This window comes from Molothrus ater, chromosome 13 (genome assembly GCF_012460135.2).
Source record: "Molothrus ater isolate BHLD 08-10-18 breed brown headed cowbird chromosome 13, BPBGC_Mater_1.1, whole genome shotgun sequence".
NCBI classification, from domain to species: domain Eukaryota; kingdom Metazoa; phylum Chordata; class Aves; order Passeriformes; family Icteridae; genus Molothrus; species Molothrus ater.
In genome coordinates, this window is record NC_050490.2 from 10,585,679 (window position 1) to 10,871,725 (window position 286,047).

At 43.2% G+C, this 286,047-nt stretch overlaps 7 protein-coding genes and 1 non-coding gene across 22 annotated transcripts in view; 4 read left to right on the top strand and 4 right to left on the bottom strand.

Moving 5' to 3' along the window:
• Window positions 1-8,785: 8,785 nt before the first annotated feature.
• PDE8A (phosphodiesterase 8A) lies at window positions 8,786-135,199 on the top strand. Of its 7 annotated transcripts, none has more exons than XM_054516203.1 (28): window positions 8,786-8,849; window positions 10,171-10,693; window positions 92,402-92,458; window positions 94,867-95,057; window positions 96,224-96,280; window positions 97,690-97,747; window positions 99,133-99,221; window positions 99,451-99,529; window positions 101,127-101,264; window positions 105,546-105,634; window positions 106,210-106,261; window positions 106,362-106,404; window positions 107,350-107,427; window positions 108,370-108,440; window positions 108,969-109,133; window positions 111,500-111,548; window positions 111,829-111,964; window positions 113,673-113,871; window positions 116,607-116,824; window positions 117,637-117,769; window positions 120,654-120,818; window positions 121,700-121,829; window positions 122,575-124,466; window positions 124,993-125,118; window positions 128,935-129,029; window positions 129,259-131,526; window positions 133,054-133,114; window positions 134,104-135,199. In XM_054516203.1, exons 2-23 carry the CDS (start codon window positions 10,436-10,438, stop codon window positions 122,679-122,681), a joined length of 2,562 nt encoding a protein of 853 aa, XP_054372178.1. In that variant the 5' UTR covers window positions 8,786-8,849; window positions 10,171-10,435; the 3' UTR covers window positions 122,682-124,466; window positions 124,993-125,118; window positions 128,935-129,029; window positions 129,259-131,526; window positions 133,054-133,114; window positions 134,104-135,199. The 7 variants fall into 7 exon arrangements, with proteins under 7 accessions (XP_054372178.1, XP_054372179.1, XP_036245210.1 ...); XM_054516204.1 differs by lacking the exon at window positions 8,786-8,849 and having other exon boundaries at window positions 9,113-10,693; window positions 129,259-129,447; window positions 131,382-131,526; XM_036389317.2 differs by lacking the exon at window positions 8,786-8,849 and having other exon boundaries at window positions 9,113-10,693; window positions 126,781-129,029.
• On the top strand, window positions 132,775-132,906 carry LOC118691011 (small Cajal body-specific RNA 15). The gene has a single exon (XR_004980938.1). It is a non-coding gene; the product is annotated as a small Cajal body-specific RNA 15 (non-coding RNA).
• A 960-nt stretch (window positions 135,200-136,159) lies between the features above and the next one.
• On the bottom strand, window positions 136,160-151,167 carry FSD2 (fibronectin type III and SPRY domain containing 2). Of its 3 annotated transcripts, none has more exons than XM_036389323.2 (13): window positions 151,142-151,167; window positions 148,258-149,071; window positions 148,083-148,178; window positions 146,795-147,028; window positions 145,565-145,587; window positions 144,554-144,675; window positions 143,410-143,565; window positions 142,453-142,587; window positions 141,556-141,709; window positions 141,035-141,168; window positions 139,314-139,446; window positions 137,192-137,368; window positions 136,160-136,455 (listed from the first exon to the last, which is right to left on the bottom strand). In XM_036389323.2, exons 2-13 carry the CDS (start codon window positions 149,029-149,031, stop codon window positions 136,203-136,205), a joined length of 2,391 nt encoding a protein of 796 aa, XP_036245216.1. In that variant the 5' UTR covers window positions 149,032-149,071; window positions 151,142-151,167; the 3' UTR covers window positions 136,160-136,202. The 3 variants fall into 3 exon arrangements, with proteins under 3 accessions (XP_036245216.1, XP_036245215.1, XP_036245214.1); XM_036389322.2 differs by lacking the exon at window positions 151,142-151,167 and adding an exon at window positions 150,979-151,036; XM_036389321.2 differs by lacking the exon at window positions 151,142-151,167 and adding an exon at window positions 150,681-150,881.
• Window positions 151,168-153,301: 2,134 nt separating this feature from the next.
• On the top strand, window positions 153,302-167,164 carry WHAMM (WASP homolog associated with actin, golgi membranes and microtubules). Its single transcript, XM_036389766.1, has 10 exons — window positions 153,302-153,872; window positions 156,717-156,890; window positions 158,171-158,321; window positions 158,819-158,988; window positions 159,657-159,822; window positions 160,777-160,964; window positions 162,348-162,434; window positions 162,519-162,614; window positions 162,993-163,521; window positions 165,843-167,164. Exons 1-10 carry the CDS (start codon window positions 153,333-153,335, stop codon window positions 166,127-166,129), a joined length of 2,388 nt encoding a protein of 795 aa, XP_036245659.1. The 5' UTR covers window positions 153,302-153,332; the 3' UTR covers window positions 166,130-167,164.
• A 13,485-nt stretch (window positions 167,165-180,649) lies between these two features.
• HOMER2 (homer scaffold protein 2) lies at window positions 180,650-245,217 on the bottom strand. Of its 5 annotated transcripts, XM_036389606.2 has the most exons (11): window positions 245,142-245,217; window positions 242,183-242,333; window positions 218,132-218,288; window positions 202,096-202,227; window positions 195,959-196,051; window positions 194,852-194,878; window positions 194,569-194,753; window positions 192,912-193,068; window positions 190,669-190,779; window positions 188,595-188,675; window positions 180,650-187,523 (listed from the first exon to the last, which is right to left on the bottom strand). In XM_036389606.2, exons 2-11 carry the CDS (start codon window positions 242,239-242,241, stop codon window positions 187,335-187,337), a joined length of 1,191 nt encoding a protein of 396 aa, XP_036245499.1. In that variant the 5' UTR covers window positions 242,242-242,333; window positions 245,142-245,217; the 3' UTR covers window positions 180,650-187,334. The 5 variants fall into 5 exon arrangements, with proteins under 5 accessions (XP_036245499.1, XP_036245497.1, XP_036245500.1 ...); XM_036389604.2 differs by lacking the exons at window positions 242,183-242,333; window positions 245,142-245,217 and adding an exon at window positions 240,516-240,681; XM_036389607.2 differs by lacking the exons at window positions 242,183-242,333; window positions 245,142-245,217 and adding an exon at window positions 240,516-240,679 and having other exon boundaries at window positions 194,569-194,708.
• An 11,915-nt stretch (window positions 245,218-257,132) lies between these two features.
• Window positions 257,133-260,977, top strand: RAMAC (RNA guanine-7 methyltransferase activating subunit). Of its 2 annotated transcripts, XM_036389937.2 has the most exons (3): window positions 257,133-257,233; window positions 258,527-258,701; window positions 259,834-260,977. In XM_036389937.2, exons 2-3 carry the CDS (start codon window positions 258,535-258,537, stop codon window positions 260,021-260,023), a joined length of 357 nt encoding a protein of 118 aa, XP_036245830.1. In that variant the 5' UTR covers window positions 257,133-257,233; window positions 258,527-258,534; the 3' UTR covers window positions 260,024-260,977. The 2 variants fall into 2 exon arrangements, with proteins under 2 accessions (XP_036245830.1, XP_036245829.1); XM_036389936.1 differs by lacking the exon at window positions 257,133-257,233 and having other exon boundaries at window positions 258,517-258,701.
• A 16,206-nt stretch (window positions 260,978-277,183) lies between these two features.
• C13H15orf40 (chromosome 13 C15orf40 homolog) lies at window positions 277,184-281,055 on the bottom strand. 2 transcript variants are annotated; one of them, XM_054516221.1, is made up of 4 exons: window positions 280,387-281,055; window positions 280,151-280,277; window positions 279,314-279,441; window positions 277,184-278,462 (listed from the first exon to the last, which is right to left on the bottom strand). In XM_054516221.1, the coding sequence occupies exons 1-4, from the start codon at window positions 281,053-281,055 to the stop codon at window positions 278,370-278,372; spliced, it is 1,017 nt and encodes a 338-aa protein (XP_054372196.1). In that variant the 3' UTR covers window positions 277,184-278,369. The 2 variants fall into 2 exon arrangements, with proteins under 2 accessions (XP_054372196.1, XP_036245341.1); XM_036389448.2 differs by having other exon boundaries at window positions 280,357-281,055.
• A 129-nt stretch (window positions 281,056-281,184) lies between these two features.
• The window catches only part of BTBD1 (BTB domain containing 1), an 11,332-nt gene continuing 6,469 nt past the window's right edge, over window positions 281,185-286,047 (bottom strand). The window contains exons 4-8 of the mRNA XM_036389446.2: window positions 285,668-285,865; window positions 285,215-285,407; window positions 284,597-284,684; window positions 282,952-283,098; window positions 281,185-282,078 (exon numbers count right to left, since the gene is read on the bottom strand). Coding sequence (XP_036245339.1) covers window positions 281,920-282,078; window positions 282,952-283,098; window positions 284,597-284,684; window positions 285,215-285,407; window positions 285,668-285,865 — 785 coding nt within the window. The 3' untranslated portion in view covers window positions 281,185-281,919. The remainder of the gene's footprint in view (window positions 282,079-282,951; window positions 283,099-284,596; window positions 284,685-285,214; window positions 285,408-285,667; window positions 285,866-286,047) is intronic.

The window sequence follows — 286,047 nt, forward strand, 5'->3', positions numbered from 1 at the left end:
AAAGAAAAAGATAGAAGTAGAAATGAGGGCTGTCAGGAGAAGACACTGAGTATTTCTATATTCCTCATATAGCATGGAGGGCTGCAGTGAGGTGATGCCATTATGCTGCTGCCAGGATGAGCTCCTCACACACTGCAGCTGCCCAGCCTGCCCAGGATGCTGGGACAGCCCAGGCACTTTCACAGGGTCCTTTGTATCCCAGAGCCATCTTTGGGTGATAATTTAATTTCTCTTTTCCACGTGTTAAGAAGCAGCCAACACAGCCAGCAAACAAATAAGTAAGTGTGTAAAATGAATGTATTTTACAAAGCACTTACAGTCTTAATTAAACCTGTGTGTCAGTGATTTCCCTGTGAGTAATTCAGGTAATTCATACAGTGATGAAAATCCCGTAACTGTCATTGTAGGCTAATGCCCTTTTCCATTCTCAAATGTTCAGCCCTGGGCTGACAGTCAGGAGAGTTTGCATTTTTCTGGTTTGTTTTCTGAAGACAGCATCTACATGAAAGAAGTTGAAGCATGTACATGTACAGTTTGTCTCTGAGCAGAGTGCTTCCAAAACAGCCCTTGTACACAAACTGTTTTCTGTTATTTAGCTTATAATATTAATAAAAACTTGAACTGAAATGCTGTGAGGGATGGAATTTGCTATATTGCTCTTTACTTCTTTAATTTTTCTTTTTGTTCATCATTACACAAACAGTGAAATACCTCACAGCTGGACTCAGAGTTTCAGCTGTGAGACTGGGCTGCTACCTTGACACTAAATTAATTGCAGGTGTACAGGGCCTCTTATGTCTCTCCTCTTTCAAATTCTCTGGGGGTTTGGTAGGGATTTGAAGGGTGCCTTGCTTAGTTAGGAGCAGGTGTAAGTCCAGGATAACTGTTGCTATTTTGGGGGAAAACCTGCAAAAGTAGGCAAGAATTTCCTGATGTCCTTCTCCCAGAACTTCCTAAAAATTCCCCCTGGGTGGCAGTGAGCAGCAAGGTTTGCTCACCTGTGTGTGATGCATGGGTGAGTCAGGGCACTGAGTGAAAACTGATCAAGTAAGATGGTAACTGTGGGTGCAGGATGCGGGGAATAGCCCTCATGCTGCCCAGAAGTGATCCTCTGGAGAGCCAGGCTCAGCTGAGTCACAGTGTTCCACACAGCTGCCATCACTGCCTGCCCTGTGCAGCACCAGTCTCTGCAGTCTGTGCTAGGTAAGCTGAATTTAAACTGTTCTCTCTTGTAATAGTTTTCTTGAATACTTGTATTTCTCAGAGAAAGTCTGATTTTTCTGAGATTTGCTGTTCCTCCTGAAAAGGAAATGTGGCTGTGTTTGGAAAAAACTTTTACAGTGAGATTATCTTACAGTAGGCACTTTATGTACATACTTTTTTTTTTCTCAATTTACCTCCCCTCCTAAAAGACCACATAGCTTTCCCCCTGTGAATCTGTGAAATGCAGTTACTTAGTTTCCTTTTAAAAGGATACTCAATTTAGATCAGATTTTTGAAGTCCTAAAGACTCGTCTTTATTTTAAAAAGTGGGTTTTTTTTTGGTGCCCAAGACTGTCAAAAGGAAAACGTGACTTTTAGGTGTTTATAGCAGCAGAGCAAGAGGGAAGCAGTCTGCTTGGGGTCTGAAGGGATGTTATGTGCATGGTATGATCCTGACCTTCTCAAAGGACTCTGACACTTGCCCATTGAACTTCCAAGAGTGCAAGGAGATGGATATAACTTTAATTACTTTGTCCAGATTGGTATACTTGTTGTGGTAGTGAATTTCGGAGTGATTGTTTTGACTTGGTTACATTAATTCATTGTAAAGGTAATGTGTGGAATGGTTTGCTCTGAAACTCCCCAAAAGCAGAAGTGTAAACCAGATCTGGGTTGTGGGGGAAGGTGTGTTTGGCACTGGGGCCATGTGAGAGATGAGGGTTGCTCCTGGTTTCCTGCAGCCACCAGAGTGAGGCCTTGGTGTGCAGGGATGGGCAGTGGGGAGCTGTGCCTGGAGATTTATCAGGGACACAGAGATGGCACTGCAGCTTCTTTCAAGTGAGCACAGATTAAAAAGCCTCTTGATGGAGCACTAGGCACCCACCCACTTGGGCACAGTAAGTGCAGACCCAGGAGATCTTGCCAAGGCAGATCTAAACCATGAGATCAGCCCCCTCAATTCATCACATCATTCCCCACCCCATCTGTTTGGAAGTCTCTCACGAATTTTAAAGGATGTGTTTTAAAAGTATTTTTCAACTCTGTTCCCAAAACATTTTGGAGATTTTTTTTTCTTTTTTTTTTAGTGCTTGCTATTGTGCTTGTGTTACAAAGCCTGTCAACCCCTGCAGCACCCAGCTGTGCTGGCCCTAACCATAATTCACACAAACTGCCAAGTGCTGTTCTGCTTAATATGACAGATCCTTCCGTGATAGCTGTGCTACAGGCAGCCCTGGTGAATGTGCTGGGAAGGATGGTGCCCATGTGAGAAAGATTTATGTTTGTTAGGGCTGTGGTGAGTGAGCCTGCAAGCGCTGCCTTCTCCTTTTCAAAAACTCCAAAGATTTATCTCCCCAACGCATCCTGAGTCTGTTTCTCTCTTTTTTTATGTTGCTATCCCCAGAAAACTTCCATGGCTTGGTTTTTTCTACCTGCCCTCTCCCTTGAGTGTAGTTTCTCCTTATCTCTCCCCTAAGTTGTCATCTCCTCTTGCAATTCTTGTGGTGTTGCTCTTCCTGCTGCTCAGCTGGATGTGCAGACAGCTATAAAATGGAGTTTACAAGAACCATGATCTATGGGTGCTGTGCCATGGCACCACAGAGATTCTTGTACATTCCTCCTTACAGCTGTCTGCATGCAGAACTGCATGTTGGCAAGAGACAAGGACTGCAACTTCCCTGGTGGGAGCTTACAGAAATGAGAATACAGTTGGAAAGAATAGTATTGAATAAATGCTCTGCCATTGCTGGAAAATCAGAGCCTGACTGCAATGAAAGAATGGATGTGGAGCATTCCTGGGAAAAGGGATATATTCAATTATACAATCATCTCAGGGTTACCTGTTGGTGGTAGGGTATGATCCTCTTTGTTAATTAAGGGGTCAGCTTCTTGCAAATATGCTCCACAGAAAGACTTAACATTGGGGAAGGACTGTACAGCCAGGTATGACTGAGGGTATTTAAAGATATTGTTTTGACCCAAAGAAAGGAAATTTATTTGCGAACACAGCTAGGAGCTGTTAAGTATTCAAATGAAGTCCAGTTCCCTGTGTTATATTCAGACAACTTTGTAGGATAAATTCTTCAGTTGTTTCGGTGATCTAAGAACATAAATCTCACAGCCAGGACATGGGATTTTTTGCTATTGTGAATATATAATAAATCACTGCTCAGTATGACCACGGATGATGTATCTGTTCCTTAAATAATAAATTCAGCAACCATAAAAGCCATCTGTTTTGCAGGTGTACAGTCTAGTCTTAAAGATTAATTTTGAGAGTTTTTCAGCTTCTGCTGCTGCCATACACCAGAGATGAGTTGCTAGCTCCATATTTTGTCATTCTCTTTGCCATTCTTACTCCGTCTGTCTTTGGGAAGGGTTAAGGATGCTGGCACAGGAAGGCAGGCAGGCTGCTGGCCACCAGCACTGCTGGTTAACCAGGAGCAAACAAGAAAGTGGCTGCTGGGCAGGAGACAGTGGGATCCTGGGGGAGACTCAGGGGCAAGGAGTCTGTGGATTTGAGAGCCTTTCTTGACTTTCTTGAGTATTCCCTCATTAGCCTGAACTGATTTTCTAGTTGCTGGGGTAGACAATAAAGACTAAGAGCTTGTCATTCTAGCTCTGATGACCAAAGAAAACTGACTTGCTGATGGAGGACACAAGTTGCTTGGTTTTTTTACAGATTTTTTTTTCTCTTATTTGATCCAGGCAGGCCACAATGGAATATAGGGGATTGTGGCATTGGAAACCAATTCAGGAGTCTGAAGGGTCCTGAGGCTGTGGTCATTTTTTGGGCTGAGGCTGACTAGCTAAGGAAAGGATCCATACTCCTAGGAAGCAGAGGGACAACAGGCACTTGTAGGGTGCAAGAATTGGGTATACCACTCCACCTAAAGGGACCAATTGTCATCCTTGGTTTAGTAAATCACAAACTCAAAAGACTGTATGCTAAATAAATGCAAGTTGGCTTAAAAATACTTAGGAAGAGAGAAGGGAAAATTCTCCAAGAGGGGAACAGCTAATTCTCTATGGTCACAGCTGGCTGCATGGCCCTGTGTATGCAGACAGACAATACTGCTTGTGAAGCACTGGGTAATTATAGGGGAGTGGGTGGGGACGACAGTGCTTTGTTCCTCCCTTCCCCACAAAGTTTTGGTCAACTGAAGGCGAGGCCAAGCAGTAGGAGCTGCTGGAGGCTGCTTTGGCAGCAGGTCAGGAGCAGCTGGGTGATCCAGTGAAGCCTCCTGCATCCCAGAGGTGCTGCTCTCCCTGGGCTGTGCAGGGCTCCAGGCTCAAGCACTGGGAAGATGTGGGTCAGGGCTGAGCATTGGACACTGGGGAAGGGAGGAGTGGGAGGGAGAGCAGCAGCGTCTGAAGGCCTGTGCCCAGCCATTAAAGCCGAGTGGCAGAGATCTGCTCACCCTCACTCTGTGCCTGCTGTGGAAGCAGGTGCTGCTCCTGGCCAGTTTGGGGAGAGCCCACCAAAAAGAAAGTAGAGAAAGTAAAATGCTGAGGGAAACTTGAGAAGCATTGGACAGATGGACAGAAAAGAAGGCAGTCAAAGTGGAAAGAAGGTACAGTGGAGAAGGGGTTACATTTTCTCCTAGAAATAGAGTGTCTATCTGCTGATCACTGAGCAGTGCAGAGTGTGATGTGTAAACTACAGCTGTAAAAGCTGTTCTGACACCAGTTATGATGATGAAGCTTGTACATACATGAAGTATCTGAGCTTTGGACTTGACTGTCTTTAGTGCTAGAGTTGAAAAAGTTGCTGACTTAGGCTGCCTTGAAGGCTCTGATTTCCAAGTGGTACAGACAGCTGTCTGTGTTCTGCAATTGCAATTACACAACAGCAGCAGCTGGACAGCCTGCCAGGACATTGGGACAGCCTGCTCTCAGCTGCTTTGGGGCTTTTCAGGACATCAGGAAAGTGGTGCACAAAACAAACTCACTGTACTTCTGTACATTCCAGGAGCTGGAGATGAGCTGTCTCAGGGCAAATTTTACTCTTGTGCCACCTGAAAACACCCTGTTCCAGGATACCTGATGCTCATACACAAACAAGCAGATGTACCTTGGTGGGGTGTAATGCTGATACTAACTTGGGGCTAAGGCAGCATATGGTCCTTGTTTCCTCTTCTAGAATATCTTGGGATGGGGAGAACAACTCTGTCACAGCTTGCACGTGTCAGTAGTTAGTGTTGTAGAGTCCATTCAGCTGTTGGTGTGCTGGCACATTTTCCACAATTCTCCTTCTCCCCACTGCCTCCTTCACTGGCCTAGAGACCAACAGGATTGCCTAACTTTTCACAAGGGCAAAAGACACAGTTGGAACATCCAGCTGGCTTGGGGGGAGAAGCAAATAAAACCACACAGAGTAATCTCTTACCAAGATTGCTGCCTGTGCTCACAGGACTGCAGTCATGCTCACTCTGCCTTTAGTGGACAGACACTTTTCCAAAGTACCCACTGATATTTGTTGTTCATGCAGATGTTAGCCCATCATTCCTTCTGCATAATTCTGCCTGCCCATGTCTCAGGTACTGAAGTGTTATCAGAATTGGATTTTGGCAACAAATTTTTGCTCTGGGCCTTTGCATGCATCTTAGTGTGACTGGACAGGAGTGAACTGTCCCAGTGCTCGTGCATGAACTCCTACAAAGTGCAGTGGGAGATGGATGGACGCTGCTGACACAGCAAGGGTTTTGCTTATGGAAATTTGGGAGGAGATAGCAGATATGGGGAATAGTAGGGAATATCTGGGGGGCAGTATGTTCAGTCTTTTGTAGGATCCAATGTAATTTCTCTGTGAGAAGGATGAGGATGTGGCTGACTAGTGTATTTTCAATCCTTTTAATTTTGACACGTTTTGTTCTCCAAATACTTTGATCTTCCCCAGCACCCACTTGTCTGCAGATGAAGCTGATAACAATCATTCCAAGCTCTTTCCTAGCATTCTTTCTTATTCTGCAGTCCTGAATGAAATTCAACCTTATTATCCATAAATAACCTTTCTCATTCCTCCAGCTGTCTCCTAGAGCTAGTTCACTTCTGACCTCTCCCTTACTGACTCTGTACTGACCTTGCACTTCCCCCACAGCCCTAATCTGCCAGTGTCTACCCTCCTAGGCTTCCTCTGCTATTTTGCATGATTTTTTTGTTTTTTTACAACAGGGCCCACCATTTCCTGAGCTGCACTTCAGCAGTAAGTGTGAACAAGGCCCTTTACCCACACACTTCATACAGTTCAGTGACAAATTACAACCATTGCCAGCAATTTTGATGCTTTCACCCCTTCTCTCTGATTCTAGGCTCTGGGTAAATCTATACTTTCAACTGTATTTTTCTATTGGCAATAAAACCCAGCACCAGTGTTTCCAAATTGTAGAGAACCAAGACAATTCTAGTGCCAGTGTCTTGTTCAAAGAGCAGTTTTTTGTCTTTAGCTGAATTTTTATCAATAACCCCAATGATTTTTCAATGGCTTTTATTAAACTACTAAGGGATTATTCCATCTCATCCTCCCATTCAAGGCAGTGTGAGTTCTCATCAGAAAATCTTCCAAATGGATTTGTTTTAGTTTGGCTTTTTAAATGAAGTTAGGCTGTAGAAATAATCAGTAATAACCTGCCAATGGATAGTTGTGAAACTACTTTTTAAAAGAGCAAAGTAGTCATGCACATCATATCTGCTTGTACATTTTCTTGTTTTGTCATGTTGTTATCAAACAAAGCATTTCCCCTCTCCCCAGTATTTGCCTGTTGTTTACATAAATTTTTGTATTAGTTGAGTGGGAATTTGCTTGCATTCAAAATGGAAAGCAGAGATTTTTCCAATACTGATTTTTTTTTAAATGACACCATGAATTGTACATTTTATCTCTATGTACCTGCAAACCAGACCCATTTATTTTACAAAGTAGAAAGCTTAACTCTAGGTGTCAGCACTGCAAACTGAATGAGCAGCTCTGAAAATGAAGTTTTGCTGTCTCTGACTCCTCCAGTGCCACCAGAAATAAAGTGCAATAGCAGTTTTGCTGACAGATCCATTAGGGCTGAGGAAGGGAGCTTGCACTTATGCTTAACAGCACAAGTAGGAATTGCAGCATTCTCTTCTTCCACAGTCTTTTTCTAGCTGCACGTAAATGTGCTCTTATTAATGGCATCTAGTAAATAATGTTTAATATAAAGGAAAGAATGAGGGTGAGGTCCATCTCCAAACAGTGCCCACTGTTTCAAGTGGGTATGGTAAGCCTTTCCCTTCACTTATTGTTAAATGCTTATATTGAGTGGGTCTCCAAAGTAATGAGAGGGCACAGGAAGCTGACTTCTTTTTCTGCTTATAACAGGCTTGATAGATCAGCTAAATTAATGGGGTGGGTGAAGTTTATGTGACTATTGCTTATACTTGAAACTGCACAGTAGCAGAAACATCAGGGAAGGAAAGACTTGATTTTCCAGCCTTTAATGCTAGCAATTATGAGAAGTAAATAAAAGCATTTCTGCATTGCAAGTACTGTGGTTATCCTGAAAAACCACATTTCTCAAAAGCACTGACTTTTGGCTTTGCACCTCTCAACTTTACAAGGTGCTCTCATCTGGACCAAGTGATGCTGTTACATGTATGAGTGAAAAAGCTGCTTCTTGCCATTCTTGTTGTCCATAGTCATTACTTATCTGCATGTTTTGCTTTTAATTATGACCTGGTGGCATTTGTCATGCAGTTAAGGTACTGTTAAAAGAGTGGCTGTCCTGAATGCACACAAATGTGCTCCTGCTGCATTGGAATCTTGCGAAACACAGTGATTCTGCCAGGGGACCACAAAAGTGTTCATGGCACAAAGCAGGAGTAGTTCAAACAGTTTCCTCCTGTAACACACCATTTTCCCCTCTTCAGATGCTGGAGCTTATTGATAAAAATCATGTCTCTGATATTTGGTTTTCGCCATGTTCCTAAATCAAAAATTTGGTTGGGCCTTCCCTAAATTGCTGTTGTCTCTGAGCTGTTGTTCAGCTAGTGAAAACAGGCAGGACCTTGGAGAAGCACCTCTGTGAGTTATTGAGAATAAAGGTAGCAGAAGCTATGAACGACATAGTGAAAAAAGCGAAAGGCTGGTGAAGATGTCATGGGTTGTGTGTGGTCTGTGGTACAGTACACTGTTGTATGTCTGTTGTTGAACCTGGGCTGCACTTGAGCTGGTACTTCTGGAACACAAATTGTCTATGGCAGTAACTTGTTTTGCTCTGGGCATGGTGTCTAAGGCGCTTTAAAGACAGCGTGTTCTCTCTTACAGTACATAGAGACATCTAGACTCCCAGCACATCTATAGGATAAGGAAGCATAGTTACCTTCATACGATATAGAAACAGAAAAGGTTTATTTTACATACATATTCCAGGAAAAGTCTGCCTGCAGTTGATTTCCCAAGCCCCGGGGCCTGGCTCCACCCATAGCACCATCTTCCCTTTTCACAGGCTTCGCTTTCAAAAATATTTTCAAAGAAATTGGCATGGGCAGAGCCGAAAAGGAAAACGATGGGAAGCAACAACCGAGGCGGTTGTCCGCTTTCTGAAGCAGGGCACCAGGTGTCTCCCGGGGCTCGCTGCCTCCCGGAGGCGGCGTCCCGGGGCTGCCCCGCGCCCTGAGCGGTGCGGCCCCGCTGCGCTGCGGTGCGGTGCGAGCGGCGGTGCGGGGCGCGGGCTCGGGCGGGGCCGGCGCGGCATTGGCCGCGGCCGCTGATCTGCATTGACGCCAGCGCGGGCCGGAGGTCAGCGGCGCCGGGCGCTGCATTGGCTCGGCCGGAGCCGGAGCCGGGGCCGGGGCGGCGCGGGGGGAGCCGGGGCGGGGCGGCGCGGGGCGGGCGGGGCGCGGAGGGGCCGCGGCCGCCGCCGAGGAGCATCAATAATAACAAGGTGAGCGCGGCGCGAGGGACGGCGGCTGCGGGGAGCCAGGCATTTCCCTGCTGAGGGATGCAGACACCACGGCCCCGGGAACCAGAGCTCTCGCCGCTGCAGCCCTTGCCGCCGGGATGGGACGCTAGGATCGTTCTCCTTCTACTTCTCGCTCTTTTTGATTTTTCTCGCCCTTTTTTTTTCTTATTATTTTTTGATTTTTCCCCTCTCGCCGTTTCGCATCACTTCTCTGCCCAAAAAACCAACCGCATCATGGAGGCCCTTTGATGCGTCCGCCCGCCGCGCCGGCTGCCCCCGCGGCTGAGGGAAGCCCTCCGGGCCGTGCCCCGTCCCCCGAGGGGGCTCCCCGCGGCCCGGCCCGCCCCTGCCCCGCGGCGCTGAGCCGGGATGCCGCTGCGGCGGCCGGAGAGCCCCGCTGCCGCCTGACGGGGGGCTCTTCCTTCCTTCCGACGACGGGAACCTGAATGTCACCCCCGCGGCGGCCGCCCGCCCGCCCGCGACCGAGGCGGCGCGGGACGAGCCCAGCGCGGCGTGAGGAGCGCAGCCCGCTCCCCGGGGCGGCCGGGCGGCTCTCGCTCTTCGCTGGTATTTTTTAATAAATCGTTGGGTTTTGTTTTTGATTTTTGGCCCCAAAGCACACCCCAAAGCGCACCCCCGGCACAGCGCAGCGCCGAGCGGGACCGCGAGGAGTGAGCGCGGACGCGGAGGTGGGGAGCGGCCCCCGGCCCGGTCCCGGGTTAATCGGTAACGCGGAGCAAGCCCGGGTGGAAAATGCGCCGTGCTCCGGGCTCAGGGGAGGAGATGGTGCCGTGCCCCCGGCCGCTCTGAGAGCCGAGCCGACGCCGAGGTGTGTGTGGTTTGGGGCTTGGGGTTTTTTTGTTATTTTTGCCTCTTTTTTTTGTTGTTTTTGCCTTTTTTCTCCTCTTTTTTTTTTCCTGCTTTCACAAGAAGGAAAGAAAACGTTACCAAGATTCTCAGATGGCTTAGACAAATTAATAATAATCTGTGAAAATACGAAGTCGACCGGTTCTTGATTTCCCCCTTCCCTCCCCTCCAGCTCCCCAGCCCACTGCTGAGATTGAGCTAAAAGGACCTGTTTCCTGGAGGACGAGGAGAACAGACACGTTTCTGGTGGTGTAGAAGGGACCGATGGCAATGCTTCAGAGTGTAGCGGAGACGCAGGAGAAAGATTCAACTTGTTAACAAAAAAAAATTAAGCAGGGGGAAAATATCAACGGGAAGGAAAGATATATATATACATATATATATACACGTATATATATATATACAATTTAGAAGTATTCCCCAGGTGGCCACAAAGCATGGGCTGTGTTCCAAGCACCAACCTCTCTGACAGCAGAGTGATCTGTCACAGTAGCAATGAGTCTGAGGAGTACAATTTCCCTCACCAGACCAACACAACCATGTCTCAACAGCAAGGCAACCCCGTCCCAGGATTATTCATTAAATGCTACAACACATCCACTTATGAGGCGAGGACTAATTCCTCTAAGAAAGACAAGAGGGAGAACAGCCAGAGCATGGAGGCAGAGGCCCAGACCGGCAGATCCAATGTTAAGGTAAAAAGGGTGCTAAACACGAGCACTGTTTCTCTCAGAACAGGAGCTTGGCTCTAGCGGTTCAGCCCAAGGACTCTCCCGGTCGCTGTGCGGGAGCTTTTCCTGGTTTGGGCTTTACTTTCGTTTATAAACTAATCAGTGTCTTGGCGACTTTGTGGAGGTACCCAAGCCTCTTTCTTTACTCCACAAAATGAGTTTTCCTAATTCCGGGAAGGAGAGCGGTGTCAATTGTCCTCATGGATGGCTGGAGCCGGGTCGGCTGGGGCGCGGTGGGGCCGCGCCGTGCGGGGGATGCGCGGAGCCCCGCGATGGTGCCGGGCCGTCCCGCGGCGCTCTCCCTGCTTGTCCCCTCTGCAAACAGGGGCAGATCGCTTTTCATACCTCTTCCATTTGGAGAGGTGAAGCGGCAGCGTGTTTTGCTCTGGGTACTGATTTACATTAACAACTTGTTGACCTTGTCTGTTGCTGCAAATAGGGATTTTTTTTGCGGGTTTTTTTCCGTGTGTTTGCGCCCATACTTTAGAGGCTCAACACGAGACTGTATGGAGTTGACAGACACATACTGAAGAAAATTGTGATTTGTGATTATTTTCTTGGAAGTGAGACAGTGGTTCAGAGTGCTTGTTTGTCTGTTTGCTTTTTATCTGCTTATTTATGGGTTGTACTTTAGCTCCTAATGTTATAGGTTTGGATTATATCTTTGCTCTCTTTTTTTTTTTTGGAAACTATTTTTTATTTTGTAAAAATGAGTAGTTGCAAATGTAAGAAAAAACACATTGTAGCAGCCCTGGGGATATTATATAACATGGCTGATCTCTTCTGGTTGCTGTGATAAGAACTGAGACACACATGTTGTAAATATAAGACACAGGCTTGAGATGCAAGTGAGATCTAGCTGAATGTCAAGTGCTTTGCAGACTAACAGAAAATCTAATGATTTGTTCTTTTCTTAGGGATTTTACTTGCTTATTAAGACAACTTCTAGAGTATTGACCTGGAATAATTTACTTCAATTATGTGGGTGCTTTTCTTTGTTTTCCTTCAGATTTGGTAATCTTTGGTCATAGTTTAATAAGTTTCATTGTTTTAAAAAGTCTTAAAAATTAGCAATACTTTGAGAGTAGTGAGCTGGGGAGGAATTAGCAATACTTAACTAAGAACATGAAGCTGAATGGTGGTGTACTAAACTCAATTTCAGTGTTAAGAGCACTGCACAGGAAATGAACTTTACGGCCCTGTTCACACGCGATAGATGAGCTCACGGCGTGTTTAACGCAGCAGCCACGCTGAGCAAGCTTCAGCTGTCATCTAAGTCCTGACAGTTGTTTTGCTAGCTGAATTTGTAATAGGGATTATAACTGAATGTTACAAAACCTGAATCAAAAGTAGTCTTTTCAAATTTTGTTCTGTGAATTTGTCTTGTGTGATTGTCTAAGGGGAAAAAAATCCCTCAAACCTGTTTCCAGAAGCATGTGTGGGAAGCAATCTTAATTTAGTTAAATTTTGTTGTTCGCCTTCAAGAACTCTGTACAAATTCTTGTTACTAGGTTTGGATAATTCAGCCAGACTCCATAGGTTGCTGTTGGTTTGTATGCATGCTGTCATCTCATTGACAGCCACTCAGATTTTTATCACTCAGTCACATTTTCTGCCCCTGTCATCACTCTTTAGCACAGTTCTGTGAAAGATGGGTTCTGAGAAATGAAAATGGAGCTCTCTTTGTGATCAGTTGAATACAAAATCTGTTGGACACATCACATCTACATTATTTTCATGTGCAAAACCTTGTAATAATCTTTAGAGCTGTCAGGCAGCATGGTGTTTCTTTCTCTGCATTTATCATTAATGTGTGTAGTAGGACCAGATTTGCAGTGCTAGATAACTGTGCTGTCTCAGAGATTGTGCTGGAGTGAGGGATCACTGCAGAGCAGTTCTCACAGCCCAGTGAAGTTTGGAAAGAGTGAGAAAATTGAAAACAATGTGCAGGAGCCTGAAATTCCTGAAGGCAAAAGGATCATTGGGCAGGATGTTGTGCTGTTTTGTAATTAAAGGATTTTTGATTTGAGGAAGAGCTGTAAGAGTTAGGGTGCTACTAAGAACCATTGCTATTTCTTGGAGTGTGTAGTACACTCTTTATGGCCCCGGGGATTCCTTCACACAAACACGAAATGCTGCAAACCTGGTGTGCTTTGGGCACTGGTGGTGTCACCCAGAATTTGTGTGAATCGCCAGTAATCTGCCTGAATGACATTTTTACTTGGTTTCAGGGTGCTTTAAGTTGTTGTATATTCTCAAATTAAAGCCAACAGAATGCTGTGTTAGAGCTATGAACCAAACTTGGCCTTGTGTAAATTTCATGTTTTCACTTTGGCTGGCATTAGTGTTAAGTTCATTAAAACACGGATAGTTTTAATAGTGCAATAATATTTACTATTATATTACTATTACTGAATCAGTTTGCTAGCTATAGTGCACATTTTTCCAGTCAGAAAATGTATCAAAAAGAAAAAAAAAGTCCCATGTTAGTTGTAAAATGTATATCTATTGCTAACGAGCCCCTGATTTACTCTGGTTTTGTGTTCATGTCTTGTTATATCTTTCTCCTGGCCAAATAGCAGAGGGTCATTTTCTGGATGGGTAGTGTGAGCATACTGTATCTTGTGATTTGCATCAATTTATAAACTGTAGCTAAAAAAGTGATGTGTTGTTTTCTAGTATGGGGAACCCTAAATTAATCCACCCAAATTTGCAGAATAATCCTGAAAGTGTGTGTGAGCAGAGGTAAATGCTGTAATACCCACTTCTGCTGTGTATGAATATGGTGACAATATGTGAGAAATGGAAGACCTCTTTTAGGTCATGGCACCTCTATCTCCCTCCTTAATTAGTATTTTCATATGTGGCTTTTATTTGACAATTATGAACATCTCAGATTAAGTGCCATATTTAAACAGTGAACCAGCCATGGAAGCTCTTCCTTAATTTTCAATGTATTGCCTCTGCAGATGAAACCCTGTACTAGTGAAAGATGAGCAGGACTTGGATGCAAGGACTGGGCTTTGAATGTCAAATTATGCTCAACCAGTACTGTTACAGAGAGGAGTTTCCCTGATTTTTGTTTTAACTCTAAAAATCTCAAGGAAGTGGACTCAAAATTGTGACAGTCTGTCCTTTTCATATATATTAGTTATGATTTTCAGATATTTTTGTAGTTGAATTTGTGATAAAGGTACTTGGATTTATAGAAACCTGCTTAAACACCATTAGAATAACTGTTTAATCCATAACATAAGTGGAGTAAATGCTGAAAGGCATAAGGACTTCTTGGTGTTTATTTAGAATTGGCTGGGATATTCATAATCAAATGCTATCCCAACATCCTGTGTGTGTGTGGCTCTTCTCCAGCACATTAATATACACTGTAGCACCTTGATTTTGCTCTGTCATTCTTTTACGTATGTAAGATTTCCTTCCTCTTTTCTTGAGGAACTCTCCTTGTTGGTACATTTAATACAGAAATATGTGCATTTGGGTGCAAGGGGATCAGAGACTAAATCCACACTTCATTTGTTTGAAATTAAAATGACTCCCAAGTCAGAAGGACCAAATGTGAAATAGTCTTTTGATTTATCAGCTGATGAGGGGCAGCCAGTTTCAATCCATGTCCCTACAGCCAGTAAGTTTTCTGCATTCAAGCCCTGAAATTGCCTGTGAATTTTGCAGCCACTGCAAGCCCGTGTTGCATAATTCTGCATAGGCTGTGTGCTCCATGGCACCTGCAGTGCTCCGTGGATCTCATTTCAGCAGTTAGCAGCACGTTATTTAGTCCATTAAGCTGTCTGCTCTTTTCCTCCCTGTCTGGTAATTCCTTTCCCTCGGAACACTCGAGCACTCCCTCCCTTTGATACTCCCACACTTTCTGTCCATGCTTCCACTGAGGCCATCCACCCTCTCCTGAATCCTCCCTGTTCCCACTGAAACTGTCCTCAATCATTTCCCATCCCCATTTCCCTCCCACTTCCACTGACGTCAGCTCTCCTGTACAGAGATCCTTGCTTGCACTGAGGATCCTTCCCACGCTGACATCCATGAACTTTTCTCAGTCTTTAGGGCTCCAGACTTTCAGACTGATACTTTTAATGCTGTTGTTGTAAAGGCATGAACTCTTTCTCCAGGGGATGGGAGTCTAATTTTTAAATTGTATGAAGTGAAGTGGTGTAGTAACATGTGAGCTGGGCTCATGTTTAGGTCTAATTTTTATCTTTTTAAGTTTCTTGTTGTTTGTTATGTAAATTGGAAAAAACCCAAACTATAAATCACTCACATTATATAGATGGCTACACTACAAAGACAGCATAAGCTGTGGTTTCAATTTTCAAAGCATTATTATTAGTACCTCTTCTTGTCATGCAAAATGTGTCACTGCTTCTGAGGACAATTCTTGGTGTGCCTGAGATGAGCAAGGTTAGACCCTGAATTTCTGGAGTATTTTCTGCTGGTAAAAACTTCACTGAAACTCAGCTGAAAATTCTTGTGCCTTTTCTGCTGTTCTTCAGTGCTGCTGCCTGAGTTTGCTCTGTGTCTTTTCCCTGGCCATTTTATGTAGTTAAGTACTAAGCTTTTCCTTTTCTGCCAGCTGAATCTGTCAATAGAGGAAGTATTAAAACCAAGCCTTTATTTCTCTTTAGTTCTAGATGTTTTTCTTACTGTGTTGTACCTTTTGTATTCTTAATTGTATGGCTCAGATTGAAGTGTAAGTACATTTACAGTGAGAAATTTTCTACTTGTAGAGTGTACTTATAAGCCAGGCAGAATAACAGGAGGTGATGTATTAATGAGTTTTTACCATTCCCAATATTACATGTGGTGTGAAATTCCAATGCAAGTTAACAGCTTTGCCTTGCTATTTAATATACAAGCAATTCAGATTTTACATTCAAAATGCTAAGTTTAAGTATAAATTAAAGGTACAAAATGGTTACACCCACTTGCAAATACTTCTTATTCAATGAATTGTAGGTTGGAGGACGCTTACAATCTGTGTGACAATGAAGAATGTTTTATTAAGAAAGTTATTCATGGTTCATTTGAATCTAAGAAAAAAAATACTGTTTGGAAAACTGTTTTGCTTTCCATTTTGCATGCTTTAATATTTGTTCCTCAGGTTAGAGTAAATGTCCATGTCAAGAAAGGGAGAGGTATTTGAGTGAAAATTATTTTTAACATCCATTGAAATTGTTATATCCAGCAGTCGCCACTACCAACAGTGATAAATAGCTGTTTTGTTTTAGTATTATATGAACATTTGTTCACCTCTCTTGGCTGTCACATTGAGAAAGGACTCCAGAATTGGCTTACTTAAGCAATAGTAACAATACACTGAAAATATTCCACTTTTTGAGCAGTTGGAATCTCAACTGACTTTCAAATGAGTCCTCAAAGAAGAAATAAGTGTTTTGAGATATGGACAGCTAAAGCTTTTATAGCTCTCAGCAAAAAGTGAAAGAAGCTTAAAGCAAATATGATAATGAGCAGAGTGGCCTCAAGGTGAAATAGTTTCAATACAAGATTTACATTGTCATTTTATAAGGGGGCCACAGAAGCACCTGCACACATAGGAGAACATTTTGGCATTGTGTTCTGTTTTGGTGGTGGATATGGATATAATATGCCCGCACTGTAAATTGCTTTACCAGCCATGGATGGAATTAAAACATTGTTAGCAATGTTTCCAAGGTTGCACACAGAGCATGATTTCATGTCCCAAGCTCAGTTTTCCATGTGAATTTCAGTGTTTTTATATATAAGACACATTCATCCAGTGGAGGTTCAGTAGGAATTGGCTTGGTCCCTGTGGCATTCTACACATTGCTATCTGCTCTTTGGGTAAAATAATTAGGTATCATCATATAACTGTAATTTAAATTGGCACAGGATGACAAGATACAAATTGAATAGCTTTAATGTGCATGACATACTAAATAGTTTTATTGCCCAGAGTCAGATTTTTAAGTTTCAAAGGCACCGAGGAAGTGATGTTTAAGTCCTCTGCTTTGCAAAAAAATTTCAGCATTCAGCCCCTTTTAGGTTCTTTCTTGATACCCCCTTTAGGGCCAAAATGTAATAAAGGATGGTGTTACACTTGCTGTGAAGTTAAATAGCAGAGTCTCTAATTTGTGCATTCTTCCAGACCGTTCTCTTTTGCTATGGGTTGTACTGTTGGCCTCACATCAAACTCCCAGGCCCTTTTCTTCTGTTTCTTGTAAAATCTGTAACTCTGTCACTCTGCATAAAGTGAAAGGCTTAGCATTGTGTAAGCCAGCTCCCACATGTATGGCTTTGTTCCAGGAGAAAGGGAGAGAGCTGGAACCTGCTTTTTGACATGGAAATGTGTTGACATAAATTAGGTTATATCTGTTTTGAATGTGGTAGACAAGATAATTTGAGATGGGTTTTGATAGTGTTTTCAATGTTCAAAGGTAGTCTGCAGATATACGTAGAGAGTTAATGTCCTTGCATTGCAGAAGAGCTTGGAATGAAAAAGGAATATTCAAGATTTAAAAGCAGTTTTGGGAATAAAATGTTGCTCATGAAGAAGACTGATTCCAGCATGGGGGACTCAAATAAGGATTCCCACCCTCGCTTGGAGTGGCAGGAAATGTGGCTTTTGGTTCTGCCACTTTATTACCTGATAGACAATTTTTGAGCACTAGATCCTGAGAAATTGGGATAACGTATTTTTTTTTTGTGTAAAGAAAATCTCTTTGTTGGCCAGATGGGTCTTTCATTTCTGAGTGAACTAAACTGATACTATTTCAAGGATTTTTAAAAATCAGGATATATATTAGTCTGTTTGTTAAATAATATTTTAACATATTTAAGGCCTGTCTGCTTCTTTGTTGGAAATAAGAACTCATTATTTTTTTGGCAAAAGCAGAATTATTTTGCATGTTAATTTGAAAGTTGCATAGGAAACCAAACATTTTTTATGCCTTTTTCAAGGAAGATGTACTTTGCTTTGTAAATCAAACATTTTACGAAGTGACATGAATAGATTATTGGTCTTGTTACTGGGGAAAATGGTGACATTGAAATCTTTTCATTGTGTTTTAGACTTCCCAGTTTCCTAAGTAAATCCATGCAAAGAAAACACAGAATCACTGGACAAATATGAAAGAATGGCATCCTCTACTTCCCATTGTTTTCATTTTGAGTTAGCAGTGACCTTTAGCTCCCTGCTGGGATGCGGTGGAAACTTGATGAGGCCCCATCTTATTTGTCCCTAAAAGACAACTTATTTTTAAAGTTACACATTTACTATCCTGTTCTGCCTTTGAGACTGAAGTTGTGTTATCTGTAATAAAATTTAAGCAGAAAAACAACCTCAGTAAGTGATTGGCAAAGTAAACCTTCTTTATAAGAATTTTCTTTGGAAAAAAAACTAAGCTAATTTGTTAATTAAAGCACAACAAAAGAACCTTTGTCTGCATTGAAAGCAATCTTCCTGTATTTAGGAGTAGCTGCACTTTAGCATCATCAGAAAGATGTTCCTCATTCCCACTGAGTTATCAGGGTTGTGGCTCTTCTGACACTGAGGTGTAGAGCTCTGTTTTACAGCAGTGCTTTTAATTCCAGGTTTAAATGCACAAACATGTCTATGGGATATGTAGGTAGGTCAAAATCAGTGTTGAGCTGAGATGATTAATTTGCAGATGTGTGTTCTTTTTGGAATACTGTCTGCTTTTCCTTCCAATTTTTTAAGTTTTTTGGTTGATTTTTTTTTGGTATGGTTTGTTTTTTTTATTTTTCCCTTCCTTCATAACTTTTCATAAGTTTGGTGAGAAATTCCACAAATGGTTGAGGACAGCCACACCTATTACTCTGGTAACTCGAAGCAGAAGTGATGTGTCCTGCACACAGTTTAACTGCCTGGTAAAAACTGCATTTTCCATGAGCTTTAACTCAAAGATAAATATTCAGCACAGGATGAGTATCAGAGTGTAGGTCCATAAATACTGGAATCCAGAACTTGTACTGAAGTGTGGATGGTACTGGGATTGCTGGCGAGATATCTGCTTCTTATTTTTCAAACCAAAGCAAAGTGTTATTTTCAAATACCGAAGGGATTTATTAGTGGCCAGATTGTTACTAAAATGACACTCTTTCAACCCTGTTAAGACCTTTGAGAGTGATCACTCATGAAGTTAGACCCTTAAATTTCTAAGCATTCAGAAGGATTTTTCCCCCTGTATTTGTAGCTGTGTTGTTGTTTCTCACCCCTGAGGATCATTCTGTAGCAGTGATGCAGCAGGACCCAGACCTGCCCTGGGGAGCCTGTCCTGCCTGGCCAGCTTGCTGTCTCTTTCCACTTGGATGCCTGGTGGGAATTCTGTGTCCTGCAGGATCAGGGCCACCATGTACCCAGAGCACAAGGGCTGCGCTCACACCAAGCTGTGTCCCCGTGTGCAGGGCTTTGTCTCTGCCCTCAGCAGAGTCTGCTTTGGGGAAAGATGCAAGGGATCTATTTAAAGGTACAAAACTGAGAAGAGTTCTTCATGTTCCTCTTCTTGCTTTAGTCTGAACATACTGATTTACTTTTCATTTTTTGCCATTTTGGTGTGTAATATGATACCAATATTTTAGTTTTATGTCCTTAAAACTTGGCTGATGAGTGCAATGAAAAATTGTACTCTTGCGTGGAATTTGTGAATGGAGAATTAATTTCCAAACCAGTGTTAGCACATACTTATCACTGCAGCACCACCAGTGTGAATGGTTGATGTATTTGTTTCTGCAGATACTGTTACAGGGACCACAAACAAACAATGGAAGAGTTTAGAAGAAAGCAGGGGACATGAATTGAAACTAAGTATGAGTTTGTATTCTGAAGAGGACTTCACGACAAGGGTAGCGAAGTTGTTTTCCATGCCTAGGTCAGTGTGTCCTCCAGATGAAAAAACCTGAGGGTAAAATTGGTATTTTAGAGGAATTAGACATTTCAAAGCCAGGCAGAGGGGGCTTTGCAAACCCAAACAGGGTTTGTTCTGTTAACAAAAGGAAGAATAAGTCCTGTGAACTCAGACAGTGCTTCATGCTTCCAGTGATGCTGCTGGAACTTTTCCTTTACTTAATATTTGGGGTTTTCTTTTTTTGTCTTTGGCAGGAATGGATCTGCTTTCTGCAGAATTTCAGATGAAAGGGCTATTCTGCTCCTACTGTCAATTAGTGATGGTATGGCATGTACTCAGTTCTGGAGGTGGTGGCCTTGTTCCCTGCTGTGCTGAGGAGCTGAGATCTGTCAGGAGAACAGTCAGCTCAAATTCTGTGGCACTGCTGTCACTCACAGCCCCTAAGCCTCCCAGTGACACTTCTTCCCTCAGCTGATAATGTCACATTGTGCCTCTTCCAAAGCAGGGAATGTTTTACTATGGGGCAGCTGCTTACTTTTTAGGAGTTTTCTGAGAATTTATTGCATGTTACAGCTATTTAAAATGGATGTATTAGAGCAGTAGCTTGTTGGGAACCAAGTTTTATCCAAAAGGCTGCCTTTGGCAGTGGTACCTAGTAGGAAAAACCAGATTCTTGGAGATAAGAGAGATTTAGCTTTTATGATCCTTGTTCATCCTACCTAAAACTCACTGAATGAATGAAGTTGCTCAGTGAGGAATCTGACCCATCCCTCTCCCCCTTGGCTTTGGTGAGAAGGGCAGAGGTAGTGTCTGTCTGTGTCTGAAGGACAGGCACTAGTGGCAGCCTGCTGGTTTGGTAGCAAATAAAAAAAAAAAAAATTTGTTGGGCATTCTCTATTTTTGGTTCTGAGAGCTAAATATTGATGTATCAGTTTATGATAGTTTTCTGAGAAACATAATTCTGCTGTCACTGTTTGCTAGTTGGAATTTTTTTTTTTCCAGTTGGAAGGGTTTTTTTCCTTGTTTGTTTGCATCACTGCAGAGCCTCAGAGTCTGAGTGGGAGTGGGGCAGAGGGAGCAAGCCCTGCCAGTGGTTGGTGGGAGGTGTGGGAAGTCCAGAGGCTTGTCACATCCTCAGACTCGGCCTCTGCTCACAGTGTGACCACGGGAACATTGCCAAGCACCAAATTTTCAGAGAAGCGTGACTGAAGTACACATTTTCTAAAAAGCTAAGCTCTCTTATGAATTACTTACAGTGAGATTTGTAGCTGGACTGTCAAAAAAAGCAAGCTGAAATGGCAATCTCTTATTTTGCCAATTAAACTAAAAGCAGCTTCTTTTTGGAGGTTACATAGCTCTGAAGTTTTCTGCTAACTTTATCTTGGCTGTTGTGATTGCTGAGAGCTCTTACAAGGCTCTCTTGTGCTCTTTGGGCAATGTAAACTCTCTCCTGCTGTGCCCTGCTAGGTTTGTGGGACACTGTTCTTGGGTAGCTTTTGCTTTGTGGGGTAACCTTGTTTGGTTGCTTTACAAACCCTAAGACTGTGGAAATGGAACAGACCTGGTGCAGGGTCAGGGAATGGCAATCTTTTCCTCCATTTCCTCTGAGAGCCTTTGAGCTGTGCTAGGAAGTGCAGGCTGTGGGTCTTAAGAGGTAGCTGTGATTTTCACCCTTTTACTGGGTGCACAGGATTTATTGTGGGTTAGGATGCACTGCCCCATCAGTCCCTTTGAAATTAAACCAAGAGCAGAGGCCAGTGGAGAGTGTGAGTGGCAGGGTCCAGTGCTTGCAAGGCTCAGAGCTCTCTCTGAGGTATGGTTTAGCTGCAGAAGTCACGGCTGTCTCCACAGATATTTACCTAGTTATGGAAAAGTGATTTGTCCTGAAAAGTTGAGAAACCTCATAAATTCTCCCATCATCAGTTTGAAAGGGACACAGTCTTCCTCAGTCTGTTGTTTTCTCAAGTGTGTGTTTAGCAGTGAGGCTGTGTAGTCTCTTGCCCTTTCTCCACGGATGACCTGCAAAGAACTATCAACCCCCTTCAGGAAACCTGATGTTTCTGGTCAATGGTCCCTTACATTTTTTCCCCAGCTGACTGATCAGAGAAGTACCCAGCTCCATCCACCTGTTAGGATTTGCTGTGCCAGGGCTGCTCCATTCCAGGACAAAGGTACCAAGGAAATGAGCAGGGCTCAGCTGAAAGCTGAGTGGTGCTTCCCTGGCTGTGGCCAATCACTTTGACTACTTTGGCATCTGGTTTCCACTTACCCCTGTAACAGTACACTCAGTAAATACTCATGTGAAATATTACCTGGGAATCTTTAAATCCTTGACTACTATTGCTTCCTGCCACTTTGTAAGAGGTACAAAGATTTGTGTCGTACCTACATTTTTCCCCTCTCTTTTTTCCCCTCCATTTTGCAGAGAGGGATGTGGGTGAAGGGCTTGGCATTTTTTTTGTCATCTTTCCCAACATCAGGGTGTCCCAAGACAGCAGGTAGAATTTCTAAGAGATTCTTCTAAAGGAGAGTTCTTTAGCCCATCCTAAAATAGTTTAATGATTTTTAAGGAAAACTAATAAAAGAATCATGTAGAGAAAAAAGCATGACAGAGGATTTCCAGGGTAAAGGGATTATGGCTTATACCACAATTATGCTTTTGCTGGGTGTTGCAAGAGGTCTTCATATCCTTAAGAGTCTGAGTTAGGTTTGGGAAACTTTGACCTCTGTACTGAGGAATGATCTGAGGCCAGCAGTATTAATTTGTTTAAACACAATTTTTTAAGCACAGAGTAATTGATTGCTGTAACTACAGATACTTTTGTCCCAGAACAGACATGAGCAGACTGTCCAAGGGCTATATACATATGTACAGGATGTTTGCCAATTAGCTTGTGGTTAATTTAAGTAGAATCCAACCCTCTGACTTAGTAAACCCTCAACTGTGGCAGCTCAGCCACAGCCACTTGTCCTCACCCCACACCACTCTCAGCCTGGCAGCCCATGTAAAACAGAATTGCCTTTAACATGCAGAGTTTCTCTGCAGTGATGTGTAGCACTGTACTGCAGAGAAAAGTATTTTTAGTCATTATTACAGGAGGCCTGAACTGGTTTTAGAAGAAGCAGGACCTCAGTAATAAATCTGATCTCTTGAAATGTGAGTTGGAAGTTGCAGCTCCTGTCAGCAGGTTCACTGTGTGATGTATTGTGGAGCCCTGGCTGTAAAGAAGCTGTAGTCTGCAGTTAATGAGCTGTTCAAAGTAGCTGTGAAATTGTCAGCTTAATTAAGCCAAGTTTAGTTACCAGTCTTCTTTCAAAGATTTTTTGTGAAGAAGCAGGCTCTGGAACTGCCCAGCTATGCACTGTAGGGAAGTGCTGTGTGATTTTCTGAATGGAGAAATTAAGAGCTCATGTGGTAAGAGAGAGTGTTATTTTGCAAAGTGTTTAAAGAAAGCCCCCGGCTGTCCCAGCATGTTGGGGAGCTTCATAATTATTTCCATTTTTAGACAGTTAAAAAGCAAAGCACTCTAAAACAGTCAGTGGATTGCAGCTCCTGTGTGATTCTGATTGAAGATCTACTGGACTTTTTTTTTTTTAAATGATCATACAAGTGCAGTTCTTTTAATTCTTATCTGTTTTTTAATAAAATAATGGATATTTCTTTTTGTGCTTTGTACCTTTCTCTCCTGACAGTATAGAAAATTTAGTCTGAGCACTACTAGAACACCTGCTGCAGTCAGTGGAGGCTGCAGTTCAGTTAGCAAGGTTTCTTCAGTTTGTCCTTGGAGGAAGAATAAATACTCTTGCAGACATTCGCAAACTTCTTCTACCCATCACCTTGAGAGGATCCATCAGATGTTACAGAAACAAGTGTTTAGGGTCTTGGCTGCTGGGGCATCTCCTCTCACCTCAAGCGTCAGTTATTGCAATGGTCTGTTCTTCAGGAGATTTCTTACTGACATAAGTAGGGTAAAGCCCTCTTCTAATTACACCAATACTGATACTAGTGTGCTTCTTGCAGCATTGTTTATGCCATTTGAGAGTAAAAATACAATGGAACAGCTTCTTCCACAACAGAAAGATTTTCTGTATTTCTTTACATGGGGAACTATACTTGGGACGTGTTTAGGTGAAGTCTTAATACAGTCAAGGACTGGACTGTATGAGGAATGTGAACTAGATTAGAAATATCAGTGAGGGATTTGGGTTTTAATTATATTTTATTTTGGAAAATATCTCTGTTATGCATACAATGATAGTGGATAGAGGGAAGCATGCATGCTTTTGTTAGAAAAGCTTGTTTCAGCTGAGGAGCTGGTATAAAGTATACCAGCAAAACCAGTTCTGCTAATGTTAGCTCCATTTGTAATAAGAAGGTTTCCCAGGACATTTGTGTTATTCCTGTGCCAGGAATTTAGGACTGCACGAGTGAAATGGAAGTGAAGTGAGCACATGGAGCCTTTTGCTCCTTGTTGAGCCTTTGGACTGTAATAGTTTCTGGCAGCTGATGCCTTTGGGCCACTTGCCTGCTTTTATGAGGCCTTTACAGCCTGCACTGCTAGCTGTGGGAGCTCCAATGTCGCAGACATCTTTTTGTGAAAATCTTTTCTTAAGATTTTTTCTCTTCTGAGAAGCTGAGGCCTCAGAAACAAAATGTAAACAATGGTTATCTGCTGCTGTGGAATGCAACAGGTAGATCTGTAATTGGTCTCCTGTAGATGTTTAGATTTACTGACCAGTCACGGCAGAGCTGGCTCTCGCGCTCTGTCCGAGCCAGCTGCTTTTGTTGTCATTCTTTTCCATTCTATTCTTAGCTAGCCTTCTGAGGAAACCTCTTCTTCTATTTCTTTTTAGTATAGTTATAATGTAATATATATATCATAAAATAATAAATCAAGCCTTCTGAACATGGAGTCAACATTCTCATCTCTTGCCTCATCCAAGAACCCATGTGAACACTACCACACTCCAAGGAACTCTGCAAGACTCTGAATGCTGCCACCACCACACTGATGCTTTTTTTGAATTTTACCTCTTTTGGACAGACAGATTTAACACGAAATAGTTTGGCTGAGGTGTGAAATCATGATGCGAATATTTGCAAACCCTTGGGAAGTAAAGGTAAGGCAGATAACCATTTTGTTTCTTGTCAGCAAGACTTTGTAGGCTTGACTAGGCAGTAGAACAAACAGAGGAGGGAACAGTCCTTGAATTAGGACAAATAAATGATTGTTAATGGCCTTTGTCCTCTGTTGCTGTTTGTTTGCCTTTTGCTATAGGACACTGCTCTTCAGAACAGGCTGTAAGTGGCTCTGCAGTCTGTGACTTCAGATTATTAAAGAAAAGCTGAAGTATCAGTTAATTGATAGCATTGCTTAGAACCAACTTAATGTTAATAATTATCTCATTAAACTATTCCAGATTTATGTTTGAGTATGGGACAAGTACGCATAATAATACATACACTAAGTATGGAAGAGACTGAATTATCAGGTGTGATTTGGTGACAATTTGATTGTAATGACAAATGGTGGCAATTTGGGATAGAAATGTTGTCACCCCACAGCTGCTTCTGTGCCAACCCCCCTATTTTACTGCCTGTTCCTGCTTAACCTTCTGGCATTGTCATCCCTAGTGGTTGGTAGTTTTTCTTTAACTTGCTCAGTCACACATAAAAGAAGTTTCTTCCTTCAGCCCCTTTTCTTCTTTTTGCCACTGTGTCCTACCTTCAGCTGCCATTGTCATGTTTCCAATGCTCATGAATGCATATATTTATAATTTTGGGGGGTTACAAACAGTGTGTGTCCTCCTCTCACTGACAAAACTGATACCAACTCCTCTGAAGCCGTTTTTTCATGAAGTATTTTTGTGTGTGAAGGTCTTTGAGGAAGGTCCAGCTTCGTCCCACCCTCTGGCACAGAACACTACCCTGGAAATGGCAGAATCCTGCTTACAAAGAGGCATAGCTAGTAAACAGATGTCTCCCTGAAAATCTTTATTTAGTACACACAGTGTACTCTTAATCATTTGCAGCAAGGTCGATAGCCCTTAAAGGCCCATTATTATAAATCAATCTGATACTGGAGGAGTATTTTCATAGATGTGTACACAAACACAAATAAACAAACCAGTAATTTTTTTTTCTCTAACTTCAGCTAAAATGCAGTAAACTTACTCCTAATCTGCTGTACTAGAAAAATGAATTTTTTTCATCTTTGATAAAGCTTTCAAAACTGTAGTGCTGTTCAATGCTTAAAATGTTTTCTGTACTGACATTTTAAATTGTAGGTGTGTTCTTGTGTTGCTTAACAGAAATAAGTAATATTGTGGGGAAAAATAATTTTCTTTTTCATAGTGCACAACATAATCAATCAGTTGATGGGTAAATTGCTTGTTTGTAGATTGTGGACATGAATTTTAGTTGTTTAACTATGAATAGAAACTGTCATAAATGACACTAATCATGGACTCCTAGTCTTCTATGATTCAGCTGGTGCAGACAAAACTTCATAATAAAAATTAGACATTTTTCATCTATTTTTGTAACATGTCTGTTCAGATACTTGCTGTGTAAAGTGAATATCTGCATGAATAGTTGTGATCTGAACTGACCTTTGATCTGAAATGGAAATTGATTTTTCTCCTTACTAGGAATTTTACAATGTCTTCCCAAAGTATTGAAGTTCAAGCTGGTTTTGTGACAGTTTTTTTTTTTTTTTACAAGGACTGAGTGAAAGAAATTGTTACTCTTCCTCCAGATACACCCCCAATAACTGCCATAATTCCCATTTTCTTCATGGTGTCATGTTCACTGTGTCTCTAATGTAAATAACTGTTTCTTTTATATGTTTCATATCAGTTCTTTCTTGCAGAGTTGGTGACCATTCCTGAGAGGTGGCCCACAAGTGCTATTTTGCTTATAGAGCTTCACCCAGGAGCTCCCTACTCTGATCTGGAGCTACAAACTGGTCCTCTTTGTTTTCTTTTGAGTGTGTGAATAGACTGAGAGACCTGACTCTCATCCAGCTTGTACTGAAGGTGGGGTGATATTGCATTTAGGTGATGCTCTCTGCAAGTAAATCAGAGCCATGTGCAGGACTCAGGGCTGAAGCCTCTTTCCCCTGTCTCTGCACTCACATTCTGGAGCCCAGGTTTGTGTGCTGTGGGGAAGCTCTGGGGAACCTCAGCAGTTGTTTCCTTTACACTTCATCATCTTCCAGTTCAGTCCATGGAAAACAAACCTAAACTCTAATTACTGTGTCCATTTTATTTTTTAGCTCTTTAAATTTTCTTTGCCTTTTTTATAGCATCCTTCCAAAACGTGTCGCCCTCTATAAATGTTAGGCTGTTAAATTTTTGAAGCTCATGACAATGTTGTTCCACAGATCATACATTTGCATTTTCAGGGTAAACACCCTCCAACCAGAAACTAAGCAAGCTCAGTCTTTTGTGGTCCACTCTGTCCTCATATGCCCTGGGATCAGGAGTCCCTTGCTGTTTTCATGTCACTCACTTGATGCTGTTTCACACTCGGGAGTTACATCTTTGGGTCAGCCCTTCCTTGCTGTGTGGAAATTCCCCTCTCTTTAGAGAAGCAGTTTCTTGATTCCAACTGCTCTTAGTCAAACAGCAGATTTTTAGGGCCACTGAGTAGATCTTTCTAAATTTTACAATCCTTCCCCAGAGAAGGTTAGCATCATAGAATTAGAAATTACCCCAAAGAAACTTAGCAGCAGCAAATGTAGCACAGATAAACAAAGAGAGTTGTCAGGGAAAGGCCTTCAGTATTTCCAGCCATTGCTTTAAACCCACCAGATTTCTCTTTGAAAAATCCTTGAGACTGGTCACACTGTGCCTTGGCAAAGACTTTTGGGATCTAGAATGATGTTTTACATAGTGACTCGTGGGTCTCCTCACTCAGGCAGGGAGATAAAGGAAGATAAGATGGTCAAATAGAAAAATGTTAACTTGGAATGATGTATAATGGTCAGTCAAGGCTGTAGTGTAGCTTGTCTGCCTTGTGACAGATAAGCAACTGTGGTGCAAGGACTACACATGATTTTTAGATTAAAAATTCTTATTTAGCTTTGTCTAAATTGTAAGAGGTTTTTTATTTTTTGACTTGAGTTGTGGTTATTTAGTTTTCTATTTTTCTGTGGTTTTTTTTTTCTTCTGGACACAAATAATACCAAATCTTGCTGAAGCAATGTGCTATTCAAAAGTTTAATCAATGTGATATTTGAAAAAAAAAAAAGTGAAAATATATAAAAAAAATCTAAAAACTGTTTTTCAGTCCAATAGTTTGAGCATTTCAGATGCCATTGCTGATGTTCAGGAATGACTGGCTGTGCTTGGAATTAAGCAGTGAATTAAGCTCGGTTGGGAAACTTCTGTTCCAAGGGTGTTGCTGGGGAGGGCAGAGAGGAGAGGGTCACACTGCATTGTGGAAAATGGATTTAGGAAAAAGCCCAAGTAATGATACATCTTATTTGTGTTAGCAGGAGACAGCATGCATAGTTTGCACAGGTCTTGGTAATTGTTTTTGATAATTAGTTTAGGAAAGTGGAAAGAATTAGTGCTAACAAGAAATCCCATCTTGGAATGCAAACTCACTGGGACAGGGCTCATATTTTTCTGTCTGTTTATAGAGCTGCTGTACACTTCAATGCTTACACAGTACAAATGTAAAAATAAAATAAAACCAGTGGTGGTGATGTCAGGAAGTGAACTCTCTGTCAATTCACTCCCTGTAATGACATGCACTCTTTAAAAAGAGACATAAACTTCTTTATGCATAAGGAGAGCACAAGAGTTGAATGTGCAATTAGAAGTAATTTAGTTCAGAAATAGATGACTTGTCTGCTGGCGTAACTTATGATAGCACTGGTATCCACTGTCCCAGATATTTACTGTAAAAAAAAGGAAATTAACAATAAAGGCATCAAACTGAAGCTATCAGCTGATGAGAAAAAAAAATCTAGGCAAAAAAATCACTGGCTGATATTCCTTCAGAAACAAAACCAGGTGAGCAGTTAACCACAACATTGCCAGTGCTCCTGTCTGGGGCTGGCTGGAGCAATCCTGTGCTTCCTTCCTGCCTCTGCCTCCTCCCTGGGGCTCTGCTGGCCACTGGATGTGGGCTGGGAGCCCTGGCACTGCTGAAGCCCAGGGTAGCCTCAGTACTTGATATGCTAGGTCTGCTAGTTAGAAAAGAAACAATAGTTAAAAATTAAAAAAAACTTAGGTTCCTTTGATAAGATCTTGGATCCTAAGGCAAGTGCTGGAATAACCTGAAGTACATCTTGATAGGAAGATATCCAAAAACACGGTCTCAAGCAGTATGGTCTAAATTGGGACTTCATCTTCTCATAACAATTTTTTCTTCCCTGCTGGAATGGGCAATGTCCACAGATAATCTGAGGAAGGAGTCCCTGAAGGATGGATAAAGGGGCTGGCAGCTCCTCTTGAAACAGAATGCTGACCTTAGAGTGGCTTAATGCCCTGGGAAAAAAAGGTTATTTATTTAGGGTTTAAGTTATTAAATTGGGATTAAGTCAGATACATAAAAGATTGCTGGTGAACCCATGTTCTTGGCTCAATCTGAGGCTGTGCAGAGATTAAAAAACTGTTTCCTGGATAGAGAAGGAGGTTTTAATATGGGCTAAGTGGCAACACTCTTGTTTTCAGAGAGGCAGGAGAGACTTATCTCACATCCAGGTGTAGAGGATTGTATTCATGGGATTTGCTTTTTCCAGTTTGAGTCTTCCTCATCTGAACCAGTGAAGAAATCTCTCGCTGTATCTAAAGGGCGGAGGTGGAGCAGGAATACCCAGAAAAACATGAGTTATTCTGGCTGAGCTGGGCAGCAGCAGTGGGAGAGCTGTGATGTGTGCAGGGTACGGGGGGATGCAGCTCCAGTGCTCCCAGTGCTCAGGCAAACCCAGAGCTCCCTTTGGCACCACCTGCATCCTGCTGGGTAGGTGCCCTCACAAAAAGCTGAGGAGATTGAGATGAGAAAGGAGCACAGAGCTGCCTTTTTTGCTCAGCTCAGCTCAGCCTGACTGAGGGCTGCCTTTGGCAGAGTGTGGGACAGCAGCTCCCCAGCCCTGCAGTGAGGGCTCCACTTCTGTCAGGAGCAGCCTAAATCCCAAAGCTTGGCGAGGTCAGAGAGCAGGAGTCTTACAGGGGGTCAGCAAGTCTTTAAGGGGTTTTTCTAGGCTTGCACTTCTTGGTCTTGTGAAGATGGGAGAATCTCTCTCTCAGGGGGCAGTGCCCAGAGTGTAGCAGGGCAGAGCCCTGGCTGCCCAGGCTGCTGCAGCTTTCCTTCTCCATCTCTTACCTCTCTGAGCAATCCAGCATGGTCTCGGCACACCTCAGGAATACTCTGCAGCTCTCTGCCCCTTGCTCCTGCAGGTGTGGGTGGTGGATGAGGCCTGGCAGAAAGGGCAGAGGGCTGTAACCCTACAGCAGAAATGTTTCTAGAGGTAACTGAAAACCAGAGCAGGAGAGCCTGTGCTCTGTCCATCTCCCTCTGATAAAACTTTGCTGAGTTTACAAGTCAGAAGGTGATTTTTCTAGCAGCAGTCTTTCTAACTCACACATTTGGGTTTGACAATCAAGCTGTTTTCTGTCTGAATTTTACTTCATTGCCAGTAATAAAAATTCCAGCTTGTTCAGCCATGGCTATATTGGTTTTGCAGAGCTAACAGGAGAAAAAGCTTGTTTTTGTCCACAAAGTTAGTAGATTAAGTCTCAGAGAAACATCACCCAGACAGCAGATGTATAGAAAAATCTGTTTCTTTCTTTTTATTGGTGACTTAGCTTGAACCAAACTCTGCTGAAACAGCTGAGTGTTTGTTTTACCACTCTCAGCCCCTGTGCATTGCCTTGCATGGGTAAAGAAGAGATTCTGGCTGTGGAAGTACTAATGAAGCTTATTATGCCACTTGCCATGTATTACTGACTATTCCAACAAAAATACTCGTGTTATAGGACATACTTCCTCTCCTTTCTTGTTTTCAATGCCAACATTTGCATCTCTGAAGTGAAACCATATGTTATCAACCAGTAGTTTTTTCCTCATAGAATTTTCAAAGCTCTATTAAAATGCTCATGGCCTCTGATCCTCCTGTGTCCTCTCACTTCTATTATTTCCTTACTTCAATGACAGCAGACAGTTTCTGTTATGATTAATCTTTTGTGGAGGCAACTAGTAAAGATGAAACTTTGGTTTAAAGAAACATGAAAAATATAGCTGCTTAATTTTTATTTGTTTACTCTGCAGTCTGTCCCCAGAATTATCTGTCTTCCCAGCCTCCTGCTGTTTGTAGTTTTCTCGCTGTTTCGGAAGCTACCAACGTACAAATGCCCTTTTGAAGTCAAAATGTATTTGCAAAGCCATTGGTCTGGTTTATTCTTTCCTTTCACTTCTAACTTCTAGGAATGAACAAGGCAAGTATTTTGTAGTACAATAAAATCCATGATGTGCGAGTGTCCTTTGAAGGTATGGATGGAACATCAGTTAAGGAGGGGGCTGTGGCTGCAATTAGGTGATGCAGTCCTTTGATTGCTACCTTGGTCTTTTATTGGAGAGTAGCAGTGTGTGATAGGTTTTTCCAGCTGCTGACAGAGATCCCTCCTGGCTGTTTAGCCATGGCACTTGTTCCTGGCAGTGCTGAAAGCATGGGAATTGGTCATGCCAACCCGTGCACTGTGCAAGCTACCCTACATTGCCACTGTCTTAAAAATAAATTCCTGTTAGCATTGAGAAAAAAATTTATTGGAAAAAGAGCAAATAGAAAAGATTACAGTATTATACATCAGTGCCTCTGAATCCTGAATGAACAAGGTGAAGCTGGGGGAGGAGAATTACTTTGAGAAGCTCTGTGTACAGCTCAGGAACAAGGCTGCAGCATCAGGTGTCCATGCTTTCATGGATCTGGGACACCCACAGGCAGCAAACCATGGACTTGTTAAATTGTTCTAGTATTTCACTGCTCTTTTCTGAAAGGGCTAAAGTCCATTTGCTGTTCCATAATGTGAAAAACCCTGGTTCACATGCAAATACTGGGCATTCATCTGGTAAATGATGGTCATACCTTGGTGCATAGGCTCCTGCTGGCTGGAAATGCACACACCATGTGCTGGAAAAGCACGTTATCTGGTGCCTGGGCTTTGCTCAGTGATGAATGAATTTCTTCTTAAGTGACAAGAGAAGGAATGTGGCCTTCCAGGGGCTCCATAAAGGCAGTGTGATCTGTACCACTAGAAAGATTTCTTAGTCTGATTTCTCTGTGAGATGAAGCCCTGTGTATGAAGGGCTCCTGTTTCAAAGAATAACCAATACCTGTATCCTGTAAATTAGGCTGACAGCATTGAAATCTGCAGTATCATTATTTAGGAAGGGAAGACCTTCCAAAATGTTTTGTGTTTTTTGGTGGACTTGCTGCCTGATCACAGACCTGGGGTAGTCCCACAAGTATCTAATGGAAAATCAGCAAGCAGGATATTTTGGTTTGCCTTTCTTAACTGACTTGTTTTCCTTTTAAGCAAATACAAAGGGGCTTTTCTAACCACTGGATGTGCTGTGCCTTCTGTATTGGAATTTATAGAAAGCTGTTAAGAGTCTAAGATTTGTGGAAAAAATGAGATGATGTGGTGAGAGCAGGATTATGTCTTACTGTGCAGATACAGTGTGCTTTGGTCTCCTGAGGAGCTTGTGAATGCTTCTCTAGTGGGGCACATCTCAGTGAGTGTCAGATATTTCCCATGTGGCATGTCCAGGCTATTCAGTCCCTGTCCCTGTTAAAGGATAGACATCCGTGTCTTGTTTTGAAGTCAGTGTATCTGTCAATTAGAGATTCTGGTAGAAGTCACCTGGGGGTTAAAGTGTTCCCAAAGGATTGCTTTCAACATTGTTGTTCTTCTGCTCTCTCTCCTCCCCATGACACTTGTTCTACTGAGAACCTGTTTCACCTCATTATGGGGTTGATGCACTGCCTTCATGGATGCTGCCTGTTCTGCTTTATTCAAAAACCTGGGAGAGCCTCTGCTGTGATCAACAGAGATGCCAGCCTGCAGCACCAGACTGAAACACACACTGATCTCTGTGCAGAGCCTTGTGACAAGTGGGCTTTGGGGCCGCTTCCAGCAGTGCCAGCCGCTGGATCTGATTGTCTTCTCTGATTTGGAGCAGGAAGAATTATTCTGAGATTATTTTGCCTCTGCAGTTTGTACTGGGGAGGTTGCTGGCCTTAGCTGTTGATTCTAAGCCCTGTGCAGATCAATGGGGAACATAGGAACATAAACAAAACCAAATTAGACACTGCCAGTTTGAGGTTTCCCCCTCTGCAGGGCCCTTGTGGTTCCTGGGCTCAGGCTGTGAAAGGAGGCGACTGTGCTGCCACAGCAATCTCCCAACCCATGGCAAAGGCTGAGTTCCTGAGGCCATGGCTGAGACTCTGGCAGGGAAAATGCTGTTTGCTCTGATCTTTCTACCATTGTTCAGTTTTCCTGCAAAGCCCAAAGGCCCCAGTTTCCAAGCTCTAGGGGAGGTTTAGGAGTTTCTTTATTCCTCTTCATGGAACCAAACCTGTGCACAGGCCAGGTGTAAAGTTTTTGGATGGCTAGTTGGATATTTTTTTTTCTTCAAAAACCTACACAAAACAGTTTTAATACCAAACAGTCTTCTTTTTATAGTTTCTGTTGCACACAGAGACCCTTTCAGTTTACATTTGTCCCATTCCTCAAGTGAAGATTACGTTAATGACTCTTATTACTTTCTTCTGCCTTCTTTGCCTAATCTGTTTGTTTATTCCCATTTATTTCTGGCATAGCTTAACTAAAGCTGAGAGTTCAGTCAAACTTTCTGGCTCAGACTGCTTCAGTGCTTCTGTGCAAACTATTCCTTCATGACACTCAATTTACTGATACCCTTCCTTTGGAAAGTGAACAGTATTTGAACAGTTTTTGGTAGCTGCAAGAGTGGATACCTCTAAACCATGTCCTAAATCATTATAAAATACTGGAGAAGCTCTGCAGACTCCCACAGCTTACTGTATTGAAAAAATCTCAAACTTTTTAATGTGCATCATGATACATATCTCTTCTTCCTGTTCAAGATTAGCTAATTTTTTTCACGTACTGAATTAAAACATGTACACAGTCCTGATTTAGGAGATAACATTTTCTGGATAAAACAGCAGCAAAGTGCTGCTTTTGATGATCCACCTCAGTGTGACAAATGCTCTTGCTTTTGATGAGGCATTAACCTTTCAGCTGACACATTGATGCTTTCACTGCTATTCGAATAGAGAGAAGTTCAGGAAATGAACAACAGCTAGATTTTTAAAAATTTGCTGTACAGTCTCAGCTAACTTCAGGCATCTCCACATTGCTAATGAGAAGTCAAAGACCTGCTTTTCTGTCAGAATTAGGGTCGTCTGCAGCTGAGTGGAAGAAGGCTGCTGGTGTCTTAGCTGCTTTGGAGAACAAACTCTCCTTGATCAAATGGTGCTACAGTCTAGTATTAAAAGAAGATGGGTTTGTTAAATGCAAACTTCCTTGGTGTTTCATGGCAGGGAAATAAACGTGGCTCTTGAGAAAAAAAAAAAAAGGAGAGAAGAAATAGTTAATAGTCCTAAAAATCAACATTCTGGATATGAACAGCTATTTTCTGGGCCATGCAGATTGGATAAACTTGTGTGGGTTGAGCACTCTTGTTTGTGTATGTGGCTGATTAGCATGAGCCCTGTACCCAAGATTGTTGGTCTGTGTCAATCACATGTGGCTCTAACAAAAAATGGCATTCTGCAGCCAATGCAGTTCTGGTGAGTCAGCGGGTTGGGTGCACAGCCAGGCTCTGTGCCCCTCAGTGACATGGAAACCACAGCTGCTGCTGGAAAACAGGGCTCTCCTCCTTTCCATGAAGCAAGTGGAGCAAAAGAGTTTGCAAATAGGGCATATTTTCTAGATTATATGATTGCTTTTCAAGAGCACGCCATGAAAAATTATCACTTTAGGGAAATGTCGCTAAGAAAAGGCAGCATTTTGTAACTGAATCCAGTTTGGTGAAGTTCTTATGTACACAAAGAAGAGATGCAAAATGCCAGTGTCTTGTTTAGTAAGAAACTGATTAAAGAGAAAGTTAACTGATAGGAAAAACGATTACATAAGGCTGTGAAATACATCCCTTTTCTTGTCTTTTAAAGTAATTTGAGCCTTTACATTAAGTAAACCTAATTTTGTCTTGAAATTATTGTACCCAGAAGAAGAATTGGTAAGCTGATACCTTTTTTTAACCAAGCAGAGTAGAAATTTACTCTATTCCAGGCCTGAGATTTAAAGCAAAATAGTTTTATAAGCATGTGAATCTCTAAGACGTAAAAAACCCCCATTTTTCCCACAATCATTCAGCATTAGTAAGATTTAAATGAAACTATATCTGATAAAATAGGTTTATGTCCAAAATAAGAATGATCATCATTTCCTTACATGAATAGACATTTGTTTGCTAATGCATTTTATTGAAAAGGGGATTTTAAACAGCAGTATATCAGTTTTCATGCACGTAAGCTGCAGTAGAGATAATCTGCAGTTGAAAAACACTGATTGAAGGAAAAAAGAAAGTCTCTAGATGATGATCCCTGCATTCAGATAACCTTCAGGAAGCAGAGAGGAGGAAGGAAAGGGGCTGTGGGGTGAAGCAGAACCCAGGGAGTGGAGCTGGGTGTGAGCTCCCTGTGTCACCCACTGACACAGCGTGGGCACACAGTTTGTGGTGATGGGGAGTGGGGCTGGCCCAGCCTCATCCCCAGTGGGTGCAGCTGTGAGCAGCAGGTGAGCAGCACTGCCAGCAATGAGCCATGGAGTGCCCAGGGGCACTGAGCAACCACACAGGGAACAGAGGGCACACAGGTGCAGGGCATCAGCATGAGGGGATAAAAGGCTGGGCTGAAGAACAAGAAGGGCAGAGCTTGAAGCCCTCTGAAGTGGAATGGTGTTACTCTGCATGGGCAGGTGCCTGAAGCCTTCTGGAGTGGTAAGGTGTTGAACTGAAACAGGAGCTGTACCTGGGAACGAGGAGCTGTCTGTGCAGATAAGCATGAGAAGCTGATAGGTGATTGTACTCTCTGCCGAAAAATGTACAGTTAAAGATAAAGAGAGGTGAAATCATCAGGAGATTTCAAATTCTTGTAGTTCTTGCAGTTTGGGGGAATTCTGGGCAGCAATTTTTTTTAATTTTTCAGTGTTAGTGGTATGTCTATGAGCCCAGTGTTGTTTTCTCTTTAGGAGATGGAAAGTTTCTTTAGGGAGTATGAAATCAGAAACAGAAGCTAATGCTACCTGGCTGAGAAGACAATTTCTGAATTAATTTTCTGTTTCTATAATCACCCACACCTTTTGTTGCATCCTTTCTGTTGATAATCGTAAATATTTCTACACAATCCCAGGCAGTGTTTTAGCAAAAGTGGAATGTCTTGCTCTCTTAAAACATCAGATGCTGGCAAAAGCCTTTTCCTCCCTGTCTTCTGAACTGTCAGCAACAAAGATTTAAGTACTTTCAGTGGAGGTTTAAATGACTGTCTTTCTATAAACATTGCAGCTACTCAGTTGTGTATGTAATGTAAGATTTGCTGGTTCTTTGTAACAAAATCACAGACTATTTATTTTCCTCTTTTAAACAGAGCCTTTTTGAGACTGGCAATATAATTTCTTAATATACAAAACTCTGAGATTTATAGTAGTTTGTGATGTTCTTTTAGAAAGCTTGTATAGACAACTGAGCTGTAATTTTTAATAGAAGTGCTACTTACAGCATCTATTTTTAAGTGATTAAATTTTTCCTTCTGGTGTTTTGATGTTTATAGTAGAGACCTTAGAGCTATTTCGCAATTCAATGTTAAAAGAAAATGGTTTGGATATCTGGATGAGTTTTCTGAGTCAAAAAATGAAATTTAAAAATCTGTATTTTAAAATTAAGGAATATTGCATAATCATTCATATGAATATTTTTAAAAATAATTTGTAAAATTTTAGTTCTTCAAATACAGACAATAACAAAGCAAATTTGGAAAGTGGCTGAAATTCAATTACAATTACTGCAAGAGTTTGCTATTAAATTAGCTAATGGTGACTGCATTGCCATCCAAAGCTTCACTTTCTAAGTCTTAAATTAGACCAGTAATGAAGTAGTTATATAATGTCATGTGAGTAAAAGGGGAGAAAGGGGGATACTCAGAAAATACTGCCTTGAGGAAATGAGTTAATGAATGAGCTTTATTTCTTAAACTATAATTTCTGAGATATTTTTGCAGTACCAGAAGCTTCTGCTCCATTAGAGAACTCTGATGTAGATCATGATTTTTGTCCTTTTATGTTTCTTTATTCTTTTTCTTTAATTGAAACAATGGAAGGGTAAAATCCTTGCTTTTTTCCCTGCAGTCTTTCTGTATCACACCCACTTGTGTGTGCCTGGCTGAGGGTTTTCTCTGGACTCAGAGTTTTGCTCCTGCAGTGTGGGAAGCTCCCTGGGACAGGGGCAGTGCCCATGGGTGGGCAGCCAGGGTTTGCCCTGTGCTGCTCCTGTGCAGCTCATCCAAATCAACCTGGTTTCCTGCCCTGCTGTGGAAGCCTGATAGAGCTGACAAAGCTGAAACCACCAAGATCCAACTGAAATTGCATTAAATTAACAGAGGCCAAAGCAAACGTAATTGGGTAGGAATTTATTTTGTGGTGGGGTGTTTAGACTCACTGCTGTAAATGTTTCCTGACACAGTACACTAGTAAGCTCTGGTTTTTTTTTTTATTTTGTTTTATTGTTATTTTATCAGATTTCAAGCACTGACTTAATTAGTCTGGGGTCTGCCTCAGGGGTAGTGTGTGTTTCTGTTTGGTTTTGTGCAAAATCTTCAGCCAAAATAGTTCTGTTGTTTCTAAGAGTCGTGTCATAAAAATATGAATTTGGGCCATGCAAAACTTCTGTAAATGTTCACTGTTAAAATCTGTGATAGCTTGGGACCAGAAACTTGATAATTATCTGAAGTTTGGTGGATCTATGCTGTCCTTAAGGAGTCAAACTCATTTGAGGCTTTATGGGGGGGAAAAAAAGGCACTCTAAGGAGGAACAACTTGATGGGTAGCTCTCTGTATTAATTTTGGGGTTTTGTTTGAATGATCTGACTGTAAATATTTTTCTGTCTAATAAATGATGGTACTGTTATGTGGGAACAGGCAGTGTTTATAATAGGAGGAAAAAATTAAAATCAGATTATTTAATCAAAGCAGAAATTGCTGCATATTGTATATTTTAGGAAATAGAAAACTGTTGACGGAGAAAGGAGAAAATGCATGAGAACTGGAAAAATCACATTTGTGTCAAGTTCCACTAATGCTTGAAATGACATGCACAGTATAAATATAAAACTGTGATGTTAATAGGAGCCACAACACTTCATCTTTATTACTTTTTATGATAGTAAATAAACAAATCACCACTACATACATAGTGATTCTATGGCTGCAAGAAGCATTTTTTAAAGTAAATTGAAATGTTGGTATACAAAAAGTTATTTTTCAAGTTCTGTAAGTTCTGTTTTCCCATTGTTTAGAACTACCCAAGGGAAAAGGCTGTATATAATGGATTAGCAGTTTATATATTTTCCTGTCCACAGCTGAAAAATAAGATAAATAATGTATTAGTGTGCGGAGTCGGAGTAGATGGTGTAAAGTTATACACTTCACAGGCGTTCTCTCATAGTGATTGTCAGATTTTTTCAAGTATTTCTAATCTCTCTCACTAGTATTTCTTTATGGAATTGTGGATGCTTTTAGCCAAAATGTATTACTAGCTGGTATAATTTGTGACTGGACTTAATAAGTTGACAATTTATTAAAACAAATTATGAAAATATTGTAGTCAGATAGCCAGATGTCAAACAGTTAAAATTGTCATGATACATTTGTTAAAGCTGTGGGTCATTCTTCAGCCTGGTAACTATAATTTTTATACAATCACTGTTTTGACAACTTTCTGCCTTTCAGCCTCACTAGCTTTTTATTCCCTCCCTTTCCTCCAGCCCAGAGTCTGACCAGCCAAAAAACCCCAAAAGAGAGCCTATGCTTTGGCTGTCCTGCTCTTTGTCAGGAACACAGGGAATTAGAATACTATTCAGTTCTTTAAACAAATTTGGAAGTTTTTCCAAGGTCAAGCTCAGAGAGAGAAGAGCTTTAATAACCCCATTGGACTTCATTTGGCTCAAACAATTTGTGTCTGTTCCCACTGACCTCGTTAGCAGCTGCCCTGGGCTGTGGGTGTGAAGGGGCTGCTCTCACCTCTCTCCCAGCCCACATTTTGCTTGCTTTTCACTTGGGTGCTGCAGTGCTGTCCACAGGCAGCACCGTGTGGGAGCCAGTGGTGAGCTGCAGAGGGAGATCCCAGCTCACCCTGACACGGTGAACCTGGAGTTTGTGGGACTGGGTAACGCTTTGGGGCTGAGGCCATGTTAACTTTTTATAATGCAATAATTGTGGAGGAAATATGATTAGTTCCCTCTTCATTCCTTGTTTTGAATGCCTCTCTTCAGAGTATTTGAGCATTTTGTGGAAGACCTTTTGGTTAGCAGGAAAAGGCAGGACAACATCTCTTTCTATAAATGGAATAATAATTGCACTGTGTGCTGGCCAGCAGAGACCAACATCTGGATCGTGGTTATCAGTTATCTTTTAATCATGAATATGTAACATGTCTTTCTTCTCAGCTGCTCTTTGCCAGAGCCCAAGGCAGTCAGGAGAATAGAGTTACTGGCCTTGTATTCCTTGTCTGGAAAGTCAGGAGATATCCAGTGGAACAAGGAGGGATAGCAGATTAGGATGGCCTTTTAACCAAGCAAACATTCCCTTAAGAAACTAAAAAACCACCTCTTGAGTAATGGTAGCAGTTTTGTTCTTTGAGATTTTGGAATAAGTAAAGAATAAGGAAATCTTTGAGCACATTTTACATGTTGAGAAGAAACACACCTTGTGTTAGTAAAAGGGGCAGCAGAGATGGTGAATGTAAGCCCAATTGTCCTACTGGGTACAGAGTAGGGAAGATACAAGTTCTGCTCCATCCCCCAAGGGTGAGGATGGCTTTGCCTCTGCTCTGTGACACTCCAAAGTGCTGCCTTTGCTGAAATGAAAAAGGAGCTGGTGAGGACTTTTGGGTATCTTTAAAATGGAGTATGAGTGTGCAGAGTTTGAAAGGTGCAGAAAATGAATCTTTGTCTAAAGAGTAAGAGCGAGAAAACTGGTAGTTCTGTAACCTAGCTAGCCCTGAGGCACAGAGGATTTGAAGCCTTGTAAAAATCAATCTCTAATTAGTACAGGAATTTTGGTTGGAATATGATCTGAATGCATACCCATATTAGAATTTCTAGTTCAGTATTTTGGGGTTTCCTTTTTCAGTAGCAGAAGTTTTCTTTTACCCTCTGTGTATCACTGTAACTAAATAGTTTTTAAGCTCTTGTCAGCAATGTACCAGTTCTTTAAAAATATGTTGATTTAATGCAGCCTAATTTAATAGAAAAGGATGGGATATTTTCACACAGAGAGTTTAGCTGCTAGCACTTAAAAATAGCTTTAAAGGCCTGTCTTTTTAAAATGTGACCTTTATCTTCCCAATCTTAAGGGAAAAGGAGGTTGGAAAAGCAGAGCTGAGTTGTGCAGCTATGATAAACACACATTTATCAAGTGCAGTCTGCCTACATGCTGGGTTGTGGAAGTCCATGGCATCATATTTCTGGTGAATAGAGCCCTTAGTTAGGGTTCTATCCCACAGAAAATATTTGAGGTTTTTCAGTCTATACAACCCTAAAAGATGCAGTTTTCAGCTTTGCAGGAGGCCTTCCAGTGCAAAGGGAAAGTGGCCTGCTGTGAAAATGGGAAGCCAGTCACTCAGCTCTGTCACCAAGCACTGTCACCAAAGCACTGTCACCTCTTCCCCCTGGAAGGTGCTCGGATCTCCCAGGGCTCCTGTGCCAGGCTGTCCTGGTAAAGCTCCCAGTGTGGGCAGGGACAGTGAAGGAAGGACTCTGTGCTTATAAAAAAGGAAACAAACCCAAATAGATGAGAGTATTCTGAAAGATGGGAAGGAAAATGAAAATTGGAAAGTGAGGCTGGAGAAAATGAACAGAAATGCTATGGAAAGTAGATGGAGAGGAGGGAGCAGACCGGAGTGTATGGAATGAGCAGTACACCCCACATGAGAAATAACAAACCAAGGGCTTGGAAGATGCTGAAGGAAAAAAAAAGTCTGAAAATTTCTGTTTCAGCTTTGACTGGGGGGAGACCTCAAGCTCTGTCTCCTTTGAATACTGCAGAGCACACACCACACACTTTTTCTGAATATGTGCCATGGGTAACCTTTTTTCCTCTGTGGACTGGCAGCTATGGAGATACATTTAAAAACAGATCAAAACTTTAGGAAATGCAGCTGCTTTTTAATTTCTTTTTAGTTCTAAATCTGCTTGCATAGCAAACTGGTAGAATAAACTCTTCATTGTAGAGAAAAAAATGTCATTGAGGGATGAAAGCAATTTTTCAAGCTGAAGAGATGAGTTATCTGGTAAGAAAAGTACTTACAGAAAAGTTCAAATAAATGTAATTAGTAGTGTGGTGTGGTCTGATGGGGGGAGAATTGAAGTGGATTTAGTGTGCTCATGAGTGTGTTACCAGAAATGCAGCAGCACTGCAAAAATGATTTAATGTGAACAGAGCCTTAAAAAGAATTATAACCATCTGATGTATCATTATGAGTGTCACCAAGAATTAGAGGCCTGAGTAATGCCTACTGTCTCCTGCCCTTTATTATGCCACTTGCTGCTAATTTAGCTGTGTTTCAAAAAAGAGAGCGGCCCAGGGACAGACAGAAAATAGGATTTTGGAGAAGCTGGTCTATGGAAGTGCTTCTTGAGGTGGTACCTCTTTTGTGCTTACAGGTACTCAGACATTTGGGTTTGGGTGACTTGGCAAGGCTTTAATTAACTCTTTCCCCATACTGTAATCCAGAAGTCACTTATTTTAGTTTGTGACATGGCCAGCACTGTTACAGTGAGTTAAAAGGTGAGTTTATGGTTGAGGAGGATTATTCAGCAGTGTCTATGGCTGAGTGACTTTGCTAACTGAACTGCCCAGGCTAAAGGCTTTTGCCTGTGTGGCTGCCCAGCCCTGAATGAGCTCTGACATAGGGCTGGGTCCTTGGCTCTATCACAGAATGAATAATGCAGTAATGAATAATAATAAGTAAGGCAATAATATTGGTTGGCTTCCCTGGGAGATCCTGACTCTTCTGTGTACATATAATCTGGAATTTCTTTGGCATCAGCCTGGAAATGAAATACTTCTGTTTGCCTGAAGGAGGTTTTTCAGTTCTTTACAACACAAGGCTTAGATCCTCCTGAGGCTACACACACAAGTGTTTCTAAGAGCTGGCTTTGGAAGTTAACAATGCTGCCTAAATTACCACTAAACAGGTTAGAAATCTGAGCCTACCTAAATCAGTGCAAAACATTTTCTGTACTTTTTGTGTTTGCGTTCTCTAAGACCTTTGGGGTTGTCAGCTGTCCCAGATGGAGTGAGGCACTTGCAGGAGGAGCCGCATCTTTTATTGATACAGGGAGTCAACAAAGTTCAGTGGCAAATGTGACAGTGGTTTAACAAGATTTGATGGCAAGGTACACTTGATTCTTTAGTGCATAGAGAGCAGCATAAATCAGATGTGTCAGGGAGACCCATTGAGTCACGAGGTGCAGACTGCTCCTGTGCAGAGGAGTCTGGGTCAGTCTAAGCACGGACTGGGTCAGTGGTTTGTGTCTCAAGGATCAGGTGTGCACAGCTCATCTGAGATGCAATGTTAGTGAAGTTCAGCAGGCTCTTAGCCACTCGCTGAGGCTCTAATGCAGGAAGGAATCTCAGCCTGGAGGAGTAACCTTGGGTGAGTCCCTGCTCAAGGGGAGAGCCTGGCATGCAGGAGAGCCCAATGGGCCTTGGGCTGCCCACTATTTACAGAGTAAGATAACTGACTTACAAGCATATTTACATACTAGCAAAAGGTCTGGGTTGCTGCTCCAGACAGTCTATTGCTACTGAATTGCCATTCATTTCCCAAAAGTGCAAGGTAGGGTGGGTGCAGCCATCAGGACACTCTCTGGTGGATATTGTGAAGTGGGGGGACAGAGGGGAATGCACTGCCACGTCTGCTACACATTATTGCTTTTAGCTTCATCAGTTATAAAAGTGCATGTTAAATTAAGCCCCAAAGCCATTTTAGCATAAGACTTTATTCATTTCAGCCTTGAAAAATCAGTTAGAAAAGACAACACAACAGGCAGGAGTTTGAAAGCCGATTTCTGCTGATTAAGACACAGCCACATGGCTGAGCCCATCCCACCTGCAGGTCAAGTTGTCTATTATTTAATGTGAATCTCTCTGGCTGCTGTTTTCCTAAGCTTTTCTATCACACACCATTAAACAAACTGGAGGAGCTTTAGGAGCTAATGGCTAATGCATTTGTGAGAGGCTGCTGAAAGTGTCCTGAGCTGCATGGGAATGGCCACGCTGTGCCATACCTGCAGGCCACTGCACTCATCCTCCCAGAGCCTGGTCACTGTGGGCAGAGGGAGGGAGAGGAGCTGCTCTGTGGGCTGGTGTAGGCAAAGTGCACCTTCCCTAGAGCCAGGCTGGTGTTGTGGAGCCACTGGTAAATGAAGTGTTGAAAACAAATACTGGTGCAAAATTATACACAACACATTCTTGTTTACGTGGTGAGAATTGTGCATTTAATCCTCTGGTTTTGTTTCCTCCCTTTTAATCTCTGGTGGTATCTTCAGTTAACCCATGGTTTCTTTCTAGTGCATCCCCTTTGTGTTCTTGTAGTTTCAAAGTTACAACTACAGTATCCAGAATTTGCTGGGTTTTTTGTACACTAATATACTGCTCAAAGAACTTGAGTGGGAACATGGGTACTGTGCAGAACATTTCTTTGGTTTTTATATAATCTTTTTCCAGGCTTGATGCTATTTTGGTTCTACCATTTTGGCCTCTGAGCTGGGCATAACTGCGGAGCTTATTGATCTAAATTTCCAGGATTGCCTGTTGATTAAAAAAAAGCAACAATCTGTTTGCTCTAAGTGATACAAGAGTAATATACTCTAGTACCCTGAAACTGGTGGGTTTTTATTGAGAAACCTCTTTTGTTAGCAGTTCTGACATTCTTTAGCACTTTATTTGCTACGTAGGGTATTGAGACATTACTGTTCTTTTAGGCACTTGTGTATTCATATGCAATTATTTTATTTATTTTCTATTCACCCTTTCTAACATGCCATTTGCTGAGTGTATTGCCTTCCCTCTGGGGGAAGGAGGATGTCAGGGTACATTTCTTCCCAGCACTTGTGGCAGTGAACAAAATGAAGCTTCTCAGAAACAGCCCAGGTTTGCAGTGGCTGCTGTGTCTAAGGGAGTCTTGTTTGCTTTTCTACCTGTACATTCATTTTGTCTTTGAAAGCTCCTTTAGCAGTTCCCTCCTAAATGTGCTTGTTCCACACCTCATTCAATCACTGGAGGATGAACATTGCTAAGTGTTGCTCCAGAGGAAATGAGGCAGGGGGCGGCTCTTGGACATGTGTGTGTTTGCCACAGAAACTCTATACAAAAGTTAGGTAAAAAATTGAAAATGTTTCTTACTAGGGAGGGTGCCCTCTTCAGCTGCTGCTGCAGCTTTTGTTCTTTGAATGGCAAGGTGTAAAGGCAGGGGGATGCTTTTGCCATTCTGTAAATCTTCTAGTACTTTTTATCATTTGCCTTATAAAACCATTCTGGTGTTTACTGAAGGGGCAAGACTTAGAAAAAATGCGTTTTGAATATGGGTATTGATGTAAAATATTAATGAGTGGGTTTTTAAAAAAAGAAAAAAGTTTTGAGTGCAAGACTTCATGTTTCAACTGCAGGTCACCTGCTTACACGTGCACTGTGAGAGGGTTTGAGATGTGGTTGGAGCTGTAATTTTGGTTTAAGTCAGTAAATATTCTCAGGACTTGTGTCTTTGTGTACAAAAGATGCCCTGCTTGTCAAAGATGTGTGTACTGTGTGCTGAGTCAGAGCCATACAAAGTAAAATGTTTGATTTGGGGCCTATAAGGAAACAAAGAGCAAATAAAGATACAGTGTCTTTTATGGTCCCCTTTAAAAAAAGAGGCCACCTAGGGTTACATTATTATTAAGTTTTCACTAGCATGACATAATAGTAAATTCAGGCTCCTTGGTGTGCTGAGGCCACTTCAGCAGCTCCTGCCCTCATCCTAAACATGAGCAAATTGTAGTTGGTTGTGTGGCTCCTCAGCTGAATCTGAACTGCAGAGAATTTTCTGTAAACAGGCCCCAGAAAATGGCACAGAGATTGCTATTGAAGGAATAACTTTCTCCTGTTGATTCTGTCTCTGCACTGACCAAGGACAGGAGTTAAACATCTCCATGATTTTATGCCAACCAGGAAGAATTTCACTTTTGCTGGCTCAAACTACTTGATGTGTTTTTGTGCTTTGAAAACCTGAAAGCTTTGATATGGTGCATACTATGAACTGATGCCAAGCTGTGACTAAACAATCTCATTAAAAATGCAAGGTAACTGAAGCAAATATTTCCTTTGAAGAGACAGTATCAGTTAAGTACTTATTTCCTCTTTAAAGCCTGACATTAAAGGAGCAAAGACAGGTGGGCTAATAAGAACAAGATAAAGCTTGTTGTGTTAGTTTACCAGCTAATTTGGCAAAAAAGCAGAGTCTTGTTTCATGTAGTCTTAGGAGCTTGTATCACTTGAATTTGTTGTCTGAGGGATCAACTGTCTAAATATCTGGTATAATTGTGAAATGCTTTTGTGTGCACTGTAACTTGATATATTTACACATTTTCTACAAGCTGTCGTATCACTAAGATAAGATCTCACCTACATAGTACCCATAATCTCTGATGCTAATTCTGAGCCTCTGCATAGGCTTCTTTAACCACAGCAAACCCAAACCAAATGCAGGAATGTTTGCCATGGCACTTCTGGAACTCACTGGAACCTGGTCAGTGGTAGCTCCATCCTGAGCTCTTCCACAGGCAGTACCAACTGAGATCCAAAACACTCATCTTAAATGAGTCTATCATGCATTTCCAAAATAATTAAATAATGCATTTTTTGTTAAATCAGTGTACAGGATGAGGTAATCTTTCTTAGCGTTACATTCTGGTTGGTGGATTGCCCCAAGAGGAGGATGTTCCTTGAACACTGAAGTAGAGCAGCCTGTGTTCTTGGGTGGCTTTATCTGTTTTCTGTAAGGGTCTGGGCTCGTGATACCTGCTGCCAGCCATCCCACACACATTTGGGCAGGGGGCACCTCCTCTGCAGGGCAAAGTGTGTCCAGCCCTGGCATTGCACAGCAGTGCAGGAGGTGCAGGACACCAGGGCAGCTGATGTGACTGTATTTTTATGGTAAAGTGAGCAAAGTTACTTGCCATCCAGGCACAGAATATCATTGGCATGAGCATGTTTGGTGTAGTCAGCTGTAGTCCTGTTAGTCACTGTCTTATAGTGTCTCCCTCAAGTCTTTTTAAGAGACAGAAAGGAAGAATCTTCTTTGCTTACTTGACCAAGGCACTGAACACCACCATGCAGAAGCCAGGAAAGCAAACTCCTCTGGCAGAGCTCTCATAGATATATTTTATGTATCAGAGCCTCTCACAGCCATTTTGCCCACAGATGTGACAAGAATGTAATTGCAGAAGTGATAAAGATGTGTACATCAGTGTAAAAGCTAAAGCCCTGCAGGGATTCCCATTAGTTTCAACAGGCATTGGATAAGGCCCTAAGAAAGCACATAAGACGTTTTACAGAAGAGACAAAGCTCTTTGGCACACTGCTTGCCTCCCAGCCTCTACCATTTCTCTTTCCATCCCCTAAAAATATATAGATATTGTGGTTCTGAAATACCGATGTGTGCTGTCAGAGTCTGCACCCCAGAGTGAGCAGCGCTTACCAAGATATGGGGCAGATTAGCTCTGTTGACACCAAGTGTTTTGCATCACTTTGTGAAACATAGAAAAAGCCCATTGCTGCTCTAGGAACTTCATAAACTGAATGTATAGATTCCTGGCTGCTCTGGTGGGACTTCCAGCACCCAGTTGTGAGTCATAACATTGAAGTCTGGAAGGAAAGAACATCTTGTAAATTGTTTCAGAATTGTCTTTCACCTCCTATTCTAATGGGCTCCCAAGCTTTTCTCTGGGTCAAGATGCATTTAATTATAAAAGATGGGAACATGAGGGATTACAAGACATCCGTGACTTTTTCCATGAGAAAATAATAATAATAAACTTTCAGTAATTTAAGGATAAGTTCAAACTTCCCTCTGGAGACTTGTACATGCATTTGCAAATGAGAGAGTTCTGATGTCTGCTAAGAAAAAAAATAAATATCTCCCAACAGGAAAGGATTTGTTTGGAAGAACCTCTCCTCCACAGCTGAGACTTTTAATCACTGTCTGCACTAGAGAAGCTTTATGCTGTGTTCCCAGACTTGCAAACACCCTCTCGTGCCCACAGTCAGTGGGGAGGGAGCTGTGAGGTGCCCACATTTCCTCTGGCTGCTCTCATGCCAGGCTGGGAGGGTCTGGTTCTGTCCCCAGTAGAGCCCAATGGGAGCTTTCAATTTTCTTCATGAAGGTCTGGATTCCTGGTAAAGCAATGGAGAAAAAATATCAGGGTTGTAAAGCCACTTACCAGATCTCCTGGCTTTTCTGCTCACCCTAATGCACCTCTTGTGATTAAAAGGGAGCCTGGTGAGGGGCAAGAGGAGTCTCCCGTGCCTTTGGTAGTTAAATCATGTCAGAAAGTTGTACAGGTAACTGCTCAGCTGATGACTGCATTCTTCTAGCAGCACCTTTTAAGAAAACATTCCTGGACTACAAAACATTTTAAGGTCTCTTCCATCCCCACCCTGCTGCAGGGACTCCTTCCAGGGAGCAGCAGGACCAAGCTGAGGATGGTTGGGGCACCCTGCCCGAGTGCCCACCGAGCCCACAGAGCCCTCCCCACACTCTGGGGCAGCAGGGTGAGGAGCCAGGGCTGCATCTGGCTGCCCCCTGTGCTCGGGGGCTGTGCCAGCAGAAAACCCAGAAGGAACTGAGAGAGACAGGAATATTTCAATTTGTGCGAAAGGTGGGAGCACTTCCCACGAGAGCTCTGTCCTGTCCCTGGTGGACAGGCAAGTGGGTATTTAAGGCCCTGACATTGTCATCTGCTTTATTTTTTTCCCCATCAACTTTCTGAATGTTCTCTCTGGGCATAAGTGGCCCTTTAATGGAATTGTTTTTTCCTGTATCTCATCACAAGTCCTGCACATTTATCCTTGTGTTTGGAAAAAATTCTAAATATTCACATGAGCTTAAGCATAATTTATTTTCTTTTGTAGCTTAATAAAACCTTGGGTTCCATTCCATCTAGCTATCTTCAGGGATTTACAAAAGGCCAGTGGGGCTGAAACTCAGGACTGAACTAAGAGATAAAGGAAAACAAACAACTGTATGAATACCTAGAACTTGCTCAGAATGCAGTGATGCAGCTCCAGTGCTGCTTTTTTTTAAAAAAAAGATGGTAAATTATTAATGATTCTAGGAGGCAATAAATACAGTAGGTTCTGCAATGTCTGGCTTGCTCTAAAATGGAATGTATTTCTTGCTCCTGTCCCAGGCTGGACATGGGTGAGTGTGGATGGAGTGTGTGCACTGGGGCCTCAAAATATACTGATTTTATGACAGACCTCAGACTCATAGAAGCTTTTTTTTTTTTTTTTCTGTGAGACCACCAGCTTCTCTTCATGTGGATCACAGATGTTTATTTAGCATAGTGAAAAAATGGTGCAGAAGGAAGAGTTTGTAAAAAGTTATTGTCATGCTACAATATCTTCATTCCCATATCTCATGCCAAAAAAAAGAAAAAAAAGGCTAAAACTTTAGCTTGATTTTCAACATTTACATAACAGACATCTAAAAATCTTTTACGAAGGGTTCTGTGTCAGTAACCCAATAGAATTCACCGTTCTGTAGAAATTCGATGGCAATGATTATTTCACGCTGCTACTATTTTCTTTTTTATTTTTTCAACTGTATGATGGTTGTGACTTTACCATAACTTCTGCATTTCTTTTGGAAGCTAATTTGCAGAATAAGGCAGAAAAAGAGGATTTGCTATTTTGTTGTTTCTGGGCTGAGTGAATGAGGATGAAATGAAAATTCATGTATTTAAGTTGCTTAAAGTTCCTGAAGAATCAGACAAATTTCCTAAGCAATAGAAGTGAATTTAAAAGCAGTATAATATTAGGGGGCCTTTTTCAATTTTAAAGACTCACATTTATAAGGAAGTGAGGCACCCTGACTAGAAATATTTTAATATTCTACTTGCGGGTATTTCAGTATAGTTTTACCCTGAAAACTTTGTTGCTATATCAGATATTTTGCTAAATACAAACAAACATTAGTAAGTGGTTGTGAGGTATGCAAGGTTTGCTACCAATTAAAATCCATACCATGCAGTTCAAGCTGCATGAGCCCAGAGGGGGTGCATTTGTGTGCCCCCCCTTCATGCTGTAGGAGATTTTCCACTCTGTCAGCCCTTAGAATCATTTTAGGTACTTGGGACAAATGTATTTTGTTTAGAATATTCCTTCTATCAGGTGAAGATGATTAAACCCAAGTTTATTTAGTTTTGAAAATTATCAATCACCTCTTTAGAAATGAGTGATACTGCATTCCTTAAACTGGAGACATGCTTGGATTTATCTTAAAGCAGATAAATCAGTACAGTAAAAATATTGGAGTAGTTAAATATGTTTTGCATTTTAAAACAGCATTTACTGAGACATTTATTATAAACATGGCAAATGAGATGTATTCACTCTAAAAGTTCTTCCATTGTGTTTATCAAATAGCTGTTACAGTACTTTCAATGCTGTATTGAGTTGGAAAAAATCTGAAGCTGCTTTGTGAATTTTCCCTCAAGGTTAAAGGTTTGAATCATGGGATAATGTGTGATATCTCTAGGGCTCCTTGAAACAGTTCAAGAACATGCACAAAGGACTGTGGTTTGTGCTATATTTGCACAGAATTTAACATCATGTTCCTTTGGCTTAAAAACAAAGATGAAGATACTGGGAAAATATCCCCTCCTTTAACACCATGATATACATTTTCACAGAAAAACCTATAACTTTTGTGGGATGCAAAAAAGTACTCGTGCATTACTTTTCTCTCATGTGATTTTTCTTTTAAAACTACCCTATCAATGAGGAAAGAAGTGCACTTTGAAAAGCAAATATTCCCTTTTTCAATTAGAATTTAATTTTTAAATAAGTTTATGGTTTGCTTTTGTATGGCAAATTACAATATTTGAACTCAAGATCTTCCTCACATTTAAAAAGTAATTGGTAATTTTTTTTTTCACTTAAGAGAAAAGCTGTCAAAAATTAAAACCCTTGGTGTGTATTTGTAAAATATATTCATCTTGCTTTTTCAGCTGGCATGTCCCAAGAAATGCTAGTGAGCTCTTGGGTGAGAGTTGTATTCTCTGATTAATGAGGATTTCTTGCTAGCTGCTGGGCAGAGGCTATAGGAGCCAGCCTGTGTTTCTACTGGGAGGAGAGTTAAACTCCTGCTCTCTGCTTTACTCCATCTGCACAAAGCTGGCTGCAGCTGCAGGGTGACTGTGATTTATTCTGCAGCCTCTTCCAGTCATCCCAGGTCAGACAGGACACAGCACACAGGTGTGTTTCTGCTCATCCTCTTTATGGGCAGCTGTAATCCCTCACAAAAAACCCAAAGCTAGATTTGTAAGAAAAGACCTTTTCTTGAGTTCTGGGACCATGAGGGAAATCATCACTGTTCTTATGTCCCCTCCTCGTTCCCTCTGTTTATGCTTACTTTAACATTTGCTGTCAGTGCATTTATGTTTTCTGAGTTATTGTCTCTGAATGTTCTCTGTATGTATAAATATGCCAGTCCTAGAGCTCTTGGGTGCTCCTGTATCCAGACACCTCCTGGTTTTTAATGTATTTCTCCTCTGTGCCACCCACAGAGCTTTGGTCAGGCGTGTAAGGAATAAACAACTCCACTGGGGTCGCACAAAATCAATCTCTGTGGTAGACCAGGAACTTGAACCCTGCCTTCCTCAGCTGCCTGTCAGCTCTTTTGTGCTTGCTTTTCTTACCATGAAAATCAACACACACTCCACTTCATGCTTGCTCAGTCATTGTCATGGGCTGTGTGTCACACACTGACCTGAGGTCTGTTCTGTACCCCTGCTGTCCATAGGACACTTTTTCTGACAGTCAACACTTTGGAAGGGGCAGCAGGGCCAGGACAGTCAGGCTCTGCCCAGGGCCTGGCTGCCCTCAGCTCCTCCTGGTGCTTTGAGCCCGTGGTGTGATGTTAGCAGTGGCAGGCTGTGTTTCAGCTCGGGGGGCAGGCTGTCTCTGCATTTGCTGTCTCTCCATTTGCCATCTCTGTGCAGTTTGTCCAGAAGCCAGGGGCTGACAGTCTGTCGAGTGAGCAGTGAAGGGCTGGAGGTTCCTCTTTCCTTTTTCAGCATTCAACCTCTGGACATGGAGGCTGTTTCTATCTATTCTCTCCCGTGCACAAACAGCGTGGTGTTTTATGACTAGAAAAAAAGGCAAATTTGGACATCTGTGTTCCCAATGTATACAATTCAATATCTGTTTATCTTTTACTTGAGTAAAATGCAAAGTGCTGATTTTGATCACTGTTATCTTTTTTAAAAGTTGCCTCTGAGGTGTTCTCAGAGTCTTTATTGTGCATGTGTGACACCTTGGTAGTCCTTACTGATCCCACATTTCGTAGCCTTACTCAAACAAAAGGCCAGTGGGGCTGAAACTCAGGACTGAACTAAGAGATAAAGGAAAACTGCCTGAGTTGCTTTCAAAGGGTTTGTAAAAGCTTAATACTGCTGCAGTCTACATGAACAATTGCCTGAAACCAATTATGGTCAATTCTTTTAGAGGTGTGTTTGAAGATGTTACATTACATCCTATTCATGGATTGCAGCAAGCTCATGCTTATTACCTTGCACATTTTAGGTTGCTCTGCATCATCTTTGGTGGTTCTGTTTATCAGGAAGTTGGTCCTATGGTTTTAGTCTCAGCTTTGACTCTTTTCCTGTTGAACCTGTCTTTTCAGCAGTTTACATGAGTTTTAAAAGGGGACAACAATACTTTGGATGCTTTGCCAAAATCAAAGCTACTTCTGGATTGAAATAAAACGCAAAACAAAAAGGACATATACATATTTGAGGGCAAAAAAAAAGTTCACCTTCCTTGGTGAACTGTCATCACTGCATTGACTGCACTAGAACAAGTGCAGATTTAGAGCAGCTGGAAGTGTCCCTAGTGAAGCACAGAGCTTGCCTTTTATTAACTTCTTCAGCTTCAGTTTTCAACTGTGCCTTCAGGAAAAAGGAAGACTTGCAAATGAAATCATAGTCATAGTTTGCTGAAGAAAGACAATAGAGTGAGCTTCTAGAATAAGTATCATTCTTTGTGACTGATTAATCTTGCTCAAGTAATTTTCCATTGTTTTGGCTTTCTGTGGTCACTGCATAAAAAAGAGCATAAAATTAGTTAACAATGCCAAGTGAAAAAAATACTTTAGTGTTAGAAATCAAAAATAAGGGACTTCTTTTACGCTGAAGCTATTAAAATATATTCTTTCTTTTCCCTGTGATGTGATTAGCTTTTCAAGGGTGGCAACACTTTAGGAAGGGGGAGCTGTCTTGTAAGTCCATCTAGAGCTGTGCCATTTCCACCTGAGCAAAAAAATAAAAGTACAGTGATGGTGATTAAGATATGAGATGTGCATCTCTGATTTGCTTACAGTTAAGTAAAATCTCCCATACACACAATTTCTTCCTGTAGCTGTGACTGCATTAATGATTGTCTTTATGGAGTAGCTTCTATTTTTAATTCTGAGCTGCTTCTGTGTTCTAATGTAAAACTTCAACTCCCAGTTGGATTCAATACATTTATCTTCAAGAAACTCCTACAGCATTGTGGTTATTTGTTCCAACCTTTTCTTCCCTGTGAATAAATGCTGAAATTATGCTCAGGATGGGACTCTTGTGTTGAAGAGGTTAGAAATTAATGTAGGGAGAGACAAAATCGAGCCATGAAGAAGTACTTCAGGGGACAATCTGAGTATTGGTGGTTAATGAGTAAAGAGAAAAAAGGTCTTACATAAACTGGCTGAAGAGAAGTGAAAAGCTACTCTGGAGGGAAAGGTAGAAAGCTGAGAAAATAGTACTGGGGACAATGGTGTATGGAAGGAGCTGGAGGGGAGCAAAGATGTAGATGGCGTGAAAAACATGTTCAGTACTGACAGAACTGTGAGGAAGAGGCTTCTTTAGTTTGCAGCAGTAACAGGAAACTACTGGAGAAATTCAGAGATTTTAGCTGCTCAATTTAGGGTGGAGTGACAAGTCTAGAGGTTGGGAAGCTGGACAAATAAAATCTGAACAGTCAAGATGGTGAACCAGTAACAAAGAGTTTTAGCAGTAAGGAAAGTGCACAGCTTGGAGCTGCTGCAGAGGAGAAACACAGGACATATGTAGAGAGTGAATTTATTGTCTAGTTCTGCAAATTGTTTGTAAAACTGATATGGTAAACAACCATAAGTTTTGCTTTCAGCTTCAAGGCAAAGATTTTTTAAGCAGAGTCTTCCAGCCTTAAATAGTCAAAACAAGTTTTTCTATATTTTAATCAACACTGCCATTTTTGGATGAAATCCAGCAAAGGTTCAGACAGTAGAGTAATACATGTATCAAAGGAGTAACTCTCTCTATTGTTTGCTTCATGATATGGGTTTTTGCACAGGTCAGAAGTACATGGCATGTATAGTACTAGACTGATCTGCAAATGGTCAGCCTGGAAACTTGGCAGTGTTGTCAATTGTTTCATTAACACCAAGCACAGAAACCAGCCCATGTTCCTTCTCCTGTTGGCCAGAGGAGCTGGGAGGTTTCCTGAAGGTGAAACACTTGAGCTTGGAGGGAGGAAAGAGGCAAACTGCTGGTGGATGTCACAACCTGGAAGCAATAGAGAATACTGGGAGGGGGGGAAGTGCATGTTGCAATAACAGCCAGTTGCAACATCTCAGAAAATGCTTACACAGATGACTTTAGAAAGGAGGGAGATGTCATGGTTCAAATGGCAGTACATGCACTACTATTCCCAGAAAAGGCAGAGGGAGCTATATAAAAAAAAAAAAATCAGATAAATATATTTTGAAAGGTATCTTGAGTTCAGTAACCTTACATAGCCCAGACAAAGAGAGAAGGAGAAGGACAGGCTCCTTGGAGTGCATAAGAAGGCACTGTCACAACAGGGCCTACTGCAACATTTCCATGCTTGGCTGAGATGCAAAGACACCACTTCCCAAGGTTATTTTTGGGACCCCAGAATACTATGGGGGTGTGACATGCTCTCCTGAAGCACTGAGCACCTCAGAGCCCTCACTGGCTTCAGTTGCTTAAACAGCAGCTATGAGGCACAAAGAGTATCTAAACCTTTAAGGTACAATAAACAGGGAAAATGTTTGACTTGTGTTTTTTCCTCCAACGATGAGATTGTTTCCCAGAACTCAAGAATATTTTAGTTACATTATTTAAATACAGTTTAAGAAAGCCTATTACTTCTCATCCTAACACTGCTTTTTGAGCTATGGCTGAGTGCAATGTAGTATAGGAAAGGAAAAAAAATATATATATATATTTTTTTTTTAGTTTATGCCTCCATTTTATTTCAGTACAGATTTCTGTAAACTGCTTTTCCCCCCCCTTATTATTGTTGTTCCTTTGTTGGGAGGTTAGTGAGAATCCAAAGCTTTTGGGAGAGTGGATGGATAAATCAGGGTGATATCTAAATTCGTAGGTATTGAGATTTAGACATGGTGCTTAAACCCAAAGGTCTCTGTCTCCATCTGTTGGAATGAGAAGGGCATAGCCCCAATGGCTTCTTGTTGGGGCCCATCACATTGAAATTGTAATTTTATTTTATTGTCTTCTTGCACTCTGTTCAGTTTAACCAACATTAGCAACAGCAGTGGCTTGATGGTGTGCTTTGCCATGGAGGCAGAAGTTGGTCTTCACTGGAAAATAACAATTGTGGCAAGACCTCTTAAGGTGCTCAAAGATAGACTCTGCCTCCTTAAAGACAGGGTGAAGTACTTAGAAATACTTGGGATATAAATTGCTTAGGATCCAGTGCCCATCAGAGTGATCACTGACTTCAGTAAGGAAACAGACCTGGGCCTTGGAAATAGGAGGAGTTTGTATCCCACTTTACCCAAACTACACCCTGTACATTGCTGCCAGGGGCTGGAGTGTGGAGAGGGCTGTGCAGCCTCTCCAGGAGCTCTCTTTGAGGCTGGTTGTTCAGAGCCTTCCTCCTCAGAGATTTCCCTCCTGACCCTAGAGCACATTCTCTGGAGAGTTCTCCATCTCTGCTTGTCCTGGTGTGGTAGGGAGTGTGTCACGGACACCACAGGACTTAGCAGGGATTGGGCAACTCTGCCATTTGGACAAAAATATTCATAAATGTTGAAATATATGATTGTATTTTTCTGCTCCTATGATAAAGGGAGAATACTGCCTATAAGTGTTGAGGTGAGTTATCTTCCTCCATTACTACTGATACAGTTGCACCCACGAGAAAAGTGAGAGAAGCTCATTCAGTTTTCAGATATTCTTACATCCATCACAATATTCAAAATGGTCCAGCAGTAAAAAAGATTTTAGTAAGTGCCTGAAAGCAAATGTTGGAACTACATGGTCTTTAAGGTCCCTTCAAACCCAAACCATTCTCTGATTATTTGTTGAGGGATTAAAGAACAAGCTTTGACAGGTTCCTGAAATGCACGTGAGCACCAACTGGGATTTTCAGCAATACTCATCTTATGAATTCTCTTGGATGCTTTAAGAAGTTATGAGTCACCTCTCTGTGTGCTCAAACACCCATAAAGATTATCCCTGTATTTATTCACAAGAAAATCTCAAAATTGTAAAGATTTAATTGGGAAGCTACCTTGATATCAACGGTGTAATTCATCTCAGATGTAGGAATTTCGGTTTAGTAGGCTAAGCACATCTTTTGTTACCTTTTTCTCAGTGTTTTTCTCCTCTGTAAGTGAATTCTGCTGCATGGCTGCAGATCCAGTGCTGTGGCTCCAAGCTGGTCAGGTGGCCATGCCTGAGGCTAAAGGAGCCAGGAGCGTTGCTCTGATGCTTGTGCCTTATCTTGGACTTGCTAACTGGTGGAGAAGAGTTTGTCCTTTGAAATGGTAAAAGTTTTCATTACTGTCTGAAACAATTACACAGCACTTTCCATTTCTTTCTTGTATAAGGTATCTCACTCTTGGCCTGAGTTTCAGAGTTCATCCAGCAGAATTTAGCTGGAAACTCACTTACTTTGGCTTTTAAGGAACATTTAACTTTGGAAAAGGTAGTGTTTCCTTTGATGGGTGTTTGGAACTTCCTGGTTAAATAGGGTTTTAATGTAGTCCTCATTAGGTTAATTAACCCACTCAAAGCATGTCCCTTCTAAGGGAGGCTTTTTTTCTGTTAATAAATGCAGGCTAAGCTATCAGACTTACTATCAGGTTTTTCAAGAATAGCACACCTAACTTAAATACAATGTTTTCCAAAAAATCATCACACAAGCTTCAATCAAGTCATCCCATCATTATCTGACACATTGCTCAAGATGGAAGGTTGTAAATAGCAGCTCTGGGATGGTTTAAAACAGACACTTTTTCATGCACTGCAGGCAGCTGGACTGGTTGACATTGCCCCAGCTCCTATTCAGAACAGAGAATAGTTTTTCTGGGCTGGTGGTATTTTTATTCCTCATATAGATTACAAACAAACAAAGCAATTGTTGCTTAGCTACCCCTCTGGAGTGATGGTCTCTCTCACCGTTTTGCAACTCTCTAATCTCAATGTTGCCTTTTCTGATTGTTTCTGTTTTTACTGGCTGGTGTTTTATACAGACACTTCTAGAACTTTTCCATCCACCAGAGTGGGATGGCTGGGTACTGCTGTCTTAAAACTAGAGAAAGGAGCCTAGCTGGGGAGTCTGGGAAAGGTCCCACAGCCAGGATTCCCACAGCAGCACAAAAATGAGTTTGCTGTAGGTTCAGAGATGCTAATTCTGATGAAATCGCCCACTTGGGGTGAAAGGGTCTGTATTTCTTTGCCATTGCCACATGGCTCTGTGTTAAGAATAGATTCATTTTGGATGAGGATAAATGCCAGAAAGCAAAATATCTGACTCCCATCTTCTTCAAGACTTCCTGAGTGAGAATCTGTAAATTGGCATTTTGGAGTCATGGTACTAATTACTGCAGAGTACAGCAAAATGCAGCAAGCTCAACTGTTCAGGCAGTCAAACAAATCTGAAAAATCTCAAAATTACTTCTTTTGAAGGAAGCACAACATGCCTAATGCTCATAGCTGTACCTTTACCCTTTTGATGCAGCACTGGGGCATAAGGGAAGTCAAGAGTTTTGCGTAATGAAGAGAAAAATGTGGGTAAATACTGTGGATTTTGTTTTCACCAAAAGAAGGGAAGTATTTGGCCAAGCAGCTTTAGATTTTGGTTACTTTTCCTGGAGAAAGAGTTCTTCAGGGCCTCTGTATGCAGAGTCAGTCTGGGACTACGTGTGTGCTTTGGCCACTGAGCTGTCTCTCTTTGCCTTCTGCCTTTTCCCCTCCATGGCATCCCAAGCAGCAGTCACCCATGCTTGTAGAAAGAGCCTGCTCTTAAATACAGCCCATTTCCCCTGCTAGCCAACAGATCTTGGCAAACTGCTGCCAACCCTGACAATGCTTAATTTACAGCCTTTAGCCACAATGCCACTTTCTGGCATTGTTAGAGAAATCAGAGTCTGTTCCCATAAAGCTTGTTACTTGACAGCATTTATGTTGCATGACTAATATGGCAATGGCAGCAATTTGCAATTAGCTGTGTGTCTCTCCTTGCCTCCCTGCCACGTGCCCCAGAGTGTACGTGTCTGTCTAAGCCTGACCTGCTTCCCTTTACAGTTTTCTTCCTCTAGAATGTATTTTTTTGAGCTCACAGAGGGAAATGTGTGACTTGAGTAACTAAACAGCTGATTGAAAGCTGTAGACTGTATTGTCAGTGTAAATCTGGCTGTGCTGCACAGTCACTGTCCTCTCCAGGCTTGTTGGTGCTCAGAGCAGCTCTCAGGTTGGCTCTGCTGCTCACCCACCCCACCCTGCTGGGCTTGTGCTGGGAGCCTTGCTGGAGAGGGCACAGCCAAATCCCTGAACCCAAGAGGTGAAGAACATTTTCATCCATGGAGCTCCTCCTGGGGAGGGCTGGGGCGTTTTGGCAGGCTGTGCTGGTGACCTGGTGCAGCCAAACACTGATTTACACTTGACAGAAAAAGCCAAGCTCTAGTCTGGACACACGTGTGAGTGCCCTGTCCCTGCCAGGCTGTGGAGGTCTCTGTCTGGTGGCTGCAGCGTGTCCTCACCAGCTCCCAGGGGGTGTGACATTACTGAGCCTCTCTGAACCCAATGTAATCTATGTATAATTGGGTCGATTTCCCTTGACTCTGCTTTCTCACATCAAAAAATGATGGTCCAGCAGCTCTGTCTGGAAGGGACAGCTGAGTGGGTTCCAGGAGCAGGGACCCCATGCCATGCTGGAGGGAGAGGGACAGTGGTGGGTGAGCTGCTGCCTCCAATTCCTGCTTGCCCCTGGCAGGAGCAGCACCAACTTGTCTCCCTTCCCCCAGCTGCAGCTGATTTCAGTGAACCAAAGCTATAGAGTTGAGTCAGAGCCAAGGAAAGGCTCTGGCTCAACTCCACCAGCTAAAAATGAGCAAAGCTTTTGAGCCTGACTGGAATCTTTCAAAAACAAACAAACAAACAGAAATCCTTCCCCAAATCCTTGTTGTCTTTTAATTTGATTTTAGTAAAATTGCTCATTGCATTTTCATCTGTTTCCTAGATTTTTCTTTTTTTTCTTCATGCCTGATTATATAAATGTATCCCTGTACAGATGTATATTTAAGATTTTTCAGTCAGTGGTGGAAAGTGTTCCTTTTTGTGGTGTTTTCATTGAGACAATCAGAGGCAAAGTTCTTGTGGCAGTGCCAGGTCTAATACCACAGGAAGAGCTGTGTCCGCTGGAAACACCACAGAGTACAGAATCCACAGTATTTTCTAAAAACACAAAATGGTTTTCAAAGCATGTCAAATACTGCAAAGTCAGCTCAGATTATTATTTTGTCTCAAATTGTTTATTTGTCTTTGTTTTGTTTTTTAAAGGGGTGCTGGGGACTTTACTTAAGGGACCTTGCTTACCTTAAGTCTAGTTTTGCCAGTGCCATTCCAGTTCTAAGTGCTGCTGTACAGTAATGGAAATGCCATGATTGCATCATTTGCAGTCCTTTAGAGATACACAGTTCAGTCAACAGCCAAGGAGCTGCTCTGCCTGGAGGTTTTATTGACACTGTGTCTGGTTTTGCAGTCTTTATTCTGCAGCAGCATTCAGAAATGCAGCTGTAGTCCTGATTTCTGCAGACTTATCTCTCTGAATGAATCCCACTGAGATAAAGGGCTACTTGTGCACGAGGGCTTGCATCAACAAAGGTCCCAATCTGTAAGAAAAGACATACCATGAGTAAATAGTGTTATGAGGAGGAAGGTGAGGAGTAAAACTCTGCCACTGAAGGCAGTTCTATCCAGTCACTGTCATACAATGGCTATGCTTTTAATTTTCTGCCTCCACTTTGACAAGTAGCTTAGGGAACACTAATTTGATCTTTTTATTCATCAGGGCTGTTCAAAACCAGAAGCAAACTATTGAATAGATTATTTCTTCCTAAAAGTCTGTATCACAAGAAGAGATTTTAAAAATGAATGCTCTGGACTAGGCAAGGAAGCAAGTGTTGAATGCTGAGGGTTGGAAATAAGTCCTTATGTTTATGGAACAGCTTTCTTTTGCAGGAAGAACAGCCAACTCCATGTGTTAGTAAGTAAGACAGTGACAATGAGTTAATAGTGGTTGTTGAGCAGAGGATAACAGATGGCCCCTGGGGTGAGTGTGCTCCCAGCTGATGCTGTGAGCAGCACAGCCCTGCACAAGTGGGTTGTGAATGGTGCAAAGCCAGGGCTCTGCATCTCCTCTTGGGACAGTTCTTGTTATTGCTGTACGAGCCCTGTATGCTTCAACACTCAGCTTGGGGAGGGGAACTTCAGCTACTTAGTCTTAGATGTCAACTTAAAAGTTTCTGCTGCTTTCACCTGTGCTACATTTTACTGTTGCTTAATTATTTTGCTTGTTAGCTTTGTCTTTTTTACCTGTGCTTCAGGTTTTGTGTGCAGGAACAGACTATTGGAGCTGTCTGTGTGCATTTTCTAGCATGGAACAGTTGTTTTTTTCAAGGTCTAATACTGTGTTTTAAGGATCTGTTGTTCTCATTGATTAAAAAATGAAAAAGGAGGACAATTTTACACAGTTTATTGTACACCACTTCAAAGGCATTATCTGCCTGAGGGAGAGAAAACATGGTAGCATTGTGGAAAGAGCCACAGTCAGTGTATAAACACCATGGAAGTCAGAGGACTCTCTGAGAAATGGGAGTGAAGCTCCCTGGCTGGTGTATTTGTGCAGAGATGTAATCCATTTTCTCTTTGTCTTTACTGTGTCAGCATGGTCCACTCAGGAATTCATGGTGCCAGTGGCTCTCTGGAGCTTTTGATGGGTCCCTAACTCTCCCCAAGAATTATCCCATGTGAATGGGAAGTCACATCTGTGCAGTGGGGCACTGTCCTCTGCTGGGAATTGAAACAGAAATCAGCATGTTTTTGAGGGCTCTTGCCATGATGTTGGCTGTTCCTGGGGCCTGAGGTGGCTGATGTCCATCCTCTGCCCTGAGCTTCAGATGAGCTCTACCCTCCTGTTCATGGAAGGGCAGCTGCCCTTATCAACCATATCTGGTTGATATCTTATCTACACACATATCTTATCAAGGGGCAGGGCTGCTCTTACCAACTATATCTGCCACTTTTATGCTTATTGGGCCTTGAGGGAAGAGTTTCTGTCTGTTTAGTATCGTGTGAAAATCCTCTTTAGCTGCCATGTATTTCCTTGATCCTTTCTTTCCCATAATCACCAATTAGCAAGATGTGTGTTTACACGCAGATTCTTCCTTTCTAATTACCTGATTCCTAATGCCCCATGGATTCACTGCCATAAATGAGTTTTATGTAACCTCTCACTCCTCATGTGTCTCCTCTGTCCATGTGACACAGCTCCAGACAAAAGCACCCAGACAGCTGTGCTTCTAAAAATGCCTTTATTACAGGTTTAAAGTTGACACACATCAGCCATGAGCAAAGGCCTCATCTTTGCCCAGCCTGCAGTAAATTTGACACTCAGCTGTGTCCACCCCTCTGGGAGTCTGGGAAAACAGGCCTTGCAGGGAGCCCCAGAGGTCAGCAAAACAGGCACTCTCAGACAGTTTAAATACAATCAGAAGTTGCTGAATCTCCGTGGTTTAGCAACAAATCACACATAGTAGTCAGCAGGAATACAAGTATGTGGTATAAATGAGGCATTCTGTGTCCAATTATCCTCAGGTCCCTTAGCTATTTAGTTATTTATTGCTTTACAGAATTTTCTAAATGAATCCACACAAATGAGGCAGAGGTACTAAATCAAAATTAAGCCAGCACAGAGACATGTACAGGAGTCACAGACAGCACACATAACCCCAGCAGGGCAGCTCTCCTCTTAGTCTGCATGTTGTTTACATGCTACATGCCATTATCTGCCAAAGTAAAGATTCCTATCATCATGGTGGCTTTCTTTGATGTCCAGCAGGGCAGATGCCTTGTACACATGGAGGAAACTGAAAAAGTCTTTGTTCTGCCCTATCCAAAGGTCATATTTCCAAGAGGGAGACTCTTCAGAGCCAAATCTTTCAGGATTTTAGGGCTGTCTGGGAATAAGTGAAAAATAGTTTTCCACAAATCAAACCTGCATCTTGATAATGAGTTGGGGAGTATTCATGAAGGGAAATTTCAGTTTTGCTCTTCAAGAGGGCCCAAATATGGTAGTCTTCTATAGATTATAGAATCACACTCCACTGCAGCTACTGCCATAGAGACTGTAGGTGTTGAACTGGTCTGTGCATGCAATAACCCAGCACTGGGGCTGCTGCCAGAGATGGAGGCTTTGTCTGCTGTCAGGGACAGGGATTAGGAGCTGCAGGGCAGCCCTGCTGGAGGGCTGACAGTCTCTGACATGTCTGCCAGCATCACCAGCCACGGGTCAGGGAGAGCAGGCTCTGCTGAAAAGGGAGGGAAATCCCAACTTAATCTGCTTGTGGTAGATCCTCTTTCCTGGGCTCTGCCCAGAGTAGCAAAGATTCCCTATGAAGGAAAATGAGTGACTGAGGATGATCCCTGGCTGTAGTGATGGAGCTGGGAAGCAGAGGCATTCAGAATGTTAAAATAGTGAAATGTAACAGATCTATGTGAGAGCAGCTGCTTCCCTGCTGTTCTGCCGGGTGCACTGCCTGCTGGGGACTTGGGTGGTGCAGGCTGTGCTGGCCACAGGAGAGGCTTGCAGCTCTCTGTCACTGACTGCTGGGGCTGTTACTGGTCTGGCTGGGACCTCATCCATCTCTGGTTAATGGAAACAGGAGCACAAGTGGGTGCTTGAAAAGGGGAACGAATAAATAGGACTGAAAGGGAGTGAGAGTGAGGTAGGGAAAAAAAAAAGAGGAAAAAACACTGAAATGTAAGGTAGGGAGGAGAGAAAAAGTGGACATTGAGGAAAAAGGGAAGCAAAAGTATGGCAAACAGTGAATGGGAGTTCTTGCTTCCTCAGCTGCCCTGACCCTGCTGAGCCAGCTCTCCTGAAGCATCTCCACTTGTCCTGCCCCAGGGCACAGTGCCCAGCTGTTCCTGTTCTACAGCAGAGCCTGACCCTCACCTGCCTTGTGGAGGGCAAGGTGTGCAGGAGTGGGGAAACAGCCCTCCAGCTCTGCCTGCTCCTTCTGACAGGACTGACCCCTCATGGCATCAGTGCCTTCTGCTCCATACTCAGGTCTCCTTAGGAAGACAAAAAGTCACTCCTTCAAGGGAAGTTTAGGTTTCTGTCTGTTGTTTCCTAGAGTGATCAGCTCAAGCTGAGCTGATTCAGTACAGGCAGAGGGAGGGGAAGGGGACATCTGTGCCAGCAGATGCACTCTTTATCACAGAGGCACCACTGGCTGTGGTAAGGCAAGGTGAGAATGGGTTCAAAGACCAGTCTCAGTATGGTAAATATGGTTTGAAGCACTGAAGGATTTTGCAAGTCATTCCAAGGTCCATGGATGTTTGAGCTCCTGCCTCAAAGTAGTGTCAGACTCCTCCTGTTGTTCCCCTGGCCTGGCAATGTGGACTTTGCTTTGGTTGGGACTGGGTTAGAAAGGATCCAGTGCAAAACTCCCCCCTACCCCCAGCTGTTTGTGATTCATTACTTATTGCTTTCCTGTTCTTGGCAGACCTAAGCTATGGATCTTACTGCCTATTCTCAGAGCTGGGCCCTGTGTCTTGTGACTGTCTCCTTCCTGTTCTGCTTGTCTCTGTTTGTTTTTTTTTTTTTCTGGAAATTTACAGCCATATGCACCAGGATAACTGCAGTTGCTGGTGGGAAAGGTGTACATTGTTGTGTGCATGCATTCACACGGACTGCTGTGTGCCAATTAAATATACCAATGTGTTAAGAAAAAGGTCTTTCAAATTAAAATTCAGTAGCAAACTCCCCTTTAATTACTACTTATTAAAAATAACGTAACAGTCAGTTAAAGCTCTTGTAAAACCCCATCATGATGTTCAAGCAATACTTTGCCAAAGATCATTAATTGGGTATGTGTGAACTTTTATGTTCTTCTGTAATTTAGTTTTCAGTCTTTAACTGGAAAACCTGTTCTTTCTGCTGAAGGGATGTGCCATGTGGATGACATGCTGCTTGAGGATGGGAAGAAATAGGAAGAAATATTTCTCTGTTGCAGTAGGACAGGAGAGGCAGAGGCTAACCAGGCAGACTGATTTTCAGGGAAGTCACTCAACTGCAGCACTAGCTGTGCTGGTGCCAGAAAGCAGCTTTGCTTCTCTGCCAGATGGGAAGTGATGACCCGGTGACAGGAGCTGGTAGGCAATCATTTTTCAAAGAACAAAAGAGTGAGTAACCAGGAAATGTTGAGGTGGATTGAAGAGCTGAGGGAAGGAGTTCCCATCTGTGTAGCTGGAGACACTCAGCTGTCCAGAAGAAGGGTGCAAAGAAGTTGCTGAAGTTCTGGTGGAGTGGGTGCAGTGCTGCTCAGCTGTGGGTCTGAAAGGGGCCCAGAGATGCTGTGGCAGATGACATGTCCCATGGTGATGAATGCTGCTTCTGGGCCTCCTGCTGCTTCAGTCTTGAAGCATCTGCAGCCAGAAAATGAGGGTGAGGAACAGAAAGTCTCCTCTCGTGATTGGCCATGGCCTAAGTGATGCAAATGTCACGAGGATCCCCTTTTGACCCTGACTGACAAGTGAAGGAGAATGTTTCTACTGCTTATAGTACTGACATCTTTGTTCCTTTGTCAGTAAAATGAGACATAGGTAGTTTTGTGCCTTGAGCAAATGTAAGCCTTTGATGTGGTTGTGTGTGATAAAGTTATTATGATAATATCAGTGTACTTACAGAAAAGGCTTAGTATTGATGAATGTTTTTGCCAAATAGTCTTAATTGCTTTGTGATCCAGATCCTGAACCATGGGGGAAAAAAACCCCACAGGAACCTAAAAGTGAAGAGAGAGGTTTTGTAACTACGTCTTTTGAACACCTTAAATATCCACATCCTTGAATAGACTTTTATGAACAAAAAGCTGCTAAGGTTTTCACACTAGAAGCCCTTGAAAGTCAGTTTCTTTCCTGCTTCACTGCCAAGGCCCAGCCCCACTTCTTCGAAAGCTGATAAAATTTCAAATGCCTGAAATGGGATGGAGAGCAGCAATCCCTCATGCAGCTGATGTGTTCACAATGGGGCACTCTAACAAAGAGGTAACAAGCAGATTACTGTATATGATCTCAGGTGAGACTAAATTACTGCAATTTTCAAAACTAGGTGTTGATGGAAGAGCTTTTAAACCTGCAGTTAGGCAGTTTGAATGAAATGTTGAGAGGAAATAAGAGAAGACTTTCATGTGGCATTAACTCCAAGGGTGGATGATGTGATTTTAAAGAGGGACTTAAAGATTAATGGATTTTGGGTTTTTTTAACCTAGAAATACTCTATATAGATGCTGAGTTATCCCATTCTTGCTGAGCATGCTGACTGCACCAAGGGCTGTCTGTGTTTTAGTTTTGAAATGTCATTTGTGTGCCTTTGTCATTTGCTGTTGAATTTGAACTGGGCTTTACAGAACCTTGTAAACAGAAACAAATCTTCTCATTCTGAGGACTGATGCTAAATTATTTGCTTTCTTAAAGGTAATTAAGGTAAATTTTGTCTGTGGTCATGGTAGAATTAAGGAGAATTAGCTGAGTTGAACAGATGTAAAGATGTAACAGATGTTAAGTAAGGCAGCCTCAGCTGTGGAAAGGGAGCTCGAGGTCTCTGAAATTTGCTTTACTTTGCCAGAGCAGATCTAACAGACTCACTGTGTGTGGAGCTGCCAAATTGAGAATCACACTGCCTGGGCAGGTAAGAAAATAAACAGTGAATTTGTACCCTTTTAAGTATCAGCTGTAGGAGTGTCTCAAAATGGAAGGCACCTGGAACTGGAAGTAATTTCTCAAGTTTTGTCTGAATATTTGAGTCAGTCCCATTCCCCCTTCAGTACCTGTGGGAGTTCTCTATGGAGCAGGAATGAACAGAGCACTTACAGCATGCTGTGAATGTACTTCTTGAAGGGAGTTCAGCTTTCTTTATACTGTGAGTGCTGTCTCTGGACCACTTTTGCTCCCGTCTGTCTGAAAAACCTTCTTCCTTCCCTTTTGCTTTAGAGTTCAAGCAACTCTCTTGTAGTTTCCAGGAGTAGTTACCTGTTGAGGTGATGATGGTAAAGAAGGATTTTAGGCAGGCCAGAGGGCTACACAAACTGTGCTGTAAGATGCACTCAGTCACGTGGCTGTGCAGCTGCCTGCTCCTCTTCTCTGGGATGAGTGAGCTCTGTGTGCTGCTGAGCAGTTGATTTTCTTCAAAACCCTACAATCACATGCTGACTAGTGAGATTACTGTTCAGTCCGGGCATGGTTGTAATTATGTTTAATGTATTAAAGGCGTAAAGAGCCAGAGTCAGTAATTTTTATGACCTGTGTAATGACAACCATAAAACCAGGAGATTTGGTTCCCCAATCACTTTTATGCTCTTGTGCTTTGGAGTTGGGGATGGAAGATTTAAAAGTTAAATTTCAAACAGAACACATTTGGGGTTTTGATCTAGTGACTTAGTCTGTTTCTGCTTAATGCATTTTCTTGGATTTAAAACCTTTTTTCATGCCACTTGTTCACTATTTCACTGGCCACTGGAGAAGTGGATTAAGCAACAACAAGCACAGAGAGGCAAAAGGCTTTGAACAAAGGCTTTTGGCCTTTTTTGTGTTCTGGGGACATACACAGTTGTTGGAGTAGGAGGATGACCTGGGTCATGAAGGTCAGCCCTCTGCTATTATGGGTAGCTGCAGCATTAAATGTCTTTGATAAATGCATCCTGTACTGTCTCAAAGCTAATTCCTTTTCAGCCTTTCCCTGTTTCTATTAGAAGGTTGTTCTTTCTGAGGGTTTCTAATCCTTCTTATTTCAAGCCTAAACTTATTTACAGTGAGTTGATACCTGCTTGGGTTTATTTGCTGCCCTGAAAGCTTGACAGTATTGCTGGCAGCAGCGGCCATGCCAGACCCAATGAACCATGGCTGTCTGTGTTACAGTCTGTGTTTTTTCCCTGTGTTACACCCCATTGTTCCCTCGGTGCTTGATCTGGAAGGTGTTGCCCATCATTGTGTTTTGGTGATCCAGCAAAAGAGCATCCCAGGGCTGCTGGATATACTGGTGATAGAAATAAACATAAACAGAGGAGCTGATGGAGCCTCAGAGCTGAAAAGGCACTTGAGGCTTTCCTGTTGCAACACCAGTAGTAAAGATTGTTACAAGGAGCAAATCCAGCAAAGGGAGACTTGATTTAGATCCCCTCACTTGGTTTAGATCTCTCTCACATCTAAGACTGTGATCCTTAGGCCATTTGGTCCTGCTGTACCTCAGCTGATCCTCCTGGGCTGCCACATGGTGCACATAGCACACAACTGGACCAGTTGGGGAAATCATGTGGGAGACACCAGGACATCTCAAATGGGGCAGAATGCCTGTGCTCAGATGAAAATGTCTGTGGATCTTAAAAGTTCTCTTTCTGGGCATTTTTGTTAGTGTATCAGCATTGTGATGCGCTTAATTATAAGTACAAAGACTAACAGTAACTATATTTTGAGACTTGTAGTAAAGGGAAAACCAGGGAGAGCAGGTTAAAAACTAAAACAAACTGAACAGAACTTGCCTATGTGCCCTTTATACAGAAGCCTCTCTCCATGCTTTCCCCAAAGTATTTAGCAGATCACCATTAATAGACTATTTTTCTCTGTTTGTGTTATCTGTTTGGAAGTTTTGATTGTAAAAGTTTTGCATCTCACGTGGCAAGGCTGTTCATATAAAAAAAGCACATTAGTATAAGGAAAGATTGAGGGCTGGGTCTCACAGACTGCAGGGTCATTAGGCTAGAGGCCAAATTTCTGGTGTTTGCATGTAATATCAATGCTTAATTAATATGTTACAACAATGATGAACACTCATAACCATCTCATTAAAGTCTTTCTCCTTGTATGACATTCCCTATTAGATTTTAATAAAAAAAGTTTTCTTTAGACTCTGTTTTCTTTAGACACAGTTTGTCAGTTACCAGTGCTTGATAGAAACCTGTCAGAGCATTAATGTGTTACAGGTTTTGTGCCTCACCTTCTCCCCTCGAGGTGAACCATTGTTTAACTGAGCAGCTTTCACGTCTGCAGACTCCCCTGATTTATTTCATGCAAGCCCTTTGTAGCTGTGTTGTTACTATGGTAATGAGAAAACATAAACAGAATAAATGAGTAATGGTGATAAGGAATTGTTAGCTGGCAACAGAGATGATACATTTTGACCCTTTGTGAGATTTCTTTGTTGTCTGAGGACAAACAACAAAGGGAAGGGATGGATTTCATCTGTCACAGGGACAGTATCCAGGTGGAGAATATGAATTGAGAAGAGGTGCATTAACTCCAGGACAGCCTTAGGCCTTTGGTACCTGTGACAAAACTCTGGGGCCCAAAAGGATGTTCAGAAATGTTGGAATAAAGACACAGAATTAGTTGCTCTTACTGTGTTCTGGAATGTGAGCTATTCTGGCTGTTGGGGATGAGTAGAATGCACCTCATTCAGAAGACAGAAGCAGCAGTATGTTTTACTAAGGTGAAATAATAATTTGACAGCATTCAATAAATTTGATGGTATTTAATAAAATTTAACAGGGGTTTGCTACAGGTCAGTAAGTTTGATGGCAAGGTTCACCTTATTAATTACTGCATGGAAGAAACATCAAAAGGAAAATTGGATTAGAATCTGGTTAGAATGATTCACACAGAGACCACAGACCTTCCTGTTGAGTCACGAGGTTCAGAGTTGGACCCCCTTGTTCTCTAAGCTCCTTATGGACTCTAGATGCAATTGGGACAACCTTAGTCTCAGACTTGGACAAAGGTATGATGTAGTCAAATGAAATTATCTCTATTAAGTTTATGCTAATGAATATTGAGTAGCTACTTAGATTAATAATGTTTCATTAGAATTAATTCAGTGTGCTGCCAGTCACTCACTGAGGGGATCCCTCTGCCTTGGGCAGGGAAGGCTCTCTTGGGTAAGGAATCTCAAACCTGGAGAGGCATCCCTGCTCAAGGGGAGCTCATGAGTGCTGCAGTTCAGCTGCAGCTGAGGGAGAGCTCAGGGTAATATTTATAGACTGAAGTAGCTGGCTGTTAGTCAATAGTATAGAAAAAATACATGATTTTGGTTTAGCTCTGATATCTTGTTCTGTACTTGGGTTATCTGGCATTTTTGGGCTTTGAGACAACCTTTCAAAATATGTTTCTGAGGCATCTGCAGTGCCCTGTGTGTGAGCCAGGACTGCCAGCCCCCAGGCTCACACAGGGCTTGCTGCACCTTCATCAGCATGAACCAAAGCACAGCCTGTGGTCAGGTGTGCCTGCCACACTGCCCCACAACTCTGCTTCTGGAGGAATTAATTGTCACCTGGAAAGTGTTGGTTGGATGGACCTCCTGACATTTTGTCAGCTCCTGGGAGATGGCAGCTCTCAGCAGCTCCTCCCCACTGAGCAGGAGGAAGGGCAGTGCCACTGAACCTGCTGGAGGACCACTGGATGTGACCAGGGGCCTCTCACATCCCCAGGGTCCCTGCTGAGCCAGGGCTTGGCAGCACAGCCTTTGCCACAGGTCTGCACAGTGCTGACCCTATGAACTGCAACCTGCTGCTCTGGGGGCTCTCCAGAAAATGGAATTGCTAAGTCATGTGTGCAGTTAGCGAGGAAAAACCAGGAGTTTCCTCGCACAAGAACTGAAGCTATGTTCAAAGTACAGCCCCTGTAAGGCTCTCTGGAGGCTCTGCAGTGACAGCTGCTGATGCTCTCCTGCATCCCTCGAGCAGGCTCTGTGCTGACTGCTTCTTCATATCTGTTAGAAATGCTGCAGGGCGTGTAGAGCTGTGCATCAAGGATTTCTGCTACAGTTGCACTCAGAATGAATATTCCGAGGTAGTTTCAAGTTTAGATCAGGTTTGACAATTTTTTTACTTTGCCCAGACTTTCAAGGAATAAGGTGTTGCACAGCAGAAGCTAAAGTACTAAAACCCTCACCATCCATGTTAAAATTGATTTGAAATCTAGGGATTAATAATTGCAAAAGCAGTGAAATAATGAATAGTGACTTTATAGCTTTCCAGTGTAAACAGTTGACAAGATGGATGCTGAGCCTCCGTGTTGCCATTGTTGCCTTTCTTATTTTTAAGGACTGTTAATTTTATTATCATCTGTTAGGGGGTCTAGAGCTTTATAGCACACATAGAAAGCTGTTGGCTATACTTAGTTGCAGCTGTGAAAAGTGCAGCTTCCAAAATAATAGTCAAAAGGGTCGGGTCCTCACCCGGGGGTGTCTTTGCTACTACCACTACTCATATTCATTAATGTAATGTTCTGATGCCCCTTAATTAGGCCTCTTTGAGTGATGGTAACAGCAATAAACTGTTGGTGCACTAAAAGCACTTTGGCTTCAGAAGACATGGAGCTGAAGTTAACAAGAAATGCAAGGTTCAAGACCAGAAGTACTGGAGGTGTTTTTCTTAGCAGGAAAGTTGAAAACTCTAGATATATGTTAGCCTAAATTTTTTGGTTGACCTATGCAATATAAGGCATAGCATTGTAATGCAAAAAATGAATATATTGTTTGTAGACACTCAAAACCTATTTATATGGTATAAAACATAGTTTTCTGCTGGGACAGCTCAGGAGGACTGTGAGAGCTGTGGCCAGGACTACATTTACCTTTTTGTTTCTGATCTGTCTGTTGAAACAGGTGCACTGTAACTCTCAGGGAAGCTGTGCTGAGGAGCAGCACATGTCTCACATCTCCTGAGCAGGGCCAATACCAAGGAGTGCCCTCCACAAAGGTTCTCCTTGGACAAACAGAGACCTTGTTCATTGCCTTCTTGGTGCTCCAATGATAGCACCTTCCAGAAGCTGGGATAAATGAAAGTGGGAAGCTTTGGAAGTATACAATGATGACAGTTTCTTGGTAGTTTTCAATAGCTGTTTAATGTATAGAAAGTCAGAGAACAAAGAAATGGAATATAGACTTATCAGTATCAAATGGATTTATAGATATAAATGTACGTAGAGATTTATTTCCTATTGTCCTGAGAATCCTTACTCCATCCTCCTTGGTTGAATTGCAGAAAAGTCAATGTATTGCTTTTGAGCTATTGAGTTAAAACCACAGCTTCCTAGCAAATAGAAATTACTCTCTTTTCAGCATGCTTCAAAGCTAACCTGGTCCTGTGCAGTACATGCACACAGCTTTTAAAAGCTGCAGTTGATTATAGGCATGATTTCATATTGAAGCAGGGTTGTACTCTCTGGCCATCCCCTTAGAACAAGCCAAGATAAAAGAAACATTTTTTCCATTTTAAGCAGTTATTAGGCATTATGCAACTATTTCCTTTATATTTTCTAGTTTGCCAGAACCTCATTGAGTTTAAGTGTGGTAAGTGTGGCTAGTCTGTTGTTTTCCAAAAAGCTTTTCTCTATCTGTTTATAAATCTACAAAGACTTCATTTATGGGTTTGAATGCTCTGGGGGTGTCAGTAAGCACTAACTGAGATTTGTGTTTTGTTCTGAGATATCTGTGAGAAGTGTAATTATACAGTTACATCCTGCTAGGATTTCTAGTGTGTTTACTAGAGTGCATAGTTAATCCCAGCTCTTGTAATAAACAGCGGAATTCTCTCTTTGGGGACTGACAAAATCAGTCCAAGTGCAATCCTAAGAGTAAGATGTAATTCCTACAATGTCTAGGTTGTCTGATTGAAAATGAATGTCTGTTACAAACTTGTTGTGTGCAACACCAAGCTGTGTTTCAGCAAGAACTGAAGCACAAGCTTAACTTACAATTCTCTTGATGGTAATAAGATACATTTGTGTGCTGGACATGCACACTTGGTTTTCAACAAAATGAATTCCATGGAAGTCAGTGCCTGTGCTCTCCCTAGGCATTTCCTACAAACTGGGATTCAGCTGGTTAGGATTGTCAGATACACCCTGTGTCCAGCTGTGTGTGCTTGCACCCTCTGCAATTTGCCCTCCCACAATTTTGCCCAAACTAGTTCGGACTTTTGCTCAGTAGTTGTAGCTTGTACAGCTACCATAACAGGGTTTACAACCTTTATTTGTGGCTTTTAAAATGTTTTTAAATGCTTTCACTTAAAGGAAAATAACAAGTCCTTTACCTCTATGAACTAAGCAACCTTCAAATCTGAGGAGGGAATAATTAGTTTTTCAGAACAGTATGCTTCAAATTGCATAAAAGAATGATGTCCAGTACATAAAAGAGCACAGTGTCTGCCATGGACCTATATTCACCCAAAGTAAAGGATAAAAAGAACATATTTGTGAGATATTGGTTCTTCTGTAATATTCTAAGGAATCATTGCTATTTTTACTAGATCATACTCTTAGGGTTTTTTTTTTCATCAGCCCATCTTGAAAGCTTCCAGGTACTGTGTTCTGAGGCTATTTCTTGAGAGTTAATTATTTGGCTGAAATGTTTACTTATATCAGCACGATTACTTTATCTATGCCCCTTTTTTAGGAAGCTTAGGTTCACTGTTCATTCATTATTTTCCTTCTTAAGTTTAATTTTTGTGTTTCTCTTGCAGTGTGGAGTCTTTTTCCCCTGAGCAGACAGGTTTCTTTATCCCCACCTTTAAATGGCATAATGTCATGTTCTTGCAAGTCATTCAGTGTGTTCATGTAGCCAGAAACATAGATTTTTTTTTTTTTTGTACCAACTCCTCTGTGATGTTGAAGAATTTTTAAGTATACATTCCTAGTGTATGACCTCTTTGGCTGTATGGTGATTATTAATATTACAGAAGCAGCTAAGAGGAAATGACATCAGTAGATAAGATGAACTGTGCAATAGCAGAAGCTTTATTCACACTGAATACACTATTCATTTGCACAGAAAGATCATTTCTCAATTCAAAGAGGAATATTCTAATTTAAGTCTAACTTCAGCCATATGTCAAAATCTCTAGAGAAACAAAGCTTAGCACTGTGCAGTGATCCCGTAAGAAACACATTCCCCTTTGTGGATGGGCACATGGTAGGTGCATCCAACCCTTGGAGCTCTTGTTTTCCTGACAAGAACTCTCTTTATATCAGAACATATTTCAGTTCAGTCAATTTGCTAATTTAATGTAAAGTGACCTGAAATAGGGGAAATACCATAGTTAGTGGTCTTCAGGTTCACTCCCCTTTAAACCCAGCCTGGGTTTTTACTACTAATTTAATCTTATTAAAAGGTGATTTTACATTACACTGAAGAAGTAAAATTCCAAAATACACCTCCATGAAATAAAATCATACCTAGAAATTTAATTGAACGTGGGGGATAATGCCAGATCCCAAGCACAGAAAGTTAAAAGGAGTTCTCTGCTTAGGTGCACAGGAAAAAGCAGGAAACAGTGCCTGCTGAATCAATCTTAGCAGTATGGCATTGTGGAGATAACTGGAAAACATTTTGTGTTTTGTGGCATACCTGCTAGTCTGGCGCCTCAGGCCACTGAAAGGGGCAGGGAATTTCTGTAGAAATTGCTGTCCTTTGTGCCAGATCCTATAGAGAAGAGTTAGTAACTAACCCCGTCCACAGAATGCTCAGCACAGCCACCCACTCTTCCTGTGCTGTGCTCCCACACAATGGGATTCCATGGTTTCATTCAGATTTAAAACCACATGCTGGCTGCCTTTGGTCACCTCTGTTGGTATAAATCACACCCTAACAATGGAAGGCCCTAAATAAGTGGGCCCTGTGGTAGACAGGCTTGGACAGTTGTGTATCTCCACTCAGGTCGTGTCACAGCACCATCACCACTGCTCCTGCAGGTCAGAGCAAGGTCTTTTTCCCTAGCCACAAGCCTTAGGGCAATGAAATGTTGGAAAGGGAGTTATAGCAAAATAATGATTTCATCCTGAAGCCATGTGGGGTTTGCAGAAAACCTGTCTTCTGACAGGACTGACTTGACATTGCTGGCACACCCGGGTGAGTATCATTCTCTGATAAACACTTTGGAGTTCCTCCAGGTTGGTTTGCTTATTCTTGGAAGTTTTTGCCAGTGATGTATGTACTTCTAATTTCACCTTGTAAGCCAAGAGAGAAGAGGATTGGGAATGATTAGCTTCAAAGGGAAGTTTGTTTTCTAAGCTCTGAATTCTTACATTCGAGGAGTCAGGGAAGAATGACAGAACTGGTGCAAACTCATACTCTGCTGAAAGAACAAATTAATTGAAGCCAGGAAGATTCTGATGTAGGTAGAGTGATGAGTGAAAAACAGTTTTGTTTTGTTTATAGACCTGCTGGGTTTTATTGGCATTTGTTGCTCTTTGAGTGCATGTATTTATTTATTTTTGCCTAGTTGTTTGTTAGCCTGTAGCTACTTGCCAGGATTTAGGAAGAACAAAGTTTGCTCAAATCACTGGTTATATTGCAGATAGATTTGGCCCAGTGTGTTTGCCTTGTCATTTGACTGCATTGTTGACATGGTTATTGGTGTGTCTTCCTCCCCACGATTATGTAGGACATTTTCTGTCTCCAAAGAGTGGAGAATTTGGCAAGGAGAGCTGAGAAGCATCTGGCTCTTTCCTGTTGTTCTCTCTCTCTGTTACTGAGAGTAGGGCAGTCTCATGGACAGCTCTAAATTTAGCTGCTAATTTTTGTCTTAGGAGTCAATTCTGCTTAGAGTTTGGCTAGAGGGATACCTGGATGAGATGAGTGTCCTGGGTTTGGTACCTAATGAATTGCATCCCCCTGGGAATATCCCTGTGTATTTTCTGTAAGATCCCCAGATGTTTCCAGGTTATAAAGCCCCAGCTAAGTCCTGATCTGACTTGTTTGTCAACAGTTTACAACCTAGTTCAGAAGAGGACTTAATTTCTCTACATCCCTTTGAAAGGGATAGTACAAATGGCAAAATTACATGCCTTGGTGGTCTCTCTACATGTAGATGTGTAGGCAAGAGAGTTTTTCCAGGGGTTACCATCTTTCTTGACACAGCTGATTGGAATTCATTGGTGAAGCTCCATGTTTGTGGTCACTGGTCAAATATTACTTCTTGCAGTTAAGAGACTGGACAGAATGCAGTTAAGAGATGGGCAGAATGGCATCCTGTTGGAGCAGAAATATCCTCCCTTACATTTCCTTCCTGCCTGATGTAACCTGGCTTTGAACAACCTTCATTGCCTGCCTACCTGAGAGGTTAATTTTTTGGATCACATTTGATATTTGCCCATAGCTGGAAAATATGAGATCAGATTCCACAAAGCAAACACTGAAATCCAAAAGGGAGATGTCATACCTGCAGTGTGGTTCCACCAGAAAAGTGCTTCCATCATATCAAAGTATTTACACAAGTTTATAGGTTTGTATGTCTATATATCCATAGTATATACAAGACTGATGGTAGTATGATCCTAATGAAGTGGCACCTGCATTACTGGTACTGCCTTCCATACTTTCACTGGCATTTACCCTTTCAACTCAAATCAACTTTTTGCGTGTTCTAAAATAATTAGAATATTTGCAAAATATGTAGAATATCAACAATATGGATTCTCAAAAACTATGTTTTCAGGATCAGAAAGGTATGACTTGGAGTTAGGTATTAAGGTGTAGTTCCTAGATTTCTAAGGAGCAGCTCCAGCTTGCTTCAGCCAAAGATCTCTCCCTGTTTGATTGAAACAGTAATTTTCATGCAAAACACACCAGACATCACAGGATTCCAGTAGTTCCGGCCCATTTGTCTGCTGCTGCTAGGAAGTTGTTTACTCTTTTGTATCACTCTCTGCTGACGTCTGCTCACTGAACAATGTCATCAAATTTCCTGTTTTTTGGCTTGTGGAAAGCAGCTCCCCCACCTTCTGCTCAGGCTTTGCTGCGTGGAGCTCTGTGGAGCGGATGCACCCAGCAGACAGGATGCAGGGTTAAATGCAGCAGAGCTAAATAAATAAAGTAGGTGTTCACTTGTGAACTAGAGCTGCCTGCTTGCCAGGGGGATAAAGCTGACAGCTCAAACATGGAGCAGTGATAAAATACTTGTTTCAGGTTGTGAGGGTTTTTAATGGCTTTTGGATCTTTTTCCATGAGTTTATGTTAGCAGCTTCCTGAAGCAGCCTGAAATAGTTTCTGATGTGGTGCTGTGTGATGTATGTGTGAAAACACCTGTGTCAGGTGCTCACAGCGTGCTGCTGCTGTAGTTCTGCAGGCAGAGGGGCTGCCAGCAATGTGTGTCCATCAGCAACTCCTCAGCCTGGTGCTGAGCCCAGGGGTGCTGACACTCTGCCAGGGGCTGAGCCCTTTACCTTTTTGGGCATTAACTTCCATTTGGGCAAGCACCAGCAATGGGCAGAGCAGACCTTGTTCAACAGGTCATCCAAACAAAGTTTGGGGTGCTTTCACTGATAACACTAATATTGTCATTTTTGCCTCCTGTCATCCATAGCAAGAGGGAGCACCTGTTGTTAGAAAACCCACCCAACCTTTGTGAAATAGGGCATGCTGTGTCCCTTACCTGAGTCTTGTGCTCACCTCTCTTCTGTAGGTCTGTCATGCTCCCCCCAACTTAGTGTTGCTCTGTCTCGAAATTCAATTTTTCCTTTCTCCAAAGAGCATTTAATCACTACACAAAAAGAATTTTTGTAAGGATTCTCCTAACATCCTTTATTAAAACAAAACAACACCCCTCCAAAGAAACAAAACAAACCTAAAGCACTTCCCCCTCCCCTTGCACCACCCACCCAAATACCAGAAAAACAAAAATCCCACAACACAGAACATTTGGAGTCAACTTGCAGAGCACTGAAAAAATTTGGGAGTATCTGATGACAAACAGAACTACAGGGTATGCTGGAGTGATTTATAGGAACTATCCCACCACTGGGGGCATGGAGTTTGTCTTTATTTTTTAAAGGTTTTTATTAAGGTAGAGCCAGAACATTTTCCTTGCTGCCTTTCTCTAAATTCAGTTTTGTTGCAGTGTCTCACTGATGCTTGCAGTAACTGGAAATAGTCTGAGTGTGTGAAGTACTGAGTGTGGAGCATGTGGGCTGGCACCTCATTGAAATGCTGAGTTCTTGTCATCACTTCTGACATCTTCATGCTTGGATCTCTGCAGAGACAAAAATGCTGTTTGCCTCAGAGTATCTTCCATTATAATGAGAAAGGAATATGAGAGGGTTCCCTTGCAGTATCAAGTTCCTGTTCTTGCAGCATCCTGCATCCAGAATGGGGCCCATAGTCAGCATGTAGAGAACTGGACTGGATGCAGTACCCTGCCTTGGGTACCTGTGTGAATCTGCCTTACATCTCCAGGTGTGGGCTTGCATTCTGAATGGGCTTGTCTCAATAAAATCATTCCAATGCCTAAACATGAACATTTTCCAAGACAGGCTGCCAGATTGGATAAGATGTGATTGACTTGCACCTCAGTCAGTTAAACCCTTGTGGTGCAAACCTTGCACTGCACACAAGTGGAAATAAAGGAGTTGATCTAGTCCCTGGTACAGACCTGCCCATAGTGCAGGACCCACATCTGTCACCTTCCAATTTGGAGCAAGGAGTGTCTGCTGAGGGGGCTCAGGAAAGAAGCAGGTGAGGAGAGATGTGCAGACAATGAGTTCAGTGCCTAGGCAAAGGTAACACTTCATCCAAAAAATTTGCAGGGGTTTCTATCTCTCTTTGTCCTCTGCCCTTCTTCCTCTCTATGTATTCCCTGTTCCCTCCTCTCCGTGTTTTCTGAGGTTTGTCCTGAATCCTTGTGCCTTGCCATCAAAAAACAGTGCTGATATTGGATTATTTTGACCTCTGTTCCCCTCCCCCCATTTTGTTGGCTGAACTGTCCCCTTAAATTTCTCCTGTCCCCTTTTCCATTGCCCATCACAACTTCTGCCAAATTTGAACCTCTAACGGTGCTACAGCCAACAAAAATCACCTTCAGGGTTACATTTCCTCTGTGGCAAAGGTGGCCAAAGCTCCCCATTGCCTGTGTGGACTGTAGGGCTGGATGGAGCCCTGCATTACAGGGGAGGGGGCACCAGGGGGGCTGTGCCCCCCATGCCCCTGCAGAGCTGCCTGCACATGGGCTCTGCCAGCCTGGGGGGCCCAGCAAGCCTAAGGCACTCTGTTCCTTACCCTGCAGTGCAAGAGCTCAGCAAACTCTGTCACCAGGGCATCCGAGTACCAAGCTCCTTCCTGGGGCCCTTGGGCTCAAAATCTGCCAAAGGGCTCAAAATCTGAGCCTCTGCCTCCTGCTCCTGGCTAAATTTATTCATAACTTGCCCTCATGGAGATTTATAAGTACAGATGCAAGCTAAAGCTCCTGAAAAGATGTCATTCATTTTATTTCTAACAAATAAATTCCAGATGTTTGCCTCTAACTCCCTGAGTGCTGATATGATCAGCTTGGGGCTCCAGTTGTTCAGTCTTATGTTAGATGACAGAGTGAAATGAATGCTCACCTTTGCCAGTGGTTTGCAGTCAAAGGGACACAAGTTTTTCTAACAAGTTGAAGCTGAGAGAGTTCCAGATGAGACTGGGAGGGTTGAGTTGAGAAAACAACTGGCTGGTACTGCAATGGCAGAACAGTAGTAACTAGATTTAAAAGAAAATGAAAATAATCTTGTATGGCAGAAAAACTGGAAGTAATGGAACATTTCAGAAAGTATGCTGTCATGTACGGCAAAAAATAGGTCTATACTTATCATAAGGTGTTTCTTGCTGCAGACTCTGAAAAGCTGCTTATGTGGGAAGCATTGATTTGCACAGTGCTGCTTGCAAAGGCTCTAACCTAATTCTTAAAGTCAGACTTGGGGGAGGAAGTGTTTTTCTTTGACTGGCAGAACCAAGAGATTATTCTTACTCTAGAAGAAAATAGCAAGGCAGTCCAATGGTAGACCTGGTAACTCTATATGCCCTATGTGCCATGCAGATTAGAAAAAAATAGAATGGGCTAAAAATACAGAGCAGCGTAATTGCAAAGCAAAATCATCAGTTAAGCTATTAAGTTGTCATAAACACTGTAAAATTCTGTCTTGAAACTTGGTCTGAAGTAGAAATGTAATATGTGCAGTGTGAGTTGTGGCACCCATGGCTTCACATTTACAGTGTCAGAAAAATATTTTACCTAACACGGGCATGTTTATCTTGTAAAAAATTTAAATTTGTTTTAAATGTTGTAAGCAGTATTCATTTATGGTACAAGCAAGCCATGCTTCACTTCCTTCCTGAAGAGCACGTGGGTAGCAATGGCAGGGCTGTGTTATTTAAGAATACATCAGGGCATGAGGCTGGAATACCACACACAGTGGGTTGGCAATGGATTTGTTGGGTTTGTCTGACAAAGGAACTCCCAGATGATCAATTACTCAGCATTCAGGGCCAGCTGGGCAGAGAGGGAAGGACACAGAGCCATGATGGACCTTGGTTTGTACAAGTGCCCTCTTTAGCTTTCTGTGGAGCTCAGAAAAGGAGATGTGCAAGGACACAGAATCCCAGCAGCAAATGCCCCAGATGACCTCTTCCACTCACAGGAAATTGTCACAAAACCACTGCAAATCTTGCTTGCTTCATCTGGAAAGTATTTCTGGGTACAGCCTCTCATACTGTGGCCTACAAATTTTGTTACTCTGTTTTGGTGGGGAACATACTGTGAGTAATTTATGTCTAATGGAGTAGTGGTTTGATGCCACCTCTAATGTGTTCCTGCTGTTTCACATAAGGGGTGGGTTTTTTTGTTGGAATATATTTGAAAGTTCTTAGCAAAATTAGATTACAGAATATGACTGGATTAAATTATGTGTCTCACAGTATATTCTGAAGTCATCCAGAGTATGAACATATTGGTTCAAATTAAGCAATGAAGGAAATAATTAGAACTGTGGTGTTCCATGGTAGGTGCTCAGACTCTACGTGGTAGTGGCTCATAGAGTTAGTCAAAATATATTCCTGCTGCAACCCATTACTAAAATTGTAAAGTTCAACACTGAGCAGCACACCATTTGTTTTGTCTTTAGAGGATGAGGACAAAAGAGATGCAGAAAAAGCTGCTAACCACACAAATATGAATGTGGTAAGAACATTTGTCCTGGCTTAAAGGAACATGCAAACACATAAAACAAGTCAAATGAAATTTCCCAGGATGAGAAAAGCTTCCATAATTAAGGACACTGTTCTCTCCTTCATCTATAGTAAGTAATTACAGACATATGCTCAAAGTTTGTAGAGGAAGAAAAAGAAATCAGGTGAAATATCTGAGTAATAAACTTTTTATAAGTCAGATCTATGTCATTCTTCACTGAGTTTATAGGTTTACTTTTGTTTTTTAATTCTCAAAGCAACTTATAGTTTTACTGTAGTTTTATTGGAACTGTTAAGAAAGCGAGTCTGGTTTTTCATTTCTGTTGCTTACCTATGAGACATTACACCTTATACTAAAAAACTATTTATCTTTGATATTTAATTTATTTGTAATGGGTTATATTTACTGATTCACACAGGCTATCTTTCCTATTAAACTGGTTTATAGAAATGCAGTATAATTTTTATGGAAAGCAATAGTTTTGTTTTATTCTAGTTCTGTGAATTTCCAGCTATGTTTTGTGTCCTAGAAGTCTGGCTGAGCTCAGAGTCAGCCCATGGAACTGCACTAAATTGCATATTTCATTAATAGAATTTTTCTGTTTGCTTTGGACGTTCTTCCTAGTATTTCGCAGCTTGGGGGAAAAGGCAAAAGAAAATAAATGAGTACAGTTGGTTTTTTACTCAGCTCTGCTGGAGATACAGAGGAGTTTCTCTTCTGCCTGGTGCAGGCAGGTCTGAGGAAGTCTCAGTCCCCACAGTTTGGTCATGCAGATACAGTGTCCATCCTCCCCAAGGGAGGACACCGAGGCTTGCAAATTAACATTTCCTGCTAAAATTTCTGGTAAAAGCTCCCAGCCAGAGCTATCAGCAGTCTGGATCACTGTCTGGGAAGAAGCACTTGGTGCAGGGGAGGAAGAAGGAAATGGTGACTGTGAACTTGCTAATGGTGTCGCCAGACAGGACTTTAATGTCTATTTTCTCTTGTTTGTTCTTTGGCATAAAGCTTTCACGCTCTCAATGGAAGGCCCAGGGCTGCTGCATCCTCTCCTTAGAAAAAAACAGCAGAGTGGGGAACATATTCTGGGTAGTTGCGAAACAGATTAGACAGGCTTGGTTAATGCCAGAATTCAGATCTCAAGGGAGATTGATTTTGGATAGAGGCCAGCTTTCCTTGCAGCTAATTATATGGGGGTTTTGCATAGGTGGACACTATTTAGTTATTTAATGAGTAAGTGGAGCCTCTCCCTTTCATAGTGCTCCTTCTTTTAGTTCATCATTGTTATCCAAGTGGAATAAGGATGTTGCTGCCTGGCTGAAAGTGCCGTATGTAGCTCTGTTCCATGTGACACAAGAGCCACCTGTGCACAGCCCCAGCACTGGTTCCTATTGTAAAACATTTGTGCCACTCTCAGTTGCAACACCAGACCTTTTTAGATGAGACAGATAAATTTAGGTGTCAATAAAATTGTGCAGAAGGTGATAGGCACCTGCTGATCCTAATATTTGAGAAGTTGTTTTTGTCACTCCAGGCTCGGCTCGGCTTGGCTCACATTTTGCAGTCCTTGCAGGGAGGAGCAGAGAATCTGCTTGTTTCAGAGGCAGCACATGGTGCTGCTGTTCAGACAGGCCCTGTGGAAGGGCCCACTCAAGGGTCTGAGGACTGGGAATCTGAGGAGTTTGATAAAGGTTCTGAGAAAAAAATTTCTGACACCCACTCACCTTAGAGGCAAGACAAGCACTGTTCTATAATTGTCCCTTCAAATAACACGTGAGAAGTCCACATCTGCTCGACCAAATGCACCTTTCAACCACTGCTTTTATAAGCCTTCATGGTTTATACAGCACTTATGCTAGGCAGTTTGCAGGTGAACACGTGTTGACGTTAAAGATTTACTCAGTGTTTTTACATCTTCTTACCCCTCCGTGTTACAGATCTTTGTAAATCTTTCAAACTTTGTGACTGCAGCAGCTCTCTGTGACAAAGTTTCACTGATGCCATGCAACTTGTAAAAGTATTTGATGCAAGTATCTCCAGATGTTATCTCTCTTTCCTGGAAATCTCAAGGTTAAATAATTTATATGAGGCTATTCAACACGTATAGATTATTATCTGGATAATTGTGGCCTGTGTACTCAGTTTGAGGAATGCTAACATGGTACCTGAAGAGAGTATATTTGGACAGTAGGGCAGGATTTAGTCTTAAGTGGATATTTGATACCCAGCTGGATTTGTTTCCCAGTTAAGGACTGCAATGTCAGAGTGCTTTATGGGCTTCCTTGAGGATGGGTTGTTTGTTAAAGAGCTGCCTTGTGGGAGGCTCCTGTGCTGAGGCCTTGCCTGCCCCAGCTTTAACACTGAGAAACTTTACTAGGAGTTGGTAATGCATTGATTGCTTGTGCGTTTCTATGGAGAAAATCATGCTGCTGGTACAAAATAATAATTTATTTTGTACCAGCAGCATCTCTTTGGCATATCCAGCAGATCGTTTGTAAAGGAAATGATACTTGTAGGCAGAAGATGCAGAGATTGCTTTGTATTAAAGATTATAGTATAATTACACAGAGTCTTTCATTTAAATTAAATAAAATGGAGTGCCTACCACAAATCCAGATAGAGCGAAATTAGATTTACAAGAAAACTAGAATGAAAAACTGCTTTGTTGCAATAAATTCTACTTAATTGCAGTTCTGATCATAATGAAAATCCCGCTTTATTAAAGACATGCAGAGTTAGGGGGATTGGCATAACTGTAAAATGGTTCTGTACTTAAGGAAAAAAAAAAAAAAGCCGTGGTCCCATCCCAGGCGTGTGATATTTAACGAGCCCTGTGGGCTGGCAGCAGCACTGTGTGTTACTGAACCGGATCGGGCAGAACACCGGTGTCAGCTTTCAAACTCCCCTGTAGGTCCTCAGGAATGAAGAGGCATCTGTATTAGGGGAGGCCAGTCACTCGTCCCCTCTGCCAGTGGAGTTCCCAGTGGTCAAAAGAAAGGGATGCCCAGGACTCTTAAATATTTTTGTCTGTTTTCCTCCTTATCATAACACCTGAAGTTAGTCTGTTGCATTGGTTATAGCTGTGAACAAGCAAAATTAATGCTAAACCTTAGAGTGAAAAAAGGAGAATATTCTGCTGTGAATTTCCTCAGTTTTTTTAAAAAAAAGACATCTTGAATATGCCTGCAGTCTCAAGTCTTCATTTGCTGGAGACAAAGTTCCCAATTTAAAAAAGGTTTGTCTGCCAAGAACTCCTCTTGGTTTTCTCAAGTGTCAATTGACAGTTCCACTCAGTCTGAGAAACATGTACTCAATAGACAAAAATACAGTTATGTTTATTATCAGTAATGAGCATTTCTCCTTTGCTCTGCTGGCTGCTGTCCCATTGACTTTGCATTTATTCTACCTGCAAAATCCCATCTCAGAGACAGCACCTTTGTTGGTGCTCAGAGCAGCTCCCAGGCAGGGCACTGGACAGAGCACAGGTGAGTTTGTGCACCCTGAAGGTGGGCAGAGCACACCCCTTGAACCCCAGAGAATTCTGGTGATGTCCAGCAGGTTCCCAGACACCTGAGTGAGCTGTGTGAAGGTGTTGTGTGTGGCACATGGCTGGGAGAATAGGGAAGGAGGAGGAGGAGGAGGCAGCTTCGTGCTGTCACCATCCAGTCTTGGAGGAGTAAACTGGCACATCCAGGATGCCACTTCTGCACAGGCTCGAGAATGTGGGATAAAGATAACAGATGGCAGCAGGTGGAAAAAAATACTGTGGTCAGTAGAGGCTGAACTGTGTCAGCACACAAAATGCGTTACTAGTGACAATAGAAAAGCAAATTTATTCCTTAACAAATGGAGGTTTAGGACAAAATGGAGATCTTCTAGGAAGCCTAGCAGATCTACTGACTGAATTCTGCTATTTTTGGGCTGTACTCTCTTGCTTTGCTTGGTCTGTTTGTGATGATTGCAGTGTTGGTAGATCAAGCCATGAAAAGTTTGTCTGGCATAAAGTAGCTGGAAAACTTCCTGGTAGACTGGAACTTCCTTTCAGTCAGATGAGTCTGTTCAAATCCAGATGGTTCAAAGAAAACTGTCACTGAAATTCATATTCATAAGGAAAAAATGAAAACTGATAATGGAGTTCTGTTGTGTTCTGATGCATTTTTAATCCTCTATAAAATAAAATTAGTAAGTGGTATCCACCAGAAAAAAAGAAAACTAGCTGATAGATAGGAAACAGACTAGCACTTAGTGCTATACTTCAGGATCTTGCAGAATCACAAGAGAGCAAGCAGTTTTAATCATATTAAACAATAGAACTACTGTGCCATATTTAAGTCTCCCAGAGTGCCGTGCAGTTCAACTGTTAAAATGCAGGCAGGAAGAATTTCCCTCAGGGCCAGAAGAATGTTGTATTTGTACTGAAGTGTCTGCTGAAGCTGGGGGGATGGAAACTGAGCCACAGCTTGCCTGTAAAATTAATACACCTGAGGCAACAGCAGACGAGTGAGAAGTTCCTTTCCCATTTGACAAAGGTGTTGGTAAAGCCAAAGGCTGCATTTATTTGTTTGGAGTTACGTGAACCCTGATATATTTAATGCTCAGATTTTGAACATGTCTTGGCTGATGACCTGCAAGACTTACACACCAATTTCTTCTCTGTTGACTTGGCCAGCCTTTGCATCTGGGTAAAAGTTACTGCTGCCAGCAGATGAGAGAGGATAGCACAGTGAAACTTTTATAAAAATACTGGTGTAGGAGGCGTGAGCTGGTCCCCAGAGCTCAGTTACAGCTCTCCCAGCCAGTGGAATAACCAGGCTTGGGTCAGCTGAGAGGTGGAGGGGAGAGGAAAGAAGTCTCTCAGCTTTCTGGGAGTTGCTAGGCACATTGTTTTTATGTGGCTGCCACTAAAGCATTTTGTGAGATACAGCGTGGCTGGTCCTGTTTGCAAAGGGGAAAAGAGAGAAGTCTCAGGGCTGCTGGAGTACAAGGGAAGAGCTGCTGAAACTCAGCAAGCTGCAATGTCCACCCAGATGTGCTGTTCAGCTGCCCATGAGGTACCATCTCACAGAGGCAATCACAGCCCTACCCTCATGTAGGCCCAGGGTACCAGGGGTGCCTGACTTTGCAGGACATTCGCTCTGAAGTGCAGGGTGTTGTATCTGACCCTTGAATTTTGTCAGAAGCTAATAAAACATGGAATTAGGTGCTAGTGCCTTAAAGATGACCTCTTTCTTTTTTCTTCATCTGAAGCCATTCAGTTTCTGCATGTTGCACATTCTGTTCCTGTTTGAACAGCTGAAAATGTTTATACTTTTTTTTTTGCATTGATAAAGGCATCAATTTCTGCAACCTATGTATAGAAAACCATTATTATAGGGTTTAAAAAATTCTTCTAAAGTACAGGCCAGATTATTTAAGCTGCTGGTTTTCTCTTAGTGCAGGATATAACTACAGATTCTCCACAGCATGCCCTCACCACACAGAAATACTTGACTATAGTTCAGTGAGCAGCCCAGGGATTCAATATGGGGAGTCCTCACAGCCTCCAGACCAAGCTCTGTGCATGTTTGGCCCAAATGGAGAAGTTCTTGCCAGCACTTTCAGTCAGAAAGTGGGACCTTAATGAAGACCCCAGTGAGCCATCTCAAATCTTGAGATTATGAAGACTTAGGGCACTTTAAATTCTGGGCTGGTTGGTCAGAGTAGGGTTTGGCAAAATGACAACTATGAAGCACAGACTAATGTTAAGGTTATTCACACTTGTTGTGTGGAGTGTATGATTCACTTTTTTTCTCTTCTAAAGAGACAAATAGATGAAATTTCAAGCCCAGTATGATTGTGCATAAAATGCAGGTCTAAAAGGGGTCTTTGCATCAGGTAGATGCTGCAGCAAATATAACCTGCTGGATTTGATCTGAGGATTGGTTTCCATTCAACTTTGTTCTCACCGGATAGAAAAGTCAGTGTGGATTAATGAGTAAATGGCTCTCTTTTTCTGACTTGGCTGATGTATTCCATCCCTTTTTGCTATGTGATTCATTGACAGTGAGGACTCTTGTGTAAGTATGTAGTGTGAGATTTGCAGAGTTGCTTTGCAAGAGTTGTATCTAGCTTAGAAACCTACAGTACTGCTGTGATTACCAAGATGTGATATAACTTGTTTGAATTAGCACCAACACAGTTTTGAATTCAGAAATGAGTGGGTGTTTCCCAGGTATCAGCCTTGTGGTCCCAGTATGACCAGTGCCTGCTGCTGTAAGTTGGCCAGCAAGCAGGGGCACTGGACACCCTGCCCAGGGATGCCAGGGCTCAGCACAAGGGGGGCTGGAGTTGTCTCTCTCCCTCAACGCCTCAGTTCCTTTAAATGTCAAAATGAAACCAGCAACCTCCCTTTTCAAGGTTGAAGATCTGTTCCATAGGCATGAGTGATAATGACATTTATTTTATCACTTCAATACCATATCAGGACCTGAAAACATCCCCCAGTTTGTCAGGCTGTTCTGTGTAAAAGTTCAGACCTTTACCAGTGGCAGGCACTGCTGGATGGCTTTTCTGCTGTCACTGTACAACGTGACCACAGTGAGCCACTGGTCTGGGCCAGAGGCCATGCAGGCCCCACCACAGTGCAGATGAGAATCCAAGTCACTTTGGGACAGTATTGTTAATTATTCCCAGCCAAACAGAATGATTCACTTTTGCATGTGCTATGCTTGCAGTTTGATATCCAAAGTTTCCTGTAAAGCATAAGGGGAGAATTTATAAACAGTAGAAAATGGGAGTTCTCGATTATGTCTGAAGTGTGCAAGAAGGCAGCAAGTGTGATTTCACAACAGCATTGCTGCAGTTCTGTTCTAACTTGGCTTCATTCATGGCACTAAGGAAATGCAGTGGGCAGCCAGGCCCAGAAGACAAACAAACAAACATATATAATAGTGGTTGGCATGTGGGGCAAGCTGAACATAAGCCAAAAATCAGCTGTGCCAGGGAGAACCCTGGTGGAGCTTGGATGGTGCTCTCGTAAAGCAGTCCCAGTCCCACCAGGCTGTAAATTTCCTGGGAGGCTTCCTCAGGACCTGGTTTAACACGAAAATTGTCCCCAGGCTGAGTAATGGAAGAGTTGCTGGATTTTGGGAGAGGAAAGGTGTTGCCAGTTCATTGAGAATAAGAAAGTGGGTCCTGTGGCTGGTTACATGCCCAGAGAGAAGGGCCAGCATCCTGATGTGAGAGCTCTGGCAACTCATTACACTCAATAAAGCTTTTCTTCTCACAAAAACTGCAAGCTGTCAAAATTGTGTGTTGCTAATGATGTGAATTGGAGGCCAGAGTTGATCTCTCAAGAGCTCATTTATGTAAAACAGGCTCAAAAATGGGTACTAAAACTTAAGAATAAGAAAATAGAGGGTGTGTTACCCATCACTTACTGTCTGCTGTATTGTTACATGGCAGCATTTTAGATAATTTTTCTAGGAATCAATTTAAACCAGGAAATAGATAAAAGAAAAATTATAGCAGAACAAAACATTGAGTGATCTGCAGGCCTTGTGATACAGATATAAATCTGTATTCATTTGTTGGGAGAGATGCATCAGTGAGAACACGATTTAGGTTAATCTAAATGCTAGATTTTATCAAAGCACTGAGTCAGGATGCTACATTATGAGCTCAGAGTCTGTGACATTTGTCTACATCTTTTATGAAGCAGAAATAGGAAAATAATATCAAGGACTGGAATGACTGGTTTCATCCAGGTTGAAGAGCAGTTTTGGTAAACTTTAATCACCTTTCAGAACTCATGTCTTTCTATTTCAGCAAAGAATAAACTGACTCGTACAGCACAGGGTCTTTGAAGGCCAAGTTTACCTTTGTCCTTGAGTCTGTTGAGCAAAGGCAGAAACCTTGGACACTTTGTTCTCTCTTACTCTTTATTCAAACCATTGTGCCTCCAAACAACAAAATAAAGAGCTGCACAGGGCCAGACTCCACTCCATTTACACAGAAGTAAATCCAGTATATTTTCCTTGTATTTGAATTGCTCTGGATTTCACTGGGTTTGCTAACCAGGTCAGAATTCAGTCTGTGAACTATAAAATTAATTTTATGCTGTGCCTGTTAGGAAGATCTGCTTGGACAGCTTTTTGTGTTACTTGCACCGATGTTGAGTTGGTAACAAAAGACTGCTGTCAGTGTGTGCAAGGAAGACATGAACAGTGATGTTCAGTGTCCAGCAGAAAGCACATGGAAAATAGGAAGCTGAGTCTTAAGTCATCTACATATGTTTATTTTGTTGGAGAAAGAAGTAGGTGGAAGTAGGGAAAGAAGTAGTAGGAAAGAAGAATATGGATTGGATTAGTGTTCATATATTTCAAAAAGTGATGAGTGTTATGATAAGCAAAGAAAAATGTGAATTGTGAAAACTTGATCCTGAACATGGAGACTTTCTTGCCCAGAAGTATGAGCTGCAACAAGTCACAACACCTCTCTCTGTTGAGAAAGAGGAGCCATGCTGGCATGACCTGGCTGGACAAGATCCTGTACCTTGTCATGCCAGTTTGTAGGAAAGTGTCTATTTCCCAGCTTTCAGCATCCAGGAAGATTTGGCTAAGGTTTCTGAGGGAGTATATTCTCATGTAGATTTCAAATCTCTGCAGCAAATAGAACCTGAATCAATAAAAGTTTAGGGTTTAGCCTTTGTTTTCTAGGGTGATAAATCTATGCCTAAAATGGTAGGTTAAGAGAAAGGAGTTTTTTTCCTTTCTAAAATTAATCTCTGTTTTTCTTAGAATTACAAAAATTAAGTTTATGTTAACAGTCCTGTGGCTTCCAGCATATCTTGATAATGAAGACTGTTAATTCTTACTGTGATGAGTCAACTCATGCAGATTCGTATCATGTACCTAGTATATGTGGAAAATATAAGTATGTATTTTAAAATCAGATAAAAAATTTTGATGATACCTTAAAACATTGATCTGAGGAAAATGATGCATTTTGCTGGCTGTATTCCAGTAGGACTAGCAGTGAAGTCATGTGTCTAATCACTGTAGTTATTTGTCATATATTACAATGAGTCAGAGATTCTGACTGTGCCCACTGAGTGCAGATGTTGCCCTCCAGCAGCAGCCTCCATCTGCAATCCATTCAGGAAAAGTTCATGGCACCTCTTTGTTGCAGTGAGCTGCAGGAAAAGGCAGCTGTGCTCACCTGGCAGAGGCCACAAGAGCAGCAGGAGCAGAAGTGCTGCCCAGCTGCCCCTTGGGGAGAGGTACTGCCAGGAGGCCAGGGCTGTGCATGGAATGGGCAGAGCAGGAGCCACTCCTGTCTCCAGCACAGCTCCTGCTGTGGCAGAAAGGAAGGGATGGAGCACTGTGGATGTCAGGGGAGCATTCCTGCTTCCCCAGGCACCAGCAGCCCCTCCCATGGGTGGGCAGTGCTGAGTGTTGCACTGGATTGCAGGGGGCTTTCCTTTAAAACACCCCACAAAAGCTTCAGCAAAGAGAGCTCGTAAGAAAATCAGCCTCCAGCAGGAATGCATTTGCACCTCCATAGCAGGAGTATTGCATGAAGTTTGATAGCCAAAGGATCTTTTGGGAGCTAATTCTGCCCAAAATTTTAGGTGTGCTCTCCTCCTCAATGGGTAATGGTAAGAGGTATTTTGGAGAATGCCAAGATACCCCACATTTAGCAAACAGGAGACCTACAGGCTGCATAGATCTGTCCCTGTCACCAGCCAGGCAAATTATCACCAAAGGGAGCATGTGAATCAAGCTGGCTTTATGTCCACCTTTTATTCCTTTCTGCATTTATTTATTGAGCATCTGAAGTTTCTCTAGCAGTAGGAAGAAAGAAAAAAAAATCCAGCAGTGATGAACAGACTATTCCTGTCTGGTAAAATATGAAGAATGACTCATAGAAAGAAGTACTTTACCAGGTTACATCGGGTCAGGGCTGACTTTGTTGTACTTTAATCAGATCAGTCACAGTTGTGTAGGTCTGTGTTTTTAAAGTTTCACTTAAAATTTCACTTGTTTTTATTTACCCAACATTCACTTTTCTCAGGGCATGGGAAACGTGGACTATTTCTATCAGCAATTTCAGTGTTTGTAATGCAGCTGCTACAACACAGAGATAATTTCTGGCGAGTGTTGAGCTGCTCACAGCAGTCAGTGGATGACCTTCCCTGCTGACAGCTGTCAATCACTTACAGCTTGTGCTGTTGCCTTGGGGTGAATCCCACTTTGTGCCAGAGGCAGGGCTGGGGTTCCACAGAACAAAAAAATTCAGTGTTCAAATAAGAAGGGCAAATTAGAGGGGCAGTAAGTGCTACCAGCAGTAGCTGAGGGGTCGGAGGGTGTGAAATGGCTGCAGGTGCTGGGTGTGTGTTGGAGGAGCCGCAGCCGCACACGCGGCACTTACGGACTCTGCGTCAGCAGCTCTTTGGCAGCAGACCCAGCTCATCACAGTCAGTTCCAGGAACACACAACCAGTTCTACCTCTGTCTTCTCAGACACACTTCCCAATCTGTGCCTGCCTGGAAGGCTGTCACATGCCTAAGCCGTGTCTGCCAATCTGAAAAGGTACTTGAGCTTTTTGACTAGGAAAGAAATTCCAAGGAAGAAGTAGAAGAAGGTGTGAGTGAATAAAGATGTGCTTGTGCAGTTACTACATGTGTGAGCTTTGGCTGTGTTTGGTTTTGTTATAAGTTTGCAGCATTAGAGGTATTTTTAAAGCTCATTTACTTCAGCAATAGTTGAGAGTTTCTGCTAATCCTTTCTGAAGCCTTGATTTTTGACACAATCCTTAATTGGCATGTTACTTCTCAGTGCTACCTGCAGCACACAAAAAGTTTAAATGATTAATCAAGTTGTTTGAGCAGATTTCAACAGGATTAAGAATTAACTGGAGTTCACCAAAATTTTCCAGCTGAGATGCAGACCAGGGCTTTGATTCTACTCAGGACAGCAAGTTAATGTGTAATAAGACAGGTTATCTCATCTGGTCACTTCTTGTGACTTAGGAATAAATGGTGCATAGACAGGTATTTTCATTGCAGCAATAGCCTCAGATTTCTGGCAGAAAAGTGTTTTTCAGGCTCAGTCCTTTAAATACTTCAATTACTCTTCGTTCATAAACTTCTTAAAAGAAAGGAGCATCTGAAAAGCAGTAACTGGCAAGACTGTATTTATCTCATTTGTTAAAATTCCCCTTGGGCTGGGACTGATAGTCCAAGGGTACATTGGAGTGGTAGGTGGGGTTCTGCATCCCCCCAGCTGCTGGTGAGGTTCAGCTCTGGATCTGAACCTTCCAGCTCAGGCCATGGCCCAGTCACATGGAACACTCCCTGTTTTATGCTGCCAGGTAGAGAGTACAAAAAGTCCAAGGTTTGATTTGAAGTACAGTTCTGGACAGAGAAGTAACTGTAAAAAGGCATCTTTTAGGTATCTGTTACTCAGGTGACATGCTCTCTCCATGTCCTTCAGGCATTTCTGCTGATCTTACTGATTCAGGACAAATAGGTACTACTGTTAGTGCTGCAAAACCAGTAACACTGATGCAAAGAGCTGGATTCTCCCCTGTTCTGTGTGTTACCAGCAAAAGTCTTTGCTGTTTTGCAGTGCAGATTTTGAATAATTGGATGATGTACCACCGGGAGAGTAAAGCAGCTTGAGTTTTCCAACTGAAGAGAGATTTTTGGTCTCAAGATCAGAAACAAAAAGAAACGACTGGAGTGTATTTAAACGAAGCCAGTCTGACCCCAATGACTGAATAAATCTGAAACCCCTCCATGCCATTTTAACATCAGCTCTTAAAGGCCCAGTTAAGCAAGACAGGCAAACACAGGCTCCTGGCATGCTTTTGTAGGCACTGTGTTGCCATTTTGCCTTGACTCATGTTTGTTGCTTATTTAATGTTGCAGTGATGACTTCCAAGTTGATAAATAAATAAAATCACGAATTACATACCCTTAGGGCTGAGCAATGGAGCATTAAGGTCATGAAAAGAGTGGAGCATGCAGTTCTAAAAGATTTTTCTGTGGGATGTGCTGATGATTCTTTGAAACTACTTACTGGAAAAATTATAGGTTGCAAAGCAATAAATCTGATCTTCGAGTGGGTTTTAATTTTGAAAAAGAACAATGTAAAAATGCCACTTTTGTGCTCAACAGCCCTTTTCTTTAATGTTTTAGTTCAGAGATATCTTACATTTACTGCATTGCCAAAGATTATTTTCTTCTGATTTTAAACTCCAGTTACTTTTGAAGAGTCTATGTGACTCCAAGGACCAATGGTTGGACTTTGTTTCCTATCTTGCATGGGGAAAATTGTTATTCCTGCTTTTTAGCTTTTATTTCTTGGACAAGAGGTAAAAAAAATTTAAGTACATTGAAAGTGCTGATGCTTGCCTGGTGGGAATTCTCAAAGAACAAAACCTGTGTAATCCTATTAGAGTGTCCCTCTGTATTTATGTGTTTAACTCCTTTAGAAGTAGTCTTATACCAGTTGAAGAGTCATTCATGTTGAAGTTTGTTTAACGATATAAAAGAGAAACAGTTGTGGAAAGCCGCACATGTGGTCATTGCCCTCCTTCCCATGGAGGAGAGAGATAACAGAGATCATTTTTCTTCTTCCTTAGGTATTATTCATTAATAAGTCCCCTTCTTCTTTCTTCTAGGCACCAGTAACAGATGTGCAGTTTGGCCCTATGAGACTTCATCAAGATCAACTTCAGGTAACACAGCAGTTCAAACTGAAGTCTTGATTTCTAAAATATCATTGATGTTAAAATTTTTGACTGGAATTTTTTGTATTATAGAGATCTTCACAGAAAATTTTGCTCAAGAGATAATGTCCACATAACAGATTTTTATGATGACATTCTATCTATGTGATATCCTAAAACCTCTGCCTGTTTTCTGCAACCATCTCTCAGCTCATAAAAATAGAGCTATCTATTTTTTCTGCTATCAGTTACCTTGTAATCAGTTGAGTTTGTGCCTCATTCTGTATTTTACTGGTAGTAAAATTCTTAATCACAATCTCATCAAACTGATACCAAGCCAACCAAACTTGCAATATCATTACAAAAGATATGAAGTGAGCTTGGCAAAATATATTTTTTAATTGTTCATTACTGACTGACAATAATTAATCCTCTTTAATCCCTTCATTAATAAATGGTTTATGTCATTTGTCCCCTTACTTTGCCTGGGATAGACATGAGGTTTAGAGATATATGACTCCTTTGGACTTCCTTTGGAAATTCTCCCATGACCCAAGGCATAATGAACCATTAGTCATCCAAGATGTTCCTCTGTCAGTAATTGCAAAACTCCTCGGTAAAGGCAATGTGGACCTAATAATTTGAAAATGTCTGTCTCAAGAACTGCAGTTTAACATCTTCTTGAGCCATTGTCAGAACAGTAATATCATCAAAACTCAGATCCTAGGACATCCTCATCCAGCTGTTCCCCAAAATCAGAATAGTCCTTAAGTATTTCTGCCACCTGTGCTGTTTTTAATGATTGTATCACATTTGTACAGTCGTAGACCACTCTGAAATGCTGCTGATTTATCCTGGTAACATAGCTGGCAGGTATGAGGGAAGGAGAAGGTAGGCAACATCACATTCTTGCCAGAGTCAGTCATACAACTCGGATCTCCTGACTTTCTGTGCTGTTGTTGAAACCCATTCTTCCCCTCTTAAGGAGTTTTATAGATTAACTTGACTAAACACAGCCCAAACTATGACATGTCTTTTGCAAACAGTTTTGCAGGTTGCTATAAAAAGAACCTGAACTGAATGTGTGCAAAATCTTTCATTCTTACAAAAATATGCAGTACATGGAAATGTTAAGATTTACTGGTAGACATTTCACCAGCCTGGTCCAAAGTGTAACAGCACTGGAGTTCCTAAAATCACACAGACGATAAACAGCAGTGGGATGTGATGTGAGTTACACATGCTTCACTTTGACTGACCAAAACATATCTGAGTGTGGCTTGATTCAACTTCTGAAAGATTGGTGTCTTGGGACAACAGACCAAATGCTGGCTTAGTTACCCCTCTCTCCCAAAAGGCTGCATGTGCTGAGACATTCCCCAAATCAGCACAGATCTATAGTCTGCCATGCTGTATTCTTTCAGGCAAGAGAAGTTTTCTTCTGCAAACATCCTGACACAAAGCACAATTGCATCAGTGAGTCTTCCTTGGCAGACTTTGTTCATCTTCTTTGCTGTATTAAATCCTAGAACTGGAAATACATTTTAAAGGAATTGGGCCTTATCATACTTTTAGTCTATAGGCATTGTGTTGATTTTAAAAAGGCTTAGAGAGATTAGTTACTAGCAATTACAAGGCAAGTTAGGGCAGAGCCAATAGTGGCTCACAGGTCTGACCTCCAGTTCTGGATTTCAGCTATGATAATCTCCTTCTGTCATATAAATCCCATGGCAGGCTTTGTGTAGGAGTCACATAGGGACATACTCCATATACAGTGGTGCTGCTTATGAGTTCAGTTTGGCATGAGGTCCTTTTGACCAGCCTGTCCAAAATTTCCAGAAACCCCAGAGTGGGCAGCATCCAGTACTTTGGGGAATTAGGATGAGATGGAAAGGAAAGCAGATTTTTTGTCATGCCATTGAAGCAGCATTAAATACTTATTCACACAAGATGAACTGTGGGGTTTTGTTGTTGTTGTTGTCGAGGTTTTTGGTTTTTTTTTTTCCCTCTTTTCTGGAATATGACCCTGGCAAGAAAAATAAACCCCAAGAAAAAGGCTGCATGTGAGACAGTTTCAGGGAAGTGGACTCACTGTTGGTTCATGTACACTCAGGCATCTTGTCTCAGCTGATTGCCTGAGCTCTCTCTGTAGATAATGACAAGAGAGGCAGTTCCAAAACTTGTTCTTCCCATGTGGGCATGCCATGGCTTGGGCAGACTGTTGCACCCTCTTGAAACACCTCTGTATACAGATAACTATAAGAAAATCAGTGGTCTGTAGAAAGCCATTCTCTTAAAAACAATGGATTAAGCCTCAAAAGTGTCTTTAAAATCCATGGTAAGAACAGGGCAAAGTCACAGAATCTCCTGTAAGTGAAAGACTTGTTTGTGATGCCCCACTGCTGTCTCCACCCCAGGTACTTTTGGTGTTTGCTGAGGAGGACGAGCAGAGCAGCGGGTTCCGCTGGGCGTGTGACAAGGCTGGATTCCGCTGCAATCTTGCCAGGACACCTCAGTCTGCACTGGAATGTTTTCTAGATAAGCACCATGACATTATCATCATTGACCATAGACATTCCAGATACTTCGATGCAGAAGCATTATGCAGGTAAGCACCATTTCAGTGTAATTAATGCTTATTAACAGTATAGTTAACACAGTATCGAAGGTTTTTTGATTTTATATGATGTTTTTATAAACTATAGAGCAGTGATTTTTTTTTTGGTTTTAGACAGGTGTGCACTGGCAGCATCAAATACTGTTACTTCAGTAACAGTACTGTTACTTTACATCTGATAGCAGCAGCATTTTTGGTTGTGTCCTAGGGTCTCTGAAGCTCCATCTGGCTTGGACACGCAGTGTACAAGTTTGTTGCCGTAGTGAACTGTTGGGTATTTTTTTTTCTTATGTTATTTCAGTATTTTTTTTCTAATACCTGGTTCCTTGTTTTCACACTAAATAAACTGCAAAGATAGCATGTGCCACCAAGCACCTTTATTAATTAATTCACTTCATTAATGTTCTAATTGTTTTGGGATGTCACTTCTTGTTGAATAACTCCCAATGCTAGCAGGCAGTGTTTGGTGTGCACATTTACATATCTACAACATTTGAAAATACATTATGAAGAGCAAAATTGTCAACAGATTCCAAAAATTAGTTTTAGAAACTGCTGTGAAGCGTGAAAAAAGGAGGAAAGGATTTGCCTTTGAGAGTCTCTCCACAGAGCCTGGACAGGCAGCAGTGCCTTGCTCCAGAGGCTTCGCAGAGAAATCACCTTGGGAACGTGTCCGGACTGGACAAGGCTGTGGGATGGGTGCCAGGGTCACACTGTGTGCCCTGGGGACTGTGCTGGGCAAAGGCTCTTGCTGGACTGAGACAAGTAGATAAGATCTTTGTCAGGCCAACACTAGATAGCAGTGCTGTTCCCTGTATCCCATTTTTACCAATCTGCCCCAGAATTCAGTGAAATGCACCTTAAATGAGTGAGGCCAAGCCCTTCAAACAAGTCCATTAGATGCTGTTTCAGAGAGGATATTTTTTGCTATTCTCCCACTGGGAGTACTTGAGTTGTAGATTGATCTGTGTTCATGGAGTCTCAGATATCATTTATTCTCCTTTCTCAGCAACAGGCTCGGGATTTGACATTTGTTTTGTTGTTAAATGATTTTAAAAAGATATTTTGAGAAAAGTGCTGTCTGAAGGTTCTGTAAAGTCATGTTTTCTGAAATGTGAACTTAAAAAGAATTTAAATGGTTTGCTTTTTATTTAAAGGTCTATCAGAACAACAAAAGCCTCAGAAAATACAGTCATTATTTGTGTAGTACAAAGGTAAATACTCATATCTTTCTTTCCCCTGTGGTCAAAACTGTGAATCTTACCATTGTAAAAGTAAAACTGAAAAACCATTAACATTAAAAAACCTGAATGAGAACTTCCTACTACTAATAATAATGTGCTGTACCATAGTTTTTACTATACTTGACCATAGGATTGGGACAGAAATTATTTTTTTAATTGCTGGGTTTTTTACTCAAGAATTTCACTTTGAGTTTTGTTTTGGGTTCCTCCTTACACTCCCCCCCATCACTGCAGGCTTTCACAGTATGTTTCAAACAACTTCTGCAGCATCCTGTACAAAACTGTCTTGCATATCTGTGTTTTGAACCTTTCTTAATCTGCCTTTCAATATGCATAATCTCAGTGAAAACCAGAGATCTGCTGAGTATGAAAAGTGATACAGAACAGTTTGATCAGTACAAAGTATCATCTGACCACAGCAGTTTTAAAAGCAAAAGAGATTATGACATCTCAGTAAAGTACTGCATATGCTGTTTCCTTCCCCCTCCTTTGAAAATATTACTTGTAAAATAATGTAAATGTAAAAAATGAAGAAATTATGTGTATTTAATGAAATTAAATAAGTGGAAGATAATTTCCTCCAAGTATAATTTGGGAATGGCCATTTCTCAGAACACATTAATTCTGACAAACAATTCTGAGGTGTTGAAATTTACCATTAAAAATACACTACCATATCTACCAGAGAAAAAGACCCTAATTAAACATTTCAAGATCCAAAACTTCCTGCATAAATCCAAGCTATTGTGCCCTGTGCTAAACATGACCAGCTTCAATCTGCTTATTGACAGACACTTCCCATAATGGCCTTTCTTCCTGATTCCAGCCATACGTTCATGTATGTTGAAGGGTCTTTTAACAGTTAGTATAGCCAGATTATTCAGGTACTTAATTTGGGAATGTGTCCCAAATGTGAATTACTAGAAGGCAGTGGGTAAGCAACACTAGAAAATCCATCTTCATTCAGCTACCTTGAGTTGCCCATCTAAGATTTGGTACATTCAGATAACAAGTAATTTCTTGAAACTTTGGCTGTGCGGACTTTCAGGTGCATTTCTGACTAATGCCAGCATAAACAACAAGGATCCAGCACAGAAAAAGTCCAATTATCTAGCTCAATAATTGGTTTCCTTGAAGCATTAGAGTTTTTTTGATGTAAGCAGCTCATTACGTGCATGAAGGAAAATAACATTTTGGCTTATCCATGCCAAAGATGAAAGCTTATAAAAAATACAGAAAATATGTTTTATTCCTATATCCTGTAAGGATCTAGCAGCATTAGCCTCAGTGAGACATCTTGGGTACAAGTAGATGAATGGATTGTGAAATTTGGTCTGAGTTAATTACAAAATCTCTGATTTATCCTCCTTGTTTCAAAGGCACACTGATCGTGAGGAGTCATCCATATTGCCCCTGATCTCTGCTGGCTTCACAAGGGTACGTGCTATACTCAGCTGCCTTGCTCTGACATTTCAAAATTGTCATGCAAGAAGCTCTCCAGAAGTTTGGCTGTCAGTCACCATTTGTGTCAGTGATCCAACCTGTAGATTCTTTTTGTGCTGCTCATTCTTGTGTCCCAATTCTGAACGTTGACATGACACTCTTGGGGATGTGAGGAGTGGGACTGAGACTTCTCTACTTCAAGCATTTATTTCAGATTAAATACATGATCCTTTCCTTGAAAAGTTGACATTGACAAATTGATTAGTGGCAGAGTCAGAGAGCAGCTTGCAGTGAACAACAGAATGTGCTGTGGGAAATTTCTTCTGTCAAATGCCAATTCCCATTGTAAACAGGCTTCACACACTGTCAAGTGCTATTAGCTATTGTTTGGAGGCACCTGAGAAGTATTGCATTGAATCTGTTCCTTGGCAACTGTTCCAGCTGAGCAGAAAAGGTGCTAATTAATGTATCAGTTAATTGGGCACCTTATTGCCTTCAGCTGACACTAGAACAAGGTTGGGCCTGATTTACAGCACAATTCCAAATATTTGGTTGCACGCTCACCAGATTTTTGCTGTTCCATCACATTCCATTTGCACCCATCTGCTTATTCCTAGTATGGGCCTGATCCAGGAAATGCTACAGCCTGAAGATAATGGCATTTATATGATCAGAGTCATTCCAGAGGGCACATAAGTAATTCAACACAGGTTCTGAATTATTTATGGATCAGAGCCTTGGAAATGGGGCTAATGGCAAAGCATAGAAAATTTTGTTTAGCAGCTTAGATTGTGGTGGCTTACCTGTGATAATCAGTTGTCCTGCCCAAAATATTCATGTCTGTGGGAGTTTAGTGTGAACAAAGATTTAACATTCAGGCTCATACCTGGTAAATATGAAATGGTTTTTAAAAAGTGAAAATACTGAGATCATTGCGATAAAAACCCCAAGGTCAATAAAGGTATATTTCACAGAAAATTTATTTTCATCTATATAGACAATTTGGTATATTAGCAGTTGGAAACTTGTAATAATTTAAAATTTTAACTACTTGAGACATAACAACTTTTTCATTGTTATTTTAAGAAAGCTAAAAGTAGATTTAAAAAAAATTACAACGATCCTGCTGACAATTACAGAGAATAAACAGGTTGGCAGAACCTCATTGCCATGAGGATCTGTCACCTTTTCAAAATGCAGTAACTTGAAAAGTGTTGCTAGTACCAAAAAATAATCTCTCCTTGCTCGTGTCCCAGCATGTTCATTTTTGGCATATCTACTCCTTTTCTGGTTCTTTAGCAAGCAAAAGAAATCAGAGCTTCAAATCCTTGCAGACAGGAATGTGTATTAATGAAATATTTCTAACCTTTTATTTGCAGAGATATGTAGAAAATTCTAGTAGAATGGCCTGTTACAATGAGTTGATTCAGCTGGAATTTGGACAGGTGCAGGCACAATTCAAACTAAGGTAATTTTACCAAAATTATTATCAACACAGAATTTTCAATTTTGCCAGATCTTTAATAGAGTATTTATTTTAATTTGCGTTGTTAATTATAGAATGTCAGTTACTTGAAGAAAATACATTAATTGTTAGACTGCAACATTATTCAGCATGGAGTTGTAATACTTTATTTTCATATATAAGAAGAATAAAGTGGATAAAATTTTTTCATGCCTTTTTCTTTTTTCTCCAGGGCATGTAATTCATTATTTACAGCATTAGAGAAAAGTCAAGAAGCCATTGAGATCACAAGTGAAGACCATGTTATACAGGTTTGTTCCAGTCATAACTACAAAAAAATCCTCTGTGTTTTATTTTGTCTATGATTACACTTGGTCTTTCTTACAGCACAAGAATCTAATCTAACTGAATGGTTCTAAAAGATTGAAGTGAGTTTAGCTGTAGAGTAGAATTTTCTCCATTTAAAGTGTCTGGCATAAATCAAATAAATTCTAAGGGAGATTGTTGTTTCTGAATGAATAAGAATTTACTCTCTTGTTTCTATTTTTTATATTGATTCCTTATCTCAATTATTCATTCCTTCTCTGTGTCGAAAATGAATGCAGCCACTGGCTTATGTGCACTCTTTTCCAAAAATATTTGATGTTAGTTTGATGCTCTTTAAAATATAATGGATGTTCTATTCAAATAATTGTACTTTTTTTTCCTAAAATTTGATACTGTTTGATGTATCAGAATTTTTGGGCCAACTGTTTTTGAATGTAATCCTCTCTTAGAAATTTCTTTAAAACAGGGAAAAGAAATTGTGCTTAGTTTTGCAGTTCTGAAGACCATCATCTTTTTAAAGGAGTTAGTTCCAGCCCTAGCCATGAAGCAGTGACAAGTGATTTTATTATCAGTAAAGAGCTTGAGTCTAAGCCCCTGGGAATTATAACATGCACACAAATTGTACCTTCTTGAGCCAAATCTTGACAATGGCAACTTCATTGAAGGATGTGCCTTCTTCGTCCCTTTTACAAAAATAACAGAACACATCCTGAAGTTGTTTTAAATACACTTTTTGCAGACCAGACTCCGTCCCTCTGCTGACAGCCCCAGGGTTTGAGAGATGTGACACTGCAGGAGTCCTGGAGCTCCAGCAGGCTCAGGGAGGGGAAGGAAGGGTTCCTTGGGGAAGGAGCTTTTAGAGGAGAGCCATTAGATGTAGAGTGGCTTTTCCTTTCTCTCACATGGAAACATTGTGAGTTGTAAAGGCTTTCAGAAGCTGCTGTGCCAGGACTGTGCTTGTAACTCAGCACTGAGAGGCCAGGAGGGGGTGGGCTCTTGGTACCCGTGTTCAGCTTTGTTGGGCAAGGGCCAAAAACTGCAGTGAAATGCAACATTCACTTCAGGGAGCAGCCTGCTTTATTAAATCCCACTGCTTCCACTCTGCTTGGCTGGGCTTGGCCTGCACAGGGGGATAGGGATGGCTGGCCCTGACACATAATAAGGTGATGAATTTGCCAGTAGATATGGACAATATTCCTATGGTATTCCAACATCCAGTTGGTGATTTTTAGGAGCACTGAGGTAGGTTTGAGGTTTATTGGTTTGGGAACTGACAGGGCCAGTTTTTCAGGAATTTATGTTGTCTGTCTAAAGTCTGTGGATATGTGATACTCAGCTGTTTGTGTAATTTCCCTCCCTTTGCTGACATGCACACACTCTGCACAACTGTTCTAGCATGGAAATTCCTGGTTTGCTTCACAAAGAAAAAATGGGAGCATCTCTCTCAGGAATAGTACATGCAGACATTTATTTCAGGCTGGGAAAGAGATCTCCTGGTTAAGCAAGCAAAACAAGGGATTCTCTTGTGTTTTAAGTATACTGTTGAATGGGTATTTGTTTTGTTTTTTTTTTATCTCACAGTACGTCAATCCTGCTTTTGAAACAATGATGGGCTATCAAATAGGTGAACTAATAGAAAAGGAATTAACAGAAGTGCCTATAAATGAAAAAAAAGCTGATTTCCTAGATACTATTAATTCCTGCATAAAGATAGGAAAGGTGAGTAATGACATTGTATCACTTTTATTTGCTACCTGTAAAAGTTATTGTAGTCCAGCAGTGAAACACATTGTGACTTGCAGCTTCACAGACACATAGCATTTGCAACTTAAAACAAGAACAGGAAGTAAGCAATTTTTCATTTTTAAGGGCTTCTTTCTCTTTTCTTTCTTGGTAGAGATACTTGTTTTGCAAAAATCAGTGACTTGCTGTGTTTCTTTATAATTTATGCTGTTCATAGCAAATGGTGTGGGAGTACCGAAGAAAAATGAGATGGATGCACATGTTATCTGGTGCTATGTAAATGAGAAAAGTACCATATTGAAGAATTTCACCATGAAATGTGGAAGCTGATTTGCAAGTTCAGAATGTAAAAATACCAAGGAGACATTTGCAATATCACTTGAAAGTGATAGGCAGTGTCAGGTGCCAGCTGCCAGTCTGTTTAATTCCCTAATGGCATGGGAGCTGTCTAATGGATTTCCATTAGAAAGGTTCATTGCTCAGAGAGGAGCTGGTTCCTGATGTCATTGAACATGTCAGAGTGCCTTGTAGGGAGCAGATGATGGAGGCTGCACAGAGGGGTTTGGGAAGGGCTGTGTTGGATGATGCTCCATGGCCCAGGGCACTGTCCTGGGAAGCAGCACAGCATTGGCACAGGGCAGGGAGGTGGGAAGGGAATTCCCAAGGGAATCAGGGCACTCTGGACCTAAAAGTACAAATGCAAGGTTGTGGTGAGTCGTGCTCTGGGGGTCAGGGTGCTGACACAGCACTCAGTGGCAAAAGCTGGGTGCAGATTCCAGGTGCATTTCAAGGAGATTTTGTCACTCATTTCCAGGAGTGTTTGCCTGTTGGAAGAGGTCCCAGACAGTAATTTGGATTATGGGGCTTCACACTTCTGTTGCCTGAATGAAGTTATTTCAGTAAATGTGTGCAATACAAAACTGATGTTAGGAGGGAGTATTTATTAAGTTATAATTCAAACACATTAGATGTGTCAGGCTTTAAATCCACACCATCAATTCTCAAGATATAAAGTGATAAAATTTTTTAATATTTTAGTGAGCTGATAAAAAATTCATTAATAATGGAAATATATTTTACTCATGAGTGATAGAAATCTAAATCTAATTCATCTCCTTCCTTGTACTAATTTTACTCCTGACTGTGTGGCTTTAACAGTGAGGGCTAATGAAATACTGCCTACTTAAACCTGTCTGTCTGAGCAGCCTAAGCTGTTTTAGATGGATATATTCTGTTTGCAGGTGTTCTGTCTTTCCCTGTGGAACATTTTATAATATGTAATCTATGTAACCTTAAATTTCTATATTAATATAAAAATTAATTGCCAGTTAAATTATTACAGGAATAATTTGCAAGTAGAGATTAACTGTGAGGAACAACCTTGGAAATACTTGAAATTTTGAAATCATTTGTGTCAAGATATTACAGCATTTTCAGAGGTGCCTGAGTTACCTGGATCATTCTGACATGGTCTGTGTGTAGTTTTCAGACCTGTGATTTCTTTATATCCTAAATTTAGAAGACTGCTTCTCACTACAATAGGCCATATTTTGGCTACAGCAAAGTAGGTTAGTGTAGGTTTGTGTAGGTTACAAAAAAAGGAAACTGCTGCTGTGATAATCTCCTGTCAACAGGTTTGACTTTTGTTTTGAACAAATATGGTACTATACTAACAGAGTAATAAAAATAATAAGAAAGCAAGTTTTTCAGATCTTTGGAAAAATCTAAGCTGCATGCAATTTATCTTGTCTTTAAATGGTATTTAGGAAGAGGGACTCTTGCAGCATTTCACCTGTTGTGCTGACAAGCGTAATGCTGTGAGCAAGTTCAGTATAATAAAACAGAAGTTCATAGGTGTTATACTCAAAACTTGGAAATTGGAAAGTACGTAGGGATTCTTGGGTCAGGATGTTGTTTCTCTTAGCAAAAAACATATCTCTGGAAGTTAATTTTTTGTTACTACAGCTGTCTGTAATTTGCCAGAAGCCAGTGTTACTGAAATGTTCATCCATCCGTACTTGAGGAGTTTAAAAAGAGTTGTGCTTTTCTTTATTCTTCTGTTTCATGATTCAAATTGCATCCATTAAGATGAAACGTGCAACTCTGACTAGAATTCCTGGTGCCTCTGATCTCTGCAGTCTGCTTTAGTTTTGCTTTTCCTGCAGTGAGGTGAACCCCTACTGGTGAAGCAGACAAGCCATGCAATTCCTCTCCCCCTTCGGGAACTGTTTGCAAGGTCTTTCCAGAGGGGGTGGGAGAGCAATCCCTCTCTGTGATAAAGGTCTGTGGCAGCACCTTCCTAGCTCAGCCTGCAGTTCTGTGAGACTGTGTTCATGGTGGTTATTTTGATTTGCTCTGTTTTCTGCAAGCAGTTTGCTGAACTTTGCTGTCTGGTGCAGGAAGCCCCAGTCTAAAAGGAAGGCTGAGCTTGGGGGTTCCTCACTGTGGATGGATGTGTGCCTTGGCCTTCCTCGTGGAGTTTGGAAGCTCAGCACTGATGCACACTGTAGGGAGTGGCACTGTGGGCTTTGCTGGGATTGCTCTTTGCTCTGGTTTGATCCCAGCATCCCCACAGCAGGAGCTGGGCATGGAGCTTGTGTGGCTCCAGTGCAGACCTAACCATGGGCTTGAGTGACAGCCCATCTTGGGAACAGCTCTTCTCTGCTGGATTGCTGACAGAGGCTCTGGGAGAGAGCATATGGTGTTCTTAAAATATGTTTAAGTGACATCCCTGGGAGAACTTCACCTACCAGCAGGAGTTTGGCTTGGACCTCCTGCTTCTCAGAATTGCACTGACCTTTTCCCTCACACATTTCTTGCCACAGTTTCACAGGTTTTAGAAATTCACAAGTTAAAAAATCGATCTGTTGACTAAGAAGAACACATTAGTGAATAACCTGCCTTGAAAAGGATACACTTTCAATGAGGGAATTATCCAATCTGCAGTTTATGACTTCACCCCTTTGTGCACATCCTGGGTTTATTACCTGGGTTAGAGATCAATTACTCATCTCTACCTCATCCTGGTTGTCAGGAAACTATTGATGTGAATACTTTTAATTATGAGAGCATTCAATTTTGTGGTGCTTGCTTTATCTTCATTTGTATTCCTCAAGCAGCTCACGGAAGACATGCTCACTACACAGTTTGTTATTCACAATTCTTTTCTCTGACAGATCCTCAGAAAAGCCTTTCATTTTTTTTTTTTTTTTCTGTACAGCCTGTCACCATGCAGTTCTGTGTGGGCTGGAGTCTTTATTTGCTGGCTCCATCCACATAAATGTAAAACTATTCTCTCTGTACCTGTGTTCTGGCCAGCTTGACTGAGAAATCTGTCAGTCTTACATAAATAAATACATATTGTGTGCCTCCTGAGGGTGTTTTCACATACATAAGATCTGATCTAGTTTGTTGAGCTCAACTGAAGTACAGCGATTGGCCTGAAAGTTTGTGTTAAGTGAACATAGAAGATGGATTTAATTATTCATTAATCACTTGCTATTTAGTAAATAACCAGCTCAAAATATGCATCTGTTAAAAAAGACCACCAACAGCTATTCTAGGGATGGAATGGGCAATCCTAAAACCAGAGTGCTTTTAGAGGGGAGGCAGTATCCAGGAGCTATTCTACTGGGCTCTCTTCTGCTTTAAAAGAAAGAGAATAAATCTCTGCTGTGTTTGATAGTAAACTGACAGTATGGAAAGTAAATGTGCTGGGATACCAAAGCACTTTGAGTCACAGATACATTCAGTGTTACTCAGTGATAAGACATCCCAGCCATGCAGGAGAGATGGTGTATCCAGCAGGGGAGGTGATGAGGGTGCTGTAGCAGCTTTGCAGTGACCTTCCTGTCCTGGGTCCCTGGGAACCCACACCTGCAGCCCAGGGGCTCTGCTCCAGGCAGAGCCTGGTCTGAGCTGCTGCTCTCACAGGCTCTTTGCCAGCTCTGCCCAAAATGACCTGCAACACCATTGAGGTAGGATGGGGAAGAGAATGCAGCTAATTCCCACATTTCCTGAGTTCAGCTGTTGCCCTTACAGTGTTCCCAGGCTGCTCCTCTGGAAGTTGTCTTGCATTAGCAGCAGCACAGAGACCTACGGGTTAGTTACAGGGGAGAAATTTGAGGTTTTGAGCACAGTTTAAGCAGTACTACCTGGTATTGTATTGTGAGGCTGCTTTCAGTGAAAGAAGGTATGGAGCTACAGCTTCTCTTCATGTTTTATCTGAACTTCCTTCCACTTGAATTATTTTTTCAGGAATGGCAAGGAATGTACTATGCGAAAAAGAAAAATGGAGATAGCATACAACAAAATGTGAAGATACTACCTGTCATTGGACAGGGAGGGTAAGTGTGCAAGCTGAAGTCTTGAATTGTGTCTGAATGAAGGCTCAGTTTAGAGTTCAGTTGCCTCCAGCAGATATTGGATTATCCTGCTGCTGAGTATAATGGAAGTTTATGCAAGGAGGGGTGCCTCAGACCTCTGCACTTAATTCCTTGGGGCAAAATCAACTTTATATGTTGTGTGCAGGGAAAGTGAAATTCTAATTCTCCCCCAAAAGGAGCCAAAGATGCAGATGTGCTCAGTTGTGACTGACTCTTCTAATTCTCCCTGAAGTGCAAGTGCACCCTCTGGTCTTTCTGTGCTTCATGTTGGTGTCCAGGACCTACATCCTGTTCCACTGAGCCCCTGTACTGTGTCCTGCCATGCTCACTCTTCTGTGCTCCTTCCATGGCTCTTGCCAAGGGTTGTTATGGGATGAGGTCACTGTATGCTTCGATCATGGGCAAGATTCAAGCATGTCTAGATTTTTATGCAACTTCCACTGGTCCCCAGATTGAGCCTTTGGAGCACCCAAGTGTCAGCACTGAATTAGAGCTGAGGTTTGGATGGGAATTAACTCGCTGTTTTTTGCCTGCAGAAAGATTAGACACTATGTGTCAATTAGTAGACTGTGCAATGACAACAATAAGGTAAGTGAAAATAGTGCTATGCTCACTTTAGTTTGAGCCCTAAGTATAACAAAATAATGGCAGAGTTCTGACTAACTGGATTTCTCATACTGAATTGCAGGTGGAGAAGACATGTGAATGTATTCAGGCTGAATCTCAGACAGGTAAGACATGTCTCTTCTGTCCCAAGAACTGGGGAACATACCTGTGTGGAGAATAAAGGCCACTGTTAGTGATTTGACTGAAAAACCAGTTTCACAGAACAGTCCTATTTACCTAGTGATAAGTTGGGAATCCAACTCAAAAGGCAGGAAAGTAAATACAAGCCCCCTCTACCTGCCTCCCCTACTTTAGAGGTGACATAAAGCAGCCTACCTTTGAAAAGGCTGTCACAGGGCCCCAAGTTGGTGTCATGGTGTTGCTGGATTCAGTGCCACAATTCAGCTGTGGGTGGTGGATCCCTGTGATAGAATTAGAAATGAGAAGGATGCTGTCATGTCATGCTGTTGCTGTGGCTGCTCTGTAGCACACAGCACCTGTGTCTGCATTGCTTTGAGCTGCTTTGTGGGGAGCTTGCATGTGGGTGGGAATGAGGATGACGAACACTGTCATTCACCCTCATCCCACATACCAGCCCTTCAGTTAGGACATCCTTGGTGTCCCTGCTGTTGTTAACTGTAGTCTTAGAACAGCTGAATCTTCCCAGGACTCTTCCCAGGAGTCCCTAAGGAAGCTGGGATTCACTGCCCCCCTTGCTGGCCTGTGCTCTGCTGTGGCCCAGCTGGTGGCAGTGGTTACTTGTGTGAGCTCAGGCGTGCTGCACAAGTTGTGTTCACAACTGTGGCTGTGTCACAGTGTGAGAGAGGAGCTTTTCTCTCCACAGTTTCCTTCTGCACGGTCACTTAGGCATGTTCTGCCTGAGAGCTTGACTGGGCTCAGGACAGTGTGATAGGGCAAGAGCTTTCAAAGGCACTTTGATCATCTCTCACCTGCTGAAGCACTGAGGTCAGTGTCACTCAGCTGCTCCCAGGCTTTTCTGAACTTCAGTTCCTTTAGCATACATCTTAGGCAAAACTTTGTGTCATTATGCAATATCATTTTCTTCACAGATACTCAGACTTGCAGACACAAAGACATGAGGAAAGGATCCCTGGATGTCAGATCCACAACATCTCGTGGGAGTGATGGTATGTGAAACAACTCATCCTGTTGGGTCTGGCTGAGTTGGAGTTGTTATGCAAACCCAATACACAAATTATTATGTTTCTTACCTCTTCCCTTGATAGAGATGTGAAGATATTTTTTTCTTAATTTTGTTTTCTTTCACTGTGTTTTGTTTTGCTCTGTTAGATCACCCTAAACTTGATAGATGAGTCACATACTCAAAACTGTTGCTGACACTTAGATGCCTTTGTTAAATCATCCCTCATCACAGTCTAGGCAGCATACACTAGTGAAGCATGTCTGTGGCAGTGAGAATACAGTCATGTTCCAGCATAGCAAAAATAGCATTGACTCTTCTTCTTAAGAACTGCTCAGCACAATAAGTAATAGAGATGTCTGCATTTTATAGGTAGCACAATATCCAGAAAAATCTCATCTTGACCATTTCTCTGCAGAACCAAAATTGCTAACCAGTATAAAACATTTGTTTTTAAATCTCCAGTGTAATAGGCCAAAACCTCTGCTGTTTTTATTTGGCATAGGTACCCACTTCAAAAGAGCTTCAGTGATTTCCCTCAGCTTGGAAGCTGACTCATTATGACTTGTCATGTTGCATCAGGCAGCAAGATACATCCTGTAATAATCTAAATTCAGTGGTTACCTACCTGTGCCTGCCACTTTATGCACACATATCTGTCTAGTGTTTTAACTGAGTTTGTAACTGAATATTTAAAATAATAAAGCAAAGCCATGATTTTGCCAGGCTGTTGCAGCCACTTACCTCTAATCAGGGACATCAGTGGTTCAGCCAGCATCTCTTTGCAGTTGTGCATTCTGCAGTAGATTGCCCCTGAAAGGCACAGCAGGGTAAGCAGTGCAGAAAGGGCCTCAGGAGTTCCTGGCTGATCCTCTCATGAGCCTTGTCTCTGCAGTCAGGGTACACATTCTGCTCTGTTTTGCCACAGGCAGCTCCCAGCGGCGCCGCTCCTCCATGGCCAGGGTCCATTCCATGACTATCGAGGCTCCCATCACCAAGGTAATGTCACAGCTCTGCTGTGCTGCACCACCCTCCCACTGCTGTAGCTTCAAAAAGGCAGATACTCTGAACAAAAATCCCCCAGACCTGCTTGGTAGAGTGTCATCCATGGAGTCAGCCTTCACATGATCCTATTTAAGAAGGAGGGACTGGAGTTCCTCCTTCTTATTTATGCATTGTCAACTGCTTTCTGAAACCATTCAAAGATTTGTCAAAAACCAGCTCTTTAACAAATTGTGAGAGGCAAGTGGGAGAAAAGTTACATTAAATCCATTCAGAGACGTTTTGAGGCTGTGCCTTGAAGGGGAAAGTCATTAATAAGACTGCTGTCCTTAAGGCCACGATCTTATTCCCAGAGTCAGTAGCAAATGTCAGCGTTTCAGTAATGTCCCTATCATTTTGATTTTCCCCCATGCAGATTAAAGTTTTGTGTCTTGTTATTTTCTTGAGTTTATCATAGTAATTACTGAGTATCTCTGTTTTTAAAAAATCACTTCTAAGTTCACAATATTTCTGATGCTAAATTAGGTAATAAACATCATCAATGCTGCACAAGAGAGCAGTCCCTTGCCAGTTGCAGAAGCTTTAGACCGAGCTTTGGAGATTTTAAGAACCACTGAATTGTACTCTCCACAACTGGGGACAAAAGATGAGGATCCACATACAAGTGACCTTGTGGGAGGGTTAATGACAGTAAGTACTTACTGCCACAAACAGTTCTTGATTAATGTTCACTGCCTGATTTTCCCAGTTACTTGATCTTTATCATCTGCCATGTGCTCTGCCTCTACAACACCAAATTTTCAGGAAAAACTGCACATGTCTTTTTGTGGACTTTCTCCCCCTACTTGAATAATGTAGATCTGAAAATGGGAAGAAAATTGACCAGCCCCTTTAAAACATTAGTTTAGTGAAAAATAGAAAGTAAAACCAATTTTTTTTTTCAATGTGATTCCTTTTAGTAAGGTATAGATGGGAGAGGGAGAAAGAAAGAGAATCAGATTTTTTAAAAATTTATTAGTGAGGATTGGAATGACATGGTTCTGGGGGGCTTTTCAGTCTATCAAAAGAATGTTTTCAAAAGAATGCAAAATACATATATTTGTTGCTGTTTCTTGGATTATATTTGTACCTGTAGCATAGTATCTAAAGTTGAACCAAGGGCACATAATGAAGCAAGAACTGAACCCAAACCTTCAGAGCCTGGAGTCTGACCCTCCTGATGGTGACAGATGAGTTTAGATGAATGTTACCTGTGCCCTAAGGATATGTGCTCTCATCAGTCTGTAGGTTGCATATGAAAGGCTACATCAGGACAAAAATTTACAATGTGTTGGATGAAAAAAGGCTCACAAAATGTGAGCTTTTCAGAGATGTCTCTGGGCTATTATAATTTCATGTTGGAACTATCAGGACATCTTTGCAGTATCTATCTTCAAATAGTTTATGTGTATTTTTACTTTTAAAAATACACAGCAAATACCTAATCAGGAGAAACATGTTGGAGACTCCAAGAATTCCAGGAGAAGACCTGAATGGTTCATACTGGGTTGTATTTACTAACTGAATGGACAAAATTTATTGTTACCTTAACTACAAAAATATAGGAAGAATATTGATACATATAATCATTAGTCTTGAAGTGAATCTTTTCTCCTGCTAAATACATAAAAGTCCATAAACTCAACTGGTTTCTCCTTTTTGTGGATTGTTATATTTGGTCCATGAACATGAAGGTAACAATATTGCAAAATATAAAATCTTTACTAAAAATAAACTCAAGCCTTTTTTATGGAGCAATAAGAAAAGCTGAGAAAATTAATTTCAGAGTATATGGCATGGTATGAGTTTTAAAGTTATTGGAGAGAAACATTTTTCCATCAAAGAGCCTGCTGAAAACAGAATTATATTGTTCCATTTGCGTTCAGAAGTTACATCTGAGAAGGAAACAAGTAATATGTTATTGGATTTGAACTCTCAAGCAGGAAGGGCATTTGGAGTTTAAAGATAGATTTACCAGATACAATTACACCTGCTATTTCAACTCTTAAAAACTAATCTTTGATTCTAAATGATAGGCAGCATCTGGTGACCTAAATATTTGTGTCATAGCAGTTCTATTGAACAGCCATTGTTGTACTCCCTTTCCTTTTAAATCACAAAACTCCAGACTCGCTTACTTACAAATGTGAAAATAAGAATTAGATATAACAGCTCTTTTAAGAGTGGATATTCCATGTCAAATACAGGATCCACATTTACTTCAGCTATAATTGGTGTGAATAACATTTTTAATAAGATGTATTCAGAAGTATTTTTTTTAAATGCTGTTTTTTTACATCATGGGCTAAACATGAGCCAACAGCTGTAACCTCAAAAGAGCAAGCAGGATTTGGGCCACAGCATTTAGAAGCATAAAACAAAAAGTAAATATTAAATACATAATTCTGTTAGTTTTAATCCATCATCTCAGTGTTCACATCTAGGCACCATGCCAGAATTAAGCCTAGGGGGCACTGAACTGAAGAATAAACAAGTTCACATTCTGTGTGCTAGAAAGGAAGCCTCAGAGTAATTTGTTCCTGAGATTCTCCTGAGATTCTTATGCTGCTGAGGTGACTGGATGTGCCAGTACCAGGGCAGGGGAGCAGGGCAATGTCTCCATCCACTCCCTCCCACCGCCCACCTTTGCTCCTTGCTGGAAGTGTGTGGACACGCCGTGTCTGCTCTGAGGCACAGACCACAGCTGGTGTGCACGTTGGCCAGGCAAAGACAGATATGAGGCTGCAGTTCCAGACCTCCATCTGCACTGAGAAACCTGAGTTTTTACCTGCCTGAGTCCATATTGTATCCCCTAGCCTGTGGTTCCTCATCTGTTACAAGCTCTGTGTAAACCAGGTGAATCTGAGCAGTACAAACAAATAAGGGAGAGGCAGCTCTGATGACTGTGACAGGCTGCAGTCAGGCTGCTCTGAAGTTGTTGTGCTTCTACTTGGTGTCATCATCTCCTAGACCTATTGTTCAATACCCTCCAATTAATTGCAACTTTCATTTAACAGGATGGTTTAAGAAGATTATCAGGGAACGAATACATATTGTCAGCAAAACGTAAGTTTTAATTTGGCAGCTAATTTAATTTGAGACACTAAAACATGTTCAGAAATTTAGGAAAAAGAGGAAATGTGATTAGATGTCCTTTTTAATGAGCGCTTTTTTTTTTTTTCCGAGGAGGGGGGTTTATCTGTAAGCATTTTTCTGCAGCATTACTGGGCCGGGTGTTACTACAGAAGAGAAAGCATGGTCATTCAGTAAAATTGTATCTCACTATTAAATATTCTGCTTAATATAGTGTTAATAAATACATATAGTAATAACTATTCCTCAAAAGAAACTCATCAGGTTGCTGGCAGTCTGAGCTCTCCAATCTCCCTCAATGACATACCCCCACGGATAACAGAGGCAATGGAAAATGAGGAACAGTGGGATTTTGATATCTTTGAACTTGAGGCTGCCACCCATAAAAGGTCAGTAAATGCAAGAGCTCATAAACTGCAGTTGCTGAAAATTGACTTAAATGTCATCCTTTAATCAGATCCTTACGTTCTCTACCTGTGCTTTTACAGCTGAATTAATTTTATTTTCAATGTCAGATGTTTGAAATTTTCTCATTGTCATTTCTAGTTGTGTATGCATCTTAAATAGCTTCTGTTTCATCATGCACTATTTCCTCCAAATTCCCCAGTGGATATAAGTGAAGATTATATATCTTTGGTATGGTATAATGACAATACAGCATCATTTTTAAAGACTTCCTTTATTCGGGAATAGAAAAGTTATACAAATCAAATTATTTTCTTGTGGGGATTCAAATTCCTATTATGGCAAACTACACACAGAATCAACATGCTGGTCTTGATTTGATCAGTTAATACAGATCAAGTTTTATTTTCTTTCCATTTGATTGGGAGGGTTTTATTCCTGAACAGTTCCAATACAGCTTTTCAGCAGAATTCCCATTACCTTTCTCTGGGATTAGAGGAAGGTCTTTATTCTAAAATCTTGGCAGGTTACATTTTATGTATAAGCTTAACTGAAGAAAATTTACTGATAAAAAGCAGGGCATACCAATTTCCATCACAGAAGTTTTCAAAAGCAGATCAGCAGCTTTGACAGACTATACTTCATTAGTAGCAAAGGCTCCCCCTAAGACTGTAAATTGTTCTTTCTGTTTAAATCCTTGGTTTTATTTTCTCATGCTTTTTAAAAGTTCCCCTTTTGGGTCTAGTTTCATGTATCATGCTTTGTCTTAGGTAAAAGCTTTTGTGAGACACCAGTTTGGAGGCCAGATCCTGCAATGAATTGACTATCTTAAACCCTTTGTCAAAATCCCAGATCTGTAAGAGCTTTGAAAGTTATTCAAAACCAAAGTCTAAGAAAGATGTCAGGCACTTAGTTAACAAATATGCACTTCATTATTAGACTGTGGTTTTATGAGCCAAAAAGGTGCAAAAACCCCCTAGGGTTTTATTCTTCTTTAAAATGGTTTTATTTTAAATGAAGGTATTTACATCCACTTGCTTTAGGTTTTCTTTCTTTGCTGCATTTTGATTTCTAATGAAGTAATAGAGATAAGTAATTAAAAAGAAAGATGTAAAAATACAGTCAGTCTGTGTGATTTACAGCATTTAATGGGTACATTGCAGTAACTTAATTATCCCAGCCAGCATGCATGAGATCACCAGGTAGGTTTCTCTGTTCTTACTGATCTGGAGAGACCACAGAGGGACAAAGGAGGTACTTTGTTGCCTGTACTCTTATTAAAGGTAGTATAATTATGATTGCTTCCTACTGTGCTTAAATAACAGCAGTTCATTTGTTAAGATAAGTAAAGTGATTTTCAATGACTCACAAGTATGAATATATTGCTAGTATTGCCTTAAGTCCAAGCAGACATATGGTAATAAAGCCAGGATAATTAATTGAATTTTAGTGCATTACAGTTCCCTGACAGAGAAACCTGGAGACACCTTTGTCTGACACTGGGGGGGGATTAAGGGGGATTTGACTTTATGTATGTTACAATTCCAGTATATGACACAGTAATTCTCTAACGAGTCCTTACACATCATTACATATGTCATTAGCTAAAAATGCTGTGTGGATTCACACTGTTTATGCTATATAATATTCTTTCAGCTGCATTCATTTTAAAACTTTTATTTTTCTCCACAGGCCTTTGGTTTATCTGGGTCTCAAAATATTTGCTCGCTTTGGAATCTGTGAATTCCTAAACTGTTCAGAATCCACTCTGAGGTCATGGTTACAAGTTATTGAGGCTAACTACCATTCCTCCAACTCCTACCACAATTCTACTCATTCAGCAGATGTACTTCATGCTACTGCTTACTTCTTGTCTAAAGAGAGAGTAAAGGTGAGTCCACATCTATGTGAAACAATGTAGGTGGGAAATACAGACGCAATCAAAGAAGGATCTCAGAAACAGATTCAAAAGCCAAATGTCTGCCCAGTGCCAACCAGTTTGGTAACTCTGAGGTCAAAGAACTGGGCTGCTTTGCATGAATTGTAGGATCTCTCTTACAGTATATGTAGAAGGATGGGTACTAATATTACAGAATTGAAGAGTTCTTGATGGGAGAATAAGAAAACCTTATTTTCAAGTAAAACTTCTTCATGTAGTTAAACCTTCTCAGATAGGTGAGCTAATAACATAATTATTTTTGTGATGGCACATGCCAAATACAGATTTAATGTAGTAAATTACCATCTCTTATGTCTTGTGATGGTCATTTTGCAAAAGATTCCCAGGACAATATAGGCCATAAAGTAGACTGTATCACCCACTGGAGAAGATGCCCTGAGACTGCATTGGAGGAGAGTATTGAAAAAAATTACTTGTCACTACCATAACACCCACTGGGGTATTAGAACCATGAAAACCAGAATAAATCAGAGTGACTTTTGCTCTCACATGTCCAGACTGGAGAAGGGGAATAAAGCAGTGCTTGGTGTGTGTGCAGTAGAGTAGTGGTGGGACATATTTCTGAGTCACAGTCTTGGGTAGAAGTTCTGAACTGGCCTTCCTAAGGAGAGCACCAGTGATGGGCACCTGGCTGAGAAATTTGTGACTGTAAACAAGCTTCTGACAGCTCATTAAACTGTAGTAATTCCGTTAACTTGGAGCTGCTGCTCATTAGTGTGCTCTCCAGAGGCTGATTTACACATACTGTATGCCAAGTGGGGATAGAACATCACTGGATTTTTTCAGCCCCTGATTTGCCAGAGGTTTAGCTGGTCTTCCCAAGAATATCTATGAAAACCAGACAAGATCTGGATTCATTTCAATGCCACAGAAGCATGACTGCCTCCTCTTTTTCCAGAATGTTATTTCCATTCCTCTGTAGGCATAGGAAGAGAAAAAAATGTTGCAGCAACAGAAGGAGCAGAATCAAAGTTCAGAATTCTCTCTTCATCTTTTCAAAGTTATAGCCCAGCTGCTTTTGTGTTGCACAGAGTTCAACTTAATCTAAACACAGAAAGCCCAATTCTGCCACTGAAATTCATGCTGAGAATATTTTTTTTTGCAACTTGAACTCAGTTCAACTTGCCTAGGAAGATTTTCTGGCTTTGAAATTGAAGCCATATTCTCAGAACCATTTTCTGAGAAAAAAACGTTTTCATGGGAGTTAAGATAACAAAGTTAGAATCCTTGACTTGACATTGGGTGTAAAAGTGCTGTAAATCCCTGTGAAATAAGTCAGGTAGACTGCTGTGGTCTTCCAGGCCAGGTATTCTCATGTTTCTGGCCATTTCCCCATCTGCACAGGTCTTTCTCAGCTACACTGAATGCTGCTCAGTGTGTCCCTCTGAGGAAATCCCTCTCTCAAATTCCTCTCTATGAACTTTATACCACAAAAATAGAATCCCATGAGCAGCAGCTGAAAGAAAGAAGGAAGAAGTTAAAACACAGCAGAGAGTATTTCAGACAATGCTAAATATGAACTAGAGCAGAAAGAATTATTTGCCTTCTCTTGTTTTCCATGAGAATCTCTTGACAGTCTTCAATGAATAATTTCCCTGCTCCTGCAAAGTCAGGTCATTGCATAATTTCAGGAGGTGTGAAGAAGGGTAGGGTTTGTCTTTTCACCTACCAAGTGTAACTATTCTGAATGGTAGTAGTGGGCCCACAGAGAATTTGGACCTCAAATTAAAGCATATTGGAATGAAAATTATCTGCCGTGCTCCCAGATTCAAATGGGAATATTTCTGCTCTTGTGTCTCTTTCATTTTATTAAAAATTTTAATATAATTGTTTTGTATCTGTAATCCTTCACAAATGCCAGTATAAACACAGCACGAAGGCTGGTTTCCAAATGTATACAAAATATTTCTGAGATGCTTAGTTCTTGTTCTCCTTTATGCTTTAATAAAGTATTAGCACTTAAGTGTAAAATCTTAAGAGTCAAATAGGTTTGTATTTCATGACAGGGTAGATAAAAACAGGCATAAAGCAATGCCCATTGCAAGGAGACATAAAGCTTGGAGTGCAGCATGCTACCAGAATCAGAATGTGACACAGAAAGTACAGAACATGTGTCATGTAATTTATCCATGGATACAAAACATTGAATATTCTCCATAGAATATGCATTAGCTGTAACCCAGGACAGCGCTATTAAAGAGCTGGATGTATGGATAACATTCCTTTCAAATTGTAAACCTAGCCAGCACATAAGTGGAACATGATTAGGACACATTAAATTGCCAAAGGAAATTAAGGGGTGCTAATAGAATAATTTTTAGCAGTATTGGTCTTTTTTCCAAGTCAAATGCCTTAACTCCAAGTGAAGGTGGTTTCAGTGTTGCTAGAAAACACAAACTAATTTATTACTTTACATTTGTTTAATTTGATGTGCTGTGACAAAGGTGTGGTTAAGGCAAAATTTAGAAGGTACAAAATGGCCAAAAAAGTCACGCAATGTTCAATGAAGCTTATAATGAATTTTCCATTGCTCTCTGTAGAACATCTGACCCTTACTGATCTCCAGAGTTTTGGCTTTTATTCCTCGGCGACTTGGCTTAATCTTATGGACAGAATAGGGTTTCTAATGAGTCTGCCAGGAAAACTAAGCACCCTTCTATTTTCAGCAAACTCTGGATCCAATTGACGAGGTTGCCGCGCTCATTGCTGCCACAGTGCACGATGTGGATCACCCAGGAAGAACAAATTCCTTCCTGTGCAATGCTGGCAGCGAGCTCGCCATTCTCTACAACGACACGGCCGTGCTGGAGAGCCACCACGCTGCCCTGGCTTTCCAGCTCACCACCCGGGATGGCAAATGCAACATCTTCAAAAACATGGAGAGGTAAGCTTGACCCCCAGGGCCCTTGTCTGCCCACCTACATCTCTCACTTCCTTCTGTGTACCATAAAGCAAATAAGCATCCTAGAGGAGGGCACCGCCTGGTGGATAACTCTCCATGGCCCTTGTGAAATTTGCTTCTAAAAGAGTAGAATGGTTCTGTCTCTCCTGCAAAGAACTTCTGAGTAATTCCCCACAGTCAGTTTCTCCTGTCCATAAAAAGGGAAGACCCTATCTAAGGAATTTAGTATAAATCTTAATGTGAGCAAGTCTAGAAGAGTTGTTTTGTGTCATTGAATGGAGAGGACAAGCTATGGCTGGGTGGGTGGAGAACAAGGAGAGAAAGAGCCACAGAGCAGTGTGAAGGATAATGAAGGGCCTGTTGCTCTTGCAGCCTCGGAGAAGCATTTAGGGCAGGATATGACCACTGCCTTGGTTCTCTCAAGACACAACAGAAAAATATTGCTGAAAACTTGCCTGCAGAGTGAGCCACAGCTGGGTGTTTGTGCTAAAAGCCTTGGGAACATGCAGGTGTGGCATGTCCTAGCAGCCTCCTAAGCAGCTGGTGCCTCTGCTTCTGCCCAGGTACTGTTTCTCCTAGAGATCCAGTCATGCCTGGAGCACATATGTCCCTACACACCAAAAGTACTCCTACATCTAACAGAGACACAGCTGCCCAAGCCTTTATTGCTGTTCTTTGTTCCCCTAGCACCTCTCTCAAACAGGAATGGTCTGTTGCAATTTTGTTAGACTTGTTTTAGCAACCAGCCCTTTGTGACCCAGCCAGCATTCTTAATTGTTTCCTTCTTTAAACAGGAATGAGTATCGAACCCTTCGCCAAGTCATTATTGACATGGTCTTAGCAACAGAAATGACAAAGCACTTTGAGCATGTCAACAAGTTTGTCAACAGCATTAATAAACCCTTGGCAGCACTAGAAGAAAATGGGGTAAGCAACACTGCAAGTCCTCCTTAAAATGCCTAGGCAGGGACTGGGAACCCTTGGCAGTGGGAAATTCCCATGTGGTGTTCTGAGAAAGTTTATCAGAAATGTGGAGAAAGAGAGGCTGGAGATTGATCTTTCACCTCTGGGTCTGAATCCCCTTCTGCTTAACATGGTTGTCACTCGCTTTGAGGGTGAGTGGGACTCACTTGGATCCTATTAATATCACAGTGCTGTGATGTCGTACTTGGAACCAGGACCCTGGGCTGTATCTTTTCATGGAAAAACATTATTTTGATTAACCCAGTTGCTCCCATGGAAGAAGTGGGGAGACTGGGCATTGTTGTTGGCCGTTTCTGCAAAGGAGGCAAGGTTTGCTCCAAAGCAGAGGCTGAATTGCATCCCTCCCAAGGGGCCATGCTGGGGGTGCAGCATAAGGGCAGGTCTGTGGGCTGGCATGTTTTGCATTCTCTGGCAATAAAGGCCCTCAGCCTCCAGTGCTGCCTGGCAGCATTCATGGGGTTTCTGTGTGCTTTCTTTTTTAATCTTTAAAATAGATGATGGTGACATTATGTATCATATAATCAATAGCCATCTGGAACCCCATGGACACAAAGAAATTGCCTGTTAAGAACTCTTTCTGAAAAACCACACCAGTTTCAATAACAGCTTCAACCAACAGTTTTGTTGCCAGTAAGAGCAGTGTATAATTTTGTTGGAATGATTTTTGCAAAGCGAAGACTTGCAGAAATGGTTATGATAAAGCTTGCATCGGTGGCAACGTCATGGAGGAGCTGTAATGGTTTTCTGTATTTTCTTACCATGTTTTTTAGAAAGCCACATTTATGACTGTTGTTTGAGCAGCAGCATCCATGCAAAGAGCAAAACTCCTCTTCTTGCCTCTTCAGGGAGCTGAACAGCTGCTGAAGAACAGGGCTTGGACCTGTACAGTCAGAGAGTAAAAACACAAACAGGGACATGGAAAAATGAAACAAAAGTTTAGTTCTACCCTTAAGCCCCAGAAACTGCAGGGAAATTATCTGCCCCACAAGGCATTTGTGATTCACAGCAAATTGTACCCAAGGATGGGAAGAAAGACAAAGAATATATAATTTCTATTGAAAACAAGAAGCAAAATGTTTCCCTTCTTTCAGCTGGGAGTTTCAGTTTGGCAAATTCTTATTCAAAGGCCTGTAATGTGTGAGTGGGTAAAGCAAATTATTTATTGTGTTGAGCAGAACAACACTGTCAGCCCCTCTTTCAAGTCTGCTGTCCCTCTGGCTGCAGCAGCAGTGTGTGTTTTCTGGCCTGCTTTCCAGTCATGGTGGTGACTCAGGGCAGTGTTTGCAGGCTGAGCTGCAAACAGCCTGTTCCAAATGGGATAGTTCCACTTCTTTTTATTTATTTATTTATTTATTATTTTTATACAAATCTGTTCAAAGAGCCATGCTGAGAAGCTGCTCTGTTTGTTTCCTTTCTGCTTTTGTTTCATAAACTGAAAAAAATCCTTTCCAGCTCCAGCATCCTTTATCCTCCCATTTCCCCTCATGATGTCACCTAAGCTATGACAGGAAGCCAACATCTGACATGCAGAGACACCTCTGCACTCGGAGCAGGATGCTGGGACTAAGCACAGTTAACACATTTTATTCCCAAGACATCTGCATCCAGCAGGTAGAACTGTGCCTTTGGTTTGAACAGATCTCAGAGGTGAACATCCTTTCTTGATGCCTGGTGGTTTACCTACTAGGATATTCTCTACTATCTCTAACTGGGCAATCTCTAATTTTCCATGCCTAATTTCCATATTTGTGTTTCTGGAGCTTCCATCACTTTATGTTGGCTTTCTCATATATAATTTTCCCATGCATTTGGAGGTGTATACATCTCTTCTGTTTTCCCTTCCACATACTTAGAAATGAGAGAAAAGAATTGGTTTAGGCATCTCATTTTGGTGAGACCTGTGGAGCTGGTATTTCTGAGCCATTTCTGTACTATCAAATTTTTTATGACTGTCAGTTTCTTCCTTTAGGAAGAACTTTCTTCCCCACAAGAATTTTCTTCTGAAAAATGTCATGGTTATTCTGACCTAATAAAAGGTCAGAATGTTTCTACTGCTTTGTATCTCCCTCTTTGTACAAAACACTACAGGAACTGGTAGCACATTATTATTATCATTACTGTTTGTTACTTCTTCCCTGCTCTGACTGTGGAGCAAGACCTTGTTAGGTGCCAAAAAAGTCTTGTATGTTCCTTGCTTCAAAGAGTTTCTATTCTGAGTCGACAGCAGTGTAAACTGTTGTACCTATCCATCGTTAAAGCGTCCAGCAGCAAGGGAAGGGAATGAGGAACATGCCTGGGAGGTAATGTGGGATCTGACTCTCTGAACAGTAGCAGTGCTGTCAGAATGATTGATACACTGATGGGGTTCGTGTGCCAAGGGTGGCTCTGCATCTTGGGTCAGTCTCTCTTTTCAGACCAACTATTCCACTCTTAATGTGCAAGTCCATTAATCCTTGGGTTTCAGCAGAGAGTTACATTTTTCTGCCTACACGGTCTTCATCACTATGTGTGTAGTGATGAATTTATCCTCTCCACACTTTTGAGAAGGCAGATAAGGAATAGAGGGATTACATGACTTGTCCAAAGATGCCAAAGAATCTGTCACAAAGCCAGTGACTGAATACAGAAACTGGAGATCAGTGCTAGCTCAGAGCTGTGGCTAACTTTGATAATCCACCTATAAATTCAGTCAGACATCAAATCTGGTAGCCAGTAGCAGGACTGATCCCTACAGGATGTGCTGAAAGCATTCCCAAAGCACAAAAGCTTTTGAGTTAGTGCATAGAGACCTTGCTAATGTTATGTTTTTAATTCTTAAATGTTACAGAATAATGGTGATGGAGAGTCAATCAAAACTGTTCTCAGGTCTCCTGAAAACCGTATCCTTATCAAACGCATGTTGATAAAGTGTGCTGACATTTCCAACCCATGCAGACCCAGAGAACAGTGCATAGAATGGGCCGGGCGCATCTCTGAGGAGTACTTTGCACAGGTAAGGCAGCTAAAACAGGCTGCTGGAACTGCAGGTGAGCATCTCTTTAAAAGGGAGGGTGTCACAGAATGTCTCAGGCTGCATGTGAGAAATAATAACCCTTTTATTTTAAATGATGGGGATTACTCATGCCGGTACACAACTAGATGCCTTCAGAGAGATGAAAGCTGACAACTTCTATTGTGCAATTTTTGAAAAATCTAAGCTTTCAAGTTGTTCAGTTTGGAACTGGGCTTTTTGAGCCTTGTCCGCAAATGCACTCCCATAAGACAGAGCAAGGATGTCTTCTGTACCCACATCCTGGCTTTGCCTCTGGAATAGGATCGTCAGGTTCTAGTGTTTGGATGGGAGCAGCACTTACTCCAAGAAATGCTGTAAGCCCTCAGCACACTGTGCTGAGGAAGGGTTTTAGGAAGATGTGGAAAAGGAGAGGGCAGTCGTTATTACAGATTATATACCAAACACTGCAGTTGGAACCTGGCACCCCAAGCAAGGGGGAAGGGAATGCAAAAGGTATTTTGCCATGTCTGAGGGGGACAGATCACTGCCTCCATCAGAGACTGACAATGGTTGAGCAGCTCTTAGGTCCAAAGCAGTCATAACTTGGTAGTGTGCCAAGTTACTTAGGGTCAGCTTGTGTGCAGATACAGAAGCTAAATATATCCCTTTGTGGGAAACACTGGAAGGCACTATTTGTCTGCTCTTTTGCTGAAACTGAACAACTAGGTGCCCAAGATTAAGTTGCTGCTGCTTCAGATTTATTCAGGTTCCTCCTCTGATTTAGCAGATGCATGCTATAGTCAGTGCCAAACAATCTGCTGCTAAAAGAAGCCCATTAACAGAATGTGTCTTAGATGAATAATCACTAATGTTTTTTGCAGACTGATGAAGAAAGGAGACAAGGTTTACCTGTTGTGATGCCAGTTTTTGACAGAAATACTTGCAGCATCCCCAAATCCCAATTATCATTCATTGATTACTTCATTATTGATATGTTTGATGCCTGGGATGGTAAGCAAAACTCTGCTGTTTCCTGATGTGAACAATTTGTGAACATTTGAAGCTGCTGTGATACAAAATTTCTTTTTTATGGCTCCTAAATAAAGGGAGAGAAAAGGGAAGATTCCTGCAGTTCAAGTAAGATTAATAACTTCATTATTGCTTATAAGTATGGCTACAAGCAGTTCTCATGGCTTGCCTATAATATACTAGATTCAGGCAATCTTTAACTTCTTAAACTTGCTTCTCTGTAAACAGAGAACAGAACACATTCTCTTTGATAGCTCTTTGAGCACAGTCATTTTGACCATGTTAATATTGGTTATTCTTCAAGGCAAATTTCTGCTGTCTGGAAACTGCTTGGGGGAGCAGCTGTTTCCTTCCAAGTGCTGCCTCCATGGTAAAAGTGGTCAGAAATGTGACTCCCCTGAATGCCAGATCATGACATGTGACTGAGGTTTGATGAGGCAGGATAATTACAACCATAATTAGCTATGCCCCTCCTGGAAAACTGTGTTCCTTTGCTGGGACTCACAATACCAGTATTAAGTAGATTTACAGAACAGTTCTCAGTGGCCCCAGTGCTACATAAGTGCTGAGAGCTTTACAGCCAAAACTATTGCAAGCCTCAGTATGACAGATTTAAGCTTTTCTACTTAACACAGTTGCCCGGACATTTCAAGTGATACTTAAGCAGACAGAATCTGTGACTGTTTCGGTTCTGCAGGCTCAATACTTTCTGCCCTCCCTTCCCTAGCATTTGCCGACCTGCCAAATCTGATGGAGCATCTGAATAATAACATTAAATACTGGAAAGGACTGGATGGAAGGAACCTGCGAGTCCTCCGACCACCACCAGAATAGCAGTTAGACCATGGTGTGTCATTCACTAGCCAGATGCATATTTATTCAAGCTCACTTTTTTCTGTGTGAATTCAGATTTGTTTTGGTCTCTTCAGTATTACAGTAAAGCTAGCCCATGCACTTGGGGAACTTTCACATTCAAGAGAACAAGAGGTCAGCAGTTGACTTCCCAAAGTCCCATGTGTGGACTTGGATGAAATAAGCCCACCAAATGGAATTACACTGGATTGCTGCAGTACTTGTACTGAAGAGGGTTTATTACGAACATACTTCTGTGATACCTTCATACCAGCATGTGAAGCTGGAAGACCTTGAAGAGAATCCTCATAAAAAGGACATTCACTAGAAGTTTATCTATTAATAGAGACTCACAGCTTTTATGAGAAAGCTACATGCTTTTTATAAGCACTTCAGACAGCTATGTAGAACAATCAGACATTTAAAATGCAACTGTCTATGAAAGAATTTTTTGATCTATGAAAAATAGATGTACTGTATTTTTTCACATCACAGAAGGTGCAATCATTCACTTCTGAGCACTACTGAAAGTGAGTTCTCCTTAAGAAATTTAGTAGCAAATGTAAAAAATAACACAAGAATTTTTGAGGTTGATCGTTAGCATCTATGATTAAAATGTTATGTTTTATTTATTTTGTTAGATGTTCAATATTTTCTATGAATTTATAAATACTTAAAAGCCAAAGCCAACTTTAGATGCATTATAAATTTACATGATTCATACTCATTAATATACATTTAATTGATGTACAGACCTTTTATTTTCATAATGCAAATACAAAATACTATACAATGATACATTTTTATTGCACTGTAAGGATAGATGTGTATGTTTAAATATTGTCTGATTTATGTTAATTAAAATAAGTTTTATTAAAAAGGTCTCACTTGAGAATAGTAGAATAAACAAGAACTGTATACTGTCTGAGCACCAGAACTGCAGTAGTTCTCCCACAAACCAGTGAGGACCACCTGAACTTCTCTTGGCTACAAAAATAATAATGTGTTGGAACTCTTTGTTTTCTCCCATGACATTTTATGACTGAACTCCCTGTTAAAGTCTGCCTTATTTTATATAGTATTTCTACAAAGCATTCCACAGCATATATGAAGAGGTGATACTAAGCATCTAATGAATTTCAACATTTTATAGCCAATATATTTTCCTCTGCCGAAAAAGAAAAAGAACATAAAGCCACCAACACAAACCTTCAACTCAAGAAGTTTGTAAAGGCTGTGTACCTTCACAATTTGAATGAAACCTTCATAGCAACTACCAGAAAATAATAAAATGTATATTTTAAGAAGTGTCAAGTCCTACCCATTTCATTTGAAATGTATATGCACTTTGCAGTTTGCAGACTAACAAACACATGAAATTCTTTTTAAAAATAACTAAGATACTTTTTGTCTGGGGAAGGGAAAAGTTGAGGGGGTTGAATGGCATGAGGGTGATGAAAGGTGTAGCTGGCAAGCCCCTGTGTTTGTGGCCTGCCCTTGGCAAACCCCTCAGATCCTTGTGTACCCTTGGACAAGCCTCTTTGCAGCTCCATGCAGTGCCACACTGTGTTCCACTGGAGGACTCAAGGAGTATCCTGTCAGCCTTCCCAGTCAACAGAAAGGCATCCAAAGGCACTGAAAGGGCTGCTGACTGTCGTTCCTGCAGAGGAATTGACTTTAGAGACATTTTGAACCATTTCTGAAGATGCAGAAGCTGGAGAGAGGTGCATGATGGAGCAGTTCAGGGACTGCAGTAGCAGCCTTAAGGTAAGAAAGGAAGAGGTGACCTCTCCAGGTGTTACCTGCTTCTGCTTCTCCTTCCTCTCCAAGCCAGGGAGACAGATGGGCTATCACCATTTGTTCCTGTTAGTGTCATGCCCTTCTGCCCTTGTGTGGTCTCTTTACCTACTCAAAATTCAGTTATATGCTATTGGGGCAGGGAATTCTCTTTTCATAATTCCGTGTAGTTCATTGTTGTGTGCATGTTGCCTAAGCCAGGGGGCTCAGATCCTGTGAGGGGTGCCCAGACTGTGCCACTGTCTCACTGACAGCAGTAGGACAGAAGCTTCTCTGGTCAGTCTTCCAGAGGTTCTACAATCAAAGCTGAAGGAGCAAATATCTTTTCATTGAAGGCTCAATAAAACAAGTATCCTGTTTTCACAGGGAACTTGCAAGGAGAGGGAGAGTTGGCTGACAGTTTTCCTGGCAATATCACATTGTATTTCCCTACATTGCATCTATTGTAACCAGCTGTAATTTTCTACCTGGTAATAATCTCTTCTGTTCCTTACAGGCTCCTGTGTCTCCATTAGGGGAAAACTGCATCACACCATCAGTGTCTCCCTCTGCTTATCTGCTGCAATGAGGATGGGAGAGGAAGTGTGGGCATGAGCATGTGGGCCTAGAGACTTGTTTGCAGGTAAAAATCATGGAATAATTTAGACTGGAAAAGACCTTTAAGATTATGGAGTCCAACCATTCCTGCAGCATTGCCAAATCCACCACTAAACCATGTCCCCAAGTGCCACATCTACACATTGTTTTAAATCCCTTCAGGGATGGTGACTCCACCACTGCCCTGGGCAGCCTGTTCCAGTGCTTGACAACCCTTGAATTATGAAAAATTTTCCTAATATCCAATCTAAACTTCCCCTGGTGCAACTTGAGGCCATTTCCTCTTGTCCTATCACTTGTTTCTTGGGAGGAGAGACTGATCCCCACCTGGCTACATTTGCAAACTGAGGAGGGTGCACTTGATCCCCTCATGCAGATCCTCAATAAAGATATTAAACTGCCCAGAAAAAATATTTCTTCATAAGCATAGTCAATATTCTGGGTTATATTAATGTATGGTAAAAGGCAGTTAATTTCATCTGCTATAAAAGTGCCTGATGCATCATCACTGAAAAGATGTGATCAATATGATTAATTCCCTGAAATTCACACTGCATCTTTATTTCCATTACTTGGACTGTAGAACTGTGCTAATTAACCCTCTCTGTAAGCCAGATTTATGTCCATATTGGCGTACAATAATTTCACTTAACATAAAACACTGATTTTCAGCCACTGCAGCTTTGTTCACTCTCCTGTCCATCTAAATTTGCCAAGGTCAGATTATAATTAAAATCTGGAACCATGATGCCTGATCTTTACTTACTTCCCACTGAGCTTCTCTGTCCAAGCCACACCTCTGAAGCCTTCTGTGCACTGTGAGGCTGTGCCTGTTCCGTGAGGATGATTCCATGAGCATGAAGGGCCTTGCTGTGGAGCACTGATAGCTCTAACCTGATATTCACTGCTCCAGGATGCAGATGTCTTTCCTCCCATTGCACATGCTTTAGCCATTCCAGATTCCCTTCCTTTATTCTCCAAGATTACACAGCAACATCACATGCCCTGTGCTCTGAACCCTTTCCAGCTTTTTGAACTGTCACTCAGTGGTGGAACTTCCTGGGGACAGAAATGGCTTTACTGATGGTCCTTCACCATGGAAGGGAGAACACTGGAATAAACTGAGTGTGACTGAAGTGTTCCCAATTTCAGTTAGGCTGGCAGTCTTATGTAGTGTCTGCACTTTTCATTTGTTCTTGCTTTAATGCTAACACAAGAGTAAATTCTAATGTAGACATGATGAAGGAGAGGTCCTTTATGCACCTCCAGGGCTTTAGTAAAAAGCTTTGTGTTTTAGAACTTAATAAGGTTCAACAATTCAGCATTAAATGACAGAATGAATGGCTGTATTTTCCATGCTGCATATTTTCTATCAGATAATCCTGCTTTTAAACCTGGGTATCACTGTAGATGCTTCCAAGTGAATCTGAATTATTATGATCTGGTAAAAAAAAATATTGTGTTTTCAGCAAATTGTCCTAGGTGAATGTCTTTTTCCCTTGTACAAAATTTGGAGTAATGATTGCTTATTCTGACAAAAAGAGAAACCAGGTGGTATGCACAGCTACCTTATCACAAGTCTGAAGATGGCTTTCATCCTGCAGTTTACCCAATGGCTATATAAATAATTTGATATATAAATTTTAAATCTCCTGAAATTGAATGAATGCCTTGTTTTTTGTTGCAGTGCCTTTTTGTCTGGGTGTTTCTGCTTGTCTCGGTAGAGGAATCATTGATAAAGCATTTTTAAAAATGTGTCTTGAACATGAAGGAATTGAGCAATGGCAAAGACATTCCTGCATGAAAGAGAAGAAAGGGTAATAGATATCTAATAATCACCGGCTGGGTGCTGAGAAACAGCACAGTAGTCAGTTGTGCCCTTCAGTGAGACCAGAAGGGTTTGAGTCATGACTCTGCAAGGAGTGCTTTGAAATGAAGTCTCAGAGCTATTCACAAGCTTCAAAACAAATAATCTCTCTGCTCATGTGTGACATCATGCCTCCAAGGTGCAGGGGTCCCAGGGGTGCTGTTAAATGATAGCAGGATGGAGTGCACTTTGTCCTGACATGATGTTTAGATGCAGAAAACAAGCTTTCAGATTGTTGCTATGTCCCTGTGCAGCCCTGTGCTGCTGGTTCAGAACAAAGGGGATGTCCAGGTGTTTCAGCTGTTTTTTGCTGAAGCTTTGGCTCTGTGAACAAAGAGCTGTGGCTCAACTCCACTGAATGCTTTCTCTTGGTGCCTGCTTTGAATGTTACTTAGGAAGAGTGTCTCATGTTTTCCTTTTTTCCACTTGTTCAACATCTTTAAGACTCTCCTCCAACATTTCCCATGCAATCCTCAGTGGACTAAGCTCTGCAAACCCTGTGAAGCAATGGCAGTTGTCTCTTTAGCAAGCAAGGCAACTGAGTTAGGAAAGGCCAGGGAACCCAGAGCCACTAAGTAAAGTAGCTTTGAGGCTTCTAAATATCTTTGAAGTCCTGGATCTTCAAGCCCTGCCTGTGGTTTAACAGTAAGTGTTAGGCCAGTCTTTTGGTCTTCTCATGTTCCGCTTTTCCCCTTTCTTCCAGCTTCTTTGCTTCCGTTTTTCTTTCATGTGCTAGGAGTCTTTGCTTTAACTTCCACTGGCTGAACATCTCCCTCAAACACACAGCCATAATGCTGGGACTAAAGCCTGTCTTTCAAACTGACTCTTGCTGCTTACTACAGCTATTACCACAAGAGAATCTTTTTCTTTCTGGCTCAAAATTAGCCTGGAGAAATATCTTATAATGGCTGAAAGCCTTACATTATGTATGCACAGGCAGAAGGAGAATACAAACACAGTTAACTGAAATAGCTTGTGAGTACTGCAGTGCTGCTGGGGCAGTGGGAATATGTGTGCAAAGCTTTGGTACTGTACTCCCACATGCAAAGTGAAGTCAGGAGTGTTCCCAGGCACCTCTGCCTTTGAGGTTATGTTAGCAAGCACAAGCAGCTGGGGACACTTGTTGAAATTTCGATCTGCCTTTTCTCGGTTTGCTTGCTCCCCCCATCGAGTGGCAAGAGTCATTGCTAGAGCTGAAACTCATCTTACTTCAGCCCGTGGTACTTAACAGAAATCACTTCATCCTTTTATTACAGAGGTAGTGAAACAGTGCACCAATGCATACAATTTTCAAAAGGAAGTGAGAAAGGTGATTCCTCCTTGAAACAAAAGGAGGAATTCAGCCAGTGAGTAATTATTCAAGTGAGAAGTTGGTCTTGTCTGTATTTAATATTCTAGAGTGGTATTTGATGTAAATCCTTCCCCAGAGTTCATTACATTAGCTCTTAGCTCAACCTGAGCATGCTGAATGCCAAGTTCAGCATGCAGCATGTTTTATCACCAAGGAGAATGACGTCAATCCGGTGATCCTGTAGCTCCCTAGCTCGGGGGAGGAGGTATGGCTTTGTCTTCAGCCTAAAGATAAAATGAATACGTTTGATAAGATTTTCTTGGCATTTGCTGCATAAAATTTTACCTCCAGAAAGAACCGTCTCTTTTTTTTCCTTAAAAAAACCAAAAAACAACTCAAAAGTTAATTTGCTTGTAATATTATTCTACACAGAAAATGAAATTTCTCCTTTACAGATCCCTGAGCTTTACAAGCAGACCCACAGAGCCCTTTCACAGGTGGGGGAAAGGAGCTGCAGGGAAGCATTGGGGCTTGTGGGCATCCACCCCAGGGCAATCCCTGGCCTAGTCGTGGGGCTGCCTGCCTGCTGCTGAGGGCTCTGGTGAGAATCCCGCCAAAAAATGGGAAGAGAAATGTAGAAAGCAGGTGCTTTCATAAAGGTTTGCCTCTGGTGTTTTTCACAGATACTGGTCAGAGCTCCTGAGATGGCAGAGCTTCGTCCTCCCACCGCACTGTGTGCCAGGCTCGGTGAGACTTGCGGGAGAGCCGAACGCCACCGGTGAGCACGGAGTCACAGCGCTGTCCCCACGCCGGGCGGTGCGGCTGTTCCACACTGTGCTTACCAGGCAGTGCCGGCTGTTCCACACTGTGCTAACCAGGCAGTGCAGGCTGTTTGACACTGTGCTTACCAGGCAGTGCAGGCTGTTTGACACTGTGCTTACCAGGCAGTGCAGGCTGTTTGACACTGTGCTAACCAGGCACTGCGGCTGTTTCACACTCTGTTACAGGGCAGTGCAGCTGTTTCACACTCTGCTAACCGGGCACTGCAGCTGTTTCACACTCCGATACCGGGCAGTGCCGGCTGTTTCACACTCTGCTGACTGTAAGTAATGCAGACTGCAAGGACACAGCGCGAACGGGAGCACTCAGGAGCAGGGGAGTCGTCCAGCCACCCCTCTGGGGCTGGGCTGGGAACGGTGGGTAACATCAGACATGGCTTTTGGGGTTAATGAGGGAGAAAGACTGCAATTGCTGGCATACAGACAGTTGTCAGGACATTGTGAGAGCAGAGTGAAGTGCTCTTCACCTGACAACCAAGCCCTAAAAGTAGCGGCCTCTCCCAGCCCCTCAAAATCTACGCTAGCAGACTCAGTGCCGATGTGCTGTCCCCTGTTAGAACAGATCTCCGATAAGGCAAGGTCGGAAAGCACAAAGTTTTAGCTGCTCTATCATGCCAGGAACAAAAAAGAGCCAAACCACCAACCTACCATCCAACCAAAAACAACACAGAAACCCCAACAACAAAACAAACAACCCAAAGCCTTGTTTTAAAATAAGCTGTTCTAAATAAACAAGTGTTCTTTGAACACAGCAGAGTACATACGTAACAATGTTTGTTAAGTAAATATCAGTGACACATTTAAGTCTGGCTCAGTAGGTATTAGCAAAGTGATATTTGTGTTGTTTTGTTGTAACAAGAGTTAATTGTGTTTGTAGAAGGTGGTCTGAAAAAAGGGACTTTGGATTTGGGGCTTGATTTCTTCCATCTGCCTACCAGTAGCCCCACTTTGGGACTTAAAAGTCCTTCCCAATGCATTGAATTTGGTGAAGTTATATTTACTTCCATTGGCTTAGCTCTGTTCATAATCTGCTTCATGGGTGTTACTTCTTACCCATGGATCCACTTAGATTATTTTGTCTTTCTGAAGAAAATCTGTCCTAAGCCTGGTTGCAAATATATGGTCACATTACTATAGTGTGTACCTGAAATGCCACAGTTCTGTGGCTGAGCAAAGTTCAGACCTACTTCCACCTCTTCTGATCAGATGCATCCTGAGCTTAGATTTTCTTCTTGTGCTGCAAGCAGAGAGAGACAGAGAGCCCCACACAGGCCTGCTCTCACTGCTGTGCCACTGTGCTGACCCAGTCATGAGATATTTGTAATGTGCAAAACCCTGCTCAGGGACTGAGACAGCACAGCCCAAAAGCCAATGGCTGCTTTTCCATTTGCAGCAAAACAAAAACAAAACAAAACCACAAAAAACACCACCAACAAAAAAACCCACCAAACAAACAAAACCAAACCATCAGTTTCTAATTTAAACAGCTATTTATATAGGTGTTTACATTTCTGTCTATCCTTTGGCCTTTTGGTTGAACTCTTAAGAGCCAGATATGAACTCTTAAGGTTAGTGCACAGAGAAATGCAAAGCAAGAGAATAGGTTGTAACAATGATGATGCTGAATTTTAAATTCTCCACCAGAAACAAAGGCACTTTTTTCTGTTGGACAGGCTGTGAGGAAGTCAGACTGTTTCTTAATGTCCTTTACCGTATGTCAATATAAGCCATCTCTTTGGGCATGGTCAGAAATTTTCAGCTTAATAAATCCTCACTGTAAACTACATGCATCCATGTATGGGAGGCAAAATGTTTACTTCATCAAGCATTTTATTATACAGACCATGAAATACATCTGACTGTCACTGCACAGGTACAAGACATAGTTCTATTACAGCAGCCTGGCTGCAGCTTTCACCTCAGCACAGGGGACAAGGCAGGAGGTGTTGGGGGGGCCCAGGCACCACCTGATGATTCACTTTCCAATATCAGAAAGGGAATGTTAAAGGGATTTTGTTTAGAGATTGACAGAAAACTTGAGTGTTCGACTGGCTGCAAAATCCCTCCAAGGCAAGGGAGTTCACATGCTACTTTGGGCCCCGTCCAGCGTGGATGAGGGCGCCGTGCAGGTGATTTGGGAGCTGTGGAACACCCACCTCAGGGGTGAGAAACAGCAGCTTTGTCCGGCCCCAATCCTGGAGACCCAGGAGCTGCTGAGAGCTGGTGGCTCTCCCTCAGCGTGGCCAGGGCTGTGCTAGCAGCGGGTGTCATTCTCGTGCTTCACTCTGCAGGATCAAGCACATGTTATGGGAAGGAATGGAGGTGGACAAGCACAGCAGGTGCTGCACGGGATGGTGGCTGCTGCAGGCAACAATTCAGCTGTGTGTGGATGGAGCCATCGCAGGGGAAGCCGCTCCATGGCCCAGCCCAGGGCAGGTAGGGCTCAGGTGGGTGCCGAGCGTGGTGAGCTCGGCTCGGTCCGTAATGTCTCGGGAAAAGGCTGCGTTAGTGAGGCCGGGGCTGCGGGAACAGAGCGCGCACTCCAGGGGGGAACTTCGAGCGGTCTCTCCGCGTCCGAGGCGCTGTCTCGGCACGGACAGGGAAGGGAAGAAGGAGAGGAAGGAAGGAAGTGAGGAAGGCAGGTAGGCAGCGCCCGCCCTCTCCCCGCCCTCTGTTAGGGCGCTCCGACGGAGCAGCGCCCGCTGCGGGAAATGGCGGCGCCACGAGGAGAGGTGGGGGAGCTCATGGCGGCGGGGCCCCGGCCCCGCTCCTGCTCCTCCCGCGGCGGGCTGAGGTGCTCGGGTGCGGCCGGCCGGCAGGCAGCGGGAGAGCGGCGGAGCTCGGGCACGGCCTCCCGCGCTCCCTCGCACACGGAAAGGCCCCGTGGCCATGCGGCCGGAGCGGCTCCTGTGCCATGGCGCCGAGGCCCGGGCTGCCCGCGGCTCTGTCCGTGAGCCCCGTGTCCCTTGCGGGAGCTGCCGCCGTGATGCCCGTCCCGCGGGGAGCCCCGGGCCGTAGCCGGCGCGGGGCCCGTGAAGAGGCGCTCCCGCCCGGGGCCCAGGTAAGCGCTGCCCGCCGGGCCCGCTGCCGCCCGGGACGGGCTGCTCGTGGTGGTGGTGGTTTAGTGAGGTAGCCCGGGACCCACTAGTGCAGCCTTTCTGGGGCTCTTCAAGCCATAGCTTGGTGTCTGGATTTTATCTAGCTTTTATTTAGCTGTGGGGTGAGCACCCTTTTGGCAGAGGATGCAGCCCCTTACAGCCATTTTGTGAAGCAGTTTTCTCAGTATCGCTTCCACCAGAGCAAGTAAAACTTGAAAAGTAAGCTTGTTTGGAAAAGGTTTAAGTAAGGTGGGTAAGCTGAGTCCCAGTATATATTGACAACTGAGCACACCACCATGAACGTGATGGAGAGAAAATGCACTAAAAGGCAGTGTTGTGTTTTGGACTGGCCCAGGATTGCAGTAAAGTGTGAGCAGGAAGCAAAGCCTCACCTTTGCACGGTCCCTGGTTGCTTTGCTGTGTGCTGCTAATGAATGATATTGGGAAACAGAGGTGAACAGTAAAAAGATTCAACTGGATTTGAAGACAGGAATAGGGAATTGCCTTCCTGGTTAGGCTCTGCTGTCTACTTTAGGAGGGTGCAGCGTGGTTTGAGGCTTTTCAGGAGTTTCTTGTGGAGATTCATCTGGAGGACTAAGAAAGTGGAGCCAGTGGCACTATATTGACTCCACTGATACTATCCTCCTAAATTAAATGGTGGGAGAACAGGGCCTGTCTGTGAGATAAAAGTCAGGACCTACTTGATCTACCCACAATGTTTTAATGGCAGTGAGAGAGAGCAGGTTAAAAGTCATGTGTTTCTGTAGTGAAAGGTTGGATGTGTTTGTTTTAAATGTATTCCAGCTATTGCATTGACTCTTGTATTTGTGCTTTTGACATGTGTCACCTGTTTAATTGCTCACAGGCCCTTTGTTCCCGGCTCCAGCACTGGGTGAGGAGGGACACTGGACATGCCGTGGATTACGGTAACTGGTTTAAAAACTGTTTCAGCCTCAGAAACCCGTGTGAGACCAGTGTGGCCTTCTGAAAGGGCTTCACGTGATGCCCTCCAGTGGCAACAACGTGAATTTGAAATCACTGGGAATTGGGGAAAGGGATCCTTCTGGCCTGAAGGGGTTTGGGCAGCCCTGGCAAAGTCCCCAGTTAACTGCTGGGGGAGGATGGTTGGGGGTGTCCTGTCCTTTGGCAGTTCCTGATGCTGCAAGTCCTGCAGGGATGCATGGATCACTGCTGCACATAAGGACTGCCTGTGGGCTTCAGCTGGCCAAAACCAGAGCTTTAGGCATGAGCTTCTGTCCTTTGCAGAGGATGGATTTTACTGTGTGCCAGTAAATGCCCATAAGGAAAAGGAACAAGGAGGAAATAGACCAAACAGATACCTGGAAAAATGCAGCTCGCAGCACATAATGTTAGAGATAAAGACAACTCATTTTTAACTGACTGTTGCCCTAACACATGGTGTAGTTCAGCCAGAGTTCCTGTATACAGGCCAGAGATAAGAACTGGTTTCGCCTTATCTGAGATACCTTTCAATGCAGAGAAATAGATCTCAGATCACCACAGTTGTCCAAGGTGAGTGCTATACTCAGAGTTCAAATAAACTGAATACACCTGGTGAATAAACTGAATACACCTGGTGAATAAACTGAATACAGAGACATGCAGGTATAAACTTAGAGCTTAGTAGACCTTTGTAGAGGAAGTGGTGGCCTCCCTGTAAAGGATTTATATAGAGATTGTTCAGAGCAACAGCTGGTTCTAAGAAACACACATTGTTAAGTTTTCTTTGCTGTATAAATATTTAAGTGATGGGGTTTGGATTCCGAAGAGAGGAAAAGCTTGGTTTAGTGCTAACAGGTGAAGCTTTTATTAAAGAGAAACATACAACCTCATTTCCCTTACTGTTTTTAACCTAGAAGCCAATTATTGCATATTTTTTCTTTCTTTCTTTCAGATAGTTCTGTCACTGCCTTAGCAGTCCTGTGCCATGCCTGGTGCTGACCATGGGGCCATTCTCCTGAGCAGAGTGCTCTGTACTCAGCCACTGGCAGCACAACAACGGAGCTGTTTGGTACCTGTGGAGTCCCACTGCAGGGGTGTCTGAGCACCTTGCATTTGGCTCAGAAAATCTGCCCTTGCACAGTGAGTCCAGTGAGAGGGTTGTGAAGTCCTGGGGACCTGCCAGTTCAGTTCACCAACTGGAAAGTATTTGCCAGGTTACAGCTATGGTTTAAACACTTGAGGTGAAAGCTGGTGGTGGGTAGTGGAATCATGGGTTCACCAGCAGCCTTTGTGCATTAGAGGCTCTGTTGGGAGGTTCAGATGTCCTGATACCTCTGCTCTGATACCTGTGTGTTACACTCTTTCAGGTATCTAAGAGTAGGGCTCTCAGTTTTTGGCTGATAGGGGTAAAACATGTTCCAGTGGGTAGAAGTTGCACCCAGAGTCAAAGAGTACATTTTTAAACAAAGAATGGTGCTATCTCACCACTTCCATCCCCTGCACAGGAGCTGTACCCTAGAGCTGCTGTTCCCATGGCCATGCCAGCATCAGCAGGGCACACATGGCCACGAGCTGCTCTGCTCACTGGCACACCAAGCAACTGAAAGTCTCTGGCCTGCTTACAGCAGGTCTGACCAAGTGACTGTAACAACCTTTTCTGCCCTGAAAACACCTTCATTCCTGGTAGGTTAAGAAAGGATGCTGTGCTGGTATAGCTCAGTGTTGCTAAACCCATCTTCTGAGGCTTTTGAAACAGATACCCAAGAGCAGCTGGTACTAATTACTGCTGTAGAGACATACTCAGCTCCTGTTTATGTGGTTTCTAAAGGCCTGTTTTGGCAAGACTTTTTTTAAGCTATTTGAGAAAGAACAGACAAGCTTTTGATACACAGTTCTATGTAAAATCTCTTTAGTTTTGCCAACAGTATTTATTTGTAGAGACCCTGCATATTGTAGAGGCCACTGCTTGTTCCTGGTGATTCCCTAGAATGGAAACTTGAACCAATGATTTTTGTAATGAATGTGCAATAAATCTGTGGAAAAGCTTCTCTGTTAATGACTCTTGATTGAGTTCAGGTAGTTTTGACATAGATGGCTGAGGCTGTTCAGAGCTGGCCAAGCCTGCTTGACAGGCAGGGCCTGTCTTGATCGGTGTCTGGAAATGAAACCCAAACAAGGATGTCTCAACTGCGTGCTGGGCCAGAGTCCTTCCAGCCTCACTGGACACACAGCTTCTAGGGCACAGCATGGAGTGGAATTCTTCTATGCTGAGGGGGAGAACAGATCTGTGAGTGTGGAGGGAGGGTCCACCCAAGTGGAGATGAGCATAGCTAAAAGGAAGCAGCTAAAAATGTTGCTTTAGGTTTTTCTACAAGGACAATCAAGCACTGCAAAAAGCCTATCTTTTTTTCCCTGGGTGAATGAATGAGAAGCATTCTGTAAAAATTTGGCTTACATTTGAGACTGGAGTGCAGGCTTGGGTATTCCAGCAAGTCCCACTGGGTATGTGTAGGCACAAACATAGGGGTGGCATATTTGATTATCTTGTGTCACAACAAGAACACTTGATTGGGAGATCAGCTTCATGACTGGAGTGTTTTCAGCTCCAGCAGCTGTACAGTGATTGTGCCTTTTGCTATTTTTGTTTTTCTTTGAGTTTTTAGCTCTTGAGTAGACTCAGGAGTAGAATTAATGATTGCTTTGGAACTGGGGAGTTCCCTAGGCTTCAGGTGGATGGGGGGGAGCTGTGATCCAGCTGCCGCTGCTGTGTGTGGTGACAGCATCACCTCTGAGAAGGAAGGTGTCCATTTGTAATGAGAATTCTGGGATGTTGATGGCTCTTTTGACCACAGTGGCTTTTTGCTAAGATCCTTCCCAAGAGGATGTAAACTCCTAAGAGCTCAGGTTTGGCAGCTGGTTTGGGTCAGGGTTGCTTTGCTCTTACTAGGGGGAAACCGCTGGTTCATAGGGAGTGTGATGGTGCAGTTAATGCTGAAAGAGGGCATTGCTCAGGGCAGGTTACACAGGGGTGTGGCAGCTGCAGAACACAAGTTATGGCAGGGCAGTCCATAGGGGTGTTGTAATTCCAGTGTGTATCCTTAAGATACCAGGTGTTTCCAGTGCAAAGCAGGGGTGGACATAATGCTGGAAGTGTGAGTTGAATGAGTGAAGGTGCTGGGCAATATCTGCATTGAAAAATGACAGTCTGCAGTTCTCATAGTCCAGCAGGATGCCAATCCTTCTGGGGGGAACAGTAATTCTGACATCAGGTGTCATCCCACTGTGCAGGAATTCATACTTGTGCCTGCAGGCGAGAAAAACAAAAGAGCTGAAGGTACCCTGGCTGCTCTCAAAGGGAAGCACTTTGTGCACACAGGTGCCCAGGTTGCTCATGAGAGTCAAAGGCAGTGGTGTTGATGTACCATGTCCAGGGGAGAGCCAGCAGTGCAGCTGAGGCAAGAGGGAGCTGGCATTTCTGCAGGCAGATGTGACATACTGCCACAGGTAGGACAGAGATCAAAACCAGTTGGGTTTAGCTGGGTTTAGCCACATTATGTAGTTTCTGGATTACATAGATCTATTACTATCTTCTCACTGAGGTTTTGGTAATGTTTACAGCTAAATTCTGCAACTGATTTTATTCAGATTTGTTCCTGCAATTTCTTGTTTCAATGTGACAATATCTCATTTCAATGAGAGAATGTACCACAGAGACACCTTTCAGCTTGATTCACTAGCACCATCTCAGAGTCAATGGAAATGGATGCTTTGGATGGATGCAAATCTGCCAAAACACAAGTTCTGAAGCAAGGAAGTTGGGCAAAATAACCCATGCCAAATGCTGCTGAAACACCCTAAAAAAAGCAGGAGGATTTGCTTAAGCAGTGTCCTTCCAACACTAGTTTACAGGGACAGCAGTGGAATGTCAGAGGCCCCAGTGCCTGGTCTGAGCTGATACAAAATCTCTGTTTTCCCTGCTGCCCTGCCTGCAGGTGTGAGAGTATTTCCTGTTGGAGACCTGCAGCCTCCACAGCCCTTACCTTGAGGGTGTGATGATGTGCCTCATGCACCAGGATGAGTTGTTTGCCCCCAGGTGACCATGTCTCGGCGTGTTCTCAAAAGCCACACCAATTCTGTACTCTGTATCTTCCTCAACTTCCACCTCCCAGTAATGCTTTCCTGGAAATGGGATCAGACTGCCCAGGATTGCAATACATCTGTGGGAGACAGACAGGAATATGTGTTTTGGCAGGGCCTTTCTATAATTCTCTTTACAGTGTTTAGATATGTTCAGGTATGTATATACCTGGACATTACATAGCAATAAACAAAAGCCACTTCTGCTGTCACCTTAGTGCAGTGTGGATTTTTGACTCCAGTGAAATCCTCACACTGAGGAGCTGACACCCAGCCTGCAGGTTTCTTTGTGACACCTGCCCTGTTCTTACTTGTTGGTAGCCTTGCAGAAATGAATGCCCTAGGCACTTCCAGGAAGATGGAGAACAGCATCCCATAGTGCCTGGGTTTTCTGGGAAAGTTAATGCTTGTTAGAAAGAGAGTGCTCTAGTGAACTCCTGCATAGCAGAGGAAAAAGTACAGATTTTGCATTTTCTTTCCCAACAGCCCAGGGTTTTGAACATCACTCACCATTGGAACTGAGCACTGTGACAGCATGAAGTTCCTGGGGCAGCTGGGGAGGAGGGAACCTGTCTACACTGCTTCCCTCTGTGTTTGGAGAGATTAGGAAGAATTGAACACAGTAGGAGAACTTGTAATATGCTGGGTACCTGGGCCATGAAATGTATGATAGGAACCATGCAGAAAATAACTCTTTTGAAAGTTGTGTAGTAGAGACAAAGATAATGTACTACAGAGAGACCCTTCAGCTTGATTTACTGGCACAGTCTTGAAATCAAAGGAACTGGGTGCTTTGAAGATGCAAATCTGCAAAAACACAGGTTCTAAAGCAAGAAAATTGGGCAAAATAACCCACTCCAAATGCTTCTGAAACACTCTTAGGAGAGCAACAGAGTCCTGTAAGCTTACACCTCAGCTTTTTCTTAGGAAAAGTACATGGTGTATTAGCTGTTATTGTCAAGGGGGACAGCAGGTTTCAAACACACACAACTTTTATGTTTCTATGGTAGTGTGTAAAGTTATAAGTTACAAAGGAAAAGGATGTTGCTGGCAGACACAGAGGTCTTCTAGGCAATGCTGAGAGGGAGCTGCACTCATCATTTGGAGGCTGTGTTGCTACAGCCTGAGAAGGAAAAGGAATGATGCAAAATGGATGGGTAAACACCAGTGAACCATAGTAATGAGAGCTGCAAAGCCACCAAGGCAAACCTGAGCTGCAGTTAGGAAATACATCAGCAACCCAAACTTAGGAGACCACACAAACTTCAGAAAGAAGAGTTTGCCATGTAACTTCCTTGGGAGTTTTTGGGGGTTTTTTCCTTTATTTTCTCTTTTTCTTGCTTTTTTCAGTATCTTGGTTTGAAGAAGATTTGTGAAAGTTCATAGTGGTACCAAAACCTCAGCCTTTGAATGAGATGAGTGCCAGCTCTGGCTGTTTATGTGAAACATAAAAGCATCCCATGGAAGTGGGATGAAATCCCATTTAAGATTACCATGATGGCTTTAATGAAAAGGATCACCAGTCTCCCAACTCTTTTCTATCAGGCCCTCTAGTAGCACTGCATTTCCATGGAGGGAATAAATTGTAGACTTGTATAATCCTGCAATGCCTGTCCTAGTTATGTGGTTTTGACTGGAAAATACATTTTGGCAAGCTTAGTCTCTCACTTCAATAGCAAAGGGCCTAATTCTTTTTGAAAGAATTGTTGGTCCAAATAGTATCAGTTATATCTTTCAGCAAGAGGTAAGTTTTCAGATCCCTCTCCTTTCCTTAGCATTTTTTATGGCACCTAAATACCTGTTCAAATTTAGCTCAATGTACCAGACATGTAAGTAGGCTTGTACATAATTGTGGCTGCTGTATCTGTAATCCTATTTAAGAACTTGCATTAATTTCCAAGTTCCAAAGAGCAGCTGGAGAGAGAGATTTCAACTCAAAAAATTAATCAGAGCTGCTGAAAGCCCCATTAGACATTTCCTGGCATCTGTTAAAAGAACCAAAGAAACTGAAATGCCCCTGTATACCTTGTAAAGCTGTTATCATAGACAGGCAGATCACACTCTGGGTTTTCCAGTTCATCACATGAAATGGTAAATCCATCATCTAGAATTGCCAGTAAAGGATGAGCTGTGTCCTCATTAAGGTAGAAGCAGGTGCCTGAAAGAGAAAATGCCTAAGGATAACTCCAATATCTCCTTATAACATTAGAATTGCAGCAAGGGCGTGATGAAATGTTATTTGGATCCACAAAATGATTCACCAATGCTCTATAAAGAATCTGTGGCTGGCATTGAGAGGACAAGATCATATTTTTTAAATTTTTCTAATAAATGTTTGTTTTACAGCTTAAGACTGTTTAGTTTCAGCCTGGTGAAAAGCAGGGGACTTAGCCTAGTTTTGAACCCTACCAGGGCTCAAAGCTGCAGGCATTGTGCAGGAAGTAGCTATTCAGAGATGAGGAATCCTCCCTGCAATGGCCTGTCTCGTTTCAAGTAATCTATTTTTAATCACTGAAAAGAGAAAGGGGGTGTAAAGGACTCTCCATGGCCTCACCCATCTCCAGTAAATGCTGGGCAGTTTGAAGAGAAAGGATCCCTCATGCTTCAGCACCTCCCTTGGCAGACCAGCCCTCAGAGAGGTAAGTCCAGCCCAGGATAAAAGTGCTTCTGCCTTTCTTCCTGCAGAGACTTCACAGAGCAGCTCTGACACACAGGGGCCTGAGGAGCAGCCACCATTGGCACAGCTGCTGATTGCAGTTGGTGCTTGTTTACCCACCCCAGAAAGGATCAAAGGCCATTCACAGTGTTGGAGGTGGGTTCTTGCAGCCAACAGATCAATTTGCATCAGCTGTTTGCATAATGTAGACTCCAAGAAGATTAATCTCCCCATGGTAATCCCAAATGAAATCATTATAATCAAACTGCAAGTTACTTCATTGCAAATACAATACAAACAATGACAGGGCAATTACAGGCATGTGCTGCTGAAAACAAACACATGCTGTGCAAACAGAATGGGCAATTTCAAATATTGAGTTTGATTTAAGCAGTTGGAATACACACAAACAATGGTAACACAATGACAGTTTTCCTCTCCAGGGATTTAAGGATGAGCATTTCTTTTCTGTGGTGCCACTGCTGTGTGGCAGACAGGTTTTTTACTAAAACATAACTTTGTGTGGTCATCTTGCTGAATAAATACAATTTTCAAATGTCTCACAGAAGGTAAGGGTGGAAGAGACACAACAGGTAAGGTGTGAGTGGCATGGGAGATGTGAGATGAGCAGTGAAGTTGCAGTGTTGTTGCAGCAGTGATGAAGGTGAGCATGGATGTCTGGTAAATGGCTCTAGAAAGTGCTGTCTCAGCCATGATTTCCAGCAGCAGCTTCATTCCATGCTAATCTCTGAAGTAAAACCACACTACAGCTTTCCTCACTGGTGTGTCAGTACTTTGCAGGCTGGCAATACGTGGGTGTTGAGTTGACACTGTCTTTTAAAATGTTTAGAAATTAGTAACTTTCAAGTACCAAATGCACCAGACAGCAATAATATAAATTACAGAGCTAAAGCAATGCACTTATTGTTACGAGAAGTTGCTTTTTTCATTCCTAAAAGGTTACCAAGGGTGTAATTAGATGTAAGAGATTAGGATTTGGTCCAGAGGCCATTGAAAGCAGCAGGAATCTTTCTGTTAAGACAATAGATGCTCCAATAAGCTGCTGGAGTTGTTCCAAGCTGTACAGTACCTGTGGTGTGTATCAGGACAGGTTCACTTCTTTCACTGGAGCCACCCAGGTTTTGGGCTCTGACACAGATGTGATACTTTTGTGTTGGCTGGAGGTGAATTAGGACTTCACAGTTAGGGATCCCAACAATAGATCTACAGAAAACAAATCCATGGAAAATGACAGGGTAGAAAACAAAGGTAGGCCTTTGAAATTATTTTTCTGAGCAACAAGGAAGACATTACACTTCAACATGTCTTGTAAGCAGTCAACAACATTTTATCTTGTACAATTGTCAGTAGCAGGGCAAGAGAGTCTGTCACAGACTGCAGATTTTTACATCTGCTTCTGCCCTTTTCCATACCCATAATTCTCATGTAGTAATTTCTGATTAACATTTTACAACTATTTTTACTAAGAGAATTGTTTGTAAATGTAAATTCACCAGAAGGTCACGGGTCCTTTCTTAGTCCTATCTGATGCCACACAATTGAAATGGTTTCATCTCTACAGGCCATGGGCTCAATAGAAGAGTAACTCACTCAGTAATAATATCATCATTTTCTTCATATGTCAGCTTGGACAATTCAACTGTGTAGGAATCAACAGGGTTAATGTCTCTGGATTCCCAGCACACCAGTGCTGCATTTTCACAGCTTCGGATCTTTTTATTCTTTATGATAGGTGGTGAAGGAGCTAAAAAGCAGAAAAAAAGAACAATTCTGAGCTGTTGCTTGAAGATGTTTGCAAACCATATGCTTTGAAGACAAACAAATAGAAACATGTTGTTTACTAATACTGTGTAGGTAAAGAAACCTGCTTCCCCAATGGACAATAAACAGCAGGTAGGGTGATTAACAGTACTATTTAAAGACTTCATTTAGTCTATAAAGGTCCCAGGGAGAATTAAACAGAGAAGTAACATAAAGACTGATTACACAACTGTTTTCTATCATTAGTTTTATCTTTGTCATAGAGGTGCATCTCTTCCCTGCTCTGAGATGTCAAAGATATCTGGAACAAGCACTTGAGGGCTCACACTGAATTGCTCAATCTGATGTCAGGATTTCACAGAATGTCCTAGACTGAACTGCAGTTAAAAAGAACAGCATAACAGGTGAATCCACAAAATACCTATAGGCCAATGAAAGGAGAGCTGGGATTCATCTGGCAGAACCAGGAAACTTGAACCTTATTCACAGCTGGTCTACATGCTTGCATTTAAATAAGTTATTTTGTCTCTCTGCTTCTGTTTCTGCCATTCTAAAACAGGGATAGTTGGCATGACAGGCTCTCCAAATAAAAGCAGGGAATTCCCATGAAGTCAGTAGGCTTACATCAGAAGAAAGTGCCCGGAAAGTATTACTTGCATAAAATTCAGAGATGATTTTGAATTTCACTATGAAGGTTACAAATTTGTATGAACAAAATATTTTTACCTGTTACATAAACTGCTCTTTCACTTGGTGGACTGATACCGGAGGCATTTAAAGCACTGACCCAAAATTCATACTGTGTATTTGGCAGCAGATCAGTAATGGTGCAGTATGTTTCTTTGACTTTTAGTGTATGCTCTGAAATGACAACAACAAAGCATTTACAGTGCCTTTACACACTTGCCCACTCTTCCCCAAAGCTGCATCACACAGTGGAGTTGGGGTGCATTGTTTTGGGTGCCGAGTTCAGGAGAGCTCCTTGTGCTCCACACCCTTTGATCAGCTGTCAGACAGTTTCACAGTGCCTTCCTCTAAAGCTGCATAAATCAGATGGGACAAGAGCTGAAGCTATTTTGCTGCTCATTTCTCATTCTTCATCTTATAAAATTTGGATAGTGTCTGCTTATCTTTGTCAACTGGCCACTGGCACTCTACTGGCTTCCACTTTTGAAGGTTCTGCAAGAGCAGTATTAGCAAAGGCAGTTTAGTCACAAGGCTGAGACATTTTGGTTCTGTGGTTTTTTGTGTGCCTGTGCATCTTAGGGAGTTACAGACTATTATTAGCACTAAGATAAACTGTAAAATCATCTGGGGGTTTCAGTTGGAGTGCTGATGATATGATGATTTGCTCTTTAAAAATACTATGATTTAAAAATACATGATGCAGCACATGTTCTAATGCAGTGCCCACCCTCCAGAAATCCTCATGACTCCATCCACTGTCCCCTTCCCATTCCTGCTATCCCTGCTGCTGCCACATCCTGTCTTTGCCCGTGTGATGGGTCCTGCTGCAGCTGGCAGCATGGCAGACCTGGCAGGGGAAGAGGGACAAAGCAGATGGTGGTGGCAGATATGACAGTTTTGGTGGCAGACAGTGCACAGGGCATGCAGAGGCACTTTGGCATCAGCTGGCTTTGCCAGTGGAGGGCTGAGGTGTCCCTTGGGCCCCAGCCCCCTTACCTGCTTGCCCATCACTGTGCCTCTCATTGCTCACAGGTTGGTAGCACAGCTGGTAGCACTCCACAGTGTCATCCGAGAAGAGGCCCCAGCAAACTCTCAGTGAAGTGCCAGTTGCTGCATTGGGAGCCTGGGGGTTGATCACAGGGGCACAAGGAGCTGCAGAGGAAAAAACAGGTCAGTTTTTGAATGTATAATCATGGTTTGTTGTACCTCTCCTCTCACAAAGGTGTTTGCACAAAGCCTTGGCACCGAATGGGGTCATGTTCCTCCATTCCTCCCACATGGAGAAAAGTCAGGAGCTGAGTCTGCAATTGCAGATAGTAATCGGGTCACTGATGTGTGAGAACTAGTCTTGCTTCAAAACAAAGTCAAACCAATGAAATAAATAAACCTCAGCCTTCCCCTCCTCTGAGGGTTGCTCCAGTGAGCCCAACATCTGCCATGCCAGGACTCCTGCCAGCCACCCAGGGATCAGGGAAAAGCTGTACAACAGGGAGCATCAGCACAGCCAAACAAGTACCAAATGCTGTTTTGTGTTAAGAAAACACAGTATTGGGTGTAAAAAAAAATAATGTTCTTTCTGACCATTTGTGATGCATCAGAAAATATTTAAAATGTTAGGCGATTTTTTAGTTATTTAAAATTTGTTTATGCTGTGCTGTCTCCTGTGGATTATGGGGGGAAAAAATGCTTGCTAAATAACAGAGGAATAAGTCACTGAAATCTGTTTATCAAGAGAAGCGGGGTAAGTTATTTGAAGCAGTCTGGGGTTCCTCTCTATTTTGTTCAAGCAACTAAAGGGAAAGAGAAGATATCACTAAGTGTGCTTGACCCCTCAACAGAAGGAGGTAATCTTCATAAGTCTTCTAGGAAATCATCCAGCAAGGAAGTCCAATTTAGCAGTAATTCTGGTAATTTTATATTGAAAACAAATGGAAAAAATTTCCAAAAATATCTTCCACTGTCCCTGTATATATAGGCAAATTAAAAAAAAAACAAAACAACAACAACAACAAAAAAAACTAGAAGGAAAACTAGGGACAAGTTAATTCTGCCTTTGCAGATCTCCTTTAAAAGAAGAAATGTTTAATACATATCCTTCAATGTAAATAGGTGTGAAATAATGATCAGTTAGGAAGAGTACCTGGAATAGCATTAATGGAGTTCATTAGTTGTTCAACTTCAGAGACATCTATGACCCGCTCTTCAAAGTCTGGCAGTGTTGAAAGCTCTAAATTCACTTCTTGCTTTAAGAATTCTTCCAGCCTGTAATTGTAGGGGGAAAACAAGAATGTCTAATTGGAAGTACCATAGTGTTGGAGGTATCTGTCTATGAAGCCTATTTTTAAGAGAATAGCAGACTCCAAATTAACATCTATTTCTTTAAAACACAGTTTTCATAGCTGTACAAGCTCAGACTCCTCTGCCTGTAGCTTGGAGATTCGTGGCCATCAGTGCCTCAAGATGCCAAAGAGAGCAGGGGAGTGGGGTGTGCCCAGCACCTCCCTGTGGGAAGCACCCTATTAGCTCCATAGCTTCCATTATTTTGAATTTACACTATTACTAATTCATGACCTCATGGCTCTGGGTGTTGTAAATTTGAAAGAAAGGGGTATCTTTTCTCTGTGCTTTCATGAACAATAACAGTCAATTAAGAGGGTGGTTTTTGCCTATGATTTAGTGTGCCCTAAGACTTCTTCCAATTGCTCCAATATTTTTCAGTATCTGTTCTGAGCTCCCACAGCTTGACTTTCTACCCCACTATATTAATGCATAAATAAGCCAGTTACAGTATAATTAGGGAGCTCAATTTTAGTCTCATTTGGATCCAGACTGGTTATTTCAAGAGCTTTAGCAATCCTGTTTCTCAGTGAAATTACTTCCTTATGACTAAGCTGAAAACACTGATTTATTCAGGCTCTAACTCTCCTTTTGGATTTCTTGAAATTGGATCCAAACAAGTTTTGAGTGTTAAGTTTCTTAGAGCAACTTTTTCTGATGCACTTTAAAACAAAAACACTAAATATTTCAATAGCTCTAGTGGCTTAGACAACATTTGTGTGCCTGAACAAAATCCAGAACACACAAGCATCTCCAATAACCCATCCAATTAGCAGGAAGAAATGTGACACAAAATCCCAGACTGTGATACTACCTGTCAACCATGGTTACTGCTGCCTGTTGGAAAAAAAGGACAGAGTGTTAGAGGTAGAAAAGTCCAGAGTCAGACTACATCATGCTGTTGACCTCTCTTACACAAATTGCCCCAAATGCAATACTTGGAGTGAAGTAATTGGCTCTCACCCCACTCTGAGAACAAAGGCCAGCCCTTTCTACTGAAATGGATAGATCTTGGCTGAATTTACAGAAAGATAATGAGTGTCTGCCCATCGAGACTTGAGACCAGTTCCTCCCTTGGTTGTCCAAAGTGCCAACAGATCCCTCATAAACAGAAACCCAGATCAGCTCGGCAGAAGAACTCATGAAATGATCTGTGCTGGAGGGAGTCTGAGCAGTGCATGTAACTGGAAGACAGATGTACAGTCCCAGGAGAAACCTAAGCCCCTGAGAGCTCAAGACCAACATTCACTTTTTGATGAATAATGGTTCTTAGGGGCAATATAAAACTGTTTACAAGCTAAGGAGAAAATAAGTTTATTCCAGAGATGGGAAAAGTCAGCTCACGAGAAGAACTCAGCAGGCTGGAGTCATAACAAACTGACCCACAGAAGTACACTGGTGTTATGACATTTGTTTGTTGTCCAGCTCAGAAGTTACTGTCACTGTGCTACAGAAATGCTCCCACCCACCTTAGTCACAGGACAACTCAGGTGAGAGCAATCACATCATCAGTGAAAATTCTGATTTTTTTCTCCAATTATTTTTCTACCTGCCAAAGAAAAATATCTTCTTGACACCACCTCAAGAGTGGGATTTCATCCATCACTTTGCAGGAACTTTTTACATATTTCAGCTGAACTTTCCTCCAAAATGAGCAAGAAAAGGAAACATCTTCCTAAGTGTTTACATCAGCCTGCCTGCTGTGAGCCCAGAATAGAGCAAGAGAGCTGAGCCTGCACAAGGCAAGGAACACTAAGTGCTTCCAGAGTTTCCCCAGATAAGCATTTCAGCAAGATATCTTCTCTCTGAACCCCAGTGTGACTCACAAATGAATGAGCATCCAAATTACAAACTTCTGCTTCTGCATTTTACCCCCATTGTGTTGCCCTACTAAGTCAATGCCACCATGCCAAGCATGAGGAGCAGTGACAGCACTATAGACTGAGCATCCCAAATTCTCCTTAGCAATAAGGCTGCTTGGCACTTCTCAGACAGGGACTACTTGCAAGCAGCAAAAAGCACTTCAACAGTTAAAACTCTTTACCTTCATAAATTCAGCTTTGTCATTTTCCAGGAAAAGCTCCTGGGTTTCATCTGTCAGGTCCTTGCAGGTGTCAAGATGTTTCCCACAACTGACCAGCTGCTCATATAGAGCTTCCAGCTTCTGCCTCTTCTCTTCTCCCAGTGCTTCCAGCTGCTCTTCGTACTTCTGAGCAAGCACTTGCACTGCATCATTGTAATGCACCTCAAAGTTCTGCTCCTGCCTCCCAAAATTTTCCTGCAAGATATTTGAGGGTTTGTACCTTGGCATCAAGCCTGATCCACAGGTCATGCAGAGGAAAATCTTACTCTGGTTTGCCTAAACTTCTCCTTACCATAGAGGTAATATGTCGTGTTTTAATTCACAAAACTAGGACACAGTACCGGTACACAGAAGCCGTAATTTGACTTATGTGCGTTTTTAGGGGTTTACTCTGATCATTCACCCCCCACCAAAGCACAAAAGTGTTGGATTTTGTTCCAGACATAAGAGCAACAGAAATTACAGCAGAAACAATGATGTAAAGCAACCTAAACCCAGGGAGCACAACTAGGATATATCCTAGCCTTAATCCCAGAAGCATTTCCACTAACACAGTGAAGCACATCCTTCCACGAGAGAAACCATGGCAACTCAGTGGGATCCATGGATTTGTGCTGAGGGAGCTGGGTAGCTAATGCTGCTATCCTCACTCACAGCTGCAGAAAGCATTAGGAAGGAAAATTTAAGGAGCAGGCAAGTCAAGGAGCAGTCCCAGCAGCTGCTCACTGTTCAGGCACCAATGTCCTCCTGTGCTACATGCAGCAGAGAAAAGACTGCAGTGCCTTGAGTTATTGCTTCAGTTTGAACTTGCTGCCAGCTGACCTCCTTCCCCTGGGGCCAAGCTGACAGCAGCCAAGTGGGAGCACAACTCTTGAAGCAGCTGGTCCAAGGATTTGCCTGGATCTGACACTTCTGTGAATGAAGCTGAGGGAACACAAGGGCTGCACTCTGGATGGACTAGTTAGATCACAGATCTTTGGCCATTTAAAGCTAAGATGACTTGAGTGGGGGTGGCTTTATTCCTGAATGCAAACCTCTGTGCAAATTATAAATGTGGTTTTACTAGCCCACTTAAAAAAATCTTTAGGATGAGTTTTCCTGAGTACTTCAGTCTAGACAACCCCAAGATAACTCTGTGCTCTGTTACTGTAAGTACCCACCTCATTAACAACTGAATACTGTGAATGTCAGTATGACAAAACTGTTTAACCCCACTACCATAAAGTTAGCCCAAGAGCAAATGCCTTACCTCTACAGTGATGAAGATTTCCTCCAAATGGCTGGCAACATTTTCCATCTGAGCAATCTGTTCTTCCAACTTGCACATGTTTTTATGGATCTCCTCCTACAAAACATCCAGTGTGATTCCTACTGTGTCTGAGGACTGTTTTAGAGGCACCACAGTACACCTGTGTTACTCTCACCTTTTCACTTTCCACAGCACTGGGGAGCTGAGCAACCTCGTGGTCCTTGTGCTCACCAAATAGTTTGTCAAAAGCTCGGATTGGTATCTTGCAGGTGGAACAAAAAACATCTGCTGCTTCTTCCTCTTCCTCCTCCTCCTCCTCCTCTTCCTCCTCCTCACTGACAGCCTGACTGTTCCACTCATCTGACATGCCACCACTGCTGAGCCCCCCTCTGGACCATATGCTGCTCTCAGCCTCATCATCTGCTCTGGCTTTGCTCTGATTTTCACCTTGAGAAGCCTCATCAGGAAGTCCTTGTTGCTTTGTGCTTTGACTTAGATCTTTCACTGAAGAGTTGCTTTTTGATATGTTATATATGGAGCCTTGTAATCCTGCTCTTTCTGTATGAGCTGGTGGCCATCTGCTCTCCACCTTCTCCAGATGTCCTCCAAGAAGCTCAAACTCTTTTTCTCTATCCTCATCAAGTCTATACATCTTAGCCAACTCTGCAACCTCCTTTTCCAAGTCATAGCCAACTTCTTGTGGGCACTGAACTTTTTCACTACTCAGTGCAGATTCCCTTCTCGTATCCCCCAGAGATCTGTCTCCTCGACCAGAGGGCTCTTCAGGAAAGATATCAAACCTCTCCTTTGATCCATAAAGATCCATGTGATAAAAGATCAGACCTTCAGTCTCAGTGTCACTAGGCTCTGGGACTGGTGGGGAAGCTGAGTGATGTCGTGACTGGCCGCTGGTCTCATAGTCCCTCGTGCTGCCAGATCTGGATGACATTGGTATCCTCAGGGAGCCTTTTGAGATTATGAGACTCAAGCTTGTAAAAGATAAGAAAGATCTTTAGCTACATACTTAGATATCAGGATTGAGTTTTTCTTGCTAAAAAGTATATGGATAGAATAGGTTTGGCTGAGGACTCCTCAGTCCTGGAGGTAGGCATGGGAAAGACTCACTCCCTAAGTGAGGCTGCTGAAGGGAAGCCACAGGAAGCTTGTTTTCTTCTCACCTCAGTGCAAAGCACAGCAGAGAGCTGTCTCTGGTGTGCATCCTCTTTTCTGAGTTTTTTACCTCATCTGTGACCCTGATGCCTGATTTCCAACTGTAGAGCAGTCCTGTCCTCAGATAAACACTGTCACTGTGCTTCAGGCACAGTTAGTGCTGTTCTGTGCAATTGGAAATGGCCTGGTTTGAAGCCTGCTCACTCTTCAGCTGCTGTCAAGCATGTTTTCTGAACTGTCAGTCAGGCAATAATGTAGAATGTCCTCTGTTGTGACCACTGATGCCACAGAACACACTAATAACTGCCCTGGAAAGTCCTGTTCTGTATTTTTCAAGTTGCCATTCTTAATACTGAAACTTGAGTCAAGGTTCTGGGTCCTTTCTAAAAAATATCACAGAAAAAACATACTGCCCTTTGGGGCTTCTCGTGTGCTGTGGAAAATACACATTTTAACATAAAGCATCCAGTAACTAGGGAGCAAGGCAGGCCATTGGCCTATGGAATGAGAGATGCCTGCTCTGACCCAAACCTTGCACATTTTGTGCATTCTCTGCAAGGAGGGAGGTGTGAAAAGAGCATGTGCACGTGACATGCAAAGCTGTATGATAAAGCAGATGCATGTGGGATAACATTAAAAGTGCAAAGGCAATTTTAATGCTGATTCCCAAGCCCACTCTTTCCAATCAGCCTGTATTAACAGCAGTGAGATAATGCTAGTACAGAGTCAGAGCTCTCTCTGAGCTGAAACGTCCCCACAACCCTTCAGTGCTCACCAACATGAATGGAATCATAGCTACCAAACTACTCAGATCAATTTTATCAGCAGTTTAGTACCACAAGCAAAAGACTTCATGGAAAGATTTCAGCTGAATATCAATTAATCTGCAGTTACATTTAGACCTTGGTAAGTGAAGCATATGAAAGCTTTAAAATCACTTTCTCATAGAAGAAAAAAAGCCAAAAGATCAGTCAGACATCAGTGTTATCAAACCTTCTGCGTAAGCTTTCCCATAAATTTGCTTTCAAACTACTATTTATGGTCCTTTTGGTTTTGAGTAGTTGCTATTACCTCAAATTTATTTAATCAATATTTTACTAATTTTCCTGAGAAATGGTTAGCTAACAGAGTCAACACAATCAGTGACTTAGTAGAAAGCAACTTCCCAAACCAGTGACAAATACTGAGACATTTTGCACTCTCTGGTTTTATATCCCTGGCTGAGTCCAGCCCTACAGATCTGCAAGAAAACCCACACAGAAGTTCATAGCTTGTCTCCTGGCACTGCAGACATGGGTGTGGATTCTACAGTTAGCAATATCCTACTATGGACAAAAAGTTAGGCAGAAATACTATTTACGCTGAAGGCAATAAAATAAATCATGCAAATTCTAACATTTTAAACAGAGAAAAGGTCTTAACACATACCAGAAAATGTTGTCTGGCTCCCGCAAAGACTTTTTCCCCCATAATTAAAACAATAAGGCTTGCTTTAGAAGCTACTACTAATTAGAAAAGTGAAATAACATTTTTTTTCCTACCAAAATGAAATGAAATAAATTTAAATTAGCATAATTAAGCTTGTCTGCAATCCTGCTGCCTAAATAAGATTTTCAGATGATTGCTCAGTGTTTGCTTGCTTTGCAGGCACAGATAAAATTACATGAAGCACATTTAGATCCGTGACCGCCAGTTATCATAAATACATAACAAAGAATGTTACTACCTAAAAACTTGCCTTCTATCTTAAGACGTCATAAATTCTTCTGATAGCTCAGATGGCATCAAAGTTAACTTCTATTCCCCCTAGTAAAAATTAATTCACACGAAAGCAATTCCTTGCCACTTTCCTGTAACTTCAGCTGGGAGACTTATTGGGGTAACCTTACCCAGCCTCTTTGCTCAGATAGGGGCATGCCAGCAATGAGCAATGGCACAAATATAGATGTGCCCCGGCTGTCCTTCAGCAGTGTGCTGCTTGAGTGTCACCAGGATGAATGTCACACACTGAGAACAGGCTCCGAAGTACTGAGAGCAGCTACAGAGAGCCCTCACTAAAGCCAGAGTACCCTCTCACTTTTGGAGGTGGGATTAATAAACACTTCAGAGCGCATTCATTGCCTCTGGGTGTGATTTCCAAGGCTGGGGTGTTAGGCAGAGTGTCCTGTGTGAGATACACAAAACGTGCAAACAACTCACATGGCTGGACATGTGTTTACAGAGTTGCACAACTTAATGGAAGTACCTGTTCTGTTCTTTGTAAACACTTACTGGTAAAGTTCCTCTCAAATTAGCAGGAACTTTTCTATGGGGCTGAGTTGGAATCATGATCATATATTAGAAAAAAAAGAAGAAAATTTAGAGTTTAGAAAAAAAAATCATACCATTAGTTATACTTACTATACATATCCATACACCCTGTGTGTGTATGCCAGACCTCTGGAAAGTTAATTATGGTGAAGAAAGTGAACAATAGCCCCACTAGGGAGGTTTTCACAGGAACATATCCCTGCAGTCTGTGCTCAGTAGGGGTCCACCTGATAAAAAACAGGCTGTGTATTACCACTGATTATTGTGACTGCTGTAGCACTGGAGCTTTGTGAATCTGCTCAAACCCACAGCTGCCTAGCACACACAGGCTGCTGCTTGTGAATGTGCTATCAAGCCAGCCCTGCTGGCAGTAGATTTTTAAGGACGTTTGAGAATCTTGAATTATATATGGCTTGAGCTCAGGGGACACCACAAGGGACAATGTCTATTAGATCTTGACACAGCTCTGCTTTTTCCTCCTTTTCCAATTATCTTGGTGTCATTTCCTCACTTTTCTAGCAGTGCAATTGTTTGCTGTTTGGTGAGGAATCACAAGTTAATTGCCCATGTAGGCACGATCTCATTACGGCTAACAGTGCTTCTATCATCTGTGAGATTAGAGCAGAAGTGTTTTCACACAAGTGACGCAGCCCTTGCTGAAATGTTAACATTTATGCTGCCTGACAGATTTGATTAAGTTTTCAACTGAGAGCTTATTTTTGCTTTGTGTTAAGCTACGTTCTCTTATAAGCCTTAATTTCTCAAAAAATTTGCAGTACTTCGCTTCCAAAGACTGGAATATAACATTTGGTGGATAGTGAATTACATTCTGCCTTGGACACAGGGTCTGAATAAGAGGGCAGTGACACTGCTCTTGTTCCATCACCCTGCTGCTCTTTGCTCCCTCGGTGCCTGTGAGGCAGCGTTTGGGTGGCATTTATACAGAGCATGGTGACCTCGGGCTGAGCTGGGTGTCAGGACAAGCACCCTGGGCTCTTTGTGGGCGCTGGGTCCCAGGGTCAGGCTCAAGGGGAAAGAGTGTGCGGATTGTCTGGTGTTGTAGAAAGCAACAACTCATGGAATTTTGTGAGGGTCTCAGGAACGATGGCTGGGAGGAAAGCTGCCCCACATGCAGCAGCTCAAACACGGGGCTGTGTGTGCCCTGCTCCCACCCACCACTCCTCACAGGAACAGAGGCTTATTTCACAAAGCTTCCTCCTGCCAGCGCCTGGAGGAAACACACAGGGGAGATGGGGAAAGATTATTCGCAAGAGCATGTACTGACAGGACAAGGGGGAACGGTTCAAATCGAGAGTAGTTTTAGGTTACATATTGGGAAGAAATTCTTTATTGTGAGGGTGGTGAGGCCCTGGCCTGGTTGCCCAGGGAAGGTGTAGATGCCGGGAGGGATGAAGCTCTGAGCAACCTGGCCTGGTGGAAAGAGTCCGTGCCCATGGCAGAGGGGTGGGAACGCCATCTTCGGGGTCACCTCCCAACCCCACCCATGCCATGCCAAGGGCCTTTCCCGGGCCGCCCCCCTCGCTTTTTTACTACAGCACTGTTTATTTTCCGCTCCCTCCGTGAGAGCCGCCCTTGCCCCGCCCCTGTCTCGGCCCCGCCCCCTCTGACCCCGCCCCGACTCCACGGTCCCGCCCCCTGCCGCTCCCGCCAATGGGCGCGGGCGCTGCCGGTGACGCGCCCGGCCCCACCGCTCCCGGTGCTCGGTTTCTGTTTCGCTCCGGGGCCCGCGGGGCCGCCGCTGCTGTCGCGATGGAGCCGCAGCCCGACAGCCTAGAGGGGTGGGTGGCCGTGCGCGACACCGCCTTCGCCGAGCCTCAGCCGCCGCCGCGACTCCGCTTCCTCGTGGGGTGGAACGGCGCGGAGGGCGCGTTCGCGGTGACCTGCCACGGGCGGGCGGAGGCGGCGGAGCAGGCCCCGCAGAGCTGGGCCGGGCTCTTCTCGGCGCCGGCCCTGCGCGGCGTCCACCGGCAGCTGTCGGCCGTGTGCCCGCGCCTGGAGCCCGCCTTCCCCGAGCTGCCGCCCGCGCTGCCCGGCGCGGCCTCCGGCGGACTCTGGGCCGTGCTGTTCCCCGGCGGCGCCGCGCCGGACGAGGCCGAGCTGCAGGAGCTGTGCCGGGCGCTGGAGCTGTACCTGGGCTGGGCCCTGGAGCTCTGCGGCGCCCGCGTGGTGCTGGACGCGCTCTTCGCCCCCGACCGCTGCTGCGACGACGAGTACTTCGAGAGCCTGCACGAGCTCCGCGGGAAGGCCCTGCGCGGCCACCTGGCCCGGGCCAAGGAGGCCCTGCGGCGGGTACGGGCCACGGGCCGGGCGCGGGTGGAGGGGGCCGGGGCGCGGGGCTGGCCCCGAGGGTGCGGGGCCGGGGGCTGCCGGGCCAGCCCTGCGGGCAGGGAAGGGGCCCCTCGGTGCGGGACTGCCTTCAGTGTTCGGTGCTGCTGCTCAGCTCATGGGTGCGCCTGTGTGAGCTCCGGCTGGGCGCCCCGTGCTCCCCTGGCAGCTGCATGGGAAGCCTGGCAGTCAGTCCCTGCTGCTGCTGCTGCGGGACTCCATCGATCGGGGCAGACTCGCCAGACTCACGTGAGCAAGGGTGACCAAGTCACTGATACCGGCTCGCTCCTGGTGTTTTCCAGTGTCCAGATTTGTGCTTACACAAACACTTTTTTATTGTCTGGAAGCTACAGAGTCACTTTCCGAAGTACTGAGTGTCATCGGTCTTGGAAGTGCACCTTTATTAAGTGGGGAATAAGTCACGTCCAGTGGATAGTCGCTGTAAGACATTGGGGCTCTTACTTAAGTTGCAGGCACTCCTACAAAAACACATTGCTAAAAACATCCAGCGGTGTTGGGCAATGGGTGGAACAGTAACCGAAGAGGAGAATACAATCATGTGCTAATTTTCTAACCTCCCTGAGAAGGTCTCAGACTACATGTTTGCAGTAATGCTTGTAACTGGAGGATTCTCAGTCTTTTTTTAAGACCAAACTTAGTCCTGGTCCTATACAAATAAGTGGTTTGTATTCAAAGAAATTGTGTGTGGGTTTTTGCTGGTTTTTTAAGTGTCAAATTCTGCCCTACAGATTGAAGTAATGATGATGTTAGCACTTTCTTCCTTTGGTGCCTTAGGTTTCTTCTTGCTATAGATGTGTTCCTGGATCTTTTCCCCTTCTTATAAGCAAGAATTCAAAGGGTGGTGTGTAGTAACAGAGTTGCAGTTAGGACATCAGAATGTTGACAAGTTACAGATACTTCAGGCTCAGCAGTGTGGTGCTGCTGTTTCTTGCAGTACCTGTTTACAGTCTTATTTTCTGGCAAAGTAAGCTGAAAGGTATTATATGAAAGTGATTGTGCTTTGGAGGAAAGTTATGGCAGCTGACTTCAGCCTTCTCTTTCCTATTGCAGTATTTAACAGATGAAACAATACTACTTTTTCAGAAAGACATTGTTTTTAAAAACACAGCTTTGGTTTACATGAACATGTGCCTTGTTGTATACAAAAGTCAGTGTCTGTCACTGACTAACAGTTCACAGCCCAGTTAGAAATACATTCCAGCCACCACGTTCTTTTGGAAGCAGCACAAGCCTGTTCAGCTCTGTGGCAGTTTGGGGCTTGGTGGTGAGGTACAGTTTGGTGCCTCTCAGTTACTCTGTGATTTCCAGCTATGTTTTAGACATGGCCAAACGTGCTGTAGAGTGTTATTTTACTTGCAGGCCTAACAGGGACGTAAATTCCTTATACTGTAGTCTAGACCAAATTATGGAAAATTCAAGAAATAGACATTAAACCAACCTGAAGTACCAGAGCCTCCTTTTTTGCTTTTTACATTAATATCCTTCACTAATACTTCCCCTCTACTCACTCTAAGCATCCTCCAGGAGCAGCATGACCCTCACTTGTTGCTTTTAGAGTAGGAATCAAAAAGTCAGCTCTTGCATTTGTATTTGGCTTCCACAGTGGGGCAAAAGCAGACTGAAATTGCTGCAGGTGGGCCCTAGGACTGTGTCTGAGCTGCCACAAGCTCCTGAGGAGGCCCAAGAGGCTGTCACACTTACAGGATTATCAGAAATGTTGCTGTTCACATTCTCTTGTTCCCCTGTCTTGCCTGTGCCAGGCCTGCAGACAGGGTGGGTGGGAAATGCCCTTGAGCTGACTTCCACAGATTTTCCCTGGGGAAGTTCCTCCATACATGGGAACTCTGCTGTCTTACCCAGACTCAGCTGGCAAGAACAAACATGATGGTTTAATTTCAGTGCTTTTCAGTTACAACACAACCCAGGCTTTTTTTTTTTAATGTTTTTTCTCACTACTGGTAACACACACTCCCCTCCCATCCCCTTCCCTCTTTATGGAGCTGCAGAGCACACACTGTCCTTCCAGGAAGGTCTGTTTCTCAGTGGAACTCAGCTGTGTTCTCTCAGCCAGCTCACTATCCTGGCACGTAGAGCATGCCATGGTCTCTGCCAGCTGGTGTCAAAGAAAAACTATTGAAGCTTTGATTGGTACCAGTAAACAAATGCAATTGAGGGGAATCCCCAAGTTTGTTTTTTTTTGTCGTAGAAGGAAACAAATAGGGCCTACTGTATCAAAAGGCAGTAATTCCATGGAAGAATTGTGACTTACAAAGTGTAATACCACTAGAACTGAGGTTAGAATTAGCTATTATAAATTATACAAATACTAAAGGAATTTAACTGCAGGGTGTATCAGAAGTAAATGCCAATCTGGTTTTTTCTGTGCCTGAAGTCAGAAATTCTGGATCCAGACACTCATTAGCAGGCATTTAGTAATTGTGGAAGCAATGCAACAGCCAGTTTAAGAATACCTTGCTTGTCCTTCCAGTACAGAATTTCCAAGATTCCCATTTATGTTTATAAAAAGCAGCAACCAAGTCATCTGCTCACAGTTATTCCAATGTTTCTGGTAGCCGCCCTAGGCAGGATGCTCCTTGCAGGCTCCTGATGGAATGTGAGACAATTAGTGCCTCTAACAGTGTGGAGTTGGAGGTGTTTTCACCTGGGGTGGCTGCAGAATGCCTGGCACAGGGAAGGATGTGTTGGCTGTGGAAGGACAGGTCCCTGCAGCATCCAGCACACACAAATGCAAAGCAGCTGTGGCTGATTTACCTTTTATCCCACTAGGTTCTGCAGCAGCATAAAAGTGCTGACACAATGGTGGCTTTGATGAAGGTTTATGAAGAAGAAGATGAAGCTTATCAGGATTTGGTCACCATGGCAACACAATTCTACCAGTATTTGCTGCAGCCCTTCAGAGATATGCGAGAGCTGGCGACGCTGTACAAACTGGAAATCCTGGTAAGTCTGCCTGTACAAAGTGAAAGGCCAGGCTACACAGTGGGGCATCAGCTGCTCTTAGAGCAGTTCAGGCTCAAATCATGTAACATTCCCTACTTCTGGCTCTACCTGCTTTTTTCCTCCTCTGCCAAGCCACCAAACATGACTGACAAATTCAGAGTTAGGGCAGAGCCACTCAGAGGATCTCAGAGTCCATGCTAATGGCTTGACTAGAACTGCAACTGACTTCCCACTTAAAAGGAGAATATCCCCAGGCTCCACCTCCCTGGGGTTTACTCTCTGGGAGGCTGAATTTACTGCAGTATAAGTAGCCTTTGTTGTGCCACCTTCCCATGGGATTAGTTTTTTACATAGAGAGTGTCATCCCCAGGAATGCTGATGCACCAGATGAACTCAGTTGTGGAGGAGACCTTCCCACTCAAAGGAGTTTACTGTTACTGCTACAACCTGCCAGAACTGCAGATGAAAATATATCATTTGTCCCTACATTCATTTTGTTTTATGTGCATCTGAAACTGGAAGCACATTCTGAAAGTTACGATGCCCCTGGAAACAACAGCTGATTTACTATGTTGATTTTCCCTAAATAGTGTGTTAAAATTAAAGTGAGCTGTTAATGTTCTCAAAGAGAGCAGAACAGTTTTAAGTTTAGATTAAGGTGCTTGTATACTGAAGGTCTAAACCTGTGACAATAAAATGTTCAATGTGCTGTTCTGAAAATTAAAGTGGAAATTAGAAAGAATGAAACAAAGATTGTATTAAAAAAACCCTGTAAGGGATATTTAGGCTCATTTGAAACATAGTTCTTCTAAAAATATATTTGAATACTAGGCTTGTTCCCGTGTCTTCTTTGTGGACTTGAAAACATTCTCTTCTGTTTCTTTTCTGTATCCCTGTTCCTGTGTGAAAGAGCTGCCAAACTGGAGAACCTGCTGGTGCAATGTGCTGTCAACACGTGGGGAAAAATAGAAGAGAACATTGCACATAGAAGAGTTACTTTTAGTAACAATAAAAAACACTTGTGTTGGATGTAATTTTAAAGATGATAGTTTAAAAAATATTTTAAGAAGTAAATTAATCCAAATGTGAGGTCAGAATTGGGGAACAAAGGTTCTGAATTAGCCTAGAGAATGAGAAATAGGAATGAGCAGTGATTCAGTTTGTGACAGGTGAGGGGAAGGTCATGTTTGCCACCATTCTTAAAATGTCTCAAAGTGTAGCATAGTGTGGCTGCAGCTCTGTGGAAACCAGGTGGTAACTGAGAATTTGTGTCCTTGTAGAAATCTTTGCAGTATGATAATCTGGGGCCTAGAAGAGTAGCAGCTTTGCAGAAGGATGCTGATGAATGGACTAAGCGAGCTGAGAGTGCTGTGTGCTCCATTCAGGATATCACAGTCAACTACTTCAAGGAAACTGTAAAGGCTCTGGCAGGTAATCTGAATGACTTACACAAAAGGTTGTGTAAATACCTAACCTTTAGGTGACTGAGAGCTCTTATTTCTGTGCAGAAGCTGAGGTTCAGGTGAGTGTCCAACTTCAGAGGGAAATACTTTATTCACTTAAGATTTATATCTTTTAACCAGTTTGGTTTACAACTTGGATTTGACTTGCCTGAGATTTACAGCTGCAAACCTCTGCACAAAAACCATGGGTGCTTTTAATGCTTGATGTGCAAGCCTCAACGATCTCAGCATGTGAACAGAATGTGTTGCTGTGCAGCTGTTAGGGTGTATTTCCATGGTGCAATGAAGTATTTTACTTATGTGTGTAATATTTTACTTACATCACAAATTCAACCTTGTAATCTTGTAATTTCTAAAGCTTCAGAAATAGTTTAATAAGATTAGCATTTTTAATACTTCAGAAACACACAAGGGCTATTAGTACACTGCATTTCTCATGCTTTACTGCCATATTTTAATCTACAGCAATGCACAAACAGATGGAGCAAGATGAGGAGAGATTTGGTAAAACCACCTGGGCATCAGCTTTGCCACGACTAGAAAACCTGAAATATATGTTAGCAAAAGAAACCCTTCAGCATCTGAGGGCAAGAGAGCTGTGCCTGAAACAGAAGAGAGCTGGCATTCAGAAACTTGTAAGACCTTACAAAGCCTCCTTTTCTGTCACTGTTCTTTGAAGGGCTGATCAAAACCTACCAAAATGGTCATGAGAGTAGGCTTTTCAAGTCTGTCTATGCAACAATTTAGGTTTTCAGCACTGTTTTATGTTGTGGAAAATGCATGTCTGCAGTTTTTAAATTGCTCCTGCATGTTTGAGGACACTCAGCAAAGCTTAACATACCTGCTTTTAGAGTTCAAATATCCTTTGAGCATTTGTGATAATAATCTTTGAAATTGTTTCCTTTTAGGGAGATAAAGAGCAGATATTATTTTCAGAGGACACTTAAAAATTAAAATAATTATTTAATACTAATCTTTAATGCCATGTAACTGCTGCTATGAGTACCTGATATTTATTTTCCAAGAGTAGTGTACTGTACCATGTATAATTGTTTTCAGGAGCAGTATCATTTGTACAGATTATAATAAAGTCTTTCCTGGTAAATTTAAGGTAAATTTATACTTAAGGTTAATAAGGGTCTCTGCTCCTCTGAGTTTCTGCTCCAAGCCATTTCTAATGCGCTGTTGTTTTCCATACCAAAGCAGCTGCCAGTTAGACCAGGCTCCTTACAGGCATTTGTGCATCCAGACGTGTTTCATGTGTGCATATTTTGTTACTAATGCTTTTTCTTTTCTGTTACAGATGGAGAATCTTGGTGAACAAGAAGAGAATTTAAGTATAGTGGAGGAGCTGGAAATACAGTATTATGAAACACAGCTGGAATTATATAATGTACAGCTTGAAGTATTGAAACATGAAGAGATGCTGCTTATTGTACAGCTGGACACTATAAAGAGACAGATTAAAGGTGAGAATAAAATATTATTTAAGCAAATGTTCAGAACACAGAAGTGACATAGCCTGCTCTGTTTTCAATTAAAAAGAAGGATATCATTGCTTGGCTCTTGCTAGTAGAAAACATTGCTGGAAAACATTAATGCTGCGGTACCATCTGATATTTTGTCTTTAATTAGACACTTTAATTAATTAGGCACTAATTTGATAACACAAGTTTAAAAAAAAAAGCCACAGCGGTTGCTCATCTTGCTAGCAGCTGTGATATGTGCATGTCCTGGTTTAGCATTGAGTATATTGACAGTGCTTAACTGCTCTAATGGCTGCAAGAACTGTGCACAGAAACTGGGTATCATGAACCTGCTGAAGTAGGTCCTGTAATTCATCATCATCTAATCTAACATGTAGAAATTACAAAATGCATCCTATAGTGACAAAAAGAGGTGGTTATAGCTAGAATGGTACCTGAATACTACTGTCTTCCAGTTGAAGTGTCTCTTTGTGACAGTTACCCCAAGTTAGGCACCAGTCGTGTTCTTATTTGTGCTTATGAATTCTCCATGAGTTTACCACATACACTGTGAGGTAAACATTGCTGCCACTTGTTACATAACTGAAGCGTGGTAAATAGTAAAATAAGACACCCAGTGTTGATCAGAAGAGTCTTCATTTTCCAGGAAAAACTCCACTTGGTGAAGGTAGGAGTTGGAACACAGGGAGACATTTGAAAGAGGAAGCTAAATAACAAATGCTAACAGCATAAATTTGATCCTGCAAAGCTGCCCTGTGAGTAACGTGACATGTTTGCATATGACTGTGAAGGACCCAGCTCGGCTCTGGAGCTTTACACTTACTCAGAACTAACTCACTGCCTTCAATGGCTTTGAAAATGTCATTAGCTCTTTAAATGTTTAAATAAAACTGTGGCAATTTTTGGTTTCTTAAAAAATGCCAAATGCCTTTTTAGAGAAACAGGATGAAGTTGTTTACTATGATACATGTGAAAATCCTGAGGAGCTCAAGGTCATTGAACAGAGCATGGGACAACATTACGCTAACTTGTCAGCCATGACGGTGCTGAGGCAGAAGACTAAGCAGTTGGAGACAAAGCGTGGGACTGTCTGTGCGAGGAGAGCCTACCTCAGGAACAAAAAAGTAAATGCAGTCCTGGAGATGTGCATTTTCTTCAGCTGATGTCTTGACTCACGAGGGATGGACAGGAAACAATTAGGGAAGTTTGGGTGGAGCGTGCAAGATGATTCGTGACTCAGTGCCAAGGCCTGCAAGCAGAAAGAGGGGCAATGTGATTTTAACAGCTTTACACTCCGTGGTGTGGTGCAAGTGTGTCTGGCTTGAAAAGAGAGGACAAGCTTACCTGGGTGACCCAGGTGTTCTCCCTTCAGCTAGACCTTACCTGAGCCTGTGGGGCCAGCTGGAGCTTTTCCAGCAGCCCTTTCCAAAGCAGCTGCAGTAGAGGAGGAATCTGACCTTCTGTGGAGGAAGCTGCAGTGATAGGACAACTCACACACTGATACTTTACCTTTGAACAGGAGGAAGGGGAAACTTTAACAGCTCTCAGTTCTGTGCAAAGGGCAGTTTTTCCTCTGTTTCCCAATCAGAGCAGAGCACTAGGAAGACAAAAGTTGACTCATGAACCTTCTCAGTAAGAGGAGTTTACCTTACACCTGCAGTTCTGGGGCAGAGAGCAGAGTTTAGTTTCAAGTCTGTCTGACCTTTTATCTCTCAGTAGCCTGGACAAACTGGGAATTACATTGGAAATGTTTTGTGAGCCATCATTGTCTCTTGCTTGCAACTGCTTCCTTGGCAGACATTTCTTTTGCTTCTGTTTTCATTTACTTAATTGCTGTCTATTGGTTGTATAACACTGAAGCCAAATGCCACATGGTTTGTAAATGCTTGTCCAGCCATGTGGATAATCCCCCTCTGTACAGAGACAAAAAGCAACTCCCAGAGAAAATACTGAAACCTGTGGCTTCTCTGTGGCACTTTTTACCAATAGAGAGTACCCTTGCTAGGCATTCTTGTGCTTCCCATACCTTTGCTTCCCTGCCTTTTGTACTTGGGAGCTATGGCAAACGAGGGAGAGGGGGAAAAGTAGCTTTGTATTTTTGTAGTGCTTTGCTAGCTTCCTTCCTGCTTTCTTCCTCATGTCTTTGCATGAGCTCGTTTCTTCTTTTCTTTTCGTCTCCCTTTCTTTTCTCTTTTTTTTTTCTTTTTTTTTTTAAGCTAAACTGTTAGATAGAAGAGTTGGGTCACATCTAGATACATTTTTGCTGCAGCATGAATAAAAATATGGCTGATTAGGAGAACATTGGCTTTAGCCATGAAGGAATCCCACAGACTTCACCATCAGGGTTTCACATCTGACACTAGCTGAGCTTAGCCATCTTTCCTGGCACTGCCAAGCACCCAGCTGTGGTTGCTGTTTAGTGGCTGGTGCCCAGGAGTTACTGGCAGAGCTGGTGCAGAGGAAGTGTGAACTGACTGAGAGTTGCATGAATTCTGCTCTTCCCCCAGGATCAGTGTGAGGCGAGCCACCGGCAGAGACTGCAGCAGGCAGAGGAGAGCAGAAAGCGCTTCCAGCAGCATCACAGCATTCAGATAGTGAGTACCAAACAGCAGCCCTGGGGAGTCTGGCAGCTGCTGGTTTTCACACACTAAGGCTCACTTACTTGTGTTTTAATGCAGAAGAGAGACAAACAAAAAGAAGAGGAGAAAAAGAAAAAAGCTTGGATAAGCCAGGAACGTCAGAAAACGCTGGAGAGGCTGAAAGTATTCAGGGAGGCAAGTACTCTGAACTGCAGTAGTCCTAAGTGGTGTCAGAACATGTCAGAAAGCAGCCATAGCTCACATGTGAGCGTGGTCCCAATCAAAGACAACTGTTGGGATAGCCTAAAATAGGATTATGTATCATGAGTACAGGGGATTAAATCTCCTAAAGATACAGTTTCTGAGTGTGGACTTTGTTGCAAAGAATACAGGTGAGGAAATGGCTTTGAAATAAATGCTTTATTATTCATTTAAATTTATTCAGGGTTGAATTTTCTGCTTGAATGGGTGAGTGGGACAGTTCTGTGCTCTGTGGCTTTTTATCTCATTGGGGTTGATGTTTTGGCCAGCCCAATGGAGATGTGATGTCCTACCTTACGATTTTTTTTCCAGAAGTGTCCAGCTCATGTTGTTCTGAAGACATCTCGTCCCCAGCCTCGCAGTCCCAAGTTGCCACGAGGCGTCCCTCAGCAGGCTGTGGTGCTGTCCCCTCCCCCTGCATCGAGCACAGGGGCAGCCCCAGCAGCTCTGCCCCCTGCACCCTCACCAAGAGTAAGGGCAGCTCTCGAGCAGCCGCAGAGCATTATCCTTGTAGAAGACAAGGAACCAAAAGCTTCATGTCAGAATAGCCCAGCAGACATCCCTGTCCAGATTTTTGTTACTGATGGTGACACAGAGGAACAAAAGCACAATGAGGAATTGATGGGCTCTCCATGCTCATCACCTCCTCCTCCTCCACCCCCTCCTCCACCACCTCCTCCCTTGGCCCCTCCACCCCCACCTCCCCCCCTGCCTCTCCAGTTAAAAACACCATCAGCAACAGAGGATAAACCACTTCCCCTCAGCTCTGATAGCCCCTCAGAAAGCCCTGCACTGCACAATCAGGATGATTCATCCAGGAGGTCTATAAATAATTGCATAGGTAAGTAGGCTCACATCAACTGCTGCGTTTTGATGCATTTCCTGTATTTTTGTGGTCTCCCTCCCTCCTCTGCTTCTGGCCAGGAATAGTGTGTAGTTTTGATCAGGAGAATGAGGCTCCTGGAAAGCTAAGTCTAAGAAATGACATAAAGTAACACTGACCATAGCTCAGGATGTTAAATGAGTAACAATGATTTGTGTGTCCTGTTTGAGATACTTCACAGGGTCCTGATGGTCCAGTCAGAAGACCAGTATGGGTAAATTTGTAGCTGTACTAAGGCTACATTTTAGTGTTTATGATGTATGTACTACAGAGCTGGTAATTGGGCTGCTTATGTTTCTAAGGTGTGCACAGCTTTTGTCCAATTACAATTTGCTTGGTTTCTAAATAAAGGTTTCCTAAGGGAGGGAATTCATGCAGAATTCAACCAGGATTTGAAAGGCAGGAGAATAGCTTTTGCATACATTCCCAGGGAAGAAATTCTGCTCTGTTACACCTTTGCTTTGTTAGCAAGATCATGCAGGTGTAATTGAAGGCTGAACTTGGCAATTGTAGTAGTTTGAATGAGAATAGAGCTCAGCAGCCTCCCAGGGCTGCACTGGGTGCATCCTGCTAACAGATTTATTTTTGTCTCTGAGGCGAGCGGATATTTTGACTATGTCAGAGAGATTGATCTAAGCTGGAAGGCTGCAATTTTTTTTGTTGTTTTTCACAGTGGAGCTTATGCTAGAATGAAGAATGTCTTTAAACATGGTATGTTCCTTTTCCTTTTCAGCTCTTCACAATACATCCAAGCAGCCTTTGTATCCTATCAGTTCAGAGGCAAACCGCAGGCAGAAATACCAGGGGAAGTTTAGTGTTTTCAGTTCTTCCAAGCTGTGGGGAAGTACAAGCAGCTGAAGGGCTGAGACACAGTTGAGTTACCATGGCAAACTACTGTGCATCCAATGCAGAGTTCAGTGTGGGATATCCATGGGATAAACTCTACCACAGATACTCTTAAGAAGCCTGGATTAGCAACAGGAGTTGTACACCAGAGTAGTCTAATTACTATTGGAACAGCCTTTCTGGTAGAGAGTATTTGCTGCCATTCATGGCCTAACATTGATGTCTTTTCATTATTTTTGGATAAGAAAATGTTTTTTTCTTTGTTTATTGAAGAGATCTGATTAGTTGTTACACCTGTTTCTTGAAGAAAGCCATCATGTCAGTTGCTGTTACAGTAATTGCTAAATTACCACAGGAACTCACTGAAACAGCTTCATAAACATGTTTGTTTTAGTTATGGGCTACTCATGTCTTTGTGTGTTAAAAGCCAGGAGAGGCTTCTTTTATAATTTGTTTGTTTGACTAATCTTTTACCAGGCAGCCCATTTAGGTAGTAGACTTAAGACTCTCTTACTTGTAGGCTTTGTAAGGCAATCTGGTGGATCTTTGCTTGATCCTTTTCAGTCTCTGAAGGTACCACAGGATTTAGCAGACTGTTACATTTCGAGTGGTTGATGTTAATCACATAACCTTGTGTGCACTGCGCGTGGCAAAAATATTTCTGGCTGTGAGGCACAGATGGTCTGGACCTATTGCTGTCCAGGGAAACAGCCTCCCTGTCTGACAGTCTGGAGCAAGCAGCAGAGAGTCCAGCAGGAGTAAAACTCAAATTAGTGTGTATCAGGAGGTCTAGTGGAAACTCTCAGTATGGTTTCCTTCATGGTCTGCAGTTCAGAAACGTACACCTGAGATCTAAATCACGTTGTAAAATAGGAATTGTTTTCTAAGTCCATGCAGAAAAGAGCTGCCTGCATAGGGCCTGATCTGGCTCCCAGTGACTTCAGTGGTGCACTTTAAAGCCCTTCTACTCAAATCCTTTCATTTTTCTCTTGGCTGAGCAAAAATGCAACTGGCGGTCTCAGCAGGCTTCTGGGCAAGCTAGGAGGGATGGTGGATTGTTTATAACACAGAATGCAAGAGATTTTTTTGGTTCAGTGAAACTTTTTGAAAGCCCATAAAGTTGTAATGAAAAAGAGCATTGTCCTTTGTGTATAATTTCTTCCTTAGAGCACAGCCTTATATAATGATGAAGAGGCATTGGATCCTCAATTCAAGATATAAAAGCTGTAACTGCTTTTTCAAAGCAGTTCCAGAGCCTGCTGCCACAGAGCTTGAAAGAGTCTGTGCCAGAACAGACCATTCTTGTGCCAGTACAGACCATCCCAGCCACTAGCACAGCTTAAAGGAAGAGCCCTGAGCACTTGGGTAGGGCTTCAGACCTCTTAAGTGTGGATGTCTCATTTTTCTGGTAACAGTAGCTGGATGTGTTGCAGGTTCCATGGATGAAGTTCTGGCTTCTCTGAAGCGCAGTGAAGTTCACCTCTGCAGAGTGGAGCAGCCAAATCCCTACACCTCTGTGAAGGACAGCATCCTCTCTGCCATCAGGCAAGGGGTTAAACTAAGGAAAGTGAATCGAGATTCTGACAGGGATGGCAGCAGAGGATCCCCTAATGAGCTAGAGAGAAGCATTAAGGCAGCCATGCAGAGAATTAAGAAAGTGTCTGCTGATTCTGAAGAAGAGGAGGACAACGATCAAAATAATGGAGAATGGGACAACTAACATGCCTAACAGACCTGCTGACTGCAACAGAGTGTGTGCCTCATTTTGCACATTGTAGAAGACTGTCCCTGTCAAAATGAAGGAACTGTGTGGTTGTGTGTGGTGTTCTCATAGTCCAAAATGTCTTGTAAAGTAAAAGAATCCTGCTGATTTTCTGTAGGAAATACAGATTCATATTTTTGCATGATAAATCATACTCCAAATTATGCTTGCACTAATAGGTGTTCCTGGCTCAACCATGTAGTGTTTTCACCACATCTGAAGACAGCTGAAATGCTGGATTTAAACATAGATTATTTAGATTGTTACTACACAGTGGGTAATGCTATCACAACAAAGTTTAAGGAGTGAAAATATAACTGAAAATCTCTTTTGTCAGATAAAAGTAGAAGCAAATCTGTGGTGACAGAGGCAGACCAAAAAATGTAGCATAATCTGGAATCTTTCACTCCTACCTCCATTGTCCAGAAAATTCTTAAACATTTTGCTTGTCTAATACAGCTCACTCTTAAATAACTGCGTGGGTATTCCATTTATCATCATGTTACAAAGTGTGCACTTAGGGATGGCTTGATAATGCTGATTGGGAAAATCAGTTTCAAGTTTGAAATAAACACTACTGCAGTAATTACTGAAAAGTTTACTTTTTTACCTGAAAGGTTAAGTATAGAGACCTTTTAGATGTTAAATGTTTTTCATGCATCTACATTTACAACGACCTGTTGACGTGAAAGAAAGAGCCAAAATCTTGTATACAATATTTTTCAGGATTTAGTCCTGCAATGCAGGGCTGCATTTCTCCACTGAGAACTTCAATGCATGTTTATAGCTACTCTCATGAATTTAAATTACCTGATGGCCTTACAAATGGCAGGTATTTACATTGTGCCTGGAATCTGACTATTTCAAAATTCAGCTACATGCAATTTAGAGACTCTTGCTATTTTGGGTAGATAGTGGCACAGATTATTAAAGTTATTTTTTTGAAGTTTATACTGACCCTTAATAAAAGTATATCTTGACAGAAGAAGTAGATTCAGCGTGCTGTCATTTTAGGATACTGCTGTGAACTAGTATTATTTATAGCATGGTACCCTGGGTTTGGATAGCAAGTGGCAGCCATACAGCAACTCTCACTAATGGTGTATGTAAATGCCCTTATTTTCCCAAATATTTATGAATTGTAATTTGGTAACAAAATTGAAAATACAGTGCTTTAATTCCCTGTTCCACTGTAGAGCAGCAGATCTGTTTAATCAGCACAGTAAATATGTATGCAGCAGTTTTCATGCAAGAAGCAGCAGCTGGGGGTTCATTTTTTACTGTTTAAGCACCTACTGCTGTTTGGATTTGGGAAAAAAACACTGGTTTTGGTCCACTGCTATGAAACCAGAGACAAAAGGAACATGAGCACAGGTCAGGTGTTACTCAGCTGGGCTGGGCTGGGCTGGGGGAGCAGGGCAGAATCCACCCCAATACTGAGCACTTCCCATAGACAAAATCATCCTGTGAAAGCAAGGATTTCTTCCCCAAGGGTACCCTGGGCAGAGGGGTGCTCAGCCCAGAGGGTGGTGCTGGGGCTGGGAGCTCTCCCCGGCCATGCCCTTCAGTGGTGCAGTTATTTAAAGCTGCATGAAGGTGCAGAGGCTCGGCTGCCTCCCCTGGCTGGTGCCTCCTGCCAACAGCACAGAGCCCTTTACTGACCCACTGTTGTTGCATTCCTGGGAAGTTGCACACAGCTTAATGTAGAGAATTAAGTGAGTTGCAATTTCTCCAGCAAATCTTACAGCTTTTGTGTGTTTAACAGCAGCACTTTTACTCAGGAGAGGCCATCTGAGGATCAGCACCACTGGACAGTGATTTCTCCTGCTTAAGGGTTTCTTTCTAAACATGTCTGAAGCTCATCTGGGTCTGATCTCCTGTCCAACAGAGCTCTACGTCCCAGGCTGAAAAACATCCTTGAAAATCCACTCAGAAGCTGCTGAACCCACATGTTTTCTGAAGCCTGTTTTATTTGCTGGACAGCCAGGCAGTCTGCTCTGTGGAAAATGGGCTGCTGCAATTTTCTGGTTGGTGTAGAAGATTTCACCTCTATCAAGTAATCCTCACTGCCTGCTTCACTACCAAGATTTAATGGATCCTACTCAGCAGAGTAGCTGCTGCACCACCAATTCTCCTGGATGTCAGAAGCACAGCCAAGGTAAACAACAGAAGCACTGGCATTAGCCTAAAGAGAAGAAGGTGAGGGAGCAGTTTTCAAATACATAAGAAGCAGCTGCAAAGAGGAGGGAAGTAATTTGTTCTGTGTGTTCACAGGGAGATAAGGGGCTTAAATTACAGCTGAAATGATTCAGGGTAATGGTAGGAAAACCTTTCTAACAAACAATGAGAGCAGAGAGGTGCAGGGACAGGTTGCCTGGAAAGGTGGTTTCTGTCACTGGAAGTCTTTCTAAGGAGGTCAGACAAACACCCCGGGGTGCTGCTGGTATTGCTGACTGCTGTGGCAGGGAGAGGTTTGCAGCCACTGCCCAGCTGGGCCAGGTAAGCTCAGTGTCCTGCTGCCCTGAGGCTCACTTTGCTCTGCAGGGGAAGCCACTGCCTATTTTCTGAGAAATGCCCAAATGTAAGGACATAGAAAAAAAACCTTTCTAAGCTGCCCTCAGATTTTTCTTCTGTCTTTCTGTGACCATGACCACAGTGGGCTGTGGAGGGGAGGGTGGGTAAGAAATAGCCCCAGTGCCATGGGTTGGTGGGGACTGAAGAAAACCACCTGCCAAAAGGAGAGAGGCCTTAATGTGGATTTGAACTCAGGCTTCAGCAGATGCCTTCTCACCTCTGTGTTTGGTGCAGCTGCTGTTGCCCTGCACTGTCAGCAAAGTGCAAGGGCTGATGGACAGAAGAGGAGAAACTGGACTGAGGGGTTGGATCTGTGATAACCAGCTCTACCAGACCAGTTTAATATTAACCTGGAAAATGCTGGGACATCTTTTTGACATTAAATACCTTTCTCAAACTACCTCACTCTGGGCTGGTAAGTGAATCTCTTGGTGGGAACAGTCTGCCCTAATTGTCCATCTGCAGACACTGATTTTTTAAACTGAAAAAATACAGTTGTCTGGCTTTAAAGAGTTAATGATGCATAAATTTGTTGGAAATCCCAGTCAGGAGGTAAAGAGATCAGTTTCTATAAATCAGTATCACTGTGGCTTGTGATCTTTCTAACTATGATGAGGGCAGTCCAGACAGCAGCTGCCAGTGTTTTTACAGAGGTTTAAAGCTAATGTATTCAAAAAGCTATTTAGTCTGACTGAAAGAACTTCTCTTTGTGCTTTGATCACAGGAAGAGAAGTGTCATGGCAGCAGTGCTGGGCACTGTGGCCGTAGCAGGTGGTGTCAGTGCAGCTTTGGGTTTGTCACCATTTCTGTCCACATGCTGCTTTTTGGGATTTATGAAGCTTCTCCAAAACAAACCCTCCAGCTCAGTGCACAGGGCTGGCCCATAAGCTGAATATTGACCTTTTTTTTTTTTCCTGCAAAATGGTACTGAATCAGGCAAATCAAATCTGAGTGTGAACACTTTGAAGTGACCCAGACTTAAAGGGGCTTGAGCAAGTGTGTCACATCGTGGATCTGTGGGATAGTGGGGATTGTGGAACAGCTCTGAATAGAAGGGCTTGAAGTGGTGAAGGTTTTCAGGGCAGCACCCATTATCCAACCTTCAATCACTTCCTTCTTTTATCCCTTAAAAGAAAAAGATGCACATGTACACCAGGAGAAAGAAGAACAAAGAGGATGAGTGTGAAGACATTGACTAGAACTAACAGAAAGCTGGGAAATGCTTCTCTTTTCAGTCTCTGCTTCTCTTTTCCTCTGCAAAATGGTCGGAAGATAAGAGTATGCACCCTTTGGAGAAAATGGGACTCAAGGCTATGCATGCCCTCAGTCAAAAAGCATGGATTTAATTCCAAAAGCTGTATTTGCATCCAAGAGCACATCTGCACGCTACATGCAATAACAACGTGATATTGGTAGGAGAGAGGGACACATCATTTCAGCTAAACCCATGGTGGTGATAAAAGGTGAGTGATATTGAAAGCATTTTTTAATAAATGCCACAGCAAACCTTGGCAGCAAAAACTGCTCAGAACAATATGTGAATGTATCCCTGGAGGAAACACTCAAAGCTGCTCCAGAACATGGCATTTTTTTCCTGGCAAAAAGGTATGTGATTTTCGTTCTCAGCATGTCACGCTAAGCTGAGAGCAAGAAGCAGCACAATTAAATCTGCTCAGGTAACAGTGACATTAACAGCTCAGCTACTTGTGAAAATGCTTTGTAAAACAAGCCATCTTTAGCAGGCCTTTGCTCTTGCAGTAAGGGTGAGCCACAAACTGCTTAAAATAACATCTTTAGCAAAACTATGTTTGTTCATTTTCCACTAGATCTCCCTCCTGCCCCAAATCCCCATTAAAGTGCCACGATGAGGGGGACAGCATCCTCCCAGGGCAGCTGCCTGCAGGTGATCACATTCAGCGGCTGTGGCTTGGGGCCAGCCCTGAGCAAGGACCTTCTGGCAAAAAGGACCCACAGCACCCCCAAGGTGAGCAGTCTGGTGGCCAGGCTGGGAGAGAACCTCCATGTCCTCCTGGAGACTGGAGTTCCCCTCACTTGAGCATCAGTTAATCACTCTCAGTGTCACAGATTTGCAGCTCGCTTCTATCCCAAGGCAACAGTCTAAACATCATCCTACGGGTGTCTTTGCAGAGCCTTGCAAAGGAGTTTCTCTGCTCAGCCCTGGTTCTCATCCTCTTCTCACCCAGAAGGAGTGGAAAGGCTGCCAGCTCCAGCTCACAGCGTGCTTGGTAGCCGTGTGTGGTTTCCGTGTGTCTGGGCTCCGTGGCAGTGGGCACGGCAGACCGGGGCTGAGGAAATGAGTCTGTCCCGGCCCTGGGGACAAGCTGGAATCACTCATTCATCAGCGGGTGAGGCACCGCCCTTCCCACGGCCCCTTCCTGCAAGCAGAGGTGACAGCGAGACCGGATCCAGTGCCTGCGCTCCCGGCCAACGGGAGAGCTCTGTGCCACCCCCACTCCCTGTGCCATCCCCCCTGTGCCACCCCCACTCTCTGTGCCACCGTCCCTGTGCCACCCTCCCTGTACCACCCCCCCTCCCGAGCCCTCTCGGCTGCAATGGAGGGCCGTGCGGGGGGTGCGGGGATGTTTACGGGCGTGCGGGAGCGTGCGGGGCTGCGTAGCAATCTGCAGGGCTGTGCGGGGGCGTGCAGGAGTGTGCACGGGTGTGCGTGAGCGTGCGGGGGCGTGCACAGGTGTGCAGAGGCGTGCGGGAGTGTGCGGGGGTGGGCGGGGGCGTGAAGGGGTGTGTATGAGTGTGCGGGGGTGGGCGAGGGCGTGCGCGGGCGTGCCGGGATGTGCACGGGTGTGAAAGAGCGTGCGGGGTTGTGCAGGAACGTGCAGGAGTGTGCGGGGGTGTGCACAGGCGTGCCGGGTGTGCAGGAGCGTGCGCGGGTGTGCGCGGATGTGCGGGGGTGTGCGGGGGTGTGCGGGTGCGTGCGCGGGTGTGTCTGAGTGTGCGCGGGCGTGCGCGGGTGTGCGCGGGTGTGCGGGCGTGCGCGCGGGCATGCGCGGGCGTGCGCGGGTGTCTGAGTGTGCGCGGGTGTGCGGGGGTGTGCGCGGGTGTGTCTGAGTGTGCGCGGGTGTGCGCGGGTGTGCGCGGGTGTGCGCGGGTGTGCGCAGGTGTGCGCGGGTGTGGGGGTGTGCGGGTGCGTGCGCGGGTGTGTCTGAGTGTGCGCGGGCGTGCGCGGGCGTGTCTGAGTGTGCGCGGGTGTGCGCGGGTGTGGGCGGGCGTGCGCGGGTGTGCGCGCGCGTGTCTGAGCGTGCGCGGGCGTGCGCGGGCGTGCGCGGGTGTGCGCGGGCGTGTCTGTGTGTGCGCGGGTGTGCGGGGATGTGCAGGTGCGTGCGCGGGTGTGTCTGAGTGTGCGCGGGCGTGCGCGGGTGTGCGCGCGCGTGTCTGAGTGTGCGCGGGTGTGTCCGGGAGTGCGCGGGTGTGCGGGCGAGCGCGCGAGTGTGCGCGGGTGTGCGCGGGCGTGCGCGCGCGTGTCTGAGTGTGCGCGCGCGTGTCTGAGTGTGCGCGCGCGTGTCTGAGCGTGCGCGGGTGTACGCGCGCGTGTCTGAGTGTGCGCGCGCGTGTCTGAGTGTGCGCGGGTGTGTCTGAGTGTGCGCGGGTGTGCGCGGGTGTGCGCGCGCGTGTCTGAGTGTGCCCGGGTGTGCGCGGGCGTGCGCGGGTGTGTCTGAGCGTGCGCGGGTGTGCGGGGGTGTGGCTGAGTGTGCGCGGGCGTGCGCGGGCGTGTCTGAGTGTGCGCGGGCGTGTCTGAGTGTGCGCGGGTGTGCGCGGGCGTGCGCGGGCGTGCGGGGGTGTGTCTGAGTGTGCGCGGGTGTGCGCGTGCGTGCGCAGGTGTGCGCGGGCGTGCGCGCGCGTGTCTGAGTGTGCGCGGGTGTGTCTGAGTGTGCGCGGGTGTGCGAGGGTGTGCGCGGGTGTGCGCGCGCGTGTCTGAGTGTGCGCGGGTGTGTCTGAGTGTGCGCGGGTGTGCGCGCGCGTGTCTGAGTGTGCGCGGGGGTGCGGGGGTGTGCCTGAGCGCGCGCGGGTGTCTCTGAGTGTGCGCGGGTGTGCGCGGGCGTGCGCGGGTGTGCGCGGGTGCGCGCGCGCGTGCCTGAGTGTGCGCGGGCGTGTCTGAGCGTGCGCGGGTGTACGCGCGCGTGTCTGAGTGTGCGCGCGCGTGTCTGAGTGTGCGCGCGCGTGTCTGAGTGTGCGCGGGTGTGCGCGGGCGTGCGCGGGTGTGCGCGGACGCGCGCGGGTGTGTCTGAGCGTGCGCGCACGTGTCTGAGTGTGCGCGGGCGTGTCTGAGCGTGCGCGGGTGTGCGCGGGTGTGTCTGAGCGTGCGCGGGTGTGCGCGCGCGTGTCTGAGTGTGCGCGGGCGTGCGCGGGCGTGCGCGGGCGTGTCTGAGTGTGCGCGGGCGTGCGCAGGCGTGCGGGGGTGTGTCTGACTGTGCGCGGGTGTGTCTGAGTGTGCGCGGGCGCGCGCGGGCGTGCGGGGTTGTGTCTGAGCGTGCGCGAGTGTACGCGCGCGCGTCTGAGTGTGCGCGCGCGTGTCTGAGTGTGCGCGGGTGTGTCTGAGTGTTCGCGGGTGTGCGCGGGCGTGCGCGGGTGTACGCGGGTGTGCGCGGGCGTGCGCGGGTGTGGGCGCGCGTGTCTGAGTGTGCGCGGGCGTGTCTGAGTGTGCGCGGGTGTGTCCGGGAGTGCGCGGGTGTGCGGGCGAGCGCGCGAGTGTGCGCGGGTGTGCGCGGGCGTGCGCGCGCGTGTCTGAGTGTGCGCGGGTGTGTCTGAGTGTGCGCGGGTGTGTCTGAGCGTGCGCGGGTGTACGCGCGCGTGTCTGAGTGTGCGCGCGCGTGTCTGAGTGTGCGCGGGTGTGTCTGAGTGTGCGCGGGTGTGCGCGGGCGTGCGCGGGTGTGTCTGAGCGTGCGCGGGTGTGCGGGGGTGTGTCTGAGTGTGCGCGGGTGTGTCTGAGTGTGCGCGCGCGTGTCTGAGTGTGCGCGGGTGTGTCTGAGCGTGCGCGGGTGTGCCTGAGCGTGCGCGGGCGTGCGCGGGCGTGCGCGCGTGTGTCTGAGTGTGCGCGGGCGTGTCTGAGCGTGCGCGGGCGTGTCTGAGCGTGCGCGGGTGTGCGCGGGCGTGCGCGGGTGTGCGCGCGCGTGTCTGAGTGTGCGCGGTTGTGTCTGAGCGTGCGCGGGTGTACGCGCGCGTGTGTCTGAGTGTGCGCGGGTGTGTCTGAGTGTGCGCGGGTGTGCGCGGGCGTGCGCGGGTGTGCGCGCGCGTGCGCGGGTGTGCGCGCGCGTGTCTGAGTGTGCGCGGGCGTGTCTGAGCGTGCGCGGGTGTGCGCGGGCGTGCGCGGGTGTGCGCGCGCGTGTCTGAGTGTGCGCGGGCGTGTCTGAGCGTGCGCGGGTGTACGCGCGCGTGTCTGAGTGTGCGCGCGCGTGTCTGAGCGTGCGCGGGTGTGCGCGGGTGTGCGCGGGTGTGCGCGCGCGTGTCTGAGTGTGCGCGCGCGTGTCTGAGTGTGCGCGGGTGTGCGCGGTTGTGTCTGAGCGTGCGCGGGTGTACGCGCGCGTGTCTGAGTGTGCGCGCGCGTGTCTGAGTGTGCGCGGGTGTGTCTGAGTGTGCGCGGGTGTGCGCGCGCGTGTCTGAGTGTGCGCGGGTGTGTCTGAGCGTGCGCGGGTGTGCGCGGGCGTGCGCGGGTGTGCGCGCGCGTGTCTGAGTGTGCGCGGGCGTGTCTGAGCGTGCGCGGGTGTACGCGCGCGTGTCTGAGTGTGCGCGCGCGTGTCTGAGTGTGCGCGGGTGTGCGAGGGTGTGCGCGGGTGTGCGCGCGCGTGTCTGAGTGTGCGCGGGTGTGTCTGAGCGTGCGCGGGTGTGCCTGAGCATGCGCGGACTTTCGCGGGCGTGCGCGCGCGTGTCTGAGTGTGCGCGCGCGTGTCTGAGTGTGCGAGGGTGTGCGCGGGTGTGCGCGCGCGTGTCTGAGTGTGCGCGGGTGTGCGCGCGCGTGTCTGAGTGTGCGCGGGTGTGTCTGAGCGTGCGCGGGTGTGCCTGAGCGTGCGCGGGCGTGCGCGGGCGTGCGCGCGTGTGTCTGAGTGTGCGCGGGTGTGTCTGAGTGTGCGCGGGCGTGCGCGGGTGTGCGCGGGCGTGTCTGAGCGTGCGCGGGTGTGCGCGGGCGTGCGCGGGCGTGCGGGGGTGTGTCTGAGTGTGCGCGGGTGTGCGCGTGCGTGCGCGGGCGTGCGCGCGCGTGTCTGAGTGTGCGCGGGTGTGTCTGAGTGTGCGCGGGCGTGCGCGGGTGTGCGCGGGTGTGCGCGCGCGTGTCTGAGTGTGCGCGGTTGTGTCTGAGCGTGCGCGGGTGTGCGCGCGCGTGTCTGAGTGTGCGCGGGTGTGTCTGAGTGTGCGCGGGTGTGCGCGGGCGTGCGCGGGTGTGCGCGGGCGTGCGCGGGTGTGCGCGCGCGTGTCTGAGTGTGCGCGGGCGTGTCTGAGCGTGCGCGGGTGTACGCGCGCGTGTCTGAGTGTGCGCGCGCGTGTCTGAGTGTGCGCGGGTGTGCGCGGGCGTGCGCGGGTGTGCGGGGGTGTGTCTGAGTGTGCGGGGTTGTGTCTGAGTGTGCGCGGGCGTGCGCGGGCGTGTCTGAGTGTGCGCGGGTGTGCGCGGGCGTGCGCGGGCGTGTCTGAGTGTGCGCGGGTGTGTCTGAGTGTGCGCGGGCGTGCGCAGGCGTGCGGGGGTGTGCGGGGGTGCGTCTGAGTGTGCGCGGGCGCGCGCGGGCGTGCGCGGGCGTGTCTGAGTGTGCGCGGGTGTGCGCGGGTGTGCGCGCGCGTGTCTGAGTGTGCGCGGGCGTGTCTGAGTGTGCGCGGGTGTGTCTGAGTGTGCGCGGGTGTGCGCGGGCGTGCGCGGGTGTGCGCGCGCGTGTCTGAGTGTGCGCGGGCGTGTCTGAGTGTGCGCGGGTGTGCGCGGACGTGCGCGGGTGTGCGCGGGTGTGCGCGCGCGTGTCTGAGTGTGCGCGCGCGTGTCTGAGTGTGCGCGGGTGTGCGCGGGCGTGCGCGGACGTGCGCGGGTGTGCGCGGGTGTGCGCGCGCGTGTCTGAGTGTGCGCGCGTGTGTCTGAGTGTGCGCGGGCGTGCGCGGGTGTGCGCGGGCGTGCGTGCGCGTGTCTGAGTGTGCGCGGGTGTGCGCGCGCGTTTCTGAGTGTGCGCGGGTGTGTCTGGGTGTGCGCGGGTGTGCGCGGGTGTGCGCGCGCGCGTCTGAGTGTGCGCGGGCGTGCGCGGGCGTGCGCGCGCGTGTCTGAGTGCGCGCGGGTGTGTCTGAGCGTGCGCGCACGTGTCTGAGTGTGCGCGGGCGCGCGCGGGCTTGCGGGGGTGTGTCTGAGCGTGCGCGGGTGTACGCGCGCGTGTCTGAGTGTGCGCGCGCGTGTCTGAGTGTGCGCGGGTGTGTCTGAGTGTGCGCGGGCGTGCGCAGGCGTGCGGGGGTGTGTCTGAGTGTGCGCGGGCGTGCAGGATTGTGCGCGGCTGTGCAGGGGTGTGTGTGAGTGTGCCGGGGCGTGCCGGGCTGTTTAGCTGTGTGCAGGGCTGTGTGTGCATGGCGTGCCGCGCTGTTTAGGGCTGTGTGTGCCGCGCTGTTTAGGGCTGTGTGTGCAGTGCTGTTTAGGGCTGTGTGTGCCGCGCTGTTTAGGGCTGTGTGTGTGCCGCGCCGTTTAGGGCTGGGCAGGCTCACCGGTGAGGAGCCGGCAGTGCCTCCTCTCTGCTCTGCCCGAGGAGCTCCTTGCCTGTGTGAGCCGGGATCTGCTGCAGAGAACAGCGCTGCTCTTTCCCTTCTGGCTCTTAAACATCATTCCTCTGTCCCTCATCCCTGTCCTAAAGCCATTCCCCACCCGCTGGAATGACTCTGCCAGTGACCATGGGACCTCCACAGCATCAGGGAGTGATTAGTGATTCACTGCAATTGCTCAGGTTTCAGAGCCAGGGATTATCTTTATAAATGCCCCCAACACTGCTATAGATGAGCAGGATTGGAAAGGTCTCTGTTCTTCAGGGAACTCCAGCATCCTGTTTTGCAGCATTCATCTTCAGGCTAATGAACAGTACCAACCTGCATCCAGAGAAAAATTAAAGCCACGGCTAATGGTAGCAACGAAATAAGTGGCAAAAGACTAAATGTAAATTGCTTTGAAAGCTGATACGTTTTCAGTGTGACATGATAATGCAAAAATGTTGCCAGTGCTGCTATTATTTATAATTCCCCAAAAGTCTGAATTCCCTCCAGCCAGCATACATTAAGCACAATCCAGGGCATATGCCACAAATCATATTCAATGATGAAAAGTCAGGAGAAAAGCGAGAGCTCAATCTCTCTTGATTACAGCAGCCAAAGATTTCTTTTTCATAGACTGCCAGTACTAATGAATGGAGAGGACACAAAAGGAAAACAAAAATACTCAATTCAAATGTGCTTCATGTGCCAACAGATGTATCTGCTCATAAACTTGATTAATTAAATGCAAACTGTTGTCAAGAAATGTTGTTCAGGGCCTTTTAAGCCCTCACTCCATGGCATCCAGCCATGGGTATGGAAGCGTGGTCCTGGAAGGCTGCATGGCCTTTAGCCATGGGGTCCTGGGTACAACCACTGCCACCAGGAGGGCTGGTATTTATGAAGAGATCCATTTTGTGGTGGAGAATAGTAGGTCTCCAAAGCTCTGCTAGAGCATGGTTGATTCAGTAAGCTGTGTCTTGCTGCTGTGCCAGTGCAACTGGAATGCAGCCTCAAAAGCAGAAGCTGGGCCTCCCGCTGACTCACAAAAATCTCTGATTTTCAACATGCAGCTTTCTGTCTAGAGATCATTTCCTTGCAGACAGTGCTTCTGAGATGATCTAACATTTCTGAAGTTATTGAAATATGTTCAATGCTCAGGAAAAGTTTTGAGACCCAAAGGGGACTTCATAGCACGAAGATCTGCCTTTGAAAGATTCATGGGCAGAGGTCAGGGTTGAGCAGCACTCGCTGCAGGGATCTGTTACACGTTCCTAGCAATGCATCATTGCAAGAGGATGGGAATGTTTGCCTTGCAAAGGTTAGCTGTGCTTTTAAAATCCACCAGGTCTCAGATCTGCCCAGCCTGAGCAGCCCCGTGGCAGTGCTGCCCTGACGCTGGCAGTGACAAAGTGGAGCAGCGTGTGGCAGGCTCTGGCACAGCCCTCTCAGAGCTGCCTCACGAGCCTTGCATGGCCATGTTTAGCCCTGCTCACTGAAATCAAACCTGGCAGTGCACCTGGCAGGGCATTTTTTTTCTGTTTTTGAAGGATGGTTGGACTTTGCTCCAGCGGAAGCAAAGCAGGGCTGCACCACCACTGCAGGTCAGGCCTGGCTCCTGTCATCCACCTGTCTCTGGCTTTTCAGCTGCTACTGACACATTTTTGTATCTAACGTTAACGTTTCAGTTGTTCTCAGGAGATCAGCCCATTATGTATTAGTCTCACTGATGCTGCTCTTCTGCTCTGCTTGGCAATGCTGATTATGTAAAGGATATTTAATGTTGTAAATAATTAAAATTTTATACAAGATTTTGGCTACTTTTCAGGAGTAAAAAGCGATAAAAGAAAATGTATGCAGTGAATCTGAAAAATGCTCAAGTCTTCTAGGAAGTGGGGAGACAGCTAATAATATATAATTAACATATCTTCCTTTCTTCCCTTGTTGGTGCAGACATGCCTTTAGATGAAAAGCATGGGAAATTAAAAGTGTGTGGGACTGAATAATGTTGAATTTTATGTAAGTTCAACCTATTCACCATCTACATGTGTTATGGAGAGAGCAAGCCTGCTCCTGCTCAGGGATCTCATCCTGTACTACCTTTGTACAGGCCTCCCCCATGGTGCCATGCTGGGGCTTTTCCTCCAAAAGGAAGGAAATTATGGCCTATCTTTTCCTATGCTGTTGAAGGAATCCAAAGTGTCCAAAAGGAATACATATTAAAGGGTAGTTCATTCATTTAGAGTCAAACGTTTGATTTAAAGTTCACCTCATGTTCCATCAGACCTCCCGAGGTGGCACATCACAGCTCAGCAGCCCACAGTCAGGTAAAACACTTTTTAATGTCTGACTCTGGAAGGACACAGTCCATTGAGGAGGCTCCTGAGCTTTCTGACAGGAATGCAGTCAAATGTGAAAATTAAAGGTTCACAGACAGCAGCAGCAGATATTGCTGCTGGCAGCATCACTCACCCCAGATCCCAGAGCAGGCTGTTTCTTTTGGAACCCCTGGTCACTTGCACCACGAACAGCTGGCAAGGAGCAGCCCTTCACACAAACCAGAGACTTTCTGATGCTAAAAATGTACCCTGGGCTTAATGAGGCAGACAGGATACAGAAGTGCCAGGTGTGGCTGTACCACACAGGTGCCTCTGTGCCCAGCCCAGTGCCCACATGGAGGAGTGGGAATGTCCACTGTGGGACCACCAGCTTGCTAGGGACAGAATGGGGCTGCCTTCTGATAACTGTAGGTGATGGGATGTACTCACAGATACTTCTGTTGTCCTAGCACCCATAATAATGCAAATGCAAATAGATAAATGGAGGTGGTTTTTGCTAAGAATTAGAGAGTGTTACTTGCATTTTACTGTGATGCACATAAGCTGGTTTTTTAGCTACTGGTTTGTAGTACCTGGTTATTCAGAGACTGCAAGAATTTGCTGTACTGCTCGTCAGAACTATTGATGGCTCCTGGTAGAAGAGCTCTGACTAAAGGTCAGGGGCAGATGAGTTTCTTGCTCACCCCAAAGCTGACATTTGCAGCCTTGTAGCCCAGAGTAACAAAGGCACAATGAGCCACAGCCACTTTACAGTCCTCAGACCTCTTATTTCCCTTGGGGAATCCTGGCCTGGTGCAGAGACAGAAACCCTGCAGCAGGATGTATTTACTGTCTGTGCTGAGCCCTGCCAGGGATGTGCTGCTCCCTCTCCCTCCCAGGGATGTGCTGCTCCCTTCCAGGTGCCCCTGGGCTGCAGCCTTGGGGAGCAGCTGTGACCATGTTCACAGGGGTCAGGATGAGGGAAGAGATGAGGATCTGACTCCATGTTTCAGAAGGCTGATTTATTATTTTATGATATATATCAAAACTATACTAAAAGAATAGAAGAAAGGATTTCATCAGAAGGCTGGCTAAGAATAGAAAAGGAATGATAACAAAGGCTTGTGACTGACTGAGACAGTCCAGACAGCTGGACTGTGATTGGCCATTAATGAGAAGCAACCACATGAGACCAGTCACAGATGCACCTGTTGCATTCCACAGCAGCAGATAATCATTGGTTACATTTCATTCTGAGGCCTCTCAGCTTCTCAGGAGAAAAAATCCTAAGGAAAGGATTTTTCATAAAATGTGTGTGTGACAGAGCAGCCTCACCCCAGGGCTCCCATAACTGCCCTGTGCTGCTGAGCTGCCCAAACATCCCTCATTCCAACACAGAGACTCATCCTCAGTCCCAGGTGATTCCTCCAGGGACAAAAGCAGCTTCAGCTGCCACCAGGAGAAGTTGCATCACTTACAGCAAACACAGGAGGGTTTTCAGTCCTGAGCATACCCCAAACAGGGCAACAAAAAGCCTCTTCCTGACAACAGGCCTCTCTCAGTACTCAATAAATCCAAAATTTCATCTCCAAATAATTATAAATTCTACTTTTCCAGTCAGGTAAGTACCACTGATCCTGCATCCCCTCTGACTGGGCTAATGGAGCAAAGTGAAGCAAGACAAACATTTTAAAGCTCCACCACTTGAAAAAGAGCTCTGAGATTTCCAAGTCTTGATACCACACATATAGACCAAAATCACATTCTTCTGATCAAAGGATAGCATTCCATTGAGTTCAGACTTGCAGCCTCAAAGATATTAATTTTCTGAAGTCAATGAAGACAGTAAGACAAGAGATTTTACTTAAACTATATATTTTTACATAAAACAACTTTATGTTACAATAAAATCAGATAAAAATCACAAAGTTATATAAGTTCATAAAGAAAAAAATCAAGTTTTCATTTTATAGATATAAAACCCAGCATTTACTGCTACTAGGAGTCTAAATATTAACATTGACTGTCTATGGTCAATTTGAAAAAAGAAAAAAAAGAGGATAGTACTTTTTTACAGCAGACAAAATGAGGTAAGAGATGTTTTTACAATGATCCAACTGTAGTAAACACTTCAGTTTTCATTGAAACATATACTAAATATAATAAACCCAAATAAAAATATACATTTAGAGCACTGCAGTGTTTTCCCACAGTTGTATATCAACAAATTGTCATTCACTAAACTTTACTTGAAACAGTAAAAACAGGGTGTATGTTTATCTTTAGTACTAAAACCTCATAATAATCTAAATATTTTGGTATAGCAGACCACACTAGTACACTCTCAGAACTTTCAACTACAAGGGATATATTCATGTTAAAAACAATGTGCTTTGTTCTTCATTCATGATGAGATTTATAGAATATTATGTTCATGATCACTATTAGGCAATTAAATGAAAACATCTAAATACTGCAAAATACTCTTTTACTGAGCATAGCTTCCTCATCACATACCCAGGTTAATCAAAATCCTGCAAACTTAGAAGCTTAGTTCACAAATCTTACTTTTCGGTCTTTTTAGCTAGTATATGGCTAAAATAATTATTGCTGACCAGTGTTAAAAAAACAAACAAACCCAACGCAAACAAAAATACAATAGCAGACAGATTTTTCTCAAGTGCCTCTCTTGTATGTACCATTATTATTAGGTAACTAAATTAACTAACTTTCAAAATGTGCATATAAAATTTTTGGAAGTATAGGCACCTTCATCTGAAGATTGTATGTTCAGGCTACCTGCTTAAAAAAAAAGAAAAAAAAAAAAAGAAGAAGAGCTAACATAAAACACAGTAGAAAATCAAAGGCTGGACATGCAACATCCCCCAGGGATGCAAGCAAAGCCCTCCTGGCCAGGACCAGCTCTGCTCACAGCCTGCAGGAGAGCCTCCTTTGGGAAGCACCTTCACCACATTTATCATTCATCTCCTGACCCTATTTCAGTTATCATTTCCTGCAGAGAATGGTATTTAAAATGTGCAAACTTCACGTCAGGTTTACATTCCAACGGTGAGCCTAAAGCCCTGCCGAGCTCCTGGGACATGGCACAGCATCCCTGGCCAGCCTGGGGGGGCAGCTGGGGCTCTCTGGCTGTGTCTGGATTCACCTCGTGGCTGGGGATGGCTTTTCCTGACACACAGGTGCTCGTTGAGCACCATCCATGGAAAGAAAAATGACCTTAGAGTAGCTTTCTGTTTTTTTGCTAAATCGTGCCCACAACCAGAGCCTGCCAGCCCAGCCCGGGACCCCTTGCTGCCCCTCAGCTCCCAAAAGCTGTTCCTGCCCTCCTGCAAGGTCCCTGCTACTGCTGAGGCCCTGTGGGACAGGAACAGCTTCTCCTATTTTTGGCTGGAAGTACCTGACCATAACCAGAGCCATGGCTGCCCTGCTCTCCCAGCTGTGCTGCCCTTGCACCTGTCACCCCCCTGTGTGATATGCTGAGGAATTCTGATATTTACAGGCCTGACAAGCCTGGAACTGCCTGGGCAAAGGCAGGGGGGTGGTGGATCAGTGTGGCCATCCAGAGCTCATGGGCAGAGCACATCTTTCACTGAAATCTCTGCTGAAACATTAGCAAAAAAACCCTTGCTGCTGCTGCTGCTGCTGCTGCTGCATCCCCTTACATCCCTTCCCTTCAGATTTAGCCCTGGGCACACATTGAGCTGAGGGAGGCATTCACCCTGACAGGGGTTTTATCTCTGTTAATCCATAGGCTCAGGAAGACAGCACTATATTCCTTACAAACCATTGATGCTTTGAAGAGTTTTGCCAAGATAACTCTTTGGAAGAGCCTAAGGAAGAGCTGAGGAACTCCCACCACTGCAAGGTGGTGACAGTGGCAGGGAATTTTCCTTCCGTCACTTATGACACAGCCAAAGGTGGCAAAAAACTAATAAGGAAGAGAAATGAAGACTTGGGAAAAAATAAACAGCACAGAGAAGAGAGAAGAGAAGAGAAGAGAAGAGAAGAGAAGAGAAGAGAAGAGAAGAGAAGAGAAGAGAAGAGAAGAGAAGAGAAGAGAAGAGAAGAGAAGAGAAGAGAAGAGAAGAGAAATCTCTGGACAGTTTGTGCCCTGCTGCCAGTGTGCCCAACAAGCCACTGAGCAGTCTCTGGCCAGGGCAGGTGAGCACTAGAGTGCTTTGGCTGGTACCCTTGTAAGACAATGGCAGTGGCAGGGACAGCAGAAACCCCTCCTGCTCACCTTAATTCAATGAGCAGCTTTAAAAAATTGTTCTCCCTAAATCACTCACATAAAAACCAAAATCAGGTGTTTGTCCAAAAAAAAAAAAAAGATATTGTCTAAATAACATTTGTTTTCTGGCCACAGATGAACCCAGTGTAAAGCTGTTTTTAGAAAGTACATCTTTTGAATGCTTGGATACAGAAAAGGACAGGTGGTGTTGAATTTCTTAAAGAAAAGAGTTTTCTTCCAGTGAGCTCACTTAGTAAAGGAGACACCAATGTAGACAGAACACTGCAAAGTACTGCATTTGCTGAAAATGGACTTCTAGGCCAAACAGAACTACTTGTGAAGTTGAGTCAGAATTGGCAAAGAAAGATTCAGCCAAGTAATAAAAATCCAAAAAGGTTAATCTTCTTTATTCTGAGCTGTGCAACAAATTTCCATTTTTTCATTTTGAAATAATTTATTCCTAATATGAGACTAAGGTATTTTTCCAAAAAAGTGACATAATATATCTAATGGAATATTCTTTCCCCTTGAAAATAACTCCATTCATTTTTTATGTCCCTTTTGCTTTTATGTAATACAAGGTACACTTGTTTATTTCTCATTTTGTCAAAACCCCTCAAACCCTGGCATTATTCAGCAGCTCTAACATCACCTCAAAGAAGCATCTCACCCAAAGGTCAGCAAGTCACACTCTGTCCTGGTGCCACAGGAGGCCAGCACAGATTTTTCTTGCTGGAGCTCCCAGGCTGAGATGCCAGGCGGGCAGGATGGAGTGTGGCAGGACCCGTGGGGTGCAGCTGACAGAAACCCACCAGGGAAGAGCCAAGCACGTGCCCTTTGTTAAGGAAAGACCATGTAAGTGAGGTAGGAGAGCTCCTGCCATAAAAACCACTCAGAGGGAGAAACCTGTGCCCAGAAAGGGAACTCATGGTCACCCAAGGTGAGGCACAGCCCCCTGTAAATTGTAAATGTGCTCAGGCTGGGTGGGAGTGGAGCACTGACCAAGGCGTTGCTGACAGGCACAGGGAGACCAGGATTAGCCCAGCACTGTGTAACAAGTAAAACCAAGCTCTGCAGATCCTCTCTTGGACAGGGGTGAGTATTTCTTGGCCCTGGCAGTGTTTAGGGCCATCCCTAAGCAGGTGTCTGCCAGCTGAACTCAGGGTGCCCGCAGGGACAGGTGAAATTCCAGCTGTGCACAAAAGGAGGGTCAGTGCCTCCACAGCATGGTGTGTGCATTTTGGTGGGGGAAGGCTGGCTGCCCTGGTGCTCCCATCAGGACAGAGGAGGCATTTCAGTGCTGGGATGAGCCTCAGAGGAGCAGTGGGAGGCTCTCAGTTTGGCACAGGGGTTAGTGCTGGGCCACCAGACAGCACCAAGGAATATGCAGTGTGTGACACCATCGGTGCCCTGGGCTGGGGACAGGGACAGGGACAGGGACAGGCCAGAGAGGGCAGCTGCAGCTGGTGCCCAAACACTCCTGAGAACATGCACTGCCATTCTTCTTTTTTCTCTTGAAGAGGAAAAATCCAATTAAAGAGATGGAAAGCTTAAGAGAGATGGAGTTTTGGGGAGTTTAAGTGATTATACGTAGTAGCTCTCAACTTACTGCTGTTGGGAAAGAAAAAGAAAGAAGGCAATTAAAACAAGCCCTTGGAGGCCTGAAGCTTAAAGCTGTGTACAGGCATCCCTAAGGACTCAGCATCAGAGCAATAGCAGATATGTGATACATACATCTGGGGCAAGACAGAAGAGACAGGGCAGGGATTTCTTTAAGGACACTCCATTGCTCCTCTGGTGGGCACTAAGCACCCAGAAATAACTGCCTGTGACACAGCTATGCACTGGCTTAATGTGCCACCATCAAACTCCATCTGTTTAATCGATGCAATCCCATGGAAACACTTCTCTTGCAATTTAAGAGTGGCTTGATACATTCCTAATGAACTGGATCTGAGACAGACTCGACTAAAGTGGAAAACAAAGATCTGGATTAAACCAGAAAATGTAATTTTTTCACAGAGTCTTTTGCATCCCTTTACCCAGCATCATGTTAAAACAATTTATGTTAAAACAAACAGAGAAGCCCTAAGATCACTGAGCAGTAAAAGGAAGATAGGGCAGGGTCCTTGGTGCAAAAGCAATGAACCACTGGGAGGAGCAGGGCCCTGACTGCCAGTATTGCTCGCAGCTCTTAATTGTGTTATCCTGCGGCTCCCAGCTGATGCAGAGACCAAAAAGCAGCATGGGAGGAGAGGAGAAGCAGGATGAGCTGCCTGCTAAATTATGGTGTATATCTGACTTTCTATCAAATAAAAAGACTAAAAATGGAGACTACTTGTGCACAACCACACACTTGCTGACGTCATTTTCAATTTTGAGAAGTCTGATCTAACCCCACATTATGCAACTGTTGAATCTTCCATGCTGGCAAAGTCTAATTTTCACACGCCTACATGCTATGTACCTGATTTTTATTTTTATTTTTAAATATCAACAGCCTAAATAAATTTTTTTAAAAAGAGACGTAAATGGTCATAACAGTTATGAAAGGTCCTAGCTTTACATCCATTGTTTCAGAGGAGTAAAAGCAAAAATGCTCAAAGTCCATTCTAAAAAACAGGCAATGAAGATAATGTAACAGTAAGAGATGAAATGAAAATTCAAGGGACAATTGCAGATCCTGTCTCCACCTCAGGGATTATATATTCATCTGCAAAAAAGTATTCAATGCATGTTTCATCTACAACCCACCTTTCTTTTAAAGGTCACTTTAATAATCAAGATGTGCCAAAAAAAGGAAAAAGCCCTGAAATTCCAAGAAAAGCATGGCCATTTTATATTAGTCCTGCTGGCAAGCACTAAAACAGTGCTTACTCAAACTGTTGTCTGAATCAAGCAAATTACAATGTCATGTACACAGAAGTACTTTCCTGAATTAATTAATTAATTAAACACTCTCAAAACAGGTTATGGAGAAAGAAGAGAAAGAAGCTGAAGGAGGTCCTTGGGGAAAGAGCAAGGCTTGGGCTGGATTCTCCTCTCTCACCTTTTTTACATCCCTGTCTCTGATGAACTGAATTTCCTCCTCACTGAAGGCCAGGGTGAATGACCTTGAATTTCTCAACACACTCTTAGAGTTGCTGAATAATCAGTTCAAGAATAAAAGAGCATTTCTGCCTCTGGGGTTGAGGGGGTTTTTTTTTGGTACAACCTAACTTGGTGACTAATTCCTACCCTACTGCCAGAGAATACAGAAATTCTAGGAAAGAACTTTAATTTCCCGTGGCCATTGCCCTGCCAGTCTCTTGGGCAGAAATTTGCTTCTGAGCAACACCTCCCAGTAACCTGATGATGCTTTTCAGATCCATTTCTCCTTCCTCACTGCTGCAAAACAACAATGATCAAGTTGCACACAGAGGGGCATGAGTCCTGTGCAAACCAGCAACATAGCACTTTTAAAAAGAAATATCTCGTCCCCAGACTCAGGTGGGCATTTTTCAGAGATGCACATAATGATGGAACTAGATGGGTTCAAAACTGAAGGCCAGAGAGGTGATGCTGCTAAGCAAGAGAAGCTGCTCTCACTGACTGGTGAGACACTGACTTCAAGAGCTGGAACTCATTTCTGCATTCTTGACTTTGTGCTCTATGGGTCCAGGCAAGCACACGAAACCTCCATCAGAGGTTATCTGAAATCCACTGCATTCTTTTTGGCTGAATTGGGCCTGATTGACATGGTCCCTAAAGATCCTGGTATCTGTGAGAAGTGATTCTCCTGACTGCAGCTCATCACAGGCACATTTTACAAACTGCAGGGGCTCCAGCCAACCTCTCTGCTCCACCACGGAATAAAGTCAATTCTGCTAAGAGTGCTGGTAGTCCAGACAAGAAAAAGACTTCTTTTCTGTTTCTATGGTTGCAACAGCCCTTAAGAAAGATATAAATTTCCCTGCAACAACTAACTGCATATTCATTTTAAGGTAGATCTAGTTCCAGATTCCTGAGACAGAACCCTCTACCTGTTCCCAACCCCACAAAGCCAGAGCAGCCATATAGAAAGTTTCTAATCTCAACAGAATTCAGTGAGCAGCATGATTGGTTTGGTAAATAAACAAACAAACAAAAAAAAAAAACCCACCAAAAATCCCCACAGCAAAATTTCAGCCTCTATGTACAAAACCAATGCAAACAAGTGGAACATTCTAGTTATATTTCGTAAAACACACGTTTGGGATCAACAAAACATCAAACATCCAGACCCTAGATTACAAAAAAGATCTATTGCCATCTAATTGTCAACCCCAAGTTTAGACAGTCCTTGTCGGAAATCATGTAATTCATCTATCTTCCCGTCTAGTACATCTAAAAAATTCTTTAATTCAGTTTTAAGGTTGGTCTGCCTGTGTTTGTTCTCTTCAACTTCTGTCCTTAGTGTTCTGACTTTCTCTTCAAGATCTTTGTTCTTTTTCTCAGCAGCCTTAAAGACAAAAGAGACAATAAGATGAATCATAGAGAAGAAGGGTGAGCAGCATTTCATAAATTAAAGCAACAATTGGCAGCTGGGCTGTGAGAGTTTGCTCCAACTTGTGTAAACTGATTAACACAAGCACCTCTGAGAGCAAGTGACAGGAGCGTGTCAGATTAAAAGCCCACGCAGGAAAGGACACAGATTAACTGGAAAAGATGCTTTGCATCAGACTTTGTCATTTGGTTGATATCTTCAAATTCAGCTGGATTTAAACATGAACTGTGCATACATTTGTGTCATTGCTACAGTGACAGAATTAGACTCTGTGCCATCAATTACATACAGAATTATCTACAGTGGTTTAACCTTGAAAAACAAACTTAGGAAATACTGTCTGAGGAATAAAGTTGCTTTATTCAGCACTTTGGGATTTATTGGTATTTTTTTAAATTCTACTTTGCCTGATGGCTTATTTATTGATTGGATTTTACCTCATTGATGAGACTGCTCATTTTTGTTCTCTTTTCATGTATTAATTTATTGCATTTCCACAAGACCTGACTGGAGGAGGTGATGCCCACAGTCCAGCTGCTGCCTGGGGCAGGGCTCCTGCCAGCACTGTGGAAAGGGATGTCACAGCACAGGGACACATCCCCAGGTGAACTTTCAGCCTGGTGCTGAGCAGCTGTGCCCATCTGCCTCTTTCCCCAAGCCTGCCCTGCTGCACTGCAGCAATTACCCCCAGGTCTTGGGGAGCTGCTCCACACACGTGGCAGTGGTGCAGCTCCATGAGCCCAGAGCAGCACAAACACAGGATACAGGACAGCCTGGAATTGCAGGAGATGGATGCTACATGATCCCAGGCAAACCAATGTCTGCAGTGGAGCTGTTTCATCACTCCTGTGCTGGGAATGGCACTGTGTATTTTGCATGTAATTAGCATTTTTTGTTTTTACAAACTGGACCTCTCTTGCCTTGAAACAGTGACATTTGAATAGAGAAATGCATACAGCTACAATAAAAAAAGAAGTCAAGGAAAGGTACCAACTATTTTGAAACTAATTTTACTGCTAACTGTACCTGTAATTGTTCAGATACAGATTCACATTCTGACATTAGCTCTGGTATAATTTCACCCTGCTTTCGGAGCTCTTCCAGTTCCTTTGAAAACATAAAAGAAAAAATATTAGTGCAAGCTTCAATTTAAAACATAATGAAAATCTGAAAAGATGAAATGGCTTTGCATATTTTATTGTATTCTGCACAGTATTTGGATGGAAAATAATCAAAATAACCTGCCTGCATTCCAAAATTGCTAATTTTCTACAAGAATACATTTTTTCACTAAATTTTTTACTTTCCATTTCTAAAACAGGCAATGTAATCCCATCTCTTGCATGAATTCCATGAATCCTATTAATAAAATCTTAACCTAAACCACGTAACTATGCAAAAGATGTATTAAATACCAGAGAAATCTGAATGGCTGTAATCCTACAAGCAATTTATAGATGGTAGCAAAGAGCAAATTAGACAATTTCAATGACATATGACAGCAAAAAAAAAAAAAGGCCAGTGGCTTTACCAGCTGCACATAGAGAGACATCATTACAGAACACAGGAGTAATGGGCTTTCCTCCATGGCACACCACCTTCCCCCTCCCCAAAAATCTGTATTTGGTTCTGGCCTCACCACCCAAACTGAGCAGACTTGATGAAGGGAGTTAATGGAAAGAGCAACAGTAGGAATTCATGTCTCTGTTGGAAATTAAGACAACTTAACTTGAAAAAAAGTGCAAGATCCTCCTCCAGAAACTGCCCATGTAGGTGATGATCTCCAGAGAATGCAGCAGGGGTGTTCCCCTGGACTACCTGGACTTGTGCAAAGCATTTGACACTGCTCCCCACAGGAGCCTTGTCCAAAATCAGAGATGTGGATTTGGGGGAGGAACCACTCGGTGGACAAGCACCAGGAGGGAATCAGCAGCTGCTCTTACATGGCAATGCCATCAGCACACTTCATGTGGGTTTGGAGTCCAGGCCATGAAAGATTACTTATGGGTAGTTTAGAGCTAATTGAGAACATGCTAATGTAGGCATGAATTTTTATAACAAGTTAGGGTATTTTCAGTGTAAATGGAAGACAGGCTCGTAAAATTCACAAGTCGATCAATTTTCTGGTTCATTTGGTACAGTAAAAATGTGAACCTTGAGGAGAATTCTAGGAGAGAATAAGGGCTGTTCTATGTGCTACTGCCACAGAAAGGTTGGGAAGACAGCATTACAATTTCCTTTGAAATAAAGAGCTGAAAAACACTATATTTATGACAGTGTATCAAAATCCATCTCCCTAAACTATTTCCTTCCAGCACCAGAAAACCCCTTAACAGCAGAGCTTTTAAGAGCACCAGAGATTGCAGAGATGTAATGGCACATGGCAAACTTTCCTGCACTGCTTTTCCTCTTCAACCAGCTCAGAGCATTTGGTTGGTGTGACAATGGAAAGAAAAGAGCTTCTCAGTATTTTCCCCACTGTTCTGGGGTTCCAAACCATCATTCTCCTTAGAAAAATTAACACCCTGTAACGTCAGAAATGACAAACTGGGGTACTCTGTACTCTAGATGAATCTGAATTTCTCACTCCTGGCTTTAGTCCTGAGATCAGAGTGAGAACATAAACCAGCAAAGCTGCAAACTATGAGCCATCCAGAAAAGAAACAGGACTTGTTACACAAATGCCAAATTATTTTCTAAATGATGTCTTTTTAATGGCAATCCTGATGTCTACAGGAATTTTTGGCACAGGGAGAGTCAAATGAATCTGTTCTCAGCACACATCTGTCTGGCACTGGGCACCAAGTTTCACCACTGGCTCTTCTACAAGGACAAGTGTTGTGTACATAAAAGCATCTTTTTTTTCTAACCCCTGCCAAATTACAGTGTGCAGCCACAGCACATAGCACATCATGGAACCTGGATGGAGAAACACTCCCAAACAAGGGACTGTATGTGGAAAACCTGGAAACAGGCAACACCCAGGACATCAAGCTGCCTCTGGTGGCACGTGAGCCACTCCATAAATCTACACCCAAGGACAGAAGCAGGCAGTCCCACTCAAACATGAAAATGCCATTTCTGTGTTGAGGGCACTCACCAGCTCTTTGTCCTGAAGTTCTGTTTCCAGCTCCTGGAGACGTCTACTCAACTGTGCATTTCTTTCCTTCTCTTTGTTTATTTCATTGCACTGTTCCTCCAGTTCTTCAATCTTTAAGAAATGTCAGACATTAGGTGAAATTGTTCAGATTTCTGAAAATCTGGGGCAGAACACAGCTGATGAAATGGACATGGGATCTGTTTCCTAAATCACAACATTTGATTCACACAACCAAATTATCACTTCTTTCCTTCAAAAGAGTCAATTTACACATCCACTAGGAAACCCTGGGTCTGTATTTATTCTCTCTTACAATCTCTCTTGTAACTCAGGAATGCACAAAACACTGGGCTGCTAAAATAAGTGGAACTGGGGATAAAATCTGCACTTCACTCCTCTGAAGCCAACACAAGGCTACAAGGAATGGATTTTCTTAACACACTAGGAGAAGAAATCTCTTGGGGGTTGCTTATTATTCTAGCTGGTGTATGAGGGACACAACATCAAAACTTTGGGGGGAGAACCAGTTCAGAGCAACATCTGCAGCTTTGTTCTCTCGCCCAGGGATGTGCTTTGCTCTCTCCAAAGCTCCTGCTGCCAGCCCTGGACTCAGCTCCCAGGAGATGCACTTCCCACAGGCCAATGGACCAGCTCATTAAAGTATGTACTTTAATTCTCAGCTCCATGTTGCTTTGGGATTATAACTTCCCTCATTTGAAGGTAGAGCAATATGCAAAAAACTCTGACCCAATTAAAAAAGGAGAGGGAACTTCCCAGGGCACTGCAGTGGTGCAATGTGAGCTCTGAGCAAGGAACCTACTTGGGGAAAAACCTCAGAAAACCTCCCTGTACAGAGAAAGACAGCACATTATACAGACAGCACTGCTGCACAATCTGGCCACCAGCATGGGGACTTTGAAGAGGCAGTAAGAGCAGTGGTGTTTTAATAATCTCCTCTTTTCTAGTACAGCTGCTGGGATGTGGCATGTGTTGATGAGAACAACTTTTCCCTGCAACAGTACAGAAAGGGAAATAACTACCCTGCAAAAGATGGTATTTTCCCATAACACACTGTTCCAGTGCCTCACTTCCCCCCTACCCACAACAGACTGGATATAGGAACCCAAATCATGTAACAACTAATATTAATTTGTTAATGTAACATCAGTTAATACAGCTCTGGTTTGATCTCTGCATTTCCAGTGAGCACCCATAAAATAAACAGTGAATAAACAGTGAATGCTGGCCTCAGAAAAAAGAGTGTTGTTCCACAAGGACTTTCAGTGCCAACAAACAATCCAAACCTCCTCCAACAGTGAAATACTACTTGCAGCCTACTGACACACAAAAAGACATGAAATTCTTTCCCTCTTCAAAAGCAAACACTAAACAAAAAAATATCCTCACCAGACTGATCCAATCTGACCTCTACTTCAAATGTCCCAGTGATCCATCTAAGCAGCAGGAAAAGGATCCAGCTTTTCCAAAAGCATTTAGGATGAATAGGGTGAAAATATCTCTGCAAAAGCAGTGCTCATGGAAACCAGGATCCCCCATGCCCAGGATCCTCTGTGCCCACAGGGGCTGCTGCAGATAGCACAGCATTATCTGAGATGGAACTAATGACTACTCTAAACCTTCACAGATTTCTGACTTGTTCTCTGCTGTAGCCATTGCTAACCCTCCATCTTATACAACTGAGAGATGTGCTCAGTAATGAAGGGCAAAGGCTTTTGATGATGCCTGTTGGCAAGTTTCTGGATGAGATGTGCCAGGTGTTAGTGCTGGAGGTCCCAGCTCACAGCACACAGTGCTGAGGAAATAACTCACATCCTCATTGCCCACTGCTGGGATTTGCTTCTAATCCTGACTGGCTCCCAGGCTGGGTTCCTATGGGTAGCCAGGCCACAACCTTGCCTTCTGCTCATCCATATCTGGCAGTATTTAAGCGAGCTTTGACAGGGATATGCAATAGCAGTCCCACTTTTAGAGTCTTGGCTGACACCAAGTCTCCCAAATCCTGACTCAGGGAGCTTCAGGTGGTGCAGCAGCTCCTCTGCTCCCTCCTGCCTGCTGTGTGCAGAAGGCAGCAGCTGCCTGAGCTCCCCATCCACCTCCCATTCTTTCACAGGCCAGCTCCATCTGCCAGCACACACAGCGAGAAGCTGCAGAGACCCCAGAGCAGGAGCCCTGGTGGCAGCAGCTGGCTGCAGGGGCAGCTCTCCTGGGCGTGTGTTCTCTACCTTGCCCCTCAGCTGGTCGTTCTCCTCCTTGCAGGCTGAGAATTGCTTCTTCCAGTGCTCGATGCTGGCTGCTGACTCCTGCAGGGCCGTGGACAGCCGCGCGTTGCTCTCCCGCAGCGACTGCAGCTCCGTCTCCCACTTCTTCACGTTGGATGAGCTGAGAAAAACAGGACACCGTGAGGTGGTTTCACCTTGTGTCCCTGCGAGCTGCTGTTCTTTACCTGCCTGCAAACTCCCCCACCGCGGTGTGTTCACCATTAATTTGTTGCAATAGGAGGAAGAGCACTCAGATGTGTGCAATTGCCTTCAGCCATGACATTCCTGGGGAGAACAAAAGCCTTAATTTGACCGCCTCCGTCAAAACAAAGGGATCCACCAAGCCCAGCAGCAGTGCCTGTGTCTGGAACAAAAGCCCTGCTGTCAGAGCAGGCTGTAGGGTCCACTTGCACACAGGGGTCTCCCCTGGCAGGTCCCTGACAGCCCCTGAGCTGTGTGGCTGCAGCACCTGGGGCTGGGCACCTGCAGCCCTGCAGCCCAGCCACTCTGCACATCTGCAGATGGCACAGCAATCCCAAATGGAAGATTTCAGGGGGTTGACATGATCTATATTTGAATTTATTTTAATGCTGAGTCTTAACTATAAAAGTGTTACATAATGCTGCAGAATTAAACTACTCATTCCCCAAAGCTTCGAGCTGCAGCACAGAGCACAAGATTAGAGGGTGAACGGGAGGAAGGCTTTGAAACTCCCTGTGTGCTACTTGCTGCCTGCCTGTGGAGGTGTCTTCAGCAAGAGGAATGAGCTCACATTACTGTTTGAAGCAGGTTAAGCTACTGAAATGTCAATAAAGAGAGAAGTAGTACTTCAAACATAATATATGCAACCTTGAATTGCTCACTGGAAAATGCAGCTTACAGTGATGCTTTGTTTTTTAAATACTTTTTTAAGAGTAGCTTGATCTTGTTAGATTTTCCTTCCATTCACAGATACACATTCACATGCAAGAGGCAGACAAGGCAAGATCCCAATAGAGAATTACTCTATTTTAATGTTGTAACTTTGCATATTGCAACGCCTGTATTTTCACTACAGCTGCAAATTACTCTTCTCAGCATTTCCAAATTATTTATCAAAGCAAATAGCAAAAAATGTGATTTCAAGGGGCTCTGTCCACAATTTAGAAATATCCCCTAAGATTTCCAAGCACTCTGATGAAATTATACTTCTCACTTCAACTTTTTATGGTTGAGTTCATTGCCTTTCATAATTTTAAATATCCATATCTATTTTCATCAAAGTAAGTGTAGCAAACTCAAAGAAAGATTGGCTTCACATGTTATCAGCAGCAATTGCTCCCCTATGACTCTAATGTTATTTCTGTAGTTCTAAAACTTCCCGAAAGAAGATGGTTATAATAGTTGGCATCAGCAAAATAAAAGAGGGCTTATTTCTTCACAAACTACATCAGGAATAAATGAAATGGGAAATATTTCTCAACTGGATACCAGGAGATACTTGCTAAAATCTGTTCATTCATCCGTTCTGCAGCACCATTTCAAATTAATTGCAATCTGAATAATTTCTGTTAATATGATTATCCATCAGATAATTACAGCACACTTTTCCAATGCAATTTATGTTCTACTGGAACTTCACCTTTGGGCTAGAGCAAATTTTAATTTATCATTCTCAGATTTGAGATGTGCCTCAGCAGGGCCCCCGTGCGATGCCTTCTCGTCGTCGGTGCCATTCACACTTGAAGCTCGGGTGGAGGAGGGTGTTTCACGTCCAGACTCCTGCAGCACAACACACAAACCAACACTGGGTGTCTCCTGCATCTCCTGCAAGACCACAACACCAATTTCTTTGTAATCTTGATCCCACACCACTTGGCTGAGACCTCGGCTCTCCTGGCAGAACAGTGGTAACACACACATACCCTTTTCATCTTGGCTGCAAAGCTGGTCTGTTTAAAAAGAATGAAAAAATTACAGTGATACACAAATGGAAGTTTCAAGTGTTCAAAACGTTAAAAAAGCTTTTTTTCCCCTATAAGGCTTGTGTTTTTCAAAAGTTGTTTGGTTTTTTTAAGATAATGAAACAATACAACACACAAAGTACAAATAAACAAACAAAAATAGCACTGCTCCTACAAAGACATAATATTCACACACTGCTTGGTGCTGACCATCAACAGAGAACAAACAAAGTGAACTACAAAGACCACAACAAAAGTCTTTACAGAATGAGTGTCCAAAGTCAGCCACTCAGATTGATATTTGTGGGCCCCACAAATGGGGGTGGTTGCAACACTAAAACCATTCAGCAGCTTTTCCTGATCATTCACCTGAATTCCTCTCTGATCAAAATCTACCTTTCCTCCAGACATCAGCCCAGGCCAGGAACACCTGCTGAGCAGGGCTCATTCTCACTAAAGCAATGCACATGAAAATACAGCCAACCCTGCAGAGACCTGGGACCACACTCAGTTTCTCCAGTTTGCAGGGATCCCAGCCCTCGCTGGGCACTGGGGCACTGGCGGCACCAGGATGCTGCCCAGCAGAGGGTTCTGTGCAGATACACAACACAGGCTTCTTCCAACACCCCTGCTCCCACACCACAGCTGCCCAGGGAACACTGGACACAAAGTCAGGCAAAGCAAATGCCACAGGAGTGGGCTGGACAGATGACAAAGAAGGATATTGATGAATCTCATTTACTGTCTGCTGAAGCACTACACTGTCTGACTTCCCAGTGACTCAAACTGTGTTTAACAGTACAAATCAAAGGATGTATAGCTTTGCCTGTTATTAAAAAGTTGTAACAGCTCAAGGACTGCTGAAAATATTAGATTTAAATGAAAGTAAAGAGTATGGACAGATGAAAAATATTCCTCTGACAATGCTAATGTCCAGCAGCTGACAATTACCTTCAGCAATCTCCACTTTATATACTTTCAGCTGGCTGCCAGAAGCTGGCACAGTCCATTTGAAAATTTAAATTATTTATCCTGTATATGTACAGGTATTAAAGCTAAATTACAAACCTGTGAATGATTGCTTGAGGTTTCAATTTTCTCTTGAGATCTGTCTCTTGCAAGTTTGGCAGCTTCTTTTACTTCTTGGAACTTCTCTGCAAACTAGAAAAAGCATGAAAGATATTTATCAACATGATTAATCATCTATTAAACCATTAAGATTGCTATCTTCATATGGTATAGATGTCCAAAAGTGAACAACTAATTTTATTAATTTAGAATTTTTGGCAAGAGAAAACATTTTAATTCTTTGGAAGGATGGTTCTTCCAAGAGAAGTGTGGGTGTTTGTAAAAGAGGAACATCTCTATAACTCTGGCCAACCACAGTAAAAGCCCATGGAGGAAAAGGAACTGTTGGTGTCTCCTGGTTTGATTCGGTTCTGTTTATTTCCTCCCCCTCCTCTCTTTCCCTTGGTGCTGACAGTGTATTAAAGACAAAAGTATTAGAGACATATGTTTGGATAAAAATAGTATCAATGTCTTCCATTCCTAAGAGCAAGTGAATTCAATTAAAGAATGCAAATAAGTTCATCTGCAGGAGGTAAGCAAGGGATTATCAAGACACAGGAAAAAGGAGAAGAAAGTAGATCTCAATGTATGATGGAGTCCTTCAAAACCAGAGCTTTTCTGCTCCAATTTTCTTATTACTTTCAGCAATAAAGGTAGAAGACTTCAGATAAAGGCTTGAATGCTTCCTGTAAGAGGGATATATCAAACTGGGAGAGGTGAGGGAAAGGAAAGATAAAGATGGAAGGTAACAATCCCAACCTCTGTGAGTTGCTGTAGGACATGTGCTCCAAAGCCAGCCTGGCATTTTTGAAATACAAGAATTATCACAGCCAGTCAGGGTTGCAGGGCTTCAGACACTTTAAACAGTGTTTAACATTTTAAGAGGATTTCAAAGATGGAAAAAAAGGTATAATACATAATTTGTTTTTAAAATTATGATGTATCCACTATAAGAATTGGTAACTTTATCTTTCAGCTAACACTGCTTGCCTGTATTTTGAGAAATTTGAAATGCTGGAAAAGCAAGACATTTTAGAAGTAAAAATATAAACAGATGTACTTATTGCACAGTTTGTGACAAAAGGATTGCCATTACACCCTTGGATAATTCAGAACACTTATGAAAAAACTGTAAATAAAAGCAGGAAAAAAACATCCAAATTTACAGTTGAAGAATAGAGAGAAACATTATCCACTTAGCAATCTTGCCTTCTAACTTTAGATTTACAGCAGGTATTTAGCATGCTCTCCCAGTAAAATTTGGACTGTAGAGACTGATTAAACAAATCTTCTCCATTTGGTCTAAAAGAAATCTGGATTTACACGTGTAACACACACAAATGGCCATTTCCAACACCCACACCCACACACCATGGTTACACCCCAGGGATGAGCACATTCTGGCAGGTGAGTGATGCTGTGGGTGCACGCTGTGGTGTGTGGCAGGGCTGGGGGATGAGGATGGAGCTCGGGGATCAGCTGTCCTGGCCCAGAGCTGACATTGCACATGCAAGGGGTGTGCTCTGGGATGGCAGCACTTCAGCTGATGGCATTGCAGTCACTACACGCACAAATGACTTGATTGCCTCTCCAGCACTCCACAGATCGTTAAGAACAACCACATTACATTCGTGCCTTTAGTGATTTAACTCTAACTTTACACAAAGCATCTCTCCTGCTGTGACAGAGCAGCTATAACCAGCTGATTATTTCTAAAATGTTATATCAACAGTAAGTTCTACATTTGTGTTTCTTGTGGGTAGTGTAAGGCTGTTTTGAGTTTGTCTTTTATAATAAATCTTTCTCTTTTATGATAAATCTCTTCATCTTATGTATGAAAAATTTATGAGGGTTCTTCATGGACAATACGAAATATGAACAGACAAAAAGAATTGGAAGTGATCTATCAAATTTTATTTTTGCAGCTATCTTCATAAAGCACACAGGAGACTGCTGTGAAAAATTATGTGAGCTGGGAAGAAAAGGACATTTTCCCACATTTCCATAATAAAAAATTGCATATGATTGAGCAACGCTAATCTTCAATACTAACCCAATAATGACCTCATTGCATAAACGATATCAGTCATGTCTCCAGTTCACAACACTTGTATTAAACACATTTGCATTTAGAAAGTGATTGCTGCTTTCAAAGGGGCAGTGCCAGCCCCAGCTCTGCAGCAGCCCTTGCACAGGAGCAGAGCAGGAGGTTCTGGAGCCACCCAGAGCTCGAGGCTGCCTGACAGTGTGGCACAGGCACAGGGTCAAATCACCAGGAGAAATCAGATTTCCCTCTAGTAACCAACTGCTTCTGCCCAAACACAAATAATTGACAATTAATTGGTATCACAAAATCATGCTCCACCTCCAAGATCTATGTTGACTTTGAGCCATCAAACTATTACAAAAAAAAGGGAGTGCTTAATGAATGTCAAATTCCTGATAAAAAGTGTGTTCAGTAAATGAAAACTTGATAAGTGTGGTAAGTAATCTCAAGGGGCAATGAAAATCTCAGTACCCAAAACCAACAAAAATTCATCATGTTTCTTCTCCTTAGGTCCATGCTTGCCCTCTGGCAAAGTTCCCAAAATCAGCAAGAAAACCCCACAAAAACTGGAGTAGGAGAGTTGCCAACTGAATCCCACCCCAATAATCCATCATGGATTATAGGATGTGCCTTCCCACACCCCAGGACTGTGACTAAGCTGCAACATGGAGAAGATTTGCTGCTACCAACACTTGTGCAGCCTTCTGGTCAGGCAGCTGCAGCCATGAGCACTGCTTGATTAGGAGTCTTGGCCAGTGAAATTTAATGGGGACTCAAGGATGCTACTGTGCATTGCACAAATTATTTAAAGGCTGTTCAAATCCACCGTCAGTTTGTCACCAGGAGAAATATATATATATATATTCAAAGAGACCTCCTTAGCATTTTATACATTAAAAAGAATGATTTTGCACGCCTAGATTTTAAGCTCCTGGTCTGGCATTATATTTTATGTCTCCTACTGACAAATTGTGCCAGTATCAGATGAAACAGCTGCTCCCACCCAAAGCAGGCTCATAAATATTTCATCTCCCCCTGGATTTGCAGAAGGCTGGGTGATGTGACAGCCCCGGGGGAGCAGGGCTGTGCCATGACCCACAGCACACTCCTGCTTTTCCTGTGGCTCTCCTGGGATCAGCATGGGGCACAGGGGCTCCCAACAAGACTTTTTACCCCAGAAAGTGCCCAGTTATTTGCTCTGTCCCAGCCAGGGCATGTCCAGCTCTGATGGCAGCTGCACCAGTGGCTGTGCTGTGTGCTGGGGCAGACTCTGCCCCGAGCTCGCTGCCCTGCAATGCAGTGACTGGCACACAAAATGTGCAGAGAAATAAAGTCCAGGGCTTCCCAGGGGCCAGAGGCAGCTGCTTTATGATGTGCAAAGTCTGGCTTTACTGGGCTTCTCACCCGTATAAATCTTTGTCCCTATGCCCTTGGATACCTGCAGCTCCTCACACACAGCATCCTGAAGGAGAGCAGAAATCTTCCTTAACCCCTTGGTGTGCAAAATTCAGCACTGCCTGCAGCACCAGCCCTGCCTGCTCACCCCACACACACTGTCACTTTTGTGATTCCTGCCTCAGTCTGGCTGAAGCATTTGAACAATGCCTTGAGACCCTTCCGAGGCACAGGGTGGGGAAAGGAGGGTCAGCAACTCCTGCAGAAGGGGAACAGGACCCTGAGTAGGACATCAGCCCTAAGCCCTGGGATTCTCCCAATCAATGTGAATGGTAATTAGGTTACTGGGTCACAGAATGCAGTTTTCATTAATGGCTCATGTTTAATTTGAACTGCTTTTCCCTACAGGTATGGATTAATGCTTTAAGTATCTCAAGAGAAGCAAAGCATTAGAATGAGGCAATATCTTTTATTAGGCCAAGCAATATACTTAAAAATGCAGGCATTTTTAGGCATGCTAACCTCTTCTCCTGCCTCATTATTTTCCACTGCTTTCAACTGACATTTTTCAGCTTTATTTATTTATATTTATTTTAAGCCAGGGCTATTGATCTCTGGTTTAGGGAGGTTTTAGCGTGCCCTTCCAATTCCTGACTAAGCACTTCAATTATTTCCTGTAAAATAGGCAAGCTTTAATTTATATCTTTTATAAGAGTATAATGATATTAATATAAAATGAAACTTGATTTTACTATTCCCAGTACACTTATATAGCTGTAATCTCACTCTCAACTCTGATCTTTCTTACTAATGGCTCAATAATTAAACTGAGAAGCACAGACAATAAAGAAGTATCTTTGTCCCATTGCTTTACATGGTGATAATAAACAGGTTTTCCTATATTTTTCAGCTAGATAACTGTCAGAGTTTTGGGATTTTTTTCTTTTTAAAAAAATAATCTCAAGCTATTTTTAGAAGTGCCCCCCTTAAGCTCCCTCTCAATATTCTGACCAGAAAAAGTCTTTCTGCTGATTTGGAAAGCCTTTCATGCAGGTAGAAGGTTGCATTTTGGGCACTGGGCTCTTCAGCAGATCATGCAGTGCACACAAATGTACAAAGTGACCTGGGAAGAAACACAGCTGGGGCTGGTGCCCCTGTGCCCACATGAATGACCCAGGTTATTCCCACTGGCCTGGACTGGCCACATGAACACTGATGGGCTGATACCAGCAATGCATTTCTTCTGAGCGTGTTTGATAAGGTCTGCAGAACATGGTAAAATTTCTCTGATTAGGCTGCAAAGTCCTCCAAATGTACCTCCTGCCTTACTATAGTGAACCCAGTGCCTTATTTCATTATTTACCCCTCTTCTCCTGAGCCAGACCCAGCAGCACCTGCTCCATGAGGCACTCATGTCATGTTACAGAGGTGTAACTTCAGTAATCCAGGATTAAAAACTACTATCCAGAGGTGCTAATTCTCCCATTCAGTGTCAAAAGGTTGCATTATATCATTACTATATATGTTTATCTGTTACTCAAAAAAAATTATTCCCTAGGTCCATTTTAATCCTCCTCTATTCCCATGTATCTTATTAGCTACTATGAACACCTCTTTGCCCCAAGAGTGAAGAAAATGCATGGGTGAAATGAGCAGTCCTGTACACTTGAGAAAGCATCATAAAACATATCCATCTCCAACAACTCATTTTTAAACCAGCTTTGCATATCATGCCTTTATCTCTGAAGAACAGATTAATGCCATAGCACTTTTATGGGCACCCCAAGTCCAAAAATAATTTAACATATGAAAATTAAAATAACTTTTACCTTTAAGAAACACTTGCAAAAATGCAATTCTCTAGAAAATGCAAAAACTTATCAAGGCAGCCTTACTAAAATAAATTCCTGTAACAACTCCCTTGATAGGGAAGCCCTTCTAGTGCAGTGCTCTGCCTTTGCTGCTTTAGACACCACAAGAAACACCTTCTTCTCCTGATCCTTTTCTTATTAAAGCACAGGAGAGGACAGCAACCTGAGAGGCTGTGGCATGCCCAAGGACACCCTGCTGAGGTCACTTATGAAGCCCAGTGCCAAGCAGCCAATGCCTCAGGAGTCAAGTATGTGTGAGATAAGCAGAGCTTTTTACCACATGAACAATCATCTCAGCTGCTTGATAAGCACTTGTCAAGACCACCACTCCAGTGACAGAGGAGTATTTTCAGGTGCTGCTTATTCAGAACAAGAGGCTGCTCTAGCCTTTACAAGCCTGTTAATGTACCCAGTCCCTAGTCCAGGGAAGTCTTTCATTAATACCAAACTCAGGGTGAGGTGCTAATGCAGAGGCAGTTTTGTCAGCAAGCCTGACATCAGGATACTCATCCCCTGCAGCAGCAGCAGCACTCACTGCCACCCACAGGCAGTGGTAACTCCAGGGATGGTAATTCTGGTATTTCCAAGGATGGTAATTCTGGAATTCCAGAGGTGGTAATTCTGGTATTATACCAGAAAAAATACCATCCAGGGATGGTAATTCTGGTAATTCTGGCAATTCCAGGGATGGTAATTCTGGCAATTCCAGAGATGAGCGACCTGCAGTGCTGAGCAGGACCTGCAGTACACACAGGCTGGAGATGTGCCAGGCTGCATTTCCAAGAAGCAAACAGCCTTTGCAGCCCTGCAGTGAGCCCTGTTACCTTTGTCAGCTGCTGCTCAGAGGGGAAGCCCAGCCCGAACACGGTGTTGGCTCTGCTGTCTGCCCACTGCCCAAACTTCTGTGATGTTTTGGTGAAGGTCATGTTGGGGGTGATGGTGCTGTTTATGATCACCTGGTCACAGACAGAGCAAAAAAAAAAAAAAAGAATTAAAACGTGCAAGTCACATCGGAAATGCATATCCTAGCAACGGTATCATGCAAAGCAATTAGCAGTCTAAATTGGGAAATTGCTGTGTTCAGAAATTTTTTTTTCCAAAATAAACAGTTGTTTCCTTGTCTTAATTCTTGCAGGAGTTCTGATGCTTTGTCTTGTTTTTCAAAGTACCATCACAGCCCTGCAGTTAAACGTGGCTGCAGGAACGTCACTGAACTCAAAGCAGGGTCAGGAGGCACAACACTACCCTGGCAGAAATGCAGATGCAAGATCCTTTTTAAAATCCTTTTTATTTGCATCAGGAAGCCACACAGCCACTGCCCCAAGAGTTGCCTGCTTGAGGCCTCCTAGCAGGGCACCCCCCAGTAACACCTGAACTCGCACTTGAAGGGCAGAGAGATATTTCTGCATTTTTCCATCTGTCCTCAGGCCTCCACAAGCAGGATGACATATCAGAAGTTTCAAACCAGAGACATATCAGAAGTTTCAAACAAAGCCAGACAATAAAAAGCAAGACAAGGAGAACTGATAGCTTAACAGGGAACTTAACTTGGGAGGGTGGTGAAGCACATCACCAGCAATGCATATGCAGTATCAAATGTGGGCCTTGGAACAAATATTTTGCCTCTTTACACTAACTAATATCTGCTTCATCACCAGAAGCCCTGAAAGCAACAGTGGTTCTTGTAATTAAAGAAATAGCCAACAAGAGGAAGGCTGGTGGATGAAGCCTCTGAGGAACTTAGTGGAGCAAATATAAAATGTAATCTTGCTAAGAGGAATGAGGTATATGTCAGTTCATTATCAAAAATCTTAACTTTCCTTTCAAGATACATCATTATATCAGTCTGGCGACTTCTTCCCCTGGAAATTAATTCATGTACAATGTTCTTTCTGCTAGCAGAACAAGAGCTTTCTTTAGTAATGCCTACCATCATTTCCAAAATGCAAATTATGCAGTAATTAAGCCCAATCTGTGGGACAGTTTAATTAACATGATCAGGAAGTATCCTGGCAACATCATTTACTTGTATTCCAAGCAGTTTTTTCCTAAGCTATCATTTACATTTAGCAAAAAGTGTGATTTTTTTTTTTTTTAATAAATTTACCAGAGGAAGATCCTTACTTGCTTCCATCCCCTCCCTGACTTTGGACCACTGTGCTGACACTTTCATTTGCTTTCTTAAAAATTGCTCAACTTATTTCCTTCCTTTTGCATCATCACTTTCAAACAAACCTACGATTTTCTGCCATTCCCCACCACTGGAAGTTTCCCCAGAAGGATCAAGACAGAGGAGAGCCAGGTGAGTGGTACCCCTGAAAATGTCCTTTGCAGGGGAAAAAAACAGAGCACAGGCAGAGGTAGGAGCAAAGCTGCCCAGGTGTGCTCTCCTCCAGCTAAGTTGTGCCATAGGAACAGCCAACATAAAATCTAAATGTCATTTCAGTAATGTAAATTAAAAGAAAATCAGAGATTTATGTAGGGGTTTGACAGTGCAAAGGGACTGTGATAATACAAGGATTGCATGGTACAAAGAAGAGGAGGAGAAGCTACCACCAACCCCAAAATTCAGGGTACTTTCCAGAAACTTTAAAGAAAGTGCTATATGTATACTTCTGCTTAAAAAAAAATCTTACATCAGACAGATGAACCACTTGCAAATGTCTAGCTTCTCAAGTTACAGAATTTATTTTAAAAACTAAAAACCTCCCAGAAATTTCAAGTCATAGAAAGTATTATTTCAGTCCTGCTGTGCCTATCAACTTAGACATCTGGGGAAAAAAATAATAAAGTGACCAGTTTGACTGAAAGGCAAAAGTTTCACTCACTGACAGCTGACCCTGAGTAGAATAAAATTCCTCCATGCCTCCTACAATAATCATTGAGAAAATACAAACATATTTAAAAACACACAAATCTTTACAACACAGTTCAGTATTATGAGACATGATAAAAGCAACGATGAAGGCTGCAAACTTTAAACCAAGGAACACCTTTGAGCAATGAAATGCACTACATTAGCTGAGCACCTTAGAAGTTAATTTTTTTTCTATGGCAAGTGGAGAATCCAAGGAAAGGTTGTGGTGAGCACACACCTCCAAGAAATTGACAGTTCATCTGTTAAATTTATAACAAGCTGCTGTTAGTGAAACTGCCTGGAAGCTGTCTCTCCCTTTCCCCTTAAATCCTCCTCTGCCAGTCAGACACTCCAGAAATGCTGCATTCCTACAGAGAAGTGAAAACCTAAGCAGAAGCTTAGGAGATTAAATCAGAGCTCATGTTTCTGTGAGTTCAGAGGAGATGGAGGCTGTGGGTACATGGGGCTTATTCACCTGCTCCTCCTGCCCATCCTCACCCCATCTGTACACTCACTATCCCAGTTAGCACTGCAGAGCAGTGACACTCCACTGCCAAGGGAACAATCCTGTTGGCTGTGTTTAGGAGAAAGAAAGGGTGCTGTGATTTCAAAGAACAATGAACACTGAGGCTTGCAGGTGCTCCTGCCAGGTAACCCAGCTTGTCCCCATGGCAGGGTCACCCTTGGATATGTGGGACCAGAAGGAGAGTGCTCCCCTCTACTCCTTCATCCTCTGGGCACATGGTCTCAGCTGGGGCAGAGGGAAGCATTTGTGACCACCACAATGGGAAAGGTCAGATAAACTGGGAAATTTTTCTTTTTCTTTTTTTTCTTAAAGTATGAGCCAGAATTTTCAAATTTCAAAAGAAGGAGAGAAGTAAAAGGGCACTATTTTGCTGCAGACAGGATGAGCCACCAGTCTCTTTTCCATCCCTACCTGCAATCCAGCATGATAATTCTATAAGAAAAGGCCACTCATCAATTCAAATGAGCCCTTATGGAATACTTTGCATTTGGTCCTCATTTGTATAATACACACACAATGAAATTCAAGCTGCACCATAAAATGGAATAAACTTGTGGACTTTCATCCAGGATAATGGATTCAGAAGACAAACTACTCTCTAATCAGATGCAATCAATCCCTGAAGTGGTTAAAGAGTTCTCCCTAAAGACAAAGGCAAAGAGAAGTATAATATAATAAGCACCTTACAGAATAATAAACCCATTCATCATACTCACTTGTCTACATGTGGTTAAAATAAAATCTGCCTTTGCACTCACCTACATGCAAATGTATCAGATGGCAAACATTCCTGATACACCTGCATGAGCCAAGCAAAATCTCATACTAATTTCACTTCCTTTGGGAGAAAATCAAACCTGAGATGTAAATTTTAATCTGAAGATGACACAGAAATATATTCACAGCACAAGGCAGTGCTACCTCACCCAGAAATGACTCCAGACATTTAGAAACACACTGGGTGCATTCATCAGATAAAAGTGAATGCAAATGGGCTGGTGTAGAGCAGAACATTCATGGGCTGAAACACACCCATCCTGCTGCCTTCCCACGGAGAGAAAGTGCCAAATAAATCAAGAAGGAAGAGGTCACAAGATGACCCGAGTGCGTAGAAGGAGAAAAACACGCTGGCAGCTCCTGCTGCTCGTGATGCATGAGCAGAGCCCACAAATGCAGCTGCTGCTTCTTTTAGGGGACACTTGCAGTATCTGAAGGGCTCCACTCCTGCACACCCTGCACCACAACAGTGCAGTGAGGGGAAAAGCCCATGTGGCTCCTGGAAATGCAGTCCCCAGGCTGCTGCCCCGTGCACACACGGTGAGCAGGAATGCTGGCAGCTGCAGCGCACAGGGGCCCTGCCAGCCTGGTTCCAGGGCCCTCCCTGATCCATCAGCCCTGCCAGCCTGGCTCCAGGGTGCTCCCTGATCCATCAGCCCTGCCAGCCTGGCTCCAGGGCCCTCCCTGATCCACCAGCCCTGCCAGCCTGGCTCCAGGGCCCTCCCTGATCCACCAGCCCTGCCAGCCTGGCTCCAGGGCCCTCCCTGATCCATCAGCCCTGCCAGCCTGGCTCCAGGGCCCTCCCTGATCCATCAGCCCTGCCAGCCTGGCTCCAGGGTGCTCCCTGATCCATCAGCCCTGCCAGCCTGGCTCCAGGGCCCTCCCTGATCCACCAGCCCTGCCAGCCTGGCTCCAGGGCCCTCCCTGATCCATCAGCCCTGCCAGCCTGGCTCCAGGGCCCTCCCTGATCCACCAGCCCTGCCAGCCTGGCTCCAGGGCCCTCCCTGATCCATCAGCCCTGCCAGCCTGGCTCCAGGGCCCTCCCTGATCCATCAGCCCTGCCAGGGTCACAGCAAGGAACAGCTGAGAGAGAGCTCAGCTCCAAGGGGAGGAGAGCAGCGAGGGCAGAGAGCATCTGGCACAGCCCCCAGGAGGAAGAGGACGGATGGATGGATGGATGGATGGATGGATGGATGGATGGATGGATGGATGGATGGATGGATGGATGGATGGATGGATGGATGGAGACTGAAATAACAGCTGTGAAATAGGTAATAAATGTATTGGCCAATGTATTTTCAAACTGTGTTAAATTAAATCAGAAAAGGACACCTTATTCTGGGACAACAATGCCAGATTAGGAATTATTCTGGAATTTCCCCTTTAAATTCACATCACCTGTTACTCTGAAATAACCACACCTCCAGAAAAGCCCCAAGGCTCCAAGCCATAAGACCTACTCCTGAAGACTATACTAAAATCTCCCCACTTCATTTTCACACCTCTGAAAATGTGCTTCCAGTTTGCAGCCCTTGTGAAATTTAATTTCCTCAACCCACCAGGCTGCTAATCTTCAGTAAAGATGTATCCCAGTCTAAAAACAGAATTGCAGAAGGAAAGAAGCTGCTAATCCTCTGGCCATAGCTATCACAGGCTCAGCAGGTTCTTCCAGCTCATCAAGTCAACATGAATCAGAGGGGCTTGTGACACAGGCTGTGAAGATGAGGAGTCAGAGGTGGATTTGCAGACAAATTCTTCCTTTATCCCAAATATTCAGCAATATTTCTGTGGAATTAGCCCACCTACATGTCCATGATCTGTATTATCCTTTACACTATATACCACATTCCCTACCTGTGCTTCTAGACAGAATCTAACAGCTTTTCACCAGGATGTCACTGGTGATAAACCACTCATCTCATTTCTAGTCCTAGAAAGCCCATGTGTACACACACACACACACACACACACACAAGCACTGTTAATCAAGACAGTGGTAATAAAGGGAAAAAGAGATTCCCTTGCTAAGCCCACCAAGCTGAGTAAAGCCAGGGAAGCACAACGACACACAAAACCAAAAACAGTAATGTTTTTTGTTCTAGCTTTTATCTTCTGCAGCTGACACCTACCTGGCACTTTTCCTGCACAGGCTGAGGGTATGAATAACTAGCTTGGGAGACCTGTAAGTGCACATTAAGAAGAGCACAGAGTTTCACTTTGCTCTTCCTCCTGCCCCACTGCCCCTGGTGCTCAAGAGGGAACTGAGCCCAAGCACAGCTGGCAGAGCCCCTGCCAGGCTCCTGCTCTGGGTACCCTCCCTTCACCCCTAAGTGCAGTGAGCACTGCTGCTGCTTTTCAGGAATTCCTGTTCTACACAGCTAACCAGGACAGCAGCTGTTTCACCCATCACCGGGCTCCAAAACCTTCCACTGCCACAGCAGGTGCTCCTGCAGAGGAACTGCAGAGGTTCCTGCCAAGAGGGAGACACCAGGACATCCTGCAAGACACACAGAACTGGGCATTTCCCTCCCATCCTGAGCTCCCTCTGCAGAAAAGAGACTCCTTCTATGGGTAAAGCCTCTCATGTGCTGCTGCTGATTGTTTTATGGGGAAAAGGGCCATTTCCACAGTTGCACAGTGCTTTTTTTCTCTTAAATTGCCTTGCATCCCCAGGATAATTCCATTAATTATGATGTTCATTTTTAACCCCAAAACCCAACAAATCAAAAATTTCTCATACAATTTTTGTCCTTCTTCATAAATAGAGATGTAAAAATAGCCCCCCACCCAATAAAAAGACTAATAACTGTTTTTCCTCTGATGAAATACCTCTGTTGCAAAGCCCTCACTAAGAACCTGTCTAAATGCAACACAAGTGGGTTCATGATTGTGTGGATTCTATTAAGTAAATCTCCTGCTACACCTACTCCACTGCTCTCTTTTTCTTCCCAAGGTAATTAACATCTCTGCAGAGTTGGCTTCCCACCTCCACCATCCAGTCTAAATCTCTAAAATCTCCTATTTTTGCTTTGACATCTGACTAGAATTTTTTTTTCCTTTTAGGCACAGCACACACATCCACCCACCCACAGGATTCAAAGCACCAGCAGCTGTTTCATGAAGAAAATCTACAGCAAGGGTTTTGAAACCCTCTGGAACAAATTGCTACCCAGGAATTTCATGCAACAATTTACAAAATATATAAAGCAAGATGCTGTTGTATTATTTTCATATGAGAAATAAGATTCCTAACTTATCACAAAAAGGGAGAAGGATACAGTGGAGATTCTGGGTTTTTTTCCAAGTGACTAATATTGGGGTGAGGGAGAAGGCTGCTTTGACTACAATTATAAAAAAATTATAAAACTTCCCATAGACATATCATGTTTACATTTTGGAAGATTTAATATAAGCATATCATCTTTGTGTGCAGTATAACCCCATCCCTAAGTTAATTATTTAAGCACTGATCATTTTCTGCTTTCTTCAAATTTATGACAACAGCCTCACTGAAGCCTGCAGGTCCCTCCTGAAAGGCAGAAATGGCACAACCACACAGCATCATTAACCACTCCTCTGCTCTTTAGCAACCTACACACCCTGGGAATGGTCAGCGATAGGAGAGCTTCAAAATCTGGCAAAAGCGTCCCTTGGCATGAGCAATGGCCATGATGGACAGGTACATTATTTTAGGAGGTAACAGGATGCCCAGGTTTCTGCACACAGCCATCCCATGGTTTCAGAGACCTGTCTGGCACGTTCAGACAGCTCCACATCACCCCTGAGTCTGGTGATCACAAACAACTCTGAGTGGGCCAGCCACTGAAACACTTGGTTGGCACAGCTTTTCTGACTCATTTTACAGAGGGGTTTTAAAAAGGAAAAATCTACCAGACCAAAGTTTCCCTATTTGCTGGTAAGTGGTGCAGCAAGAGATCCTTAGCAGGGATTTGTACCTTTTCTTTTTAGTGAGTAACAAATTTCATTTCTGCAAAAGTCTTTGCAATCTTGTGGATTCAGCTGTGTGGGGTCTTTCCAGAGCCAGTGACACACACACACAACACACATAACAAGCAGAAAAATGAGCCAGACAGGAACAAACAGTGGCAGATGTGCCTCTGCTCTTCTGTCAAGGATACAGCTGTTGACAGCACTCTGGTATGTTTTCTCCTAAGCTTACTAACCAGCTTCTGAAGGATTTACTTCCAGAAATAATCCAGGAAATGAACTGAGAATTTTTCACATTTCAAAGTTAATAACTTGGAAAGAGATTAATATAGAAATGTTTAAGTGGTATGAGATCTACAGCTCCAGACTTCAATTTTTTTTCTAAACCAGAGCACAACCTCAGGAGATTGGTCATGGTTTCTGGCTGATTCAATCTCAAGTGACCCACCAAATTTCCTGGCATTTTCTTTGCCCCCTTTGTCAGCTTTTGACAAGCCCACTTTTTCATCTGGAGTTCCAGGTCTTTTTTTGTGCAAACATCTTTAACTTTTTCTTCTATTCTTGGCTCATCTCCACCAGCATTACTAGTTCTGAAATTTCAATTGCAGATAAGCCCTAACCATTTTTTCTCATCCTCTGAAGACCTGTTCATACAACTGCACCCAATAAAACCAGTTCCAGCTATCTAAACCTGCCTTAGCAACTGTTGGACAATTCTCCTGCAGACACAACTCCAGGCAATGTCCTTTCCTCCCAGTTATTAAATCCTGCACCTCCCCTCAGCCTGAATTTCTGAATACTTGATAACACCTTAAGCAAACAAAAGATGATGCAAGTGAGTAGTCTCATCCTTGGCTGACAGCTCTGCTTCTCCTTTCTGCTCTATTTCTCCCTCACCAAGTTCCAAAGAAAGCGTTCTCAATTTTGAATGTTGAGAGAGAAACCAAAACTCAAGCAGCTTTAATCAAGCCAAGTACACCCCTAGCACAGACACTACAAATATTTTCAGTCCATCAGAGACTGTTTTTCCTTACTTTCCTTCACTCTTACTTCAAAAATGTCTTTGAGAGGAGTATGAAGTCCTGGTGTGTGGAGCAGAAGGATCCAGCACAGACCTCAGTGTGCTCACCCCAGATGCTGATCCTTGTTAAAATGTCCATTTCCTTTCCTACTTCAGTCTGTCCTACTCCAGCTCCCCCTAACCCCAACATTCCCATTTGTCTTTGATACTCCACAGGTCCCTCTGGAGCAGAGGCTTGGGGCACACCCCACAGCTCCTCCTGTCCTGTCCCCCGGCTGCTGCTGCTGCCCCAGAGAAGCAATCCCTGCCTAGGGGGCACCAGCATCACCCACTGAGGGCAATTTCTCCTAAATTGAGAGTTCTCTCTGAATCATCCCAACTGAGGCTAAAAAAAAATCTGGAAGTCGCATTACCACAACTCTAACACTTGTAAATGAAATCAGAAAATAGCTATTAAAAATATTATTTACTGCAAGTTGTTTCACTGTCTGAGTGAAGGACAGTTCCAATGTAGGTTATGCTGCTGGGCTTTGCCTCAGGCCAGGCCAGATGTTCTGCTCTCAGTGTGATCACTGTACAAAACAAAGGAGAACCCATCTACAAAAGGAGCAGCTGCATCTCAGAGAGCAGCTCAATCCAGTTTCAGAACAACATGACCAAAAGGCACCACAAAAAGCAGCCTGAGATTCCTCAAGCACCTTTTACAAAGTCTTTTGTTTAGCACTACTGGCATCAGAACATTCTCCAGCAGATGAGCATCATTCTCCAGCAAGGCCTGGGAAATCTGAGCCAGGAAAAGCACAAAACACACCTGGTGAGACTGATGAAATGACACCAAATTATTGCAAAGGCTTTAGTTTGGATTAACAGTATATACACACTGATACTATTGTAGCTGTTCTGTCTCAACAGAATTTGTCTATCCTATTCTTATATATTTTATTACCTATTTGGAGTGGTCCCGTGCAGAGCCAAGAGTTGAAACTGATGAGCCTTTTGGGTCCTTTCTAACACAGGATATTTTATGATTCTCTGATTACATAATGTATATAGGAAATCACAAACCCACAACTAATGTTTTTATTTAATAGTCATCTCAGTAGCATAAAAGCAATGAGATGTTTATTGTAACATGCACACAAACTGTGCACATTGGAAGACAGGACTATGCACTAAAATTGTATTTTGTAACATATTTTGAGTATAATTTTTATATAGGGCATTAATTAGTTCCATCTGCTGACCCTGGTATCATCTACAGTGCTTAAATTCATGTTGAAATTAACCCAAATAGTTCATGAAATAACACACTATGATGAAGAGGGGATAAAGGCCACCAAATATGCTTAAATTTCTGTATTACAGTAATCAGCCAGACCAGTACTGGAAATCTTCTTTTACAACATATGGACAAGAAGGCACAAATACTGGATCAGTGAAACCAGACCTTCAGAGGTGAAAACCTGGACTCCTTTGCGCTGGTTTGCCCTAAAGCAGTGCCACCCCCAAGCAGTGTCACATGCTGCCTTTTGAGGAAAGGTCCTTTCCATGCTGGCTCTAGGTGTCAGACCTTACAGTAATACTGAGCTCATACTCCTCCCCCCACCCAATCCATGTTTTATGGCTGGCACACTTTCTGGGACCACTAGAAAAGATTTCCCACTCAGCCTGGAAGAAACTGAAGGGCAAAAACAGCATGACAGAAGAAGTTTTAATCTCTTGGTGGAAAAAAAAAAAAAAGCTTTGAGAAGATGGAATAAAAAATATTTTAATTTAATCAGATTTTACGAGCAGGCACTCTCTGGAAATCATAGTCCTGCCAGTGCTGCAGTCAGCAAAATCATTTTCAGGGTGAGGAGTGGGACCTCTTGGCATTTGAGCAGGCAAAGGGCAGCTGGCTGGGGCTCCAGCAGCACCACACTCCTCCAGGGTACAGCACACAGCACTCCTGACAAGCAAGGGCCAGAAATAAAACTAGGGCAGGCAAAACTAGAAATCAAAGAATCTCCCTCTCTTTGACAAAACACACACAAATACCCTCACCCACACCTTTCATAGCATTTCAGGATTTATCTATAGACATTAAAAGAAAAGCCAACACACCACTTTGTAAGGTCACTTTTAATTTACTTTTACATCCCTTTATCTTTGGCTACCCAAGGCTGTAAAACATCCTCTGTAGTTCCACTACAAAACTATTAAACCTGAAAAATTAGGTAGTTAAAAAACTTAGGTATTTAAGAAAAAGTAGGCATTAAAAAAACCAAAGCAGCCTATATGAGTGCACTTAATTCCTCGGGTGCAGGCTCTGGTGAACACACACTGACACTCTGAATGCCAAGTGAGAAGGCAATATTTTGATTGTTGCTGCCACACATTCTCACAAATCATACCCAGGAGGTCCCAGAGGCAGAGTTAAATGCTGCCACACCAACGCAGACCCCTGGAGAGGTACACACTGCCAGAAGCCATTTATAATTCAGTGCCAAAAATTTTGTAATATATAAATTACTTGGTAGGTTTTTTCCCTGTGAAAGAGTTGCTATTGATTTAATGGCTGAATTTACGTCAATGGAAGAAAAAAAAAAAGAATGAAAATATCTAGTCAGACAAAGGAATTTCATCTGTGGTACCATACCCTGTAATTGTTTTCCTCTGAAAGAAAAGATTCTGAAATCTAAGAGTCACCTTTTGGCAAAATACTCTAGGATATTTTTAACAACTATGCCTTAAAATAATTCCTTTTCCATGGGCAAAGAAAAAGATCTGTTTTGAGCCTCTGAACACATCACTGGAAGAACTCAATTTCCTCTTTGTGTGCTGAGGACACCTGCCTCCAGTCGTGACAAGAAAAGTGTGGTTATAAAGAGGTGGGCAGCTTTTACATTAGGCAGCAATTAGTTCCTGGGACAGGAACTGAGAAAGCCAGGAATACATCAAATATTAGCAGATTTACCTCCCTAAATATCTGCTGCCACAGGCTGCTGGGGCTGTGTCCCTGCCAGCTGCATTGTCCCCCGTAAATCACACTGTCCCCTGCACTGATGCCACTCCATCCAGCAGCTTCATCACACCACATAATACACTGTATTCACTTCGGGGAACACTCTGTGAATACTGATTGGCAACATTTGGCCCATATTCTTATTCTTACTAATTGCAATTTACTTCAGAAACAGACCCACTGATTTTGCTTTCCCAGCACAGCAATTTTTCTGGTTCTCCCTTCAATACTTTCACACACTTATGCCCAACTTAGCTGCTGATCTCCAATATTCGAGGTAATTATCAGGTAATAAACTCTTAAATGAACTAGTAACTGGGAAGGAGTGTCAGCTGACTGGTTTTTTCCTCTGAAACACAGTCTTTGCTTCTTCATCATGTATTTTCCACAACCACCCTTGCAATGTAGTAGTTTTTTAAAGCCTGATTTTAATTTTTTTCTAGTCATCTGTTTAATCATCTCTCAGAGACAACTGGGGACTGGCATCTGTGATGACTCTTGCTGCATCACTTTGCTGCTGCCAGCTCAGTATGTCTCGCTATGCACTTTATTGCTGGCTATTAATTTTTAAGCTAGCTTTATGCTCCTTATTAACAGCTCATTTCTCAAAAGAGAAAAATGATGTTGTTGCAATCCCAAGTTTTATAGAAATACAACATGAACATCTGAGAAGAGGGCAGAGGCTTGTTTCTGAGGGATTATATTTCCATCTCAAATTCCTTTCCCTCTTCTCTACGCTGTTTGGGTAACACGTAATTTCGCTTTATAAAAAATAAATAAACCCACCAACCAGGGTACTGTCATGCATTATTCCTGAGGATGACAGAGGTTATTGGTCTGCATAATTTTCATGCCATCAAACTTCCTTTTTGCCTCCAAAAGGCGAGCCAATGTAGGCCACTTTTAATGAGGAGCCCTGTGTGTGCCTTTCCCCACACTGCACAGCAATTGGGCACTTGAAACTTCATGTTCTCCCTGCATCATCACCATATTTTGTCTTCTTTCAACAGGGCTGACTTTTGTCCACAACGCTGGGCACTTTCATATGGTGAAGTCTCTTGGCTGCCTCATTAACTCTGAATCAGTGTGTGCCCTTGCATTTTACTGTATCATTTCCTCCAGCATTCATTTTGCTGCAGTTAGCCTCTAGCTAGAAACTTCTAAATACAAGATGAAATTACTTGCTTAACAACATACAAGTCAATTATAAGGCCATTAAAAGATACACTAATCTATTCCCTTGTTTGGTCATGGCATCTTGGTTAAGATCATGCAGTGTATTCTCATATGGTATCTGTGAAATCTTCTGCTATAAATTGTAAGCTCCTGTCCACAGCACCTGTTTTCCTGTGAAAGACACAGGAATTAGAAGAGCTGCTGTCTTTAGCTTTGCAAACACAAGGAATTAAAGTGGTACAAGCTGTGTGGAATCTAGGGTTTCCTCTCTGCAGTGCTTCATTCCCCAGGTATTTTAATGGGTTTGTTATTGGGATGGGAGAATTTGAAAGAAACCCAGCACCTGCAGGCATACACTCTCTCCTGGCTGGCCTGGACTCCTGAATACTCCTCTGCAAGGGAAGAGTTAAACTCCCTAGACTCCACTCTGCTTCCTATCTTTACCCTATTCTCTTTCTATTCCATTTTTCTCACCACCCCCATGTGCAGCATCCAGACTCTCCTCTCCCTCCCCAGGGGCTAAGGCAGAGGCAGTGAGTGCTGCACTGAGCTGGGCAGCTCCTCTGCCAGCCAGGCTCACAAACTGAGTTACCAATAAATATTGGGACTTTAAACACCTTTAAACACATGGGCTCAGCAGTTCCCTTAATCCCTATAGTATTTATTATATTAAAACTATACTAAAAGAATAGAAGAAAGGATTTCATCAGAAGGCTAGCTAAGAACAGAAAAGGAATGATAACAAAGGCTTGTGACTGACTGAGACAGTCAGGACAGCTAGACTGTGATTGGCCATTAATGAGAAACAACCACATATGACCAATCACAGATCCACCTGTTGCAATCCACAGCAGCAGATAACCATTGTTCACATTTTGTTCCTGAGGCCTCTCAGCTTCTCAGGAGGAAAAAATCGTAAGGAAAGGATTTTTCAGAAAATATCATGGCTACAAATCCCCACCTTAAACCCACTGCTAAATCCTTCTGCTCCCCTCTGCCCTGTACCTCGGGGGTGTGGTGACAAGGGACAAGGAGGAGATGGGGACAGGCTGTGCCTGCTGGGAGAAGAGAGGATGGGACTGAAGGACAGGGCACTGCACAGGGTCTGGACCTTTGGGGACAGCAGCAGCTGCCTGAGGAAGCCACTCCTGCAGGATCACAGCCCATCAGGTCAGTGCTGCATCAGAAGGGAAGAACTCATCAGGGTGACACTGCCCAGCCTGCCCCTGCCCTGCCTCAGCAGAGCTCACAGCAGCTCCAAGCTGCTCCTCACATGGCAGCTCAACACTGCCCAGGGTGACATGCTGAATGCTGCAAGTAAAATCAAGCTTATGCAACCAGGTGATAACCAGCATAAGTGAAGCACCCTGTATTCTTGATCACTTCAAAATATTATCATTAGTATGTAATGTCAACATAAGGTAAAAAAAAGAACCCCAAATTAATCCAACATCTTCATACAAGTTGTATTTACCTGCAATTCCTCTGCAGGCCAATGTGAATCATATATATTTGTCTGAAATAAACTGGAACAGCCCCTTTGCAGAGCAGACAAGGATGGAGAGTTGTAGGAGATACACATCCTTCATCACTGCCTTCCTTCTAGGGCCAAGTCCCTTCATTTACTTGAGCTTCAGCTTTTCTGTCCTCAAAGCAGACATAACTTATGCCCACAGTGATGCTGTCACATTAATCCATCTGGTATTTGCCAACACACAGAAGACTATTCTAATGAGATGTACAGAAAGCAGGACACCATCATCTGAAGCTGTCTATATTCTTCCTTAGAGTTCTACCCAGTTTCATTTCTGCCTGGAAAAGTAGGTCAAAACACTAAACAATAGTTTGTTTGAAGGGAAAAATGCAACTTTTAACTTCTTTTGGCATAAACACCAGTTTTTTTTTCCCCCAATTAGCACTCTTAAAATGGACAGGCAGGGTCACAGGACTCTCCAGAGGTGAGCATGAAGGAAACATCTATTCTTGACCTGCTCCTTAACCAGCAAAGATTCAATACAAGAGGAGTAATTCATGTGGCCAGCAATTGATTCTTGCTTGGGAAGCCCCAGGGGAGAATTCTAATCATGGCAAGCTCACCTTCTTCTGGGACACACTAAAACAGGGGACAGGGGGTGAATGTTCCTTCTGAGTGTCTCCTGAGCAGGTGGCAAAGCAAAGCTTGGGTGCCCAGCTTGTTCTCTGCACACCCTTTGCAGTTCTGGGCAGGACCTCTGGCTGTGGCCATACGCTGCCCCTGCAGCTCCCCCACCACACACAGTAATTACTCTGTTTTCATTAATTGGTCTTAATGCATGCATGCACAGCCACAAATCAAGCCAGCCACTGCTGTGAGTGCAGCAGCTTTGGCTTGGAAATTGCACTTGCCAGGGCTTGTAAAGCCACCAGCCCACCAGCAGAAGCAAATCTGGGGGGCTCAGCTTCCCCCAGCAGGTGCCAGGGGCTGTGTGTGCCTGCTGCAAACTGCAGCATTCCTGGGAATGAACTCATTGGCACGAACAGCTTCCTGATGGGGAGATATTAATGCTGTACTGGTGTCAATGAAACATTACCATCAATTAAAGCAGGCAGTATGGCAGATTTATAAGCCAATATGTAACCAAATATAGCACAGGAGATGTCTGGAAAAACAAGTATGTGAAATAGGCATGACAAATAGAAAAGCTTTATTAAGGGATGATTTCTGTGATCTCTATCTCCCAGAACAGTGATATTTTAACATCCTTATCCAAACAGGAACACAGATAAAAAGGCTGTAAACTCATCTTGTTACCCAGAAATGAATGATGATTTGTACATGAGCAAAATGGTTTCATTTCTACCTCTGACTGGGGTCTGCTAGGGGAAAGTTGTCACCCATCAAGTGACTTTGGAGGGACTAATCAGAGGCATAAATGTAGTTTGTAATAAAAACAGTTGTCTAGCAATCTATTCAGACCAATATTTGGATTCTTACAGCAAATACTTGAGCACACTCTCTGGTAATGCAAAACAAATTAATAAAAAAGGGTTGGGGGAAGAGCCTTCATGCCTAGCTTGTGACCTAAGGCTGATGAACTCCAGTGCCAAAGCTTAAGAATAGTAAGTACTAAATAGTTACTACTTTACTACTAAATTAAGTAGTAAATAGTTCAGCCAGGCAAAAGCAAAAATGCAGCTGACATTTACATTAAAAGCTATAGTCTTCATGCACCTGTCTCCTTGTTTCTTTTAAAAAAGAACATTTTTATCACTAAAAAGGCCTCAGCCTGATATAGGTGGCAGTTTCAGATACCATGCTACTGACTCAATTTGGACACTTAAAAGTTGTCAGCTCACTTATCAGGAAGTCAAACTCATCAGAAACAAAATCAACTAAGCAGGGCAAAATCACTTTTAGGGTGCCCTGTGTTTTTCCAATTATCACTACAAGTCTCCTTGATGGATTATATAAAAAAAGGAGTGTTTATAATATTTAATAAGTCCCAGTTGTGCTCAGGCAGGGCTGACAGTCCCACACTCTGCACAGACATGCACCAGGTACCAGCTCCTACCTTGGCTCCATCCACACTGATTATCCGATAGCTGTTCCTCGTGCTGTCATAGAAGTAGGAAACAGTTACAGCTTGCTTGCTGGCAGGAACCCAGTTCTTCTTCGTGCTGGGGTCAATTTGGAAGACATGGGCTCTGGTGGTGAAGATGGGCTGTTCTCTGGAATAGGGAGGGACAGCAGAAAGGGATGCGTGAGTGTGTGGAAGGTGCAATGTCCCAGCAGCCCCGCCCTGAGCCGGCACACTGAAGGCACAAGGCAGAGAGCACCTGGCAATCCCCCAAAAGAAAAGACAGAGCAGTGACACTGCCCAGCCACACTCCAGCCCTGAGCACCTTTCCTTGGCACCACTAAGTGACATTCAGCACCCTAAAGTTACTGCCATAGCCCAAGAAACAACTGGCTTCTTTGTCCCCACGCTAAACGACCTCAGTACCCATCTATTCCTCAAAATACTTATTTTCCAGGACAGGACATTCACATGCATTCTTTCTTTCTTTCCCCATCCACATATTTTGCCAAAAGCAGCGAGCCCCCACAGCTGGATTTGCCCCTGCTCAAATTCCTGTGAACTGCTACCCACAGCCAGGGCTCCTGTGTGGGTGCACCAAGGACCCCAGTGACATACAGGCATGGTATAATTACTGAAATATTCATCTCTCTCCTCAGAATCCCACTGTTCTGTGGATGTGCATGAAAATTTCATTAGATGCAAACCAGTCAATCAACCTGGGAAGTGAGGGGGGAAAAGAAACAGAACCAAACTCCAGTGTTGATAGAGATATTGCCTTTCAGCTCTCAGTGGGTGATGGAGCACCCCAGCACCCTGTTCCCAAACACCAGCCTTCCTCAGATGCTTCTTCTCCTCAAGAAGACTGTGCACACAATGGAGGGGTTTTGTTTTACCTTCAATGTGTGACCAAGCAAATCACACAGAAAAGCAGAGGACTCAGGACCGAAAGAACCACATGTGATACACACAAAGTCATCTAGGTTAAAGATCAGAATTAAGCCTTTCTTAAATGCCATAAAACTAAATTCACCACCAACCATACCCTTAATCCAAGTTTAGCAGTAGAAGTGAACTGCAAAGCAAACTCTGAGTTGTTATATTCATTTTCATGCTTTTGGTTTTTGAAAGCTCCATTATATAATGTTTTATATTAAGTGTACCACTCAATATGTTCTTGTCCCATACAAAATGTTACATCATGGATAGGTAATTGACAGAATTACTACAGGATCCAAAACCAATGGTACTACAATGGAGCTTCCACCCAGAAATTTAAATTAAAATCAAAGGGAGTAAATTGGCAAATAACAAACAAATGAAGTGATTTAAGAGTACAATTATCTCAGAAAAGATGGGGTGAACTTGCAAAGCCCAGCAAGGCCTCAGGAGGGAGAAAATGAATGAGAGGTTTTCTTCTTGCAAGACTTACAAAGTTCTACATTTTTCCAGGGGCTTGCAGGTTTCTGGACAGACAGCTGTGCTGAACCATGTAAAATACTTACTCAAAATAAATTGAAATGACAATGGGACTGTCATATTACAGCTGTCAAAGAGTAGCATTTGCTTCAGTTCTCCCTTATCAGTAACTTGCTGAAGCCAGCTCTCATTTCACAGGCCAATATCGATGCCATCCTCAGCTGGGTGGAAAGAAGGGGCAGGTTTCCTTAACATTTTAAATACTTTCCTTATCCATTACACAGGATTAGCATTGTAACACCTCCAGAGGCCATGGAGTTTGTCTGTAATAACAAATTCAAGGAGGGGAAGTTTCCCCATGCTGTTTACTCTCTTTAAAAATGTACACTCCTTAAGTGAAAAATAATTTTGGAAATTTTTTCACCTTTAAAAAGTTCTATATTTTCAGTTGACTCTACTAAAACCAAGGTAGCACAACCCAATATTGTACTGTAAACGTTAGGAATTTTCCTCCATAAAAACCTATTCTACAAACAACTTTAATTCTGTTACATTATCTTAACTACACCAGAAAACCCAGTTAAAACTATGCCTGGCTGCTCTGCAGCAGGGGCAGTAAGCATATAAAGTAAATCTGGAGACAATAAAAGTAGAAAAGGCAAAGGCCCCACAATTATCTATCTATTTGTTCAGGAATCTTGATTGAAGCTGCTGCTGTTGAAGCAGGAGCTGTACACATCCATCCAAGTGGATAAATCAATAGATAGTAAAGCTCAGGGCTGCAAATATCCATCTTTCCACTCATTCTTTCATTAAGTAAAGGCAAACCTGTTTTTAATCCTATGATTATCAACAACAGAAAAGCCCACCTGCATTTGTCTTTCTGTGTCACAGTGATAGCATGCTAGCTGATAAATTATTAAAAAATAAGAAAATGCAATGTGCAAACCTAAACATCTTAAATAATTTGAGGTAGCTGATCTTTAGCTGGGACTCAGATTTGGAAGGGCCAGCTGGATGCTCCACATGCCTCTGGTCTTCCTGCCATAGGTGGCTCTACAGGTCAGCAAAGCCCCCAGACTGATTTCTGACTCCCTGAAGAAAGCACCCCCAGAACACAACCTCCTGGATTTCCAGGTGCTGCCTTATAATAATTAAAAAAAGAAGAAGCATTTCTGTGGCTCTGGTGTGCCTTGCTGCAGTTCTGTGCCCCAAGGAGCCCAAAGAGCCCAGGATTCAGCACTGAGAGCTGGTGCCACCACGTTCCCACACCACAGCAGGATGGCAAAGCCACCAAACTGCAGACACAGCTCTAGCACAGGGGATACACCCACTGCATCCCAAACCCCTCTGACCACTGAAGCACACACAGGCAACTGTGAAACTGTGGCACTCAATTTTCAAGTGAAATGCAAAATTAGGTGCTTTTAAAACCCTTCACCATGGTCCTACAAAGCTCCAAATTGAGAATGATTATTCTTACTCACTTGTAACTTTTCTACGTTCAAGAAAGCACTTTACTGCTAGAGGAATGACTTCATTTCCCAGGGTTCCTTTCCTTTTCATTTCATCAGAGGTTTATCAGCTTTTATGATAAACTAACAGCAATGCTAACCTGAGACTGCAGAGCACATTGTGCCTGGTTTGAGCCCTGTGAGCTGCTCCTTCTGTGTGCTGCCAGCTTGCCTGGGGAGCAGCAGCACTGCCAGCCGGGCTTGGACCCTCACATGAAGGCAAAGAGAATTTATGAATATTTAAAATCTCATGAATTTTAACCAAAGTTGTTAATGATTGATTAAATACTCTTTAAAAAAAACCCAACTGTTTAAAAATCAATTTGACAGTAATATCCAGTGCTCAGAGTAAAGCTGCTTGAAAAGCCGAAGAGGAAAAGTAGAAAATCACACCTAATAATTCTTTATCTGGTAATATAATTTAAGACAGAAAATGCTTTTTCATTATTAAATCTGGCAAGCATGTTTTATAAATATAATTGCAATTTTCAAGTCATGGTTTAACACATTTTAGCCGACCTTTAATTTCTGTCCTTGCTTCATAAGAGCAAAATCTCAAGTAAAAAACCACCCTCCTCTAATGTCATTAACCTTTTCCAAAGAATTTAAAAGGCAAGCCACAAGATTCTCGAGCTAACTAAGTGCTTCACAGCTGTGTTAGATACAGTATCACTTTCTGGTTAATATACAACCATGCCAAATTTCACAAGTGTGTGACTAGCTGCAAGCCATGTGTTTTGTATTACTCTTCCTAATCAACAGCAATGAGCTCTCACTTAGGAAAAGTTCAAATTATTTAATTCAAATTTCCTTGTTTATCACTTGAATCATGAGCACAACCAGTGATTTAAATCACTTCAGCTGTAAAGAGTCCTTGCTGATGGCAGCCAGCATCCTCTGGGCTGTGGGATGCTGGTGGCCCAGGGAGCTGTGACACAGCGAGCTCCAGCTGGGTGGCACCTGGGATCCTGGAACCAGCTCCTGACCAGGCACTGATCAGTGAACACTTCTGTGCTACAGCAATCCTTTCTGCTAGTAAATAAAACAAATAAAACTCATGTGGGTGCCTGTGGGATCAGCACCCAGGCACGTTCAAATGCACCAAGTGCCCAGTGCACATCAGCTGGATGCACTGGCCATGAAGTAACTGGGACAAAATAATCTCTGTAGGATCTGGAACATCAAGTATATTTGTGACAGGAGCTCTGGTAGTCCACTGGAGGCAAAACCACTAATTACACATTTTTTAAAACTTTCACTAGCAGATCACTTAACATTTCCTTAACTTAATCCTTAGATAAGGATTTCTAGTTTACTGCACAGGATTAATTGTGCTGTCTCCACACTAACTGTAGACAACTTTGCATTAACTGTCTAATTGCAATAAAAATATTTTTTTAAAGCACATGTCTTCATATATCTGCCATTTGGTGGAGGATGCGCATGCCTGCAGAGATTCTGGAACGTGGTGCTTCCTGCTACAGCCCAGCATCATGCACACGTTGAGTTTATCATACCTGACAGTGCCAGCAGATCTGCAGTGATCTGCTGTAACAAGTATTAGATAATGAGGATCTCTCAAGAAAAAAGAGTAGATGCAAATGCAAAATCCTACTTTGTGACATATCCCCCATCACTGGTCACAATACAAAAATCTGTATTTGCTAAACACAACACGATAAAATTGGTGCCAATAGTTATTTGGATTGAACATTGCTACTACTGCCTGTACTGAAAATAATTAATCCTCTATGTACATGTATTGTAGTTTGCAGTGCCATTTGTATTTATTCAGATCATGGATGGAGATTTTTCTCCTATTTGAAATACTCTGTCTTGATGAAAGTCCAGGCAAGTTATGATGCCTAAAAATTACCTGTGAAAATAGTTTATCTACCTGTAACTCTACTCACTTGTATATACATGCACATCTCAAACTTTGAAAAACAACCAGCCCCTCTCCTCAAAACACCAAAATCAAAAAAAGGCAGGGCTGTGATGAGGACAGAGCTGCTGTGGGGAGAAGTTGCAGTTCATGGTGTCACACACAGCAATTAGCACAGTGGCTGCAGTTTATACACAATATTAATCTTTGCTCCAAGCAAAATTTAGAGTTCATTATCCTCCAACCTGTTACCTCTAGGCATTCAACACTTGTGCCATCTTGGATCAAATCTTTTCAGAAAAAAAGAACCACACAAATGCTTCTTAAATCATTTGCAAATCATTCTTAATGATGACCAAGGATGAAGTTAAAGGACCCCTTCTGACCTCACTGCACACACTCCAGGCAAGACAAGCATCCCCCTGTGCTACAAACCGAGCAAATTCAGCAGTCTCAGCCCAGTGCCTGAGATCCTGGCACCTCAACACCCATCAGTGCCAGCACAGTGGCCTGGGCCCACTCAGCATGGGCAGCACACAGAGCTGGGGAGAGGCAGACACTAAATCTGTGCCATTCTGGGATGTGGCAGCAGCAGACTGGCGTTAGGAGAGCAGGCAGTTCATTCCCTTCCCAAATGCCATATGCCAATGAATCCAGGTCACTCAGATCCCATCAGCTGCCACAGGCAGGCTCTGGTGCTGGCTGCCAGGACACACAACCAGCACAGCAATGAGAGCCTGCTGCAACTTGCAAGGGTGCAAAACTCAGCATGAGGAGAGCAGGTGGGTAATGGCTCCATTTTACACCTGAGGAAACAGCCTTGGAGAGCGAGATGGCATCCCAGGATAACAGAGCCACCAGCAAGCCTGAAATAGAATTCATCACCTCCCCTCCTCTCTGCAGCTCTGCTCTCACTGTCATTGCAGGGTAGTTTTATACCACATCTACCCAGGGCAGTTTTTGGCTGTGTGAATTCAAAAGGCTAAATCAACAGCTGAGTATTCAGCACTCAACCAAAAAGAATAATAGTCTGTCCAGAGCAGAGAGAAGCTCTCAGAGCATTGACAGCTGCTCCTCCACACTGTGCAGGAAGGTGGGATGGGTGCCTGCAAAGCACCAGCCTGCAGCTCCCACTGCTCCTGCAGGGCAAACAATCCTTCCTCCTCACACTTATTTCCACAGCAAAAATGACTTGTAAGGATGGAGACATAACCCTGAGCAGTGCAGGGCTGAGAGAGGGGGAGGATTTACTATCAGTTGTAAAAGGGAGTGGGAGAACTGGCCTGGAGTGATGGGCTGGGCTAGCAATGGGCAATTGCACCCAGGTTTTGCTGCTCTTTAGTCTCTGTATAAAAAAACCCAAAAATTATGCAGGCACCTCTAAAAGTGCCATTGTCAGTACCAGCCAGTTAAGCCCTGTGCTCCCAGGTGGAATTCCCTCCCAAAGTAGTGGAAGGTACTTCTGGAAAACCCTAGCTGCTGAAACAAAAGTTACACTGCCCCTAAAAGAGATAGAATGAGAAAAAAACAGCTGTTTTAAAAATAAAATTTACTCAAAGTCCTTCCTTTCGGTCTTGAAATTCCTATTTTACAGGCAGACCAAGCTCCTCATGATGTGGTTGAAGTGCTGAATCTGGCAGCAGTGTTAATCAAGAGCAAGGTCATGCAACTCATTCAAATATCCAGTCATGATTCTCTTGTGCCCAATTGATATTAAATTTGATATCAACTCACCTGCAGAAATATATTAAATTTGTGCAAAAAATCCATCTTTTTAGCTCCCCTCATTTACAGGCATTATTATTTCAACAGAATATAATTAGCAAAAGTGCTTCTTGCATTTTTAGGGAACATAATAGTTCCAGTTACTTAGGCAAAAAAAAAAATTAGAATAAAAGTAGCTAGCTAAAGAACTGTCTGTTAAAAGCACAGACATCAATTAAACTAATTTTTGATTCGCAGCTCAGTAAATCCAAAAAGAACAAATCTTCAGGAAAAAAGCTCTCAGCATGAAAATCATTGTAACTTCTGTGAGGTCTCACAACACCACTGCACCTTTACCAAGCCAATATCCAAATTAAAAGGCTTATCTTGGGCACTGAGGAAGCTCACACTTTATTTTGGGATCATCTCCAGAGATCTATTAACCTTTCAAGACACTGTGAATAAACTCTCATACACAAGTGACAGAAACTGAGAGGACCCTGATCTAATCCTCCATAGGTAAGGTTACTTATTGGAAAAAACCAAGTTGAGGCACATGTGTATGAAACTGGTGGTGTAACTGATCATTTCAGAGGTTTTTTTCTAAGAAGACATTTAAAGGGGATCCATAAATCTGCACCTCAGTAATGTTACCACCCTCCCTTTGGCAAAGGTGTGAATTCAAACTCTGAAAATAGGAAAAAATACTTGTACTGTGTACAGCCAGCACCTCTCCCACCCTCGTGACAATGAAGCTGGATCAGCACATGAACAGCCCCCCAAGGCCATCCCATTGCTCTGGATTGGTTAAAAATTACATCCTCTGCATTCACCCCAGCTCCAGTGGAGTTAATGCTTTCAGCACAGCCTCCTCTGCAGCACAATGCTGGCATTGTAATATTTCAGGGAGAAATGCCATTGTAAATTGCAAGTGCAAACCCTGGAGTGGAGAGAGCAGGTCTCAGGAGCAGGAGCACGTTCCCTCCCTTCCCTGCAGTCTCCACCCTGGCACAGACCAAGGGCACAAGGGGATGGCCCAGATGCTATCCCAGCTCTGGATCATGGCATGCCTGCATGTACCAAGGTCCACCCCGTGCAGCTGGCCTTGGGAAGGAATTTATTTTGCCTTTATAAACAAGCAGAAAATTCCTTCAATGCAGTAGTGGAATCTTTATTACCACTTTTAATACTTTGTACTTCTGCATGGCAGAGGGCTCAGGATACTTTGAGGTTGTATGGGCTATTTCATGTCTATTTACAAAATGAAGAGAGCAAATGTCAGAGGATATATGATCAAAACACACCCTACCAACAAACAGAAGAGTGGAGTGAGACCATGTGTGTGCATGTAAAACCCACTGACACCACCAGGGCAGCATCTTTATGACTTTTTTCTCCTCCCATGCTATAGGAATTTGCATGGCTGATGAGGATATCTTCACACAAAGCAATCTGGAAAGCTGATTTCAATCAGTGGCGTAATCAAAGCCTCGGTATTGCAAAATAATATGATTAAACACTCCATTATTTCAAACAGCACAGCACTAAGCAAATCCTTGGAGGGGAGTGCTTTTGTGCACTAATCCATGCATGTAATTATTGATATGCTTTCCCATGCCCTATTCAAATGCTCTCCCCTGAGGCTTTTCTTCCACTTACACTAGGGGAGGAAAAAAAAAAGCCAATCAGTTCAGTTTAAAGAACAAGTTGTATAACTCTTTTTGATCTGCTGCCTGAAGGATCAAATAAGGAATTCTACCAGCTGTAAGGTCAGAAGCAAACGATAGGGCTCTGCTTGCCCTGGTGGCCACCACCACGTGCAGCAGCAGGGGCAGGACAGGGCTGTGCCCTGTGCTGGGACACACTGCCACCCTGGGCTGGCAACACCTCAGCTCTGAGCACTGCAAGGAAAAGGGTGCCAACAGATGGCTTAATGCAAGGCTGCACGGCTTTAATGGAACTTAAGGATGTAAAAATTAAAAGCAATTAAAGGCTAAGCAATTTGCTCTGTGAGAGATTAGAAGGATGCAAAGCAATGCCCACACTGGGTTTTCAGTGCAGGTGTTGACTTGCCTGTGCTGAGAACACCACCAGGCTGGCAACAGCACTGCCACGTTAAAATGGGTTTGATCTTACCAGCCTCCTTCTAGAGCAGATCATGCAAAGGACAGAAAATCACCAAATGTGGTCAAGAGCACCAAAGCCAGTATATTAAAAACAGGAAAGAGAGGTTCCAGTGCAAGCACAGCCCCTGTGTTCACAGAGAACCCAGAGCAAGGTGCTGGGCACAAAGAGGCACAGCTAGAGCCAGCCCCAGTCCCCACTCAGTGCAGCTTACATCAGACAACCTGAAAAGAAGCAGATTCCCATTTTCTGGTGATTTTAATAGACTAACAGAATTATTAAAAGCAGGCAGAGTGCTTTGGCTGCTGCTTGCACACAGGCAAGAGCTCTCTCAGCAACTGGGGGACACAGCTCCTGGAACTGTGGATTTCCTAGCAGCCAATAAGGGAACAGAATGACACATTTCTTCTGCTGCAAGTTAAAAATACAAAGGAAATTTCAAACATTTAGAAGCTAACATTATTCACTTTGATCTTTAAAAATATAACACCATCTGTAGCCGTCAGATTTACAGTACAGATCTCAGATATGTACATTATTTGTTGGTATAAAAAAGCTGTCAGCAGCCCCAGTGCAAAAGTGAGGATCCTCTGGCAATCTCCTGAGTTTCAGAGAGAACTACTAACCTGAAAAACTCAACCATCAGGTTATTCATGGGCAACACAGGATCTACAAAACCAAAAAAACACCACTTCCCTTGCCATAAACCCCACAAAACTAAATCCCTGCAACCTGCTTGCACTGCAAAGTGCAATATATTTGCAAATATATATTTGCAGGTGGTATTGGGGGGAACTTACCCCAGACCTTCCTGAACCTCAACAGCCACCTATTTCTGATTCCTACAGACCTGTTCCCTGGCACTCCTGATTTCTGCATGTCAATGCCTCCAACCTTGTAGGCTATGCAAAGGTTATACAAAATGTGAGGTATGAAAGGATTTAATTTCAAGTATCAGCATTTTTCATGCTATGCAGGTCCCACAACTACAGTTAAAAAGCAAATACGACAAAAAATTGTATTTTCCTGTCAGCAGAGTCTCAAAAATTAGTGTGGGCTGGCTGAAAATTTGTAGAATAAACAAAACATAGCACACATGCCTTTTATAAACTTATTATGCAAGATGAGTTTGGGTAATATGCAAAACCAAATAAAACATTCAAATTATTTTCTTGATATGCATTAGCTATTCCAAATTTAACCCCGGTTTTAAGGAGGTGACAGTCCTGAGGGGCCAGGCTAGGACACAGGCCAGGGGAGAGATTGGCAAGAGCAGTCAAAAGTCAGAACTCTTTAAATGTCAGATCATTAATAGTTTTAAAACCAAAAGGCCTTGACCTTTTAAAAAAATATATTCACTCTGCTGAAAAACTCTCTTCTTGCTTTTCTGAAGTCAAACAAGAAACCCTGGAAATTAATTCTTACCTGTATAATGCTAATGATGACTTTTCTCATGCTTGTAGTATTCAGCTTTTTGTGCCTCAGAAATTAATACAACAGGAGAGGACATAATATTTTTTATTGCCTGTGATATACTCTGTCCTGCTGGTATTTTTTGATTGAAAGACTGCACTTAAATCTGGCTTTGCCTTATGAAATTAAGGTCTACTAGACATTAAAAAATCCAATTAGTGCTACAAAAATTAAGGCATACCATTTCCTCAGTCTCGTTTTTACTAATATAGACTTTTTCCCTTTCTGTCAAGGGTGAAGGACACAGCTGAATGATGGGATTTTTTCCATCTCATTTATATATTGATGTAATAAGGGCAGACAGGTAGGGCTAGGCAAGTGCTGATTCTGTCAGCAGCCCAAGTTGCCAGGACTGTGAATATTGTCACTTATAGATTGATAAATGGACTACATGGACTAATTGTATTCCAGCGTCTCTGGACAGATGGCAAATCTTACAGCCATATGGTGATTATTTCCACTGAGCTGAAAGTATATTAACACTTACCAAATGTTTAAAATGATGAGATGGTCTAAAATAATTTTTCTGTGAACGTGGATAAAAACAAAGGGCCAGCAGGGCGGGCAGGCTGGGGCTGGGCTCCCTCCCAGGGCTCCAGGGGATATTGATGGAGCTGGCTGTGTGCTGGCCCAGGGCTCTGGGAGCACAGGGTGCTCATTCAGCTGCTCTGCATGGCCCCTGATCATGCCACTCTCTGCCAGCACTGAGATGCACTCTTCCTTTTCCTGGTACTTCTCATTCCTTCTCTTCCCTCGGGCTGAAGAGATACTGAAGTTTTTGTCCCACTTTTAAAGGTAGCCATATAGCCAGCCCTGCCCCCTGAAAATCCAGTGGAGGACTGCCCAAACCCTGATCACAGATCTCTGGAGCAGGACTGACTCAGCAATGGGCACCTGCAGCCCAAAAAGCCAACCATGTTCTGGGTCATCCCAAGAACAGGTCACAGGAGGTGATTCTGCCTCTCTCCTTGCTCTTGTGAGACCCACCTGGTCTGGGTCTCTCAGTGTAAGAAGGATGTGAAGCTGTTGGAGTGAGTCCAAAGGAGGACACACAGATGATGAGAGGGATGGAGCACCTCTCAACTGGAGACAGGTTGGAAGAGTTCAGTTTTCAGCCTTTCAGTACCTAAAGGGCTGCAAAAGAGCTGGAGAAGGAATTTTTACAAGGACATGTAGTGAAAGAATAAGGGAGAACGGCTTAAAACAGAAAGAGGACAAGTTTAGATTGGATAGGGAGAAATTCTTCCCTCTGAGGATGGTGAGGCACTGGCATAGGTTGCCCAGAGAGGTTGTGGCTGCCCCATCCCTGAAAGTGTTCAAGGCCAGGCTGGATGGGGCTTTGAGCAACCTTGTCTAGTGGAAGGTTAGATGGGAAGGTTAGAACTAGATGATCTTTAAAGCACCTTCCAACCCAAACCATTCTGTGATTATACATGCACTAAATGCATTTTGCCATCCCCATGTGTGCTCCCAAAAGAGAAATCAACCAGGAGGGGACAGAACCACACCCTAGCAATGCTGTGAAACAAACCAAAGCAGCTGAACAGTGACCAGAGGCTCACCCTGCTCACTGCCAACCATTTTCCATAGCAAAGTTCTGCAGTGCTGCCTCAGTGGCTCAGCGTGTTCCCAGCTGCCCATGGAACACACCAGGCTGCTACACATCCCTTTTATGAGCTATGAATCCACCCTTCAGAACAATGGGAGAATACACACAGGAGACCTGATCCTCTTCTGCTCTGGGTTACTGCTTATTTATACCAAACAAATGTGAGCAAAATCAGCTCAAATTCTCCACAGATGTTTTTGCTGGAATAATAAACCCGTATCACACAAATTAAATGATTTTTTGCTTTGCTTCCAGAACAAAATTCTGAACATTTGTTTGTTTTAAAATAGGATTGAAAATAATGTTTTGTGTTCTGCAGTAATTTGTTTTGAATGCACTTTCATGATAGGAAAGTCCTTGCTAGTGGAAACAGCCATCTCCCTTGCTGGGGGTAAAAAAAGTTCAGGTATCAGTTTTCCCTATTTGCCATCAGTAAAATACAGCAAGTCAAGAGCTGGAAACTGCACTCTTCACAGTCCCTGTGATCTAAAATTAATGCCTGGTGTTGGTATGCAGAATGGATCAAGTACTTGCTCACCCACTGAGGACAAGGTGCCAACTGGTGAGAAATTCTTACTATACTTTTCACACATTCACACTTTAGCACCCGAAGTATTAAACCGACTTCATTTTTAAGGCCTCTTTCACAGGTCTCACTAAACACAGGTTCTTTAAGAAAGCTTTACTACCCCTGAAGGCAGCAAAAGAATGTATCAGCTGCCCATTTCCCCCTAGACAACGCAGACCAGCCCTGTGTTTTTCCATGTGCCTCCCTGCCAGCACTGACCCGGGTCTGGAGCTGCTGCCACCCTGGGCTCCAGCCAGGCTGTGCCCCAGGCAGCAGCTCCAACCTCACTACAGGGCAAGGAGAAGTGCCAAAAAGGAGATGGGAAAAGAAAAGAAAGAGGGAAAAACTAACTTTACTCCAAGGTGCAAAGTCTGGACCACCTGTCTAACTCACAGAAATCCGCTGTTCTTTAGTGGAATAACAGCACTGAACCATCCCAAATCATTCTCAGCAGTTGTGTGTCTGTTTTATCTTCTGGCCAATAATTCAGAGGTCATCCTGCAAAGCAGCTGATCAGCATAAACTCTTTCCAGTACAACCTCGTGTCACTTGTGCTAATTTAACAGTTATTGGGAAGGGTGCTGGAGATCACTGCAATATTACTTTGGTATTTCACAAGAGAAGCTGCACAGAGTTGCACAATATTGCTCTCCCTCCAAAGGACAAGGATGCCAATTCATAAGGCAGGGAGGAAAGACCAAGCAGGGAATGCAAAGTGGATTAGATATTTTGATTCCTTTCCAAACTCTAAGCTTAAAATATAAAAAACTTTGGCAACTTCTCCCCCATAGAATTTGAAATGCTAATTTCTAACTCAATGGAGAAAAGTTCTCGCAAAGATCTGAACAATACCTATGCAGGATTATTACTCTGTGGCTCAAAAATTCATAACAGACCTTCCCTGTGGAGGGAAAAGCAGGTAACCAGAACCACAGGAGAGGTGTTTACCCCAGGCCTGGGTCCAGCTGATGAGGGAAGCTGTCCCTGCAGCTCTCTGCAAAACCACAGGCTCTGCAGAAAAGCCTGGGGAGGAAAAGCAGGGCGAGAGAGATTGCTAGGAGAACCAGGCTGCACACTACCACGTCCTTGAAAGCTGATGCATCTCCCATAATGTGCAATTTTGAAGGTCTCAGAAAACACATGTTCAGAACCTTCTGTCTGGGGAAAGCCTTGGAGGATCACATGGAAACTTTAAAGACATTATTTGTCCTTTAGAGCTCTCAAAGGACAAAGTGGAATTTCTCATTGTGCACAAATACCCATTTTCCTGCTCCAAAGCACACGGGAAGGTGAAAGAGGCACAGAGGGGAAAGAAAAGTTTCCCAGGGAATCATAGACACAGACACACTTCTGCATCTGCCTGGGAGATGAGCAGCTTCCCATCTATTCCAAATAATTCCTAAACCAACAATTCCCTCACTGGAGCGTGGGATCTGGTCCTTGTTCACAGCTATTGTGTTTCACTGTAACTGAGATTACAGACTCGAGCTTTCAACTCCATCCCCTTGAATTTGGGTGGGTGTAGTGAAGTGACAGATCCCTGTTCTCAGTCAAGCCAATTTCTGTTCTTCTTTAAAAGGACCATAAACCAAATTAGATGGGGTTTTATGAATGAGCATTTTTAGAAGATACTAAATACAAGTTTAGAGGAACACCTCTATAAACAACAGGCAACAGAAAATTATCTATCTTCTGTAATGGACTATGCAAGTGACAAACAGCCGTCGAACATAAAATAATCATGAAAAGAGAGAGTTCTCATTCACCTGTGTGCTGTAAAGTTTTAGGCAACTAAATCTCTGTCATTATTTCATAAAAGAATAAATTTGTCCCTATCACAGCTGGAGGAGGGGGGATTATTATGACAATCACTGAATTTAAAATGAAGTGAGTACAAAGATACTTTTATCTCCTCCTTGTACACCCACGGGCAGGAGTTGTGCCCTTCTGTACACTGTCCCCCTGAGCACTGCCCACTTTCTGTCCTGGCTGGGCAGAAACCTCCTAGCAAGTTAGGGAGGAGTGTTTCAGCTTTGGAGTTTTTTTCTCAGGGGTTTGCACCACATGAGGGTGTAAGAAGTAAGGACTTTACCTGGAAGGGCTTAGGTACATCCTATGTACAGGCCACACAAGATACAGACTCAACACAAATAATATTAAGAGAGGAAAAAACAAAGGGAAAAAAGGGAACTGCAGATATACTGTGTTAGTGTTCAAGGGAGTGGGTGAAGTGGCTAGACCTCCTCCTTTGTATAAATGTGCAAGGAGATTAAACTGACCACCTAGTGGCTCTCAAGTTATGAAGTCCCACTTCCATGTCAGGACAAGCTACAGAGTGATAATAATCCAAACTGACAGCTCTGGGGGAAAGTTAAGCTAATGGGGACTGACGACATCACCTTCAGGACTGGCATCACATCATCCTGCATGCCAGAAACTGCTCCATCCCAAAAGGTAGGATCCTAGAAGGGCCATTGCCATCAGCTCTGCAAGCCAAATCTGACACTTGGAGGCATGGAAAAAGTTTTAAATCTGTAATTCATCAAACAAACTCATCTATGTGATTTGTAGGACTTGGGGTGGTTGGGTGGCACAGGGACAACTATGCTGCTGCCATCTTTGCACCAGCGTCTGAGCTACCCACCAGAACAGAGCTCATCTTTAGACACCCCCATCTGTGAAATAACTGATAAAAAGGTGTCAGACTCTCCCTACATGTCCCACGCATCCTCCAAGCAGCCCTGAGTGCTGGCTGAGGACATTCTGCACTTCTCATCTCAAAGAACTTCTCCCTCTTTTATCAAATGCTCTTATGAAACATTTTCAATATCACAAATGTATGTTCCCACAAACAACTACAGAGACACATTTCAGATGTGTGCCACAGATTCATAGTGGGAAGCTGCAGTACAAAAGCCTGATAAAACCAGGGAATGAAACAAAGGCAACAATAAAGTGTTGCTGTTCCAGATTACAGAGCAACTCACCAACAGCAGAGAACTTGAGTCAGTCATTGCAACTCAATTAAAATTATGGGAGACTGCACCTTGAAGTACTGCCTTTCAAAAGGAAAAGCTTTGAGTACTCCCCAGCTCTGGCTACACTGTCCTTCTTCCAGGGATGAAACAATAAGTAATTGAACACTAAAAATAAAATGCTCACACCTCCACATATAAAATTAAGATTTCCCTTCAGAGCCAAGGAGGATTAAAATTTTGTTATTTTTTTCCCCCCAAGAAATACAATGGTTCCATATCTGAGGAGAATCTACTGCAAAGCATTAAGTAAACAACAAGTATTTATTCAGTAAGCACTCATACAGCACCATTTCACAGTTCCACAAGGAAGGAGCCTCAGTACAAGCAGAAGCAGCTTTAGGAAAAAAATATTTTACAAGCTGGCTACGCATTTTTTAATGTATTCCACAGAGGCCTTTGCTGTCTTCCTGCACTGAGGTACTAAACATTGCCTGATAAGAATGCAGTTGCAGGATTATTATTATTATTATAATGAAAATGCTAATGGGGAACAACACTGGCAGCTCTGGAGGGCTCTCCCAGGCCTCTTGATGCATAGGCAGAAAAGTGCAACTTCTACAGAAATTTTCTTTCCGACTTGCAGAAGGGTTTGAGTTTCTAAATCCTGTAGGCTGCAGTGAAACTTCCAGATGGAAAGGAAACAGTTTGTCCCTTCAGGAATTCTTACAATCTTGCATTTTGATAAGCCACGTCAAACAAATAAAATCAGATCAGTGCATGGAGGAGGCAGGAAAGGAGGACGCGGTGCCTCTGAAGGGAACAGGTCTGCACAGCAAGCAGCACTCATGCTGCTCATACCTCCATCACCCTCCTTTCCTCATTCCCCTGTCTCAAATCTGCACGCTCTTGCTCCATGACAAAGCCCCTGTTGTTTTGCAGCTAGAGCTCTTGCTAGCCCTCATACTGAAGCCCACAAATCCAGCACACCTACACAGCAGAGGCTCCTGCTCCCCTGTGAGTCATTAGGCAGCCTGTCCCACTTGCTGATGTCAGCCAGCAACATCCCTCCCTTCTAAACAAATCCTGAAACGCCTCGAGCATCCATTCTTTAAAAATATTATCTTCATTTTCATCCTGACCCCGGTGGCAAAATTACCATTAGGAAGCAATTGCCAGTGATGCAGAGGGTCCAAGAGCTGCCACGTCAATGAGGAGCGAGCAGCAGCTCCTGGTGTCACACATGAGCTCAGCACCGAGCACTGAGCCGGCAGCAGCGGCACATCCCTCTCACAAACAGGCACAGAGCAGCCAGCATGTGTCACCAAAAATACAGTCAAAGATCAACTGCATCATCCAATCTCATCTTGTACATTTTGCATGAGTGTGTATTACACAAGCCCTACTCACACCATGCCCAGCCTGTGCTGGGTGCTGCGTGGCTATGGTGCAGCATCAGCCTTCCCAGGTACTAACTGTCTATTCCTGCCTAATTGCTGCTCTTGCCATTAAAAGGGCTTCTTTAATGCTCAAGCTTAAACACTTCCTGTCTTCGTTTGAAGGCAATGCCCTCGTCACATTCTGAGGTTTAAGAACAGGATCATCAGCTATTGACAGTGTACAGTTATCAGAGAAACATACTTAAAATACGTTCCTCTGAGCACATTTTCATCCTAAAGAGCCATGACCAAATCACAGGATAAACAAGTCACACGCTGTCTTTGCAGTGCACAGACTTCAGAAGGTGATGGAGAGCATTCAAGGTGAAAGCAGACAGAGATTTGACCATGTAGCAACCTTGAGGAATGAGGATTTCCCACTCTGCACACACCCTATCACAAAGTCAACAGGAAAACCAACAGCTGATTCAAAATGCTTACGCCTAAGTCCCTAAGCGTACATTCATGGGTGAGGCTATTTATCTTAGGCACTGCAATAACAGAGCCAAATGAATGAATAAAACGAATACACAGCACTGCAGAAAATCTAGATTCAAAACCAGGCTGATTGCTCTTGGATTCTCAGCAAACTCACTGTCCTCTGCCTGGTTCATGCTGGGAATATGCTTGAACAGTTTGAGACACTCGATCACATCCTGGATCAGTTAAAAAAGTTTCAGTTTAAAGGAACTGAACATCAAATAATTCTTTTTAACATTTGAAAAGAATGTTTTAATTTAAAAAGAATTTGAATTATGCCTTTGTTATCAGGAGACCTACTCACCATTCTCTTTTCAAATAGAAAGAAGGGCTTGAGGGACATCCCTGCTTTGTGGGGAATATTTTATTTACAAGATTTTTCTCAAGTGATAATTAAATTAACAGTGGTAATTAATTAGGTTAGCAGCTGAAAGCAATGTAACTATGATGACTCTTGGTATCAAGTTTTCTTTTTGTCCACTCTTTCTACATGAGCAGATGTCTGAGAAATTTGCAGCAGAACACTCAAACTAGTTGTGGTACTGGCAAATTTCTCCTCTCGTAATTTGGTGAATTTATCTGTAGCAGATCTTATAAATTCAGTTTCACGCATGTGTCTGCAATGCTGTGAATCCTCACATAGTTGTGAGAGGTGAAGTCCCTTGGACAAAACACTGTTACAGGTTTGGTCACTCACCTGAATACAGCCACACCAAAACTGAAAACACTCACAAATCATTATGAGGCCCTAGATATTTGGTCCTTTCTTTTCTCTTCCACCCACCCCACCAAGCTCCCTGTCTCTCTAACCTGGCATAAATGAGTTTAACATAAGCAAGGGACTACACACTACTGAGGTCAATGGAGTTTCCTCATCATTTCAGTGAACCCAAATACTGATCCAGAACACAAAGTTCTCTGGACCTGACTTTTCCACAGATTCTTGTACAGACACTGTATTTGTACACAGACACAGAATTCTCCAAGTCAGAATAACATCCATTTATATCTACCCTGTAAAATGGAAATAGCTATGTCAGGAACCAAGGCTGTGAAGAATCAAGCACCGCCAGCCAGCAGCTTCAAAAACATGAGATGAACAGACTCAGCACCTATCAGATCTCAGTCCCTTCCCTTGAACACTAAAACCACCACCAGCTGGACATAATCTGCCCCCCTGAGCTATGCTGAGGACTAAACTGAAGCTGCTGACCTTAAAATCTCAAGAGTCCCTGAGCTCAAAGTATCAACTCAGCTGTGTTCAGGCACACTCCTGTCACAGCCCTGATTTGAGGGGCCCCAGACTGCAGGGACAGCCAGGTGCCATTCATTCTCTGCCTGCCCCTCCCAGGCTCTCCCCTTCCCTGGCAGACAGATGGCCTGGCCAAACTTTGGAGGGAGCTGGTGAGAGACTCCTGTGGATTTCAGCGGGAGCTGGAGGAAAGCCAAGGTGAATTTCCTCTGCAACAACACCATTCCCTGCCACCGAGCTTCTCAGGCTCAGCTTATCACCATGGTTTCTAAAGGACTGCTGGTACCAGAAAGTGAACACCCTCCAAAATTACTGCCTTCCTGTAACACGAGCTTCATCACACGTTCTCCTCTGTTTATCTCCTTCATTCCTTGCCCTCACATCAGGTTTTGCCTTTTACTCCCCAAATAAAGCCACTTGTTGGCCAATGGACGTTGGCACTGCTGGCAGCAGAAGGGAGGAGAGCAAGGCAGCCTTCCCTGAGCTCTTAGATGTCAGTGCATAATAAAAACATCATGTGTAGCTGCCCTCAGCAATACAGCCCTAAACATCTTTCTGTGAATATACCACAGGGGGAACAGAGTTTTGTTCAAGAGACCAATCTCCTTAAGATGAGGTTACTCCATTGCCCAATCCAGGCTTGGAAACTTGCCTTTTCCAAACTTCCTGGGGCTTGGCTCAAAGCTCACCTGGAGAGTTATGGATGGATCCCAGCTGCAGGGGACTAAATTACCCCACTAGCCCCAGAGGAAGCAGCAAAAAGAAGACATCTCATGTCAGCCGAAAGAAAGGTGTGCTGTGAGCTAGTTCACCATTAACCTGTATCACACACACGGCTGTACAGCTTTCTGCAATAATTTCTAACACTCAGAGGCCTGGTTGTCATTTTGATATGATTTATAAAACAGAACAAAACCACAATTTTAATGCTAGAGGGCATTTAGATCAGTTGAGTTTTAATCCAACAGATAATATCAGCTTCAGCAGTGAAGAGATTTACAGGTCTAATCCAAACTGGATACTTGTCACACACCTCATAACAGAAATTATTTGTTATGGATAGATAAGGAAATACAAAGATAGTAAAGAAATGAAAATCATAAAAGAATTTAGGCACAGATGAAACAACTATCCAACACCTTTTTAAATCAGCTAATACCAAAACCTCAAGCATCCTTATAACTGTAAATTTAACTTGGGCTGCTGAAACTGAGGTCATAGTGAGCCAGACCACAGCGACTAGATGAGTAGGTACAGCCCACTAACATCAGAGACACTTCCTTGATTGTGTCAGCCCTTGGCTTGCAACAGCAAGAGACAAAGCAGGAGGTATTTTCAGACAGATTTCTACAGCTGGAAATGTGTTACATTGTGGTTTTCAAATAGCTGAAGTTTAAACTTTGAGAGGATTGAGGTAACAGCAGCGATCAGATACACTGGGTAGAAGAAAGAAGTGATTTGGGAAAAGATCCATTCCCTTTAAAGTAGACATTTGTCCAGTGAGATTCTTAACAGTGGCTTGACCAAAATACAGTGGTTTTCAGTCAGCAGCAACTTTCATATTGACTTTTATGGACACTGGAGCAGATTTTTTTTCTAGTGACTTTTTTACAAGGTTGTTTTCATGTTCCTTGTATTACAGGCATTAGGTTTTTCTAAAAACATGTAAATTGTAAAACTTGACACTACCTTGCTGCCTAGTGAGTTGAACTAAACCAACAGTTTAAATAGCTCAGCTCACAGCTAATAAGCAATTTAAATAGCTTTGCTTTGCTAAGCTCAAGTAGCTGTATCAGGTTTCATAGCACGATCAGTCACTGCCAAATCCATAGGCAGCATTTAAATGAATCATTAGCAATGGTCACCCCCAGGAAAAAGAAAAAAAGGAAAGTAAAAGAAAAAATATTTTAAGAGCTAAGAATCAAGTCATTGCCACAATTTCTATGAGTACATCCCCCATATGTGACACCAAAATGTGCCCAGGAAGCAAATCCCACTCAAATGCCTGGGCCAAAATATATTCATCCAAGTAAGAATGACTGAGCTCTGTGTTCTGACCACATCCTGCTTGAGTACAGAGGTGCCCATTCCACAAAAGGACAAGCTGGAGCACGCAGAGGTGAAGGATTTCCAGCGCAGATGGAACCGGAAGAAAACTGGGAGGCTGCTCCTGTGTCATGTGTGCTCAGCAATGCTATCACAGCTGCAGTAATGCTATCACAAATGTACCTCCAAGTTCTCTGGATCAGAAAGGTCAATGGCAAGATAGTTATGTGAGACACTGAGAAAATGCATATTCCCCAAACACCTTGTCTGAACTCTGTTCAGAGTGCAAGAGAAGGTACAACCCACGCTGGAACCCGGGGAATGAATGACACTGGGAGCTTGAGCTCACGTGCACCAGTGTAAGACTGAAGTGACTGAGACACACATTAAATCAGGGTACTGAACTGGGCTAGTGAACGTGCCTGCTGCCTGTGCAAGTCTGCATGTTCTGACACTGCATGCAGCAGCACAGGCAGGAGCACAACCAGAGCTCTCAGGAGCCTTTGCAGCCAAAGTCCTTCTCAGCTTGAGCAGCTCCGGAGGCAGAGCAGGACCACACCAAGCCCAGAACTCCACCTGGCTGACAGCAAGGGTGGAGAGCACTGGGACCCTCCACTCATCTCTCCAAGCCACAGCTAAACTGATCTACCAGTATGGAAACGGTTAAAAATGACAGCAACTAAAACATTTGCCTTTAGAGACACCCAGGCAGAGTGACAGAGACAAGTTTCCGTGGATGGATGTTTCTGATCATCCTGGACTCTGCGGGGCAGTGCTGCTCCAAACAGGTTTCAATACTTCTTTCTCCAACCCCAAGGACAGTTTCTCTTTTATTTTCCAGTGAAACTTTGCATAATTAAGAAGCAGATGAGCCCCTGTAATCCTGAAGAGAAACGTGGGGAGATACTCACTTAGATCCTATTTCTCACTCTGCCCCTGTACTTCTATTCAGTACTCCTGGGTATCAAATTCGGACACGTGCATGTAATTTTAATTCATTATTTATCCATCTAGCCTCGAATTGTACCACTTTGACAACAATTAACAATTCCATAGTGGGAATTTGGACATTTGAAAGCAGCAGAGGAAGCTCAGAAACTGGAGAATGATTCCTTGCCACATGGTGGTGAGGAGAGGCAAGGAAAAGGTGTAAGAGAACATAATAGGATAAAAATAAAGTAAATTAAATGTGTGGGTTTGGAATCCCCCAAGACATTCTGGTCGAGAGGATCTCAAACCTATATATAGTTCAAGCCAAAGGCACAACCTTAACCCTGTTCTCTGATATTTAGTTCACAAATAGCCCTAATGCCAGCATTTGGCTTTTGTCCCCTCATATAAGTTAGAGGCTAGCAAAAATGCAGGACTAATTTTTGGTAAGACCAAGCTGAATTCTCCAAGAGGCCACCACACGTGGTCAGAGACTTCTGGCATGTTAAAAAAATTTAAAAGGGAAAAATATTAGGGTCCACCTGGCACAATTCAGGCAAGTTTACCGTGTGCCTCCAGCAGCCAGAGCCCTCGCAGAAGCAGCGCGTGAAACATCTGACAATGAACTCGCGGCACATCCCGCAGCTGACCGGGCAGGGACCGGCCCCGGCCCCGCTCCGCCACATCCCGAGCTGCTCCCGCTCCTTCCAGCGGGGATTTCGCCGCCGGTGCTCTGCCTCCGCGGCGCGCCCGCTCCGCCGGCGGCTCCCGAGCGGGCGGCAATGATTAATTACGTTATAAAATGATTAATTACGTTATCAAACGCAGCCGTTCAGGACAGCGCTCCCGGGGCGGCCGCGCTCTCCCCGCTCCGCACCTGCGGCGGGGCCGGGGCGGGAGGCGGCGCCCACGCGGGGCCGGGACGCGGAGCCCACGCGGGGCCGGGCCCGGCGGACTCACCCCATGTCTCGGCACCTCTCGGCGGCGGCGGCACCCCCGGGCGGCTCCCCGCGCTCGGCGGCCAGCGGCGGCCGCGTCCCCACTTCGCACATGCGGCCGCCCCGGGCCCGGCTGGCTGCGGCTGCACGGCGGCTGCACGGCGGCGAGAGCCGTCCTGCTCCTCCTCCCGCCGCCTCCCTCCCCCCTTACATAACCTCCCTCCCGGGCGGCGGCGGCACCGAGCAGCTCCCGCGGCTCCCGCCGCCCTGCCAGGCGGCAGCGCGGGGGCGGCGGCCGGGGCGGGGCGGTGGGCGCGCCCCGGGCCCCTCCGCTCCCGCCCCGGGCCCGGCCGCCGGCGAGGGGCGGGATGTGCCCCGGTGGCAGCGCCGGGAGGATCAGGGGGTGCGGGGTCTTGTCCTCACGGTGCCCTCGCCGGGGGGCGGCGACCCGCCGAACGGGGACGAGGCGGCGAGAAAACTTCGGGTGAAGTTGTGGGGTGTCCCCACGCGGCCCCGCCCGCGGCCGGGGAGCCTCAGCGGCGAGAGGGGCGAGCCCACCCCGGGGACCGGCTGTCCCGCACCGGCTGTCCCGCACCGGGATCCCCCCGCCAGCCCCGGCTCCGCGGCGCGCTCCGAGCGCGGGTCCCGGGATGCGCTTCCCACTGGAGGCGATGCCACGCCGAGGGATGCCCGGTGAAACGCGAGCGGGCGATTCTCTCCCCCTGACACGCCCTCCCCGCGGTCCGAATCCGCCTTCCCCGGGCCGTGAGTGCGAGCAGCGGGGCCGGCTCAGCCCCGTTTGGCCGCTGGCCCCAGCAGAGCCAGCTCCGCAGCCAGGAGCATCCCCCTGCTCTGCCCACAAATGTCAATCCCGTCGGGAGGGCTGAGTCTCCTCTGCTCTTCTCAGCTGCAAGTCTGTGCCATATAGGGTCCCAAAATTTTGTAGGTTTCGTGAAATTAAGAGGGACGATTCCTAACCAGGGAAGGAAACATTGGATTAGTGTGGAAGAGCCGGGTAATGGCTACCCAAGCACGAGGGTGACACTGGCATCTGACCGGCAGTCACAGGACACAAATCCATAGCACAGCCGTGGACCTGCTCGTTCGGGTGTTCACAGGACTGTGTACACAGACACAGTTACTCTTTCGTGGAGAAGATACGCCCAATTCACAGATAAGACAGGCTTTTAACTTCACCCACACAAAGTTATAATTAATACTCTGCCATCAAGAGTGATTATTTTCATCTTTTTTTTTTTTTAATCTCACATTGATTTATCCTTTCTTTCCAAGGAAGTTTAGAAGTTGTGGGAAAGGCTTTATGTTTGCTTGCTTTTACTTCATGTCTAATTACGTTATAAATATAATACTAGAGACACTGGGGGTGTCCCTAGTATTACCTTGGGACATTATGGGAGTCTTGAAAGGAAAACTTAGCCAGCAACCAAACACCTTCCAGCTATGGACAGTGGAACCCCTTTTCTGACAGACAACTATTTCCTGATGTCTGGAACACCAAAATGGAATTTCAGTCCCATACACCCAACGTCCATGTCACTGAGGGGAAAAAGGAGCAGGGTGAATGACACAGACATTGTCACAAGGCTGTGAGATGACACCTCCAATGTACCTGCTCTCTTTACCACAATCAGGGTTACTGTGGATGTTGAAGGAGACTTAACTCCTTACCTAATCACTGATGTAAATGTTCCTATGTCCTCTTCTGCCAGCTGAAGGTGAGGCTCCATTTCCTCTGAAATTGCTGTGGCAAAAGTGACAAACCTTTCACGTTCATGGTGAGCTGCATCCTTGATTGCTTTGATGTGACCATTCCTCTCTTCTAGGGGAAACAGAGAGGGGTAACGTTTTCTGAGGGTAAAACCAGCAGCCTAGAAATCTTGTGGAAAAAACTCTCACCATCGATCTGAGCATTTTATAACACTGTTTTTACACCATTTACCTCATTTTGTTAAATTACATACTCCATTCATCAGAGAGAAGTTGTCTTGGTCCTCTCTAATTAGCTCATTTTGGTGAGTATCCAAAAAGCTGTGTTTTATGAACCAGTGCTGTATGAGACTTACAAGTATCTAATGGAATTGGATCAAAATGGGGTAATGCACTCACTGTGTGTGTCATGATAAGATGAGAATTGGAAATTGGAACTGCAGTTGCCTTAGCATTTTCTAATTTCTTAATCTTTTCCAATCTTGCATTCAAGACTGTGCTTTCATCCCCATTTATAAAAATAAAGCTTAAGTTTATGGAAGCATAATTGCCTGTGAAATTCACATGATACTAAATTTTGTATATAACTTTCGTTCGTAAGATCTTCCTACTTCATTCATGCTCTTTACAAAGCTGTCTTCTAGGACATAGAGGGTTTTAGTCCCATTTCTCCAGTACCCTGAGACATTTTCCCTGGCAGACAGCAAGTTAACCCAGTTTTCTGCTCTTATTTGGGAGTATTTGGGATAAGTGCAGTCCCTTCATCTGAAATTCCCACTATTCTTCCAAATGGATGACATACTCCTCCTTCTGAAGTGTGGCACGCAGTTGTGGTCCTCCTTTCTCTGCCAAAAAGAGGATGAAGCCCTGTCCTCACTTCAAGTCAATGGTAAAAGTCCCAGGGATTTGAGTAAGGCCCAAATTTCATACAAACCATTTAACAATATCAATATTGAATTAAGCAATTTTTCTACCAGTTCCATCTTGAACCTCTCAACTACCACTGTGTCCTAGTTTGTGTATAGATCCCATTGATTTACATTATTTTTGTGTAATTTAGTATTGCAGTTGTTTAAGGTATTTTCAGTTCTCTGGAAATGAGAACTATAAATATTCTATCACAATTAATCAGTTCTCAAGCCTCATATGTGACATGATCTTTCATTTCCGAGCTGGCTCAGGCACAGGATGTGTAAGGGAGGGTAATTCAGTCCTCATTTAGTATTCACAAGTGTGCCCTTATTGCTGGGGCACGCTTAGGAACACTCAAAATACTGAAGGCACAGGATCCCTTGGTAGGATTCAAGCTGAGGAATAAAAATATCCACATTCTGTAAATGGGTCTAACTTCTTTAGATGATAAATTTCTCCTATTCCCACAGGCCTCCTAAAGATATAATTTTTTGATTCCTAGATACAGGGTGAATATCCTTTTCAGAAAGCTGATCTAACAATCAGGACTATGTACCCAGCATTTTGAAAAGTACAGAGCTCAATGGGCTCTTCCTCTCTCTGTGTTTCTGTTCTCTTCTTTTGTTTGCTTTTCACCATTGTTGTCTTCTGCCACTCTATTTTATTTTAGATGTAATTTAATTGCAGAATAAACCTGCTGTTCGGTCTTTTTAAGCTATTATTCTTCAAGGTACTTTTCTATTTCCCACGGCAGATAGTATTAAATAAAATATTCAGTACTGTGATTTTCTCTTTTTTTTCCAAGTAGACTGATCAAATCTGCATTTTTTTAATCCAGCAGGACTGTGCAATTTCCTCTCTTTGACAAATAACCAACCATTTTCTATCTTTAAATGTTATCCAGGAGTTTAACCAAAATAAGCTTGGGGGAATTCTTGATTTTTACATTTGAAACAGAGAGTTAGTTTTTTTTAATCTCCTGACAAATGGAGAACTAATGTAATTATAATATCATTGGATATAAAATGTTAAAGGTGAAGCAACTGCGAAAAGATTTTAAATAATTTTGTTGAAAACACTGATTTGCAGTATTTGTTTTTAAAACCTACTTAATCTGATACCTAAAAATAATTAGGACAAAAGATCTATTTGCTTAAAATAATAAATGCTCTTGTCCTTTCAATTATAGTGTCAGAGCTCACAATAAACATGAGACCTTCAACAAGTCCTCCAGCAAGACATCTGATTTCTAAGAAAAAAGGTTTTCCTCTCCAGTCTCCTCCAGAAATAAGCCAAAATAATAGGATTACTTTCTGTGTCTTTAAAAGCAAAAAATAAAAGGGAGAAAGTAATTTAAAAGCAATTTGTCAATCTACTTTAAATGGGTTGCATTTATCTTATTATGGGTTGCAGTTCTCTTATTATTTTGTGCAGTTTATTCTTATATTTACTCAGTGCCAGGAAGCACCTGTCTGACTGGAGTCATAGAAGGTTCATGCCCAGTTTCTACTTCACTTTTTAAAGAGTTATCCTGTGAAATATGCAAGTAACAAATCCAAGCAGATGTTTATGTAAATGCAAAGAGCTGTCATTGTCACACTGTGGTATATGTTGCCTTCTCAATAAAGACAAATGCAGCCAACCAAAAATAATTTCAAATAAGATCTTAGAGAGAAAAGACCTGGATGCATAAAGAAAGCCAGCAAAACCAGAACAATGCCCTGCAGTCACCACAGGACTCCAGGCTGGATGTGAGTACCCAGCAAGGTGTTGAAGGCTACAAAACTGTAGGAGGCTGCTGGAGTATATGATGCTGACCACTGGCAGAGTCAGAGCATCTGTCAGCATTAATACACAACAGGACAGATCCTCTAAGCTCCTTTGTGCTTTGGTCTGCTGGAAATCCAGCCTGGGACACATGCAGGAGTGCACACTGAATGTTTGTAGAGGTGGTGCCACACTAGGAGCAAACCTCGTTCCCTTATCAGATCTTTTCCTTTGTACTTACCAGGTAAGACAGACAGACAATCCCAATTCTCCTTCTTAATGTTTTCATTGATGTAGGCACTTTGATTGTGTCCACTCCACTGTAAAGGAAATAAGTTTGGTCATCTGACAGCTTTTTTCTGAGTTGCTGCTGTGCTCTGGAATCATGCTGGTTTGAACTGGTTTGGCAGGGGACAGACTGGGACGCTGCAGGTGATGAGTGCTGCATGTGAGTGTCCTCACAGCTTGTATTTGAATCTATTTACTTGTTCATATGCACAAAAATACTGCTTCTTTGAGCACACATGCATGAGTGAAGATCTTCATAAAGCTGCTCAAAGGCATGTACCGGTCTCACAGATGAGATGGATCCTGACTTGCTCCTCAAAACTGCACCAAATATGTTCAATTTTTCCCTTCCAATATGCAGGGCTTTGCATTTCATATGGCACTTTAGAAGTTATCAGCTTTTTCACTCAAAATTTATTTTGGGGGCTTGCTTTTTAAATCCCCAGAGAAGAAAAAAAGGTTTCATTTCATCTGCAAATACAGATTTTGACTCTGGTTTCCTTCCAGGCTTATATCATAAAATTCCTTTTATTTGCATTTTATAAAATGGGAGTTAGAGCAATCAGGCACCAATTATGCAAACGGGGTAGATTAGTTTGCTTTTAAACTAATTCAGATCAAAACTGTTGGTCCTGGCAGGCCAAATTATACCAGAGAAGGGAGAAGGAAAGAACTGTGTGTCTTGTCTGTTAGCAACAGGACCCTCATATTGCAACTTGGCTGTCACAGTGATGGTGACAGCCAAGGCTGCAGCAGAGAAGCAGATAATAGGGAAGGGAAAAGATATTCACATTTTTGGTGAAAAAAGCTTAATTTTCAAACATGCAGAATTGTATGACCATACATTTCAGCAAAACATTTTGCTCACATGTAAATTTCCTTGTAGCTTGGGAGTTTTTAATTCTCAGGCCCTTTCTACCATCTGTAACTCAATCTCTATTTTTTAAAGAAATTGCAGACATCTGTTTAAATACCCATCTCTTCCATCAGATGGAATTTTGGATTCAAAAATATAAGCTCAAAAATAATACTAAAGTTGGATTTCATTTCCAAGCAACCACAGAGTGGCATTTTCAACACTCCCTTCCCAATCTGCCCACTGTGCTGTGCTGGCTGGGTTGGCTCTCCAGGACAGCAGAGGTGTCTGCTGTGGGTCCTCAGCTGGCCAAGGGGGTCCTGCTGCATGGGGGAGAAAGAGATGGGGAGGTGGAAAAGATCCCCCCAGGCTCATGGCAGGAGCCAGGGGAGGGAATCAGAAGGGAATGTGGGATGTTCCTGGAGACTGTAGTGAGAAATGTGGTTTTATCTTTTGTCAGCCTGTCCTTCTCCAAGTCATCCTGTTTCCCCCCTGCCCTTCTCCCAGGGTCTGTGAGTGCCAGCAGGCAGGTCTGTATCCCCCATTACCTCCAAGAGTCACTCATCACTGTGTCCCCATTGTCTCTCTCTCTCTATAGAGAAAGAGAGGCTGGGGCCAGACATTTCAGAGTATTTTAGTTTCCCAGAACTGCTGCCTTGGCTGCTTGTGGGAGTTTGTACTTCAGGCTGGTGCAAAATACCTCATTCTTTGTGTTTCTGTTGGACTCACTCATTGGTGGACTTTAACCTGCAATCAGCTCCTTGCTTGCCCGACTGGAAAGGGAAGATATTTCCTGGGCACAGCAGAGGTCTGATTCATTTCCAGCAATGCTCAAAGCTTTTGTATTTCCCTGTGGGCTGAGCTGTGGGGATTCTTTGCCTGGATGAATTCTTCAAGGACTGAGCAGCACTGACAGTGCCAGGTGGGAGCAAAGCCACTCAGGATTTCAAGCCTATTTACAAACCTGATGGTTGAGGCAGAGTGGTGATACCCCAAAAAACTCACCTGAGTTCTGAAAGACACAAGGGGCACCACAGCACAAGGTTTTTCTCCTCCAGTTGTAAAAAACACCTTGACTTAGAGAAGTCAGACCTGGCTCAGAGACTGAAGTTGGCAGGGCCAATCAGCTATGGGTGTTTTTCACAAACAGGGATCATTTTCATCTGTGAAGAAAACTGTTTGTCACCACAAAAGCTGTATTTTGCACCATTCTCTGAAAAAAGTGTTGAGCTTTTCACCTTGCAGACTGTCCTATGGAAAGCAATTGAGATGCTTTTAAGTAGGACAATGTCCAAAATGCATTAAAAAAGAAAAACATTAAAACCAAACTAAACAATCCCCCAAACCCACAAACAAATAAACAAACCCTACCAGCCTTAATTTATATCACTTTCAAATAAAGTTTAAGAAAAGTTAAAGACCTTGACTTATACCAGTCTTTTTGTCTAAGTCTTGCTAAACTACAATAATTAATCAATAATAAAAGTGAAGCCAGAGGGCCACAAATCATGATGGTTTTACTACACTAAAAGCTTGGATCTCAAAAAGTAAAAATAGCTATTTGAATAGAATAGCAAGATTACAGCTTCCACAAAGAAAGATACCAGGAATACCTTGATGAAAAAGTGCATTTTAAAGGCCTCAATTGGGTTGCAAGTTGAGCTAGGTATCTTCTTGGATAGTTCAAGGAGTGTTTCTGCATTCACCCAATATTACTTTGTCCTGCAACAATACCTGGATGACAAAATACATAAATGCTACCAATCAGTTAAATAAACATAATTGGTTTTTTCTTTCTTCAGTTCAGTATTTTTCTTCTTGGAAAATATCTACTGCCAACACTCTTAAATTCAACCTTGCAAAATTCTACGTAACAGAAGTTATAAAGTTCTTGTATCTAATGGTAAGCACAGATTCCACTTTTCCTGGGAAATGTCATGGTCCTTGGGGGGATGCATAAAATCCATACTCTTTGAAAAATTAGAGCAAAACTTTATTCAATGCAAATATTTTTTAAAAACCCCAAACATTTGAGAGACAGTTTGCAGCTCAAGCACCCAGAGGAGCACTCTCTAGATCCAAGTCCTTTCCTGGGTTTAGAATAAAAAGGCTGGCAGGCAGCAGCAGCCATGGGTAATGTTAAACCAAGGTTTTCATCCTCAGTTCACTTTGGGCTTTGGAGCCAGGGGAGGGGTCACTGTGCACCACCATGGGACATGACACCAAGCAATCCAGTTTAACAACACAGGACCCGAGCAAAGGGGAGCAGAACACTTACAACTTCCAGAAAAGTTTTTAACTGTGTTTTGTTTAAATTTAGTCTTTAGCCAACAGAGAAATATTAATATACACAAATCAAAACCTTTTCTACATACTTGAGAAAATGAAGTCAACACTACATAGTATGGATGACACATATCCTCTATTTTTCATTTACTGTTTCTTTGCAGAAGAGCACATGATTTATGCTGTGAATGTACCAACGTTGACCTAAGTTTAATTTGATCATTTTTGTGCAGGAATAGGCTAATCTTCATCCATACTCACCTTCATTTATTACTGTTCTGCTTCTCTGACTGAATATTCTCTCTATGTCCATCTGGTGAGTACCCCTTTCCCAAAATAGTTTATGACCACTCTTCCCTATATTTGCATGAGAGATGTACTATTATTATATTTGCATGGAAGCAGTTAGGTGATCCTCCAAAAAGGTTTTTCAGTGATATCATTTGTCCAGCTTGTAAATGGATTTACAGTTCTAAATGTGACATCATAAGTGGTATGTGACAGAACATCTAAGCAAGAAATATTTTGCAGTCTCCTAGGAATCTAGCCAGAATTGCTCTTTTTTAGATCCTGTTTGTTTGCCCAAAATAAACTTGGTCATAGAGAAAAACCTGCAGCTATTGTTGTTCAGTATTCAATGTTTTTCGATATTAAAGCTGAACTGTAGCTGGATTTAAGAACATGGCTTTTGAGATACAATTCCACAGCATAAGCTGTTCTGGGAAAGAGCAGGAGCCAGCCCTGGAAGCATAACAAAGCATGTTCTGAATGCACAGGACATGCAAAGCCACAAATGCCAGCCAGCTCCACATGCTTAAAGCCACATTCAACACACCAGAATTTCCTCGAGCACAATAACACCTGCTGTGACAAGGAACTAAACTCTTGAGGAAACAGCTGTTAAAATGCATTTTTGTCTCCAGCTAAAGGAATTCTCACTACACAGACACCTTCAACAAGGTGATGCTTTGCATTTTCCTTTGTTTTTACAGGCAGGCATCCCAAAGCAATAGTATCCAAACAGAAGCCAGCCCTGGCCTCCACGATACCCATGGAAAGAAACCCTTCTTTTTTGGTCATAATTGATTAATCCTCATTCCATTCCTCTGGCACAAGGAGGGATACACAGAGATCCCTTCACACATCAGTGCAGCATTGTGTTTCTGGAAAATATCAGCTGTTCCAAAACAGAGGAGCCCAGCATGCAGTTTGAAACAGGATGCAACAGCCAACACTATCTTCATCTGGAACAATACAGGAAATGCTGAGTGGCATCACTTGAAATAGATTTTGGCCAGCAGACAGGGATTAAGAGACTTAATATTCAAAAGGTGCTCTGGGACCTTAAATAACCATAAATAGTCAGGACTTTGTACTGGTGTCTCACTGGAAGAGCAGCAGCACACTCACTGTGGTGGTTCCTCGTGCCATGGGAGCACCTTGTTTCCTTGCTGGATCATCTGCAGCTTTCAACAGGGCCAACAGGGCTCCCATGTCCCACAGAGAGCCACCACAAAGTCCTGACCCCATGGAATGCAAAATCACAACAGTACTTGGAACCAGTGGAACAAGGATTTCACTCCCTGGAAATAGTCTGTGAGATCTGGCAGCAACATTTCCCATTTGATAGCAACCGTGAGATCTTTGATATCTTATATAACTGCTATCCTTAAATAAATCCTATATCTAGTTCATCATTTTTTTCCCTGATTTAATTAGAATCGTGCCTAGTTCTTCAGGTTGGTGAAGTCTTATCTTGCAATATGCTGCAGATGCTACTGCTTGGAGATTAATGTTTGCTTTTTAATTAAAGTTTTTACTTGAGAGGTTTGTGATATCCCCATACTACCATTTAAGACCAAGAAAATAACTGTGTATTATTCTTAAAATGGGCAGCCATAGCATAATAAGAAACAATCATATTCAGCACATCACCACAATCTACTATGTGCTTTTCATTTATATGTGAGATTTTCTTAGCTTGTTTTTAATGAGCCTCCATCAGAAGCTCCATCAGAACTATGAATTTTCTGTGATAATATCTCTATATTTTTTTAAGTTTAGACTGTTGAGTAGTCAGCAAGATCTGCACTAGTTCCCCACCAGCATCAGAAAGTTCAGCTGAGCACTGCCATGCTAAGCAGCTGATTGCCTCCACAGCAGGTGGAGTGGGGAAAGGGAAGAAACAGCTACAACTCAAGAAAGTGGGAAAGGGAGACCTGATATGGGGAGGGTGAGCAGGGCCACAGGAACAACAGCACTGTGGAAATGTTCCAGGAGAGGAAACTGCTGCAGGAGGCTGGGGCAAAGATGAGAGAAGGAATTACAGCAGAACTAAGGGAGGCAAGGATGCTGTGCCTTGACATCTGAGGCAGAGGGGTGTCCCAGCAGGGGGTGCAGAGAGGTTGCAGCCAATACATAATCTCCTGAAAGATTAGGAACCCTTGTTTGCTGGAAAGAATGATCTCAAGTCCTAATTTAGTAACAGGAGGGAGAGTTGTTACTGCTCTGAGCAGTGTTGGCCCAGACCCCCAGAAAAGCACCAAGCGCCACACAGCACAGACATAAACTGAAGAGACAGTGCCTTGTCAAAAAGTTTCCAGGTTGTGTGGAGGGCAAGGCACAATGCAGGGATGCACAGAGGAGTGCTCCCAACAGGGAGCAGACTGCTCAGCCCAGCTTTGCAAAATCCTACAGGCTTCTCTGCAGCTCAGCTAACTCACTACCTTATTTCACTGTAGCACAGTGTGGACTCAATGCTGATTGGTATGTCTGGAAAATTCTGATTTGCAACTTTTAAAAGCAGTTACTTAACACTAAAAAGACATTCTCAATTTGAGTTAGTACAAAGCTGGTCTATAGTTGCCCTTGCATTTTCTAACGGCCCTTAAGAGGAGCTGCAAAGAACAGTCAGGAACCCTCCTTTCAAGAGAAAGAAGGGAGACCAATTCCTGTACTACCAGCTTCTTGGTGAAGGCATCTGGGAAGAGCCATGTTTAGTAAATGATGGAGGGAGCATTACTTAGACCAGTTCCACCGACCTCAGCCTTGAGACGGAGCAAGACCCTAAAATGCTGTTTTATTTCAGTGCCTTTAGCAGAACCTGAACCCGTGCTCAACCCTGCACACAGACAGGACAGGCAGGAGTGGGGGCTTCATGGCTCATCTATGCTTTCAGACCTGGGCCTCAGAGTGAGCACTGGAGCCTCGGGGCAATGCTCCAGTGTCCACAGAATGTCACCCTTCTGAGAAGGGAGACTGGGAGTAAAACAGGAGACTTAGGTATCCTCTTTAGAGCTTGAATATTCGACTGTATCCGAGGCAACTGATTGGAGTGCAACAGGCACACTGCATCAAGTGTCCAGCCCAGGAGAAACACTACACCTTTGCTGAAAGGCACAACCACTCCCCCCTGCTAGATCATGGCTTTGCAAGGATCTGAGTTTCTGATTTAAACACAGCAGCAATTGCTACCAGATGTGCATGTCGGGGCCCTGAACACACTGACAGCCCTTAATTGGTGTGACCAGCCCTGGGCCCCCCTCTGCCCCTGGCATGGGGGCCCTCGGTCCCTGCCCAGCCCTGCTGTGCCTGCTCATCTGGGAGTGACCCACGTGCTGACCTGAATTTCTGCCTTGCCTTGGACTTGCCTCCTCCCTGTGAACTTGTCTGCCCTGCTGAGCTCTGTGAGCTGCCAAGCCTGGCCAGCCCTGCTCGAGGGCGGTGGGATGGGCTCCCACTCTGCCAGCCATGTCCCTCCTGTCCCTCTCTGCTCCCTGACAGCAAAGAGGAAATGCTCTCAATTCCCCTTCCCAACTCAGATTTGTATTTGACTTACAAGTTGGTGTTTCCATACTGCAGAGGATTTGAATGTTTTAGACTGGATATGGACAAACTAAATGAGACAAAACTGAAATTAAATATCCAACTGTAAAAGAAAATTGAGTAGGAATAAAATCTAGTGCTAGAAACTTCTGCAAGTACCTTCTTTATATTTTGCAACTGTCTTAACAATAGGTAATCCATGGTAGCGCTGATTCACACATCCCCACTTGCAGAATTACTTGACATCTAAAAAGCTTCGAGTTGGAGTTGAGTTGGAGTTGAGACAGCGTGATGATCATGATGAGTTTGATATCTGAGCGTTTGGCTACTCCACTTTCAAGCAGTTCCACAGAAGCACATTTAAAGTGCCTGAATATTCCTCCCACTTTTTCCTCTTCTTTTTTTCTTTTTTCTTTCCAATTTGTACAGTACCTACATCTAGGAAATGACATAACCTGTGCACCAGATGTGCTGTGTAAAACTTCTGCCTGCCCCCCAGCCCCAGCATGAGTGCCCCACGGGGTATAACCCACCTCCACCCCTAATGAGGAACATATGGAGCACCATGAATGGCAGCAGCAAGACTTCACTTTGAACTACATTCCTCCCATCAAAGAGTCCTCTGTCTTGCCTTCTTCTCCATTCCTCTGGGTAATCACAAGGAAAGAACTGAACATTTGGAAAAGCCTCCTGGGGACAAATTCATTGCTAGTGTAACTCTGCTGAAGTTAATGGTGTTGCACCTTGGATTAAAATGGCACCGTAATATTAAAAACCAGAGACAGCATACTACCCTGTAATTACTGTCTAAGAGAGAAAAAAATAATAAAAATGATTCATTCTTATAGACCCCAAAGGGCATAGCTGGCTTAGTCAGTTTAAAAGGTGAAAATAAAAGAAGGCAGCTAGAATGTAGTGATTTTAAATTTGTATATATGTTTATAAATATGGATAAATGACAGTCAGATTTTAAGAGCAATACACTAGAAATATAATTTAATGCGACTGTGATTTTCAAAAGACAGACAACAGAAGTAGCTCTTAGGGAAAATTAAAGGCCTTCTTTCATACTGGCATAAATTAGGAAGCAAGCACTCTTGTAAACTTAATGCAGAGGAATTGGGCCCCACAGCACCAAAATTGTTATTCTGTAACACAATCAAGCACCAAGAGTTGCATTTCCCCGTTTTTTTTGAAAAAGGACAATGTTATTTTTTTTAGCCAGTTAACATTTAAAGGTCATTGTTATGGGAAGGAAACATTTCTTGTATTAAGTTTAGTGAAGTCGTTAGAAATGTGCAGTCTGTTCCTTTATGGACTTCACTTTTCAACACCATATGGAGGTGTGTGAAAGACACTCAAGCTCAGTGATACTGTACAATATAACAGCAAAGGCAAAGCAGAGCTCTGACAGAAGAGCTGCCTGGGCTTCAGAGGCATTTGTCAGCAGCAGCTGTTGTATTTCCGTCTTTCTTGTTATTTAAGTGAGGTTCATCTAGGCAATAATCCTTTCCAGACAAAGGAATAAAATGCCATGATGAGAACCCATCATCTGAACACAGGTCCTAGAGAAAGAGCACAACCCCCAGTATTTGTGCAGACTGGCTAAGCAGGATCTCTGCTTACCTCTCTCCCAGTGCAGTGAATGATGGAGCCAACACCTGGCGCTCGTTATTGCTCAGCTGTCCCCTGGTGGTGTGACAGCCTCTGTGCCCACAGAAACACAGCTTTCCTTCATGGCTAATCAATAACAAGGCTGCCACACATGCCCTTTGTACTGCTGGGGCCAGAACACAAAGTCTTGCTCTCCCTAGCTGTGCCAGACATCACCATTTCCTAGAATAAATTACCTGGGGAAATCAGGTTTCCTTGTACAAACAAACCAGGCTTTCAGTTACACAGTAACTGAGACATTCAGAAATAACGGGGGAGAGGGAAATTGGCTGACAGGAAACCACTGAGGAGTTTCAGCAAGCTAAGAAAAAAATCAGGGTTTTGAAGACAAATTTTCACCAAAATATTTTCTGAAATGTTACTTTGTTATTAAAAATCCCCAGCAGGATCCATAACCATCTATAGAAGCTTTGCTGCTTATTTGTTTATAGACAAATATTCCCTCAATCAGACAGGCCCCAATTACAAGTGCTGTTAGTTTCTTAGTTGATTTCTCAAAGTAGATATTAACACTAGAGAAAAAGAATTCCTACTGTTTAAAGACATAGAAATGCCCCCCCCCGCAAAAAAAAAAAAAAAATTAGTTCTCCTTTTCCCTTGCTACTGAGAGAGACACAGGCTGACTTTTCATTAAAAATGTCACAGCTGTCAAGCTCCACTGAGACAGAGCAATGAACACAGTCTTGAAAAAAGAAAATTGCAAAATATACAAGATTTAAAACAAATAAATTTTGAACAGTGTTTTCCGTTTGCTCCTTGGCACAGCCTGGTTATCCTGTAGAGCAGATCTACCTCTTTACCTAAGAACTGTCTGAAATAAGAAGGGCTAGAAATTAATTTTCAAATGAAAGTTGAGTATAAAGAAAATACACGAGTCCAGAAGCTGGGGATTTAGGAGAAATATCAAGTAAAAAGTCCTGTGACAGAACAGCAAGAGTTATCAAGGCTAAATAGTAAAAAAAACCTCTGTCATTTTCCATTGTTTCAAGGCAAACAAGACTTTGATAGTTGTAGCACATACTCCTTTGTTCAGCCAGGAAGATCCATTCTACAAAATCTTAATTAATTTCCAATAGGCTACAAGGAAAAAGTCTTAGTTTAAAATTTAGAAGATAAGACTTTGTCTAACAGCACATTATTTAACATTATGAAATCCACAGGAAAAAAAGCAAACCCTTTGAGGCTTTATCACTCTGCAGTAGACTTCAGAAATGCTGATTATGAGATCGTGTTCACACAAAAACAACACATTAATTACCCAGAGAGCCTTGAAGTGAGCAGAAAGATTGCAAGAGTGGATTATCAATTTCTCTGTCTTGACAACACTTGGAGCTTGACCTTTTAAGCACTCAGGCACCTAGTCTGTAGGTATGTGCTATGTGAGGCATTTAGTGGGTGTTGAAAGTTCTACTCGGTGACAATACTCCTTCCTGAGTGCCTTTATTCCTTTAAAAATCATCTGTCACTTCAGGTTTTATATATGCAGTTTCAATTTCAGAATAACATCTATGAGAAATCTTAGGATATTTCTTGGATCATGATCTCCTTCTTGCTATAACCCAAAGCATCCATAGAGACATGCGACAAAAAAGAACTAAAGCAAAAGTATCATGTATAAATATATATTATATATAATTGTGTGCCACTCTGGTTTAGCCATTCCCTACAAGTGTTTTTCTATGCAAAATATGCTGATGAGAGCACCTTTCCAATACTGTAATTTGTGAAATATACTGCTTATAGGATTACAAGGGGCCCATGTCTTCAACAGAACTTATATTTATGCCTAGATTATGTACATGTATGGATGACTTGAGTTTATAATTAAAGGTTTAATATTGTTTGATCTTTTAATGAAAAATGTCACCCATGAAACAGCAGACTAGAGCATCAGAAATAAAGAAGTGTGTACCTTTTATTAAGAATCATCTCCTCAACTTTATGCATGAAATCCTCTGTAGACACACCTGAAACTGCAATATCCAGTGATCAAATGAAACATGTCTGGAGAAGAAATAAAATCCTACTTACCTCTGCCCATTTCAAAGAGGCAGTCAGTAGGAGAGGGATTATAAGGGGAAAATTTAAGTGAAAAGGTATTATTTTTCAGCCTCAGTGACAATTTGTTTGGCCTAGAACTAGCTGTCCAGGCTAAGGTGTTTGCATTATGCTATTTGGATTGAGGTCAGCGTCTCCTGTTCTGCAAGTGACAATGCAGCCCTGCTGTAGATCTCACAGGAAAGCAGATTGTAATTACTGCTGTTTATATCAAACAAAAGGCACTTATTCGTTCTAATATTTTTGGAGAGTTGGTTACTGCTATTGCTGTTGCTGGGGTATTTTGTTTCAAGTGATCTACCTGATTATTAGTCTCTATGCTTTGCTAGTGCCTGCGAGCAATAGAATCTCTAGCAGAGCTTGTAAAAAAACATTGCTTTCTGAAAGGGTCCATAAAAAACCCCATTTCTAATACACAGCACAAGAGACCGTTTAAAAATCATTGGCTTAAGTGTTGTGGGAATTAGTCAGCACTGCAAAGACATGGGCGCTGTGGGAACAAGGCAAACTGGGACCAGGCACACGACACCACTTCTGCTGCGGGAAGGTGTTGATGCCCCCAGCCCAAACCGCACCCGTATTAAAGGTGGCAAGGCTGAAGTTCTGAGGCTCACACACAACTTCATCTGGATGAAGGGTGACAAGACTGACCGCTACCTGCAGCACTGGGTGAATGTGTTGCTGGTGCAGGCGCCAGCACAGAATTATTTTGGTTTACACCGAGTTATTTGCCTGCCAAAAAGCTTCACGTCATCTTACCTTCCTCACGGAGCAGTCAACACATCCCGAAGCTTCTTTAAAGCAGAAATACACTTAAATGGCATTATAGACTTAAATGGCATATTATATGTCTTCAATGTGAAGATTTTTGGCAGGCACAGACGCCATGCTGACTTCACCTTTTTCATTTGCACCTTTCGGTGAAAACCCAAACATTTCAGGTGTCACCTCCTTAAAACCCGCGTGGCAGCGAAGGACAGCGCCACAACAGACCTCAATCAATCAATCAATACTGCTCCTGCCAACGCGCTTGGTGTGCAACCCTGACCGCAGGGAACCGCTGCTTCCACCCCTGCCCGCCACGCCTGTCCCGGTGTCCCGTGGCCCGCCCCGGTGTGTCCCGTGGCCCGCCCCGGTGTGCCATGGCCCGCCCCGGTGTGCCATGGCCCGCCCCAGTGTGTCCCGTGTCCCGCCCCGGTGTCCGGTGTCCCGTGTTCCCGTGGTCCGCCCCGCTGTGCCCCGTGGTCCGCCCCGGTGTGTCCCGTGGCCCGCCCCGGCGCGGGAAGCGGCGGGGCCCGGCCCGGAAGAGGCGGGATCGCGGCGGCGGCTCCGGCGGCTGAGTTGCGGTGAGGGGCGGCGGTGCTGAGGCGGGGGAGGGAGGGAGGGAGGCTGTGAGGGAGGAGGGAGCGGGAGCGACCCCGTGTCCTCCCTCAGCTCGGTCCGGCCCGCTGTGAGGGGACGGGGCTCCGGCGGAGCCGCCCTGGGGCAGCCAGCCCCCTCCGTCTCTCTCCGCTTGGCCTTGGGTGCAGGAGGGTGCCGGGAGTCCCCGGTACGGGCCCCCGCGGATGAAGATGATATTAACAAGATAAAGTGTTATTTATGGAGGGGAGCACCCCAGCTCCAGGGGAAGCTGTAGCGGCGGCCCCCCAGGGCCCCGCCGCCCTCACCCCCACTGCCATGGGCTTGAGGAGCGAAATTCCTTAGAGATAGCCCGTAATAAAAAACTTACGAGGTTAGCTCGTGGCAGAGGAAAGGAGGATGAGTTATTCCTGCGGGAATACCTCCTTCAGCTGCCTCAGGGAGCTGTGCGCTGTCACTGGCGGGGCGAAGCTGCCCGGGGCTCTGAGGCAGCAGCAGACACCGATGGCTGAGGCCGCTGCAGGGGCACGGGGGCTGCGGGAGCACCGCAGGATTCCCCGAGAACAGCCCAGTGACCCCGAGACCCAGGCTGGCCTTGGTCATTGAGGGTGTATATTTTGTATATTTTAGCTCATGGGTCCTGCCAGCAAATCTCTGGGAGACAGCAGAAGAGCTTATTCTGGGAATCCAGAGCCAGATAGAGTAAATGCTCTAAATTATGTGGGGCTCGTTAAAATAGTGGGCTTAGAGCCTTTCTGATTTGCTATTAAGAGCAAATTTTGCTGATGGACAGTACCGGGTAACACCAACATGTGAATGGCAAATGCATATATACAAAACTAAGGGAACTAAGGCCTTAAACACAAATCTCATCAGACAGGCATATTATGAAGAAATTTATTATCCTCTTAGGTGCTGACCTTTCCCTGAATCAAGTTATTAACACATAAATTACTGTGAATAAATCTGATTATTTTGCCTGTCTTGCTGCTTATGTGTATCTGTAGGCTTTGCATGATATTCTACCTTAGCAAACTTTTGAAATTGATTGTAGGAATTGTTTTCCTGTCAAAAGTCAATGTCAGGAGTAGATGGAGAGCATGTTCTGAAGTACTTTTTTCTGTAAGGTATCTATGCTGTCTTCCCAAAACCCAACAGCTGTGTTAATCTGAGTTTAACTTTTCCTCGTCCTCCATTTTCACAGCATGGATTTTGGTAGTTATTACAATGAGAGTCTTCATAAATTACTAAAGCCACTTCTGTTGTGTTCATGTTCCAAGTTTTCAGAATGGCCTCCTTGGCTGACATGCCCCCAAATTATGAGATGATGTTTGCTCATCGATTCACGTCGGATGATGAAGAATACCAAGAATACCTAAAACGCCCTGCAGACCCCCCTCCTATAGTTGAAGAATGGAGAAACAGATCTGGTGGCAACCAGAGAAACAGAGATCGGTACTGGTTTTTCTTTTTAATTGTGGTCATTTCACAAATACACCTAAATAATTGATTTCAGAAGAAGTATAAGAGTCTGTCCTGTTCATTGAAGTAGTTCCTTGTTACTCTGTAGGTAACTATGTTTAAGGGGAAATATAGTCTTCTCTGAAAGGTAATGAGGTTTTACATTTTCTCTGTATTGACTGGCAAAATTTTTGCATTGTATATAAAAGAACTAATTATTTGCTTTTTAGTAAAGAATGAGCTGGAACCACTGAACCCATTGCCCTGGGGTCAGCCAGAAACATTTTTTCAGAGGGGAAAGATGAGACTTCTGCAAAACTAAGCAGCCTATCTTATGTTGGATGATAACTGGCAGGAAGATGTGCAAAGGAACAAGCTGCTAGTGTGATTATCTGTTACTAGCTGTCCAGAAAGCATTTCATTTGTAAGCTAAATATTTGCTGTATTTTTCAAGATTAGCCTGTAATTCTTTTATTCAGTAGAAGTGACTGTAAAATCAATCATCGAATCTGTCTGGCAAGTACATTGTTACCTGCCAAAGCAAAATACTTTAAATTATTTCTTCAAGATGTAATTGTAGCTTTTTACTGAATTTTGGACAGATTTTTGAGGGACTGAAAAACAACAATTACAGCATATATTTATTGATAAAGAAGCAGTGTTTTAGCAGTAGTATGTATTTGAGGGAATATTCAAATTCCAGGACTCAGTGCTGTTAGGTGGCTGTAACTGTACTGAAGCCTGCTTTGCCAAAGCTTTCAGCCTTGAAGCTGCTGGATGGAACCTGGCTTTGATGCACTATAGATGTGCCCAGGGGTTGATTTTTAGATTTATGGTCTGTTTAAGTTTCTCTTAAAACTTCCAGTAGTTCACCTAATGCCTGGGAATAGTTTGTGTTAGGAAACAGACTCTCCAAATGTTGTGTTGGGTAAGAAATTCATGAGTGATCTCAGATGACTGTAGGTATGTTTTCATGAGTTTGTCATATAAACATATAAATATTTGAGTGTATTAACAGTTACAGGACAGTTTTAATGAAAACCGCCAAATGTCAGGGTTCATTTTAATTCATTTTTTTAGCCTTGATATAATTTATGTCAGACTTTGATCTATCTTCTCATTGCAGGTTTCAAGATGGCAGATACTTTAGAGGGGACAGATACAACTGGCAAGGTGACTACAGATCTAATCAGAGGCCAGATAGAGGCTGGGGTAACAACTACCAGCAGCACAGACAAGGACAATCCTACTCATCCCACTATGGACAGTATGGCTACAACTCCTACAACCCAGGGCCTCGTTACCATCCCTACTGAAATCCTTGGGTTGAAAGTCTAGTGATGCTATGTAATAAATTCAGTTAGATTTTAGTTTTCTTATTTTTTCCACTGTTTTATAGATAACTGAAGAATCAGTGTTACAATGCAGTGCTGTTTTTCTGTAGTTTGAAATTAAAAAGGGAACTCCTTTTATGAATAGTAAAAGCGTATTATATGGGGTTTGTTTAGAGTCTGTAGATTTTAGATTAAATTTTTAACTCCTTCTTTTGTCTGAATATATATTGTGCACATTTTTTCTTCCATCACTGAGATTTCTCTGTTCTATTTTAGAAACCAAAATAGGTGAGGGAAGGACAGGATAGCTGTGGTTTGTATGCAGCCTGGAGCAGTGGCGTATTGCCTTAAGATAGCTCTTTTTGAAACTAACATGCTGTGTCTTTCTGTGGAGAGAATTTTTTAGTTTGGCTTTTGAGAGTGAGAAGCTCAGTTTGGTTTGAATTTCAGATGCCTTAAAACTGAGAAGATAGATCCTATTAGTGAAATATTTTATGGGGGCAGCATAGTGTCTGTTGACTCAATGGTTTCTCAATGCATTTGCAGTGTTCCTCTTAAAATGTGGTCTAAAAGTTGGATAAAAAATAAGTAGTTAAATACGTATCTTCTTGTAGCAGTTCAGTGATATATAAGTTTTACTTGAGAAATAATATCAAACTTAGATTAATCTGCGTCATCTTCAAATAAATTCGGTGTGTGTGTAATAAATTTTGGAATTCCTATTTCAGGAAAGCTGTAAAACTTCAATGCTACTGTAGTTTGTATGAAACACTTTGTGCGTGTTCTAGAAAAAAAGAACTATGATCAGTACTGGTCTGTACTTTTTTCTGTATGGGAAAACAGCATAAACAGTGCAGAGTGATACTCAGTTCTTAGAATTTAAGCTGTATGGGGTTTTTTAAGTATTCACACAATAAAAGTATAGTTCACATGTAAGGATGTTTCTGAGTATTCCTGCAACTTACTTCTGAGACATTCAGGACTGCACCTTTGTCTCCTCAGCCAACAGCTGAACAAGGAGCTGCACTGACAGCTAAGTGCTAACAGTGGACAGCTGTGGGCTTAAGTTAGAAGAATGGCCTACTCAGCTGCAATCAGAAGGATGAGACACGTTGTGATTAATTAGAAGTCTGGAGTGTTAATCCACTGTCCACATTTTGCTCTAATAGGGTCAGAGTTCCGTGTTTCCCCATTTCGGTGATCAGCTAATTTGTATCAAGGGAGCAGTGCGTGTCTTTGTACTTGACATTTTCTTCAGCTGCTGTGCAGAAACAGGGCCCCATCCCTGCTGACTGCTGTAAAAGTCATGGCATTATTGATAAGGAGTGCAAATTAGTGCATCTTGATTTAAAGACAAAGTACAGAAGTCAAAAGCAGAGTCCCCCAGCTCATCAGATGCTTTTAAGAGCGAAAGGGTGTGTTCACACAGAAACAGTCACAGTGTGGAGCTTTTACATAGGCTGTGGTACACAAGTGTCTTCACCTACCTGCTAAGGATTTGTTTTCTGCTTTTCATATGATGCTGTTAGCTCTGATACAGGACTTAATCTCCTGCTCCCTGAAGTATTTGCCTTGAATTCAGTTAGAAGTCTTTTCACAAGAGGTTTTTTCCTCTAAGGAGCTCTAGTGGACGAAATGCACTCCTTTGAACCCTCATTAATACCGTGGGGCTTTACAAAGGGAGAGACAAGATCATGCAAGGTTCTTACATCTGCTTTGTGGAGAGCCTGCAAGTCAGTACCCTTGGTGAAATTCCCATTTAATTCAGAATCGTGTGCAAAGTGCCAAATACCCCCGGCTCTCCCTCCAAGAAGGGAGTGCATCTCTTCCTGCAAAGAGCCTGATACTGCCAGCTATGCCACGGAAGTCAGGCTGTGCCAGGATGTTCTTCTTCCACACCATCTGGAGTAGCAGCTCAGGTTGAAAGGAAACCCAGCAGAAAGAACAGATCTGCTTCATCTGTTGCCTTTCCTCAAGCTCAATAACTATTTTATTATTTTAATTATCTTTCAGCTAGTGAGTAAAGAGTTCTAGCAGGGTTTGGGTGGGAAGGGACCTCAAAGATCATTTAGTTTCAACCCCTGCCATGTCTTCCCCTAGACAGGTTGCTCAAAGTCCCATCCAACCTGGCCTTGAACCCTTCCAGGGATGGGGCATCCACAGTTTCTCTGGGCAATGTGTGCCAGTTTCTCACCAGCCTTGCAGGAAAGAATTTCTTCCCAGTATCATCTAAAGCTGCCCTCTTTCAGTTTGAAGCCATTCCCCATTGTCCTGTCATGACATGTCTTTGTTAAAGTCTCTCTCCAGCAGCCCCTGGAGGTACTCTAAATTCTCTTAGGAAGAAAAGAGCACCTCTTGTGAGGAGGGTGCTCTAAGGTCTTCCCAAATTCTTTTCCAGCTCTCTCCCTGTCTTCATGACAGCATCATGAATCCCACTTTGCTGGCTGTGCAGCAAAGCATGCCAAAAAAATGCCAGGGGGTGAAGCATTCCAGAAAATGGCAAATCCAATCTTCAGCATTGTGGGTGAACTGTAGAAGCAGGCAGATGAGGATGGTCTAGGTGGAAGTTATGAAACAGAAATCACACATTTCCTGGTCTTGGCTCTCTTATTCTGAGTTCCTTGATTGAGATCAGGAGAGAGACAGGCCAGTGTGACTTCCCAGCTTGTGTTTTTATATTCATGATTCCCATATGCCTTACCAGCAGCTCTCAATTCAACCTTAAGGGTAATTGTATTTACAAAACTTTTCCTTGGAACAATTACGGCAAGAATCTAATTTGGGGAGGTGGAAGGAGAGGAATGCATTGCTAAATATATGCACCAGACAGAAAGACAAATAAAATTCAAAATATAGTACCTAATTTTCCACTTAGATGAATTGTATTTATGATAAAGTGCAGTTAACTGTCTCTGTCAAGCTAAACAAAACCTGTTGAGTATAGTCTGCAATTACAGTTTGTGCATTACAGAGTGTTACAGGTGATAAAACTGGAGCTGGGTAACTTTAATATTTGCAACTTCAAACACCACAGAGATTGTTTGCTTTAACTATGCTGGAGATTGCAGAGTAAACATTAAAATTGAGTGTCTGGAATCTGACTTTAGGAGATCTCTTCCATCTGACATTTGCTCAAGACATCATTATTATCATGAATAAAACAAAGGCAAGTGTTATGTATTAAAAAATGACTGCCACATTACCAAGAGTGTGAATGCAAAGTTCTGGATAGGGTTTTGCAGCAGTTCTAAATCCATTCCTGAACACATACAGTGATTTTGCATGGCTTGTTAATTGATACTGAAGAATAATCTTTCTAAATTACAGGTACTGTAGCAAATAATTAAGAAAAATCAATAGCTTTTGTACAATTTCTTGACTAGCATTTTAAAAAAATGATAAAGGGTTTAAAAATCACAGGTAAGCCCCTAGAAACTCAAATGCAAAAGAACATGCACAGTAAAAATAAAACAAAAAAAATCTCACTGTGATTTTTGAGATCCAGTTTTACAAGTTTTCAGTGCTATTCAACCTCTATTTAATTCTGTCTGTGCAGCTGGGAACAGAAATGTGCAGATGTGCTTTGAAAGGTTAGTTAGAAGCTGAACTACTTTCAAGAAGCTCTAGTAGAGATTTCAGACTGGGTAGACAAACACCATTTGCAATATAAATATAATCAACATCCAACTCCTAGAACAAGGAAGATATTTTATCTACTGTTGAAATATATTTTAATATATCGCAGCAGTTATACATTTGAATATATTTAAACTGATGCTATTAGTTTGCTAATAAATATTCTGCTTAACTAAGAACATGTCCACCTTTGCTTCATACTGAGATGCTGGAAGGGAAAAGCTTTTTGTATCAGATTAATGAGAAGGTTTTATCTGCCACCATCACTATTCCTTAGGTAAAACAAAAATCTCTGAATTACACAACACCAGGGAATTTTTGTGGCTGATCCAGCTGTGCTGTCACACCTTCTCTAACGCTCAAACAAGAGGAGTATGAGCATCAAGCAAGAAGGAAGGGAAAGAGGGACTGCTCCCTCCTGCAGGTGCTGACCACCTTGGGAGGAGTTTGGCAAAACTGCATCTCCTTTGCCTTTCATTTGCCAATCAGGAAAAATTGCTATAATCTATCCCCTTGTCCCTGAATGTTAGAAGAGAGCTGCATAACCCTGCTGAATTATGCACAGTGCTGATGCTCTAATGCCCAGAAGCTAAGCAAGATTATAGGGCAGATCAGGTTTCCCTGAAAGCACCTAGGGAAAATGCAGCCTGATTCCAGACACACAGAGGTAAACCTAGAGATCAAAACCAAGTCCAGTGGCTCCAGCACTGCCAGGAGAGTCAATGGCAGCTGTGCTGTGGTGGTGCACAATAATCTTGCCTCTCAAGAGGCTTATTTTTCCATTAGGCCCTGCAGGCTGGAATATTTTTGTGTTTACCATGGCCTATATTTTTCTTCAGAAAGCCTGGACTGCACTTAGTGGCTGTCAGTCCTCATTTGCTTGTGTGAAACAGTGACACCAAAGTGTTATTTCTGTACAGCTCGCCCCTAAGTACCCTGCCCTGCTAAAATGCACATTTGCTACAAGAGATGGTGGAAGTTGCTAATGCCTACGTTTTACTCCAAGTCTAATAAACACAGCAGAAGAAATGCTGTCACCATCCTCAATGCATACCTTCACAATAACTTCTGTGTTATTTGTGACTAGCATGACAACTAATTAGTGTTGTCTTTATCCTAACACAGAGATGCCTTTTTAAAAATCAAATCATACTTCAGCTGGCTTTTTACCCCTGAAGTATGGGCTCTCTTTTATTTTGGAGGGTTTTGTTGTATATTGTATAATTCAAACTTTGCTTCATTAATAAAAGTACTGCTGAGGTAAAAGTTAAAAGCCCAACTATATTGCAAGACATTTCACACAGCTTTTGGCCGGGTTTAGCATGATCAGAAAGTGGATGCTTTTTGTCGAAAGTCGTGCCTGAAGTTTGTTTCTGAAAAATCCCTGAAATTATACATTTTTCTATTGAAAGTGTGCTCAAGAAAGATAAAATTACGGTAATAATTGCCAAAAGCAACCAGCCCCAAATGATTACATATTCTTTTTTACGTATCAAGAAAATGATTTTTTCCACAGCAAAGGCCTGGTTTTCAGTCATCATGGCATCTTGATTTATGAATGCCACTGAGAGCTAAACCAAAGTACATTTAAGAATACTGCTTCAGTGGTTTTAATGGTATGAGCATTTAAACACAGCATAGAAAAGCTCTGGAGTTTAGGTCTGTTTAGCGCAAGAGCTCTGTGGGGACACACACTCTCCTCAGATCAAGCTCATATTACTCATTAACAAGCCACACACTTGAAACACAGGCTCTGAAGTGAAGCTGAGGGAGCATCAAGCCTGGGGTACACATATGCTCCTCTAAACCCCAGCTAAACTCCTGTAAGAATGAAAAGGAGCTTTACCTTAAATTGCCAACATGGGCAAATCCTATTTCTCCAGGCTTGTGGCTCAGAGGATACTTCCATTGGAAGGAGTAATTTATTTTTATGTTCCAAGAGAAAATGGGAGTGGAGAGGTTGTTACAGTGCTGGCAATGAAGGGAAGGAGCATGGCTGAGCTAAAGGATTCTTCCTGGCTGTTTCCCCATGTGTTCGGCAAAGGAGAGTAAGTGTTGAGATTTGACTGCTGCTCATCAAGTGACTTTATGGCCATATCACACTGGGATGGAACAAAAAATAAAAACCAACAAAAAACCCCAAAACAAAACCAAAAAACCACCAACACCAAACCAACAAAAACCCAACCAAAAAAACCCCCCAAAAAACCCAACAACAACAACAAACCCCAAAACCAAAAAACAGCAACAAAACAAATTCCTCCCTCCACAGGCTCCAGGGATCTCCCCATCATAGAACAAGCTGGCAGAATGCAGAATCTGGAAGCAGTTAAGCAGCTGCCTCATTACATTGGCAGGCTTAAGTCCTTAAGTGAGGTGGACAGATGCAAGGGACAAGAAACAAATCACTGTTTATTACATACCCTGCAGTCTGGGCAAATCCAATTGAAGAAGCTCTTTAGACCCCACCCAGTAGGATTTTAGCTTTTAGAGACAAAATGGATTTAGTGCTAGATAATAAAAGCTAAGCCTAATCTTCCTTCTCTCCACACCTGCATTAAATATATTCTTACTACTAACCTAAAAATGTTTTTTTTACCTGATACTGTTTTTATTCTTGCCTTCCTATCCCTGCCACTTCCTAGCACCAGGCCATTTATTTCAGATACAGCTTTTTTACTAGTTTCTCATATTCTGAGCACTTCTGAAGACAAGAACTCTGAGAGCTACTTTAAAATTCTAAAAAGACAATTTTGCCACAGTTCCAGTTATTCTTCCAGAACTACAAAGAAAGTGAAAAGGATGTTTTCAAAAAAAGAACCAGACACGCGTGTTACATGCTCGGCTACAAATCACATTTAATGTTTTTGTGTCTCAGCTTCCATCTGTAAAACTGTGGTTCCTTGCCCTGTTTTCCTCTTCTGTGCTCTGTATTTTGGCTACAAAACCTACCAGGCAGCAGCTACTCCATATAAAGCCTAGGTATGGTGTATAAATCTCAGCTGGGGTCTGTACATTGCAACACAATGTATTAGAAACATTCTGGTGAAGAAATTAATTTGTTTGTTGATTTTAAAATATTTTTAACTAAACCCAAAGATACTGTGAAGGCAGTGACTCGTTTTAAACAGTGTCTTTATGTCACTCCATAGTTATAAAGCATACGGGATTCTGCAGCCTAGGAAGCTCTCAAAGCTAGACCTGGAGTAAACACTAAGTGATTCTAATACTATGGGTACAGTAGAAAAAGCCTTAAAAATTTAAATGGCATAAGGATATTTAAATTATCATAGCTAAGAGGTGTGGGCAGTCCAACACTGAACTATATAGAAGTGATTAAAAACAAGGGGACAATCTACTCAAACTAGATTTCACATGAATAAAACCTGTGACAGTTACTGTATTAAATGTGCTATTCATGTATATTTATTGATTTTATAAACATTCTCACACACACCATACAGTAATAGCAAGGGTGAGCAAAATTCCAGCCTTAGAAGTATTACAGTATTTGCTCTTTTTAAAAAAACCAAGTAGATGCAAAAATGTTAATGCAAACAACTAAAACTACATCATAAAACATCTGAGTTTCAAAAAAACATAAAAGGTAAAGTTGTTCTTTGCACCTACAGGAAAAGAAAAGAAAATACAGTGGGTAAGGGGAGGAATGGATGAGTCAACTATGATGGAAGAGGGGATGTACTGGTGAACAAAAAGAATGATAGATCAGCTATTGCAAAAAAAGTCTCTTATCAGAAATAAAGTTTAAATCTAGAAGAGTCTACTGAAAGGTCAGTGTCCTTAGTAGCTGAGAAGAGGAAACCATTTAACTGAAGGTAAAACAAAAATCATTTTAAAGTCATTTGCAATTGATGAGAACTGGAAGACAAAGATGGCATCACAGATCGTTGGCAAGAGAATTCCTCCATATGGCATCTATTTCTCATTAATGCTCTGGGGGAGGATCCTAGACATCCCAGCAGGTCCTGTCGTGACTTTGGATTCAAAGCTGTCCACACACTCAGCTGCTCTCTGGCTGAACTCCACTTTTGCTGCACATAATGCACACAGCAGTGCCAGGAATACGGGCTGATGAACAGCTCCTGCCTCTTCCATCACACCTCCCACACTACCTTTGAAAAGGTGGAAACCTCTCCCTAACCGTGCCACCCAAGACACAGCTCAGAAAACCTTCACAGATTCTTCCCATTTTCTACTACTAGTATAGAAGCTTTCAGTATTCCCTCTGGAAGCTGCTCTTTGAACCCCTGGAGCTCATTGCCAATTCCTTCTCCCAACAATAGCTTAAGCCTGAGAGCTCTTCACCCACTACACTGTTTATCATCAGCTATGGATTGGTTATTTTGGGACAGCTTCATTGCTGAACAGTGTGTGGCAGTGACTTTGTAGCATTTTTGTCTCTGCCACTTGGGATTAAAGCAGCTTATTCTGAGATCCCAGCTGAGTTCAGGATCCTTACAGCACCTACCAACATCTCTATGGAGCACATTGCTTGTAAGAGACAAGATGAGTTTAATATGACAATCTCAGTAAATTACACAAGAGTGCCTCAGTTTCAAAAGCTGAGAGGAGGTTATTAAACAAAGAAAATTACTGTAGGTAATAAAAATCACTGACACCTCAGTGGGAATTGCCTGGGTTAATACAGACAGGGTGGAGAACACTCAAGACTTGAAAACAAGAAAAGGGTCAAAGAGCAAAATTTATTCAAATTCCTATGGATTAAGCTGCTAAATAAACCACATTTTTTCCTATGAGCATAACAGATATAAATACATAGGAGCAGTCAGTCCACTGCAGCATGCTGAGAGCCCAAACAAACGTTATAAGGCACGAAGGATCTCGTGTGTGCAACATCTGCACCACAACCGGCGCGGGGCAGTGCCACGCTGGGGCCGCCGCTCCGGTGTCCCCGTGTCCCTGTGACACTGCCAGCCTGCAGGCAGAGCAGGGCCCCTGCACACTTTGGTCACTGGGCTGGTGATCTGCCAGCAGCTGACAAACTGCAGATTCACATGCACTAACAGCAGGGCCTTCTGTTTTAACTTAATAGCAAAACACTATAGCAGAATCACTGATCTGTAGCTAGGATTTTATTTAATTCGTTAAATTGTTTACTCTGTGTCCACATCTTACTCCATTTCCAAGTCAAATTAACACATCACTTCAGACTAGGATAAGCAATCCATCCTGAATACTGATACAAGCCAGAACGTGATTACACTAAACTCAGTTTATAAATCTTCTTCATTGACTCTTTGTCAGGAAACTTCATTATACACAGAAGGAAATAAAGGAATAAACCAAAGATCATATACTGAAGAAACAACTAAAATGGGTATTTTAATTCATATTTGTAACTTTCTAAGAGCTTTCACATTTATATGGCTTTCAATAATACTGATTTTGACAAAAACCATTTTTTCTTCTGTGAAAGCTATTAACAAGAAATTGAAAAGCTCAAGGAAAATGAGGTTCCATTTTTCCCATTTGTGATGAGCCTACTCTGACTGTGCAGTGGGAGAGGTATTTATCATGCATAGCTTGTCCTCCTCCTTGGATGCTGTCCTCCAGTTTGGACTGGAAGCACTGTGTGTTAGAGGATCATTAACCAGAGTCATGTACATCATCTCTCTCTCACAAATGAACACTGTCAACACTGCAACAGCCACAGAGACACTGCATAATCAGGGCCCAATGCACACATTGTGGCTCACACACGACAAAGCAGACAGACTAAACTGCACAAAAGAAATCTGGTTTTCCCTGAAACATACTTGTTCCAAAGCAAGGCAATAGCCTCATAACTGCTGCAAAGCACAGACCCTACACAGACACCTCTGGCCCTGAGGGATCCTGCCACCAAGAGCTATCACAAAATTCTATTACCTGGCTTCCAGATGGACAATGTCCTTATCCCTTGGATTACACAAAGTTTCAAGCACGTGACAGGAGCTTTACACTGTGAACACATTATGAAAGAAGACTGGAGACAAATACCAGGTTACACTGCCTTGTTCAAATCATGGTATAGGGAATGAGTATTGTTTCATGGAGCAAAGACATGGGTCATAGAGCCATGTCACATACTGATTTCACATCCATACAGTCCAAGAAAACACCAGCTGCATAGATTTACAAAGCAATCAGATGGCATGCTGAGAGGTATAGAGGAATATGAAAGAATTGTTTTCTTCACACTTTTATTCCTGTCTGTGAGCTCTAAATGCAGTTCTCTCTGACCACTACTGCACTGCTAAAATTACAGGAAACTAATTATTGAAACTGAATTAATGTCTGTTAAGTTTTTCCCACACAATCCTGTCTCTTACATGGCACTCTTGACCCCTACCATTCTGGAAATCATTTTAGGTTCCTCTTTCTGCCATAAAAGAGAGGAATGCAATGCAGTACTGAAGAGAACTGAGCAAGATTTTCATCTCTTCCAGGAGTCTCATGATCCACTCTTAAATCTTTTTCCATTACTATTTAATGGTATTATAATTACTGTTATTCTCCAGTGTTCAGAATAATCACAAAACAAATACAAGCTTGATTATGCTCATATCATTATTTGTATTACAGGGCCAACAAGAGATTTTGAGCTTTACCAAAGGAACAGCAGAACATGCATCTCCAAGAACCCCCACTTAATCTAGAATGAGAATTTGCAGGTTATTATAAACAGAAAAGACTGGAGAGAAGGGGCAAAATACAGAGGTTGGTATACCTTGTTTTTATGCTCTTACTTTCTTACTTTAGAAGTCTGACATTTTTCTTTTGAAAATATTCTTTCCTTCATGAAAATGGACACCTAGTATAAGACATATAGGATAATCAGCAGTCTTACTCTCTAAAATTGGCTCAAACCTTATTGTTTAGGACAAGCTCTTCTCTAAAACCCTTAAATACAGTTATCTCCTCTGCTGCCAATCCAACATTTGCGACAGCCTCGATAGCTTATTCTCTGCTGCCAAACCTGCCTCCAGTCACACTTTTCTGGTGCAACTAAGGAGTCACAGATTTATTTATCCTCTAAAACTGTGGGCTGTATTTATCCTCTAAATCTGAACAAGCATGTAGCAGTAGAGCAAAGGCTCCTTTGTGGAGAAAGCATATAATCTGGAAGACAGACGGGTGTCTCTCCTGCTTGATGCTGCTCACAGACAGCAGAGCAAAGGAAAATAAGTGTTTGATTCACTCTCTCACGCACTACACCATCAAGTGAGTCAGTTAATCAGAAAACCTGATTTAACCATTCTCAAGTGATTTCACTTAAACTGTGAAGTATCATCCTCTTTTGGTATTTGCACTTTCTCCAGCAGTGGGGCAGGTCTGAACTTCAGAGATGAAAGGTCCCAATGATGGGCATGAATTTATCCAAGTTAAAATTTACCTTTAACTAACGTCTTTATACTTTCTTTTCTGACACAGGAGAGCACGTCTCATATTTAGAAACAGTTTTTAATACAGTCCAGAGTTCTCTTCCCCTGCAGAGCCAGCTCACCATATCCACTAACCTGACTGAGCATTTCTGGCAGCAGCTCCTCCTGGTGCAAAAGGCTGGAGGCTCCCAGGGCTGCCAACTCAGCTTCAGCTGAACCTGGGGGAGATCTCACAACACTTTGGACAAAGCCCTGTAGGTAAGACAAGAGCTGGGAGCAGCAGTTGGCCACCCCTGGTGTCAAGGAGATGTGCCAGCCTCTCACAGCAATTACAAAGTGTTAGTCCACCAACACAAAAAAATATTGGCAAGATGTAGCTGCCTTTGTAGAATCAGTTTACCTAAGATGGGAAGACAGATGAATTACTTACGAGCAGCTGATCAACTTTTTCATCTGAATTTGTATTTTAACCCAGCACAACTCTCAAAACAAACACATCAATAGATACTCTTTTTATAATTCACATCAATGGCCCTCACATGAACCTATCATTTCAGAAGATGAAATCTTTCCTGATTAAAATTTCAGATTGGCAGGACTCAGGAGTCACACTAAGAGGGCCATAGGTAATATCCTTTTACCACCTAGATTCACAGATTGCCAGCAAGAAATAACTGTGAAATTTATATTGCAAATTATTAGATTTACAGTCTTTGAAAACCTGACAGGTTTTTTTCCCCATTCTGACTTGAGTGCTAAACAGCAGAGGAGGTGCTATAAAACATCAAGAGTCTATCACACCCTCTATTCTGTGTATCTTATTTCTCAGCAGAGTTTAGAAGGAGATGCAGGACAAGCCTGCAAAGTCCATAAGCCAAGTATTGCTCCTAGCCCAATAAATTAACCTTCAACAAAATTATTCCATCCCTCCCCATCACGTTTTATTCTCTTTATTTTTTGATTTGAGACGTTAAGCCATTACATCAACTCAGGAGTAAAACAAATAAGGTCTGTTTCTTCAGATGGTCTGATCAAGGTAACATGATCACAGGGCAAAGCCTAAAACCCAGCCTGAAAATCTCTAAGTCCTGAAAATAAGCTAACAGGATTTGCTTATTTAAGTTTGGAAGTCCAAGTGTGTAAAACCTGGAGCACTTCACTAAATTCCTCCCCAGGTAAAAAGACCAAGTCAGCTCACTGAAGTGAGCAGGAATTATATGCAGCTGAGAAACCAAAGGTTTTCTCTAGGTTTCCTGGGGAGGCCTACCTTACAGCAAGATCAGTGAAAAAAACCTTTCAAATTCAGATTTGCAAAGGTGGCCCCATAAATCTGGCAGAACAGCTTATGGCAAGCTCTGGTATTGCACCTTCTTTTTGTCTTTAGGTGCATAAAATGTATATCAACACCTCCTCTGACAGGATCACTTTGCTTGTTTTTGTGTATTTAGGATTTATATAGTAGTGTTTAATCAGATCTTACAACTTCTCTGCTTTTACATACACAGGTACTTGACTACTGAAAGGCTTTGCCTCACATTCTACAATTTAACTACAGCTATTTTCAAATTAATGTTTTCAAATGTTCTATTTTCACATTTATCTTCTGCCAGAAATATTGTCTGGCATGGTATTAAATAAGGGAAAAAATTATTCCAGATGATATGTCATGGCAATCACAGCAAACAGAAGTCATAGACTTTGAGAACATCATTATAAGCTGATCATCCTTTAAAAATATTTAACAAAAAGCTCCTGGGTCTGCTTTAGCAGCTGAACCTGAACTCAGCGAGGAAGTGACTGAACAGAATCAGACATTCTCATTAAGTAAAATTAGCCAAGTGCAATTTGCCTGGCTGGTTCCCTCTATGTATTAGCATTTATATTCAGTCAGTGATGAGCATAATCAGGTTTTTTGAACAAAAAGGAAAAGTCTCCTCAAAACCCATAAACCTATCAGGTTTATTAGTAACAGTTTGCACTTCCATTGTAAAAAGGCAGTTAAGAAACTGAAGAAAATTGCCTGTTCAGAAGTGTATCTGAGTAGCTACCAGCAATCTTTCCTCATAGCAGGAACATGACCTCACATACATGCTGGCTGACTGCTGTCAGATTTACTGGAGACAAAAGGAGATATTTCACTAAAGGGCAAATGCCAGGAGCTACAAAGAGCTGCCACAGGGCCTCACTGGAAGGGACAGGTTTGCCCTCTGATTGCAAAGATTGGATCACAAGGTCTTTTCCCTCCTTCCTCAATGAATGCATCTCTAAGGGCTGTCAGGCCCAAAAAACAGAAAAGGAAATGTGGTGGCATCTAAGGAGATAAGCATCAGCAACACTGCTGACATGACAAATAGAGAGCAGAAACAGCCCCTGAGAGCCTGGTCCTGCTGGAGGGCACTTCCCTGCAACAGCAGCAGCAGAGCTGAAGGTGAGAGGCTGCAGGAGCACCCAGATGTGGCAGGAAGGTGCTGCTGATACCTCCATCAAATGTAACCCCACACCCCTTCTGAACATCAGAAGGGAAGCAAAAAAATTTCATAGATTTTAAGAGAAGCTATGGAAAGCAGCACTGATAAAAAAAAAAGGTTCCACACAAATAGCTTGTTTTGTAAAATTCAACTTGGTAATGCTCCTGTCAGACAGCTGGACACAAAGTATGTCCTAACACGTTGAGAGCTTTGAAATTTGTTATAAATTATGCCTCAGTGCATCCTGGCTTTCAAAGCATTACAGCAACAAAACCTGGCCAAAGGAACAGCATTGCTGCAGCCCTTCCCACATGCACTGCACACCTACGAGGCATAAGGAAAGAAACAACTTAATGACAATCACCTCAGAATTAGAGTTTGTAACTCTGGTTGTTCTCTTAAGGCAGACAACTGCTTTATCTGAGCAGCATGAAATGAGGCTTTGACCCTCTATTGTTTGCTCCTCTTTCCTTGGGTTCATGGCTAACTGCTCTCTTTACAGCATGTTTCTATAGTGACCAACTGCTGAACTGATACTCAATATATTTCACTTTTCACCTGCCATACTTCAGATTTGGAAACTCAGAATGTTATTTAAACAATATTCCAAAAACTTACCCTCAGGCTGTAGTAAGAGATGGCACATGATGAAGCGATGGTGGATACTTCATCACTCTAACTTCCCCAGCTCTTGAAAAAAACCAAATAAATGCACCATTTATAGATGAAAGAAAATTTATCACAACTCAGTAACAATTACTTGAGAAGCCAATACATAAGGGATCAGGAAGAAACAAATTTCCAATATCTCAGAGAAGTACCAGACTCCTCCCTTTCAGGCAAGCATTTAATTTCTCCAGCAGCTTTTTTATTGTGCCTCAGTTGCATTAAGAGCACTTTGCCTCACGTACAGCCCCTTCCTAGAGTAACAACCAGGACAGCTTTTACAGGAGGATAAAGCACTGTGGTCCCCAAAGGAGACAGGAGCCCATTTTTAAACCCATCTGGCAATGAATCATCCTCCCAAGATAAAGACTGAAACATTAAGAGGGGAATACAGTAGGTAGAAGTAATGCAGAAACAATTTCAAAAAGTCAGCTGGTTCAAGTTTAACACATGCAAATAAACATTATGAGAGGGGAAACAAGAGTGAGATGTGAAGCACTTAGCAGGAAGATCAGGTGTATTTATCTTCCTGGAAGCTGGAAGATATTAAACTGTGCTTTCTGCTAAATTGCTGCTGCCAGTTATTGACAAAGTTGTCAATTATCCAGGATTATTTAGACTGATGATACCTGAAGAAATGAGGATTTAGAAACACTTGGGACTAAAAGGGGAGATAGGAATACCCTGCAGATGATAAATGGAGTGGATTGAAAGAAAAAGAGCAAAGAGACACTTTCAGAGGGTATAATTAAATATCCTTAATTAACATATTACACTACTACAATGAAACCAACTTTCAAAGCTGGATTTTAGAAAATAATTATAACTGAGTGGATGAAAGACTAAGACCCTTCTATACCATAAGACTGGCATAGAACTTATTCAGATAACTTCTATTTTGCTAATGTTTAAATAACATAATTATACTTTAAAATTGCACTGACTGTGCAGGTCTGCAAGCAGACAGATATTAAATCACCATTAGATGGATTTTACTGAAATTGGTCAGACCATGCATTAAGTAAAGAGGACAGTGCTTGATTTCAATAGCTGAGTAATCATGTAGCTTAATGCACATGGATAAAGCAGATACCAACAGGTATGTAAGTTATGTAGCAACAGGGACAATGTTTTTAAATTGGTCCAGGAATAAGAATTCATTTTGAGCAGGGATTTGTAAAGCATCTTGTAATTCTTGGAAGAAGCTTCTTACAACAACACAAAGCTCTGCTCTATGAAAACATACTCTGCTGGAGTAAGGGATACTTGCTACCACAATTTTTTCAACAGAATGAAAGATATTTTACCATGTTCATGAAGGGACAGTTGACAGGTTAGGATTTCAATGCAAGACTTGCAGTAGTTAGGCCTAAATCATAGTTTCTGCATTATTTGGACACATAAGTATCTTAGCTCTTGTCTACCTCTCTTATATACAACATGTCACAGCTGAGACAGCCACAATACACAGAGCATCATCATACAATTTCAGAAAGCTTCAACCCATGCAGAGTAGCACCTTACCATTTCAGAAGGCTCAAGCTCTGCCCTTCTTGTTCTTCAGCCCAGCCTTTTATCCCCTCATGCTGATGCCCTGCACCTGTGTGCCCTCTGTTCCCTGGGTGGTTGCTCAGTGCCCCTGGGCACTCCATGGCTCATTGCTGGCAGTGCTGCTCACCTGCTGCTCACAGCTGCACCCACTGGGGATGAGGCTGGGCCAGCCCCACTCCCAATCACCACAAACTGGGGACCTACAGCAATGGAGCAGCAGTTTCACCCTCCCAGGCTACCTAAATCCACAGCCAAGGTATCAGGGATACAATTGATACAGGGATGTACAGCACAAAAAACATTGACATAGAGGCTGTCAGGTATGATTCTATATGGCAACACCCCAGTATTACTTATACAACCATTCCAAAATAATTTTGTTACTCACATTACATAAATTGCATATTACCAGGGTTTATCTGCCACACTATCAGGAATTCAAGTTACTTTCATTAATCAGGAAGAAGAGATGCAGAATGCCAGCTGAAGGTGTTTAGGAAAGGTGAAGAAGCCAAGCAGAAGCCAGCAAAGCCTAGACAGAACATGCTGACAAGACAGAGAGGGCACTGAAACACTAAATTGGCTATTTCAGGTAATCATCACTGAAGATCAATGTACTTCAGACTGTATCTGTCCACACAGCTCCTCCCTCAGTCTGTGTCTGAAGTCACAGGGAAGTGTGTAATGAAATACATTATTTCAACAGAGCATATAAGCTTTAAAAAAAATTTATAATGGCTGTTGCAGCAGCCAATTCCAAATGTAATTTATAAATACAGAATTCCTCAGTCTTTTTATTGCCATTTTCTACATATCATAAGTAGAAAAGTTTAGGAAATAAAAGGAAAAACCCCCAACAACAAACCACTAACACTTCATTTTGGTTTGCTTGGCCTTAATTTTTCTGCAAGACATGGCACCCCTCTGCTGGGCAAGAGCAGATCTAGCAGCAGGGAGGGGTGAACCAAAACTGATGGAACAGTAAAATAAAATCAGCCTGTGCAGACTGAAAAGATATGTAAGGAAAGAGGACTGAGGCAATGTATGGCTGCCCAAATGCCTGAGAAAATAAAGGGCCCAGGTGTGAACCATTAAACAAACAGAATTCAGACTTTAGACTTATTTCTCCAGAAAGTAACATTTTTCATAACATCTTTGAAATTAGTTACCTTGAAGGAACTGCCATCTTGAAAAACACCAGTTCTCTAACTCCAAAAGCAACTGTTGCAATATTTAGAATAACAGGACATTGAAAGAGTTCCCTAAAGTGAAAGACTTTTGCCCATGAAGAAGTTGAATTATGAGCTATGAAGTCTTCACTGCATCAATCTGGCAATGCATCAGCATAAATGCTTATGCATTCATAACATTCTTTTCCAGGAGAATGTATGACAAACCTTAAGCAAACCTTCAGAATAGTTATCTTTTTTCCTTTAGCCATTACTTTATTTTTAACATGACAACCATAGGACAGATACAGGACAATTTCAGACGTCAGCAGTGATGCAGAGGAAAAAACTAAGTCCTCCCAGAACCATGTATGGTATCACACACATCTTTGGGACATGTCAGTTAAATCCTCCTCTGCCCTCTGAAGCATGATAAATAGAGAAGTTCAGCCTTCTTCTCATCAGCCCTGAAACTGGAGTATAGTTGCCCATTTTGTTTCAGACTTCTTGTTTTGTTGTGTTCTACAAATGACTCAGCTCTGTTCTCTAGGGGTTGCACTACTATTCATTTTTAGACCAAGGAAAGATTATAAAAAAGGCAGTTTCAAAGAAGCATTCTATGAAGACGTTTCTAGGAAACAACTATTTTCTTTGTTAAAAATATAAGCTTTATAAATATAAGCTTTTTTATAAAAGCTTGTTTTTAATAAAGGGACTTTCTGTGCCTTTATTAAAAACACTCATTACAGGTGACATACAATTGGCAAAGATATATATGACCATATCTCTACTTTTAAGGAAACTATTTACAGACTATTACAAAGTGCCTCCACGTGTGCAATGACCAGGTCCTGCGCTGGTTTTTCACACTGAAATCTTCTGGTTTTCTTTCCGTTGCTCAGGAGATTCTACTTTCAGTTTGTCTGTGTGATCAACAACAGCACACTGGCTTCAAAAGACATTTATTTTAGATACCTGTAAGTGCCCACAGTGAAAAGCTGCACCTGCTGTGAGATATCAGAGAGAAGAGTCTCTTTTATGTCTCTGCCATCCAGGTTTGTCCTTCTGTACCACTTCCCATATGGAAGGCTGTCATTCCAAGCCCCTCGCTGTGTTAACCAACATTTCCTCCACTAAAAAACACATTTCCTAAACAATTTGTTTAGGGACCAGGAAAGAGGACAAATCTTACCCATAGGAAACCATCCAGAGCAGAAGGAAGTCTGTAGTGACAGAAGTAGATACAGTCTCAGTTTTCTAACCAAACCTACAGAAAAACTTCAACTGTACAGCACCTACATTAACAAGGGGAGGGGACAGAAGTATCTTCCTGTAGTCATTAGCCTCACTCTCAACAGCACTGCATCAAGTAAGAAAGAATATCAGTCCATGTACCAGGATGCTTTTTCCTATTTCCTACTCTTGTTTTAGGTCAACTGGAAGCTTCTTTCTTCAGTTTTTCTAAAATCTCATGTGGTGTTGCTGATACCGATATCTTCACCACTTTGTCACGAGATTTACCGCCCTGGTTTAGACAAACACAGAAAAAACCCATCTTTCAGAGAATCACCCTTTAAGGTAAGAAAACAGTGCAATTTATAAGATGCTGATCAACAAATGAAGCAGTTTGCCCGTGATTTAGGAAAAACAAGACTCACATCTTTTTGTCTCTACCTTTTCACAACATTTCCTTGGTCATCTTATCCTTTACTATTAGGCTTTAAAAGACTTCTATAACTACTCCATTAAACCAACAGATAAAAATAAAAAGCACCATTTTTCATTGTGCTCTTGTGCTTATAAACTATAAATGAAAATGGCTGGAAAGACTGACTCCAAGTACAATGAATTAATAAAGCAAATTATTTATTCAGTGCAATGAATAAAACAAAGAGTTTCCACTCACCAAAGTCAAGACATATAAATTCTAATACAGAGAAACTCTTGAGGCCCAGCTACAACCCAAGTGCTTACATATGCTCTTGCTTATGTGTGACAGTTAAATGTCAGAATCAAATACAGAAGTTTATAAAAAAAAGTGAAAAGTTAATAAAATGCACATTCTCTGCAGAACACAAATTCTGTAAATTCATTTGACATGAAAACAAGAGAATCTTGAAGGACACAGAAAACATGAACTACAGAGATTTGCAAAACATTATCATGATAACCCTTCCGGTTAAAAGATCTCAAGATCTGCCATAGTTCTTGCTACACTAAATTTGTTCTCAATGAATCATTCTATTAACTCAACTAAACTTTTTAAAGTGTCTTTCAGACTGAACTTGGAGTAGCTCCCTGTACTCAATGTGTAAGTTTCAAAATCTTGAATTTCAACAGCAGTAGGGCAAAGCTGAAAGGAAAAAAAGGAAGTACCTTCTCTAAAACAACATCACTCTTCTTCACTTCAAGCACCTTAGCGAGGTAGCGACACAGCTCTGCATTTGCCTCCCCTTCCGACGGAGGTGCAGCAATAGCTACACCTACTGCCTCTGCTGTCACATCTATAGAAAATAGTTGGAGGATTTTATGCTCAAAATATTCAAAACATCATATCATAGTTTCCTAAAAATGAACGTTTATGCTTTCGAAAGCATTTTGATTTAAAACCGAGTAAATGTATAGATTAGCAGGTGAAGAATTTTCACATTTCATGAATTCCCTTGATTGTTGGCCACTACAATCAAATATAAATTCCTGACAATACAAGCAGTGATTGTCCTGCTTGGCACCACGTAACACGACTCAAATGAGGTTAGCCCCCACCTCCACCCCAAAAGCCGCTTGTTAAATCAGTCTGCTCAGAGAGTCACGCTGTCAGTAAATTCCCCGTAAATTCCCAAGGGGCCTGGACACTGCCACAGCCCGTGGGTGCCGCACACACGGGGGATGTCACAGCAGTCCCAATGCGTGCAGGAGCAAGGCCAGGGCTGTACAGGGAGAGCACGTTTTATTAGATCCAACTTTTATGGCTCTAATAAAACCGCACAGACCCTTGAGACACAAACGGCCTGCACGAAACCACAGAAGCCAAACGGAAGGATTCAGGATCAGGATTTACCCCGTGCTCACCGCGCCACCCAGCGCTGTACACGGGGGAGAGCCGAACTCCTCGCTTCAGTTTCCGGGTGGGATTTTGCGCTTTCCCTCCCTCCGCCCCTGTTCCTCAGGGTGCAGCGATGCAGTGCCCGGTGCTCCGGCCCGCAGACCCACCTGTGACGGCGCTGCAGCGGGCACCGGGCTTGGCGCGCACCGCCACCCTCACGGAGCCGCCGCCCGCCGCCGCCACCGGTCCCGCGGCGGCGCCCGGCTCCGCGGGGCCCTTGGCGGCTGCTTTTCCCTGAAACAGAGGAACAGGCACGGTCACCGCGGGCACCACCCGCCCCTGCCCCCCTTCCCTCTCCTGGCCCTGCCCGCACCTTCCCGGGCATGGCCCCGCCGCTCCGTACCGGCGCCGCCCGCGCCCACAGGAACCCAGCGAGGCTCCGCATGGCCGGGGCGGCCCTTCCGGCAACCGCGCCAGGCCCGCCCCGAGGCGCCTGCGCGCTCCGCACGGCCCGGCCGGGCCGGCCCTGTGCCCACAGCGGCTGCTCCGGGCCAGCCGAGCTCTGTGCCCGCAGCGGGTGCTCCTGGACAGCCCGGCCGGGCCGGCCTGTGCCCACAGCGGGTGCTCCGGGACAGGCGAGCTCTGTGCCCACAGCGGGTACTCCGGGACAGCCGAGCTCTGTGCCCACAGCGGCTGCTCCGGGACAGCCGAGCTCTGTGCCCACAGCGGGTGCTCCGGGACAGGCGAGCTCTGTGCCCACAGCGGGTACTCCGGGACAGCCTCTCCCTGTCTCTCCCGCACGGCCCGGCCGAGCCCCGTCTCTGTCCCGGAACAGCGCCGTGCCCAGGGACAGGAGAGCGCTGGCGGAGTGTGCACAGAGCCGGATGTTCAACACACAGCCTTTGGACACCCCAAACCTGCGTGACTTCCCCCTTAAGAAAGGAAATTTTCTTATTTTGTCTCCTGCATTCTTAAATTTTAGTATAACGTGGGAGAGGGTACAGGTCTTTGTACACCAAGCCATTATGTTACCACATGGTACATACTGCAAAGCACTAAATACTATATACATACAGCAATTGCATCAAATTAGTGTATGTAATCTGTAAAACTCCTTGCACACCAATAATCCTTAGGTTTATACTCCTATTTTTAGTACTAGAATATCCAATGATAAAATAACATCATTACAAGTCTCGTATTCTCATTTTCACATTATACATCTTTTATAGGCACATATGTATATATACAGTGGCTATTTGCATAACCAGTTCTATATTCCAAAACAGCCCTTCTGAATTAAGAGAGATTCGGGAAAGATCTGTTTCTTTCTGAATTTGACTTAATATTTATTTCTTCCGTGCTGCTGCAGATGTTCTCTGCAGTGCAAAGTCCATTAATTCTCCACGGCTCTTGGAAAAAGTCAAGATGATGGCAATATGAATGGAGCTTTGCTGACGGACTTCAAAAAATACAATAGCAATCCATGTCCATAGGGTCAATCCAAGGTCATTTTGGAAAGAAGTGCAAGATGGGACTACAGCAGCAGCTTTACTGTCTTTTAAGGACAGATTGGAGAAAACATACACAAGTTGTTCATAACAAGTAAGGATTTTCCAGTTCAAAAAATGAATTTTACTACATGAGAAACAAAGGGGTGAAAACACAAAGTAATTAACCCACCACAAGGTACTACTTAAAACAAATTTTTCAATATACAGAGTACTTATTCCATTAACATTTTGTTTAGAGGAAAAACTAAATTACAATCTACCAATAACGATGCAGAAAAAAATAGCTTTTCTGGTACCCCTCAAACAAATTAGTTTGTTTTTTTTTTACATATTAAAGTAATTCAACAGAATTTTTTTAACTGCTGCCAATAGTGAGCTGAAGTCCACTGAGACACCAACACATTCCAGATCATCATGTGAAACTAAGTATAAAATATTATTTCTGGTATCTGTCCATCTTCTATTGATGTACCATTGTTGTTACCTGGTGAACTATAAAAGACAAAGCATGTTTTGCTAGCAGTAGGAGATTCGTGGATCACTTTCTTCAAACCTTTTGTTCCATAGTGGGAATCAGGACCCTGAAAAACATCACAAGAGATTAGCAACAGAATGGAAGTGGGCAAGACCCAAAAATTGCTGATGGTCAAACACAACTGACTTGGGCTATTTTAGTAGTATAAAATTTCTGTACCCACATCATATAAATTATATACAAAATCACAGGCAACAGAAGCAAGGGCCTATGTCTAAATAACAAAAATATATTTTTCTGACAGCAGACTTAAACCAGTTGATTTTATCCAACTAGTAATGAATGCTTTCAAGTATTTCTCCTTATCACACAGGCTGTCTGTATTCTTTAGTTCCCTGACTCAGCTGCTTTTTATGTGCAGAATTTTTTCCAGCCCACCGAACTCTGATTTCTGCTTAGGGAATTATATTTAGAAGAACATTAAAATATTTTTGAGAAATAAATTTGTCCACAACACTAAGAGAAGACTTTCTAAGAACAAGTAATCTTGTCTATTATTTCAGCTCCAGTATATAAAAAGAAATAAAAAAAGCTGTTTTCTTGAATTTAGTTAGTGGTTAGAATATCCTTGATAAAAGAAATCAAACTTAAATTTTGATAGAGAGCTGCCAGATTACATTTTCTAGATAGTGCTTTTTTCCCACACAGAACCAGTGACCTCCATTAGAACTATTCTAACTCCCACATCCAACAAAATTGGGAAGGCACAAAGGATCCAGTGAATGATGATTCCATGTTGTGGCCCAGAAGAGATGTAACAATCTTACAAATTACAGCAGAGCTCTAACTGCGTCCTTCTTTAGCCCTAACGTTAAAATCAATTCGAGATTTAGAAGACGCTTTCCCATCAGAAGACTGTTAAAAGAATAACTCTTGCATCAAAGTAACACTTTCTTCTGTCCTGTTAAGACATTCTTACTTTCAAGGTTGCACAAGCTGTGTAGCAAACCGTGGGCAGGATCTCTATGGGCTCCTTGAACATAACTCTGAAGGTGCTGGCTGTTCCATCACAGCTAAATCCAGTGTCGTTCTGTCCCAGCGTCTGGTTCTTCTCATAATCAATGATCTGGGCCAAAGCAGGAACATTGTAGCTTTATGTAGCTTTATGGCATGAGAAAGGTTCTGACTGCATGCATGTGAGAAGGTTACAAGCAAACACTTGCCTACCCCACCCAGCCTAACACAAGGACAGTGCAGTCTCAGCTGGAAGGGAGCTGAGATTTCCTGACAGCCCTGGAGCTGACACAGCAGCTGGGAGCGATGGCTCTGGGCACTGCGCCAGCCAGGTGAAAGTCTGTGCTTGGGAGATGGAGAACAGCTCTCACACCTTCAGCTCCTGACCTGCATATACAACATCTAATCCTGTGCTTAGGTTTGCTGATCTCTGTACACCTTCACAGCCCACATGAGGGAATCTCATTTGCTGCCCGTGGCTAGTTTATAAAACAAGTTTTTACAGATAACGTTGGCAGTCAATGACACCTTCATAAAAGAAAACAAAAACTTGTGCTGTTATGTTTTATACAATTTATTTCTAATCTTGATTCAGTATAAAAGTTCTACTCAGATCACACAATGTTTATTTTGCCTTCAATTTCAGTGTCGAGTAAGAATCACTAGTTCCAGTGTAGTAATAGCACAAGGTAAAACTGTGCTGGTCATGTAACTCTAAGATCTTGTTAAAAAGCTTAGAATCTAAACAAAACTAATCTCTACAAGAAAAATAATTCAAATAGACTGAAATTCCACACTCAAAATGGAAAAAAAATATAGTGCTGGATCAATACTCCTAGAAGACAATCCTGACCACACATGCTAGGGGATCTAACAGGCTACAAGAGCAGGAAATATGATTTTAGTGGTGTCTTCAATTGCCTGCTGGGACCAGGCAAGGGTCACATCAGGACATGAAGCAGGGGGACATTTTTAGATGCTATCACTGGCCACTTCATGAGCCTGCTAACCAATTGCTCAGCAGGAAGAAACGCAACCCTTGATTTGGTACTGAGTGATGAGCAGGATCAGATTCAAAATTTCATAATGGAAACACTATGTAACAGTGTCCATAATATACTGAGAGTCAACACTCCCACATGAACAACAAAAGCAAATCCCCCACAGCTGTGCTAAACTTCAAAAAGAGAAAAATGAGGAGGCTTGTTCAAAAGAAACTAAAAGGAAAAATTACGAAAATCAAATCTTTCTAAGAAGCACACAGGCTACTGAAGAACATAACATACCCAAGTACAATATCAGTACATATTCCCTATTAGGAAAGGCTTGAGAAAAGAGGAAAAAAGATGGATGTTGGGAAACACCTACACTGAAAATGATTGAAAGACAGGAGAATACAGGAGAAAGGGAGCAGTGTTCCATAGTGTTCTTATGCCTAATCACCCACTTATGCTCACTTGTGACAAAACACAGCTTAGACTCCTGGCCAATCAATTGCTCCCTCCCAAATATAGACCAAAGAGCTAGTGCTTCTGCAAGTGCTACAAGTGTAGCTTCCTTCTGTAAGTTCCTATAAGTGTACAAGCCTATTTAAACATAATACACTGTACCTGTATATTAACTTGATAGTCTGTGGGTCCATGAATAGATCCATATAATCCAAATCCCACTATGGAAATTCTTCTGTTAACTGTGAACCTGATAAGACACAAGAAAGGAATTCAAATAACTCTGGTGAGTGTGTTACCTTACTTCAAGTAGGAAAAAGACTCCCACTGAAGAGTAGGGAAGTAAACTGAGAATGGCATTGCATTGTTTTTAAATAGCATTTTTTGTTTAGATTTCAATACTAAGAAAAATGCTTTGCCAGCTTCATAGGTTAAAGCTTTGCTAATTCCTCAAGATATTCAGTATTAATAAACAAAACATAACTAGATTCTTTTCAGTATCTCCAAAATGAAAACAGATCAAGACTTGGTATTTCAAAAAGAAATATCCAGACAACACTCAATCATTCTAGAATGCACCCAATCCTCCCGAACCTCATTCTTGTTTTTATCTCATGTCTGTAATAGCTAAAAAAATGGAAAAGATCAAATGTGTGCAACAGAGCCAGCATGTTTGCTACTGTATCTTATACCAAAAAGTCAAAGTTGAATGATTTGTTCCCTTTCTCCTTTCTCCCCACCCATTTCTGTCTCTCCTTCACAGAGTTTCTGAATCCCCACCTGATCCGGTCACTCGTTCCGCTGTAGCCCCAGCGACTCTCCACCTGCTGGAACCTGTTAATGCTGCATTCTTTTCCTCTAAGGCAACATCTCGGTCGGTCAATATAATCTACTTTAGGTTTGGGATTGACAGTAAAGTGCAGAAAGAGATTTACTACTTCCCGATCTGACAAGATTCCAGACTGAGCAGGGCCTGTGGAAACATAAAACTTATAAGATGGTTGGAAGGATTACTCCAGCTGTTGTATTTAAACCACACATATCACAAACTGAAGACAACAATAATATTTTCCAACGGCCAGAGCATAATCTGCAGAAGGTTTTGCTTTCGTTTGTGCATCCCAACTGCTATTAGTACAATATTAATAACAGAACTGAGTGTTAAGCATCTAAACACAGTTAAACAGCACTGAGAGATGGTCTAACAGTAAGACAAAGAACTCCAAAACTCACCTGCTGCAAACTCTTCAATAGTCATTAATGGAAAACGGATTAAGGAAAGAGCTCTTCCAAGGACTTTCTGTTTGTTCCCGAATGTCACAGGCAGTTGTTGTCTTTGACATTCTGCTTCTGCCCAGCGAACAACAGCTCCAAAGAGCCTACTTTCTCGAATACTGAGAGTGTCCCTTTCTAGAACTGCACATAATGTGTCTAAAGAAAAAAATATTAGCAGCTTTACATCAGTTTTCATCCAAGCCAGTAACAGTGCTACACTATGTAAGCTTAAAATACTAATTACACACTAAGAACATTCATAACAAGACTATTAGCTTTGTCTTATTATTATGTGTGTATATATATTACACATAATTTATCTTACATAAAAAATAATC

Excerpts from the sequence above, each read along its gene's own strand:
- C13H15orf40 (XM_036389448.2), bottom strand. The coding sequence starts at position 281,055 with ATGTATATAGTATTTAGTGCTTTGCAGTATGTACCATGTGGTAACATA. Across the intron at positions 280,278-280,356 it reads GCGGGGCCATGCCCGGGAAG|GGAAAAGCAGCCGCCAAGGG; the intron begins GTGCGGGCAGGG and ends CCTCTGTTTCAG. Across the intron at positions 278,463-279,313 it reads GTGATGTTGTTTTAGAGAAG|GGCGGTAAATCTCGTGACAA; the intron begins GTACTTCCTTTT and ends TGTCTAAACCAG.
- RAMAC (XM_036389936.1), top strand. The coding sequence starts at position 258,517 with ATGTTCCAAGTTTTCAGAATGGCCTCCTTGGCTGACATGCCCCCAAAT. Across the intron at positions 258,702-259,833 it reads AACCAGAGAAACAGAGATCG|GTTTCAAGATGGCAGATACT; the intron begins GTACTGGTTTTT and ends TTCTCATTGCAG.
- WHAMM (XM_036389766.1), top strand. The coding sequence starts at position 153,333 with ATGGAGCCGCAGCCCGACAGCCTAGAGGGGTGGGTGGCCGTGCGCGAC. Across the intron at positions 160,965-162,347 it reads CCTACCTCAGGAACAAAAAA|GATCAGTGTGAGGCGAGCCA; the intron begins GTAAATGCAGTC and ends CTCTTCCCCCAG. Across the intron at positions 162,435-162,518 it reads AGCATCACAGCATTCAGATA|AAGAGAGACAAACAAAAAGA; the intron begins GTGAGTACCAAA and ends GTTTTAATGCAG.
- HOMER2 (XM_036389604.2), bottom strand. The coding sequence starts at position 240,607 with ATGTGCGAAGTGGGGACGCGGCCGCCGCTGGCCGCCGAGCGCGGGGAG. Across the intron at positions 218,289-240,515 it reads GAGAGGTGCCGAGACATGGG|AGAACAGCCCATCTTCACCA; the intron begins GTGAGTCCGCCG and ends TCCCTATTCCAG. Across the intron at positions 193,069-194,568 it reads AAATTTGCTCTAGCCCAAAG|CTCATCCAACGTGAAGAAGT; the intron begins GTGAAGTTCCAG and ends TGTTTTTCTCAG.
- PDE8A (XM_054516203.1), top strand. The coding sequence starts at position 10,436 with ATGGGCTGTGTTCCAAGCACCAACCTCTCTGACAGCAGAGTGATCTGT. Across the intron at positions 106,262-106,361 it reads TGTGCAATGACAACAATAAG|GTGGAGAAGACATGTGAATG; the intron begins GTAAGTGAAAAT and ends ACTGAATTGCAG. Across the intron at positions 107,428-108,369 it reads AACATCTCGTGGGAGTGATG|GCAGCTCCCAGCGGCGCCGC; the intron begins GTATGTGAAACA and ends GTTTTGCCACAG.
- FSD2 (XM_036389323.2), bottom strand. The coding sequence starts at position 149,031 with ATGTCATCCAGATCTGGCAGCACGAGGGACTATGAGACCAGCGGCCAG. Across the intron at positions 143,566-144,553 it reads CTCCATTAATGCTATTCCAG|CTCCTTGTGCCCCTGTGATC; the intron begins GTACTCTTCCTA and ends TTTCCTCTGCAG. Across the intron at positions 139,447-141,034 it reads TGTCCTGATACACACCACAG|GCACCTGCTTCTACCTTAAT; the intron begins GTACTGTACAGC and ends TTTCTCTTTCAG.